This window comes from Anolis carolinensis, chromosome 5 (assembly GCF_035594765.1).
Source record: "Anolis carolinensis isolate JA03-04 chromosome 5, rAnoCar3.1.pri, whole genome shotgun sequence".
Classification (NCBI taxonomy): Eukaryota; Metazoa; Chordata; class Lepidosauria; order Squamata; family Dactyloidae; genus Anolis; species Anolis carolinensis.
In genome coordinates this window covers 70,712,423-70,984,119 of record NC_085845.1, presented here as the reverse complement: position 1 = coordinate 70,984,119, position 271,697 = coordinate 70,712,423, and the positions used below count along the sequence as shown (strand labels likewise).

At 40.7% G+C, this 271,697-nt stretch overlaps 3 protein-coding genes and 2 long non-coding RNA genes across 12 annotated transcripts; 3 read left to right on the top strand and 2 right to left on the bottom strand.

Annotated features, from left to right (window-relative positions):
• The first annotated feature begins 2,093 nt into the window (after positions 1 to 2,093).
• Positions 2,094 to 61,079, top strand: pdgfrl (platelet derived growth factor receptor like). Of its 3 annotated transcripts, none has more exons than XM_062981512.1 (6): positions 2,094 to 2,335; positions 7,514 to 7,808; positions 14,798 to 14,949; positions 17,619 to 17,912; positions 19,708 to 19,847; positions 60,158 to 61,079. In XM_062981512.1, the coding sequence occupies exons 1-6, from the start codon at positions 2,281 to 2,283 to the stop codon at positions 60,257 to 60,259; spliced, it is 1,038 nt and encodes a 345-aa protein (XP_062837582.1). In that variant the 5' UTR covers positions 2,094 to 2,280; the 3' UTR covers positions 60,260 to 61,079. The 3 variants fall into 3 exon arrangements, with proteins under 3 accessions (XP_062837582.1, XP_016849529.2, XP_003221664.3); XM_016994040.2 differs by lacking the exon at positions 60,158 to 61,079 and adding an exon at positions 38,449 to 41,937; XM_003221616.4 differs by lacking the exon at positions 60,158 to 61,079 and adding an exon at positions 21,640 to 23,100.
• On the bottom strand, positions 33,680 to 43,453 carry LOC107982915 (microtubule-associated tumor suppressor 1 homolog). The gene is made up of 3 exons (XM_062981513.1): positions 43,213 to 43,453; positions 41,484 to 41,581; positions 33,680 to 34,215 (listed from the first exon to the last, which is right to left on the bottom strand). Exons 1-3 carry the CDS (start codon positions 43,336 to 43,338, stop codon positions 34,185 to 34,187), a joined length of 255 nt encoding a protein of 84 aa, XP_062837583.1. The 5' UTR covers positions 43,339 to 43,453; the 3' UTR covers positions 33,680 to 34,184.
• A 16,083-nt stretch (positions 61,080 to 77,162) lies between the features above and the next one.
• LOC134299258 (uncharacterized) lies at positions 77,163 to 86,303 on the top strand. The gene is made up of 4 exons (XR_010006442.1): positions 77,163 to 82,521; positions 82,874 to 83,060; positions 84,992 to 85,084; positions 85,926 to 86,303. It is a non-coding gene; the product is annotated as an uncharacterized LOC134299258 (long non-coding RNA).
• A 6,685-nt stretch (positions 86,304 to 92,988) lies between these two features.
• LOC134299257 (uncharacterized) lies at positions 92,989 to 99,715 on the top strand. The gene is made up of 2 exons (XR_010006441.1): positions 92,989 to 93,646; positions 99,525 to 99,715. It is a non-coding gene; the product is annotated as an uncharacterized LOC134299257 (long non-coding RNA).
• Positions 99,716 to 102,550: 2,835 nt separating this feature from the next.
• Positions 102,551 to 251,153, bottom strand: mtus1 (microtubule associated scaffold protein 1). Of its 6 annotated transcripts, XM_062981509.1 has the most exons (16): positions 250,848 to 251,153; positions 208,594 to 210,712; positions 205,984 to 206,158; positions 187,914 to 188,093; positions 179,900 to 180,034; positions 178,855 to 178,953; positions 171,495 to 171,545; positions 129,640 to 129,857; positions 119,795 to 119,861; positions 115,285 to 115,499; positions 113,821 to 113,926; positions 113,046 to 113,119; positions 112,336 to 112,431; positions 108,722 to 108,838; positions 106,442 to 106,539; positions 102,551 to 104,440 (listed from the first exon to the last, which is right to left on the bottom strand). In XM_062981509.1, exons 2-16 carry the CDS (start codon positions 210,565 to 210,567, stop codon positions 104,233 to 104,235), a joined length of 3,813 nt encoding a protein of 1,270 aa, XP_062837579.1. In that variant the 5' UTR covers positions 210,568 to 210,712; positions 250,848 to 251,153; the 3' UTR covers positions 102,551 to 104,232. The 6 variants fall into 6 exon arrangements, with proteins under 6 accessions (XP_062837579.1, XP_062837580.1, XP_016849530.2 ...); XM_062981510.1 differs by lacking the exon at positions 187,914 to 188,093; XM_016994041.2 differs by lacking the exons at positions 187,914 to 188,093; positions 205,984 to 206,158; positions 208,594 to 210,712; positions 250,848 to 251,153 and adding an exon at positions 186,683 to 187,316.
• Between the last annotated feature and the right edge of the window lie 20,544 nt (positions 251,154 to 271,697).

The following is a 271,697-nucleotide window of genomic DNA, read 5'->3' as shown; positions in this document are numbered from 1 at the left end:
CAATAATACATGTAAAATAGTATAGAAAATTTAAAAGCAAATAAAGTGCATAAGTTCCATTCATCCAAAAACTTTGCTCATAATCATTAGTTCAGACGAGGTGTCCTCAAACCTTTTAAGTGGAGAATCAGTTCACGGTCCCTCAGACTGTTGGGGGGCTGGACTATGATGAAACAGTCCAAAATTAGGATTGTTGTTGTGTGCCTTCAAGTCATTTCAGACTTAGGTCAACCCTAAGTCTAAAGTTTAGGACAGGTAAAAATGACTGGCCAGCTCCCACCTGCCTTTCGTTTCAAGGCCGTGTTTGATGAATGAAACAAATACCACGCACATCTCGGGCTGTGGCGCAGGCGGGAGAGCAAGCCAGCTGCAATTAACTGCAATGAATCACTCTGACCAGGAGGTCATGAGTTCGAGGCCCGCTCGGAGCCTATGTTTGTTTGTCTTTGTTCTATGTTAAAAGGCATTGAATGTTTGCCTATATGTGTAATGTGATCCACCCTGAGTCCCCTTCGGGGTGAGAAGGGTGGAATATAAATGCTGTAAATAAATACATAAATAAATCTCTACTATGGCTCAATTCTATGTTGCAGTTTGGTGAGGCACTGGCGTTTTCTGGCAGAGAGGGCTTGTAAAAACTACAATTCCCATGACTCCATGGCAGTTAAAGTGGTACCAAACTGCGTTAATTCTAGAGTAGCTGCACCTCAAGGCTTCATGTGGCCCACGATAACATCCTTCAGTACAGTACAGCTTCTTCACAATGATACCAAGGGGCTTTCCACACATTGACTGGGTTGTTCTTCACAGTAACAAAGAGGGAGATATCTTTCTTGGAGCCCGTGATGGCGCAGTGTGTTAAAGTGCTGAGCTGTTGAACTTGTGGACTGAAAGGTCACAGGTTCGAATCCGGGGAGCAAAGGGAGCACCCGCTGTTAGTCCCAGCTTCTGCCAACCTAGCAGTTTGAAAACATGCAAATGTGAATAGATCAATAGGTACAACTCCAGCAAGAAACAGCGCTCCATGTGAGGGAGACGTGGGTTTAAAAAGAATTTTCAAAGATACTTGTAATGACTATAAGTCCCATATGTTTTGACTGATGTAAGTTGCAAAAAGCCTATGTTTGAGGAAGGCCTGCACTTGAGAGAAAATGCTGATGTTTGGGGAAAGAGTTGTTCCAGAGAAAAGAAGTTACTTTCAAATAATAACAATACATCAAGTCGGAACCGGTTCCCATACGATTTCGAGCATATACTTGCAACAAGTCAGGGTCAATAACATGAAAGCACCATTGTCTAAAGAATTACATGTTGTTACAGCATAGAAAACCAATGGGATTGCATGATGGTTAAGATGCTTGTGACGTAGACAACATTAGACAAATGGGGTAAATGATCTTTGTAAGCCAATAAGGATATGCTTGCTAATTTCTGTGAGGTGATAAAACCCTTGCAACCATTTTGGAAATTCGGACAAATCTTTTGATTGCATGTATGCATGTATTTGTCACATTGCTATGGCCACGCAATAAATAGTTCTTTTGCAGTTTGAAGATCCAACTTTTTGTGGTGTTTTTCCTCGCGCTCTTCACAGAAAAGGGGCCTCCTGCTTTTGACTTTGGATTAAGAGGAGTATTTTTACATCTTTTACATCCTTGCCCCATCACATGCATTCATGCTGGCCACATGACTAGGTGTCTACGAACAACGCCGGCTCTTTGGCTTAGAAATTGAGATGAGCACCAACCCCCAGATTCAGACACGACTGGACTTAATGTCAGGGAAAAACCTTTACCTTTACTATCTTTCTCTGATGAGAGAGACATGTCCCATAGCTCTCCCTTCAGAGAAATATATTTCCCCCCTTTTGAGATAGCTCCCCCACTCAGAGATATATCCTCCTTTTTAAGATAGCTCTTCCCTCAGAGAAAGATATGTCTCCCCCTTTTTAAATCGCTGTCGCCTTCGGGGAAAGATATATTTTAAGATATCGCTCCTTGTCCTCATAGGCTGTAGGGAGCAAGAAACACCCCCTCAATGCTAAAAACAACAATTGGAATTAAGTGTGAGGTGAAGGGAGAGAGGGGAGCTGACAGACATCCCTCAGGCTGAGGGCGGGAAAAAGGAAGAGGCTGTCCCCCTTTTCTCTCCAATTTCTCCTCTCTGCATCCTTTACCGGCTTTTTTCCCCCTTTGAGGGAGGAACTTGGAAACCCTTTCCTCAGCCCCCCTTTTTCCTGCCAAAATCGGCGCCTGACTCTTCTGTTTCTTCTTTCCCGCCATGAAGCCCTGGCTCCTGCTCTGCCTCCTTCTGCTGCAGCAAACGCTGCAAAATGGTGAGTCTGTCCAGTCAGGGAGGTCTGGATGTGGCATTTCTCTTCTCTCTCCCTTTGCCTCCTTTCCTCCATCCCTGGACCTTTCCACACAGCCCTATATCCCAGGATATCAGGGCAGAAAATCCCACAGTGCCTGCATTGAACTGGGTTTTCTGAGTCCACACTGCCATATATTCCAGTTCAATGCAGATGATGTGGGGTTTTATTCAGCAGTGTGGAAGGGGCCCCTGAGGGATAAATAAATCCATCCTCTGGAAATGATTCCTTCTTCCCTGTTGTCCTTTTCTTCTTCTCTGTTCCTCGGGATATGGCAGTGAAATATGAGGTGATTTGTGGCACTTCTCTCACATAAAATATTCTGGGACTTTCCCCCCATTTTACCTGACAGAAGGCCCTTCCACACAGCCCTATATCCCAGAATATCAAGGCAGAAAATCCCACAATATTTGCTTTGAGCTGGAATATATGTCAGTGTAGACTCGGATAACCGAGTTCAAAGCAGATATTGTGGGATTTTCTGTCTTGATATCCTGGGTTATATTTCTGTGGAAGGGGCCAGAGAGACCTCTCACACAGCCATATAACCCAGAATATCAAGGCAGATAGTTCACAATATCTGCTTTGAACTGAGTTATCTGAGTCCACACTGCCATATAATCCAGGTCAATGTGGATTTTAGACAGCTGTGTGGAAGGGGCCCCAGAATATCAAGACAGATAATCCACAACATCTGCTTTGAACTGGGTTATCTGAGTCCACACTGCCACCTAATCCAGTTCAATGTGGATTTTATACAGCTGTGTGAAAGGGGCCTCAGGAACATGGAATTTGCTTTCTCTGCCTCTTCCTCCACCCCGTTCAAGAATTTGGAGAATTTGGACACTTATGTTTGTTTTTCTCCACTTTTCCATTTAGTTATTACAGGGCTGCACAGCTCAGAGGCACGTCTTGCCTGACACTTTAATATATATATATATATATATATATATATATATATATATATATATTCCAGATTTTTGAAATATATATATTTTGTTCCATTCATATGTTGTGTGCCTTCAAGTCCTCTAGCCCAGTGGTTCTCAATCTGGGGTTCCCAGGTGTTTTTGGCCTTCAAATCCCAGAAATCCTAACAACTGGTAAACTGACTGGGATTTCTGGGAGTTGTAGGCCAAAAAAAAATCTGGGGACCCCAGGTTGAGAACTACTGTGTCTAGCCTTCCAAGATGCATTATCTCAGAATTTGTTATTCCTTGGTAAGACTTGTTCAAAGAGGGGTTGTTTCCCCACCCCCACCCCTTTCTTGGAGACTGAGAGAGTGTGCCCTGCCAGGGTCACCAAGTGGCTGAGCAGTGATTCAAAGCCAGGACTCTAAGGCCCCTTCTACACAGCTGTATAAAATCCCACAATCTGCTTTGAACTAGGTTATATGGCAGTGTGGACTCAGATAACCCAGTTCAAAGCAGATATTGCAGATTTTTTATTGTGTCAGAAGCTACTCCAGAACAAACTGCAAGTCGCTTCTGGTGTGAGAGAATTGGCCGTCTACAGAGACATTGCCCAGGTGCCACCTGGATGCATTACCATCCTGCTGGGAGGCTTCTCTCATATCCCCTCAAGCTAGAGCTGACAGACGGGAGCTCACCCTGTCTCACAGATTCAAACTGGCAACCTTCAGGTCAGCAACCCAACCTTCAGGTCAACAGTCCAGCCAGGACAAGGAATTGTAGATTATCAGCCTTCATATTCTGGGTTATATAGCTGTGTGGAAGGGCCCTTAAGCCATAGTCTGAGACTCAAACCAGTGCATCATACTGGCTGTTACAGTTATTAATAATTATTGTAGTAATAGTAGTAATACACTGTGTAACAAAATTTGAAAAAATTCTGTTCTTGGTTTAAAAGTGTTATTCCTGTTTAATTGTGTGTTACTTACTTTGAAAGGTTTTTTAATACTCCAGAAACTTTGTTTTTGTGCCTGCCACAAACTATGTTGAATTGGTTGGGACTCGATGAGATATTCATAAAAAACTATCGCAAAATGGCCTCTAAAAACAAAGTTTTTGCAGTTTAAAAAGCATTTTTCATGTTTTTATGATAGAACCAATTGGGAAATGATATTTGTGGGGATGAGAGACAGGGCCTTCTCAGTGATTGCCCCTCGGCTATGGAACTCCCTCCCTGGCGGTTTTAATGTGAAGATAACTGGTTTTAGTGTTTATGTATATTTATGGTTTATTTTATGTTTTGGCATTGAATGTTTGCTGTTTATATGTTGTGCTCCGCCCTGAGTCCCCTTCGGGGTGAGAAGGGAGGTATATAAATGTTTAAAATAATAATAAATAATAATTTACAACCCAGGAAAAAAAATTGTGTTACTTAGGGCCCTTCCAGACAGGTTCTATATTACATGATCTGATTCCAGTTTTCTGCTTTAACCTGGATTATATGAGTCCCCACTGCTAGATAATTTGGGATTAACAGAGAACCTGGAATCAGATCCTGGGATATAGGGCCTGTCTCGAAGGGTTCATAGTGTAATGAGTGGGTTGGGGTATACATTACCAAGTGACCACTGGTTAATTTTACACAGTTGTAACCATTGACCACATTTCAAAAACAGGTCCCATTAGCATTTTAAGTTACATGAAATACACATTGAAAGAGAAGTCATCTTTTTATATTTTGCCTTTCCTCCAGGGAGCTGAATTTCTTTTCTCCTGTTTCATCCTCATAGCCAGCAGAGCATTCGCTCTCCCCCCTCCCCCCCTCTCTCTGTGTATTATAGTGTGTGTGTGTGTGTGTATAGTGATACATCTCCATCTTCATAGGTCATGTGTAAGCACTCCTAGCTCCCTTTTCTGAATCATAATAATTACCTGAATACTTAATTGCTTTCTTCATTATTTGTAACAGCTATTTCACAGATTATACTGTTATAAAAACAGATAGAGTTATTAAGGAACAAGCCCAATTGATCTTGGAAGCTCACAGTAGGATTTTAGTACGTACTGGGATTTGGTTTCAGGACCATCTGTGAATACCACAATTGTACCCTTGCTGCATATTCATGAAAAATTAAGTATGCAATTTGGTCCTCTCCATTCATATATGTATGTAAATATGGATTCACAGGAAGACTGCTTTAAAGAGAGGATTCATCTTTGCATTTGTTGTAATTCCCTACTTTGCCTAATGATAGGACTGGAACCTTACTGCCATGAATATAATACTGGCCCCTTCTACACAGCATTATAATCCAGATTATCAAAGGATATAATCCACATTATTTGCTTTGAACTGGATTATATGAGTTGACATTGTCATATAATCCAGTTCAAAGCAGATAATCTAGATAATGATGTAGAAGGCGCCACTAATAGGAAGGTAGAAGTGCTCTTGTTTTCTGTAAAGCGAGAGTAAACCACGTCATTTTGCTGCCCAAGAAGCAGCAAATTTCTCACATACACTCATCCAAGCTAAGGAGGATTGTCAGCCAAGCCAAGTCAAATTATTTTGGCATATGAGGCAGAAAATTGCATTAACAGTCCCCTAGTTATTGGCAGTATAAGAATACAATAAAACTAGGTTAATAACTCAAAATATGCAATTCTTTCATGAAATCCCAAATCTGGTGCTTGATGTGACCTCTTTACTGAATGCAATGGCCAGCCCTACTTCAAAAGAATTAAAGATAACTAACAGTTTTAATCAGAAAGTCTGTTTCAATAGGATGTAAATTTACTGCTAAAAGGTCCAAGTTTAGTTTCCTTCATAGTTTACTGTATAATCTCGGCCAGTTTTCTACTGCCTTTTATAAAACTTTATTTAGTCAGCACATATATAAGAGTATTCATATAAGACTGCTGATTAAAAGCAGCTTCTTGCAAAGATAAATAATATCACAGAGAAGTGTAATCTTTCCTTTGAGGGAACATATCAATTGATTGTTGAAGCCTTTCATGGCCGAAATCACAGGGTTGTTGTGTGTTTTCCGGGCTGTATGGCCATGTTCCAGAAGCATTCTTTCCTGACATTTCTCCCACATCTATGGCAAGCATCCTCAGAGGTTGCGAGGTATATTGAAACTCCCTCCTGGGGGAGATCAGGCAGTCACCTACCCTTGCTTTTTAAAAGAAGCAGCTTAAACGGTTTGGGACCCGCCTACCTTTGTGACTGTGTTTTCCCATGAACCTGCACGATCTCTTCGTTCATCTGGGGAGGCCCATCTCTCTCTCCCGCCTTTATCGCAGGCTCGGTTGGTGGGGACGAGGGAGCAGGCCTTTTCAGTAGTGGCCCCCCGGATCTGGAACTCCCTCCCGGGGGAGATCAGGCAGGCACCCACCCTTGCTTCTTTTAGAAAGCAGCTTAAAACTTGGCTATTTCACTGTGCATTTGAGTAACTTAGTCCCCATGACCAAAAAGTCATAGTCAGATTAATACACTTTCTTTCGCACAGGTCCCTCTTTCCATAATAAATTGGACGTCCGTCTCCCACCCCTTCGGTCTAGAAATCTTTGCACTTTGTTCTTGGTCCCCAAAGCACTTTAGAACTATACTATTGCACCTTAGTTTAAGTGGCCCCTCCACGCTATCCCCTCCACCAATCTGGATGGTCCTTTTTATCTTATTTTATTTTTAACTGATTATATATGTCAGCTGAGTTTTTATGGTTTAATGTATTGTTTTGTTTAAGGTAATTGTTTTGTATAACTGTCGATCTTACCATGTTCTTATTGTAATATGTTTTAACTGTTTTACTTGTCCTGTATTTTCGGGCTTTTGTCCCGTGTTAGCCGCCCCGAGTCCCTGCCGGGAGATGGTGGCGGGATAGAAAAATAAAGTTACTTACTTACTTACTTACTTACTTACAACCTCTGCCATAGATGTGGGCAAAATGTCAGGAGGGAATGCTTCTAGAACATGACCATACAGCCCGGAAAACACAACAATCCCATATAATTGATCATTTGCATGTCTAATTTGACTCTATGAAAAGTTAAAATTTCCTGTCAGTGAACATCTTTGCTGAACTTAACAGAAATGAGCAGGCTATGGATATTCCTGATTCCCTTCAGTGGGTGGTATGCGTAGATTGGTAGGTTGGGAATCTTTTTAAAATGTAGTAGAAATTGACAGTGATCCTGTATTGTATGCATTTCTTCTTTCTTATTATAGCTCTTGGTCAGCCTGCAAAGAACAAGCGCCCTAAGGAACCAGGAGATAACAGAATTAAACCTGCTAACAAAAAAGGGAAACCCAAAATTCCCAAGTTAAAGGAGAGAGATTCCACAGACATTTCCCCAAAGATTCATTCTATAATGACACAAGTGATGGACAAAGGCCGCTTTCAGAAGCCTGCTGCTACTATGAGCCTCTCTGCAGGTCAGAGTGTGGAACTGCGGTGTAAAGGAAATAAAATTGGATGGAGCTATCCGTCTTATCATGACTCGTTTAAAGACTCCAGACTCAGGTAAAATTTTGTTAGGGGGGTGATGAATAGAATTCCATTCAAGATTTCATAAATTAAAAAGACATGAAGTAAATTTGAATTATCTTGTTCAGGCAAAATATACCACAGTTATGAAGAAAAGAAACTTAAGATCAACTTGATGTATTAGGGAGCATTGCAAATGGCATCTTGCAAAATTCAGACAAAATGGCTATGTGGGGGGGGGGGGGCAGGGAGGATCATGAATTCTAAGATAAAATATCTGGAGGCTTTGAAGAAGAGAAAAGCACAAAGCCTAGAATACTGTTGGGTACAGTGTTGGGGTGTATCTACACTGTAGAATTGATGCAGCTTGACATCACTTTAACTGCCATGGGCAATTACTATGGAATACTGAGATTTATAGGGTTTTTTTTGAGACTCCAGTACTCTTTGGCAGAGAAGCTTAAAGGCCTTGTAAAAACTACAACTCCCATGAATCCATAGGATTGATACCTGGCAGTTAACGTGGTGTCAAATTACATTATTCTGTGTGTTTTAATACATGCATTTTAATATTATATTTTATCTGGGTGTTTTAACCATGTTGTAGTTTGCCTTGAGTTGTGGGGTATTATTATTATTATTATTATTATTATTATTCTACTGTATATACTCATATACATTAGTATATGAAACTGTACTAATTGCTGTGTTGTCGAAGGCTTTCATGGCTGGGATCACAGGGTTGCTGTATGTGTTCCGGGCTGTATGGCCATGTTCCAGAAGTATTCTCTCCTGAAATTTCGCCTACATCTATGGCAGGCATCCTCAGAGGTTGTGAGGCATGGAGAAACTAGGCAAGGAAGGTTAATATATATCTGTGGGAAGTCCAGGGTGTGAGAAGAGTTCTTTGTCAGTTGGAAGCCAGCGTGAATGTTACAGTTAATCATCCTAATTAGCATTGGAAAGATTCGTCTCTTGCCTGAGGATGCCTGCCATAGATGTAGGCGAAACGTCAGGAGAGAATACTTCTGGAACATGGCCATACAGCCCGGAATACATACAACAACCCTGTACTAATTGCTTTTCCACTATAAAAACCCACAAGTGATCTTGCAGAAATTGTATTCTCTCTGTCTCAAGACAAAAACAAAGGCAAGCTTGCTTGGAACAAATTTTTCCAAGAGAATTCCATGATAAGTTCATGTTAGTCTCCCCAAAAATCGGAAATGATTTGAAGACATACAACAAATTTATGAAAAATAAATTTTATTTTTATTTTTTGTAGTTAGGTGAAGCTGTAGTGAATCAGACCACTAGATGGCAGATGGCAGCTGTAAAACAATTTGCCACCCAACCTTGCATATAATAGAATACTTGTATAAAGACACAGCTGGCTTCACTTTTCATAAATGTTTGTGCAGTTTTAAACACATAGTCTGCTGAAGTGCCAGAATGTCTGACTGTAAGAGTATATTTTGACAAATGAGAATCATTAGCTGAGAACATAAAAGAAATTTTAAAAGGAAATGGCAAATTTTGAAATAATGAGTTTCCATATTTAAGTTATATGTAGACTCTATATTTTAAATCCAGATGGTGAATTTCTAAATATCTTTTAAAATACAAGATCTGCCAGATTTGCAATAAATTATAAATCTGACCTCCTGTTTATATTTCTAGCTGAAGAAATAGCGAGTTTCTTTAAGAGAGGCTCACTCATAAGGCAGTCTTCTCTTTTCTCTACAAAGTGGTCTCCTTAAATTTCAAAAGCTTATGCTGAAAAGGAGAGCCACAAAGGATGTAATTGTCCTATGCTGAATACACATCTAAACATTTTCTTGGCTTGTTCTGGCATATATGGCTGTTTTCTCAGAACTAAAAACAACCATGTTCTTTTTATGCATAGGCTTTCAGCTTCATCCTAGGCACTTAATACTTCCACTGAAACCAATATCCCATACAGCAGTGGTTCTCAACTTGGGGTCCCCAGATGTTTTTGGCCTACAACTTCCAGAAATCCCAGCCAGTTTACCAACTGTTAGAATTTCTGAGAGTTGAAGCCAAAACCATCTGAGGACCCCAGGTTGAGAACCCCTGCTATACAAGTTCTTTACTGTTAATAGGCAAAATCTTTATGCTTCAATTAAAAACAATTTAAGGCCATTTTAAAATAAACATTTTGCTCTGTTTCTGTTTCCCAATGGGTCACCAAGGTGGCTTCAGGATTACCCTTTTTAAAAGAAAAAGAAAAATGTAGTTATTATAAATGTTGTATCACTCTAACTCCTACTAGCAGAATTTTAATGTATCTATAACAGCCCAGTGGATTTAAAAGATCTATTTCTGTAAAACTAATCAATGGCCAATTCAATCTCTTAGATTGGGAATTTCATAAACTGGGTAATTCCAAAGATGTTGGAATGTAAGGCAAACTCTTGAATACTGAATACAACACATAAACAGTTTCATGCAGGAGAAAATGTTCTTCAAATAGGGCAAGGTTACAACTTAGATTAAGTAACATCCAAGCTGCCAATTAGCTGGAAGTGTTTGTTTCACAGGAATAGACTGATGGTAACTAATATGACAGTATAAATATTATAAATCTTTTCAGTGCTAAGCACCTCTATAGCCCTTACTAATGCTGAAGCAAAATTGCTAATTACATTGGTGGTGATTAGAGCTTATTTCAATTTGAGCATCCCAAAGTAGATTTTTCATGCTCCTTGGCTTTAATGCCTGCTATGCAATATCAATTTCATAATTACAAACTGAAAATCTAATTTTCTACCTCTGTGGATCTCTGTCAAGTATACTGTGAACAAGCAGAAATTTGCTGTTGTCAAAAATGTGTTGTCACTAGTGTGCATTCACTGCACACTAGTGACACTAGGGTCCTGATACAGAATCTCGAAGCAGCCAAGGAGTCCACACGGCCCAGTTGCTTGAGTATCACTAGTAGATCAGCAATCAGTATGCCACAAAACTTAAATAAGGGAGGGCCTCCAGAACGGTGATTGTAGCAGAAGTAGCTTGAATGACTTAAGGAAACGATCCATAGGACATTTGCAGGGGAAGAAAGGTATTAGCCTCAAATTTGAAGCATGTCTATTGAAAAGTTAGCAAGGAATGTCTACAAGATTCCCTTGTAGATTTCCTTTGGAATTTTAGACATCCTAAGTTTACACACAGATAATTGAATTCAGCATCTTCCTCCTGTGCCTAAAATGATTTGTTTATTGAATTTGAGTAGAAACCCACCTACATTACATTTACCCTATTTAGCAATCTATTTTACTCTCTTCATCATTTTCTGGGGTTGGAGGGGGCCAGGATGAGGGAAAGGAGAAATCCGTTCCCAACATTCCAATTGTACACATTTCAACCTGTATCTAACACAATATGATCTCAGGAGGCAATCCCCACCACCTCCATCTCTGCAAAGGTTCAGATATTCTGGTTAGATCCAGATCTTTGCATGTATTTTTAAAACCTGGAACAAACCTAGATAACCAGGTTTATTCCAGGTCAAAACAGACTAGCCTGGAGCATCACTTTGATGCCCCGGTTAATCTGTCTCCTATGCCACATTATGTTTAGAGGACGCCTAAGATTCTTTTAGCATCATTAGAAAACACAGGTAGAATTCTAACATGTAATATGTAGACGCCATCGTGCTGAATTATTATTGATTGCATTTTGCTTTATTGCAGTCTGAATTTGTTTTCGGTTTTAAATTGAATGAAGTTAATCAAAAGCGACTACTGAAACCAACAGTTCAGATCTCTGATTTGCCCAAGTGACTATCTAAGGGGAGGCAAAGGAGCACGAGCTGAACTTTACACAGTGGTGTCTGGGAAGCAGACACTCTTCCTAAGTTAAGCACAAAGCTTCTGGGCTACCTCCTACTAGGGGCCCTTCCAGACAAGCCCAATATCCCAGGATCTGATCCCAGTTTTTCTGCTTTAAACTGGATTACATAAATCTGCACTGCCAGATAATCTGGAATAAACAGAAAACCAAGGATCAGATCCTGGGATATGGGGCCTGTCTGGAAGTGCCTTTAGTCAGCAGTGAATCTAGAAAAAAGCACTTGGCAGAAAGGATTGTAGCATATACTCCTTTATATGACCTCCCCTTCTCTATGGGGACCCAACAGAGTTTTTCTCCAAGTGTACTAAGGACGTACAGGATTTTTATACCCATTATGTACAATGACTTCTTGCTTTTCTGGAAACTTGCTGCAGGCAGGCAGCGAACACTGGTCAACAGACTACCGCTTTGAGTAGCATTGATCTTGACCTTATCGAAATGATTAATGAGTAAATAGAAATGTGTTCATACATAAAACAGGAATGCAGATGTTGATAATACGGAACAGAGGTCTTCACAACATTTGCAACATTTATTTATTTATTTATTTATTTATTTTATTTATATACCGCTCTTCTCCCCCAGGGAGAAAAATTGTACTAGAAAATTTTAGACTACTTTTGAAAACAGGAAAGGTGAATCTGTGGTCTTTCAGAAGTTGTTGGATTATATATTTCTCCCATCATCTCTGATGATTGGTGTACTTGGTGACACTAATGGCAACCAAAATTGTACGATACCACAGAGTCAGAGGTTCCCATTCCTACTTTAATATGTTAAAATAATAGTGCAAGGTCTTTGAAAAACATAAAACTGAGGAATCTAAATGTAGATGGATGCCACTCATAACTTTACCTCACAACCTCTGAGGATACCTGCCATAGATGTGGGTGAAACATCAGGAGAGAATACTTCTGGAACATGGCCATACAGCCCGAAAAACACACAACAACTCATAACTTTCTCTTTTACAGAAGAAATATAGCTATGGTATGTTATTCACTTCACATATATGCCAGGCATGGGTTATTGCGTTATAAGGGCTTGTGGTAAAATAGATTAGTTCATTTTCAAGATTTATGCTGCAACAGATTAACACAGGTCTTCCTCTGAAAAGTAATAAATAAACTGCTTCTATTGTTTAAAGTACAGCTTTTAATAGGTTTTTACAGGAATAATCCAAATGGCTGTGTAGATTTTGAAAAACTGGATTCTTCACGGAGAAACTGATATTGATTACTAGCTGGCTTCAATGTTCAGAGTTAGTGAATTAATTAATGACTGACCTTAATTTGTTTCATGTAGTGAGCACTCTAACCCTAGTTACCAGACTGTTTACTTGTTTAATCAAAATGCCCTAGGTATAGCTGCTTCTCAGTGTTATATATACAGTATTTAGTATTGAACATCTTATAGTTTATTTTGCAGAAATATAAACCATAAATTAGAGTCAAATTATTTAGTTTTGAGCTAGTTCTACAACTAGGTGCTTAGATTTTTTTTTCGTGTCAAGAGCGACTTGAGAAACTGCAAGTCGCTTCTGGTGTGAGAGAATTGACCGTCTGCAAGGACGTTGCCCAGAGGGCGCCCAGATGTTTTGATGTTTTTACCATCCTTGTGGGAGGCTTCTCTCATGTCCCCATATGGAGCTGGAGCTGATAGAGGGAGCTCATCTGTGCTCTCCTCAGGTTGGATTCGAACCTGGCAGCCTTCAGGTCAGCAACCCAACCTTTAAGTCACAAGGCTTTAACCCACTACGCCACCAGATGCTTAGATAAAAATAGATGATGTGAAAGATAAGCTTCGTAGCTATCATTAGGAAAGCCCCCTGAGACTTGGGATCGAAAATAAAATGTACTAGATGGATTCTTCTTCAGTATAGGTTTGTCATGCCAAAAGACATTTGAAAGAAACAAACCTTTTTAAAAATTAATTGTACCTAATCTTTGTTGTTTCCACTTGCATGTGCTAGTAACACACTGTGAGACTTTCAATAAAACTGAAGACATGTAAAATTGACACCTACCCTTGATATTTATTTATTTATTTATTTATTTATTTGCGACATTTATATACCGCCCTTCTCACCCCGAAGGGGACTCAGGGCGGTTTACAAGTATATATACATACAATATATTATATTATACAACTATATCGCAATATTATTAGTAATATTGCATGTAATATAAATATACAATTATAATAGTGAATTATAATTATTATTACATTGTATTACATCATAATATTATTAATATTACATGTATATACAATGTATTATAATATTAGTATAGTATAATATTATTATATATCATTATATCATTAAATTGATACAGGAGACATGGTGGAAAGATGTCTTCCCAGCCCCGCCTTCTTCATTCTGCTCCAGATATAAAACTAGCATAGCATGTTATTGCGGATAGGGGCCTCTAGCTGATGTAAAGAGACAAGATGGAACTGTCCTCATGGCTCCCTCTTAGCTCTGGCACCCAAGCGTCAATAGTTGATAGTACTTTAGATTTCTTATATAGGTGAACAAATCCCATATAGAATTATGGTGTTTGTCCTTTTGATTCCAAAGATACTTGTATGGGAGTAAGTGTAGGATTTCTTGTTCTTATTATTCATCGATCAGTACCATCAACAATATATAACCAGTGATGTTAAGAGTATTTGGGATGCACTTAAGAAGGATGAATATTTTTAGTTGTGTACATCTTTTGGGAAGCTCTCTTCCAATGTCATTTATACCTCAGATTAAATTAATTTTTAGTAAAAAGTAAACCCAAACTGATAAAAGTCTGATTAAAATAATTGCATGAAGTGTTTCCCAATATAAGATCTTTTGAAAGATACAGGAAATGTGTTGACACTGATATGGAAATGACCATACAGATATTTTATGAAGGAGTAAAGAGATTTAAGAAGAGTTTTCTCATCCTTCTGTTCCTAGAAGTCATACTGGAAAGAAACAGTCCTAAAGGCTGTTACTGACCCTAAAAAAGCAACATTGCTCATAACATTTAAAATGTTTTTGTTTCATTTGATTGGTAAGCAAAATAGAGGTGAAAAATCAAATAATGGAAAAACACAATATGAAAGTTTAAAAGTAGCAGAAGCTAAGGTTGTTTGTGCTTTTTCTTTGTTCTTACTAGCATCAGGCAACATGACAGATATGGTCAGCTGACCCTAGGAAATTCTACCGCAGCCGACACTGGTGAATACAGTTGCTGGCTCCTGGTCTGCAATGGGTACAGTTGCAAGAAGGATGAATCAAAAACAGGTTCAACTTACATATTTTTTTCAGGTAATGAAATTATTACAAATATAATATTAAACACAGATGGGTGGCTTTTTTGTTTTTTGTTTTTGTTTTTGGCTATCTCAGACCCCTTCTACACAGCAGAATAAAATCCTACATTATTTTTCAGATAACCCAGTTCAAAGCAGATATTGTTGGATTTTCTGCCTTGATATGCTGGGTTATATGGCTATGGAAGGGCCCTCTGTATTATATGTTATCCCAGATCCTCACCTTTGATTTTCCTCTATACCAGAGCTTTCCAAATTGTGTGCCGACTGCAGTATGTTTGTGTATTGCACGAACATAATGAGAACTCTCTGAGTCAGCATGAAACAAGCAATAAATTATATCTTTAAAAATATAAATGAAAGGTTTTTTTTGTGTGAGATATGTTGTGTCCTCAAACATTTCATTATTACAATGTATGTACAGTAGAGTCTCACTTATCCAACGGGCCGGCAGAACGTTGGATAAACTAATATGTTGGATAATAAGGAGGAATTAAGGAAAAGGCTATTACACATCAAATTAGGTTATGATTTTACAAATTAAGCACCAAAACATCATGTTTAACAACAAATTTGACAGAAAAAGTAGTTCAATACGCAGTAATGCTATGTAGTAATTACTGTATTTACGAATTTAGCACCAAAATATCACAATGTATTGAAAACATTGACTACAAAAATGCGTTGGATAATCCAGAACGTTGGATAAGTGAGGCTTGGATAAGTGAGACTCTACTGTATGTGTCTATATGTCTCAGAAAGGACTGGTTTAACCTCCAGTTTTCTATAAAACTGAACAGTGTGACTCTGAAGAACTGTAAATTTCAATCTGGCACTTTTTCTTGCCTCATTTTAAATTTTTTAAATTATATTCAGCAAGTTGATTCCATTTGGTAAACAAACAGAAATGGGCTCACAAGGTATGATGAAACTAAATACATTAGGAAGGAAGACTTAGGAATCCCATCCAGACTTTTGCTTTACCATAGATTAGCCAGGTCAGTTCTATGAAGCAGATTTGCTCTACTTCAGTCTGTTAACCCTTTCTTTATCACAAGCTCAAGATTGAAAGGACTTCATGGGATTTAAATTTCATAATATAATTTAATAGAAACATAGAGGATACATTCCAGTAGGATGTGCACCAAATGTTACATATTATATTGTATATATTAGGCTTTCTTTTGAATACAGTAGAGTCTCGCTTATCCAACCTTCACTCATCCAACGTTCTGTATTATCCAATGCAGTCTGCCTCCTGCCCCGGAACCACATCTGTTTCTCTAGGCAGGCAAGGATTTTTTTAAAATCTTCACAGGACTGAACTTTTTATGGATTTAATTTCCAACAATGTTGTTACTGTAACAACATTGTAGTCAATGTTTTTAATACATTGCAATGTTTTGGTGCTAAATTCGTAAATACAGCAATTACTACATAACGTTACTGTGCACTGAACTGCTTTTTCTGTCGATTTGTTGTAAAGCATGATATTTGGTGCTTAATTTGTAAAATCATAATGCAATTTGATGCTTAATAGGCTTTTCCTCAATCCCTCCTTAATACCCAACATTTTTGCTTATCCAACGTTCTCCCGGCCTGCTTATGTTGGATAAGCGAGACTCTACTGTACTTGGTTTCCACTTAATGAACTATTTGAAAAAAATCTTGCATATCAACATTGGAAAGCAGTTTATTCTTATTTTATGACTGCAGTGTTTGGGCACAGAAAAGGTTGAAATCCCATTACAATTAGGTAAAAATATGATTTATAGATGTAGATCATGTTTAAGAATATTTTGAGGATTTATTTCACTGTAGCCTTGTACCTGTTGTCAAGATCCTGTGAGTTTTTGGGTCAATAAGGTTAGAATAGAACTTTCAGACATGCAAATTTTAAGCAAGTGCCTCAAGTCCCTCTCTAGAAGAAAATGAGGGTACTTGTTTAGTTAAATTATCTTTCATAGTAGTCTTTCATAGGGAAAGAGTTTTTTTTGTGTGTGTCCTGTTTTCTTCAGAAATAGCAGTCCCAGAAGTCCTTAACCATAAAGCAGGCGTGTTGGGTTAGGACTAAGTTAAAATCACCTCAATTATGGAAAACCTACTGGGTGACCTTGCACAAGCTATACTCTCTCAGTCTTAAAGAAGGACAAAGGCAAATCCTCTCTGAACACATCTTAGCAAGAAAATCCCATGGTAGGTTTCCTTTAGGGTTACCATGGTGGAAATGACTTGTAGGCACACAACAGCAACAACAACATCACATAATCATGCTTTCATGATTATATACATGTAATTATTTTTTTTTACCGAAGTGTGTTACAGTGAAGTACTCGGTTCATCAATATTTTCATGTTAAAACAAAACAACCAAAACCCCCCCCAAAAAAACAAATGTTGAGGAAGAGATAGTCGAAATGCTTGAAATTATCTTGAAATACACAAACCTTAATGGTATTATGTAAAGCTTCCTGTGCTTTATTTGTCATGTCACAAAGAAAAATAGAAATCTTAATATTTTTGAAATTCATCATAACTAGTTCCCAGAAATTGGCATTGTAGTTAGAAATCTTTTTATTTCATAGTTGATATGATTTCTAAGATACCAGAATCAAAACTTTAACAGATTGATGTATAATATGCATGATTTTGCTTCTTTACACAGATATAGGGGAGCTTTTTGTTCCATCTCCCAGTTATTTCGAAGTTGTCTACCTCAACCCAGATAGACCTGCAGTGATTCCTTGCCGTGTGACCAGCCCAACAGCAAAAGTTACTTTGCATCAAGAGTTTCCAGCTGAAGAAATTAAAGTGGATGGAACCAATATAATCTATGACATGAAGAAGGGCTTCGTCTATCAGCACCCAACCTCTGATCAGAAAGGAGTTGTTTACTGCAGAGCTGAATCACGGGGAGCTCCTCAGATTTCCATTAAGTACCAGTTGCTTTATGTTGAAGGTAAATTAAGTGGAAATGACTTACCTTACACATTCATGTATAAGTCCAGAAATTTCTCTGCTGGAGTGCTGCTTCTGGTCTTTTTGAAAGTTTGAGAAGGTGCTTTACCTAATCCATGGACTGAAACTCAACTTTTCCGTGAACCATATCAAAATTCAGAATTTTGGTTCCAAGATCTGCCTTGGAAACAAGGATTGGCGATAAAGCTTTGGTGAAAACACCTTTTCCCCATGGTAATACCCCTTTCAGAAGTGAATTTACCTTCCAAGGGTTATATATCTCTCACTTCCTGTTGTGTCATACGTGTTCTTAACTATGAGTTGTTTATGAGTCGGATGTTTGAAACTTAAGGACTGCCTGTACTTCAGTTCAGTTCTTCTCATAGTGGGAATAGTGGTAAGTTGATTGGTGTGCCACAAGGAAAGGGAATTACATACATTATGTTAACAAACCTTAAAAAAAGCTCAATTAACTTAAGAAATTCAAATGCCTGAGAGAGTGCATTTATTTTACCTGGAGCCACTTCAAAGACCTATGGTAATTTTGCAAATGATAAAAAATGTCATTACTGAAAGAGTAAATTTTCTTCATGTTTTGCTGTACAGAGCAACAAACTGCTAGTCCCAAGGACAGAATCAGAGCACTTGGCAGAATTTTAAAAGTGCTCTTGTTATTTTTAATTAACAGTCCAGCTTGTTTTGGACAATTATGTATTTAGCAAGCCTTGGAACATAGTTGGGAATTCTAATTCCATTCCAGAGTAATAGGTTTCAGGAGTAGTTTTGGTTGTGCGCAGGCTGAGTGCAAAATAGGAGATTCACATAGTTTGTTACAGTTCTTGTTGCAGCTGTATGGTTGCACCAAGCAGACATTGTCAAAGGGCCTGCTGGGTTGGCCTAGGGAAGGTACATTCAGTATCAGCGGGAACTCCCCCCCCCTTTTAATAAAATTCTTCAATTCTTAATAAATCTTTGACTGAAGTTATTGTCTGGAGGGAGTCACGCTGCTTCAGCCTCAGTGAAAGGCTGAGATACATTAATCAGATACATTAACTGTGGCATCATATCATCTGTCGTTGTTGCCGACGCCGTCCCCCCCCCCCCCCCCCCCGGTTCTACAATAATTGAGGTATACATTTTAAGGCATGCCTCACGTTAGGAAAAGCCCTATTTTGTTGCAGGTCTCCATTTCAGCTTCAAGCCAGGCATGGGCGGGCTTCAGCCCTCTATGTGGTTTGGACTTCGGCCCCTGGTAATCCCATCCAGCTTCCTCCATTTTGTTACTGGCCACATATTAGGCTTGAAGGTTTTGCCAGTGGGTTGGGAGACCTCTATTTTGTTTCAGGACTTATGTTAGACAATATATTTGTATACCTCATTTGGTTTCAGCCATTGAACAGCATGCAGGCCTCATTTTTGGCATAGTGCCTTTTCCAGTGGATTTGTTGGATATCACTTTGTTTCAGGCCTCTTATGTTTAGCTTTAAGCTCAGTATGTTTGGAGGACTCAATTTAGTTTCAGGCCATGTGTTCAGGCTTTGAGCCTTTGCTAGTATATTGAAAAACTGCAATTTATTCAGGCCTCAGATTAGGCCCTTCCAGTATATTTGTTGGGCTTGAAATAAGAGCAACCTGAGCTAAGAGCTCAGTCACGAAAGAAATTAAACCCTTAACTCGAGGTATCACTGTAATTCTGAGTAAAAGTCACAAAACATGGACTTCTTTTTCTTAATTGGCAATGGCATCAGAATTTATGTTCAACTTTTTATTTTATCTCACCTGTTCCTTTTCACCAGTTCCCAGTGGCCCGCCTTCAGCTACAATTAAGGCATCATCCAATAATGCAGAAGGTGGAGATGATGTTAGCGTTTTGTGCACCGTGTTGGGAGACCCAGAGGTAGAAGTGGAGTTTAACTGGATATATCCAGGGCAAGAGGTAAACTGTTGTTTCTTTATTTCTCTAATACCCAGATACTGAATGATATACACAATACTAGCTTGAGAATTGACCTTTGACATTTCAAATGGATGAAGGCAAAGTTTGTTAGCTGCAGACAGAACAGCCTTGAGGGTATACCTATATTGTGTGGGGATAATATTGCATGTTAACAATCTAATTTCTTCTACCACTCAGTCTGGGAAAAATATAGAAAGTATGGCCTAAAGCAGGCATGGGCTAACTTTGGCCCTCCAGGTGTTTTGTACTTCAACTCCCACAATTCTTAACAGCCAGTTAAGGGAAAACCCTAGTCCAGAATTTTGCTCTACTATAAGTATGGCCTAAAACAGGCATTAACAAACTTTGGCCCTCCGGGTGTTCGTACAACTCCCACAATTCCTAACAGCTGGTAGGCTGTTAGGAATTGTGGGAGTTGAAGTCCAAAACACCTGGAGGGCCAAAGTTTGTCCATGCCTGACCTAAAGACTGCAAAGTGCCCATTCCTATTTTTGATGACAAAGAAGGGACAGATTATTTGAAAAAGACTAAACGGGTTGCCTTTAGCATCCAAGAACAGGTTACTCAAATCAATATCAAGAAGGTTTTATAATCCTGCGACTAAACAGATACTTTGGATCATCTGTTCTCCCAATAGATAAACATCCAGATTGTTTTTCTGAAGGACAATCTATCTATTCTAGTTTTTGTATGTGTGGGGGAGTGGCATGCTGAATATTTTAAGCACATATTGTTAACAAATTAAGTTTTTGTGAGTGCAGAGAGTTTAACAAATGTCTTTATCGGATCTCAAAAATGCTAAAACATGTATACTTGCATGACATAGGCTTGAATCCTGTTGTTAATCGAGCAGACATTTAGAGTCTGGGATTTATCTATGTGTTGTTACGTCAGGAGAGAATATAGTAGAGCCCCGGTTAACTGAGCTCCGGTTAACCGAGGCTCTGGGTTATCCGAGGCGCTGCTGGGGGCACCCCTCCCTCTCTCTCTCCTTCTCTCGAGTTTGAGAGAAGGAGAGGGAGGGGGAGGAGGAAGCCCCCGACGATTGCTGCTACCTAGCAGTGATGGCGAGGTACTTCCCAAGGAGTGAAGTCTCGCGGAGGGACGTCCCTCTGCGAGACTTTGGCCCAGGCAAGCCCCTTGTGATCGCTCCTGCCTAGACAGGAGTGAAGGTGAGAGGCTTCCCAAGGGGCGAAGTCTCGCCATTGCTCCTGCCTAGACAGGAGCGATGGCAAGAGGCTTCCCAAGGGGCAAGGTCTCACGGAGGGACGTCCATCGGCAAGACCTCGCCCTATTCGAGCCCTTCAGTTATCCGAGATGGGGCCCGCCTCTTTATCTCGAATAACAGGGGTTCGTTCTACTGTACTTCTGGAACATAGCCATACAGCCCGGAAAACACACAACAACCCTATGCATTGGAACATTTTTCAACAATTCATACAGTAGATATACGATTTTCTGTTTAGGATTAACCAAGATGATGCTGGTTATGGTTTCTCTTTCAAAACACACTTGTGACCCTTCATACTTGTGAGATCTTCTCACCTTTGAAAGGTTAAAGTCTGTCGATATTAGTCATACCACATGTATGAAACGCTAGTGAATGTGATTGTGTTTTATAAGAGGTTACTTTCCTTAATAGATCTACAATTCAAATTAAACTCCAGCACAGATTATATATTCACAAGTAGAATACTGTGTATAAAATCAAATATTATAAGTAAAATTGAACACTGTTCCTGTTTTATTTTATTTTTTTCTACCAAAATAGTACGAAAGGCCTGTGATTATGCAAGACACTTGGAGGCTGATCGACAGAGGAATTGGTCACACCACAAGGATCTCTGAAAGTGTTATTACCATTGAAGATTTTGAGACTATTGATGCTGGGAACTACATTTGTATAGCTCAAAACCTTCGAGGACAGACCACATTAGCTACATACATTGAACTGATCTAACATACTGAGTTCTCAGGTTAGAAAAATTGAACGTGAAAAGGATTGAACTTCTTCTGGCTAGCTTTAAATGCCGACCTGGAAATGACTGGGAACAGAATATTAATATATTAGATTTGTATCACAGAGCAAATATGTGGCTTTTAAAGAGGGTTGACTGATGGTGAAAGTCCTAGTCCAGAATTTTGCTCTACCATGAACTCACTGAAGTGCCTTTAAGGAAATCAAACACTTTTCTAGTTTTATTATCTTCTCGTTCCATGTGTGTTCATTTTAGAAGAAAACACACCTATTTGACGTGGTCTGCTGTAAAAATTGCTGAGGGCCAAGATTCTCCATCATGGTCTGTATTTTGTAACCTTACAAATGCGTTGCAGAAATGAAGTAAAACCATTAGCGGATTCTGAAGATGTGCATCCAGACATCAACAAGAGCATCCTGTAGCATGTTCCTGATGTGCATTGAGCATTTCTGATACACATCGGACATTTCTAATGCATGTCGGACACTTCCAATTGGCTCTTGTGGTATACATTAGGCATTTCTCATGCTTCTTGGGCACTTTTAATGCACATTGGGCACTTATGTTGTACATTGGACATTTCCCGTGGGCAACTGGGTTCACCTTTTGTGCTGTAGTACTTTCTAGCCAATATCCAGAATGTCCAGATTTCATCACACATCTTTTCTGTTCACATCACTCACTCAACTAGCTATCATTTTGCAATAGATCCACATCTTTCATTTCATCATGGCAGCTCCTGGGTGAGAATGGATATTAAGAAACTGCTCATTTATATTTCTGAATTCCAAGTCCACTTAAGAATTCAGCCATTGTCTTTATCCTACTTTGAATACTTGAGCAATATACAGTGCTAATAAGAATCCATATACATTTAAAGCATTGAGCTCTGACAATAAATCTTTCTGTTATCAGGTCTAAATCAAATTCATTGAAAGTTAGACCATTTTTGGTCTTGCTTATTCTGCATACAGGAACAAAAACAGGATCACATACAATGTTAACTCACAAAAGGGTACGTATCTTAGGAGTAAGAAATATAACTTTTATCTTAATTCTGATAAATTCTACTTCCTTTCCTCCCTCAGCAGAATTAAATATTAGCATTGAAATGTTTATATTTACTGTCAAAACCATTGTGTATTAATGCATAATCCTTAATATACTACTAAACCGTTATAATCAGCATCACAGCTGATGGCAATCTTGACTTTTAATATACAAACACATAATAAAATATTTTGCAAATTTTATGTATCATAGATTTGTTTATAGATTTCCTTGTATTTTAGCATCTTCTCTTGCTGATTCTTCTTTTAATGAGATAAGTACTCCTTTTTTGCAGGACCATTAGAAAGTCATTTCCTAAATAAATTGAGCCACAGAAGGCTATTTTAAGAAAAACAGAATTCAGAATTCCAGTTCAGCACTAGCCTATCGGTATTTTATTTTTATTCTCAGTCATACGAGTATTTATCAGTAAAAAAAGTATTTTATTTTTCAACACTCAAATACATGTGAACAAATATGAACTGGTAAAAGAAATAGATTGCTCCAAGACAGACTTTAAAGCCAGGTTTCAACCTACAGCAGATGTTATAGACATATGAATCAATCTCTGGACAACAGTTGAATCAGAAGTGCTGAGATCTCTAGCTACAGTGGCATGTACACTGCCATAAATAGGTACAGGCAAATGAAATGTTCCACAAGGAGGCACACTTTATACAATAGAAAATTAAAATACATTATCTTTGATTTTTTGTATTATTGAATATAATATGCTTCCCTAACAACATCTGTGAAGAAGGGGCCTCATATAATCCAGTTCTAAGCAGATAATATAAAATTATCAATATACAGTAGAATCTCACTTATCCAATATAAACAGGCCGGCAGGATAAGTGAATATGTTGGATAATAAGAAGGGATTCAGGAAAAGCCGATTAAACATCAAATTAGGTAATTGTTATACAAATTAAGCACCAAAACATCATATTATACAACAAATTTGACAGAAAAAGTAGTTCCATGCGCAGTAATGCTATGTAGTAATTACAGTAGAGTCTCACTTATCCAACACTCGCTTATCCAACATTCTGGATTATCCAACACATTTTTGTAGTCAATGTTTTCAATATATTGTGATATTTTGGTGCTAAATTCATAAATACAGTAATTACTACATAGCATTACTGCGTATTGAATTACTTTTTCTGTCAAATTTGTTGTCTAACATGATGTTTTGGTGCTTCATTTGTAAAATCATAACCTAATTTGATGTTTAATAGCCTTTTCCTTAATGCCTCCTTATTATCCAACATATTAGTTTATCCAACATTCTGCTGGCCCGTTTATGTTGGATAAGTGAGACTCTACTGTACTGTATTTACAAATTTACCACTAAAATATCACAATGAATTTAAAACACTGACTACAAAAACATTGATTACGAAAAGGCAGACTGCGTTGGATAATCCAGAACATTGTATAAGTGAATGTTGGATAAGTGAGATTCTACTTTAATATGAAATAATTACTGGGATAGAATAATGCAGAACAATATAATCTCTAAAACCAGGACAATAAAGAAAGAGCAACACTCTGAAAGCAGGGAAATTGGAAATTCCACAAAGGAAACAATCAGGGCCAGATAACACCTCCCAAGAAAGAATTCTTCCAGAAAGAAAGCTGAGAAGGGAGTGAAGCACTGTGTATTACCAAAGTCATTATTATTACTATCATTATTATTATTATTATTATTATTGTGTTGCGGTCAACCGTGAAAATGAATACAATCTGGCTCCAAGTATTCAAAAACACCAAAATCAGAATATATAAAAATTAATGTGGTATAATAAAACAGAACAATACAATCTCTAAAATCAGAACACTAAAGAACAACACTCTAAAAATGGGAATTCCACACAGGAAACAATCAGGGCCAGCTAACACCTCCCAACAAAGTATTCCCATCATCAAAGTCTGGCAAATCCTCTGTTTTTCAGGGCCACAGACAGTAGAAGCACATAAAGTATCGCAAAGAACACCACTCTGAAAACAAGGGAATTCCACACAGGAAACAATCAGGGCCAGCTAACACCTCCCAACAAAAAATTCACTCAGGGAGGAAACAGCCAGGCTTTAAAGCTGCAAGACCATTACATCCTAATCATTTCCCCTAATTGCAGCCTTCATACTTGCCTCCAACAGACAAAAAAACCCCAATCAGAAATATTGTATATTCACAACCTTTAGGAAATAATATCCCCTGATGGCGCAGCGTGTTAAAGCGCTGAGCTGCTGAACTTCTGGATCGAAAAGCCGCAGGTTTGAATTGGGGGAGCGGAGAGAGCCCCCACTGTTAGCCCCAGCTTCTGCCAATGCTAAAGTTCAAAAACATGCAAATGAGAGTAGATGAATAGGTACTGCTCCGGCGGGAAGGTAACGCCGGTCCATGCAGTCATGCCACATGACCTTGGAGGAGTGTACGGACAACGCCAGCTCTTCGGCTTAGAAATGGAGATGAGCCCTGTAAAGAACTCAGGCAGAGGGGAATCTTTTTTCCTTTTCTTCTTCTTATTCACTTTAGATGGTAGCGTAACTTAGTTTAGAATATGTGTGACAGAGGCTTGGATGTTGAAAGAACAATATCAAGTTTATTTCAGGCACAGAGCTTAGTGGTTACAATGTTGCTTCTTAGAGTTACACTTTCTTCAACAGTTGCAAAACTATATTGAGGTGTTCCAAACTTCTTAAAACGTCAGTTCTTTCTCCACTAACAGACTACCTTAAAATAAGTCACCAAACCTATTTTATCCCTGATCCCCTAACTTAGGATCAGCGTTCCCTGAGCTTCACCAGAGCCCAGACTAAAATCAACCTTTCCTGTAGTTCTCTGACCACAGACTGACTGACTTTCTTTTCAAACTCTCTTCTGCCAAATGACAGTTGGCTCCGCCTACGTTTCTATGGCAACCTGCCTCAGAATGCTAAGATGCAATAACTCTGATACTTACCCTTTTAAAACATAAACACACAATTAAACATAACATCTGTAAACCAAATTCATACTTCATTACACGCCCCAACCCCCAGAGTCAGACACGACTATGTCAGGGAAAAACCTTTACCCTTGACCTTAACTACCACCAATTCCTCAATACTTTATTTCCCATACCGCCATACTTCGCCACAGCAACGCGTGGCCGGGCACAGCTAGTGATTCTATAAGAAGGAATATACTAAAGGTTGTGATCTTTTATTTATAAGCCCCTGAGTATTTTTTCTCACCCTAGAGTTAGTTGAAAAAGGCAAAATGAAAAATACAAGGCTGCTTTTAAGTGCTTTGTGCAACAACCTATTATTTCAGTCTGTTTTTTTTAAAAAAAACACACAGTAGTTTTGAATCCTGCTCCTGAACTTTATTTATAGTATTTATAGTATTTACAGTATTTTTATCAACAGTAGATTCCAGTTTCATTTTGCTAGTATGAATGAATTGTTTATTGTACTAGCCATAGGCCATGACATCAATAATATACAACCTTTAAAAGTGAAATAACCTCTTTCCAATATAAGCATTAAGACATATTACATATTAAAACCAGCTCTTTAAAATTATGGTAGCAGAGACATAACAATAACAGTGTCTTATGTGTATCACCCAGGACCATCCTCATTTCCATTTCTAGCCTCAAGTAAAGCCTTTGCTACTTTAGCTCGAATCTTTTGGGCTGCAATTGCAACCTTTAGTGTTATATTTTTGGAATAATATGCTAAGAAATCACAGATCACTGCAGATTGTTGCCATGCTGCCCTTTCTTCCAAAAGTGCTCCCAGGAGATTTTTTCTAGGGTCATTATACAAAGGGCAATGGAACAGATAGTGTGTTAGATCTTCTCTTTCCCCGAGCCACAAATGCAAACTCGTTGGACATGCGGGATCCCTCTGTATCTTCCCTCTAGCCAGTTTGATGGCCTTGTTTGGAAGCGCAGGGCTGTAAATGCTTTCCTAAGGATGCAGATATTAGGTCTTGAAGATATTGTTGACAATATTGGTCATGCTTTAGTCGGGGATACCAAGTAGTGAAACCTTGCTTTTTATTAATCTGCAAGTTGTCAGCTGTGTCCATTTCAAAGATTTTATCTCTAATCACCTTCTTGTCCAGATGCATTAGGGTTGTTGTTGACCCATCAAAATACTGATGGAGCATGGCCAACCAGTATTGAGCCCATCCTCCCTGCTTATGTTTCTCCATCAAGCATTGCTTTATTATACTCTCATCCTCCATTCCTATCAGTCTCTTCCCATATGAGATGTTAAGCTTATGCATTCTTGCCTTAAGTGAGGGGAGATCCAATTCAAGCTTTAACAAGGCAGCTGGAGTCCCAGGGGGAAGGGCTAAAAGAGCTCTTGCAAACTTATTCTGAATACATTCAACCTGTTTTGTGTTACCCTGTCCCCAAATTTCTGCTCCGTATAACAGTTGAGGTAGAATTTTAGCAGCAAAAATCTTTACTGTGGGGCATACCAAGGAACCTTCCTTTGTTTTTTCGAAGGCTAAGATTGATTTCACTGACCTCCAGGCAGATTATTTGGCTGCCTCTATATGACTCTTCCAGTTACCATTATATGTGTATGCCCAGATATTTAAAGCCGTGACACTGTTCTATTGAGTGGCCATCCAGTTTCCATTTATGTATTGGCTTCCTTTTGGAGAATACCATCACTTTGGTTTTAGAGTGATTAATCCTCAACTTTTCTTGCTCACAGATTCTACTTAGTGTCCTCAAAAGTCTCCTAAGTCCTATTTGTGTAGTTGACAGGAGGACCATATCATCCGCACATAATAAGATTTGGATTCTCCTATTACCTCCTGATGGTGGGAAGTGATCAGGGGAGCTCAACTCGGCAACTAAATTGTTCACGTATAAATTAAACAGAAAAGCTGCTAACAAACAGCCTTGCCTGAGTCCTCTTCTTGTTTCAATGTTGTTCGATAGCTTACCTGACAAACCTAACCTCACTCTTAGATCTGTCCCCAAATATAGCTGATGCAATAATAACAACAGTCGTCTATCCACATTAGTCTTTGCCAACTTTGCCCACAAGTGCTGTGTGTCAATTAAGTCAAAAGCTGAGGTAAAATCCACAAATGCAGTATATAAGTATCCCTTAGGTTTCTTCAGACTGTTTTGGATTAAGTGCGAAAGCACAAAACATTGGTCTATTGTTTGCCTTGTTGGAATCCGACCTGTTCTTCTGCAATAATATTATTCTCCTTTGGCCAACTATGTAATTTATTTAACAGAAACCTACCATAGATTTTTGACACTATATCCAACAGACTAATAGGTCTATAATTGCGCAGGTCAGTCCTGTTGCCCTTTTTATATAGAGGGACAATTATACTAGTTTTCCATCCATTTGGGATGATTCCTGTCTGGTTGATATATGTAAACAGTTTGGCCAGGATAGGAGCCCACCAGGTGATGTTGCATCTAAACAATTCGGGTGGTAGCATATCCTCTCCTAGGGCTTTTCCTGTTTTTAATTTTTGAAGCAGGCCTTCAATTTCCTCAGGAGAGACTGGTGGCCAATTGGAGGAGTCAATGATTCTAGGCACTTCCTCAGCAGTCTCTGGGTCATTGAATATTTCTCCAAAATAAGTTTCCCATGTAAGTGCTGCAATTTCAGATTCCAAATGAGGTTGCAAGGGCCTTAGCCCTGAATGCACCATATTCCAAAATTTGACCTCATCCTTTTGCCTAACTGCCAAATCCAGCTTTATCCAATTTTGCCTGTTGAATTCAGGTTTCTTCCTTTTTAATAGGGTTTTAGATTGTGAACGTATTTCACTCAGGCTTTTATAGGTTTGTTCAGTCCCATTTTTGTTAGCTGCTCTGATGGCCTGAGATAGGATATTTTTTTTGGCTCCTGCATTCTGCATCGAACCAGCTTTCCTTACCAGGCTTGTTGGCTTTAGTCAGTTCTGCAAGAATCAAATAAAGTTTAAGGGAGGTAATAATTTGCTGATAACCCTCTAATAGGTCAATAGAACATTTGAGTATCTTATCGCTGCAAGTTTCCAGTATATTAAGTAGGTCTATAACCTTATCGCTCAAGGGCTCCGACCACTTGAGCTGTCTAGGTCCCAGGTCCAGCGGATAATTATTTGACATTCTGTGCTGCTCTACATCTGTTTTTATGACTAGTTTAATGGGGTGATTGTCACTTTCTGGGCGTATGTCCACTATAAAAGTTTGGACTGCTGGCAACAACCCAGGTGAGATTATAAAATAATCTAGGACATTTCCCCCCCCCCCCCCCCTTACTGAGTGATAAGTGTATAGTCTGGATGACTCCTCTAAATAGCTGCCATTCATGATAAGTAAAAAATGTTTATAGGCTAGTAGAAATAATTCCAGCCCATCTATCTATATCTATATATATAATAAAAGTGAAATCGGAGTATGTATCAGCGTTTTGATTGGCCTGGCGGAATATGTGCTCGCGTTTTGATTGGCCGCCACTATCCCAGGCCACTGAGACCAACAGGAATGACGGATCTGCACCAAACTTGGCACACTTCATCCCCACGATGCACTTCATGACCTGCTGCCATTTGGGGGAGGATGGACCACAGATGATGGGATTTGCAGTACTTTCAAACACTTTAACTCCCACAGACTACTGCAATGCCCACCAATGATAGAAATGGACCAAACTTGGCACACAGAACTCCTGTCGACCCCTTTACATCCTGATGTATATTTGGGCAGGATGGACCAAGGATGATGGAATTTGCAGTACCTTCCCTCACTTCTTGGGACCACAGCAACTGCCACAAATCACACAACTGAACCAAACCAGGCACACATATCCCAAATGACACACTTCACATGCTGCAGCAGTTTGACAGAGGGTGGACCAAGGATTATGGGATTTGCAGTACATTCATCCAATTCACCTCCCACAAACCACTGTGATGCCCATGAATGACAAAACTGTATCAAACTTGACACGCAGGTGCAGGGTAGCCCACTTTACATCCTGGTGCAGTTTGGGGGAGGAGGGACCGTGGATGATGGGACTTGCACTATCTTCACTCACTTCCTGGGACTACTCTGACCCCCACCAATGACTGATCAAGACCAAACTTGCCACATAGAGCCACCATGGCCCACTCTACATCTTGGTGAGATTTGAAAGAGCTTGGACCTTGGATGATGGGACTTGCAGTATATTCATTCACTTCCTGAGACCACTGTCACCCCCATCAATGTCTCATCAAGACCAAACTTCAAACAGAGAACACCCATGACTCACTCTACACCCAGGTGCAGTTTGGAGGATGATGGACCATGGACGATGGGACTTCCAATACCTTCACTCACTTCCTGAGAGCACCGCGACCCACACAAATGACTGATCAAGACCAAACATGGTACATGGAGCCCTCATGACCTATTCTACATACTGGCTCTGTTTGGAGGGGGATGGACACTGGACGATGGGACTTGCATATGGGAGTTGGAGCTCACCCGCACCCACTGAACCCAGCTGACATTGGATATAGGCTACACTTGGAACACAGGCAAATAATGCCTTTCTCAAATGACCCGGGCATCGCCGGGTCTCCAAGCTAGTTCTTATTAAATTTCAGATCTCTTGAGTTTCTATTAAGTGAGAATTGGTTCTCTAAATAAAACCCAAAATGCTGAGCTAGTGCCTCATTTGATTTCCCCATCCTCGCGTTAAAATTGCCTCCTAAAACAATGTTCGTATTTTCCAGACCAGTGGCCCTATTTCCCAAGGCTGTATATAAAAACTCGATAGGGCGCAGATATCTATATCAAAATGCTATAAGAATGGTATATATATATAAAAAACAACAATTTAAATGTATATACTCTCATGCAGGTTTTAACGTGTGTATTATAGTATGCTAGTATTGTTGAGTATTTTCTTTACAGTCCCAACTGGGTACTATCTTATTATGTAACATATAAAGCAAAACACACATCAATATCCAACCGAAAATAGTCCACAAATATGGTGTATATACAAGTACAATTATACAACCTTATTATGTAACATATAAAGTAAAACATCAATCTCAATGGAAAACAGTCCACAACGATTGTGTGTATACAAACAAAACTAAGCAACAACAAGTAATCCCGGGTACAATGCCTCGTTTCAGGAAGTCCTTCTTCAGGTTGTGGAAATTTATGTAAGATCTTAAACAGTCTTTTGATGTATGGTAATTTTCTTCTTACTGTGAGTCTCAGAATCTTCTACGGTATGTTGTGGATATATTGCTATCTCTTTTAATCTTAATTACTTGCTTGGTCCTGCTTCAGTTCAAGGCCTATCCATGTTGTCAATTTCTAAACATAAACATAGGCACATACTAATAGTAACTATGATAGTTATACCAAAATAGATATGTATAAACACCCCATATGTTTTCAATTCTTAATCTAATACATAAAAGAGTTTACAAAAATATAATTGACTTACACGTCGTTACTCTTGCAGGGCTCTGTGTTTTTTCAAAGTTGCAAGTGCCCTATGGCTTGCATGGTGAACTGAAATACTCTACTCACTACAGATAACAGGTGAAATCCATGATATCATTCAGCCCTTTGGGGAATTCAGAGTTTAATTTAAAGGTCCAGAATGACTCCCTTTGTAGAAGTACCCAGTTGGGACTGTAAAGAAAATACTCAACAATACTAGCATACTATAATACACACGTTAAAACCTGCATGGGAGTATATACATTTAAGTTGATTTTTTTATATATATATATACCATTCTTATAGCATTTTGTATATAAAAACTGCCATACCTCTTTGGCAGATTACACTGAATTTACTGGAGGCACATAGACATTAAAACAAAGTAAAACCTGATTATTCTTGAATTTTATCTCTACAACTAACATATTATTGTTAGTCTGATTAGTCACAATTTGACACTCAGCTTCTATCTCAACTGAAACGAAAACTGCTAAGCCCCCACAGCAGCGCCCCCATTTATGCCACCTCGCAGCAGCCACCACAAAACTTCTAAAACCCTGAAAATTAAGATTTGAGGCTTCCTCCACCCAAGTTTCTTGTAACATTATAATAGAGAACTCCTGTAAATATTCTACAAACTAATTTTCCAGCTCATCCAGATATATTCCAGGACACAATCTTTAGCTCCTTTGCTGTTTTCATTTTTGTATAGTTGTTCAAGCCAGAATCAATTAGATGTGATTCAACATGTCTAAGTTCTACTAGTTTATTGTGCTGTCTCTTGGTCAGATTTAATAACCCTCCTGTCCTCTGATAACTAACTTTCTGGATAACCCTATTTTTGAGTGGATGAGTAGGGTTCTCCTCTCCAGGGACCTTTGCCATGTCCTCTTTATTTCCAGGCACTATAGATGGAAAGAATTTTGTGATTGGGGTCTGTTTCAAACCACAATTTCTATTTGCTGATGTAATTCTCATCTGTGGCCCTACCTTTTCAGCCCTCGTATATGTCCTTCATGCCTTTATAGGAATTGACCCCTTGCCCTCTACTTCAGTACCCATAGGAGCATCCCAGGGGCATATAGTAAGATCATTGTCATAGACCACACAGGGATTAATAATTTGGGGTTTCATAACTTTCACTTCTGGGGTCAGTGGGAAGTGATTAATGGATGGTTCTGCTCTTTCTTCAGGGTCCAAAAATCTCATCTTCAGCCAGTCTGTACTATCCTGGGCTACTCTTTGCCATTCCCTTGGTCTGGTATGTCCTTCTTCATTTAAATATAACCTTTCAGAATATATTTCCCTTAGATGGCCACTTCGCACCTGCAATCTATCTAGGATAGCCCATTGCTCCTTTCTTGGCAAGTTCGCATATGCCTCTATTAGTGACTGTTCCTCAAAGCAAAATTGGTTTTCCTGGCCGGAGGCATCTTTTCCCTCAATTGTGGACCCGTCAGCTTGGACCTCAAGGGGGCTCAGCAACTGTCCACTTCTCTTCACCGCTGCTTGCTGTTCCTCTGATTTAATTGTGCCATCTAAAACTCCTTGAGTACGGACCTTCTGGAAAAATCTTGTTATCGTGATGGTTTTTTTTTTTTTTTTGAGAATAAGTCTCTAGCTCTTATAATGAACTTAGCTATATTTAGGTCGATAAAGGAGACTATGGCATCAATATACAATGCGACATTATACAAATAATCAATCTGGTCTATATCAGTTGTATACAACCCCCCCATAAGACTTATCACATGGGATTTACATTCTTCCAGACTTGAGAGCTTTCCTGGTTTAGGAATTTTAATAAACACCACCTTGTTTGGGATAAGGATCAGGTTCCCTCGTGATCCCTGGGCCCTCATCAACATCAATGTCTACCAACAGCCCCTGGTGGGTCTTTTCCAGTGGAAAGAATTGCTTCATCTTTGTTTGTCTATATTTCCTCTCCACCATAAGGGTATGTAAAGGCAAGGCTTTCTCCTTATAATTATTTCTTGTGTAAACCACACTAAGAAAGTTCAATTTATCAGACAATCCCAACACTCCTCCACAGCGTGTTCTTTTCCTGCTCTAGTTGTTGACACAAAATAAGTTAATGTGTTTTAGAATATTCTGTAAACATGATAAAAGTTTTATTGTGGCAAGCAACAACATTAAATCGTAAATGCATTCTTCATAGCAGTAGACAAAGTCTTCCGCAACAATGAGTAGGAAGCGGCATAAGCAACACAAGTAATGTGAGCAAATGGCTAGAGTTTCTAAAATAATGTTGCTCACTACTCAAGCTGGAGATAACGGAAACGGGCTGGAGCAGAATGGAAGCAAAATAATATTAAAATATAAATAAAAGATAAAAGATAAAAGTAAGGAAAACAATGACGATACCGGAGCTCAGCTAAATGCCTCTTAACTTGCCGACATCCTCACCTAAGGCTACTGTGGATGTCTCATTAACTTCACAGATTGCAGAATAATTAAGAAATGTGCCTAAACCAGCAGTGGTGTTTTTGCTGAACATCTCCCAAAATTTCACAGTGCTATAAATCTAATGTCATTCTTCTTGCAGGTTGAAAATCCAAGTGTTTTCGCTAGTATAAATCTTCAGAGTATTTCTATCTTGGAGAAATGGGTGGGCTGGAGAAAGAGTTGGAATTTCTGGGTGACTGATGGAGTGTTGGGGGTGTTGGTGGAGTGCTAGGGAAAAGTTTTTTTGGGCTGCACAAGTCTCCATTATGCAGCTTCCACAGAAGCTCTTTGTTCTCCATAGAATGCCGCTTATTGACCTTGGCTTCTTTTTCAAGGGATTCTTATAATGCAGCTTGTTCAGTAGTCAGTTGCCTATTAAGAGATAAAAACACATACAACATGATGCACAAAAATAAAATATAAATTAAAATACATGAATGAAATGCAAATTAAATTTCACAAGTTAAAACTGACTGGGTAGGCCTGCTGAAGGGAAGGGTCTTCAATTGTATCCTGAATTCCAACAGCTCATTTAGCTGTCTGAGTTCTTCTGGCAGGTCATTCCATAGTCTTGGGGCAGGTGATGAAATCCATCCTCTGGGTGATGGTTGCCAGTTGGGTTCTGGTAGCTACTCTCGATGTCTAAGTGGAATTGTATCAGAGAAGGCAATTCTACATGTAAACTGGACCCAAACTATGTAAGGTTTAAAGGTCAAGCCCTTTAGTTATTTGTTGTTTAATCAGAGATTTGGCTTGGTCGTAGCTCATACTCATTAGCAGTCCTGGAGAGAAGCCCAAGGATGAAATTTTGGCTGCTATTGCTTTTTCCTATCTGGGATGAAAGTCATCCGACATAGTAAGAGGTACAAGGCCAGGGGAAGAGAGGGATAGTCTAAGCCAATTGTTCAGTATTATCACCCAACATAAAGGTTGTTACGTGCTTTGCTCTGCTTAATGTAACAGGGTGAAGCTTCAGTGACACTTTCACATAAACCTTTTGAAATAATAGCATAAGCAAGCATCTGTAACTTATAAATGGTTGCAGATTTTGTCCCAGCAGAAAAGAGAGCATGTGTTTAAATTAAATTTGTGAAAATACTTCCTCTAAAAGCTGCGTAGTTACATTTTCTTAATCACAAGAATGCATTTATAGTTGTTACCTCTTGCCTAAAAACAAAAATGTAGTGTTGGAAAAAAGTTATTTCCTTCTTTGTGGCCCCTGTGAAATGCACACATAGGGGTTTTCGTGCACTTGCGCAGTCAGTGTCAGAATTCTTTAGAAGCTTTTCAAAGAAACATTTTGGCAGAGGCCCAGCCCAATCTCCCCTTGTAGTACAAATATCCGGTAGGAGGAGCCAATGTCCCAGTTCCTTTCTTTCCGCCGCAAGTGTCAGTTAGGAATCTCTTACTGCTAGACTAGCTATTACCTGGACTGCTTAGCTCGGTTTTTTTTCCTGACTAACAGACTTCTTTGACAACTCTTTTGCCTCCGTCTCCAACCTCATCATTCCGGATTTGACCAACCATCTATCAGGCCAGTGCCCATCTCTGTTGGCCTTGTTCTCCATGGCTGCGATGTTTAAGAAATGCTCTGAGTGCGGGGGTAACTCCCTGAAACGGATGGTCACGCAAAGTGCCTTCTATGCTTGGGGGAGGGCTACGTGGCTAGATCGTGTGCCATATGCCAATCCTTCACACCCCAAGCACGCAAGAACCGTGAAACCCGCTTGAAGGCCTAACTTTATGAGCAGGTACTTCTGCTACCACCTCAAGCCCCCAAAAGGGCAGCCTCCAAGCCTCCATGCCCTCCATCTGCTGCGGGCTCCCCTAATGGCCCTGCTAATGAAGGCCAAACCCACTTACCTTCAGGAACTGTATCCGATGCGGCCGCTCCTCTCCCGAAGAAGCCCAAAACCAAAAAAGCCAAGGCTTCTATGGCGGGAGCTAGGGCTTCCTAAAGGCCGGAGAAAAAGAAATTGGGACCGACGCAGTTTTTCCCCGTGCAGTCAAGTCCCGCGATGCCGGGATCCGGCACAAGCAGCGAGGCAGGCCTTTATGCTGACACTCCATTGGTGATGCCAACCAACTTCAACCTGGATGAGTGGGAGTATCAAATTCCCTGCTGGAGCTCCAACTTGTGCCATTGGCTCCCCCTCCGTCATCGGAGGCGCTATCCTTTGGGGCAAATGAGCTGGCCACGCCTCCCGCGCCATCTTTGATTGAGGAGGTGGAACCTCTGCAACAGGCCCCACCATCCGTTGCCGCCCCGGGACTGTCCTCGATCCCGACGATGGAAGCACAGGAGGGGGACAGAGCTCTGTCCCAAGACCACTCGCTTTCGAGGAGGCCACACCACTCGGGGAGGAGGCGCTGTTGCTCTCCATCTTCAGATTCGTGGAGATTCCGGGTCCGGGACCTTCGTACAGGCTCAGGTCGCCCTCTCCTTACTACTTTCACGGTGACCCCATATATACAAGAGACTATTTTCATGCCATGGCGCCCTTTTACTACGGCCATTGCCACCGCGGCCCCAGGGAGCAGTCCCGCCACCCTGTGAGACCATGGGGACAGTTGCCACCCAGCCCCCGACTGTTGTGTCCTCGCGTCACGCAATGGGCCCGTCCTCAAACCCAGGGCCTGTGCCAGCCCAAACAGTTATGACGGATGTACCAACCCAAGCGCCTTAGCCCCCTCCCTAACCTATAGCCCCCACTCCAAGGGCCAACGCCTCTCCAGTCCTAGACACAGGAAGCGAATCAGAGTCTGGTTCTTCGGAAAGCCCAGGGGAGGCTCTACCTGCCACTCCATTCGCTGATGCAGAGGGTGACTCCCCTGAGGAGATGCATAGTTTCTCTGCTTTAATTTCTCGCTTGGCTAAAGCATTGAATCTACCCACTCCCCACGTACCTATGGTGGTCGAGGACCCAGTCTTCTCTCAGGAACAACAGCAGACCCCGCCATCAACCCCTCTCTCTCCGCTTCCCTACCTCCTCCAGTTACTCAAGCCCTCTACGTTAGCACCTGCCATGGTACCGGCTATCTCAAAAAAGGCAGACAATCCCTATCGACTTGACTTGTCATCAGCAGAATGGTTAGATAAGCATCCAAAACCCAACTCTATAGTTGTTGATATGTCTCAAGCCCATCTGTCACATAGATCTCACTCAGTCCCAGTTGACAGAGAGGGGAAGAAACTGGATGCTATGGGGTACAAGATCTACACCTCGGCCAGCCTTTTCGCCCGCTTAGCCCACTACGGGGCTTACATAGGGGCCTACCAAAACTATCTTTGGAACAAGGTTGCGCCATACCTTGAGCACTTACCTCCTGGCAGGATTACGATACCACTGATAACTCAGACCTTAACCAAGTTAGGAAAACACAGCTGACTCTGCAAGCAAGTTATTTGCCTCAGCGATTGCCCTGTGGCATCACGTGTGGTTGCGATCATCAACCCTCTCTTCCAATGCCCGGTCGGCAATAGAAGATCTTCCGGTTGATGAGACGGGTCTCTTTAAGCCGAACACCAACTCCAGCCTTGAACGCACACACCAGATGCACCAGACAGCCCATAGGTTTGGCCTCCCGTCGCAACCTCTGGCCCAAAACCGTCAAAGATGGCCTTCATATCTACCTGCCCAGAGAAGGCGCTATAGCCCAGCTCCCTACGGATCACGGCCGCACCTGCTGCCTCAACCGGCCGCTTCCAGGAGAACCTCTACTTCTTCAACTAGGCGCTGTCAGCAGGGTAGGACCAGGCAAACCTATGCCTCCAGTTGTCAGGTTTAGCCTGACCGGACATAATTTCATGAAATTTAGCCCTGCTGGGTGCAACTGTTTGAGGACAACCTTGTTTAATGTTCCTGGTTTTGTTGCACCTTTTTCTGCCTCTTGTTTTGTTGAGGCTTCTCCTGTTTCAGATTGGCCGTTGCCAACTGCGTCTGTGGGAGCGGGATCACTGTCCCCCCAACCAATCGATTTCTGGGATCGCCTGGCTCTCTTCCTAAACGCCTGGTCCCAAATCACCTCGGACAAATGGGTGCTAAATATTGTCAGTAAGGATATGCTATTGAATTTCACTCCTTGCCCCCGACAGGGCATATTAAGTCAACGCCACCCTCCCCCCCCCCCCCCCGCTTGACAAAATACAATCTCTTGTGGCTTAACGCCTCTGATCTCCATAATTGTTATTTTTCTAGATACTTCTTAGTACCCAAGAAGGACAGAGGCCTCCATCCCATTTTGGACCTTTGGGAGATAAACCTTTATATTACACCCCACAAATTTCACATGATTACACTCTCCATGATCTTACCGTTGATACGCAAGGACATGTGGTTTGCTATAGTTGACTTGAAGGATGCCTATTTTCACATAGGGATCCGGCCGTTCTACCACAGGTTTCTTAGTTTTAGAATTGGACATGACTCTTATTGTTTTAATGTTCTCCCTTTTGGTTTGTCGACCAAGTGTATGGCCGTTGTTGCTGCCTTCCTTCGCCAACAAGGAGTGGTAGTTTACCAGTACATTGATAATTGGCTTCTCGTGGCAAACTCTAGATCCCAGTTACTGTCGGATATTGATTTCATGTTATCTCTCCTTCAGGATTTCGGATTGGTCGTCAACCGAGAAAAGTAATCTCTCCAACCATCTCAATCTGTCCATTTCATTGGAGCTATTATCGACTCCACAAAGCAGAAAGCCTTCTTACCAGACGACCGCTTCGAAGTGCTGCGAAGAACAGTCGCCAAGGTCCTTGCTTCATGGGACATCTGCACCAACCTCATACAATCACTACTAGGACACATGGCATCGACAACATCAGTCACACCTTTCGCCAGACTAAGGATGCGCCCCCTGCAGTCGTGGTTTATCAGAGTATTCGATGCCCTTCACGACTGCCCAAACACCAGACTGTCCAGGCCAGACCCAGTCCGCGAGACGTTACACTGGTGGATGTCTCGACACAATGTCCAGAAGGGGATGCCATTCCGTTACCCACGTCCATCAACGACTCTCACCACAGACTCCTCTCGCCTTGGATGGGGCGCTCATGTATAAAACCTCACCAGAACAGCGACACCACATAAACTACCTGGAGATGCTTGCCGTCCAAAAAGCCCTCAGAGCTTTCGAACAACGCCTGTCGGGTCAGGTAGTCCACATCTTAACATACAACACCGTGACCAAGTTCTATCTCAACAAGCAAGGAGGGACTCGGTCCCGAAGCCTCCTTCACCTCACACTCCAAATCTGATATTGGTGCATCAAGCGGGGGATCTACTTGACTGCACTATATCTCCCAGGGAAAGAAAACTTGCTGGCAGGAGCCCCAACTCTTGTCACAAATGGAGAGTGCATCCTCAGGCGTTAGTTACGCCTTTTGCGACATGGGGAACTCCGGTGATAGACCTATTTGCCACACCGGAGAATACCCAACGCACCCTGTTTTGTGCCCGGCTCCCCCCAGACCCAACAATGGGGTGCCTGGGGGACACCTTTCTGTACACCTGGTCCCCGGGACTTCTGTATGCGTTCCTCCCGATACCACTGATAACTCAGACCTTAACCAAACTTCTAGAGAACAACTCAGACTGTATACTAATAACCCCCTGGTGGCCGCGTTATTCCTGGTTCGGCCCTCTCCTCAAGGTGTCTTGGAGAGAATTTCGCCAGTTACACTTCCAACCAGATATCCTCACAACGCAGAACGGAGAAGTTCGACACCCGGACGCAAGGTCCCTCCGACTCACGGCATGGAGGATACGATCGCAACTAGTCTGTTGGACCCAGTAAGGGCTGTCATTGAGGCAGCACATAAAGCCTCGACTAAGGCATCCTACAACTCTAAATGGTGGTGCTTCTGCTCCTTTGCAAAACTCGCTCGTGTCGACCCTGCTTCGGCCCCCACCAGGGTAATTTTTGATTTCCTTCTGTCTTTCTCTCGGAGAAGCCTTTCCATATCATCTATTAAATGTTACTTGGCAGCCCTTTCGTGGTTCCGTCGCAAGGCCAGGCAACCATCTTGTTTTGCTGACCCTTTTTCTAAAAGGTTATAATAACTTGTACCCGCCAGTTAAACCACCACCGCCTGTCTGGAGTTTAGAACTCGTTTTATCCCAACTATCCAAATCTCCCTTTGAGCCCATGGCAACAACCTCCTTACAACATCTGTCCTGGAAAACAGCCTTTCTACTGGCGATTACAACTGCGAGACGAGCCAGCGAACTTTGTGCCTTGCGAGCTGATGAGCTTTACCTTCGGTTTCACAGAGATAAGGCTGTCCTTCGGACAGATATTGCTTTCTTGCCAAAGGTCGTTTCCCAATTTCATCTGTCACAGGGCTTAATACTTCCAGCTTTTTTCCAGAACCCTTCTACCCCACTAGAACGCTCTCTCCATGCTCTAGATGCCAGGAGAGCCCTCGCTAGAACTCGTCCATTCAGGAAATTGCCCCGACTCTTCCTTAAATACAGGGAGGACTCCCTGGGTCTCCTGGTGACACCACAGCGGGTATCTAAATTGATTGTTGCCACGATACACCTTGCATACCAGCTTGCTGGTCGAGATCTACCGATGGATGTCAAAACTCATTCCACGAGAGCAGTTGCCACGTTGCGGGCATTCATGAAAGGAGTATCCCAGGATGAGATCTGCCGTGCAGCGACCTGGGCCACACCATTGACCTTTACATCTCACTATAAAGTGGATGTCCTGTCAAGGAAAGATGTCGCCTTCGGCAGAGCGGTGCTGTCTTCCTGCCTGCCATGACGCCCACCTTTCCAGGTTAGTAGCTTGCTAGTCACCCATATGTGTGCATTTCACAGTGACCACAAAGAAGGAAGAATGGGTTGCTTACCTGTAACCATGTTTCTTCGAGTGGTCACCTGTGAAATCCACACATCCCCGCCCTTCCTCCCCACAGCACGTCATGCCTCAGTTTTCTCAACTGCCCTCTTGCAGCTGAGGAACTGGGATGTTGGCTCCTCCTACCGGCTATTTGTACTACAAAGGGAGATTGGGCGGGGCCTCTGCCAAAATGTTTCTTTGAAAAGCTTCTAGAGAATTCTGACACTGACTGCGCAAACGCAGGAAAACCCATACGTGTGGATTTCACAGGTGCCCACTCGAAAAAACATGGTTACAGGTAAGCAACCCATTCTTCTGCATGGTTATCCCATCCTGCCAGCAGGAAGCACAGAGTCCCACTGCTTCAGCACTGGAGTTTTGGGAGATGGCAGCTTGGCATTGCCTTCCTCTTTTGTTGTCTTTAAGGAAAGATATCATGCTAGGGATAAGCAACTGCTGGAGGCTAGGGAGCTACATTACCCCCTTCCTGGAATTTTGCAAGGTTTCATCCTACCTCATATGAAAGCCAACAGTTTGACTCCCAGATTTTTAACTCAATTTAGTCCTTCACCTTCTACATCCATGGTTCTCAACCTGGGGTCCCCAGATGTTTTTGGCCTTCAACTCCCAGAAATCCTAACAGTTGGTCAATTGACTGGGATTTCTGGGAGTTGTAGGACAAAAACATCTGGGGACCCCAGGTTGAGAACCACTGTTCTACATCCTCCCCTGCATCAGATATATTGCGGCTGTAAAGAGACAGCACAACTAAAACTAATTTTCTAGAGTACCTGGACAGCTCCATTTGTCTATCCATGCGCACTTTGAGCTCTTCATTTTCTTGTTGGAGTTTTTGCGTTTTTTCTAACAACGCCTTGTTGATCTCCACCTTGGATAAAATGCACAAATTGAATATATTTTTACTAGATACAGAGGTAAGGATGGCTAACTAACTACACTTCAATGACACACAAATCTAATGGAAGCTTTTTCAATTAGTTTGTTATTCAACAAATAGTCTTTTGTCATTCATTCACTAAGAAAAAATATACCGGATTGTATTTCTGCTCCAGTGACATATCTATTTTCCAGATAAATTTAGAAAAAAATTGAACAGCCTCTTGCTTTTTCCTTCCAGATTTGTATATTTAGCCATACCAGTAAGACATAGAAGTTAACTGAACTACTGTAGAACCAACAATGAAAACAGTAAGTCTTTTAAATAAACAAAACTATAATGGATAACTGGGAGATGCCCTTCTGATTCTGGTCCTTGTTCCTGGGATCTACCAGTATATCTTCTATGTACTCTGAAGAGAGAAAGCCAAACTCACTTTTTTATACATTTTCTGACCTTTATATCATGTCAGGAGTACTGGCTCAACCTATATTGGTTTTTCACTTACTAATATATATATATATACCCCTTCTTCCTGCAGTTCCTGGATATCATTCCCTGCTTTGGGCATAGCAAAAGGTCCTAAGCAACGTCCACATGCTTCTGGGCTCACCTCCCTGCTGGTCAATGCAGTGCACAGTGGGCCAGGTGCCTTGGAAACAGGCCACGGTAACTACCTCTTTGTCTGCTACATGTAACCAGCCCAGGGAATGAGGTACATCCATGAGATGAGCATGTATTTCCCTCCTTTCCTAGCTTTCCTAGTAAAAGGTCAGAAAGCGTGCAGGCAGTTGGGGAAACCCCTGGCATGTCTTTTTTAAAGTAGAGTCCTCCCATACTTTCCTTCCTCTCTTCCCTTGTTAAATTTCTGAAAGTAGTGGAGCAAGAGCTCCTTGAGGAAAAGCTTGGCAAGTGTTGGACTTATAACCCATCCCCTTTCCCTCAATCACTATGTATATGAAAATACAGACATCCCCCCCCCCCCCCAAAAAAAAATCCACAATCCAGAAAAGTTCTTGTTCCAAGCATTTTTTTGTAAGGGAGGCTCAACTTGTACAGAGAAATTAATTTTGCATAAACTTTGTCAAACATAGATTCCAAACATTCCTTATGTTAATATGGTTGTAACCTGAGACCTAGACTCCAGTATTTACATTCTGTTTCTTATGTTTGGGCTCTGCCCAGTCTCAGTAACACAAGCGCATATGTGAGAGAGGGAGAGTCTAACTGCCACACCTAGAAAGGTGAGACAATACAAAACAGCTTGAAAATGTTACAATCTTCCATTTCCCACACAGAACTGAATATGCATTCTCAAAGGGAGGGAATAGGGGGCTCCTGTTCAGTGACAACTGCCCGCAGCCCCCCAACTCTGGCATGGAAAAGAGTATTTGGATTATAAAAGATGGCATATAAAAAGGCCAAAGGAGAAGAAGCCATCCTTTAAAATTTGGTTTCCTCTTGCTGACCCATGCTTTAATAAAGTAGAGGAGCAACATATAAGATTAAAGAAATGGCGAGCCGCCTTTTAAATTTAAACCAGAATCTCATGAGAGGAGTGCATGAGATTGTGATCAAAGAACACTACAGAAGAATCTCTGTCAAACTCCAGCCCCACTTACATGCTCCTGGAGCAGTTCAGATAAATCTCTTTGATGCTTTTGATAGAGATTTTTCACAAATTCTTCATAAAATACATGTTGATAATGTATATCTCTCTCCAGTTTCTGGTAGGCTGCAGAAACCATTGCTAGAGGAGATAAATAATGTTAGTGCATTTCGAAAAAAATGCAGAACTTTAGGAATACTTCTACCTGTTGGACAAGAAGCGCCATAGATATTTCAATGCTGTTTGGAAAGCACCATAAGTATTTTCAACATTATCTTAAAAATAGAACAACCTGAGTGGCACATGAGAAGTTCCTTGTGGTTTTCACAAGGACATGAGGATTCAGGTAGTCAGTGGTATTCTTCTGGGTTGCCTGGTTGTGTCGGGATTAGAAGGCATGGCCTATGATGGCTCCAGCCTTTTCTTGAAACCTTTTTTGTGCCCTGAGACATACGTATAGGATGCTGAAAGGCTCAGTTTTGTTCCCTGGGCCATGTAACAACTTATCTCGAACATGCTGTTTGTCTACATGTGCTCTTCAGTAAATTATGTACCCTTCCAGAATCCGTTTTATTGAATCTGAGATCATGTGGCAGTGCAATGGCACCCGATTAGGACTTCATTCCATTACTTTTATGACTTCTGGAGGCAGTGGGCTGCACAAGAGATTATTTAGGTGTCTCCACAGAAATGTACATCAAAAATGTTTGGATAGAGTGTAGTCAGGGAATTAGATTGAACTGATTCGATACTATGACGTATGTCTCTTAAGTCAGTTTTGATGTTGCATTTATTTTATTTTATTTTGAAATGAAGAGAAACACAAGTTAGGATGCTCTTACCGAATTCGCAGCAAGCATTGACAAGTTCTAGGCACAAATTTTTATTTTCCTTTAACACTTCAGCTCTCTGTGGAAAAAACAACAAAGCGACACATCATGTTAATGAACATCCCAAGCAGAAAACATGACAATTATCAATAATTAACTTACAAGGTATCTGCAGAAAGACAAGAGAAAGGAAAGAGAAGCCAAGATATGAATCACTGAGGACAATGTTAGAAAAACACAGATGGCCCTGAATTCAGGAAATAGCAAAGAAGCTGATATGTTTAAATAACACCCTTGAAACTGGATGCATAAGGTCCTTGAAACATTTTTTTAACTAAACGTCCCTATGATCTTAACTTGAAAGATGAATAAAGGACACTCTAAGGAATAATATACAGTGTTTAACTAGTATTCGACAAACTTTCTAGCCTCCAAGGCACACACTTCTGTAACTTTGAGGAAATAACACAAAGATAAACATTAAGTGTAACGTACTTTGTAACAAAGATAAACATGAACTTTAACAGTGAATGCTTAGTTTTCTATGAGATGATAAACCCCAATGCAAAATATAAGAGCCAGAGGGTGCAGGTTTCTGAATGGGTCAAAATTTTAGAGAAAATACCAAGTTTACATCCCCCTCCCAGTGTATGTGACACAACATTTGTTGTTAGCACAAAAACCAGCCTGTAATTAAAATATCACAAAAAGGAGAGAAATACAGTATATTCTCAGTTAATTTAAACTATCAAGCAACGGGCAAAGAATCAAAGAAATAATACTTTGAATAAACATTAACATATATGTATAATACAGTAAAACTGTGTTAACAAAGTTAAATTTGTCTTTATTTAATTTTAATTACTCCATTTCAATATTAATATCAATATAGAGTTTATGTTATGCTATCATATGGGATTTAGCATTAGTTAGATCTATTTTGATAGTAATTTTCAAGCACCCAGAAATGATATTTATCCGGCATCTATCAAAGGGGGAGAGGGCAGGGAAAACATCCTGACCACCTCTACAGATCATAGAATCATAAAATAATAGAGTTGGAAGAGACCTCATGGGCCATCCAGTCCAACCCCCTGCCAAGAAGCAGGAAATCGCATTCAAAGCACCCCCGACAGATGGCCATCCAGCCTCTGCTTAAAAGCCTCCAAAGAAGGAGCCTCCACCACACTCCGGGGCAGAGAGTTCCACTGCCGAACATTCTCACAGTGAGGAAGTTCTTCCTAATGTTAAGGTGGAATCTCCTTTCCTGTCGTTTAAAGCCATTGTTCTGCGTCCTAGTCTCCAGGGCAGCAGAAAGCAAGCTTGCTCCCTTCTCCCTATGACTTCCCCTCACATGTTTATACATGGCTATCATGTCTCTTCTCAGCCTTCTCTTCTGCAGGCTAAACATGCCCTGTTCTTTAAGCCGCTCCTCATAGGGCTTGTTCTCCAGACCCTTGATCATTTTAGTTGCCCTCCTCTGGACACATTCCAGTTTGTCAACATCTCCCTTCAACTGCGGTGCCTAGAATTGGACACAGTATTCCAGGTATGGTCTGACTAAGGCAGAATAGAGTGGTAATAATAGATAATGGATCTTATTTTTAGCTTTTCTGAATTAATAACCCGATTAGTGGCTAGCCACTCCTACAAACCTGGATAACAGCAACAGCTAAGGTATTGTTCTTAGAAATCTGGGAGCAGTATGGTAGGGATCCACCCATGAGATAAGTAAGAGTCACTACTCTTAATAAATGAATGGCTCACTGTTCAGATGATACATTTTAAGGCACCGTTCTTGCAGTGAGCTTTCATCTTTCATTTCTGAGTTACAAACAAAACTGGCTAAAATAAATCTGGAGGTGGGGGCAATCAAAATTAAGAAACATTAAGCATGTGCTGGAAACATTTGTTAGATGAAAACAGGGCTATATGTAAAGATAGCACATTGAGAATGGTACAAGCTTATTTTCTGTGGCTCCAGAAAGTAAGACATGGAACAATGGAGTCAAACTAGGAATTACTTTCTGATGGTAAGAGCTGTTTGGCAGTGGAATATTCTGTTTTAGAGGGTGGTGGAGTCTACTTCTCTGGGGGTTTTAAAGCATAGGATGGCTGGCCATCTGTTGGGAGGGCTTTATTTGTGTGTTCCTGCATGGCAGGGGGTTGTTCCGGATGGCCCTTGGAGGTCTCTTCTTACCCTATGATAAATAGGTGCTTTTTATCGGCTGCACTAATATATCTGAATAGCATAATCTAACAAAGCTTGCATTTAATAAAAAAAGAACAACTTTGGAGATGAACACAGTAGGACCCCTATATCAGAAGTAGAAATATTCCCAGCTGGTCTGCTGTTTTCTGAAACTCTGGATACAAGCAAATGCCATTAAAGTCCCTGACCTCTAGCCCCATCATATCACAGAGTGGCACTGGAGGACCTAGAGATTTCAAGAGAGGCATCATCTCTAGGAATTTTCTGGATCGTCCAACACAACTCTCTGAGGGAAGCATACCATGGAAACAACTGGACGACCTAACGAATTCCTAGAGATAAGGTAGGTGAAATTGTGGATATCGGTTCTATAGTTAGAGGTTCTTAATGTATGAATAAGAATTCAATAAGCAACCAATTCCTGCACTAACACTCTTCCACAGCAGAAGTTAATATCAGATGTGCACCAGGAAATGGCTGGCTAATTAAGAAAATTAACAGAATTTCATGTTTGATGTTATTCTGTAAGACCACAGAAAATGGCTTTATACAGAATAGGATGTTTGCTTCATCCAGGCCAAAACTATCAATGCTGACTGGTGATTGTTTGCCGCTATTGTTACAGAGTTTTTCTGACTTATCTAAAGATGTTAGCAACTGAACCTGGAAATGTATTACCCAAAGCATTCTATCACTAAGTCAGAGATTATACCCACCCTATGTGGTTTTTGACATATAACTAGTACACAGTCCTAGCTCCTGTTCCCATCTTGTACTCACACATTATTTTCTTTTCCCACTTTTAAAGGCTACCAACTCACTCTTGATAAAAGGAATATGTCAAAGTATGATAAAGCAGGAGAGTGCTCATCCCAGAATGCAAGAATTAATTTCCAAGATGCAAGATCAGTAAGTTCCAGAAAACCAGAACATTTACTAACATATCAGATCAACAGATACTTCAATCCCCATTCTGTCAATCTGTATATATAAAAATGTAATGTGTGTTTTTCCCATGGAGTAAACACCAAAACCACTGAACCAAATCACCAAATTTGTCCACAAAAGATATAGTCATCCAATCTATGTCTTTCAATTGAAAAATCCTAGAAAAATAGTCCAAATTACAGAGGATGAGGAAGAGTCTTTCTCCCCTAACTGCCAGTCAGAAAGGTAAGCCCTGCTGCCTTTAGGCCCCGCGCTGCCTTTAGGCTCTGCCCTCTTCGTGTCCTAGCAACTCCCTCAGCCAAAATGGCACCCAGAGGACAGGCAGAGTGCACTTAGGCCTCATCCACACTGCCTATAAAATACAGATTATCTGATTTGAACTGGATTATATGGCAGTGTAGACTCAAGGCCCTTCCACACAGCTATATAACCCAGAATGCCAAGGCACATAATCCACAGTATCTGCTTTGAACTGGATTATCTTGAGACCACACTGCCATATAATTCAGTTCAGTGTGGATTTTATACAGCTGTGTAGAAGGACCTCATATAATCCAGTTCTAAGCAGATAATATAAGATTGTAAATATAATATATAATAATTACTGTGTTATAATAATACAGAACAATATAAACTCTAAAATCAGGACAGTAAATAAAGAGCAACACTTTGAACACAGGGAAATTCCAGACAGGAAACAACCAGGGCCAGCTAACACCTCCCAACAAAGAATTCCCCCAGACAGGAAGCAGCTAGGCTTTGAAGCTGCAAGGCCATTAAATGCTAATCAAGGTGGCTAACTGCAGCATTCATACCTGCCACACCAAGACTATAAATTGCTATTCAACCTGGCCAACCGAGGATTCCGCAAGGTAGAAAGCAGCCAGGCTTGGAAGCAGCAAAGCTATTCAGTGCTATTCAACCTGGCAAACCATGATTTCCCCTAGGTGGAAAAGCCCCGGCTTTGAAACCATGAGGCTACTCCGTACCATTCGACCTGGCCTAGCAAGGATGCCCTATGTAGAAAGCAGCCAGGCTTTTAAGCTGCAAGACTATTCAGTGCAATTCAAGCTGGCCAAACAATGATTCCCCTATAAAGGAAGTAGCCAGGCTTCAAAGCATCTCTTTGATTGAGGGTGCTACTTCAGCTCGCCAAACAAGGATTCCACTAGGTATAACACAGCCAGGCATTGAAGCTGAAAGGCTATTCAGTACAATTCAACCAGACCAACAAAGAATTAACCTTGGTAGAAGGCGGCCAGGCTTTGAAGCAGTGATACTAATCTGTAGTATTGAAGCTGACCAACCAAAGATTCCTCTAGGTAGCAAGCAGCCAGGCTTTGAAGCAGTGAGGCCATTCATTGCAGTTCTAGCAGCCCAAAAAACCATTCCCCTAGAACACAAGTACCCAGGCTTCCTAGTATCAACCCTATTCTATTGCATTCCAGCTCAACAAACAAGGATTCCCATAAGAAGAAACAGCCTGGCTTTGAGGCTGCAAGGCTATTCACTGCTATTCCACCTGGCCAACAAATGATTCCCATAAGCTACAGCAACGCGTGGCCGGGCACAGCTAGTGCATTATAGCAAAACATTACTATTTCCAGTTACATGGATGAGAAGGAACAGCATCACTTTACTGTCCTGATCCTCTGAATTTTGTGGGGGTCTTTTTTCAAGCTTTGAAAACTGCCATTCTGGATGGTTCAATTATTATTGTAGAAAAGTTTACTCTCTGGTCCTTTATGAGTTTTTATTAACATCTTACAAGTGTTCTTTAGATCTGCTGCTACTGGTTAAAAGAAAATACTTGGTTTCCGTTTTTAAGACAGGGATGTGAATTGTGTTGAGGGAAAATGAAGTTGGCACACTCTTGTGTTATAAACAACAGTGCATTAACATGAAAAATGTGTATCCGGTGAGAGGAAGCCATCGAAATTGCGTTCTCAGCCTACAGACACCTGTTCCCTCGCAAATAGTTTTGCATTAATTTGGGTGGGGGTGAAAAATGCTCAAAAAATGTACCATCACCATTGTGACCACAGGAGAAAACTAGGATTACTTTCAGATAGGTGGCGCCTTTTCTCTATGATAACTCTTTTAGGTGTGAATTTCCCTTCCAAAGGTTAGATTTCTCTCACTTCCTGTTGTTTCACCCCAGTTCTTAACTAAGAATCATTTGTAAGCCGGATGTCTGTAAGTTGAAAAAAAGACTTTTAAAAAGTGTAACTCTAACCCCTTATATACAGAGATAGGATAGCATAGAGATAGTGTTGCTTCTCTGCAGAAGCAAGCATGAAATGGTTTAGAATACTTGCCCAACCCATAGTCACAAAAGTGCTGATAAAAGAGAGATCATAGAATCATAGAATAGTAGAGTTGGAAGAGACCTCATGGGCCATCCAGTCCAACCCCCTGCCAAGAAGCAGGAAATCGCATTCAAAGCACCCCCGACAGATGGCCATCCAGCCTCTGCTTAAAAGCCTCCAAAAAAGGAGACTTAACCACACTCCGGGGCAGAGAGTTCCACTGCCAAACAGCCCTCACAGTGAGGAAGTTCTTCCTGATGTTCAGGTGAAATCTCCTTTCCTTTAGTTTGAAGCCATTGTTCCGCGTCCTAGTCTCCAGGGCAGCAGAAAACAATCTTGCTCCCTCCTCCCTATGAGTTCCCTTCACATATTTATACATAGCTATCATGTCTCCTCTCAGCCTTCTCTTCTGCAGGCTAAACATGCCCTGTTCTTTAAGCCGCTCCTCATAGGGCTTGTTCTCTAGACCCTTGATCATTTTAGTTGCCCTCCTCTGGACACATTCCAGCTTGTCAACTTCTCCCTTCAATAGCAGTGCCCAGAATTTGACACAGTATTCTAGGTGTGGTCTGACCAAGGCAGAATAAAGGGAGAGCATGACTTCCCTGGATCTAGACACTATACTCCTATTGATGCAGGCCAAAATCCCATTGGCTTTTTTAGCAGCCACATCACATTGTTGGCTCATGTTTAACTTGTTGTGCACGAGGACTCCAAGATCTTTTTCACATATACTGTTGTCGAGCCAGGCGTTCCCCATTCTGTATCTTTGCATTCCATTTTTTGAGATGTTTTAACGGCCCAATAAAATTATGGGAATTTAGGTCTGTATTTTAGTGGCCTGGTATTTTTACTTTGAAGTCCATATTCTATTCAGTTTCAGTTGGGTGGAATCAATGAGTGCACCTCGATCTTTCCCAAGTATAATATACCCCAGAGGACCTTTTCATCAGCTGTCCCACGACTGTGGAATGACCTACCGGAAGAGATCCAACAGCTAAATCAGTGGCCGGAATTTAAGAGACACGTCTCCCTCACTACTTGTGTTCAAATTTGGGCATATTGAGTATTCGTGCCAAGTTTGGTTGAGATCCAACATTGTTTGAATCCACAGTGCTCAGTCTCTGGATGTAGGTGAACTACAAGTCCAAAACTCAAGGTCAGTGCACACCAAACCCTTCCAGTATTTTCTGTTGGTCATGGGAGTTCTGTGTGCCAAGTTTGGTCAATTTCCAGTGTTGATTGAGTTCGGGATGCTCTTTGATTGTAAGTTAACTATAAATGCCAGCAACTACAACTCCCAAATGACAAAATCAATTCCCCTCCCTCCCCAACCCCACCAGTATCCAAATTTGGGCATATCTGGTATTTGTGCCAAATTTGGTCCAATGAATGAAAATACGTCCTGTATATCAAATATTTACATTACGATTCATAACAGTAGCAAAATTACAGTTATGAAGTAGCAACGAAAATAATTTTATGGTTGGGGGATGCCACAACATGAGGAAATGTATTAAGGGGTGGCGACACTAGGAAGGTTGAGAACCACTGCTCTAGACGTTGGAAATTTATTTATCCACATTTATCCTTTATTGTTTCCCAATCTTTAATTATCCCTTCTGGGTTTAAGAGGACACTAATCAACCTCATTCTGCTTTGCTTTAATTAATTATCACTTTGCCATCCATTACTGGAGCACAGAAATTTTGCCAATTGGGCACATTTTGATGTTTTGAATAATTAAGAGGGTAGTCAAAAGCTCAACTCCAATTAATAAATAACCAAATTGAGAGTCTTTCTCTCTTTCATTCTGTCCCCTTATATATGTATACTAGCTATGCCTGGCCACGCGTTGCTGTGGCAAAGTATGGTGGTATGGGAAATAAAGTATTGAGGAATTGGTAGTAGTTAAGGTAAAGGGTAAAGGTTTTCCCCTGACATTAAGTTCAGTGGTGTCTGACTTTGGGAGTTGGTGGTCATCTCCATTTCTAAGCCAAAGAGCTGGCGTTGTCCGTAGATTCCTCCAAGGTCATGTGGCATGACTGCATGGAGCACCGTTACCTTCCCGCCGGAGCAGTACCTATTCATCTACTCTCATTTGCATGTTTTTGAACTTTAGCATTGGCAGAAGCTGGGGCTAACAGTGAGGGCTCTCTCTGCTCCTCCAATTCAAACCTGCGACCTTTCGGTCCAGAAGTTCAGCAGCTCAGCGCTTCAACACGCTGCGCCATCAGGGGATATTATTTCCTAAAGGTTGTGAATATACAATATTTCTGATTGGGTTTTTTTTTGTCTGTTGGAAGCAAGTATGAATGCTGCAATTAGGGAAGATGATTAGCGTGTAATGGCCTTGCAGCTTTACAGCCTGGCTGTTTCCTCCCTGAGTCAATTTTTTGTTGGGAGGTGTTAGCTGGCCGTGATTGTTTCCTGTCTGGAATTCCCTTGTTTTCAGAGTGGTGTTCTTTGTGAGATTTTATGTTCTTCTACTGTCTGTGGCCCTCAGAAAACAGACGATTTGCCAGACTTTGGTGATGGGAATACTTTGTTGGGAGGTGTTAGCTGGCCCTGATTATTTCCTGTGTGGAATTCCCCTCTTTTCAGAATGTTGGTCTTTATTTAGTGTTCTGATTTTAGAGATTGTATTGTTCTGTTTTATTATACCACAGTAATTTTTATATATTCTGATTTTAGTGTTTTTGAATACTTGGAGCCAGATTGTATTCATTTTCACGGTTCACAGCAACACAATAATAATAATAATAATAATAATAATAATAATAATAATGACTTTGGTAATACACACTGCTTCACTCCCTTCTCAGCTTCCTTTCTGGAAGAATCCTTTTTTGGGAGGTGTTAGCTGGCCCTGATTGTTTCCTTTGTGGAATTCCCAATTTCCCTGCTTTCAGAGTGTTGCTCTTTATTTACTGTCCTGGTTTTAGAGATTATATTGTTCTGTATTATTCTACCCCAGTAATTATTTCATATTACAGTAGAATCTCACTTATCCAATATTCGCTTATCCAATGTTCTGGATTATCCAACGCAGTCTGCCTTTTAGTAGTCAATGTTTTTGTAGTCAGTGTTTTAAATTCATTGTGATATTTTGGTGGTAAATTTGTAAATATAGTAATTACTACATAGCATTACTGCACATGGAACTACTTTTTCTGTCAAATTTGTTGTATAACATGATGTTTTGGTGCTTAATTTGTATAATGATTACCTAAGTAGATGTTTAATCGGCTTTTCCTGAATCCCGGCTTATTATCCAACATATTTACTTATCCAATTTTCTGCCGGCCTGTTTATGTTGGATGAGTGAGACTGTACTGTATATTTATAATCTTATATTATCTGCTTAGAACTGGATTATATGAGGCCCCTTCTACACAGCTGGATAAAATGCACACTGAAGTGGATTATATGGCAGTGTGGAGTCAAGATAATCTAGTTCAAAGCAGATAATATAAAATTATAAATGGGTTATATAGCTGTGTGGAACACTTGAGTCTACACTGCCATATAATCCAGTTCAAATCTGATAATCTGTATTTTATAGGCAGTGTGGAAGAGGCCTAAGTGAGGCCAAACTCTGCCTGTCCCCTGGGCTAAGTGGGTTGCTAGGAGACCAAGTGGGCGGAGCTTAGCCTTCTAACTGACAGCAATTGGACAAAAACAATTATTCCTCTACCTCTAATTAGGACTTTATTTTTCTTTTCTTTTTGTTGTATCAACCTAGAGGCGTGGATGAGGGGTTGTGCTCCCAATTTTCGAGGTTGTGGGGTGTTTAGTTTTGTTGTTTTGTCCACTGCCATGATTCCATCACTCTTTTATATAATAAATTATATATATATATATATATATATATAGAGAGAGAGAGAGAGAGAGAGAGAGAGAGAGAGAGAAGAAATAGATAGATACTGTATATTCAAATATATTCCAAAAAAAATTCTAAAGTTGTAATAAAAGTATAATGTATAATGCTATTGTAAATAATAGATCTCAGTCAACATCCAATCATTGGCATCTTAAATGGTGGTGACTGCGGTAATTATTACATTGATTTTATATTACGCTATTATCAATATTATTATTAACTTAATTACACCCTGCCTTTCCCTTGTGGGGACTCAAGGCGGCTAACAATACCACATTAGAAAGTACAAAAATTAAAAAGGAAATTAAATACAGTAGAGTCTCACTAATCCAAGCCTCACTTATCCAAGCCTCTGGATAATCCAAGCCATTTTTGTAGTCAATGTTTTCAATATATCGTGATATTTTGGTGCTAAATTCGTAAATACAGTAATTACAACATAACATTCCTGCGTATTGAACTCCTTTTTCTGTCAAATTTGTTGTATAACATGAAGTTTTGGTGCTTAATTTGTAAAATCATAACCTAATTTGATGTTTAATAGACTTTTCCTTAATCCCTCCTTATCATCCAAGTTATTCGCTTATCCAAGCTTCTGCCGGCCCATTTAGCTTGGATAAGTGAGACTCTACTGTAGTAACAGTGTGGTAAAAACAGAATTAAAATACATTAAATACACTTAAAATGGCATTAAAGAAGCATAAAACTGTTATGTCCATATATCTATAGATCCTATTTTGATAATTGTAAATGGGCAAGTTGCCCAGACTAAAAGACATACCTCTGCTCTCCAAAAGAAGCGTGAACGAAAGGGTTTGGAGCAGTGGCACCCCATCTCAAAAATTTGGCTTTGCCTTAAGACACAACCAACCTGCCTCAATCTTCCTCAAGATCAAGGTAATGAGACAGCTGGGTCTCAATTGTTAGTTATTATGACATCAAAGGTATCACAAGTAAACACTGATGACATCACTGCTTTAGAACTAGAACTTTTTGAACTAGGTCCTGGAACTGCTCCTAGACTCACAGAGTTGGAAGAGAACACAAGGGTCAGCAATTCTGGCAAGCCTACCCAATCAGTTTTAACTATGAATTTTAAATTCTTCCATGTATTTTAACATGTTTTTATGATGAATGCGCTTAAATTATGTTGTGCCCCACCTCGAGCCATGATAAGGGGTGGATTAAAAATAAAAAATACTATGGTTAGTATTATTATCGTCATTATTTTCAGTCCAACATTCAACATCCAAGTCCAACTCCTGTTAATCCCTTTTCCATTCACACAATAATGTTAAAAGTGCCTTTTGAAACATTCCATGATGTGCTCAATGCCATGAAAACATCTTCAGTAATAGTGATAAAGCAGGCATGGGCAAACTTGTGGCTCGTTTTTGGGGATTTCCATTCCCACAATTCCCACAATTTCCAGCAACCGAAGAGTTCTTAGGACTCTTCTGCTTACCCCTGTCAACTGCACAAAAAGGGACAAAAATAACACTGTTTGTTACAAAATATGATACCAATAAACTGCAATCTAGTCACTCATTATCAAATTATGTGTTTTGACATCTGCCACAAGTATAGCAGTTATCACATACTTCAAAACTATGATATTTCATTATACTTTTTACAGATAATCCAGTTTAAAGCAGATAATATGGATTATTTGGATTATATATAAGCAGTGTAGAAGGTGCCTGGAATACAGTAGCTCTGCTAAACAAAGCAATCACAAATTTGATTTCCTGCTTCTCCGCAGGGGGATGGACTAGATAGTCCATGAGGTCTCTTCCAACTGTATGATTCTATGATTCTACCACAAAGTATAATCATTTTGGTTAAGAAGTACTACAATGCGTACCTATTATCTAACATGACATTTGCACAATAGATATATGTAAATGCTCTGAAAGGCCTTTCCAATGATAATATAACACACCTGCCATCAAACAAAAGTGCTTCCAGACAAGTATTGCCTTTGATTCCTGATGCTATGAGTTTCATTGACAATTGTAAAAAAAATAGTCATCAACATCAAAGATACGGATCTTAGTGTCATTAAAACCATTGCTGATGGAGATTTCTGAAACATTATCTGGCTTTCTCTTGCCAAGAAAGGACCCCCCAAAACAACCTCAGCAAATGCAGCAACAGAGGTTGTATTCTATTTTTGACAGGTGTCTTACAACAAATGTGGTGTTTACACAAAAGTTGAGAAAACACTGCCTGACATCACACATAGAGCTAAAAGATTACTTTATATCTGCAGAAGTGTTTCTTCATTTTTATATTCTCATTTTGTTGTAACCTCATTCCACAAAGACACTATGGCAATCCTCAAATCAATGAAATTATTTAAAATATAAAATTACTGTCAGCTTAAAATATGTTAAGTGACTAGTCTGCATATGAATATATAGTTTGAGACATTTTAAGTTAGAAGGGTGCCAAGAGGACACATAAGGGATGCAAAGAAGACCCTTGCAATCACATGTATTTTCTTCATTAAGGAAAAGAACATATGGAGACCTCGCCGGATTTAAGATTAACACAAGCAAAACCAATGCCCTGACAAAGAATATTATAAAGAAAAAACAAGAACAAATTGCTAAACAATTAGGGATTCAGATAACATCAAAAATTAAATATCTAGGAATAACAATAACCTCCAATAACTCTCAACTCCTAAAGAACAATTATGAAAAGATTTGGAAAGAGATAAAAAAGAACTAAACAATTGGAAAATCCTAAAGATCTCACTGTGGGGAAGAATCTCAGCAGTAAAAATGAACATCCTACCAAAGATGCTTTTCTTATTCCAATGTCTCCCAATCTTAAGAAATCGAAAAAGCTTTACAATTTAGAATAAAGATTTGTGTAATTTTATCTGGCAGGAAAAAAACCACGTATAAAAATGAAGAACCTAATAGATGACAAGAAAAGAGGAGGTTTTGCAATGCCCGATCTGAAAATATATTATGAAGCCTGCAATTTAATATGGATTAAAGACTGGATGCAATTAGAAAATAAGAAAATACTAAATGTAGAGGGTTTCGACCTACACGTTGGTTGGCATTCATACTTATGGTATGAAAAAATAAAAGTGGAAAAAATTGCAACCATTTTATTAGATTGGCACTTATAAAAACGTGGAATAAATATAAATCAAGAATATACAACAAAACTCCCGGATGGATTTCCCCAGTAGAAGCTGCACAAATAAGACTTTTGGGATGGTCCCGATGCCCTAAATATGAAGATTTAATAAAGCAACAGGAGTCGGACTATGTACTAAAAACATATCAAGAAATTAAAGAAAGTTACACAAATTTCTCTTGGTTATAATACGGGCAACTTAAAGAATATTACAACAAGGATAAGGCAAATGGATTCATGAACAGAAATAACCTATACATTCTTTTACAGAAGGAAAACTTATTTCAAAGATCTATAAAACACTATTGGAATGGAGCACAGAGACCGAATTAGTAAAAAACTGTATGGTCAAATGGGCCAAGGATATAGGTAAAGGTAAAGGTTTTCCCCTGACGTTAAGTCCAGTCGTGACCGACTCTGGGGGTTGGTGCTCATCTCCATTTCTAAGCCGAAGAGCCAGCGTTGTCCGTAGACACCTCCAAGGTCATGTGGCCGGCATGACTGCATGGAGCGCCATTACCTTCCCGCCGGAGCGGTACCTATTGATCTACTCACATTTGCATGTTTTCGAACTGTTAGGTTGGCAGGAGCTGGGGCTAACAGTGGGTGCTCATTCCGCTCCCGGGATTTGAACCTGGGACCTTTCAGTCTGCAAGTTCAGCAGCTCAGCGCTTTAACACACTCCGCCGCCACCAGGGGCCCCAAGGATATAGGGAGACCAAACCTAATGGAGGGATGGGAAGCTTGTTGGAGGAGAAAATTAAAGTTCACATACACCTATGCACTAAAAGAAAATTGGATAAAAATGCTTTATAGGTGGCATATAACTCTAAAAAAAATTAGGTCATATAAACAAAAGCATGAATATTAAATGTTGGAATTGTGGAGACAAAGAGGGTACCTACCATCACATGTGGTGGAGGTGCAAAAAAGCAAAAGAATATTGGTCTATGATTCATGAATGCTCTCAAAGGATATTAGATATCAAACTAGCAAAATCCGCAGAAACATATTTATTAGGCATCTCTAAAATCCCCCCGAGAACCAACAAAGAGAAAGTATTGACATATCTCACGACGGCAGCAAGAATTACCTATGCCAGACATTAGAAACAAAAAGATACCCCCTCAAGGGAGGAATGGTTAACTAAAGTCACAGAAATAAGAAATATGGACAGACTAACCTATCTACTTGCTAAACAGCAGGGTAGGCCAAGAAAAGAGACTAATTGGCAACAGTTTGAGAAATATGTATCTTTAAGGGACACAAAGAAGTAAGGAGAAGCAGAAATTTTATAAGATCAAAACAAAATAAGACTCCCACCAGAAACAAGGAAGAACTAACTCGTTATAAGACAACAAAGAAACGACTGAAGTTAAAAGATAAAAGATGAAGAAAACAGATTAAGTAATCCCCTCTCGAAGTGATTTGGAAGTCTTTGTTTTAACCTACTCCTTACCTATCCCTTTCCTCCCTAACTTCCCCACCATTCCCAGGGCCAATTCCCATTATACCCCTCCCTCCTATGCACTTACCCTTCCCATGCACATCCTCATACCCAACCCTTTCCCTCTTTTATATATGTATGAAAGCCTAATAAAGATTATTTTACAAAAAAAAAGGAAAAAAAATTAGGAAATTTGTTGAATGTTGGCCAGGTTGAGTTTGAAGACTTCACTTTTGATTTGAATGAAACAAATGTCAGACTAACAGCATCTACAATCCTTAAAATTATTTCATACTATGTTCCAAGCGAGATTGAGCAAAATAATTATTTTGCCAACCATCTAATTATCAAAGTTGATCAGCTGGATCTAAACTTGAATAGAAATGTTGAAGTTTGGGCCAGACTGATAAACATATGATAATCTAAGTCTATCTACTTAGCTACCAAGTCTGACATAAAACAGTAAAAACATTGTGCTTTTTATAGCAGAAATTACATAAACTAAATATGTTTATTGAAGAAAATCCCTAAATATTTGATGGATCAATTCCAGAATTTCATTTAATGTAATGAATTAAATGAAATTTTGATCTCAGTAGAAAAACTTTAATTAAGCATGTAGATTTCTATAACACCAAATGGCAAATACACACTTTAAACTTATACTATAGAGCAGGAGTGGGTGGCAGTAGGTAATTTGAGGGGGGGAGGAGGTTCACTGCCTATCTATTAGATCTTAACGAGGTGGTACTCCTCCATTGTCACATCTGTACTTCTAACCCTACAAAAACTGGATTTGTGATTATTTTTTTTGCCCGAAGATCACAACGTCCCAAAGCCTCTGCACAGTGCAACTGACTATCATGTCTAGGGGATCACTCTCCTGATCTGAAAGATAAAAAAGAAATGCCCTCCAACTTTTCAGATTTAGCGGAAAAAGTCCTGTTGAATTTTTAGTTGTCTGCTTTTTTCAACTGCTTTTAAAATGCCCCAGTTTCTTCCTCATTCTCCTCCTTCCCCACTTTGTTCACAACTTCTATTGCCACAAGTTGAGTTCAAAAGTAGTTTGCATTCAATAAATTCAGCAGGAGAGGAGAGCAGAAGGCAGAATCCTGCTCTTTGCTATAGGCTTAGGCCAGGGGTATCAAATCATTTTCATTGAGGCCCACATCAAACGTATGGTAGCCTTCAAAGCGCCGTTGAATCCATGGATAGAGAATCCATAGCTAGAGAGGACCAACTATATATATATATAGTAGCTGTGCCCAGCCACATGTTGCTGTGGAGTTGTCTGGTGGTGTTGGTGAGAACTTGTTGAGGTAATGATGGTAGATCTGGAAGAGTGGGAACATCTTTGGAAAAAGGGGTTTAAATTCTCTCTGGCCGGCTCAATTAGAGAAAATATGTTTAAAATGTTTTATAGAACATACATAACTCCAGAGCTTCTGGCGAAAATAGAGAAAGCAGAAAGAGGGGCCTGTTGGAGATGTAAGAAAGCAAAAGAAACCTTTTTCCACGTATGGTGGACCTGTAATACAGTTCAAGAATTCTGGATAAAAGTGGTCAAAGAAACAAACAATATGATTACCAAAAAGGTCAAGAAAAACCCGGAAATTATTAGGTTTATTTAGAAGGCGTATTAGCACAGGAGACTAAGAAATTTGCCAATATTGTTTTGTTGCAGCAAGACTAATAATAGCTAAAACATGGAAGGGGGAAGAAGAGCTAGGTATTAAAGACTGGAGAAATAAACTGGGGGAATATATCCAAATGGCCAAGCTGACAAATAGTAACAGAGGAGGAAATAATGAGGATTTTGTAAACAAATAGAGGCTGGCACTTGGGTATCTGGAAAAGAAGACAAAGGTAGATTTAATGACTGCCATAAAGGGGATTTAGCGAAAGAAGATACATGGGTAGTTGATGGTTAGTTACATGATACTTACTGAGGGGTATCGGAGGTCTAGGGGGTTGGGTTCACAGGTGAGAGGTTAGGGGGACAAGGATAAGTTAAGGTATAACAACAGTACAGCCACTCTGTGAATATCCATTAGTTTAACAAGCGCTGGTTGTACACTACAGTGCAAATCTTTATATCTTTCTGTATTTTTTTCTTTTTTATATGTGTGTATTTTATTTTACTTCTTGTTTTTCACTTTCATGAATGTAGCAGCCAATAATGAAAGAACCAAGGCATGTACATCTCCGGCCCATCCTCTGTTCGAATATCAGCCAGCATGCCAACACCTTAAATCAAGAAACAGCTTCCTAAAATCTATAGAGATACCCGCAGGAACACCTCAGGAAGCGAGAGTCCAAAAGTGGCAGGTTAAAACCCAGAACCTCAATCAGATGAGAAACTCCCCCTGGGCACACAGAAGACCGGACGAGTTGGAAAGCACTGAACAGACTGTGCTCTGGCACCATGAGATGCAATCTTAAGAAATGGGGCTACAAAGTGGAGTCCACAACGTGCGAGTGCGGAGAAAAGCAAACCACCAACCACCTACTACAATGCAATATGAGACCTGCCACACGCACAATGGAGGACCTTCTTACAGCAACACTAGAGGCACTCCAAGTGGCCAGCATCTGGTCAAAGGAAATTTAGTTTGAGGTTTCTTAAATACGTTATAACTGTATTCTCAATTTGCTTCTGACACGATAAACAAATGAAATATTGTATGTTTTTTATTCCTAGGAAGAGCAAAATATGAAAAACATTATTTTTCAAACTATGACCTACAGAAGGCTGGAGATCCATTCAAACAGGTTTAGAGAAGGACTGTGGAACAAATGAAAATATCTATACTTCATTCACTATTTTTTTTCTTCTTTGAAGAGTGCATGCTATTCTTAACTAGGAAACCTGAGGACTAAAATTTAAATGAATCGATGCTAGAACGCTATTATTTTCTTAAATGTCTACCAGTTTGAGGGTTTTTTTTTTAGCAAAATGGCCTAGGGACCATGATTTTCTTAATATGAGCCTATGCAATAATTGCCACCTGACACAATGGAGATGCATGCCTCGCCTAAATGAAATGGTCGCCCCTCGATGTTGATAGAATAAATTCTGTGAACTTCCTTACTTCCATGCAAGCTCTCTGTAAACCATAAGCACAGGCCGCAATAAAATGGACCAAGCTTGAGGTACCAGAAAATGGCCGGCCTACTACCAAGCAGGCTCCCTGCTGGCCATGAGCTTGGGCCCAAAATGAAAATGGTCACCCATTGCAATGCTAGTGCGGCAGAAAAGAGAGGACTGAATGGGGCAAAAAGACAAATCAAACCAACATAAAATGGCCGTCCCATTACCACCAGAATTGGAAAGAAGAGGGAGTAAGAAGGGCAAGCTCTAGACTAAAATATTGGCTAGCCTCCTGCCCCTTTCCACACATTGCAACACAAAGCAAGTTATTGGCCAGCTGAGAAATATTCTAATTTCCCTGCCAAACACAAACAGAAATCTCCTATTTCTGCCTGGAGCCCAATCTCCTGCTCACAGTTTCATGCAGAAATAAAGCAGACTGATTTGGGGATGGGGGTGGGGGTGGGGGATCAACCTCAGATAGGATGGTTCCTTCATGGGGTCCTTCAAAAGCCCACTTGCCCCTTAAGTTTTGCTCAGCTGCGGGTAGGGCTTGAAATGCTCTTAGTCTGTTCCAAGGCCCCGACCCCCCCATTTTTGTTAGGTGTTTTTAAATAAGAAATTGTACTTTATAAATAACAAATAATAATGTATAACAATATTGATGTACAATGCTCATGTAACATTATGTATAAATACTCATGTAGCAGAGGCCCACTGCACTCTGCATTCATTGCCTGTAGCATAGCTGAATGGGCACTCCCATTTCAGCTCATGTGGTGGAGGCCCACCATACTTTCTATTCATGTCTACATCGCTGGGTGGGCAGTCTCACTTCAGCTCATGTGGCAGATGCTCACTGCACTCCCCATTCCCCAAACATGAGGCCTGAGATAAAATGGAGTCCAACAAATATACTGGAAGGGCCTAATCTGAGGCCTGAATAAATTGCAGTTTTTCAATATACTAGACAAGGCTTAAAGCTTAAACATGTGGCCTGGAATTAAATTGAGTCCTCCAAACATACTGGGCTTAAAGCTCAACATAAGAGGCCTGAAACAAAGTGACTTCTGACAAATCCATTGGAAAAGGCACAAGGCCAAAAATGAAGCCTGAATGCTGACCAAGGGCTGAAACCAAATGTAGCATCCAAATATATTGTCCAGAATTAAGGCCTAACATGAGGCCTGAAACAAAATAAAGGTCTCCCAACCCACTGGCAGAACTTTAAAGCCTAACATGTGGCCAGCAACAATATGGAGGAAGCTGGATGTGATTACCGGGAGCCAAGGTCCAAACCACACAAGGCCGAAGCCCGCCCATGCCTGGCTTGAAGCCAAAAAGGAGACCTGCAAGAAAATGGGGCTTTACCTAACGTGAGACATGCTATAAAATGTAGGCCTCAAGTATTGTAGAAGCGGGGAGGGGGACACATGCAGATGACATGATGCCACAATTAACGTATAAGATTAAATAAATAGGATTAATTGATGTCTAGGATTGACTGTGCCTTCCACTGAGGCTGAGGCAGTGTGACTCCCTCCAGATAATAACTTGAGTCTGAGATTTCTTAAGAGTTGAAGAGTTTTACTAAAAATTAGGGTGGGGGAGAGCTGCTGCTGACACTGAATGTGCCTTCCCTGGACCAATCCAACAGGCCCTGAGAAAATGTTCATTACTGTGTTGTCGAAGGCTTTCATGACCAGGATCACAGGGTTGTTGTATATTTTCCTGGCTGTATGGCCATGTTCCAGAAGTATTCTCTCTGAGGAGAGAATACTTCTGGAACATGGCTATACAGCCTGGAAAACATACAACAACCCAATGTCCACTATTGTTGCAGCGATGTGGCTGCAGCAAGAACTGTAGCAAAGTATGCATATCTCCTATATTGCACTCAGCCTGTACACAACTAAAACTACTCCTGAAACCACCAACATTGGATGGCAGAGTACGCTACAACTGCCTGTTCATACAATGGAAATGCACGCCTGGTCTAATTGAAGTGGTCGCCCCTCAATGTTTTAGAACAAATTATCTAAACAACATGGTTCTCTTATTTCCATACAAGCTCTCTGTAAATCAAGCATGGGCAAACTTTCTAACTTGGGGGCCACATGGTGGGTCAGAATAGGGTGGGTGGACTGGGAGGGAGGAAGGGGGTTCTCCCTAAGTCCTCTCTCCGTCCTTTCTCCCCCTTCCTCTTTTCTTTTGGAGGCAGAAAGTGAAGGAAATACAGGAATATTTTGGATTCCAAAAGGGTTGTTCTTGGTCAGGATGAGATGGTGGATGGGAGAGATAAAGTGTATCCATTAGAACCTGTTTTGCCTACTCCTTATATAGATTCCTAGAGTTGGAAGAGACTCCCAAAGGCCATCCAGTCTAACCCCCTGCCATGCAGGAAGGCACAGTTAAAGTACTCCCAATAGATAGCCTCTGTGGAAAAGCCTCCTGAAAGGAGACTCCACCGCACTCCAAGGCAGCCTGTGCCACTCTCTAGCAGGAAGTTATTCCTAATCATTTCAGTCAAATATCTTTATCTGACATTTGAAACCATTGCTTCCTTGTGCCCAGGTCTCTAGAGCAGCAGAAAATCAGTCCCGTCCCCCCTCAATGGGACACCCTTTTAAATATTGAAGCATGGTTCTCATGTTCCCTCTGTAGTGTAACAACAACAACAACATGCCCTGGCAGATTATGTGAAAGGCAGTCAAGAACCAACATTGAGGGAAGTCAATAGTAGTAAACTGCTTCAAGTGCAAAAGACAAAGGGCGAATACCGTAAAAACACAATCCAGAGCAGAAGAGAAAACTGGCGAAAGAAGGCTCTTCATGGACAGTTCCTAGAACAAATTGAGAGGCAAATTGACAAAGAAAAAACATGTCTGTGGCTCACAAATGGGACTTTGAAAAAGGAGATGGAGAGCCTGATTCTGGCAGCCCACGAACAAGCCATTAGAACCAATGCCATCAAAGCCAAAATTGAAAAGTCGATGACAGATCCCAAATGTAGACTCTGCAAGGAAGCAGATGAAACAATAGATCACATCCACAGCTGCTGCAAGAAGATTGCACAGACAGACTACAAGCAGAGACATAACACCGTTGCTCAGATGATTCATTGGAACTTGTGCCACAAATACAATCTGCCTGTGACAAAGAACTGGTGGGATCACAAGCCGGAAAAAGTTACAGGGAATGAACATGCCAAGCTACTCTGGGACTTCCGAATTCAGACAGACAGAGTTTTGGAGCACAATACTCCTGACCTCACAATCGTGTTAAAAAACAGTATGAATTGTCGATGTTGCAATCCCAGGTGACAGGATTGAAGAGAAAAAACTGAAAAAGCTGACACGATATGAGAATTTAAAGATCAAATTACAAAGACTCTGGCACAAGCCGGCACTGACAAAATTACCATCTGCCACCTGTAGAAGGCCACCTTACTGGGATCTGCATGCATTATTCGCCGATACATCACGCAGTCCTAGACACTTGGGAAGTGTCCGACGTGTGATCCAATGCAACAGCCAACAGAGTGTCTGCTGTGGACTCATCTTGTTGTGTTTCTAATAATAATAATAATAATAATAATAATAATAATAATAATAATAATAATAATTCAGTGACCAAAATTCAGACTATGCAAGGAAGCTGATGAAACTATTGATCATATCCTCAGCTGCTGTAAGAAAATCACACAGACAGACTACAAACAGAGGCACAATTATGTGGCCCAAATGATTCACTGGAATTTATGTTACAAGTGCCACCTCCCAGAAGTAAAGAACTGGTGGAATCACAAACCTGCAAAGGTATTGGAAAATGAGCTTGCAAAAATACTGTGGGACTTTCGAAGTAGAGGTTGCTTACCTGTAACCATGTTTCTCTGCATGGTCACCTGTGAAATTAGCACATATGGTATTTCCTCCGTCTGCGCAGATAGCTTCGGAATCTTCTAGAAATCTTTTTAACACCTCAAGACAGTAGCCCCGCCCAATCTCCCCATAGCGTATATATAGCCAGTGGGAGGGGCTATTACCCAGTTCCTCTGCCGCAAATAGCAGCTAGAAGGACTGAGGCATGACAAACAGCTGGGAGGAGGGTGAGGATGTGTGAATTTCACAGGTGACCACTCGGAGAAACATGGTTACAGGTAAGCAACCTCTACTTCTCCATCGTGGTGAACTATGAAATCGCACATATGGTAGACTAGCGAGCTACTAACCTTGGCTGGCGGGTGTCATGCCACCCCAGAGAAGAGGACTGCCCTTCCAAACACAGTGTCTCTCTTGGATGAAACGTCCAGCTTATAATGAGAGACGAAAGTAAGTGGTGTGGTCCAAGCCACAGCACGGCAGACAGCATACAATGACATGCCTCTCAGGAATGCCGTAGAGGTCACTACCAACTTGGTAGAGTGACCTTTCACTTGCTCCGGCAGGTCTTGGCCAGCCAAACGATACGCCAGACGAATCGCGGAAACAATCCATGACGAAAGGCATTGAGGGGACACCGGAAGGCCACTGGCATCCTTCCAATATTTCAAAAATAACCTAGGGGACTTCCTGATTTCCGAAGTCCTCTTAACATAAAAGGCTAAGGCTCTATGCACATCCAACAAATGTAGACTCCGCTCCAAAGTAGAGGAAGGGTTCTGAAAAAAGCAGGTAAAACTATTTCCTGTGATATGTGGAAGCGAGTGGTCACTTTAGGAAGGAAGGCGATATCGGTGCGAAGCACCACTTTTTCCTTATGAAACCTCAGGTAAGGCTCATCTGATCTAAGGGCACAGAGTTCACTAGCGTTCTGGGCCGAAGTGATAGCCACCAAGAAGGCTGTTAGTGAAGAGAGAACAAGCTCTAAGTTCCAAGCAGGAACTATTGGAGCTACAGATGGTCTAATGTTTCTTAAACCTTTGAGAAACAGAGTTATTAATGGGTCTGAAAAACAGGCGGGAAGGCCAGCCTTCCTCCTATACCAGGATATGGTGGCTAGATAGCATTTCAGAGAAGAGTGACAGACCAGCCTCTGAGAGAAAAACCAGAAAGTCCAAAACTAAAAAGGTAGGGGCCACATTGGGGTCCAAACCCTTCTGAACCGCAAAAGTAGAAAAACGGGATCATTTATAAACATAAGAACACTTAGTAGATGCTCGATGGGCCGAGTCTATTATTGCCCTAACTGGGTGTGAGAGAGAAGAAAGGGGGGTTATTGGCTGGGCAGGATGCGCTATGCCATCAGCTTCAGAGTGTGAACGTCTGGGTATAGGACTTGCCCTTCCTGTGAGGTGAGAAGGTCCGTCCTGTTCGGGAGGCGCTTGTACTCGCCCCTGCACATTTCCAAGAGGGGGAGAACCACGGCTGACGCAGCCACCATGGGGCGATCAGAATGCATCATCCCTTGTCCACCTGAAGTTTGGACACAACTCTCAGAAGGAGGGGAAAGAGTAGGAACGCATAGAGGGAGTACTGGTTCCACTGGAGAAGAATTGCATCTCCCAGGCACCTCCAAGCCAGATTCTGCCACTGGCGGGCACAATACAGAGGGCATTTGATGTTCTGTTGGCTGGCAAACAGGTCCAGTTCTGGGAAGCCCCACATCTGGAAGATGAGCTGCAGCTCTTCTAGGTTTAAGGACCACTCGTGATGGGCAAACGGAGTCCTGCTGAGGGAGCCCCCCAAAACGTTTTACTTCCCAGGAAGATGAATAGCCACGAGGTGAATGTGCTGGTCGATGCACCACTCCCAGATAGGTAGAGTCAGGGCCAAAAGAGAAGGGGAATATGTACCTCCCTGTTTGTTTATATAGTACATTGTGGTAGTATTGTCTGTAACTAACTGCACCACACAGTTTGCTAGGGTGGGTTCGAATGCTTTTAAAGCTTTTTCTACCGCCAGCAGTTCTAATAGATTTATATGGAAAGTGGACTCTAGGCTCGACCAAGTTCCATGTGCAGTGAGGCCCTCCAAATGAGTTCCCCATCCTAAGAGGGAGGAATCTGTTGTTACCACTACGGTAGACCTACACAAACATTCCTCTCCTTTGTCCACCAGAGAAGGGACTGGCAGACCTCCATTTGAAGCAGGATGTGGGGGTCATCCAAGAGAGGGTTGAAAACAGACAGGAGCCAGGCCTGTAGGGGCCTGAGGTGCAGCCTCGCATAAGGCGTGACTGCAGTGGTAGATGCCATGTGGCCCAAAATAGCCTGAACTTGTTTGGCAGTGATCTTGCCTCCCTGAGTGGCTTGAAGAGTCTGGGTCTGCAAGGCCAGGAACCGGTCGTTGGGAAGAAACGCTCTCTGGAGCTCTGAGTCCAGGACAGCTCTAATAAACTGAATTCGGTGTGCAGGTTGCAGGTGAGACTTCTCCCAGTTCACCATGAGACCTAGGGACTGGAGGAGAGACAGCATGGAACTAATATGAGCCTCTAATTCTACGCAAGAATTCACCCCAAAAAGCCAGTCATCTATGTAGGGATAGACTGTAATGCCCTCAGTATGAAGATATGCCGCCACAGCAGCCATGCACTTTGTAAATACTTGCAGAGCAGTCGTAAGTCCAAAGGGCAAGACATTGAAGCAAAAGGCTCGCTCACTAATCATAAAGGAGAGGAACCTCCGGTGGTTCTGAGATATAGAAATATGAAAATATGCATCTCGTAAATCAATGGTGGCAAACCAAACATTTTTATTCAGTAAAGGAAGTGTAGAGGCAAGAGACACCATATGGAACTTCCATGAAATGATGTATTCATTTATGTCTCTTAAGTCCAAGATAGGACGTTGTCCCCCATCCCGCTTTGGCATCAAAATATAACGAGAAAAGAAACATTCAGCAAGAAGTGAAGGGTGCAATTCAGAAATAGCACCTTTCTGAAGCAGAGTTTGAACTTCCTCCAACAGTGGAGGGGACGGGGAGGTAACTTTGAAGTGCCCCAAAGGGGGATTCTTCATAAACTCAATAGAATATCCTGACTTAACAATTTGCAGGACCCAGGTGTCAAAAGTGATTTGGGCCCAGACATCAGCAAATGCTGCCAACCAGGATCCAAACAAAGGAGGGCCTGGAACAAGACGAGCAGCATCAAAACTTTGTCTAACAGGAGAAAAAACTGCATTGGTGGCCAGGGAGTCCACCGAGGCAGAAAACATGGCCTGAGTGTCCATGGAAAAAAGAAAGTTGGAACCCAGGCCCTGGGGTGAAAGTGCAACATCAAAGACGCCACTTGGCTCCCCCTAGTTGCTTAGGCTTGCCCTGATAATCCTGATGTCTGTTCTTAACCCCATAAGGCTGCTTCCGCCCGGCCTGAAATCTAGCATTTGTAACACTGCGTGGCCTAGCTGCCGTATTATAATTATTACCAAAGTTCCTACTGTAGTATGGAAAAGTTGGCTGCCAGCGCATCCTCTGTTGGCCATGAGGCTGAACTGTGTAACCATACTTATGCGCAGCCTGATGTATCTCCTGTCCATGTTTCAGTTTATCATCAGTCTCTGGGTTAAAAAGGCCATCATCATGCATGGACAGATCTTCAGCTAAGGCCCGACCTTCCTCAGATAGGGCTGACGATCAAAGCCAGGCATGGTGACGAATGGAGGTAGCTGTAGCAAACAGTTTCCCAGCAGACTCTGCCAGGTACTTAGCAAAATCTTTTTGAAGCTTGGCCAGAGATATAGCCTCTGCCTGGAAAGCCTTGGGCAAGTCCTGGTCCTCCTGGGAAAGGCAATCTAGATATGGTGTTATTTTTCCCCACAAAAAAGATTGATACGCACCCATGTAGGCTGCGTAATGTGCCATGCGTGTAAACAGTCCAGCTGCGATGTGGGTTTTTTTGCCCATTAAATCAATCTTCTTGCCCTCTTTATCAGGAGGACTCAAGGAGGATTTTTTAGAGCGACGTGGCTGAACCACTTCTGCCACCACTGTGTTAGGTTTCGAAGGCCGGGCCACCCAACTGGCAGATGAAAGATCGATGCGATACATGGCATCCACTTTTCTTGGAATTGCAGGAGCAGCAGTTGGGGAGACATCAGGCACTCTGGCCAGTTTGAGAAGATAGGGCAACGCAGGGAGGGCTGTAGTAGATGGAGGCTGTTGTTGCTCTGAGGGGAAAAGGGGGTCCTCTACTGGGGTGGGTGGTTTAGGAGCAGGGAGATCAAGGGCTCTGATCATATGTCCCATCAGTGCCACAAACTTATTAACGTCCCCAGATGGTGGAAGTGGTGGTTCAGTGTCCTGCATCACTCCTGGGGCGTCAGGCGCTTCATCAGATTGCTGAGACACAACATTGTCCATACACACCATTGGAAAAGCTGGAGGCTGCACCGCCCGTATAGAATGTGAAGGGGGCTGAACTTCTGTTATTTGACCAGCAGGTGGCGCCCTCGATACCAAGGCCGATGCTGCAGCTGGAAAAGAGACAGGGCCCACATGGGGTGGAGAGGAAAAAAACCCAAAAGGTTCCATCTCCTGAGATGGCATATGAGGAGGGACATGGGGCCCATAGTAAAAATATTGTCCTTGAGGATTCATGTGCCAGAACCCTCCCTACATGGGAGGCATAGATGGGCCACTCAAAAAACCTCTCCAAGGAGATGAAGATACAGAACGGCGGCAACTATCCCTATCCCGGTGGCGCATGCGTCTGCCTCTTGAAGGAAGGGAGGAAGAGGAGGAGGATGAGCCCGAGGAGTATGCTCTACTCCTCGCTACCGAAGGAGATCTACGCCTGTTCTGGGCAGAGCGGTCTCGGGATGGAAAGCGATGGCGACTAGGAGAGCCCTGCACTCCTATGGGAGGAAGGAGGAACGGGCCCGAAGGAGGAGGCGGGACTGACAGCGGAGCCTCCTTACTCGGCTCTGAGGCCTCCAGTGTGAAGAGGGCTGGCATCAGAGGCGTGCCCTGCAGATCCTGAGCAGCCTGTAGGGAGAGTGCAGACGCTGTTGCCAAGGCAGGGATCGGAGCACTCTCTTCAATTCCCTTTATCTTTCTCACCCGAGTTTTAATTTTTGTATTCATGCGGCCGGCCCTGTTTTTGTGATTTGCGTTGTAGTGTATATTGTATATTATTATTTACTGTATCGTTTATTGCTCTATATTATGTTGTATTTATACTTGTTATATTGTCTTGCTCTGGGCATGGCCCCATGTAAGCTGCCCCAAGTCCCCGCCGGGGAGATGGTGGCGGGGTATAAATAAAGTTTTATTATTATTATTATTATTATTATTATTATTATTATTCAATTTGCCTCAGCTGCGTCTCATCAACAGGAAGGAGGGGCGCCTGATCCCTGAGACAAGACCAGTAGGGGCAGTGCAGCACTTGCCAAATACTGTTTGCCTGTCAGTACAGCAACAGAAGTGCTTGCTGCCGCCATTTTAGACGGTTTAAGCTTCTCCAACTGCTTTTTGCACCCAAAAGCAGGCTCTTGTGGCCTATTCTTTTTAGACTTCTTCTTAGTGGCCACCTGAGGTGGATTCATAGAGGAGACAGCCAGAGGTAAGGAGCTTTCTACTGAGGGCCCCATTTCCAATGTCCCTGTGGGAGGAAAGGCCTCGCTGGGGCGAGTGAGGGCAGGCGAGCCTTCTCATACAGGGCAGCCTTAAGCCTTGACTTCCGGTTCTTCTTCGTTTGAGGAATGAATCCCATACAGATGGAACAAGACTGAGTCAAGTGCCCTTCTCCCAAGCATAACAGACAAGTGGCATGCCCATTGTTATCTGGGATCTAACTGGAGCAAGAGGTACACCTCTTAAAAGAAGTTGTAGCCAACATTTTACAAGGGCAGGAGAGTAAAGTACTTATCCACAGATGGTCCAAAGTCAGGAACGGCTAGGCAGGGTAATCGAAGAAACAGTCCAAGTCAAAACACACAAGAAGGCAGATTAGTGAGTCAGTCCGACTCAGTAGCAGTAAAGGCAGTACAAGAAAGCAGAGCTAGTCAGAGCGAAGATTCCTTAGCTGCGGACACAGCGGCGAATGAAAGGAACTGGTAGTAGCCCCTCCCACTGGCTATATATACTCTATGGGAAGATTGGGTGTTAAAAAGATTTCTAGAAGATTCCGAAGCTGTCTGCGCAGATGCAGAAAATACCATATGTGCGACTTCACGGTTGACCACGATGGAGAATCCAGACTGACAAAGTTTTGGAACACAACATACCAGACCTCATGGTTGTGGAAAAGAAAAAAGTTTGGATTATTGATGTCGCCATACCAGGTGACAGTCGAATTGACAAAAAACAACAGGAAAAACTCAGCCGTTATCATGACCTCAAGATCGAACTGCAAAGGCTCTGGCATAAACCAGTACAGGTGGTTCCGGTGGTAATCGGCACACTGGATGCCCTGCCAAAAGATCTCAGCTGGCATTTGGAAACAATACACATTGACAAAATCACGATCTGTCAACTGCAAAAGGCCACCTTACTGGGATCTGCACGCATCATCCGAAAATACATCACACAGTCCTAAACACTTAGGAAGTGTTCGACTTGTGATTTTGTGATATGAAATCCAGCATATACATATTGTTTGCTGTGTCATAGTATGTCTTTGTGTCAATAATAATAATAATAATAATAATAATAATAGGCTGAAAAATCAATGAAATGCTGCAAACTGGAAACATCAGAGAATGGATAACTGGGAAGACATATTTGATACAGAAAAATCCAGCAAAAGGGATAATACCAGGAAACTACAGGCCAATAACATGTCTGCCTACAATGTTCCAACTGCTTTCAGAACAATAGTTGATCAAATCCATGATCACTTGGAAGCAAATAACAACTTGCCGATAGTCACTGCCACATAGTTAGATCATCAAATGTCTGAATGTCATTGGGGTTTGTGAAAATATTAGCAAGTTCACTGAAAATACAACGAAACAATGGAAAACTGAGTTGTTTGTGGGCAATGAAAGCTATGGAACTGTTAACATCAAGAGAGGAATTTCCAAGGTGACTCACTGTCACCACTGTTGTTCATCATTGCAATGATCACAGTCAGTAATTCTACAGAAAACAAACCTGGGCTACCAAATGGCAAAAAAAAAAATATCACCAAATAATGTCCCACTTTCTGTACATGGATGATTTACAGCAGTGGTTCTCAACCTGTGGGTCCCCAGAAACTCCCAGAAATCCCAGCCAGTTTACCAGCTGTTAGGATATCTCAGAGTTGAAGGCCAAAACATCTGGTGGTACTTAAATTAGAGTGTATCTTACCATCAATGGCATCTTACAATTAATGAAATACAGTAATTGCTTTCATAAGCTTAACTTCCGTAAACAATTATTTCTTGCTTTTACTGTATACACTTTTGGCCTCTGGAAATGCTGTTTCTATCTGAGAACTTGGATTCAAACAGGGTGTCTGTCTTGGGAACATTAAATATAGAAAGGTAGATATAAGTTGTACCCCATAGGTACCTTCAGGTTCATTTAGAAAACTCCAAAGTTGGTGTCACTGGGATGGTGATAAAGAAAAAGCTTTAATCTTTGTAATTACATTGGTGGCACTGGAGGGATTGCCTCACAGCAGTTGGATAAAATGTGCTACTCTCATATAAAGTGTTGAAATCCCACATGCATCTTCTGATTACTTGGTAACATTGTCCTATTTGTGATTTTACACACTTGGCTTTGTAGTTGGGGACAGGTGGAGATCACTTCTGCATCTCATTTATGTTTATTTACCACTTACGGTTTTCTGTTAAAAAAATAATAATAATTTTCACAACCAGCACCACATTAAGAAAATCATGGGCCCTGGGCCATTTTGCTAAAAATATCCTCAAACTGGTAGACATTTAAGAAAATACAGTAGAGTCTCACTTATCCAACACTCGCTTATCCAACGTTCTGGATTATCCAACGCATTTTTGTAGTCAATGTTTTCAATATATCGTGATATTTTGGTGCTAAATTCATAAATACAGTAATTACGACATAGCATTACTGCGTATTGAACTACTTTTCTGTCAAATTTGTTGTCTAACATGATGTTTTGCTGTTTCATTTGTAAAATCATAACCTAATTTGATATTTAATAGGCTTTTCCTTAATGCCTCCTTATTATCCAACATATTCGCTTATCCAACATTCTGCTGGCCCGTTTATGTTGGATAAGTGAGACTCTACTGTAATAGCATTCTAGCATCAATTCATTTAAATTTTAGTTCTCAGGTTTCCTAGTTAAGAATAGCATGCTGTAATGAAGTGTGAATTTTTTAGTTTACAGATGTTATGTTTAATTGTTTAATTGTGTTTTAAAAGGGTCAATATTTCAGTTATTGCATCTCTGCACTCAAGAGTTGGTTGCCATGGAGAAGTGGGCGGAGCCAACTGCTGTTTTGGTGGAGAAGTGCAGGTTTGAAAAAGAAGCAGTTAGTCTGTGCCCTGATGAGGTACAGAGAAGACTGATCCTCAGTTGAAGGGATCAGGGAGACTCAATTGCTTATATTTGAGTCAGTTTAAAATAAGTTTGGTGACTTATTATAAGGTAATCTGTCTCCTGATAGGGAACAGATAATCTGTGATTGTAATGCACAGGGTGACTGCAGTTTAAAGCAGTAGAGAAAGAAGTGACATTTTAAGAAATTTGAAACACCTCATTCTAGCTTTGCAACTGTTAATCTAAGTGCCTCTAAAGAGAAAGTTATTGTGACCATTAAGCTTTGTGCCTGAATAAACGTGTTATTGTTCTTTCAACCATGTAAGCCTCTCTCACATATATTACCATCAAAAGTAAACAAGAAGAAGAAAAACAAAATTGAAAAGGTCTCCTCCCTGAGTAGCTAGTGGCTGCATCTTCCCATAGTGGTGGCAAGAGTTGATAATTCCCTTTACATCTGGTGGCCGCATTATAAACATCTTTACATTTAGTGGCAGCGTTTAAATAAAAACATCTTTACACTGGTGGCAACGGTTATATATAATATATTTAATTAAATGAAAACAACAACACCTCCACACATGCACTCTTCAAAGAAGAAAAAAATAGTGAATGAAGTATAGATGTTGTGGCTGATAGGAGAGATAACACCAAGAGCGATCCTTTGTTTGAGGCCGAAAAGGACGGTTTTATTTTCAGCAGAGACTCAGTGGAATTTCCTCCAAAAGCAAACCAGAGTGAGGATAAAGGCGTTGACGTTCCCTTTTATACATCTTCAAATACAGGCAAACAAAGAAACATGCTCTTACATACATGTCGTCATCAGTACATCACTTCATATGTCTACATACATGGGCATATTTATGCATGTCTCAGCATTTTCCTATCTAAGCCCTCTACAAGCAGCTTGCAGCAAGTTACAGACAACTAGGGTTCAGCTATAGACATTAATCAGGGGCCTACCTTTGACTTGACAGGGGAGAAAAGTCCACTTCTCCCTCCATTAATTGTACCAGGGACCATCTCGCACTGGAATGTACAGATAACAGGCCCCCCCTTCTCTTCCCTGTCCTGCCAGTTTGTGCATCCCTAAGAATCTAACACACAAAGCGGCTGATTTTTCTACATTTCAGTGCTTCTAATGTGTATACATTATATATCTGAAAATCTATATTTTCCAGTTCCCCGTCATAGATATTTTCATTTGTTCCACAAACCTTCTCTAAATCTGTTTGAATTGATCTCCAGCCTTCTGTAGGTCATAGTTTGAAAAATACTGTTTTTCATCTTTTGCTCCTCCTCCTAGGAGTAAAAAAGACTAACCAATATTTTATTTATTTATCATGTCAGAAGCAAATGGAGAATACAGTTATAATGTATTTAAGAAACCACAAAATAAATCTCCTTTGACCAAATACTGGCCACTTGGAGTGCCTCTAGTGTTGCTGTAAGAAAGCCCACCATTGTGCATGTGGCAGGGCTCATACTGCATTGTAGTAGGTGGTCTGTGGTTTGCTCTTCTCCACACTCACATGTTGTGGATTCCACTTTGTAGCCCAATTTCTTAAGATTGGCTCTGCATCTCGTGTTGTCAGAGCACAGTTTGTTCAGTGCCTTCCAATTCGTCCGGTCTTCTGTGTGCCCAGGGGGAGTTTCTCATCTGATTGAGGTTCTGGGTTTTAACCTGCCAGTTTTGGATTCTCGCTTGCTGAGGTGTTCCTGCGAGTAGATCTTAGAAAGATGTTTCTTGATTTAAGGTTTTGGCATTCTGGTTGATATTCGAACAGAGGATGGGCCTGAGATGTACATGCCTTGGTCCTTTCATTATTGGCTGCTACTTCCCAATGGATGACAGGTGTTGCAATACTGGCTACAAAGTATAATTTCTCCAGCAGTGATGGGTGTAGACATCCTGTGATAATGTGGCATATCTTATTATGAGCCACATCCACTGGCATAGATGAATCTCTGTCCCTTTTGGCAGTAAATGTTAAACATTGATGGAGCAAGCACGCTCCCCTGAGACAAGCGGTCCTTCTGTTTTTACTTCCAGACAGGGGACTACTACTCACCAATAGAAAAATACATATTCTGAACAAAACACATCCCATTGCCTTGGGAGCATTCTGTACCAGAACATGGCTTTATTTGTTTTGGGGAGCCAGAAATCAACTAACAATCTACATAGACAAATACTTTTAATCACAATTCATTTCATATTTATTGTATGAAATGTTTGCTATTGGTCTCTGTGTTAGTAATAGGGGTTTGGTGATGACCTCCCATGTAGCATGTGAACGTGACTAGTTTTAACATGGCCAGAACTGGTAACATAGCAGGCTGAACCTATTAGAAATCTAATCTAATATTTTATTAGAAAAGTAAGAATAGAAATGTTTGGTAGATCTGCACCACCCTTAACTACAATCTCCTTAAAATGTTGAGTCATTTATGCCTCTAAGCCTTGGCAGGGCACAGAATCAAGTGTTATCATCTATGCTGAAGAGCAATATAAAGTAGAAAGTATTAACAACATGATGATAAAACCACAAGAAATCTAATAATGCAAGCTATAACTCGCATTGCTGCCTCTGTTATTGAGTTATTTATCTTCATATCCTCTAGTGTGTCATGTTGTCATGTGTCATCTCTGCCTTTTGATAGTTCACAATGGGGCCATCCTGATGTAGCAGAAGGAGCGGATACAGTTTGCACCTGATGTGACAAGGCACTTATCTCACATTAAGACATGCCTTTCAAATACAGCCACTGACTGTTATCATTATAGTAGCTTTGAAGATACCAAAAGCCTACAAAATTAAAATAACTAAAGTGTGCAAGGTTTCTGTAAGATTTAGAAATAACATCTTGTACTGCACGACATCTTATCTTTGATCATTTAATATATTGATTCGTACCTAATGGTTTTGCAGATAGGTTCTGTTATTTTACTGTTATTAGCCTTGTTTCATTAATATTAACCATCAGATGGAGAGGAGGATTAACAGGGGTTGGACTTGGATGTTGAATGTTGGACTGAAAATAATGATGATGATAATAATAATAATAATAATAATAATAATAATAATAATAATAATAATTTTTATTTCTAATTCACCCCTTCTCATGGCTCGAGGCGGGGCACAAGATAATTTAAGCGCATTCATCATAAAAACATGTTAAAATACATGGAAGATTTTAAAATTCATAGTTAAAACTGACTGTGTAGGCCTGCTGGAATTGCTGACGCTTGTGTTCTCTTCCAACTCTGTGAGTCTAGGAGCAGTTCCTGGACCTAGTTCAAAAAGTTCTAGTTCTAAAGCAGTGATGTCATCAGTGTTTACTTGTGATACCTTTGTTGTCATAGTAACTAACAGTTGATACCCAACTGTCTCATTACCTTGATCTTGAGGAAGATTGAGGCAGGTTGGTTGTGTCTTAAGGCAAAGCCAAACTTTTGAGATGGGGTGCCACTGCTCCAAACCTTTTCGTTCACACTTCTTTTGGAGAGCAGAGGTATGTCATTTAGTCTGGGCAACTTGCTCATTTACAAAAATCAAAACAGGATATACAGGTATAAATATGGACATGACAGTTTTATGCCTCTTTAATGCCATTTTAAGTGTATTTATTGTATTTTAATTTTGTTTTTGCCACACTGTTTTTATTTACAAGCCTTTGTAACTTTTTAAACGTTTCTAATGTGGGATTGTTAGCCACCTTGAGTCCCCACAAGGGAAAGGCAGGGTATAATTAATTTAATAAATATATTAATAATAGCATAATATAAAAACAATTTTAATAATTACAGCAGTCACCACCATTTAAGATGCCAATTATTTGATGTTGACTGAAGAGATCTATGATTTACAATAGCATTATAAATTATACTTTTATAATACAACTTGAGAATTTTTTTGGAATATATTTGAATATATGTACATATATAAGGAGAGAGAATGAGAGAGGGTGGGAGGGAGAGAGAGACTCTCAATTGGGATATTTATTAATTGGAATTGGGCTTTTGACTACCCTCTTAATTATTCAAAACATCAGAGAGAAAAATGTGTCCAATTGGCAAAATTTCTGTGCTCCAGTAATGGATAGCAAAGTGATAATAAATTAAAGCAAAGCAGAATGAAGTTGATTAGTGTCTTCTTAAACCCAGAAGGGACAATTAAAGATTGGGAAACAATAAAGGATTAATGTGGATAAATAAATTTCCAACGTCTAGAGCAGTGGTTCTCAATCTTCCTAGTGCCGCTACCCTTTAATACATTTCCTCATGTTGTGGCATCCCCCAACCATAAAATTATTTTTGTTGCTATTTCATAACTGTAATTTTGCTACTGTTATGAATCTTAATGTAAATATCTGATATAAAGGATGTGTTTTCATTCACTGGACCAAATTTGGCACAAATACCAGATACACCCAAATTTGGATACTGGTGGGGTTGGGGAGGGAGGGGAATTGATTTTGTCATTTGGGAGTTGTAGTTGCTGGCATTTATAGTTAACTTACAATCAAAGAGCATTCCGAACTCAATCAACACTGGAAATTGACCAGACTTGGCACACAGAACTCCCATGACCAACAGAAAATACTGGAAGGGTTTGGTGTGCACTGATTTTGAGATTTGGACTTGTAGTTCACCTACATCCAGAGACTGAGCACTGTGGATTCAAACAATGTTGGATCCGTCTGGTTAAAAAAGGAAGAGAAGGACAGGTGGAGAGATCCTCAGCTTTTTCTGCCAAAGGGGTTCCTAAGACCATCAGAAATATGTGCTTTCTAATGGTCTTTGGCGATGTTTTTATGGCATTGAGCACATGGAACATTTCAAAAGGCATTCTAATATTCTCCTCAGTGATTCATATCTTGGCTTCTCTTTCCTTTCTCTTGTCTTTCTGCAGATACCTTGCAAGTTAATTATTGGTAATTGTCATGTTTTCTGCTTGGGATGTTCATTGACATTATGTGTCACTTTTTTTTCTGCAGAGAGCTGAAGTGTTAAAGGAAAATAAAAAATTGTTCCTAGAACTTGTCAATGTTTGCTGCGAATTCAGTAAGAATATCCTAACTTGTGTTTCTCTTGATTTCAAAAGAAAAGAAAAGAAAAGAAAAGAAATGCAGCATCAAAACTGACTTAAGAGACATAGGTCAGAGTATCGAATCAGTTCAATCTAATTCCCTGACTACATTCTATCCAAACATTTTTTATGTACATTTCTGTGGAGTCTTGACTCTGTGGGCCTGGACTTATTTCTATCCCTGGCACCAACTTGACTAAGCTTTCCAGATCCACCTCTGAAAAAATGTGTCTGATGCTCACGCTAAGGTTCTGGTCTTAACTTCCTTTTCCTCTGTAACGTGGAGATAAGATTAACCTAATTTATGGATCTGTAGTCTGAATCAGTGAGATCGGATAAGGCATTTGTTATCACTGGGGCAATGTACTATCTAAACTGCCTAATTTTGAACCTGTGAAATGTCATTAAAATATACACTTCACTTTCATTTCAGCATACGAAAGCTTTTGTCCCCTCATTAGTAGAAAACTGTTTTCAAAGCAGGACAGTTTTCTGTTTAATAGCTTGACTGGAGTTTTGTGTGTGTGGTATGTTATACTTCAAAACATATAGTTACAGCTTCAATAATAACATGTTGCCAGCATGAAGTAATGGTTTGAGTGTTAGATTAGGTTGCAGAGAAACGAAGATTCAAATCCCTTTTCAATCATGAAAACCCACTGCGTGACCTTAGGCAAATCACACTCTGTCAGCCTCAGAGGGCAACCCCCTCTGAACAAATTCTGTCAAGAAAACCGCATGATAGATTTGCCATAAGAGTCACACCATATCAAAACTTACTTGAAGGCACACAGCAACAACCAAAAGTGTTATCTATTTAAAGCTTGTAGTAGAATCATACAACAACAACAAAACTATTTATATACCGCTCTATCTCCGATAAGGACTCGAGAGCTGTTTACACATCATAAAAACATTCAATACATAATATAATACAAAATACAAAAACCAATATAATAGCAATTAACAAACATGTTTAAAATTCCAACATTTTAAAACAATGTAATACCTAGTAAGAGCATAGAATCATAGAATTGGAAGAGACCTCAAGAGTCATCCAGTCCAACCCCTTACATGCAAAAATATGTAATCAGTGAGTTAGATCAAAGGATTTCTCTTTTGATCCATAAATGTCTTTGTTTTCAAAAATAAACTATATAAATCAGCATAATTTCTTTAAACCATCCTTGTGGCTTAACACATTTCAACTTCTGGATAGTGAGAAAGTAACATATTTTTCCGGTGTATAAGACGAGTGGGCGTATAAGACGACCCCCAACTTTTCCAGTTCAAATATAGAGTTTGGAATATATTCACCATATAAGACTAGCCCTCTTCCAAGTTTGCTCATGCCTGGTGTAGCTGCAGCCCTTGTTTTGGCCTTTCGGAATAGTCTGAAATAGGAAAACACCAACACAGTTCATTCCAGCAGCTTTCCCAGAAGAGAGTGTTGTCCTTTGTGGGATACTTTCTCACGTGGTGCTCACTGTCCAATGGGAAGGGGGTGCGTGAAAGCCATGGGTGGGTCTCGGCTGCGGCAGGAAGGAAGGAGCCTCTCTGGCTAAGCATGGAGGGGGTTTTGGCCAGGTACAGCTCCCAGAAAGTCAGCAAGGCCAGCTGGCGGCCCCTGCCCCCCTCCGCCATCCAACCCCCAGAGGTCTTTGCCATGCAATCCTGGGACAACGAGGTGAAGCCTTGGAGGAGATGGACCTTGGCAAGGCCATTGGAGAGGTCTGGCCCTCACCAAACTGCAACTCCCATGAATCCATAGCATCGAGCCATGGCAGTTAAAGTGGGGCCAATGCATTAATTCTATAATATAGAACAGGCATGGACAAACTTCAGCCCTCCAGGTGTTTTTGCTGAAGTGGAAAGGAACAAAAGTGATTAAGGTGTGCTCCTCCTGGGCTCTGCCTCCCGTTTCCCTTGCCTCTCCTTCCTGACTCTGAGTCTGGTTCGGAAGTTTTAACACCTAGCATATAAGATGACCCCTGACTTTGAGAAGATTTTCCTGGGTTAAAAAGTCGTTTAATACACCAGAAAATAGGGTACATTCTATTCTCCATTGGGTCATGAAAACCCACTGGATATCTGTATGATATTAAGGCTTTCATAGCATCAGAGCAAGTACAAGTGCAAATTTGAGTTAGGCTGTTTTTGAGTTTAGCTATTCTGACAGCTAGCATGGTAGAGTGGTTGGAGCTTGAACTATGACTCTAGAGACCAGAATTCAATTTGTTCCATGATTGAGCTCTTAACTCAAAACGCCCTTATCTCAAAATGAAATTTCCCATTAAAATGCATTGAAATGCTATTAATCCATTCTGTCCCCCATTTTTGTTACATATTTTTGAATAAGAAAAGGTGCTTTATAAATAACAAATAATTTATGCACATTCACATGGAACAACAAAGAAGAAAGATCAACTTTAAAGTGGTAGAAGCACAAAGTTGTGGTAAGGAAGCACAAAGAGGAGAGGCAGCAGCATCGTTTTCTTCATACTGTATTCATTCCAGCATCTCCCCTCTCTTGCTCTTTCTCTTTCTTCATGAAGTCAAACATACCAAATATAAAAAAAACACACAAAATCAACTATCCCAAAGTTCCTCAAAGCAGGCAGCAATCTCTCAAAGCAGATAGAGGCACAAGGCTGCTCCCTGAAGCCCTGTACTCTGGTGCTAGCACTCCCTCTGCCTCTAGCTCTTAACTCAAAGTGCTGGTTGTATGTCAAAGCAAAACCAGGATCAAATGACATTCTTAACTCAAAACACTTAAGTTAGGATTCTCTTAAGCCGAGATTTCACTGTACTGTGAAATAAACAAAGACAAATGGGCACTTTTTGGTTGCATTCACACAGTTTTCTGTGACACACCTAAATAATCTGTTGTGCAGCCCACTGCCTCCAGAAGTCATAAAAGGAATGGAATGAAGTCCTAATTGGGTGCCATTGCACTGCCGCATGATCTCAGATTCAATAAAATTGATTCTGGAAAGGCACATAATTTACTAAAGAGCATATGTAGACAAAAAGCATGTTCGAGATAAGCTGTTACATGGCCCAGGGAACAAAACAGAGCCTTTCAGCATCCCATACATATGTCTCAGGACACAAAAAAGGTTCCAATAAAAGGCTGGAGCCATCATAGGCCATCATAGGACATGCCTTTAATATGACACAGCCAGGCAACCCAGAAGAATACCACTGACTATGATATCCAAAATATCTGAAAGGTCTTAGTTAATCCATAGGTTAAACATTCAATCTACTGGGTTGAGGTTCCAAGTTCATTTCCCAGTAAATAACACTGTTTTGTTTTTTTAAGCAAGATTTTAGGGATTGAACCTGAATCCGCATGTCCTTTATCACCTCAGATGTTTAAAGCAATCCCTTTCTTTAAAATGTTTCACTTCCTAGTGGTTTTATTTATTTATTTATTATTCAGACTTATATGCCGCCACTTCCCTAGGGCTCGGGACGGCTTACAAGAACAGGCTAAAATCTAACAATTTAAAAACATCTTTAAAACATCTTTTAAAAAATCTTAAAAACACTCCCCCAGGGCTCGGAGTGGCTTACAAAAACAAGCTAAAATCTAAGCAATTTAAAAACAGTAATAACAGCAATAATGACTTGTAAAAACCACAAGGAACTTCTCATGTGCCACTCAGGTTGCACTATTTTTTAAAATAATGTTGAAAAAACTTATGGTGATTTCCAAATAGCATTGAAAATACCTATGGCGCTTCTTGTCCAACAGGAAGAAGTATTCATAAAGTTCTTCAATTTTTTCAAAAGACACTAATGTTATTTCTCTCCTCCAGCAATGGTTCCTGCAGCCAGTCAGAAATTGGAGAGATACGTGATCAACATGTATTTTATGAAGAATTTGTGAAGAATCTCTACCAAAAGCATCAAAGAGATTTATCTGAACTGCTCCAGGAGCATGTAAGTGGGGCTGGAGTTTGACAGAGATTCTTCTGTAGTGTTCTTTGATCACAATCTCATGCACTCCTCTCATGAGATTCTGGTTTAAATTTAAAAGGCGGCTCGCCATTTCTTCAATCTTATATGTTGCTCCTCCACTTTATTAGAGCATGGGTCAGCAAGAGGAAACCAAATTTTAAAGGATGGCTTCTTCTTCATCTTTTATAATCCAAATACTCTTTTCCATGCCAGAGTTGGGGGCTGTGGGCGGTTCTCACTGAACACCAGCCCCCTATTTCCTCCCTTTGAGAATGCATATTCAGTTCTGTGTGGGAAATGGAAGGTTGTAACTAATGTTATTTCTCTCCTCCAGCAATGGTTTCTGCAGCCAGTCAGAAATTGGAGAGAGATATACATGATCAACATGCATCTTATGAAAAAAATGTGCAGAAACTATACCAGAAGCATCAGAGTGATTTATCTGAACTGAAAGAGAGGGTAAAACTTCTATACCATAGAATGTGAAAAGCTACAGAGAAAGTATGAATCATCCCTTTCAGGTAAGTTGTAGTTTGTTTGATTTACTTGTCCTACATGTGTTTTTGAAAGTGTTGACATAGAAAATGTTTCTTTTCATAATATTAAATAAATATTATAATCCTGAGAGTCTGATGATTGCTCAGTACATAATATTTTCATTCTCAAATGAAATTATCGTTACTACACATACAGTAATACAGGATGATGGGCAAGTAAAGATGTATACAGTTATTTTAAACTTTTTTTAATTCTGCCCTTCATTTAGAAAAACAGTTCTAGCAAGAAACTTACATGCAGACACATCTGAGATTTTAAAATGGATTCAGAGTGGTTTGATGATCTAAAATCTATAAATTTATTACACATGCATGTGTATATAGTAAATGTATAAATCATAGAGAAACAAGTCAACAAGGTTGCCCCCAAATGAATCAATTTTAAATGCTCAAGTGAGAAAATAGGAGTTAGGTAATAAGTCTAACAGGTATGTCTGTTGGGTAAGCTGTTAGGTGAGGCCTCACATTCCAGAGTTAGGACATTAGCCCCGAAAATACCTTCTGTCATATTTTTTTTTGCTGAGGCTAGAAGGTGCACTTCCAAAGCAAAGACTATGTATGAGGGAGCGGCAATCCTGGATCCCAGATCATTTAGGCCAGTGGTTCTCAATCTGGGGTCCCCAGATGTTTTTAGCCTACAACTTCCAGAAATTCCAGCCAGTTTACCAGCTGTTAAGATTTCTGGGAGTTGAAGGCCAAAAACATCTGGGGACCCCAGGTTGAGAACCACTGATTTAAAAATGAACATTAGCATATTGGCTTTGGCCCAAAAGCAGGAAACAATCAGCTCAAGATCTCAAAATTGTGGTTTTATTATTCCAGGCAGTTTGGAACATATTTAACTTAACATTTTGTTTCCAACACACCTTCATGGGAGGCCCTATAGAAAGTATCTTGCAATAATCTAAATACGAGATTACCGAAACATGAATAATTTTTGTGGCTAAAAGCTAACTGGGTCCAGAAACTGCCCCAATTGGTACACCACCCACAGATGAGTAAAGGGACTGTATCCCACCTAAACCCTGTGACCAAGATGGATTAGCAAGTATCCCCAGACTCTGCATCTGCTCTTTGGAGGAAGTGCAGATGCATTCAGAAGAGTCTCCCTTCCTCATTGCAGAGCATTGCCCTACCAGAGTCTGCTTGTCTTTTTTTCTTTCTTTCCTATCCTTTGTGTCCAAGGGGACACCCGGATGTATTGTTACTATCCTGCTGGGAGTTTTCTCTTATGTCCCCATAAGCTAAAGCTGACAGATGGGTGCTCACTCTGTCTTGCAGATTCGAACTGGCAACCTTCAGGCCTCCAGGTCAGCAGTTCAGCCGGCATAAGGGTTTAACTGTAAAACAACTTGCAAGAATCTATGCTGCTACAACGTTAGCATCTTTATGTGCCTTTTGTATTTGCTATAGCTATTGGGGCCACGCCTAACTTTCAGAATTGTGTAAGAAACCATACAGCTTTCTAGTTGGTCTTTGACAGTCATAGATTAAGCAATGTCATTGAAGTTAGGGTTTTGCTTGAACCACTTCACTACTTTCAGCAATTAATTATGTAATCCAAGGGTGACTGATGAACAAGTATTTCTTTTCAGATATTTATATTTCATTGCTCCTGAACAGAAATCAGTGGTGAGGAATGATTGGAGCTGCAGTCACAAAAAACATCTGAAGAGTCACATGTTCTGCTGACCTAACTCTTAACAGACTTGAGTAGCAAGTTTCAAAATCCATATTGTGGAATTTTTTTAATGTACAAAAGCTATTTCTGCTAAGGAATCTTGTTGCCCCATTTATAAATAGATGTTCTTTCGTTTATCATCTTAATGTGATAACATTTCTTGACTTTACATTAGAGAACTATGTCTTATCTTTGGCTGTACTTTATCTTGCAGAAAAAAATTGCTGACTTAAAAAGTGAAAGGGATTCCCGGCAACCCTAGAGAGTGAAGATATATTAGCACTGGAGGGAATGGATTTACGACGAGGTTGGCATGCATATATTGGCTATGATAAAAGGAAATTTGAAAAAAAAAATTGGTAACCATTTCATTAGATCGGCTTTAATAAAGATTTGGGAAAAATATAAAATACGATTCTTTAATAATAAGATCCCAATGTGGATTTCACCCCTGGAAGCGGAACAAAGAAATATCTTAGGGTGGACTATTTGGCCAAAATATAAGGATATTTTGACAAAAAAGCAAGAGTTGAAATCACAAGAAGAAATAAAAGAGAATTTTCCGGGTACCTCATGGTTTCAATTTGTCCAATTAAAAGAACAGTTTAACAAGGATAAGAGAATTGGATTTGGTGAGGTTGATAACTGATGGGAAAAAATTATGATGAGTAAGAAGAAAACAATATCTAAAATTTATGTCATATTATTGGAATGGACAACAGAAACAGAGGAGATTAAAAACTGTATGATAAAGTGGGCCAAAAATATTGGCCGCCCAATCAAATTAATGGAATGGGAAGAGGTATAGAATAAAAAACTAAAATATACATACGCCTCGGATTTGAAAGAAAATTGGCTAAAAATATTTCATCGGTGGTACATGACCCCAAAAAACTAGGTTTAATGTATAAAAATTATGATATGAAGTGTTGGAAATGTAAATCCCAGGAAGGATCGTTTTACCACCTATGGTGGTTATGTAAAAAATCAAAAAGATTTTGGAAAATGATTCACCAAGAAACACAATTAATATTACAAACGAAGTTCCCACTAAAACCAGAATATTATTTATTAGGAATCTTAGATGATGAGACTAAATTTGACAAAGATGATGATATTTTATTTACATATTGTGCCACTGCTGCTAGGATGACTTTTGCGAAAGCGTGGAAACTGGAGGAGACCCCGGAAAAAGACCTGTGGATTCATAAATTAGAAGAAATACAAAATATGGACAAGCTTACATTCCTTTTGAAAGAAACGAGAGGAAAATCTGTGAGGACAAATTGGAGTAAACTGGAAGAATATGTTAAGAAATAATTTGAATTATGTTTAATAACTTTGTTTAATTGGAAAATGATAGTTTTGAATACAGTGTTATAAAATAGATATCTGAAGAATGGAAGTTATACTTCCCCCTTAGATTGATGTTCCCTGAACTTTGTTAATCCCTATGGTGTTTAATCCCTATTCTTTGTTTTCACCCCCCCTTTTTTTTTCTTTTTTCTTTTCTTTTTTTCCCTTTTCTGTTTTTTTTGCACCTATCCCCGTTTTTAAATGTGCACTGTATTTGAAAATAATAAAAATAATTTAAAAAAGTGAAAGGGATTCCTTGAATGAAAAGTTCAAATTAGAAGAGCAAAAACAAATAGCCAAAGAAAAAGCAAATCTTGTATGTATGTATATATCTGAATAATTATAGAACTCCTTTGCTACAGTCATGTCTTCTGAAAGAAACATTCAGATGTCTATCTAACATAAATATTTTATGTTGAAAATCTTTTCAGGGAGCCAAAGTAAAAAACCAAATGTTAAATCAGAGATGAGCGTAGTGTATTTATTTATTTATTTAAAACATTTCTATTCTGCCCTTCTCATCCCGAAAGGGACTCAGGGCGAAACACCACATATCTACGGCAAACACTCCACGCTGGGACATAAAATAATTATAAATATACACAAACATTAAAATCAGTTATATCTACGTTAAAATCAGCTATTGAAACCAACTCAGGACACCATGCTGGCTCCGGTCAAAGGGGTAGGTTGACCCACAGCCAAGTCTTTGCCATCTTTCTGAAGGACAGGAGGGAGGGGGCTGATATAATCTCGCCAGGGAGGGAGTTCCATAGCTGGGGGGCAATCATTGAAAAGGCCTCCTCTCTCGTCCCTGCCAAACCCGCCTGTGACTGGTGGGAGTGAGAGCAAGGCCTCCCCAGAAGATCTTAGTCTTTGTGGTGGGTTGTAAAAGGAGATGTGTAGCCTTCATAGCTGTTTCTGAGGTCTCCAAAGGTCCACCTGTACCCCAATTTTTGAAGAGATCAGTTCTTTAAAGCAAAAGTTGATCTCTGGTTTACTTTCTGGTTAGTGAAAGACCTTTTTGTGGCCCAGAAGAGGCCAACATGCTGAAATGTTTGTCTGCTTCTTGAGCCAAGAGAAGGAGGAGCTGCTTCCTCCCTTCTCCCCACCAATGAAACAGTTCAGCTGCTGTTTCCAATGGGAAAAGGAGCTGCGGCTTCCTTTCTTTTCTCCGCTAAGGAAGGAATTCATCTGCTTATTCAATTGATTGAAGAAACAGTGGGTTGTTCTCGGCTAAGGATCTTCCTTGTGAGGAGAAGGGGGAAAGTGAGCTTTTTACCAAATCTGGCACTTGGAGCTGCTTTCAGGAGCTCAGTGCAGGTAGCCTGTACCCCAACATTTAACTCTTCCCTTCAGCTACTACTTTCACAGGTTACTCTATTTTCTGAGCCCAAAAATACAGCATTTAGTATTATCCATAGTTTCACTTATCCACATGCAACCCTGATACTGGAATCATATTGTTTTTTCTCTTAAAACATTTCTCAGTTTTGTTTTCAGAGCCTGACCCAGCTGACAATGGATGGTTTTCTTTGTGCACTCCATGAATGCACACCAGTGGAGGATATCTGTCCCTGAGCCAGATCTAACAGAAAGGCATAAAAGGCAGCCCTGGACTCCTTTTTGGGACACTTTTGCGATGTCATCGCCTTATTTGTTTCCTACATTATGTTTGGCTTCATTTTTTCTTATCATCCACCCTCATGCACGGGTAGTGACAATCAGACACTCTTGCCTCTACAGGGATTTTTTTCTGGTTATGCACTTGTACTTTCACAAGCACTACCTCCTCAATTCCTGGACTGGGTTGCCACAGTCCTTTTGAGCCTTTGTTGTGTTTACATGTATACCTTGTACTTCCGCCTGGTTATGCACTGTTTTGTTTTGTTTTCACTATGTGCCTTAATAAACAAATAATGTTTGGTACAACTGAATCAATGTCGGTTTGCTATGTCCCACCAACCTGGACTTTAGCTTGCTAGTCTCCACTAGTGTGCATTCACAGGGTACACGAAGAAAAAGGACAGGTTGCTTAGCTGTAACCATGTTTCGCAAGTGGTACTTTGTAAATTCACACAGTCCCACCCATCTGCCTGCAGAAAAGAAGACTGAGAGGAGACATGATAGCCATGTATAAACATGTGAGGGGAAGTCATAGGAAGGAGGGAGCAAGCTTGTTTTCTGCTGCCCTTGAGAATAGGATGCGGAACAATGGCTTCAAACTGCAGGAAAGAAGATTCCACCTGAACATTAGGAAGAACTTCCTCACCGTGAGAGATGTTCGGCACTGGAACTCTCTACCCCGGAGTGTGGTGGAGGCTCCTTCTTTGGAGGCTATAACGGAAAAGCTAATTTTTGTCTAGGTTTAGAAATGCTGATATTGTGGCAAAGGCAGGCAGGAGTTAGCTACTTCTGATTAGTCGATAAATCACCATGGTTACACAGCTTTTGCAGTAGGAATGTATCCGTTTTAGAATGGCTAGCAGGAAAGAGGGGCGGAGCGAGCTGAGAGGAAAAAGAGGGAACAGTTTTGAAATTGGTGAGAGGATCTTTGTTTAAGATCTAGGCTTCAGTTGTAATACTGAAGGAAAAAGAGACTAATTTGAGTAAGTCTTCAGCTAGGTGAAGCTGAGAGACAGTGTGTCTTATGGGACTAAGTTTTCAGTCAGAATATCAAAGGAAAAGAATGACTATGAGATTTAATTTATCCAGCCGGAATGCTGAGGAGAAATATACATTAGAAAGAGAAGAAAGTTGCATAACCAAGTTGAAATACGTTAAACTGTTTTGGAAGTTATATAATAACAGTTTTATGTATTCAAAAGATTGAAAGACAATAGTAATAATACAGTAGAGTCTCGCTTATCCAACGTAAATGGGCTGGCAGAACGTTGGATAAGCTAATATGTTGGATAATAAGGAGAGATTAAGGAAAAGCCTATTAAACATTAAATTAGGTTATGATTTTACAAATTAAGCACCAAAACATCATGTTATACAACAAATTTGACAGAAAAAGTAGTTCAATACACAGTAATGCTATGTAGTAATTACTGTATTTATGAATTTAGCACCAAAATATCATGATGTATTGAAAACATTGACTACAAAAATGCATTGGATAATCCAGAACGTTGGATAAGCGAGTGTTGGATAAGTGAGACTCTACTGTACTAAGTGGAACTGAAGTGAAGTACTTTGTAACAAATACGCTTTATGTGCAAAAGAGTTCATAAATAAACATTTCTTTATTTCAACTTATATACAGTAGAGTCCCGCTTATCCGACTTCCGCTTATCCGACGTACCGTATTATCCGACGCAAGTCAGCTCAGTGGTTGCTCTAGCACAGCAGGCCTCTCCCATCGGAGCATCCAGCCTGCATTGCCACGTCTCGCCCTTCCTGGCAAAATGCAGCGGGCTTCTCCACTCGTTGGGAAGGGCGGGAGGACCTCTGCATGTTGCTGATACTCAATCAGCTGTTCTGCTCGCTGGGAGGAGCGGGGGCCCCTCTGCATGTTGCTCTAAGCAGTTTCTCTAAGAAGTTTCTCTAAGCAGCAACACTTTCGGCTTCTCCGGTCGCCAGGAGGAGTGGAAGTCCGTCTGCATGTTGTTGCCTAGCAACACGCAGTCAGCTGCTCCACTCCCTGGGAGGTGCGGGGGGGGGGGGATCTGCATGTTACTGCATAGAGAAACTTCTCTAAGCAGCAACACTTTCGGCTTTTCTAGTCGCTGGGAGCGGCGGGCTCCCTGCATGTTACTGCATAGAGAAACTTCTCTAAGCAGCAACACTTGGCTTCCCCGGTCGCTGGGAGGAGTGGAAGGCCATCTGCATGTTGTTGCCGAGCAACACGCAGCCAGCTACTCCACTCGCCAGGAGGGGGGGGGGGGCTCTGCATGTTACTGCATAGAGAAACTTCTCTAAGCAGCAACACTTAGTCGGCTGCTCCATTTGCCAGGCGCTGAACAGGAAATGGTGAGAGCCCTGAATGAGCTACAAAACATTCTTGCATTCATCTTATAGGAAGGGATGGCTGTTTTCACTCTAGTGTTCACATAATATTGCTTCTTTCCCTTTTAGAGAAATAATACCTGTCCTTTATTTTGGTTCCGCTTTATGGTCAGGCATTCATATCCTAAGCACTCAAGTACCCCAGGGCAGTGGGAAAGCAGATGAGATTAAAACTACAGTATGCTCACAAAGTAGGACTGAACCTGAAGAAAAACTGTTGAGTTAATGCTGCTTTATTTCTCCATATCTGACTCCTTACACTTCCAGAGGCCCTATTTATTGAACTGCTTTTTCTGTGGATTTGTTATAAAACATGATGTTTTGGTGCTAAATTAATAAATACAGTAATTACTACATAACATTACCATGTATTGAACTGCTTTTTCTGAGGATTTGTTGTCTAACATGATGTTTTGGTGCTTAATTTGTAAAATCATAATGTAATTTGATGTTTAATAGGCTTTTATTTAACCCCTCCTTATTATCCAACATATTCGCTTATCCAACGTTCTGCCGGCCCATTTACGTTGGATAAGTGAGACTCTACTGTATTAAAGTCTTGTGTCAAGTTACAGAACAGAAGTTACATATCTGGAAGTCGGCCAGAGGTTACATGGATGTACCCTGTGAGAAGTTGGAAGCTACACGGTGACTCCAGGATTAAGTTACACACCAAAGAGATATATACAAACATATAAAATTAAATGTGACACAGAGACAGTGAAGTGCGAACTGTAAGCAAACTCTGTGTTTGCGAGAATTTGCTCTACCCTTATCGGTTGCTTCCCAGAGGCTTTTAAGCACAGGCTGGATGGCCATCTGTCGGAGGTGCTTTGAATGTGGTTGGGGGATGGACTGGATGGCCGGTGAGGTCTCTTCAAACTCTATGATTGTATCCTCTCCTCTGGCAAACCTCCCCCTTTCTCATTGCCTTTGCAGCGTAGGAACTGGGGAGTACACGCCCAGGGCTGCCTTTTATGTCCTGCAGGGAACGGGGCGGGGTTACCGCCAAAATTTAAAAGATTCAGCTAGATTTTCCGTTGGAGCCTGCACAGGCGCAGATATTCTCCACTAGTGTGAATTTACAGAGTACCACTCGAAGAAACATAGTTACAGGTAAGCAACCTGTCCATATTAGTTTGGGACTGTTGTTTCACTCTTTCGTTTTAAGGCTTTGTTTTGTTAAAACAGGTAATAAGGAAAATCCTGGCATGGTGGTTGCACTGGTGCTGTAACATGCATAGGTATTGTAAAGAAGTGTGTTTTTATTTTGATTTATAGATGTCATGTTTAATTTCGTTTTAAAAGTCATGTTTAACTATGTTTAAAAGGGTAAGTATTAGTTACCAGTGCGTGGGGGATGGTAACCAGCTCAGCATTCTGAGGCAGGTTACCATAGTAACGAGGGCGGAGCCAACCGCCGCTTGGAGGAAAAGGAGGGAATGTTTTAAAAACAGCTTAGTCTGTGATTTTAGTCACAGGGAAGACACTGGTTCCAGGTTAGGGAAACCAGGGAAATTCAGATCTCTAGTGGTGTTAAATTAAGCAAGTTAGGTGACTTGTTTAGGTTTATTTGTAGAGTCTGAGTAGTAAGGGGAAGTAATCCCAGTTAGATCCAAAGTAATCCCAGTTAGATCCAAAGTTCATAGCTTTGAAACCATTATCTAAGTGCCTTTAAAGAAGTTACTGTAACCACTAAGCTCTGTGCCTGAAATAAACTTATTTTAGTGTTCTTCCATATCCAAGTCTCTGTCACATATATTCAAAACTAAGTTACGATACCATCTAAAGTAAATAAGAATAAAGAAGATAAATTCCCCTCTGCCTGACATCTCCACAATTGGTGGCAGCGGTTAAATAAAACATATTTATATTGGTGGCAGCGGATATAGTTAAAAATATAATAATATAATTAATAAAAAGATTCCTCCTCTACCCCACATCTCCACAAATTGGTGGCAGCGGTGGGATTCAAAAGGATTCCTCCCTGCCACATCTCCACAGGTATCAATCCTGTTGTAGATTTATTGCTGTAAATGTAATGGCTATCCAATATAAGACAGATAATTTTAAAGTGGTGTTATGTTTATTTGGCCATACAAATCTTTTGAATGTGAACTTCTAAATGGATTGTATTGCCAGACAGTATTGTATACCATATATACTCAAGTATAAGCTGACCTGAATATAAGCTGAGGCACCTAATTTTACTACAAAAAAACCTGGGAAAAGCCAAGGGTGAGAAATGCAACAGCTACTGGTAAATTTAAAAAATATAAATAGATACCAATAAAATTACATTAATTGAGGCATCAGTAGGTTAAATGTTTTTGAATATTTACCATATTTCAAAGAAAAACAGTAAACTAGCTCTGTACGTGGAAAAGGAGGGTCAACAAAAACAATATAGTATCAACAATAACTTAATAATAATAGTAAAGGTAAAGGTTTTCTCCTGACATTAAGTCCAGTCGTGTCCGACTCTGGGGGTTGGTGCTCATCTCCATTTCTAAGCCGAAGAGCCGGCGTTGTCTGTAGACACCTCCAAGGTCATGTAGCTGGCATGATGGCATGGAGCGCTGTTACCTTCCTGCCAGAGCAGTACCTATTGATTTACTCACATTTGCATGTTTTCGAACTCCTAGGTTGGCAGAAACTGGGGCTAACAGCAGGCGCTCACTCTGCTCCCCAGATTCGAACCTGCAACCTTTCGGTCTGCAAGTTCAGCAGCTCTGTGCTTTAACACACTGCGCCACCAGGGGCTCAATAATAATAATAATAATAATAGTAATAATAATAATAATAATAATAATAATAATAATAATACAATTTATGTGTACCCCACCCTATCCCCCCATGGAAACTCAGGGCGGCTTTCAATGCCTATCTAAACAAAAATACCCATAAAAATGAAAACAAAAGACAATACTAAACATTGTACAGTAAGTTAAAACAAACAGTTGCATTTAATAGTTATCATCAAAAGTAAAACCCTCCAAAACCACTTTCTTTACCTCCCCCTCTACTATTATATTTTCATTCCTTACTTCTACTTCTGATATATTTATCCCTGCGGGTATTCTGCCTGCCGGTTTTTTTAAATAATTATTTTTAAAGGAAAGTAATTGTTGGGCTTCACTAGAATAACTTGGCCTGATGGCCACCAGAGCTGCTCACCTCCACCTTTGAAGATCACTATCTTTCTATCAACAATCTCTCCCTGTGTGTACCTGGCCTGCCTTGTTCTGCCCTAGTCTATATCACTGCAGTTCCAGAAATAGTTAAATAACAACAATAATTTGAAGAGGAACAGCCATTGGGTTGACAAAGGTGTCTAGTCTGTCTATCTGTACCATAAAGGCTGTTGCTAGGTGTCAGTTCAGTGGCCCTTTGTCATGTCACTGAAGTGGCCTCTTATGTCACTGGGAAATAAAGGTGACACATGTATGAAGGGAGGGAGGGATGAATGAAGCAAGGAAAAGCATGGAGACACCGTAAGGTAGGCCCTCTCAGAACCGGAGAAGAACAAAAGGAGAGCAGAAGGGAGGACAGAAAAGAAGGAAGAAAGAAGGGAAGAAGGGAGGGGAGGGAGGGAGGGAGGGAGGGAGGACGGAAGGAAGGAAGGAAGGAAGGAAGGAAGGAAGGAAGGAAGGAAGGAAGGAAGGAAGGAAGGAAGGAGGAAAGGCGAAGAAAACAAGGAGGGAACAGAAGGAAGAGAAAGGAAAGCGGAAAAGATATGAGCGGAAAGAGAAAGAAGAATGAAATGGGGGGCGGGGGGGGAAGCAGCTCCCCTGATACCTGGGTTTTGGGCATATAGTGGGAGATATTTATTTTTATTTACTTATTTATGACATTTCTACCCCACCTTTCTCAACCCAGAGGTGACTCAAGGCGGCTTTACACATAGGCAATTATTCAATACCATAGAACAATGTACACTTAAACATTTTGAAATATAATAAAAGTAAATTAATACATTTAAAACATTTAAAATAATACCTTCACTATTAACATGCTATCCACGATTGTAATTCGGGCCATTCCAATAGTCATTATATATAATTCCATATCTATCTATTGCACAAGTTCTCCATATGTCTCCATAAGCACCATAGTTACAGGGCTACACAGTGAATCCAGCCCATTCTCCCTAATCTCCATTTACTAGGAAGCATCTGATATAAGCAACTGGAATCTACTTCTATGTTAACCAGGAAGTAGATGCCTTGTCTCTATCCCTTTCTTTGAGCCATTTCTATTGGCACAACATCTGGAGGCCCAATGAAATTTTGTTAATGAGGTAGGCGGATTAATTATTGATTAATGAGGCAGAATGACCAGCATAAAAGTCTTGTCTGGAAGTCCCCTTCATTTCATCATCTCAGGATTAGTCATGGTTTTTTGCTTCCTGCTATTAGTATAGTCAAGCTGTATAAAGATATTACAGATAATTACTGAATTTAAATCAAGATTAGCTTAAATCCAGTGAATGTCTTAGAAGAGAGAAATAGCGAAAAAGGGTCAGAAATGCAAATAAGTTTTTTAAAAACCCACATGGGCATGGCAAGCAAAAAGAGATCAGGTAGGAACAGCCAATGAGATTATGGTATATTTGGAAATCTGAAGATTGTCATTTTTCTTTCTGACACATGCTGCATACAAATCCTACTGGCCAGATGTTATTCGCTTCCAAGTGATCCTGGATTTGATCAGCTATTATGCTGAAAGCAGTTTGAACATTGTAGGCAGACATGTTATTGGCTTGTAGTTTCCCGGTATTATCCCTTTTGCTGGATCTTTCTGCATCAAATATGTCTTCTCAGTTGTTATACTTTTGCTGATGTTTCCAGTTTGCAGCATTTCATTCATTTTTTTCAGCCATTATTGTTATTATTATTATTATTATTATTATTATTATTATTATTATTATTATTATTATTGACACAAAGACAGCAAACAAGATATATATGCTGGATTTCGTATCACAAAATACGAAAGTGTTTAGGACTATTTTCAGATGATGCACGCATATCCCAGTAAGGTGGCCTTTTGCAGTTGGCAGATCGTAATTTTGTTAATTTGATGAAAAAAGTCCCAATTTTTTTCCCCACATTTCCAACACATATTAGATTTCTTTTTATTAAATTTTGATAATTTTTTCTGGGGTGTAATACCATCTGTATTGCATCTTGTACCAGTTTTCTTTAATATCCGTTGCAGCTGTATATTTTAGTTTCTCTTTCCCTACAGTTCTTGCTGCAGCCGCATGGTTGCAACAGTAGTGGCCATTGTCAAAGGGCCTGCTGGGTTGGCCCAGGGAAGGCACATTCAGTGTCAGAGGGACCCTCCAGCCCCCATTTTTAGTAAAACTCTTCAACTCTTAATAAATCTCAGACTCAAGTTATTATCTGGACGGAGTCACACTGCCTCATCCTCAGTGGAAGGCACAGTCAATCCCAGACATCAATTAATCCTATTTATTTAATCCTATATATTGTGACATCATGTCGTCTGTGTGTCCCCCTCCCCGCTTCTACAATACTTGAGGCTTACATTTTTTGGCATACCTCACATTAGGTAAAGCCCCATTTTCTTGCAGGCCTCTTTTTTGGCATCAAGCCAGGCATAAGCAGGCTTCGGTCTTGTGTGGTTTGGACTTCCTGGTAATCCCAGCCAGCTTCCTCCATTTTGTTGCTGGCCACATGTTAGGCTTTAAGGTTTTGCCAGTGCGTTTGTTTCAGGCCTCATGCTATGCTTTAATTCTGGACAATATATTTGGATACTTCATTTGGTTGCAGCCCTTGGTCAGCATTCAGGCCTCATTTTTGGCATTGTGCCTTTTCCAATGGATTTGTTGGATGTCACTTTGGTGACAGGCCTCTTATGTTGAGCTTTGAGCTAAGTATGTTTGGAGGACTCAATTTAGTTACAGGCCACATGTTCAGGCTTTGAGCCTTTGCTAGTGTATTGAGAAACTCCAATTTATTTGGGCCTCAGATTAGGCTTTAAGCCTTTTCAGTATATTTAATGGCCCTCATTTTATTTCAGCCTTTGTGTTCGTTTTTACACTTGGGCCAGTCTGTTTGGAGGCCTCCGTTTGGTCAGGCCTCTTGTTGGGCAATAAGCCTCTGGCCGTATATTTTCTGGGCGCCATTTTTTCTCAGGCCTCAAGTTAGGCTTTACATTTTGCCAGTATTTGAAAGACTATTTGGTTTCAGGTCTTGGGGCAGATTTTGAGTCTTTGTTAGTATACTTCAAGGCCTTCATTTTGTTTCAGACTTCAAGATTGGCTTTATGCCTTGCCACTATATTTCCGGGATTAGGTTGGGTTGTATGTCTCTGCCTTTCATTCGGCCTACAGTACAGATATGACATACTAGACTATAAGTCATAGAATCATAGAGTTGGAAGAATCTTCATGGACCATCCAGTCCAACCCCCTGCCAAAAAGCAGGAAAATCACATTCAAAGCAGCCCTGACTGATGGCCATCCAGCCTCTGCTTAAAAGCCTCCAAAAAAGGAGCCTTTACCACACTCCGGGGCAGAGAGTTCCACTGCTGAACAGCTTTTACAGTGAGGAAGTTCTTCCTAATGTTCAGGTGGAATCTCCTTTCCTGTAGTTTGAAGCCATTGCTCTGCATCCTAATCTCCATGGCAACAGAAAACAAGCCTGTTCCCTTCTCCCTATGACTTCCCCTCACATATTTATACATGGTTATCATGTCTCCTCTCTGCCTTCTCTTCTGCAGGCCCAGCTCTTTAAGCCGCTCCTCATAGGGCTTGTTCTCCAGACTCTTGATCATTTTATTCGCCCTCCTCTGGACACTTTCCAGCTTGTCAACATCTCCCATCAATTGCGGGGTCCAGAACTGGACACAGTATTCCAGGTGTGGTTTGACCAAGGCAGAATAGAGGGTGTACAGAACTGAGGGTGACAGGGAATGGAATCCTTTTGATTCCCTCCGCTTGCCACCAAATATGTACAGAGGTGAGGTGTCTGACAGGAATGTGTGACAGAGATGGAATCCCTCTGATCCTACACACACACACAGATACCACCAATTAATAAAGATGTTTTATGAGAGATGATGTTAATTAATTATTTGTTTGACTATCTTCTTCGCTGCCACCAATGGAGGAGACGTCAGGCAGATGGCACTGGTTCTTTTAAGCTGTTTCTATTTGTTTTACTCCAGATGTTGTTGTTGCTTAACTTAATATAAGAGTATGACAGAGGCTTAGTTAGAATAAAATCAAAACAAGTTTATTGCAGGTACAGAGCTTGATGGTTTCATATAACTTGTTAAAGGCACTTCGCTTAATGGTTACAAACGGATATGAGGTGGTCAAACTTTCAAAGTATTTCTTTCTCTGGATTACACTAAACCCTGATCCTCCTGGATCCCCTGGGATTAACTCTCCCTAATCCACAGGCTCTATAAATGACCCTAGACAAGTCACCTAACTTGCCTAGTCTGGTCCAACTTAGATCTGACTCAAATCCTTCTATTTGAGCCAACCTGATTCTCCTCACCAGAATCAGATCCTCCACTGTGACTAGAAAATCACAGACTGCCTAAAATAAATCCTTTTATTTTAGACCTGACTCAAATTCTTTTGAGTCACCCTGATCCTCTACACAAGAATCAGTTCCTTCACTGTGAATGGAAATCACAGACTGCCTGGGTCTCCAAAACATTCCCCCTTTTCCTTTCCAAACGGCGGTTGGCTCCGCCCCTGTTGCTATGGTAACCTGCCTTAAGATGGCTACCTTCCCCCATACATCATCAACTCAAATACTCACCATTTTAAACTTAGCCAAACCTGACTGTTCAAACAAAATCAAATACACATGTCATCTATAAACAAAATATAATTATACACTTCTTCACAGAGGGGTAGCATGACTTCCCTGGATCTAGACACTATATACTTATGAGTGACATTGACCTCTGCTACACATGCTAGGCCAGGAAATACTGATGGCTTCAGCCACATGAACTGAATGAGAAATGCCCATTCAGCTATGCTACAGGCCATGAATGATGAGTGCGGTGGACATCCGCTGCATGAGCTGAAGTGGGACTGCTCATCCAGCGATGCAGACAATGAATGGAAAGTTCGGTGGGCCTCCCCCACATGAGCTGATTTGCTTTGTGTTGCAATGTGTGGAATGGGGCAGGAGGTTAGCCATTATTTTAGACTAGAGCTTGCTCTCCTTGCTCCCTCTTATTTCCAATTCTGGTAGTAGTGGGACGGCCATTTTACGTTGGTTTGCCCTGTCTTTTTCACCCCATTCAGTCCTCTCAGTCTTTTCTGCCTCATTAGCATTGCAATGGGTGGCCATTTTCATTTTGGGCCCAAGCTCATGGCCAGCAGGGAGCCTGTTTGGTAGTAGGCCAGCCATTTTCTGGTACCTCAAACTTGGTCCATTTTATTGCGGCCTAGGCTCATGGTTTTCTGAGAGGAATAAAAGTAGAGGAGCCATGTTGTTCAGAAAATTTCTTCTATCAACATTTAGGCCAGGCATGCATGTCCATTGTTTCAGATGTCAATTATTGATTGCATAGACTGCCACCCAGTGTAAGTGGTTTCAGGAGTAGTTTTGGTTATGGATACCTCATTTTATTTCAGCCCTCGGTCAGCATTCAGACCTCATTTTTGCCATTGTGCCTTTTCCAATGTATTTGTCAGATGTCACTTAGTTTCAGGCCTCTTATCTTGAGCTTTAAGCCCAGTATGTTTGGAGGACTCAATTTAGTTTCAGGCCACATGTTCAGGCCTTCAGCCTTTGCTAATATATTGAAATACTGCCGTTTATTCAAGCCTCAGATTAGGCCCTTCCAATATATTTGGGTTCCATTTTGTCTCAGGCCTCATGCTAGGAGAATGGAGAGTGCAGTGTGCATCCGCCACATGAGCTGAAGTGAGACTGCCCATCCAGCAATGCAGACAATGAATAGAAAGTAAGGTTATCCTCCACCACATGAGCCGAAGTGGAAGTGCCCATTCAGCTATGCTACAGGCAATGAATAGAGATTGCAGTGGGCCTCTGATGCATGAGCATTTATATATTATTATACATGAGCATTATTATACATGATTATTTGTTACTTATAAAGGACATTTTCTTATTTAAAAACATGTAACAAAAATGGGGAGCTTAAGAGCATTTCAATGGGAAAATACACTTTGAAATAAGAGCAACTTGAGCTAAGAGCTTGGTCATGGAATGAATAAAAATCTTAACTGAAAGTATATCATTGTATCTCTGAGTAAAAGTCACAAAATATGTGGAATTCTTTTTCTTAACTGGCAATGGAACCAGAATATGTGGTGAACTTTTCATTTTATCTCACCTGCTCCTTTTCACCAGTTCCCAGTGGCCTGTCTTCAGCTACAATTAAAGCATCATCCAATAATGCAGAAGGTGGGGAAGATGTCAGCATTTGGTGCACCATATTGGGAGACCCAGAGGTAGAAGTGGAGTTTAACTGGGTATATCCAGGACAAGAGGCAAGCTGTTGTTTATTTCTCTAAAGCCCAAATACTGAATGTTATACACAATACTAGCTTGGGAATTGATCTTTGACATTTGAAATGGATGAGGGCAAAGTTTGTTAGCTGAAGACAGAACAGCCTTGAGGGTATACATATATCGTGTGAGGATAATATTGCATGTTAACAACCTAATTTTTACTACCACTCCGCCTGTAAGAAATATAGAAAGTATGGCCTAAAGCAGGCATGGGCAAACTTTGGCTCTTCGGGTGTTTTGTACTTCAACTCCAGTTGGCTGTTAGGAAATGTGGGAGTTGAAGTCCAAATCACCAGGAGGGCTGAAGTTTTCCCATGCCTGGCCTAAAGACTGCAAACTGCCCATCCCAATTTTAGATGACAAAGAAGGGATAGATTATTTGAAAAAGACTAAAATAGTTGCCTTTAGCATCCAAGAGCAGGTTATTCAAATAACTATAATGTTTTTTTAAGCCCTGCTACAAAACAGAGATTTTGGGGCATCTGTTCTTCCAGTAGATAAACATCCAGATAGCTTTTCTATAAGACTATCTATTCTAGTTTTTGTATGTGTGAGGGAGCGATATGCTGAACAGTTTAGGCACATATGCATATATTGTTAACAAATTGTTTGTGAGTGCAGAGTTTTCCAATAGATTTCCTTATCAAATCTCAAAAATGCTGCAACGTGTATACTGAACATAAGTCCACTTATGAATTCAGCCATTGTTTTTATCCTACTTTGAATACTCAAGCAATATACAGTGTTAATAAGAATCCATATACATTTAAAACATTGAGCTCTGACAATAAATCTTTCTGTCATCAGGTCTAAATTTAATTGAAAGTTAGACCATTACATACGTACTGGTTAGACTATTACGTACATACTGGGATTACGTACAAAAGGGTACGTATTTTAGCAGTAAGAAATATAACTTTCATCTTAACTCTGTTGAATTCTACTCTTTCCTTCCTCAGCAGAATTAGATATTAGCATGGAAGTGTTTATATTTACTGCCAAAACCATAGTGTATTAATGCATCATCCTAAATATACTATTAAACTGTTACAATCAGCATCACAGCTGATGGCAGTCTTAATTTTTAATATACATACACATAATATATATTTTTGCAAATTTTATGTATTTGGTGTTTATAGATTTCCTTGTATTTTAGCATGTTTTCTTGCTGACTCTTCTTTTAGAGAAGTCCTCCTTTTTTGCAGGACCATTGGAAAGTCATTTGCTGAATAAATTGAGCAACAGAAGGGCTTTAAAAAAGAAAAAGAAAAACAGAATTCAGACAGTATTTAAATTGACCGATAAAGAACTCACGTAAATTTATTTTCAGTTAGTATTAAGAGCATGAAGTAACTGTTGTCTTGGAAGTTTTTAGATGAGACATGATAGCTAACTGCTCTTTGTAAAATGTCACCTGACGAAGCTTGAGTGATTTATCACTCCTCAAAATCCAGAAAGATACAAATCAAAAGCTGTAGTGTTTGAATCATATCGCTTTATGAAACGACGTTAGGGAATTAATAATGCTTCCTATGTTTAGAAACAGGTTTGTGATGAAGCTGTGCTACCTTATTAAGAAATGATATCATTGTTATATAACATGGTTTTTGACAGGCCCCCACCTACTTTTTACAAGCAAAGCTTGCTTTAAAAACAAAATACAATGTAATACAAGCATTTCTTGAAGGATTATAAAAGTCAATCAGTAGAGAGAAAACAGAACTATCCAATATGGTTTACAGCAACCCTTGCCTGAGACCAGAAGTGCACTCTGGTTAAAGAAATTGGCCAAACTCCCATCTCTATCTGTCTATATAAAAATCAAAGTATGCATGTATGTGAGTCAGTCTGTCTGTCTCATAAAGGCTGTTGCTAGGTGACAGTTCAGTGGCCCTTTGTCATGTCACTGAAGTGGCCTCTAATGTCTCTGGGAAATAAAGGTGACACGTGTATGAAGGGAGGGATGAAGCAAGGAAAAAGCCACAAAAAGAGTCATGCTGCCATGTAGACACTGTAAGGTGTAGGCCCTTTCAGAACAAGAGAAGATCAAAAGGAGAGGGGAAGGGAGCAAAAAGAAAGAAGAGAAGTAAGGAAGGAGAAAGGGGACACTTGACTGTGGGCCCTACAAGCATCGAGCGCTCGATGGCTTGTAGGCCCAGCTCCGTCAAAATACACTCCAAAGTCTATTGGCTTCAAAGAATGGGATGCAACCTAGAGGCATTAATTCCTGCCTTCAAAAGAGGACTCAGTTGAATTCAGTTAAAAACTGCAACCACACATTTGAATACCCTTTAATAGCCCTGGTGATGCTTATGTAGTGGTATTATTTTTGGTAGGAGACCTGTGTGTCTTTCCAAATAATAAAAACCAAGTATTGACAAAATCATGTTTAGGAATTGCTATTCTGGTGGCGAGGAGCCCCGGTGGCGAAGTGCGTTAAAGCGCTGAGCTGCTGAACTTGCAGACCAACCTAGCAGTTCGAAAACATGCAAATGTGAGTAGATCAATAGGTACCGCTCCGTCAGGAAGGTAACAGCGCTCCATGCAGTCATGCTGGCCACATGACCTTGGAGGTGTCTACGGACAAAGCTGGCTCTTCGGCTTAGAAATGGAGATGAGCACCAACCCCCAGAGTCAGACATGACTGGACTTAACGTCAGGGGAAACCTTTACCTTTACTATTCTGGTGTCAATTCCAAATAAAAGCTCATTCTGAACAGAAGCCATATCTGTCTTAAGAAATGACTCACGTTGGAAGTAATGCTTCTCTTACTATCTATGACATAGATAAAAGCACAGCTTTTAGGATTTAAAATCACTAGTCCATCAGTATTTTATTTTTATTCTCAATCATACGAGTCTTAATCAGTAAAAAAGTATTTTATTTATCAACACTCAAATACATATGAACAAGTATGAATTGGTAAAAGAAATAATTTGCTCCAAGACAGACTTTAAAGCCAGGTTTCAACCTACAGCAGATGTTATGGACATATGAATCAATCTCTGGACAACAGTTGAATCAGATCTCTAGCTACAGTGGCATGTACACTGCCATAAATAGGTACAGGCAAATAAAATGTTCCATGGGGAGGCACACTTTATACAATAGAAAATAAAAACACTTTATCTTTGAATTTTTGTATTACTGAATATAATATGCTTCCCTAACAATAGAATAGATTTTTAACAATCCTTTACAGCTAACATTTTTGCATCTGAGACACACTTGCTTTGACATTTTGTTTTCCAACTTAAGGAAGATTTTGCTAAGACAACCTTCAATTTCATAGATGGCGCAATAGACACTACTAATCTTTCTCAATATTTTAGTTGCCTTTAACTAACAAGGTGATTTCTCAACAGCAAAGGGATTAAATCAAAATCTAAAAAATTGAACAGGGCATTGACAAGCAGACATGCACCATGTAGTCTTTAAATTTGTAATATATATGACATGACAATCATCAACATTTCACTTCAGCTAATACTCCAATTTAATTTTGCTGACTCAAGGCAGAAGGAAACCTCCTGACAAATCAAACTGAGGATACAGAAACCTGCACCCAATTGAAAAGAGTGGGTAAATTTATTACATATAAACTGCATATGACTCTCTCATAGCATTTACAGGTTAAAGTGCATAAAGTTCAAGATGTTTATTCTACAAAATGCAAGAGAGAAAAATTGGAAATTTCCACATGCTCTAGCTCATTTTAAAGTAATAGTATCTGTATGTCTTATTTTAAAATCCTGCAGCCATGGGTGAAGTCAGTCCCCTTTTTCTGTATTTCTGACATTGAAATCGGGTGCATGTCTGAATTTTCTACAACTATATTGTTTCATTTTATAGGTGGTAAGGGAGAATTTTATGTAGGAGGGGCATCTAATTTGGATAAACTTACCATTTAAATGGGCAGGCTAAACCATTTTAGCAATATATTATGGTTTAAAGAGATTATCTCTTATTATAAATTCTATAAAATAGGCAAACAATGACAAAATCAAACAGAAGTAACATCTTTTTACTAAACGGAAATAGATAAGAACTTGTAGCACAAGTGGCAGTTGTTCCTTAGTCCCAGTAATGGGAAACCACTGATAGAACATGCATTATGACAGTATTTTATTCATGAAGTACATGTCGCTATATTCTTCAGCTTTTGTCCTTTACAATATACATATTGAAGGCAGCAGCAACAGACATACGCTCTTGTGTGATACATCCAATTCATTCACGCCACACTCAAGAGTCTCAAGAATGATTCTATAAGAAGGAACGTATTAAACGTTGTGATCTTTTTATTTATAAGCCCCTGAGTATTTTTTCTCACCCTAAAGTTAGTTGAAAAAAGGCAAAATGAACAAGACAAGTCTTGCTTTTAAGTGCTTTGTGCAACAACATATTACTTCAGTCTGTTTTTTATAAAAACACGCAGAAGCACTGTTTTGAATCCTGCTCCTGAACTTTATTTATAGTATTTATTTATAGTATTTACAGTAATTTTATCAACAGTAGAGTCAGTAGATCTTCAAGGTATTTTTATCTGGGGGAAATGGGTGGGCTGGAGAACGAGCTGGAGGACTGGAACGGTGGTGGTGGAGTGCTCGGGGATAGTTTTTTGGGGCTGCAAAGGTCGCCATTGTGCAGCTTCCATAAGAGTTCCTCCTTTTCCATGGAAAGCCTCTTATTCGCTTTGGATTCTTTTTCCAGCGACTCTTGTAAAACTGCTTGTTCAGAAGACAGTTGCCTATTAAGAGATATTATGGATTTAGTATGTTCTAAGTAGGATCTACACAAAATATTACAATAGTGAAAATGTTGTTTAGGGACTGGTGGAGTTGTTCAATAATAATAATAATAATAATAATAATAATAATAATAATAATAATAATAATAATAATAATACCTGCCTCGCCCATTGGCTTGAGGTGGGGTATATAATTAAAACAAGAGATAAAATACTATGAAAACACATACAACATGATACACAAAAATAAAATATACTGGTAAGTTAAAATCCATGAATGAAATGCAGATTAAATTTAACAAAAACTGACTAGTTAGGCCTACTGAAGTGAAGGGTCTTCAGTTGTATCCTGAATTCCAACAGCTCATTTAGCTGTCTGAGCTCTTCTGGCTGGTCAGTCCACAGTCTTGGGGCAGGTGATGAAACCATCCCAGCTGACGGACTGTGGACGTGCATGCACCCTGATGCCATCAAGCTGCAGTTCACTAGGCAAGTGCACAAGGAAGTACAGTAGAGTCTCACTTATCCAAGCCTCGCTTATCCAAGCTTCTGGATTATCCAAGCCATTTTTGTAGTCAATGTTTTCAATATAGTGGGATATTTTGGTGCTAAATTCATAAATACAGTAATTACAACATAACATTACTGCGTATTGAACTACTTTTTCTGTCAAATTTGTTGTATAACATGATGTTTTGGTGCTTAATTTGTAAAATCATAACCTAATTTGATGTTTAATAGGCTTTTCCTTAATCTCTCCTTATTATCCAAGATATTCGCTTATCCAAGCTTCTGCCGGCCCGTTTAGCTTGGATAAGTGAGACTCTACTGTATTTGATATCTCCTTCCACAATGCCAAAATATTATGCCAGCATAAGCCAGTAAAGGAATGTTGACCAATGTGTTTTTAGTCCAACAAAAGTACTCCTGTTCAATACCTGTTCAGATCTTTGTTCAGTTTACAATAAGCTGTAAGTAGCCCAATAATGTTTTGTTTATACTTTTCTTTTCTCAGCCCTCTATGCCTTTCTCAGCACTCTAAGCCTTCACTAGGTTGTTTTGGGGTTCCACATTCGGGATCTCCTCCCCAATACTTTATATTTCTTCATAACTTAGTTGTCAAGACAAGTTCAGTTTATTATGGTCAATGACCAGCTCAGAAGAAGAGGGACACAGCCCCTCACAAACACATCAGGTCTAAGGGTCGGGAAATTAAAAACTTTAAAATAAGTGCATTGCCAGGACATCAAGACAATTAAGCCAAGAATCTAAGACAAAGCCATATACTGGATTATATCAAAACCCAACACAATTAGTGGACTTAAAAGAAAGGGAGTCTGAAGGGAGGGAATTGGGGTGCTCATGTGGCACAGGGAAGGGGAATCCAGTCAAAGAGAGGAGTGAGCAACATCCATACTATAATTAAAAGACTATAATCACAATTTCCTGCTAGTATGAAATCTTGACGTACTAGAATGCACTTATAGTTGTTACCTCTTGCCTAAAAACAAAAATGTGGTGTTAGAAAAAAGTTATTTCTGCATGGTTATCCCATCCTGCCAGCAGGAAACACAGAGTCCCGCTGCTTTAGCACTGGACTTTGGGAGATGGCAGCTTGGCATTGCCTTCCTACTTTCTTGTCTTTAAGGAAAGATATGTTAGGGATAAGCAACTGTTGGAGGCTAGGGGGCTACATTATCCTCTTCCTGGAACTTTGCAAGGTTGCATCCCAACTCATAAAAAAGAAAACTTCCAGATTTTTCTTTCAACTTAGTCCTTCACCTTCTACATCAGTGGTTCTCAACCTGGGGTCCCCAGATGTTTTTGGCATTCAACTCCCAGAAATCCTAACAGCTGTACATTGGGTGGGATTTCTGGGAGTTGTAGGCCAAAAATATCTGGGGACCCCAGGTTGAGAACCACTGTTCTACATCCTCCCCTGCATAGGATATACTGCAGCTGTTAAGAGGCAGCCCAATGAAAACAAATCTTCTAGAGTACCTGGACAGCTCTACGTGTCTATCCATGCGGGCTTTCAATTCTTCGTTCTCCTGTTGGACCTTTCTTGTTTTTTCCGACAAGGTATTGTTGGTCTCCACCTTGGATAAAATGCACAAATTGAATATATTTTTACTAGAGACAGAAGTAAGGATGGCTAACTAACTACATATGTTCAAGTCAAGCTGACTGTACAATGTCAATTCTGTTAAATGCTTGATTGACACCCCAATCTAATATAAGCTTTTTTAATTAGTTTGTTATTCAATAGTCTTTTGCCATTCACTCACTAAGAAAAAATATACTGGATTGCATTTCTGCTCCAGCGACATATCTATTTACCAGATAACTTAGAAAAAATTGAACAGCCTCTTGCTTTTGGCTGCCAGATTTCTATATTTAGCCATACCAGTAAGACATAGAAGTTAACTGAACTACTGTAGAACCAACAATGAAAAACAGTAAGTCTTTTAAATAAACAAAACTATAATGGATGGATGGGAGATGCCCTTCTGATACTGGTCCATGTTCCTGGGATCTACCAGCGTATCCTCTCTGGAGAGAGAAAGCCAAATTCATTTTAAATATGTTTTCGGACCTGTTTATTATGTCAGGAGTACTGGCTTCCTGCAGCTCCTGGATATCATTCCCTGCTTTGAGCATAGCAAAAGGTCCTAAGCAACTTCCACATGCTTCTGGGTCCACCCCCCTGTTGGCCAATGGTAGTGTACAGTGGGCCAGGTGCCTTGGGAATAGGCCACAGTAACTACCCCTTTGTCTGCTACATGATCCAGCCCAGAGAATGAGGTACACTCATGGGGTGTGCATGAAATTCTCTCCTTTCCTAGCTACTTTAGTAAAAGGTCAGAAAGTGTCTGACAGTTGGGAAAACCCCTGGCATGTCCACAACCCAAAAAACTTCTTGTTCCAAGCATTTCTGGTAAGGGTGGCTCAACTTGTACAAATTAATCTTGCATAAACTTTGTCAAACATAGATTCCAAACATTCCTTATGTTAATGTGGTTGCAATCTGAGACCTAGACTCCAGTATTTACATTCTGCTTCTTATGTTTGGGCTCTGCCCAGTCTCAGTAACACAAGCACATATGTGAGAGAGGGAGAGTCTGACTGCCACACCTAGAAAGGTGAGACAATACAAAACAGCTTGAAAATGTTACAATCTTCCATTTCCCACACAGAACTGAATATGCATTCTCAAAGGGAGGAAATAGGGGGCTGGTGTTCAGTGAGAACCGCCCGCAGCCCCCCAACTCTGGCATGGAAAAGAGTATTTGGATGATAAAAGATGGCATATAAAAAGGCCAAAGGAGAAGAAGCCATCCTTTAAAATTTGGCTTCTTCTTGCTGATCCATAATAAAGTACTGCTATGTAATCTAATTTTTTTGCTGTTGGGATAACAAGCAGTACTTTCTATCCTCTTCCTAGTTCTGGTGTGTGCGTGTTAAACAGAGATACTTCCACCCATTCCTGCAGCACATATAATTCAATCACTGAAATTTTTCAAAGCACATTCCCCACTCTGACACCCTCCCAACCCTATCACCATTTAGCTAAATACCTTGGTACAGTTTTTTTGTCATTTGGATTTGAGATCTGTCTTTCCTTTAAAGGAAACAATCTGAGTTGACTGGGTGAATGATCAACCATTTAATGTAAGAGCAGAGAGACAGATTGATAGGTTTTGTGCTAGGTTAACTTGACAAGACAGCAAAATGCAGCTTTTAAACTATATGTAGTTCTCTAGATCACTGCATACTCACTAATTTTAAACACAGGCTTGACTAAGAACATTAAGTATCCTGACCAACTGAGTAGGAAAAAAGTCTACTAGGAAAATTTTATATTCTCCTTTGGAAATGGGGTGGTGGTGAGAATAGAAATGTAATTTTTATAAAAGTAAAAAAATCTAGGAAATGCTGACAATATTTCTGCTTCTTGATGAAAATTGGTACAATTTTTATCAGAGTTCAGCTGATTAACACCCTCAAAAATCAAGGACATGTAACGTTCATAAGTAATTCTGACTCGGTTTTAGCTGCTGTGTTGTAAGAGCTCTATTCAACTTTATGCTGAAAAGTCTAGTATCCTTTAAGGCTATCTTTGCTCTTTGAATTGGTTAAAGTCTACTAGAGGATGAAGGATTTTAGTGCATTGTTCAAAGATTACTTCTCAGTAACTTAAGTTACAGCCACTGAACCTATTTTTGTATGATCAGCACAAATCAAGATTTTGGAAAATGATTGCTCCAGTAGAAACCTCACCAGTTTTTCCATTTTCAATAGTTTGATATCTTGCTGATGTAGTTTTTCATTTTTGATTTCCAACACTGCTTTCAGACTTTCCAGTTCTTGTTCCAGATACATGGTCTGAGGGTTTTTCTGAAAAATTATGAACAGAGAACTTTAGGGAGGGTTTCAAACATGCCAATGGTAGTAAATGTTTTGAATGAGATTTACTGTATATACTCAACTATAAGCCCAATTTTTCAGGCAGAAAAAACTCCCCTCAGCTTATACTCGGGTGAGGGTCCTGATGAGAAGGTGAGGGGCTGAAAAAAGCCCTTTCTCCACGCCTTCCTGCTAGGACCCTCACCTCTCTTCCTCCCTTGCCCTCTGCGCGCCTTTCCCTCCTCCAAGCCTGAAGGTTTTTTTTTGTGTGTGTGTGTCAGGAGCAACTTGAGTCACTTCTTGAGTGAGAGAATTGGCTGGCTGTAAGGACGTTGCCCAGGGGATGCCCGGATGTTTTGATGTTTTTACCATCCTTGTGGGAGGCTTCTCTCATGTCCCTGCATAGAGCTGGAGCTGATAGAGGGAGCTCATCTGCACTCTCCCCGGGTGGGATTTGAACCTGGCAGCTTTCAGGTCAGCAACCCAACCTTCAAGTCACTTAGTCCACTATGCCATCTGGGGGCTCCTGAAGGTGAGCAAGGCTGCGGACAAACCCCGCCGTCATGGAGGAACGCACGTGCAGAACGAGGGACGAAGAGAGCAAGGCCGCAGACAAACATTGAAGCTGGGTGGCCATCTGTCAGAGGTGCTTTGATTGTGCTTTTGGTGCACCATGGCACGGGGGGTTGGACCAAATGGCCCAAGGGGTCTCTTCCAACCCCCCCCCCTCCTCCTCCTCCTCCTCCTCCTTATTATCATTAACATTAGCATTGAGGCTGGGTGGCCATTTGTCAGAAGTGCTTTAACTGTGCTTTTGGTGCACAAAAGCAGAAGGGGATTGGACTAGATGGCCCAAGGGGTCTTTTCCAACCCTCTATTATTTTTATGATATGATGATGATTGTTATTATTAACGTTGAGGCTGGGAGGCTATCTGTCAGGGATGCTTTGATTGTGCTTTAGCTGCACCAAGGCAGAAGGTCCTTGGACGAGACTGTCTTTAGAGGTCCCTTGCAACTCTATTATTATTATGAATATTAATATTATTAAGGCTGGATGGCCATCTGTTGGGGATGCTTTGATTGTGCTCTCCCTTCATGAAGACAGAATGAAAGGGGCTGGACTAGATGGCCCATGCAGTCTCTTCCAACTCTATTATTAATATTAATATTGTAAAGGCTGGGTGGCAATCTGACAGGGTTGTTTTGATTGTGCTTTCCCGGCATGAAGGCAGAATGAAGGGGGTTGGACTAGATGGCCTTTAGAGGTCCCTTGCGACTCTAGGATTCTATGAAAAGAGTCTTAGTTGACTACGAGCTGAACATGAGCCAACAGTGTGATGCTGCTGCTGAAAAGACCAATGCCGTTTTAGGCTGCATCAAGAGAAGCCTGAGAGAAGGTGAAAGGGAATTGATATGACACTTTACCTCAGCTGGTTTTTAATTGCTTTTAATGATAATTATTTAATGTAACTGTTTATTTTGACTTACTTTACAATGTTTAGTATTGTCTTTTGTTTTAAATTTGTATGTTTTTTGTTTGTTTAGATAGGCATTGAACATTTGCCTGTTACTATGTTGGAAGCCGCCCTGAGTCCCCATGGGAAGATACACATAAACTGTATTATTATTATTATTATTATTATTATTATTATTATTATTATTATTAATAAGTTATTGTTGATACCATATTGTTTTTGTTGACCCTTCTTTTCCACACGCAGAGCTAGTTTACTGTTTTTCTTTGAAATATGGTAAATATTCAAAAACATTTAACCTACTGATGCCTCAATTAATGTAATTTTATTGGTATCTATTTTTATTTTTGAAATTTACCAGTAGCTGCTGCATTTCCCACCCATGTCTTATACTCAAATCAGTAAGTTTTCCCTGTTTTTTGTGTTAAAATTAGGTGCCTCAGCTTATATTCGGGTTGGCTAATACACGAGTATATATGGTGTACAATACTGGCTGGCTACACATTTAGAAGTTGACATTCAAAATATTTGCATGACCAAATAAATATAACACCTCTTTAAAATAAAACTATCTGTCTTATATTGGATAGCCATTACAGTTACAGCAATAAATTTACCACAGGATTGATACGCATGCGTGTTACAGCACCAGTGCAACCACCATGTCAGGATTTTCCTTATGACATGTTTTAATAAAACAAAACCTTAAAAGGAAAGGAGCGAAACAACAGTAACAAACTAATATCTATGCATTCTCAGCTGGGTCAGGCTCTGAAAACAAAATCCAAGATACGTTTTAAGAGAAAAACAATATGATTCCAGTATCAGGGTTGCATGTGGATATATGTGAAATCATGGATAATACTGAATGATGTATTTTGGGGCTCAGAAAATAGAGCTAGCTTTGAAAAGAGTAGCTGAAGGGAAGAGTGAAATGCTGGGGTGCAGCATTTCACTGAGCTCCTAAAAGCAGCTCCAAGTGCCAAATTGGATAAGAAGTTCACTTTTCCCCTTCTCCCCACAAGGAAGATCCTCAGCAGAGAAGAACCCGCTGTTTCTTCACTCAATTTAATAAGCAGATGAATTTCTTCCTCAACTGAGAAAAGGAAGGAAGCTGCAGCTCCTTTTCCCATTGGAAGCAGCAGCTGAACTGTTTCATTGGTGGGGAGAAGGGAGGAAGCTGCTCCTCCTTCTCTTGGCTCAAGAAGCAGACAAACATTTCAGCATGTTGGCCTCTTCTGGGCCACAAAAAGGTCTTTCACTAACCAGAAAGTAAACCAGAGATCAACTTTTGCTTTAAAGAACTGATCTCTTCAAAAATTGGGGTACAGGTGGACCTTTAGAGATCTCAGAAACAGCTATGAAGGCTACACATCTTTTACAAACCAACACGAAGACTAAGATCTTCTGGGGAGGCCCTGCTCTCGGTCCCCCCACTGTCACAGGCGCGTTTGGCGGGGACGAGAGAGAAGGCCTTTTCAGTGATTGCCCCCCAGCTATGGAACTCCCTCCCTGGTGAGATTAGATCAGCCCCCTCCCTCCCGTCTTTCAGAAAGATGGCAAAGACCTGGCTGTGGGACCAAGCCTTTGGGGCAGTGCAATGAGGCAATAATAGGAAACCTACCCCATTGACCAGAGTCAGCATGGTATCCTGAGTTGGTTTAAATAGCTGATTTTAACGTAGATATAACTGATTTTAATGTTTGTTTATATTTACAATTATTTTATGTCCCGGAATGGAGTGTAGATATGTTGTGCTCAGCCTTAAGTTCCTTTTGGGGTGAGCAGGGCAGAATATAAATGTTTTAAACAAACAAATAAACACACTACGCTAATCTCTGATTTAACATTTGGTTTTATATTTTGGTTCCCAGAAAACATTTTCAACATAAAATATTTATTTTAGATAGACATCTGAATGTTTCTTTCAGAAGACATATGATTGCAGCAAAAGAGTTCTATAATTATTCAGGTGAAAATTTAAAGGTAGATATATATATATATATACGTACAAGATTTGCTTTTTCTTTGGCTATTTGTTTTTGCTCTTCTAATTTGAACTTTTCATTCAAGGAATCATTTTCACTCTGTAAGTCAGCAACTTTTTTCTGCAAGAGAAAATACAGCCAAAGATAAGACATAGTTCTCTAACGTACAGTCAAGAAATGTTATCACATTAAGATGATAAAGGAAAGAAAATCTATTTACAAATGGGGCAGCAAGATTCCTAAATCCATTTTGTAGTAATCCTTTTAAAGGCTGGCAGAAATATCTTTTGTACATTAAAAAAATTCCACAATATGGATTTTGAAATTTGCTACTCAGTCTGTCAAAAGTTAGGTCAGCAGAACACGTCACTCTCCAGATGTTCTTGCAACTGCAGCTCCAATCATCCCTCACCACTGATTTCTGTTTAGCAGCAATGAAATATAAATATCTGAAAATAAATACTTGTTCATCAATCACCCTTGGATTGCATAATTAATTGCTGAAAGTAGTGAAGTAGTTCAAGCAAAACCCTAACTTCAATGACATTGCTTAATCTATTACTGTCAAAGGCCAACTAGAAGGCTGTATGGTTTCTTACACAATTCTGAAAGTAAGGAGTGACCCCAATAGCTATTACAAATATAAAAGGCACATAAAGATGCTAAAGTTGTAGCAGCATAGATTCTTGCAAGTTGTTTTACAGTTGTCTCTGTAAGCAAATGAAATGTCATACCTCTAGCTCCACTTGTTTCTCGCTGAAAGATTCTTCAAGCTTTTTTATTTGTGATTCATGGGTGTTCTTAAGTTCTGAAAAAAATTACAGTTTTAGTATCTACTCCTTTGAAAAACAATTTGAACTTGGACATTTGTGTTAACTACTCAGTGGGAAATATCTTTTTGACTCCCTTTAATCTCCTTTCAATCAGGTCTGAAATGTCAACCTTGTTGACTTGTTTCTCTAAGATTTACACATTTACTATATACACATGCATTTGTAATAAATGTATAGATTTTAGATCATCAAACCACTCTGAATCCATTTTAAAATTTCAGATGTGTCTGCATGTAAGTTTCTTGCTAGAACTATTTTTTTAAATAACGGGCAGAGTAAAAAAAGTTTAAAATAACTTTATACATATCTGCTTGCCCATCATCCTGTATTTATATTACATTTATATTACATGCAATACTACTAATAATATTGCAATATAGTCATATAATATAATATATTGTATGTATATATACTTGTAAACCACCCCGAGCCCCCTTCAGGGTGAGAAGGGTGGGATATAAATGTCGCTAATAAATAAATAATAATAAATAAAATACTGTATGTGTAGTAACGATAATTTCATTTGAGAATGAAATTATTTTGTACTGAGCAATCACCAGATGCTCAGGATTATAATAATGCTAGATTTATTTAATATTATGAAAAGAAACATTTTCTATGTCAAAATTTTCAAAAACACATGTAGGACAAGTAAACCAAACAAACTACAGTTTACCTGAAAGGGATGATTCATAATTCCTCTTCATTTCTTCTATTATTTCTGCATGATGAGTTTCACGCTCTAGCTTACTGTTTTCATGTGCAATATTCAACTTGTCAACCTGATGGAAGAACAAATTTTGGCAAAATCTGAATAGAATTTCTTACTGTTTTCTTTTCCATTTTTCATAAAACCATTATTTAAAAATATCTTTCTCACTAAAGGATAAGTAAAAATGTCCCTAGATACAAAATTCCAGTGGTTCTGTGTCACAGAAAATATGCCGTTAATGTTTCCACACTGTGGATACTGGTGCAAAGTAAGCATGATGCATATAGCTCCCAGTGGAATAGTTTGCTCAAAAATATACAGCAGAATCAAATTCTTGAGTCTACAGACCCTCTGATCCTCTTGCCAGTCATGAGTTAACCATTACAGTGCTGGCAAAATAAGCTTTAGGAACATTTGAAGAAGGGCTGCTAAGAAATTTCATTTGCACAATGGTGCTCCAACACAGATAAGGAATATCTACTGGGGCATGGCTTCTTAAGCTGTGAGTCGCGACCCTAAATGGGGTATCCTTAGCTCAATGTTGTGGTCTTTTTTAAAAAATCTGGTCATATCTGGTCATATAAAAATTTCTTGGGGTCCTGAGTGAAAAGGTTAACGAAACCCTGTGCTAGAGCACTTCAGTCAAGCAAAGCAATTTTACAATTCTGCATTGCCTATATTATAGGACTTAGAAAATGAAGTATTGAGATACAAGTGATCTTCACACCGAGACTTTTTCAGTGGACCCTAACTCTATCCAACTACTCTTTTTCTGACAAAGAAGCAAATCATATCCCCTAGAAGCCTCCAGAAGTGGGCCCCATACCTTTTAAATGAGTTTAAGAGTCTTCTTAAACTTCTGAAAACTTAAACACCCCTTTTTTTTATTTGGGCAATACTCAACTTTCTTTTGGAAGGGTACATTTTGGAAATTCACATAACCTTTGAAGGGTTCAAATCTGCTCATCCCTTAGTATATATCAGCACACAAAATACACTGGGCATTCAGATACAATGCTTTGCTGTGGATCCCACCCAAGATATTTTGATTGATTCACACTGCCTCCAGGACTAATAGCTATCTGAACAACCTGAATCTTCATGAATAGAAATATTTAAAAAACCCTCAATATCCTAATACATGAGATTGATATGATCTCCATGAGATAGGCTTGAACTCAAATTCATTAAAAGTCAAGTCAGTAGCATGATGGAATCACACATCCATTAAATGGAATTGAGGTATAGAAAAACATTTTCCATGGTGGAAAAGTTCAAATTGAAGTAGCACTCTTGGATATGAAAATGCTTCAAATGCAAGGGCGAGCCACCTTTTAAATTTAAACCAGAATCTCATAAGAGGAGTGCATGAGATTGTGATCAAAGAACACTACAGAAGAATCTCTGTAAAACTCTAGCCTCACTTACATGCTCCTGGAGCTGTGCTTTATATTTTTCAGCTTCATCGAGACAAATACTCTGTAGCTTTTCACATTCTGCGGTATAGAACTGTTTTAGCCTCTCTTCCAATTCAGATAAATCACTTTGATGCTTTTGGTAAAGTTTCTGCACAAATTCTTCATAAAATGCATGTTGATCATTTATATCTTTCTCCAATTTCTGACTGGCTGCAGAAACCATTGCTGGAGGAGAGAAATAACATTAGTGCCTTTTGAAAAAATTGAAGAACTTTATGAATACTTCTTCCTGTTGGACAAGAAGCGCCATAGGTATTTTCAATGCTATTTGGAAAGCACCATAAATATTTTCAACATTATTTAAAAAATAGAACAACCTGAGTGGCACATGATAAGTTTCTTGTAGTTTTCACAAGTCATTACTTGTGAAAACCATTAGGAAGTGGAACATTTTAAAGAAAGAGATTGCTTTAAACATCTGAGGTGGTAAAGGACATGAGGATTCAGGTTCAATCCCTAAAATCTTGCTAAAAAACAAAACAGTGGCATTTTTACTGGGAAATGAACTTGGAACCTCAACCCAGTAGACTGAAAGTTTAACCTATGGATTAACTAAGATTTTTTTTAGCTATTTTGGATATCATAGTCAGTGGTATTCTTCTGGGTTGCCTGGCTGTGACGATTTGGAAGGCAAGGCCTATGATGGCACCAGCCTTTTCTTGGAACCTTTTTTGTGTCCTGAGACATACGTATGGGATGCTGAAAGGCTCTTTTTTTGTTCCCTGGGCCATGTAACAACTTATCTCCAACATGCTGTTTGTCTACATATGCTCTTCGGTAAGTTATGTGCCCTTCCAGAATCGGTTTTATTGAATCTGAAATCATGTGACAGTGCAATGGCACCCAATTAGGACTTTATTCCATTACTTTTATTACTTCTGGAGGCAGTGGGCTACACAACAGATTATTTAGGTGTAAAAACTGTGAATGCAACCAAATAGTGCCCATTTGTCTTTATTTCACAGTACAGTGAAATCTCGACTTAAGAGAATCCTGACTTAAGTGTTTTGAGTTAAGAATGTTATTTGGTCCTGGTTTTGCTTTGACATACGACCAGCACTCTGAGTTAAGAGCTAGAGGCAGAGGGAGCGCTAGCACCAGAGTACAGGACTTCAGGGAGCAACCTTGTGCCTCTATCTGCTTTGAGAGATTGCTGCCTGCTTTGAGGAACTTTGGGTTAGTTGATTTTGTGTGTGTGTTCTTTTTATTTCTGGTAAGCTTGGCTTCATGAAGAGAGAGAGAGAGGGGGGGATGATTGAATGAATACAGTATGAAGAAAATGATGCTTCTGACTCTTCTCTTTATGCTTCCTTGCCACAACTTTGTGCTTCTACCATTTTAAAGTTGATCTTTCTTTTTTATTGTTCTATGTGAATGCGTACGTATTATATCTTATTTTTTTAAATAAATCTTTATTGAAAATTTTCCACACATTTTTGATAAAAAAGAGAGAAGAGGTTAAGGGGAAGGAGAGGGATCATAGGACGAGATTTGGGTGGGGGAAGATTTGAAATAGGGTATTAGGGTTATGTGATTGGGTTTAGAAGTGAGGAAAGACAGAGTTAGGTGGGGAAGGTTAGAAGGGATGGAAATGGGGATTTAAAAAGAAACATTAAAAAGAAAACAGAGACAAAGAACAAAAACAAACAAACAAACAAAACAAAAAACAAAAATTTCATTTTGAGTTAAGGACGTTTTGAGTTAGGAGCTTGGTCATGGACCAAATTAAATTCTTAAGTCAAGGTAAATACATCATGTACTGTCAGAGTTATGTGTAGGCTGTAACACAATAAAACATGGACAAATCATATCCTGATTCAAGGCTTCTCTGATCCATGAAACACATTAGGAGGATTTGAGCATGCATCTCTATCTTAGTCAAACATATCAGAGTGGTTTCTTGGCAGAATTGGATCAGAGGGGATTTGCCTTTGCCTTCCTCTGAGGCTGAGAGAGTGTCACTTGCTCAAGGCTATCCAGTGCTTTTCCATGGCCAAGTTCTGATCTCTAGAGTCATAGTTCAAGCTCAAACCACTCTACCATGCTGGCTGTCAGAAAGGCTAAACTCAAAAACAGCCTAACTCAAATTTGCACTTGTACTTGCTCGGATGCTATGAAAGCCTTAATATCATACAGATAACCAGTGAGTTTTCATAACCAAATGGAGAATAGAAACCTGGTTTTCAAAGTAGTCTGAGGCGCAAACCATTATATTACAATGTAGTCGTTCTGAGAGCATGAGCCTTTCAAATTATTTTAAGAATGTACCCTATTTTCTGGCGGATTAGATGACTTTTTAACCCAGGAAAATCTTTTCAAAAGTTAGGGGTTGGTTTATATGCTGGGTACTGAAACTTCAGGGGCAGACTGAGAGTCAGGAAGGAGAGGCAAGGGACATGGGAGGCAGAGCCCGGGAGGAGCACACCTTAATCACTTTTGTTCCTTTCCGCTTCAGCAAAAACACCTGGAGGGCTGAAGTTTGTCCATGCCTGTTCTATATTATAGAATTAATGCATTGGCCCCATTTTAACTGCCATGGCTCGATGCTAAGGATTTATGGAAGTTGCAGTTTGGTGAGGGCCAGACCTCTCCAATGGCCTTGCCAAGATCCACATCCTCCAAGGCCTCACCTCGTTGTCCCAGGATCGCATGGCAAAAACCTCTGGGGGTTGAAGGGCGGTGGGGGGCAGGGGCCGCCAGCGGGCCTTGCTGACTTTCTGGGAGGTGTACCTGGCCAAAACCATGGTGAGTCGGAGAGCCTCTTTCCTTCCTGCCTCAGCCGAGGCCCGCCCCCAGCTTTCACGCGCCCCCTTTCCATTGGAGGATGAGCACCACGTGAGACAGCATCCCACAAAGGACAACACTCTCTTCTGGGAAAGCTGCTGGAACGGACTGTGTTGGTGTCTCCCACAATTAAAAGACTATCCAGAAAGGCCAAAACAACAAGGGCTGCAGCTACACCAGGCATGGGCAAACTTGGAAGAGGGCTAGTCTTATATGGCGAGTATATCCCAAACTCTATGTCTGAACTGGAAAAGTTGGGGTTTGTCTTATACACCCAGTCATCTTATACGCTGGAAAAATATGGTACTTTCCCTCTATTTCACAGTTACACAACTCAGATCATTTCTCCAGAAGTAGGTGTGTTAAGCCACAAGGATGGTTTAAAGAAATTATGCTAATTTATATAGTTTATTTTTGAAAATAGAGACATTTATGGATCAAAAGAGAAAACCTTTTATCTAACTCACTGATTACATATTTTTGCATGTAAGGAACTGGATGACTCTTGAGGTCCCTTACAATTCTATGATTCTACTACAAGCATTTAATAGATAACACTTTTGGTTGTTGCTGTGTGCCTTCAAGTAAGTTTTGATATGGTGTGACTCTAAGGCAAATCCATCATGTGGTTTTCTTGACAGAATTTGTTCAGAGGGGGTTGCCCTTGCCGTCCTCTGAGGCTAACAGAGTGTGATTTGCCTAAGGTCACACAGTGGGTTTTCCTGATTGAAAAGGGATTTGAATCTTGGTTACTCTGCAACCTAATCTAACACTCAAACCATTACTTCATGCTGGCAACATGTTATTATTGAATCTGTAACTATATGTTTTGAAGTATAACATACCAAACACCAAAAACTTCAGTCAAGCTATTAAACAGAAAACTGTCCTGTTTTTAAAACATATTTTCTATTAATGAGGAGACAAAATATTTCGTATGCCTGAAATGAAAGTGAAATGTGTATTTTAATGACATTTCACAGGTTCAAAATTAGTCAGTTTAGATAGTACATTGCCCCGGTGATAAGAAATACATTATCTGATCTCACTAATTCAGACTATAGATCCATAAATTAGGCCAATCTCATCTCCACTTTACAGAGGAAGAGGAAGTTAAGGCCAGAACCTTATAGTCACACAATAAGTTGTGGCAAGATGTGAGCTGGTAAATACTTGATTCTCTTAACCATGTTATAATAATCAGCTTTTATTTAAAAGGTTAGCATTCTATTATCCTCTCAAAAGGCAAACCTTCATTTTTCAAATTCCAGCCTTTTCTCATTTTAGACCATTTTAAACACCACGGTCATCTATTATGTTGACTTGAAGCATTTAATCTGTTTACTGTGACTTTTTTTTCCCTAGCAAGCATTTCAAGTCTGTCCTCTCATAAATCTCAGGGTGCTATATTGTTATGAATAAAACACAATATGTTTTTGAGCATGCATGAGCATCAGACACATTTTAGTCAAGCTTAGTCAAGTTGGTGCCAGGGATAGAAATAAGTCCAGGCTCACACAATCAAGACACCACAGAATGTACATCAAAATGTTTGGATAGAATATAGTCAGGGAATGAGATTGAACTGATTTGATACTATGTCTCTTAAGTCAGTTTTGATGCTGCATTTCTTTCTATTTTGAAGTGAAGAGAAACACAAGTTAGGATGCTCTTACCGAATTCGCAGCGAGCATTGACAAGTTCTAGGCACAAATCTTTACTTTGCTTTAACACTTCATCTCTCTGTGGAAAAAACAACAAAACAACACATCATGTTAATGAACATCCCAAGCAGAACACATGACACTTACCAATAATTAACTTGCAAGGTATCTGCAGAAAGACAAGAGGAAGGAAAGAGAACCAAGATATGAATCACTGAGGACAATGTTAGAAAAACACAGATGTCCCTGAATTCAGGAAATAGCAAAGAAGCTGATATGTTTAAATAACACCCCTGAAACTGGTTGCATAAGATCCTTGAAACATTTCTTTAACTGAATGTCCCTATGATCTTAACTTGAAAGATGAATAAAGGACAATCTAAGGAATAATATACAGTGTTTAACTAGTATTCGACAAACTTTCTAGGCTCCAAGGCACACACTTCTATAACTTTGAGGAAATAACACAAAGATAAACATTAAGTGTAACGTACTTTGTAACAAAGATAAACATGAGCTTTAACAGTGAATGCTATGTTTTCTACGGGATGATAAACCCCAATGCAAAAAGGTTTCTGAATGGGTCAAAATTTAGAGTAAATACCAAGTTTACATCCCCCTCCCAGTGTCTGTGACACAACATTTGTTGTTAGCACAAAAATCAGCCTGTAATTATAATATCACAAAAAGGAAAGAAATACAGTATACTCTCACTTAACTGAAACTATCAAGCAACTGGCAAAGAATCAAAGAAATAATACTTTGAATAAACATTAACATATATGTATAATACAGTAAAACCGTGTTAACAAAGTTAAATTTGTCTTTATTTAATTTTAATTACTCCATTTCAATATTAATATCAATACAGAGTTTATGTTATGCTATCATATGGGATTTAGCATTAGTTAGATCTATTTTAATAGTAATTTTCAAGCACCCAGAAATGATATTATCTGGCATCTATCAATTTACCTGAGTGCCAGTTAAGTAAAAGTCTACTGTGTAAGGTTTTCTTTTCAGTCTACCAAATGTACTCTAGCCTGTCTACTAAAGAGTTTTAGTTCATTAGACTCAAGTAGCACCCACATAAATCTAGCATTTGCCAGTATTTCAACCTAGCCTTTATTTCCAAGATGCGGTCACTGCTGTGGACAAAACCACACTGCAGAGATCCCAAGATCCAGCCTTCCCCAAGTCTCCTATCTGCTGGAAGCATTTTCACCTTGCTTGCAGCAAAGCACAGCTCAAAACTCCTTGACACTCTTCCAGCGGAGCACTCCCAAACAAATACTAATTACCTTTTTTGCAGCACACTGAGAATACAGGCACATTTTGCTGCTTGAGCAGCCCATTGCAGAGCTTCTGCTCCAGCTTTCCTTCTTCTGCCCCCTGCGCACACCACGCGGCAGGAGTGTACAGGTGGCAGGCAGGGCCACAAACCAAACTGGTCAGGCCACATTTAACTCCCTTCTAGGTAGTGCTCCTCGGGACCCTGCCTTCCTCGGCCAGACTTCATCCTACTGTAAACAGTTACCGTACTTCTGCGACTGGTCTCTCCTCCAACACAGAGGCAGACACTGCAGCTCCGGCACTTGGCACAAGCAGCCAGTGATTACTTAAAGCCACAGCCCTTTCGTTTTTGAAAAATGAGAACCAGACATTACGAAGATCGATTGCCACTTACTCAAATATCAGCTCATACAGTGGGGCAGGGAGGGGAGGGGGGCAGGGCAGGGAAAACATCTTGACCACCTCTACAGATAATGGATCTTATTTTTAGCTTTTCTGAATTAATGACTCTAGGCTTTCACTCTTAATTTATAAGAGGAGGAAAACGTGATATGACTTGAAAGGAGGAGAAAGTAGAAAGAGATCTTGACGATATTACTATATTATTTCTTATGTAGCTTCATCCAAATATGGACAGTGGGCCGTTGGAATTTTCCAAAATTTGGGTTCAGGATCCTCTGTGGATGCCAAACACCATGGATAGGTAATTCCCACTATGTACAGTGGTAAACTGTTATCCGTTATATAATATGGCAAAATCAAGGACTGTTTTCTGGATTTAAAAAATTATTTTCAAGCCATGAATGGTTGAATCTGTGGATACAGAATCAATGAATATAGGGGGCTGACTTTATGCACTGCTTTACATCAGACTTTACAACATGTCTGACACATTAGTGTGCTGCGTGAACGTAACATAAATTCTCTGAGTTTATATGAAATAAGCAATAAATCACATATTCTTAAAAATATAAATGAAAAGTTTTCATGAGAGATGTTGCATCCCATACATTTTATCATCACAATTTAGGTGTGTGTCTCTTATCAAGGGTTAATTTAACCTCTGGAAAACTGAATTACTGTGTCATGAAATGAAGCATATATAAAAAGTGTGTCACCAACCTGAAATGTTTGGAAAGGTCTGCTTTACATTATAGGAAACAGTATGTCCAATGGGCTTAAATCACTGTATGTTGGAGGGGATATGGCCACACTTGGATCAAAATATATGAGCAAATGAAAGGATGTCTACATAAATAGTGTAGCATCAATTATGTAGTTGCCAGTGCTTTTGGTTTTATTAATATTTTGTATCACAAAAACCAAATTTCACATGGGAAAACTGGTGCCATTTTTTAGAATTAGCAGATCAAATATACCCAGAAACAGGGCTAGCAGTTGTAGAACCAAAATGTGCGTTGACAAGTACTATCTATATAAATGGAAGAGTTTGAAGCCAAATCCTTGCTTGGCTCTAAATTGACAGGTGGCTCTGGAAAAGTCAGTCTTTTGCCTCAGTTTCTCCACTGTGTAGTGAAAATTATATACGTGAAGATGTTTAGGATGCATATGGAAAGAATAGTATAGCAGTTTGTATGTATGCATACATGTCTGTGTGTATTGAATGCAACAACTTTATGAATAAGTAATATTAATAATTTTAATTTATAAGTAGCATATATACAAGGAATGATGGTAAGTATATTCCAAGAGTAAGGACTGCCATGCAGACAGACAAGATAGAAAGCCCCACCTTGGTTGGTTACTTTCAGAATATTCATTCCAACTGCAACTTAGTTTAAAACACATAATAATAAAAATCCACTTATCCAATAACCCTATTAGTGGCTAACCACTCCTACAAACCCTGGGTAACAGCAACAGCTAAGGTATTGTTCTTAGAAATCTGGGGGCAGTATGGTAGGGATCCACCCATGAGATAAGTAAGAGTCACTACTCTTAATAAATGAATGGCCCACTGTTCAGATGATACATTTTAAGGCACCTTTCTTGAAATGAGCTTTCATCTTTCAAGTCTGAGTTACAAACAAAATTTGCTAAAATAAAGCTGGAGGTGGGGGCAATCAAAATTAAGAAACATTAAGCATGTGCTGGAAACATTTGTTAGATGAAAACAGGGCTATATGAAAAGCTTATTTTCTGCTGCTCCAGAAAGTAGGGTATGGAACAATGGAATCAAACTAGGAATTACTTCCTGATGGTAAGAGCTGTTTGGCAGTGGAATATTCTGTCTTAGAGGGTGGTGGAGTCTCCTTCTCTGGGGGTTTTAAAGCATAGGATGGGTGGCCATCTGTTGGGAGGGCTTTGTGTGTTCCTGCATGGCAAGGGGTTGTTCCGGATGGCCCTTGGAGGTCTCTTCTTACCCTATGATAAATAGGTGCTTTTTATCAGCTGCACTAGTATATCTGAATAGTACAATCTAACAAATCTTGCATTTAATAAAAAATAACTTTGGAGATGAACATAGTAAGACCCCTATATGAGAAGGAGAAATATTCCCAGCTGGTCTGCTGCTTTCTGAAGCTCTGAATACAACCAAATGCCATTAAAGTCCCTGACCTCTAGCCCCATCATATCACAGAGTAGCACTGGAGGACCTAGAGATTCCAAGAGAGGCATCATCTCTAGGAATTTGCTGGATCCTCCAACACAACCATCTGAGGGAAGCATACCATGGAATCAACTGGACGACCTAACAAATTCCTAGAGATAAGGTAGGTGAAATTGTGGATGTCAGTTCTATGGTTAGAGGTTCTTAATGTATGAACAAGAATTCAATAAGCAACCATTTTCTGCAGTAACTCTCTTCCATAGTAGAAGTTAATATCAGATGTGCATCAGGAAAGGGCTTGCTAATTAAAAAAACTAACAGAATTTCATGTTTGACGTTATTTTGTAAGACCACAGAAAACGGCTTTATACAGAATTGGATTTTTGGTTCATCCAGTCAATTGCTATCAATGCTGACTGGTGATTGTTCACCGCTATTGTTACGGAGTTTTTCTGACTTATCTGAAGATGTTATCAACTGAACCTGGAAATGAATTTATCAAAAGCATTCTATCACTGAGTCAGAGATTATACCCACCCTATGTGGTTTTTGACGTATGACTAGTACACAGTCCTGGCTCCTTTCCCACCCCACTATGCCCCTCCGTCTTGTACTCACACATTATTTTCTTTCCCCACTTTAAAAGGCTACCAACTCAAGCTTGATAAAAAGAATATGCCAATGTATGATAAAGCAGGAGACTGCTCATCCTGGAATGCAATAATTAATTTCCAAGAATGCAAGACAGTAAGTTCCAGAAAACCAGAACATTTACTAGTATATCAGATCACCAGATACTTCAATTCCCATTCTGTCACAATGCATTATAATAAAACACTACTATTTCCAGTTACATGGGTGAGAAGGAACATCACATTACTGTCCTGATTTTGTGAGAGTCTTTTTTCAAGCTTTGAAAACTGCCATTCTGCATGGCTCAATTATTTTTATAGAAAGGTTTACTCTCCAGTACCTTATGAGTTTTTATTAACATTTTGCCAGTGTTCTTCAGATCTGCTACTACTGGTTAAAAGAAAATATTTGGTTTCCATTTTGAAGACAGGGATGGGAATTGTGTAGAGGGAAAATGAAGTTGGCACTCTCTTGTTTTACAAAGAACAGTGCATTAATGTGAAAAATGTGTACCCGATGACAGGAAGCCATCAAGTTTGCTTCCTCAGCCTACAGACACCTGTTCCCTCGCAAATAGTTTTGCATTAATTTGGATGGGGGTGAAAAATGCTCAAAGAATGTACCATCACCACTGTGACCACAGGAGAAAACTAGGACTACTTTCAGATAGGTAGCTCCTAAGTACTAGTAGCACACTGCTGCTTTGTTATAAACCTAAGTGGTTCAGCAGAAACATAGAAGATCTGGTATACAGACAGTCCCCAAGTTATGAACAATATTGTAGGTTTGTTCTTAAGTTGAATTTCTATTTAAGTCAGAACAGGACATATATTAAGTGTAACTCCAGCCAACACCTTTGTGGTATTTGTTTCACTGCTTGTGCCCCTGTTCAGAAGATTTCACTTCAGGGTTGTTGTATGTTTTTCGGACTGTATGGCCATGTTCCAGAAGTATTCTCTCCTGATGCCTGCCATAGATGTGGGCGAAACGTCAGGAGAGAATACTTCTGGAACATGGCCAGACAGCCCGAAAAACATATAACAACCCTGTGATCCCGGCCACGAAAGCCTTCGACAACACATCGATTTCACTTCACTTTCTTTCCCTCTTTAAATTGGGTTTTGGAAAAAAATGGCTTGTTGTGAAAACAAGGAATGGTGATAAAGCTACAGTGGAGAGCCCTTTTCTGCACGATAACTCTTTTAGGAGTGAATTTCCCTTCCAAAGGTTAGATTTCTCTCACTTCCTGTTGTCTCACCCCAGTTCTTAACTAAGAATCATTTGTAAGTTGGATGTCTGTAAGTTGGAAAAAAGACTTTTTAAAAGTGTAACTCTAACCCCTTATATATAGGATAGCAGATACAGCAGATAGCAGGATACAGATATAGGACAAGCAAGCATGAAATGGTTTAGAACACTTGCCCAAGCCATGGTCATAAAAGTGCTGACAAAAGAGAGAAGTTTTAACGGCCCAATAAAATTATGGGAATTTACTTTGTATTTTAGTGGTCTGGTATTTTTACTTTGAAGCCCAGATTCTATTCAGTTTCAGTTAAGTGGAATCAATGGGTACACCTCGATCTTTCCCAAGTATACTCTACCCCCAACAGCTAAATAAGCAGCTGGAATTTAAGAGACAACTAAAGACCTGTCTCTTTCAGCAGGCTTACTCAGTCAGTTATAATTATGAATTTTAAATTGTTCCGTGTATTTTAACATGTTTTTATGATGATTGGTTCAAACTATGTTTTGCCCTGCCTTGAACCATGAAAACAGGTAGATAAGAAATAAATTTTATTATTGTTATTGTTATTACTCTCAGTCCAACATTCAACATCTAATTCTAACCCCTATTAATTCCTTTTCCTTTCATGGCTCTGCCTTGAGCCATGAGAACAGGTGGGTAAAACTTAAAACATATTGTTGTTGTTGCCTTCGAGCCATGAGAAGAAGTGGATAAGAAATAAAAATTATTATTATTATTATTTTCAGTCCAACATTCAACATCCAAGTCCAACCCGTTAATTCCTTTTCCCTTCACACAATGCTAAATGTGCCTTTTGAAATATTCCATGTGCTCAATGCCATAAAAACCATCACCAAAGACCATTAGAAAGCACATATTTCTGATGGTCTTAGGAATTCCTTTGGCAGAGAAGGCTGAAGATCTCTCCACCTGTCCTTCTCTTATTTTTTGGAACCAGACGGCGACTTTTTCCACCAAAAGCCCTCTTCCGCATGGCAGCATGGTGAGCGGGTGAAGGGGAGTGCATGAGGCTGGAGGGAAGCTCGCACCAACGAGTCCCTTCAAGGCAGGGATAAAAGCGCCTGCACATCATGGAACTGAGAGTGGCCCAGCAATATTAGGAGGAGGAGCAGTAGCAGAAGCAGCTGTCCACAGTTGGTTCAGATCCATTACTGGTGGGGCCACAGGGTTCTCTGGATGCAGGGAGAACTACAATTGCCATCATGTTGGGTCAGTGCCTCCCAAACCCCATTAGTATTCAAAGTTAATCATACTGGGTATTTGTGCCAAGTTTAGTGCAGATCCATCAGTTGGGTACACATTGCTCTATCAATGTGGGTGAACTATAACTCCCAATCCCTGAGGGCAGTTCCCTCAAAACACCACCAGTATTAAAATTTTGGCATGTTGGGCATGTGTGGCAAGTTTAGCAGTTCCATCACCGGTTTGGTACAGAGTGCTCTCTGAGTGTTGGCATAGTACAACTACATACTATAACGCCCAGAATTAAACAGCCCCCCCCCCCACCAGTATTCAATGTAGGCCATGTAGGTAGTGTGCCAAGTTTGGTGCAGATCCATTGTGAGTCCACAGTAAACTCTGGATGTAGGTGAACTACAACTCCAAAACTCAAGGCCAATGTCCATTTAACCCTTCCAGTATTTTCTGTTGGTCATGGGAGTTCTGTGTGCCAAGTTTGGTACATTTCCAGCGTTGATGGAGTTCGGAATGCTCTTTAATTGGAGGTTAACTATAAATGCCAGCAACTACAATTCCCAAAAGACAAAATCAATCCACCTCCCTAAACCCACCAGTATCCAAATTTGGGCATATCGGGTATTTGTGCTAAATTTGGTCCAATGAATGAAAATACAACCTACAGATCAGATATTTACATTACGATTCATAACAGTAGCAAAATTACAGTTATGAACTAACAACGAAAATAATTTTATGGTTGGGAGACACCACAACCTGAGGAACTGTATTAAGGGGTCGCGGCACTAGGAAGTTTGAGAACCACTACTCTAGACGTTGGAAATTTATTTATCCACGTTTATCCTTTGTTTCCCAATTTTTAATTGTCCCTTCTGAGTTTAAGAGGACACTAATCAACCTCATTTTGTATTCCTTTAATTTATTATCACTTTGCTATCCATTACTGGAGCACAGAAACTTTGCCAATTGGACACATTTTCTCTGATGTTTTGATTAATTAAGAGGGTAGTCAAAAGCCCAATTCCAATTAATAAATATCCCAATTGAGAGTCTTTTCCCCCCTCCCCCTCTCATTCTGTCTCCTTATATATGTATATATTCAAATATATTCCAAAAAAATTCTCAAGTTGTATTATAAAAGTATAATGCATATGTATAATGCTATTTTAAATAATAGATCTCTTCAGTCAACATCCAATAATTGTCATCTTAAATGTTGGTGACTGCTGTAATTATTAAATTTGTTTTATATTACGCTATTATTAATATTATTAGTAACTTAATTACACCCTGCCTTTTCCTTGTGGGGATTCAAGGCGGCTAACAATCCCACATTAGAAAGGTTTAAAAAGTACAAAAGTTAAAAAGACAATTAAATAATAACAGTGTGGTAAAAACAGAATTAAAATACAATAAATATACTTAAAATTGCATTAAAGAGGCATAAAATTGTTATGTCCATATTTATATCTCTAGACCCTTTTTTGATTTTTGTAAATGAGCAAGTTGCCCAGACTAAATGACATACCTCTGCTCTCCAAAAGAAGCGTGAACGAAAGGGTTTGGAGCAGTGGCACCCCATCTCAAAAGTTTGGCTTTGCCTTAAGACACCCAACCTGCTCAATCTTCCTCAAGATCAAGGTAATGAGACAGTTGGGTATCAACTATAAGTTACTATGACAACAAAGGTATCACAAGTAAACACTGATGACACTGCTTTAGAACTAGAACTTTTTGAACTGGGTCCAGGAACTGCTCATAAACTCAAAGAGTTGGAGTCAGCTCTTCTGGCAGGCCTACCCAATCAGTTTTAACTATGAATTTAAATTCTTCCATGCATTTTAACATGTTTTTATGATGAATGCGCTTAAATTATGTTGTGCCCCACCTCGAGCCATGAGAAGGGGTGGATAAGAAATAAAAATGCCATTATCATCATCATCATCATCATCATCATCATCATCATCATCATCATCATCATCATCATTTTCAGTTCAACAGTCAACATCCAAGTCCAACTCTTGTTAATCCCCTTTCCTTTCACACAATAATGTTAAAAGTGCCTTTTGAAACCTTCCATTATGTGCTCAATGCCATGAAAGCGTCTTCAGTAATAGAGATAAAGCAGGAATGAGCAAACTTTGGCTCTCCAGTTTTTTGGGATTTCAATTCCCACAATTTCCAACAGCTGCTGGGCTGTTAAGAATTGTAGAGGTTGCAGTCCAAAACACCTGGAGCGCCGAAGTTTGCTCATGCCTGAGATAAAGGCTGGATCTACACTGCCCTATATCCCAGGAACTGATCTCAGATTTTCTGCTTATCCCAGATTATCTGCAGTGTAGACACATATAATCCAGGACAAAGCAGATAATCTGGAAACAGCTTGGAATATAGGGCAGTGTAGATCCAGCCAAAGATTTATCTGCCCCAGGGCTGTATAGGAATAGTCACCACTACCCAAACCAAAAACACTTATTCAAAGGAGATAGGAGTGACACTCTCCCATCTCTTTGCCTACAACCAGATGGGACATAGGATCAAATGCACTGTCATTATTAGGCATACTGTCGTTACTGCAGCACAGAAATTTCACCAATTGGACAAATTTCTTCTCTGATGTTTTAGATAGTTAGGAGGGAAGTCAAAAGCCCAATTCCAATTAATAAATATCCCAATTGAGACTACCTTGAGGACATCCCTACACATGGCAAGGGGAGCGGGATGTCAACATCTAATTCAAAAAGCACATATTTCTGCTATAGCATTTAAAACCTAGGCTTCTACTATTCCTCCTAACTGCTTTAAAAACAGACTAAGCAGGTCACTAGATCAGGTGACTAAGAAGCAAACAAATATCATCAATTAAAAACACATTTAGAATTCCAGAAAGTTTACCTCGGACTGGATGTGTTGGATCACAACAGCTAACGCTTCAGACTTCCGATTACTGCTTGCCAAGCATTTCTTCAGTTGTTGGATAATTCCACTTTGGTTTTCACATTTTCTCTTGTATTGTGTCAACTCATGTGTTTTTGTTTCTGTGGGATGCACTGCAGTAGCAATCCGGGTCTGTAGGCATGAGTTCTTAGGACTCTTCTGCTTACCCTTGTCAACTGCAGAAAAGGGGACAAAAAAACACTGATTGTTACAAAATACAATACAAATAAACTGCGATGTAGTCACTCATTATCAAGTTATATGTTTTGACACCTTCCACAAGCATAGCAGTTATCACATAATTCAAAACTAAAATGTTTCATTATACTTTTTGCTGATTTTCAGCAAAATCTTCCATTGCAAATAATACTGCAGCTCATAAATTTATTGGATAATGGCATCCAGTTTTCACACATTGGTTAAAGTTCTATTGTCAGTCCTGATTAAAGTAGACCAAAAAAAAATCAGTGGGATTTGCCTATATTTCCACTCAGCCATCATTAAACTTTTCAGTGGGTCTACTTTATTTGGAACTAACCAAAATACTTCCAACCTTTGCTTCTGCTTCAGTAGTTTTACCTTAAGGTCAAGGGCTAGAAACATGCCATTCTCCAGGTGTTTTTGGACTTCAACAACTCATAGCTAATGGGGAACTGTTGTCCAATATTTAAAGGACCACAATGCTGCTACCCATACCTTAAGCATTGGTATGTCCATCTGGGGTCATTTAAAATCCAGACTATCTGCTTTGAAGTGGATTATATGGCAGTGTAGACACATATAATCCAGTTCAAAGCAGATAATGTGGATTATTTGGATTATATGGCAGTGTAGAAGGGGCCTGGAATACAGTAGCTCTGCTAAACACAGCAATCACAAATACTACAGAGTATAATCATTTAATTAGTTAAAAATACTAACATGACATTTGCACAATAGATATATGTAAACACTCTGAAAGGCCTTTCCAATTATAACATAACACACCTGCCGTCGAACAAAAGTGCTTCCAGACAAGTATTGCCTTTGATTCCTGATGCTTTGAGTTTCATAGACATACATTGTAAAAACTGTCAAAACTTTCATGGAATGTCGATAACAGTTAATTGACAATTGTAAAAAAAAAAAAAATAGTCATCAACATCAAAGATACAGATCTTTTAGAGTCATTAACACCAATGCTGATTGAGATTTCTGAAACCTTTTGCCAAGAAAGACCCCCAAAAACAACCTCCGCAAATACAGCAACCTATTTTTACAGGTGTCTTACAACAAATGTGGTGTTTACATAAAGGTTGAGAAAACATCGCCTGACATCACACATAGAGCTAAAAGATCACTTTATATTTGCAGAAGTATTTCTTCATTTTTACATTCTTGTTGCCTTGTTATAACCTCATTTCACAAAGGCACTATGGCAATCCTCAAATCAATGACATTTTTGAAAATCTAGAATTACTGTAGATTTAAAATATGTTAAGCAACTAGTCTGCATATGAATATATAGTTTGAGACATTTTAAGTTAGAAGCGTGCCAAAAGGAAGCATAAGGGATGCAAAAAGACCCTTGCAATCACATGTATTTTCTTCATTAAGAAAAAGAACAAATTAGGAAATTTGTTTGATGTTGGCCAGGTTGAGGTTGAAGACTTCACTTTTAATTTACATGAAACAAATGTCAGACTGACAGCATCTACAATCCTTAAAATTATTTCATACTGTATTCCAAGCAAGATGCCAACCATCCAGATGTTACTATATCACAATTCCCATCAGCTCTAGTTATGATGTCTAATTATATCTAATGATGAGCAATACAGGAGTATGTAGTCTAGCATCTGTAGAATCACATAAAATGACATGTGGCTTAGTCAAAAGACAAATACTACAGCCTTTTGTAGCTAGAGTGTTAATAATTATGGCCATCTTGAGTGCAGATCTTATTGTCATATGTGAAAGGCTGGAGCTTATGCAAAAACAGCCAGAGCCTGCATGTAGCCAACTGCACTGATCCCTGGTACAGAATCATACAAACAGCCTTAAGGCTTTGAACACTTTTGATCCATTTAAATATATAAAGAAAGCAAAAATTGTATAATTTGGAGGCCATATCCAATCCATGCAAACTCCTGGTTCTGAAGTCTGTCTCTCCCCAGACAGCAGTTCCTAGGCCAAACTACAAAGGAGAAAAAAATTAAAATTTCAAGTTGAGAAAACTATGAACAGCCTTGATGAGTCAACAAACCAATACATTGCAGACTCCTGTTAGATTAAAGGAGTCAAATCTCTCCTTCTGTATTGCACCAGATTAGCCAGTGTTAACCTGGCTGATACCCAATAAGCCCATCACTACAATGAATATCTGTGTTTTATAAGTAGCTAATCTTAGGCACCTTTGAACTACTTTAAGATCTGAGCTTCTCATTCTTAAAAGACTGACATTATCTTAGGCTTTTTAATCATGGTGGTGGACTTCATAAATTACATTTAGTTTAATCTTGGACTATTTCACTACTAAATGGGTATATCCACATGGATATATATAAAAAAAACCTACTGCTCATTCCAGGTTCATAGATTTTGATCTTATTATATATAATAAATGGATACTATAGTAATAAATATTGAGTGGCTAATGAATACTAAAACTTGTTCACCATTTTGCATTGACTAGGATTGAAAAGATTGGCATATCTATGTTAAAAAGTGTCTGCCTGCCCAGTACTTGTGGAAGTTTACAAATTAACATAATTTAATCCAGAAATAAGACTCTAGAGAACAGCCTAATTTGATGAATACATAGATGGAGTGAATCACTAACACGAATCACTGAAGTATATGAGAAAGGTGGGGTAGAAGTATTGTAAATAAATAAGAAGAAAACTACAATGCAGCCTTTTCCTCCATCTCCAGATGCTGGTTAATGTTAATGAAACAAGGCTAATAACAGTAAAATAACAGAACCTGTCTGCAAAACGATTAAGTATGAATCAATATATTAAATGATCAAAGATAAGAAGTCATGCAGTACAAGATGTTATTTCTAAATCTTACAGAAACCTTGCACACTTTAGTTAATTTAATTTTGTAAGCTTTTGGTATCTTCAAAGCTACTATAATGATAACAGTCAGTGGCTGTATTTTAAAGGCATATCTTAATGTGAGATAAGTGCCTTGTCACATCAGGTGCAAACTGTATCCGCTCCTTCTGCTACATCAGGATGGCCCCATTGTGAACTATCAAAAGGCAGAGATGGCACATGACAACATGACACACTAGAGCAGGGGTCCTCAAACTTTTTAAGCCGAGGGCCTGTCCACAATCCTTCTGAATGTTGAGGGGCCGGATTATCGTTTGGAAAAATACAAACAAATTCCGATGCACACTGCACATGTCTTATTTGTAGTGCAAAAACAACAAGAACAATGAAAGAACAATACAATATTTAAAAATAAAAACAATTTTAACCAACATACATTTATCAGGATTTCAGTGGGAAGTGTGGTCCTGCTTCTGGCCAATTTGTACAGAATAGCAGAATCTTCCAACAGGTTTTATTGTACAGAATACCAGAATCTTCCAACAGGTTTTATTGTACAGAATACCAGAACCTTCTCTTTGGCCCATTTATATAGGGGCTCTCACATACCAGAGGGTCATTGAGGTTTTATGGCTGGCATCTGTTCTTTGTCAGCCGACCGGAGATGTCAAAGATTGGAGATCATGACAAAAATCCTTAAATGTACAGTAGAGTCTCACTTATCCAACACTCGCTTATCCAACGTTCTGGATTATCCAACACATTTTTGTAGTCAATGTTTTCAATACATCGTGATATTTTGGTGCTAAATTCGTAAATACAGGAATTACTACATAGCATTACTGCTTATTGAACTACTTTTTCTGTCAAATTTGTTGTATAACATGATGTTTTGGTGCTTAATTTGTAAAATCACAACCTATAGGCTTTTCCTTAATCCCTCCGTATTATCCAACATATTCGCTTATCCAACGTTCTGCCGGCCCATTTATGTTGGATAAGAGAGACTCTACTGTATCAGGATTTCAATGGGAAGTGTGGTCCTGCTTCTGGCCAATGAGATAGTCAAGTTAATTAGGGTTGTTGTTGTTGTTGTTGTTGTTGTTGTTGTTGTTGTGTGCCTTCAAGTCATTTCAGACTTTGGGTGAGCCTAAGTCTAAAATTTATTTATTATTTATTTACAGCATTTATTTACTACATTTGTATCACACCCTTCTCACCCCAAAGGGGACTCAGAGTGGCTTACAAATTATATGTACATACAATATATTATACTATTAGCATAGCACAATATTAGCATTATATATTACTCTATTGAACTATACCACTTTACTGTAATATTATTAGTAATATTATATGTAATATAGAATATATAATCAATATTATTATATGGTATTATTATTAGTGTTATATTGTATTACATTATAATATTATCAATATTATATGTATATACAATATATTATATTATAAAACTGAGGGCGGGGGCCAGGTAAATGACCTTGGAGGGCCGCATCCGGCCCCCGGGCCTTAGTTTGGGGACCCCTGCACTAGAGGATATGAAGATGAATAACTCAGTAACAGTGGCAGCAATGCGAGTTATAGCTTGCATTATTCGATTCCTTGTGGTTTTATCATCATGTTGTTAACACTTTCTACTTTATATTGCTCTTCAGTATAGATGATAACACTTGATTCCAGGCCCTGCCAAGGCTTAGAGGCATAAATGAGTCAACATTTTAAGGAGATTGTGAGTTAGGGATGGTGCAGATCTACCAATCATTTTGATTCTTGCTTTTCTGATAAAATATTAGATTTTGAATAGGCTGAACCTGCTAAAAACTGTTATGTGCATTACCAGTTCTGGCCATGTTAAAACTAGTAAAGTTCACATGCTACATGGGAGGTCATCACCAAAACCCTACTACTAACACAGAAACCTGCAAACATTTCATGCAATAAATATGAAATGAATTGTGATTAAAACACTTTGCCTATGTAAATCGTTAATTTATTTCTGGCTCCCCAAGACAAATAAAGCCATGTTCTGGTACAAAATGCTCCCAAGGCAATGGGATACGTTCCGTTCGGAATATATATTTTTCTATTGGTTAGTCTTTTTTTACTTCTAGGAGGAGAAAAACAATATTTTTCAACTATGACCTACAGAAGGAAGAAGTTCCATTCAAACAGATTGAGAGAATTGTGGAACAAATGAAAAAATCTATACTATTAACTATTTTTTTCTTCTTTGAAGAATGCAATGCTATTCTTGACTAGTAAAACCTGGCGACTAAAATTTCAATGAATCTATTTATTTACAGTATTTATATTCCGCCCTTCTCACCCTGAAGGGGACTCAGGGCGGATCACATTATAGACATATAGGGCAAACATTCAATGCCCATATACACACAGAACCGAGACATAGACAGAGACAATTTAACCTTCTCCTGAGGGAATGTTCGATTCTGGCCACAGAGGGAGCAGCTGCTTCATCATTCACTGTGACGGCACTTCCTCATTCCAACGTCGTAAATTAGTTAAATTAGCCTCCCCACTTTATAAGTGGTACCTTATGTCCTACTTGATAGATGCAACTATCTTTCGGGTTGCTAGGTCAGCAGCGAGCAGGGGCTATTTTTTATTTTTTAACTGACGGGTTCTCACCCCGCCATGGGCTGGCCTCGAACTCATGACCTCATGGTCAGAGTGATTTATTGCAGCAGGGTGCTCACCAGCTGTGATGACTCATGGGCATTGTAGTCCCATTCCTAGTGCTGTTGTGACTGACGAAGAGGAGAACTTGGGTTTTCCTCCATTTCAGCCAGAAAGGGAACCATTTCAGCCAGAAATTGAGCCTTTGCACCTGCAGGAGGTTTGTCTTCCAGAAATCTCCCAAACAAGCCCGGAGTCGAGTTCTCCCCCTTTTTCGCGCCGTAATTACATTCTCCAGCAGAAAGGAGTGCAACAGGCTAATCGCAGGAGTTTGAGAATAGCAGCAAAGCATTCAGATGATTAAGCCTGTTCCCATGAGAAATTTTAGGGAGTCATACATCTGGACACAGAGATTGACTTTCGGTTCTGGTTCCCCAGAGAAGTGTTCTCTGGTGGGGAAAACAAGGCCTATTTAGGTTCCTTGCTCCCGGAGGGTTCTTGCGGAGTCAATTCGTCAGCAACTGGAGTAGTGTGTGTGGACAGCTCCTCCGCTTCCAAGCCTTTGTTCCTGATTCAAGCCTTCGTTTTCCAGCCTTGTTCTTCCACGGATTTTGCCTTGCTTTCCAAGACCCAGCCTTGCCTTGTTTCCCGGATTTTGCCAAGTAAACACCACGGATCTTGTTCTTGTTTCTCGTTCCTTGCTGTCTTGTATTCAAGCCTTGTTTTTCCGAGAGTCAAGTTATTTCCTAGCCTCGTTCAAGTTCTTGGACTAAAGGACCTTGTCATCTCCCCTCACTTTGCCTGGCAAAGTGAGTGTTTCGGTTATTGGATTATAACTTTGGACCTTTATATTTCATATTGGACATTGTTTCTTTGGACTAATTTTGACCTTTCCTGAAAGGTCTAATTCTGGACTATTTTCTACACTTGTTTTTATTAACTTTATATACTCCTTCAATAAAGATATTAGATAGATTCTGGCCTCTGTGTATGGTTATTGGTGCCCTGCAGCCGGGTCGTGACACCAGCCTGCGTCACAGCCCAGCCACAATGCTAGAAAACTATAGTTTTCTTAAATATTTATCAGTTTGGGAGTATTTCTTAGCAAAATGGCCTAGGGCCCATGATTTTCTTAACATGGTGCTGGCTTGCAATAGGTAACAGAAAAGCATAAGTGGTAAATGTACATAAATGAGATGCAGAATTTTTAAGTGATCTCCACCTGTCCCCAACTACAAATCAAAATGTTTAAAATAACAAATAGGACCATGGTACCATGTAATCAGAAGATACATGTAGGGTTTTAGTACTTCATATGAGAGTGGCACAGTTTATCCAATTGCTGTGAGGCAACTACTCCAGTGTCACCAATGTAATTACAAAGAGTGAAGCCTTTTCTTTATTCCCATCTCAGTGACACAAACTTTAGGGTTTTCTAAATGCACCTGAAGGTACCTATGGGGTACAACTTCTATCTATCTCTCTATATTTAATGTTCCCAAGACAGACATCCAGAGGCCAAAAGTGTATACAATAAAAGCAAGAAGAAATATTTGTTTATAGAAGTTAGCTTATGAAAGCAATTACCATATTTCATCAATGGTAAGATGTCATCAATGATAAGATGCATCCTAATTTCAGTACCACCACCACCATCAAAAAAACACAATATACTTGCAATTTCAAGACACATCTCATTTTAGAGATATTTATACACTATAGGTAAAAAGGGTGTTTTAGAATTGAACAAATTTATTTATTACATTTAAAATACTACACATTCCCTCTTACACTTGACTCAAACTAACCAAGACCAATCATACTAAACCACAACCAAAACTTCTTCCATTAACTCCACACTAGTCTAACCCAACCCCTAGACTAACTAGCTCCCCACTCAAATCAAACTCCCAAATGTCATTCATCAGCTTTATGCAAATCATCTCAAACGTTCCACGCATCAGCATTCATGACAACATTCCACTCTCTCTCCCTCCCAACACCTTACACTCTGTTATACAACCAACGTACAAACAAATTTCCAAATACAAGTCCATGGCATCACAATGCCATCTTGAGAATATACCTGATTTTTTCATGCTTCCAATAAAATAATGTAAGAGCCTTAAACTTCATGACTCAAGCCATCACCACATGGATGGTTATATCCACAACAAAATGATCTCTATATTAGGCAAGTTCTCACCAAACATATTTCAAAATTTAACAGCTATTGATTTTTCTTGAATGTAAAATCTACTTCATTTCAGTTTTGAAAAGAGCATATTAGTCATATTTATTCTTAAGAGTTCTGGTTCTGAACAGAGAAAATCGATTTAGGAATCACTGTCTACCCCAACAGTGTTTAAATCATAGCACAGTTTATTCATTATTAAATGTTGCTTCCAGGCAAGGCTTTTTATTGTCCAATTGTACAGGAGATCCCTCTATACACTGTCTTCAGTTTACAGCCCTTCACCATTTCCTCATTGATTTCTCTTATTTTCTTTCTTACCAGAGAAAATATGTCAAGGGAAAAAAGGGCGTATTTTTACTTTATTTAATTACAAGCAGTAGCAATCCCCTGTCTGGAAGCAAAACAAAAATGCTTGGGCACTGTCTAAGGACAATGGCTTTGCAAACTGCAAGAGATCTTTTCCAGATTGAAGGATAATACTTGTTCAGACAACCATGAGCGCCATCATAAAACCAACTTCAAAACAACCTATCATGATGTCAGATCTATGGCTTTATGTTTTCTTTTAATAAGACCAGATTCTATAACTTGCAATTTATCAGATCTGACAATTTTTCAAGGAGAAAATCATTCTGTTCAGTAGAATGCATTTCAAACTTAATTCCACATCAATTAGGCAGCACAAGGAAGCATGCTTAATCTGTCCCTCGTGTTCTCAAAAGTGTTCGGCAAGCAACCTGAGCAGGAAAACACACCTGCAACTACCTTTATCCTAATATAATATAATAAATATAATATAATAAAAGATACAGAATGGTTGACTCAAAATTGCATCCCCAATGATTTTTACTATAATGCACATCATCCCCAACCAGTGGCACTACTGGACTAGTCCAAATACCTGGATGGATCAAAGTAGTAAAAGGTTGCTCTATACCATTTCAGTATGTTCTCGGCTTTTTAAAATTGATAGCTGGTTGATACATATGGTGACACCAATCCAATAAGACTATTGCATTATCTTACCTAAAGTCAGACTCTCTTCATTCCCCTCACTCCATCCGTTAGCTCCACACTTGTCAAAATATTCAAACTGCTTATCCCAGAAATCGAGTGGTTGTTCCCAATCACCTTCAGTAGCAGAGTTCAAATTGGCAAGTATTTTCTGACTCTTCACCATTGCATGAAAAACTTTAAAATTATTCAGATGGTGGCTCACTTCCTTCATCAGTGACACCAAATCACTGTGGGTATTTAATCTAATTTCCATTTCCATCCATGATTTCTTGATCTCCTCAAGCACACATTTGATTTCCAATTGATTCAATTTGACCTCTGCTGCAAAATCATCTTTCATTGCTTGCTGGATTCTCCATAAATCTGAAATTGTCCCATTCACTTTTCCATATTCTACCATGCTGTTCAGCTCTTGTTGTTCAAGTTTTACCATCTCCTGGTTGTCCTTCGTTCCTCCTAAGACCTCCATCAGCATAAACTGGAAAGTCTTTAGCCCAACTTTCCAAGTTTCACAAGTAGGAGTTTACTCCTTAGGGGTAGAGTATTAAATTGCTTAGTCTGAGATCCTTTCATTAGTTGAAACAAAGAATCTGACCTTTTTCATTAGTTGAATTAATGCATGTAATAATAGTAGAGCACATATTTCCAGTCCGTGATGTTCAGCTTAATTGCAAGTCTTGGCAAGAAAGCATACTGGATGTCTGACTTCATCACATCTAACCAATCAAGTCCTTTGCTACATTTATGTAGGATGTCTTTCAAGATACTCTCAGTCATTATAACCACATGCCAATCAAAAGAATGTAGATAGGTGTGGTGTTTTATTTGCATGACTTGTTTGTCTTCTTTAAGCAACAAGAGACACTGAAGAGGGAACTTGCCTTACCAAGGCAAAAAGAATCTATGCACATGCTGGGAATGATTCGCCAATATTTTATGCCTCAAAAATTGACCCCATTTCCCAATTTGCCCCATTCTCTGAAGACACCCGATTTGATAAAGGGCATTTTGTATACATGATGAAATCTTGTATCTTGTTGTTATACTTGCAACATTGTCACCAGACTCCATCACATCACATCTCTAGCATTACATCTGCAGAATGGTAAGGAAGCAACCCAACTGATCAAATAATGCTACACTTTCAGGTATATTAGCAGCAAGTTGCTTCTGGATGCAGAACACACTACCTTCAGGGCATTACTTCTGATAAAGCTGCCCTGTTGGAAGACTATTACAGGCTCCAAAGGAAGACTCATTTAGTGAACAAATTCTTCAGCCAGCGCAGAGCATTTTGTCCTCCATCTCTGAAGCCAAGAAGGAACAGTGGATAAAGCTGATAACAGAAGTCGATATGGCCAGGAGCAGTCAGAAGGTATGGAGGCTGTTAAGATGGCTGAGCAATGATCCCTCACAAACTACCAGTAATACCCATGCCAACATAAAGACAGATCAGATAGTGCACCAACTCCTGAAGAATGGGAAACCCAACCAATAGCCAGACAACCAGAAAAAAGAGAACAACAACCTTCATGAACCTTTTACATCTACTGAATTGGACATGGCTCTCAATAAATGTAAAAATGGCAAAGTGGCTGGCCTGGATGATCTACCAATGAAAGAAATTAAGAGTTCTGGCTCAAAAGCAAGGTGCTAGCTGCTGAAACTGCTGAACAACTGCACTGCATCCGGTCAGATCCCCAAAATCTGGAGGGAAGCAAGAGTCATAGCCATCTTGAAGACCATAATGATCCAAAAAGCTATAGACCAATCTCCTTGTTGTGCCATCTTCTGGAGAGACTTATTCTGTATAGAATTATAGAAAGGATAGACCCATGTATGATTCCACAGCAAGCTGGCTGCAGGAAAGGCAAAAGCTCCACATCACAAGTGTTGAACCTGACTCAACACATAGAATATGATTTTGAAAGGCAGCAGATTACAGGAGCTGTCTTCACAGACCTGTCAGCAGCTTATGACACTTTTAATCGTCTTTTCCTGAGAAAAAAACTTATAACATCACAAAGGACTACCACCATAGGAAATCTGCTACAAAACAGGAGGGACAATTCCAGAGCCAGAGAAGCAGATGGCAAAAACAGAACGGCCTGCCTAAGGGGAGCGTGCTTGCGCCATCAGGTATAAATGCAAGATACTTCACTTCGGCAGAAAAAATGGAATGCAAAGATACAGAATGGGGGACGCCTGGCTAGACAGCAGTACATGTGAAAAAGATCTTGGAGTCCTTGTGGACAACAAGTTAAACATGAGCCAGCAATGTGATGCAGCTGCTAAGAAAGCCAACAGAATTTTGGCCTGCATCAATAGGGGTATAGCGTCTAGATCCAGGGAAGTCATGCTCCCCCTCTATTCTGCCTTGGTCAGACCACACCTGGAATACTGCGTCCAATTCTGGGCATCGCAGTTGAAGGGAGATATTGACAAGCTGGAATGTGTCCAGAGGAGGGCAACTAAAATGATCAAAGGCCTGGAGAACAAGCCCTATGAGGAGCGGCTTAAAGAACTGGGCATGTTTAGCCTGCAGAAGAGAAGGCTAAGAGGAGACATGATAGCCATGTACAAATATGTGAGGGAAAGTCATAGGGAGGAGGGAGCAAGCTTGTTTTCTGCTGCCCTGCAGACTAGGACGCGGAACAATGGCTTCAAACTACAGGAAAGGAGATTCCACCTGAACATCAGGAAGAACTTCCTCACTGTGAGAGCTGTTCGGCAGTGGAACTCTCTCCCCCGGACTGTGGTGGAGGCTCCTTCTTTGGAGGCTTTTAAACAGAGGCTGGATGGCCATCTGTCGGGGGTGCTTTGAATGCAATTTCCTGCTTCTTGGCAGGGGGTTGGACTGGATGGCCCATGAGGTCTCTTCCAACTCTACTATTCTATGATTCTATGATCAATGTTTAACATTTACAGTGTTCCCTTTATACTCCCTCACTGTTTCGTGGATTTTCAATTAATATTAATGTACACATTTATTGCGGTATTTTCGCTGTTTCGCTGGTTTTTGCAGTGTGCAAAGGGTTTTGGAAGGGAGAAATAAAGGGAGGGGGAGGGTAGGGTAGGGTTGGAAATAAAAAAGGGTTATTTAGCTTCCATTCTTCTTCTCTGTCGGTGTCCTGTATATTGTAATTGCTAAAATAAAGTACAGACTGCATTGCAGTAAGTGGTCTGTGGTTTGCTCTCCTCCACACATAGAATAAATATAGTGTCCCTACTTCACAGATTTTCACTTATTGTGGGTGGTCCTGGAACGTAATCCCCACGATAAGTGAGGGAACACTGTACACAAATGATCAGCCACTGCCAGAAGGGACAGAGAGTTTCATATATGCTGACGATCGTGCAATTACCACCAAAGCAGGGAGCGTTGGAATGGTTGAACAGAAGTTCTCCGAAGCTTTAGGTACCTTTACTGTCTATTACAGGGAAAACCAGCTGATTCCTGATCCATCTAAAACACAGACGTGTGCTTTTCACCTTAAGAACAGACAAGCATATCCAGTTCTGAGGATTACCTGGGAAGGAATCCCACTGGAGCACTGGAGCACACCAAAATACTTGGGAGTTATCCTGGACTGTGCTTTGACTTATAAGAAGCACTGCTTAACTATTAAGCAAAAAGTGAGCGCTAGAAATAATATCATACTAAAGCTGACTGACACAACCTGGGGATCATTACCAGCCATAATAAAGATATCTGCCCTTGCACTTTGCTACTCTGCTGGTGAATACACATGCTCAGTGTGGAACACATCTCACCACGTTAAAACAGTGGATGTGGCGCTTAATGAGACATACCACATTATCACAGGATGTCTACGCCCCACACCACTTGAGAAAATATACTATTTAGCCGGTATTGCACCACCTGACATCCGCCGGGAAGTAGCAGCCAACAATGAAAGGACCAAGGCAATGACATCTACGGCCCACCCCCTGTTCGGATATCAGCCAGCACGCCAACACCTTAAATCAAGAAATAGTTTTCTAAGATCTACAGAGATACTCGCAGGAACACCTCAACCAGTGAGAATCTAAAAGTGGCAGGCTAAAACCCGGAACCTCAAGCCATGGCTGATCCCAAATGAGAGACTCCCTCCTGGGTACACAGAAGACTGGGCGACTTGGGCAGCCCTGAACAGACTGCGCTCTGGCACCACGAAATGTAGAGCCAACCTTAAGAAATGAGGCCACAAAGTGGAGTCCCCAACATGCGAGTGTGGAGAAGAGCAAACTACAGACAACCTATTACAATGCAGTCTGAGCCCTGCCACATGCGCAATGAAGGACCTTCTTATAGCAACACCAGAGGCACTCCAAGTGGCCAGCTACTGGTCAAAGGACATTTAATATAATGCCAAGTTTTTAATGCTGTGTTTTGAAATACATTACAACTGTACCCTCGGTTCGCTTCTGACACAATAAATAAAAATAGGTATATCAGCACGATTCAGCTAGAATCCTTGGATTTAAGATTTGAGGATTGCTATATTCCTTCTGTTTTAAACTCTGCAGATATAATTTATCATCACCTGGTAACTCCCATATGCAGGCTTATGTCTCATATTGCCTTAAAAAGAAACATATAACATGATGCATGGCACATATACTGCATAACAAGGCTGTTTTGGAAGTGTGTTCCATATGAGTATGGTGTAATATTTACATGTGCATATCACACATTTTGGACAAATGCTGCTCCCTTGCACACATTTACAACCTGTCTTGTGAGTTTTGAAATCTTTTATTTCAAATGTGACACATACCACAAACATGATGTAAACATGGTTGCCACATCAAGAGGGAAAATAATAGTCTTATGTTTTTGAAAGGCTTGACAAGACTTCATCCTGACACAGACAAAAATAAGCAAGTTGGGTATAGCAGGGACTGGAAAAAATATGGCCTAAAGGCAGGGCCTGGTCCCAAGGACATTTTGTAGCTGCCTGAGCATCGTATTATCCTCACAAAGTTTTGAAGAGGGTTTAAACCAATTTTGGATAAACTTTTTGGCTTAAAATATCTCAGAGTAATCCCAGGAGTTTGAGAGACAACGGTAACCCTTCAAGCTATTTTAGACTCAGGAGAAGCCTTCTGGTCATTTTCTGTTAAAAGACCCTCAAAAACCTCAGCTCAATTTAAAGTGGTCCAGGTTCCCCCAAAATGTGATGAAACAGCCCCAAACACCTAAGGTAATTTCTATACAAAAACAGGGAGGGGTTTTGGGTTTCATGGATGATGATGGAGGGGTATCCTCCATACAGCCTCTGTGATGTCAATGTGTCTCCTTAACCTGCAATCGTTGCCCAGTTCCTGGATTGCAAGACAGTACACTATTTTGCAAAGTTTACTGCATCTTGATATACTGAACAGCTCATGCTTTTTACACTTTACTTCCATTTCCATCTATTGTGTCTATCTAAAGCCTCATAGAGTGCTTCAAGAGCTCAGTTTGGTGACTCAATGCTTAAGGTGGAAAATATTTAGGAACAGGGAAATATTTAAAGGCATACCCACACAAACAATGGCTACATAATAGCTTGTCAGAAGAGTAAAGAAGCAAAAAAAAGAGTACACTGAAAGATCAAACTTTAATAGCTATGTAATAATTAAAGTCTCGTAAAACTGGCTAATTCTATGGGGGACTATTATGTTTTGGATCCCATGTTACTTGTGGAATCTGGTTTCTACTTATGACATATAACATCCAACTCTCAGCAGATTCAGGAAGGCTGAGCTCACATCAAACAGGAAGTGGCTAAGGTATGTAATCAGGAATTGCTGCCAAGCTTTAAAGATGAGTGGGAGTGCTGTATAAAAGCAATTGCTATACATAGGACTGCGGTTTTAAAAAAAAATACTGCTCGATATACTGTGTGTTAAAAAGAGGAATAGTTTACATTTAGATAAGTGAATTTCTGAACTGAAGGGACTAGGTGGTCACCATAAGGAGGGATCTAAATATAATCCTAAGAATGAATGTTACATTGATACTTAATTTGAATTTTAGAACATCAGGAAAGACCCCAAATTGAAGTTTCTGGAGGCTGAACAGTGTCATATGTAATGAAATTTACACGAACATCAGTTTTTCTCCTGCACTAAATTTTAAAGACTTCTATTCAATTAGAATATATGCATTTGCCATTTTGCTCTTAAATTCCAAACAGCTCTCACAGTCACAAAGCTTGTTGGGATATAGTATAAAAGATTGGCATAGCACTGAATTAACAAATTTATTGCAATCATTACCTTTTGAAACGTAAGGCAGATCAAGTGAGACAATGAGTAGTAAAAAAAGGAAAAGCAGACAGTGGGAAGGAATCAATGCAGTTTATATTTGATTAACCAAGTGGTTGCACACTTTAGATGTGGGATAGCTTGCGCAAGCGCCACAAACCACAATATTATGCCAAGATTATTCTGGCAGACAGTCTGGCAGACATTAGCAGCACCTGAAATAATTACAGTTGTCAAGAAATGCAAAAAAAAAGGAGTTCCCAAAGAAGAAAATACATGCTGATTCTACATTTCACAGTATAATATTCTTCGATAGAACAATGGTCCAATTATGAATGCTATATTTGTTTTAAAGATTAGTAAAATAAACTGAAGTACAGGTTTTGAAGTACTTCTGATTGCAACACCTAATTGCCATCCCATCTCTATTTTCAATGTGTAACTACCTACTATGTAATGCTGAACCACTTTCTGACTTTCCATTACAATGTGAACATATCATTTCAATCTCATTTCTTCTGTCTGGCATACTGATTTTTTCCCTTACCTTCCTTCACCCTTATTTCAGATCACAGGGTTGTACCTTTCCATTTGTGTTATAGATGGATATTGTTTAGAACATAAATCCAATGACACATTATTAGGGAGGCAAGACAATTGATTTTTTTTTCCGTGTCAGGAGCGACTTGAGAAACTGCAATTGAATAAGACTCCCCAAAGTAATCTGAAAACTATTTAAATACCCAAATTAAAACTCATGATCAGTTCATGATAGGGTTTTCAAAACCAATTTCACAGCAGCACATGTCACGATGGCACCATGTTACCAATACACAAAAAGTTACACACGATTTAATAAGTTATCACGATATCAACTTTTACCAACCCCCTTTGAGCCAAAAACAAATGTAAAACAATAACTTTGCAAATGGATAATATTTCATTAAGCCTTATGTTGTGAGGTTAACCATTTTGCAAATGACTGAGGCTGCAGGCTGTTTGTATACTGGGAGAGGCACCTAGTAGTAATCGTTTGAAAGTCTATGACCCATCCTTTCAAGTGGCAAAGGTTTCATTCATGGGAAGTTTGTGGCTGCAGAGAAATAGCAATCCCAAACCTGGTCATCTTTGAAACACCCTGGACAGTTTTTAGAGCATCATGATTCCATCTGCATCAGACAATTAAGCAATGCCACAGCCCCGTCATAGAGCTAGCCTGGTAATTTGAACCTCAGACAACAACTCTGGAGAATCAGGGTTCAAATCCCTGTTTGGTTATGGAAGGCCACTGGGTGACTTTAGGCAAGTCATACACTCTCAGCTTCAGAAGAAGGCAAGAGAAAATCTACTCTGAACAAAACTTGCCAAAAAAACACTTAGCCTTAGGATCACCATAAGTTGGAACTGACTTGGAAATGAAAACAACAGCCCTATATTTTTGTTCAAAATCATAGTAAGCCGCAAGTTATATTCTCCTTTTCCCCAGAATCTACACAAACAAAATAGACAAAGATACCACTATTATAACACCTAATTTCTGAACAAATTCATGCTTTTTGGGGAAGCGAACGGATAAACTTCACCCAGTAAAGTAACTGTATGTTTACAGTGTGTTAATTATATGTGCTTCTATAACCTATATTTTCCTGCAACAATGAACGTACATACAAGTGAGTATAAAACTATATATAGTGGAGGAAAATACAAACTTTCATTCCGTTTTTTTTAATTGCTTTTATAAAGGATATTTTACAGCCATTTCTTTGCTAAAATGTTACATTTGAATCAAAAATACCTTTGCAGAAGCAATTATAATTAGAAATTTAGCAACTTTTTCAATAAACATCCTTCCAAACCCTGTTTCCCCAATTTATTTGTATACAACAGTAACAAATTATGTCTACCTATTTTCATCAACTGAACTCAGGGGAGACGACCAATTTCAAAGACATACAGTAATAAGCACTAGACAGAATGAACTCAAAATGTTTTGATCAACCAAAAAGGTACTCCCAATTAACTGAACAGGAGATGCTATTTTTTAAAAAAGAAGAAATACTAATGGCTGGCGGCAAGTATTATAACACATTTCCATTTTTTTAGATGTAGCTTACTATGGTATATAAACTGTCCTTCAAATTGTTTTGTCTTCATACATTAAAATAAACTGGCTAAAATGCAATCATTACATGATTTATCAATTAAACATAGTTCAATGGAGTGACAGCCCTTGTTTTTATCAATATATAATTTGAACATTTCTCTCTGCAGCCCTCTGCAGGCAATTTTTGTACTTCAATATAAGCCGAAGGAGACTGGTATGCTACCATATTTTATGAACAATAAACTACCCAACAGATGTGATCCATGTATCTTATTTTTGTTCAACAAGTGGAACAAGCAAATGAGATATAATATACAGATAGTCCGGTTCCCCAAGTTACAAACATCCAACAATAGGTGAGAGAAATCTGCCCCTTAGAAGGGAAATTCTCTCCTGAAAGAGTATATTATCATGGGGAAAAGGTGTCTCCACTGAAGTGATTTCTGAAAAGGAGCTCTAGGACACATGACTTTTGTTTTTTTGCCTCTCTCTGTCTTTGATGTATGTGCTCAAGCCTTTTGGCTTCCTGTCTACATAGATCTTTCCACAATTTAGTCAGTTCTTTGTGGCTCTTTCTCTGGAAAGGAAGCATCCATGAGGCTGCAACTTCAGGATGGCTTACGTTCACATGCAATCACCACTATTTAGGGGCTCTTCTATCAAAGGTATAGCTAGTCATTTTTGTCAATTTTTTTCCTATTCCCAGATGGATTTCATGAAACAAAAAAGAAAAAGAAAAAAAAGAAGAGAAAAAAGAGGAAGCTCTATTTTTTAACCTTACAAAGCATCCCACATATTTCTCTCTTATTTTCTACCAGACATTCATCATACTACATTGTCTATGCTGCACTTTGTCTGATATAAATAACAAGTATTCCTACAAAATACCTTCAAATCTCTTTTCAAAGTCAGCCATGAGAATATCAAACAGTGCATAAAGCAAATGTTTCCGTTTTTACACCACAATTTCCCTAAGTCATGAAGATTTAATTAACATGCACGATTAGATTCACCAGTTACTGTTACTGTAAGTTCATTTTATGCAATCCTATCTCTATTTGTAGTCAATTTTAGTAGTCAATACATTTCAATACATTACGATGTTTTGGTGCTAAATTTCCTTAATCCCTCCTTATTATCCAACATTTTTCGCTTATCCAACATTCTGCCGGCCCGTTTATGTTGGATAAGTGAGACTCTACTGTGTTTAGAATTTTTACACTCAATTTCAAAACAAGATTGAGTAATCTACTGTTTGAATATGGCATATAAGCAACTCAGGAGATAGTTGCAGAGACTTAAAAATTGTTCTACATTTCATTATAGGCTTATTAACATTCTCTTATCTATTTTTGCTCCCTAGCTTAATATGACAAAGCATCATAAAGGGTCAGAGCAACCCAGTGCACTAGATATGTATCCTTTAGCAGTAAGGCTTTACATTCTTAATTTGTTCTTAGTTAATGCTCATATTGCTCTTCTAAGGATCAAGTTAAGAATGCTCAAATCAAATAAATACATTAAACTGGATTTCAATGTACTCTGCCTTGTCCTCTGGAAACTTTAGAGATAAAACTCAGCAGAAACTACATCAAAACTATCTAAGCCACTAAGCTTCACTAAAATGCTCTCTTTGCCAAATTAAAGGCTTGGTAGGATTACAATTCTAACTGCCTCTGGGGATTGCTTTTCGGCCTTTCAGCTGAGATCAAATGTGTGTGTCACAGACCTTGGGGAGTTGTAGGCTGCTAATTTAACAGAATAGTTGCTGACAGAAGCCTGCAGTGTTTGACCAGATCACCCGTCACTGCAAAATCCAGTTTTTCTTTTTCTTGTACGAAGCTCTAGGCATTATTTTCAGGTATTATGAGATCTTTACTTCCACTACACAATGCAGTGTGTAGCCAGTCATCCATTCAATAATTACAGTAACAAATTCATCTCTTCTATCAAAAAATAAATTCTGCCCTTCTGCATACAGAAAAAACACAATATAAATATTTCACATAGAGACACTGAACTGTTTGTGTCCTTATCTGACTCTTACTGGCTCGCCACATGACTTATGGCACCACCACATCCCCAATTGATAGGAAAAATGGATAGTTAAATATTTTGGTGATAATTTGTTTGTTCAGCCACAAAGGTAATATTTGTGTTTTAGTAAATTTCATGGAAATTTACTGTTTTTCACTATTTTCATGTTTATGCCAGACTCTTTCTTTGGAAATCCAACTTTTCTGGAGACTTCAGAAATGCAGTACCTGAAAACAAGGATTTAGAATGTGTTGTCGAAGGCTTTCATGGCTGGGATAACAGGGCCATACAGCCCAAAAAACATGCAACAACCAAGGATTTAGAATATTTTTCAGGAAGTTAGATCTGAAGAAAATATTATCTCCATAGATTTTTTTTTTTATCCTGGTGATTGAGGTATTCTGAGGCCCCGAAAAATCCACTCATGTCCTAAAGAGATGGAAATAATTAGAGATCTTTTTGAGGCTGATGTTTAGTTCTCTGTGTGTCTTATACTTTTAAATCATTTGGACTTATGGCGACCCTAAGGTCAATCTATCACAGGACTTTCTGGGCAAGATTGCTTCAGAGAGGGGTTATACTTTGTCTTTCTCTGACAGAACGAGACTTGTCCCAAAGTTAACCCAGTGCACTTCCATGACTGAGTTGGGATTCAAAACCTGGTTTCCAAATACTCAAACTACTACACCATGAAGGCTTTCTGGTGCATTAACCTTTCCCCACTCCTCTTAACAGCAAAGTAAGAGTTGTGCTTCTATAAGCAAAATTAATTCTCTTCTTAGACATGTTTTTGGTTGGGTTTTGAGCTATAAAAAAGATTTACAAGTAGAAATTTATTGTGGATATTTCTAGACATTTCTTATAATATACACTTATGCTCACTTGATGGGGCCATATTGGTTGTTTACTTATGCAGTGATAGAATAGGGTACCTTGGTTACTCCAGTTTCTCAAACACTTACTGGGTTGATGCAGCTAATCTCAAGGTTAATTAATACAAAATAGCTCCTGCCTTAGGATATGTAAAGAGATTATCTCCTCATGGCTACACAACTGACTCAATTTTAAGGTTGGCTGCCTCACACTGTCTACAATTTAACAGCACAAGGCAAATCTAGAAATACTGGCAATGATAGAGAGCCATGACCAATGTGTTAAATGAGTTATCATACTGCCAAGTAATGCAGAAAATGCTAGGAATAGGATCAGGGCCATAGCCAGAAAATTTTTTTGGGAGGTTTGAAAATTTCAGGGGGGGGGGGGGTTGAACCCCTTACCCCCACCCCCCGGCTACATGCCTGTCACGACCCAGGCTGCAGAGCACCAATAACCATACACAGAGGCCAGAATCTATCTAATATCTTTATTAAGGGAATATATAAAGTTAATAAAAGCAAGTGTAGGAAATAGTTCAGAAGTAGACCTTTCAGGGAAGGTCAAATTTAGTCCAAAGAACCAATGTCCAATATGAAATATTAAGGTCCAAAGTTGTAATCCAATAACCGAAACACTCACTTTGCCAAGCAAAGTGAGGGGAGATGACAAGGTCCTTTAGTCCATGAAACTTGAGCAAGGCTAGGAAGTAACTTGATTCTTGGAACACAAGGCTTGAAACAAGGCAACAAGAAACGAGGAGCAAGAACAAGATCCGTGGTAATTACTTGGCAAGGTCCGGGAAGCAAGGCAAGATCCGGGGAGTAAACAAGGCTGGGAGCGGAGGCTTGGAAACAGGAACGAGGCTTTGAAGCGGGAGTAGCGCTGTCCACACACACTACTCCAGTAGCTGACGAATTGACTCCGCAAGATTCCTAAAGGGCAAGGAACCTAAATAGGGTCTCGTTTTCCCACCAAAGAACACTTCTCTGGGGAATCAGAAACGAAAGTCAATCTCTGTGCCCAGATGTATGACTCCCTAAAATTTCTCATGGAAGCAGGCTTAATCATCTGAATGCTTTGCTGCGATTCTCAGGCTTCTGCGATTAGCCTGCTGAACTCCTTTTTGTTGTTGATAATAATTACGGCGAGAAAATGGGGGAGATTTTGACTCAGGGCTTGTTTGGCAGATTTCTGGAAGACAAACCTCCTGCAGGTGCAAGGGCTCCAATTCTGGCTGGGAAAGTTCCCTTTCTGGCTGAAATGGTGGAAAACCCAAGTTTTCCTCTTCATCCGTCACAACAGCACTAGGAACGGGACTACATGGCCCATGAGTCATCACAATGCCTGTCAATATCTGCTTGAGATAGTGCCTGGAGGGACTTTTAATTTTTTGTGTCTCATAGACTTAGCATGGGGATTTGAGTCTCATAGACTTAGCATGGGGATTCATGAGTAAACCAGGTTTTTTTTAACCTGAAAATTGGGGGGGGGGGGGGTTCGAACCCCCCCCCCCCCCCCAAAATAAAACCCTGGCTACAGGCTTGAATAGGATGTCCACAGTGCAATTTTAGAGACCAAAACTGTGTAAATCAGATTCCAACAACAGCAAAGAAGTGGAGCACATTGACACATTTCACTTAATCACAAGGATCTGGAAGCAGCTTTCCGCAGTCCAAGTTCTTTTCATGATTCTATTAGTTATCATATCTAATACCTTTATGCAGTTTATTTCAATATAAAACATAATAGAGTTGACCCAGTGTTTTTGTCTGACAGCTTTAGGCACAGAACTACACTTTCCTTATGGTTAATAAAATGCCGCTCACATATTAAAGGGAAATACAACGACTATTTGTTAATAGGGAAGGTACATGACACACACTGCAACTATACATTTTATTAGGCACAGCTACATCAAGTGCTTGATGGAAGCAGAAAGTCTAGGAGGAAGTCTTGAAGTGAGAAAGACTAAATATATCATTGGTAATTTGGGGGGCGGGGCAACAAAGAGCCTTAAGTCTCCAGAAAACCTGGATTTCCATACAAAGAGCCTGGAACAGACATGGAAATAGTGGGAAACATGGATTCAGTTTTATTCCGAACTAACTATGACTGATAAAGAGAAGAAAATAAAGGTTGTGGGTACTAGGGAAATAAGGACAGGTTGCTCACCTGTAACCATGTTTCTTCGAGTGTACTCTGTGAATTCACACTAATGGAGAAGCTGCGCCTGCGCAGGTTCCGACGGAAACTCTTCCAAGCTGAAGTTCAAATTTTGGCGGTAACCACGCCCCCCCTTCCCAAGGGGCATATAAGGCAGCCCCAGGCGCCCGCTCTCCAGTTCCTATGCCGCCAAGGCAACGAGAAAGGGAGAGGTTTGCCAGAGGGGAAGGAAGGGCGGGTTTGTGTGAATTCACAGAGTACACTCGAAGAAACATGGTTACAGGTGAGCAACCTGTCCTTTTTCTTCGTGTACTCTGTGAATGCACACTAATGGAGACTGACACGCTAAGGTCCCGGATGGTGGGACAAGGCAAACTCGACAATCAGTGAATGTCCAAACATATATTTATTAGGACATATTGAGATAACAGTCCCAAGAGACCAGTGCAATAAATTGTCCGAAAGGACCAGTGCAATGCAAACATGAGCATAGTAGAAGAGGAAACATAACATAGAAGATTATTCAATAAACATGATAGAAAAACACGCAATTGCGTATAGTGCATATAAACACTCTCCCAGGGGGGAGAGGGGAAAGAACATCATGGCCTTTGACATATGCGCCAGGATCAATAAGGCGGTACAAAGCAACAGAGCAACTGCTCAACACAATCAGGGGAAAACATATCCCTAGAGGTAGGTATGGGGAAAAAGACCGGCCCAAACTTGAAGGAGAGGTATAGAGAGTCACCTGCGGGTGAATATAAGGAGAAAGGACGTTTGAGAGTCAGGAGAGGCAAGATGAGAGTACTGATCTTGCGAAGGCCGAGTCCTTTAAGGCTTTATTGTCCAGCCTGTAGTGAGAGACAAACGTAAGAGGGTTTGACCAGATAGCCGCTTTGCATATGGAGTCAAGCGGAATACCCCTGAGGAAGGCGGTTGAAGCCGAGAGGCCCCTAGTCGACCTCGGGCGGATGGATGGAGGAGGAGGTCGCTTGGCTAGTTCGTAGGCCAACTCAATGGCCTGAGCGATCCAGTGGGACAGTCTTTGGGAAGAGATGGGATTACCCAACTTGTCCTGGGCATAGGCGACAAAGAGTCTTTGTGTCTTATGGATGTCCTTGGTACGGTCCCTGTAGAAGAGAAGTGCCCTTCGAACGTCAAGAAGGTGCAGTTTTTGCTCGAGAGGAGAGGAGGGGTTAGAGAAGAAAGCTGGTAGGACAATGTCCTGGTTGAGGTGGAAAGCTGACACCACCTTAGGGAGAAAGGTAATGTCCGGGCGAAGAACAGCGCGGTCATGGTGAAAACGTAGATAAGGCTCGTCGACCCTGAGAGCAGCAAGCTCGGATGGCCGTTGTGCCGACGTGATCGCCACTAGAAAGGCCAACTTCCAGGAAAGCAGACGGAGATCGGTCGAGGCAAGCGGTTCGAAGGGAGCAGAAGTGAGTTGAGAAAGTACAAGTTCGAGGTTCCAGCCCGGCGTAGGTGGTAGCGACGGCGGGCAGATGTTATTGTAGCCTCGGAGAAAAGTTTTGATCAAGTGGTGAGAAAAGAGAGATGGCTGACCGTGGCGTTGAAAAGACCAGGAAAGAGCTGCGAGATAAGCCTTAATAGAAGCGAGAGAGAGTTTCTTCTCGACGAGGGTCATGAGGAAGTCGAGGACCACCGATACCGAGGTCGGAAAGGTGTCGACGTTACGGGATCGAAGGAAGGCGTGAAAGCGAGAGAGTTTATAGGAATAAGCCTTGGTAGTAGACGGCTTATGGGCTGCCCGAAGGACGTCTTGCAGGTTCTGCGGAAGGGAGGCTAGGTAAGAATCCTCCATGCAGTGAGATGAAGGGAAGGGAGGTCCGGGTGAAGAATTTTGCCGTCCTCCCTTGAGAGAAGGTGCGGCGAGGGAGGCAGAGGGCGAAACGTTCCTCTGGAGAGACGAAGAAGGGCTGGATACCACGGTTGGCGGGGCCAGGCCGGAGCTATGAGAATCGCTGTGACCGAGATCGAGAGAAGTCTTTCGAGAACTTTCGGTATGAGGGGAATCGGTGGAAAAAGATAAAGCATCTCCGCTGACCAGTCCAGCAGAAAGGCGTCCCCTAGACAGCCGGGGAAGGAGTTCGGGGGAAGTCTCGCTCCATAGCGGGGTAGCTGAGCGTTGTGGGGGGACGCGAAGAGATCCAGAGTAGGGCGTCCCCAGTGGAGGAACAGACCGTCGAGGATCTCGGGATCGAGCTTCCACTCGTGAGAGGAAGATGTCATCCTGCTGAGGGCATCTGCTAAGTCGTTTTGGGCACCCGGCAGGTGGATTGCAGAGACCTGTACGTCGTGGGCTATGCACCAAACCCAGAGACGGGAGGAGAGGAGCATCAATTTCCTCGAACCCGTACCGCCCTGTTTGTTGATGTAGAATACTGCTACGAGGTTGTCCGATTGAATGAGGATGGACTTGTGACGGATGAGGCGGGAGAATGCTTTCAGGGCTTTGAGAATGGCGAGAAGCTCGAGGAAGTTTATGTGGTTGGCCCTCTCGGATGGGGACCAAAGATCTTGAACCGTTAGACCGCTCATGTGGGCTCCCCAAGCGTAGGTGGAGGAGTCCGTGGTTATGGTTAGCGACGGCGGGGCTGGATGAAATGGGAGGCCCCTGCACACGTTTTGGTGAGACGTCCACCATGAGAGGGACTGGCGGACGAACGACGGTACCGACAAGTACTTGGAGTTGTGGTGGTAGAACGGCTTGAAAGTGTCTATAAACCACCTTTGTAGGACCCGAAGGCGCAGCCTGGCAAACGGGGTCGTGAGAACCGTGGAGGCCATGTGGCCCAGAAGGACTTGAATGGCACGGGCTCTGACCCTCCGGGCGGATCGACAAAGGGCGATGTGGTGGCGGAGAGCTAGGAATCTGTCGAACGGTAGTGAAACAGTCTCTGTGACGGAGTCGAAGAGGGCCCCGATGAACCGGATTCGGGTTGACGGGGAGAGATTTGACTTCTCGGAGTTGAGTTGGAGGCCGAGAGATTTTAGAAGACGCAGCGTGAAGGAGACGTGGTTTTCGAGAAGAACCGGATCGGGCCCGACGAGAAGCCAGTCGTCCAGATAAGGAAAGACCGTGATGCCATGTAGCCTGAGGTGGGCCGCTACGGCGGCGACGACCTTGGTAAAGACCCTTGGGGCCGTAACGAGACCGAAGGGTAAAACGGTAAATTGGTAGGTTTGGTCGAGAACTTTGAAACAGAGGAACCGTCTGTGCGCTTCCCGTATCGCCACGTGGAAGTAGGCGTCTCGTAAGTCTATGGAGGCAAAGTAGTCTCCCCGCTGCAGCATCGGGAGGATAGAGGCAATAGAGACCATCCTGAATTTGGAAGGGCGAATGAATATATTGAGGGCCCTTAGGTCCAGAATGGGGCGTAGCCCGCCCCCCCTCTTCGGGACTGTAAAGTATCTGGAGAAGAAACTTAAAGGGTCCAGTTCGGGCGGGGAGGGACGGATGGCGCCTTTGGCCAGTAATGCATCGACTTCGGCCAGTATCTCTGGGGAAGGAGTTGAGTAGAGAGTGCGACCTGTAGGTGGGAGGTCCGTGAACTCTAAGGCGTAGCCATCTTGGACAATGCGAAGAACCCATGCATCTGAAGTAATGGACTCCCATTGATTGTAGAAGGGGGCTAGGCGGTCGGCAAAGGCACCGGAGGGTCGAGGCAGCGTGGGCTCTACATCGGTAGCGGGCGAGGAGCTTTGGCAGGGGTTGGCGTCAGGTACGCCGGTTAGCCTGCGGAGGAGCGGGGGTGGTTCGACCGCGTTGCTTTTGCGGATGAGGTCCCCGACGAGGTTGGTGATGGGTTTGATTATTCGAGCCCGAAGGCCGCCTGAAAGAGTGGTGTCTGAAAGATTGCGGCGGGAAGCGGCGGGAGCGGTGCGGGAACCAGCGGGTGCGCTGAGGTTGCGGTTGGTCGCCACATTTAGACGCAAGAATTTTAAAGTCATGATTAGACTTGAGTTTGTCATCGGTACCGGAGTTAAATAGTCCGAGCGCGTCAAAGGGAAGGTCCTCAATGACCTGTCTGGAAGATGAGGAGAGACCCGAAGACCTCAGCCAGGCGTGGCGGCGGATGGATATCGCGTGGGCAATCATCTTGCCCGCAGTATCACCTGTATGTTTCGCCATTTGTATTTGGTGGTGAGCAAGCGAGTCTGCTTCCTGTTGGAGGGTAGTGAGGACGGAGCGGTCTTCGTCCGACATCTTAGCGAAGAAGGGCTGTGCCTTCTCCCAGATAATCTGCTGGTAGGCACCCATGCAGGCTCCATAGTTCGCCATGCGGCAAAGCAAAAGGGCTCCAGAGTAAAGTTTTCGACCCACGGCGTCGAAGCGCTTCCCTTCTCTGTCGGCCGGAGTGTTCGACTGACGACCTGAGGATTGAGAGGCCTTAACAACCAGGGAGTTGGGGTCGGGGTGGTGTTTGAGCCACTCCAAGGTATCATCGTCGGTACGGTACCAAGTCTCGATCCTCTTCGAGGTCGGAGGAATGGAGGAAGGGGTTTTCCAGGAGGCCTGGATAACGTCCAAGAGATAAGGCAGAAAAGGGAGTAGCGTGGCCGGCGGAGCTTGGGCCTGCACCCTTTTGAAAACTGGATCAGACACTGCTTTGGAAGTCTGCTTGATCTCCAAACCCAGGGCGTCGGCCATTCTGACCATTTGATCAGAGAAAGCACGAATATTGTCAGTAGGAGAAGGCGGGTCTGCCTCATACGCATCGTGGGGAGGAGAGAGGTCGAGACCGAGAGAGACCACCGAGGCCGAGAGGACAGAGTCTGGGCGGTCAATATCAACATCTTCCTCCTCAGCTCCTTGGGGGGACTGAGGGGGAGAAGAAAGCACAGTCTCGGGAGGAGGCATGGCCTCGCGGGAAGAGAGGGCCGGGAGCCGAGGATCCTTAGACGCTGAGGCCTGGGCTGCTCGAGCCAGGCGAGCCGTTTGTCTGCCACGCTCCGGTGTCGAGGTGGGAGGGAAGAGCTGTTGGCGCGACGAGTGAGGCGGCACAAGGGGCTCCGGCACCGGCACCCTGACCACCGTTTGGGTAGAGTGGTGGGGTGAGTCCTGCAGCTCCCCGTCAGACAGGGGGTGCAATGGAGATTGAGAAACATCTCTAGGCCTCTGGGCTGGCACAATTGGAGAAGACCTTCTCGAGGAGGTTGCCGAGGAAGATGGCGGGTCTCTCCTTGAGGAGGCCGAGGAAGAGGAGCGCTGAGTCAGCCGTTTCTTTGTCGGCGGTTGCTTGGATGCAACCCTCAAGGACTTGCCAGGTGTGGGAGGAACCACAGCTGAGTCAGATTGCGCTCGACGAGACTCCTCGTGAGCCCTTTTAAAGGCTATTTTGATAGCAGAGGAGGACGGAGGGGAGCCGATACGAGAGCGGATCGAGGTCACCGAAGCCAGAGAGCTCGACGTCGAGGAAGGCCCCACCTTTCCGGAGCGGGTCGACACGGTAGCCGTCGTCACAGTACACGGTGGCTTGACCGGTTTAGCGGTCCTGGAGGTCCTGGACGCTCTGGACGAGACCGAGGAGGCTTTAGCTGTCGGAGGCTTAGCTGGTGGCGCCGACATAGCTCTCAGAGCTGAAGACGACGACGTACCCGACGTCGACGGAGTCGGTTCTGGCGCGAGAGATTTTTCATAAAGTGCCGCTCTAAGCCTAGCGGCTCTGTTCTTTCTGGCCTGAGCTGTGAGAGCTAGGCAGAAACGGCAGGTACTGACCACATGAGCCTCGCCAAGACAGAAGAGGCACTTGGCGTGGCCGTCCGAGTCAGGAATTTTAGCAGCACACTGCGTGCAACGCTTGAAACGAGTAGTAGACATGCGAAGAGTCCGAAGTGAACCTTGCGGCGGAAAAAAAGGAACTGGAGAGCGGGCGCCTGGGGCTGCCTTATATGCCCCTTGGGAAGGGGGGGCGTGGTTACCGCCAAAATTTGAACTTCAGCTTGGAAGAGTTTCCGTCGGAACCTGCGCAGGCGCAGCTTCTCCATTAGTGTGCATTCACAGAGTACACGAAGAAAAAAGTAAGTTTAAATAATAATAATAATAATAATAATAATAATAATAAAAGCAATGTGCCTTAAAGTAGTTTCCAACATATGGTTTTGTTTTTTTTCGTGTCAGGAGCGACCTGAGAAATTGCAAGTCGCTTCTGGTGTGAGAGAATTGCCCGTCTGCAAGGATACCCGGTTGTTTTTACCATATTGTGGGAGGGTTCTCTCATGTCCCCGCAGGAGAAGCTGGGGCTGACAGACAGGAGCTCACCCCACTCCCCGGATTCAAACTGCCAACCTTTTGTTCAGCAATCGTGCGGGCACAAGGGTTAAACTTGACTCTAATGTTTCATTGGTAAAATTTGTTCAGAAGAGTTTTGCCTTAGTCTTCTTTTGAGACTGAGAGCATATGGTTTGCTCAATGCCATCAATGGGTTTTCATGGTTGAGTGAAAGTCAAACCCTGGTCTCTCTCTTCAACAAGCTTATGTGTTAATAACGTCCACCACCAATAACCAAATAAACATTTTCTGTTGCTATTAGGCATACCACTGAAAGGAAATATGTTATACGGTAATATGTAAAGACCTCAGAAACAAAATCTGTAACCGCAGAGAAATATCAGGAAGTGAGGAGGAAAAGCATCCTAAGGGTGGGGATTAGCCAAAGAAGCCAATAACAGCTCTGAAGGACTTACCCTAAATAAAGTACACTGCTTAATATTGAAATAAGAGCTGTGCTACAATGGCACAAATAGTGTCACAAGAAAAAGTAAAAGCACTTAAATGAAATCATGTATTATAAAAGCATTTAAACAACAAAACAGTATAAACAATAGCTAGAGTTTCAGTATTGTTTTAAGTCGTTAAAAGAACAATAATATTGCCTGCTGGTTCACAAATGATGTGCGTTCATCCGTACATTTTAAATTTTAACCAACAAGCCTGTGTTCGACTCAGTAGTCAGAATATTAAAAATCCATAACCTAAAGAGTACTGCAGCGCCCCCAGTGGTTTTTAAAAAAAATATAGAGACACCCTGGCAGTGCTGGAAAACAAATACCAAAGAAAGGGATCAAATGTTTAAATGACGATGATTCATTTCACAGACTTGCTCCTTTACTCTCACTCAGGTTGGTCAGTTATTTAGGACTGAAATATATTTACAAGTATCTTTTCATGGCTGTTCAAACTTTCTAAATTGGGAACAGCTTTCAAATCATAACACCAAAATATCTCAGGTGGCATGTCAGAAGCAAAGCTTCAGGCCTCAAAAGGAAACTAGACTGAAGTTAGGTTGAAATCTTATATCCACTTACCCAAGTATAACTCTATTGAACTCAAGGGAGCTTACTTCTGAGGAAATGTCTTTAAGATTCCACTGAGCTAAGTACTATGGTGGCTAGTTGTAGAATAACGTACTTGCAAAGGAGAAGCCAGAACATTAAATAGCTCTTTACAAGATGACTATAACCTACACATTTTCAACACCTCTCAGATGTGCTAAAATCCAGGAGGTTCTGGGATACCCATATTGCACAATTACAGCAGCTTAATATCATGTAGTCATTGCTCCATCCCATGGAATTCTGAGATTTTTAGTTTAGTAAACACATAGTAATCCTTCAATTACAGCACTGGGGCTGTCTGTTCTCACTTGACAATAGTTTCGTTGGGCCTTTAGAGATGGGCAGGAATACTTTCCTGAACTGGCCTTAAACCTTTACGTCCATGTTATTTTTATACATGCACACACAGTTTGAATACAGATGGTGAGCAAATATAGCACAAACCTATTCCTGGCTATTTAAAACAAGTTATTTCTATCAGTGCAGGAGGCTCACTTTCACCTTGGGATTAACTGTGGTCAGAATGGTAGTATACTAAAGAGTCAACTATAATAAAATAAGGGTTTCTTTGATCCAGCAAAGATACCAATCTTATCATTTTCCATTCAAAAAGTTTTAACCAAGTACTGTATAGAATATTGGTACGTTTTTTCATACCATGGCACTTTCACTATGGATTCATTTATTTAATGAACTACTAGTGAATGAATACATCAGAGTTAAGTTTTTTTCCAGGTAAGCTGTGAAGTATGAAGCTGAAGACATAATGAAGAAAACAGGTCAAGGATGAGTAGCTTATGGCCCTCTAGAGGTTGTGACTGTCAGCTATCACTAACCCCAAACAATATTCCCAATGATGAGAGGTTACTTTAGTTGTTATCCAACCCACATTTCCCCATCTTTGCACTGGATGGTAGCAATGCCTTTCTTCCTGTGAAGTGGCCACACCAGTAATAATTCTACAGTTAGCCATCAAACATGCAAAAAAGAGTCATTAAAGTATTACAAGAAATGCCAAAGCTAAATGATCCTCAACTATGCAGCCAATCAAAATGGAATTGGTTTACATCTAAATAAAAACTGTATTAGACTGTATGGCAGACAAAAGGGGTCTCCCATACCATACTTGAAAACTGTGTTGTTCCAACATATAACACATGTAGGTCCCCTATGAACCTATGCGATCTCTAAGATCTTCCGGGGAGGCCCTCCTCTCGGTTCCTCACAGTTACGACTGGTGGGAATGAGAGGGCCTGCTCGGCTGTGGCCTACTGACGCTTGAACTCCCTCCCCAGGGAGATTAGGTTAGCACCCTTGCTACCTTCCTTCAGGAAACAGTTAAAGACTTGGATGTTTCGGTTGGCTTTAGACAGTCATTAGATAATCAGATGGCATTATTTTATCCTGTATTTTATTACTTAACTTATCATTCTATTCTTATATTGCTGCTCCAGTTTCTCCACCTAAGTAGATGATAGAACTGCGCCTGGTGGTTGACTGATACTATCAACTGTTTTATTCTTGTCTTACATTGTATTACTGTTTTTATCTTTTATACTGTGAACTGTATTTATATTGTTGTTCATTTCGTCAATGTTGTTCGGGCCTTTGCCCCATGTAAGTCGCCCCGAGTCCCCATGGGGAGATGGTGGCGGGGTATAAATAAAGTTGTTTATTATTATTATTATTATTATTATTATTATTATTATTATTATTATTATTATTATTATTAACACCCCAAATGCATCAGATCCTGCCAGTCTTGGAAGCCTGAGAGATCACCAATAAATACCAGGTGCTATTTGGCTATATAACAGAGGAAGGCCTAAGAAAATCATACAAAATTCATGGGGTTTGCCTAAGTTTACAGGAAGGCACATATACACACAATATCCTTTTATAACATTTACTCGGATGTCAGTCCTGTTCAAATATCCCCTGAGTCTTTAATTAGAAGCTTTGTTCTCTCTGTTTCCACCTTTCTATTCATTTCCTGCATTGTTTATGAACTCCTTTGTCCACTTCTGCTCTACACATAAAATATGTTTTTGTTATGGTCTTCTTTTCTCATTTGTGTTCTTCAGTTACTAGTATTGAGAGGCATAACTCCCTCCAATATTGAAGATAATATGTAATTGGTCACCATTTAGAGTACGAGTCCTCTTGACAATTTTATTCGTGTGATGTCAACTCCTAACAATTTGTCAGAGATGTTCTATTAATTGAAGTAGGAATTTCCTAAGGAGAATACCATATGGCATTTCATGCTGTTTGTCAGGCCATCTCAGCTTAACATCTACAGTAAATATTTGACTATGTTTGCTAGAAAACTGTTGGTGCACAGCAGATGTACCATAACTAGTTATATTCTGTGTTCAGACAAGTCAGAGCTTTATATTGATTGTGTAATTTCAAGGTTAAACAAACATTTATATCTATTTTGTGCATGTAAGCCTCAGTGCCTTCATCTTCTCTGATGAAGTCTCTTACTCTCTGGTGTAAATATCCAGGTACATTCCTTCAGCTGCAATAGGCACACTTGTGTCGTTTCTAAAATACATAGAAGGAAAGACCCAGACCCTTCCTAGTCACCACTACTATTTGATTTAAAAATGGAAGGATGCACTTGTGCCTGCATGGATCATCCAGAATGAAATATAATCAAAGTGAAATAAGAGAAATCTTGTTTATTGAAAGCCCTCTGATTCAGAAGCTAAGGCATGTAAAAATCAATGGTTCAAATTAATTGAGCAAAATAACCATCTGAATCTCTTTCCCTGCACTTCATGACTGTTATCTAAAGATGCTTATCTATTCTGTCACATCAACGATGCATGAAGAAGTGGAGCTCAAACAGTTCTCTTCGGTCCTTTGCACACAAATGTTTACTGGCACTACATAAAATGTTTCTGACATTTCAACAAAACAATCTGAGACAGAATTTGCAGCTTGCTAATATTTCAACATATCCTTCACTGTTTGATAACCAAGAATATTTTGAAAACCTTTTTAAAATCCTTGAAAAATTCTATGTCACCTTAAAAGGCTTTTATTTTTTTAAAAATATTTCATTTGGGAGAATATTTACTGTTCTCCTAAAAATAGGACACAAGCCTTACAGCCTTCTTCTTCTATAACATGTTTCTTTACATAAAAACTACAGAACACTGCTTGTCAATGAGTATCCTTTATGACAAATCTTGATAAGACAGCTTTAGGACTAGAAAGAAGAACAGTAGCAATACAAATGTTCTGATTAAATTTTTAGATAATGATCCCAAATAATTTTTAAAGTGCCCCATCAGTGTTGCATCCTTCATAATGCACATGGTGTCTTGAGGTGGGTTTCTGATACTTCTGTTGTTTCTCCTTCTCCCCCCTTCCCCTGAGTAGAGCTGTTCCATGTGGTGCCTGGAAGCCTTGCTGTCTTCATTTTTAGGTCTGTTCCTGGGGTTATTTGGGGTGCTGATTCAGAAAATTTCATTAGATAGACCATGTCAGCTCTAGATTTAAATATGGTTTTCTGTGGATGAGCAGATGGCAACTACTGGGTGGCATATGTTCTGTATCAGAAACTACAGCTAATGTAGTCTATCCAATGCAATTTTCTGAATCAGCACCCCAGATAACCAAACCGAAATCTAAAGCTGACCGAAAACTGATTTGTAACCCTTTTGGTACTAATGTTGGAAAGTTGTCCCAGGTCAAAGTGGTCCCTGGTCAAAATAGTCTTTGGCCAAGTGGTCCCTGGTCAAAAAAAGGTTGAGAACACCTGATCTAAACCGATTACCTAGTCAATAACTATCCAACAACCAATGTGGCATAGTAGTTTGAGTATTAAATCACAGCTCTGGAGAGAAGGTTGAAATTCCCACTAAGTCATGGAAACCCACTGGTCATTGCAGAAAACTTTGTAACAGGGTTGTCGTAACAACAATAAAAGGTAAAAAAAAAAAAAGTAAAGGTTTTCCCCTGACATTAAGTCCAGTCGTGACCAACTCTGGGGGTTGGTGCTCATCTCCATTTCTAAGCCGAAGAGCCGGTGTTGTCCGTAGACACCTCCTTTATTTTATCCCATCTATCTCCTGCTACAGGAACTCAAGTAGGTTAGTAGGTGCTGCCAAATAAATGGACAGCACTTTTTTGAAAACTATTTTTAATACAGGGTTGTTGTATGTTTTCTGGGCTGTATGGCCATGTTCCAGAAGTATTTTCTTCTGACGTTTCACCCACATCTATGGCCAACATACCTCACAACCTCTGAGAATGCCGGCCATAGATGTGGGCGAAACGTCAGGAGAGAATACTTCTGGAACATGGCCATACAGCCCGGAAAACATACAACAACCCTGTGATCCCGGCCATGAAAGCCTTCGACAACATATTTTTAATACAATTTTTTAGAATGATACAGGCAACCTTAGCAAAGGCAATGCTCCTGTTTAACTCCTGCAGAAGAGAATGACTTCTATAATAAAGCCCACATTTTTAAATAGGTTGAAACACTGCCCTGCCACACCTGTTTTTCAAAACCAGATATGCATTCCTGACTGCTTCTGGTCTGTCCTCCCCCCATTTTTGGTCCATGTGGAAATCAGTGTGGATCCTGGAAGCAAAATATTGAGCAAGATCCACAAGAAGTCGTTTACCCATGATGTAAAGCACTGTCATGGACATTCATGTCATGGTGATGAAATCAGTATAACATCGAAGACTTGACATTTTACTTAGAAATATTTACAAAACTAATTGTAGAGCTCAAATTGTATAGCAAGAGAAGTAATCCATTTTTCCCCACAAATTCATCACCACACAGTTACATAAAGGTGCTTTCAGTTCGCATCTGTTGGCAATTAGAGGGCCACATTGCCCCTCTAGGGAGACCAAACCTAGATTGGCCAGTCCTTGCCACAATTCCCATTTTTGCCACATTCCAGCCTTTACTTCAGATCATTTTCAGTCCAGAAAAGAATTTTCTTGAACAGAAAGTCAATCAAAAGTAAATCTGGGTCACTTCCTATTATAGTAGAGTCTCACTTATCCAACACTCGCTTATCCAACATTCTGGATTATCCAACGCATTTTTGTAGTCGATGTTTTCAATATATCGTGATATTTTGGTGCTAAATTCATAAATACAGTAATTACTACATAGCCTTACTGAGTATTGAACTACATTTTCTGTCAAATTTGTTGTATAACATGCTGTTTTGGTGCTTAATTTGTAGAATCATAACCTAATTTGATGTTTAATAGGCTTTTCCTTAATCCCTCCTTATTATCTAACATATCCGCTTATCCAACCTTCTGCCGGCCTGTTTATGTTGGATAAGTGAGACTCTACTGTATTTTTAAAAAGGTCCTAAAATAGTCAAAACATGGTAAAATATTCTCTACACCCCAATTTGAGGGGAGGGGGACTTTTGGCACACAGAAAAATCATTTTCCCAATGGGGAGACTTAGAGAATACACTAAAACACTGTTCAAGCTGCATGCTGCCATAGGCTTTATCCTTTCCCATCTATTCACTTGTACACGCATCCTCTCTAGTCAAGTGCTCTAGTGAGAGTCATGGTAAAAGAGGCTGATAAATGAAGCTGAAAACAGATCTGTTTTGCTCACCTTCTACATGCTGAAGCAGAAAAATAACCTAGTGTGTTATTACTACATTTAGCCACTGTAAGCCAGTATTTAAGGAAAGAAGTATCATGAATATTAGAAATCATGCAGTGTATTGAGCCAAGATGGATGTCTATGTTCCCTGTGTGTAAACAGACTGTACAGTACACTGTACTGCTACAACACTATTATACAAGAGGAGCAGCAAATGAAGGCATTGATAGAAGCCTTCATGAATAAAGTGACTCAGTTCTACCTATTAGATTAGCTGTGTTCTAAGTCTTTGCAGATATACCGTTATTTTATTTTTGTATTCCAATTACACAGCAGGGAGCCTGTGGTATACAACATGCATCAACTGATGAGGAGCAATGTTAACTAGGATATCTGCTGAAATATTCAGACAGCAAGGACTACATCTCATATAAGCTGTGCTGCCTATATTGATGTCTGGATAATTTATTTGCCTGTGAAACATTCATATCTGCCACTGTTGACCTCAGTTTTCATTATGAGCTCAGCTCAACTACTGTAGGGGGACTGCATGTACACACATATACGCACACGCTCTCTAACATGCACATACACACATATATACAGAAGATGAAGCAGCCGAGTCTATTTGCCTGTAAAAATCACCCAAGGGACCAAGATGTTAGGAAAGATATTAGTTGCTGAAAAGGAAATGTCCAATAGAACTGGAGAGGGGAGAGAGAAACACACAGCTGGCATGAAATTACTTACGCAAAGAGGTATAATAAAATAAGGAGGTAAAATTATGAAATGATATGACTGTTATAAACACTGTTTTAAAAATGCATTTCGGCTGTGTTTATGGGAAGTTTCCACAGCAGTATTTTTATTTTGGGCCCCCAATTAATTTAAAAAAATGTAATGAGGTCACATTCAGAGCTTTCTAACCATTCTTATCTTTTCAGCATGTCTGCAGCCTCTCTATGTGGATTAAATAAATCTAAGAGCATTATTTTAATAAAATTTAGAGGAGTGGGAAGCATAACACCAAATACTGCTATTCTTCAAAATACATTTTCACAACCGTATGGAACATAGCTGTACTCAAAATACTTTTATTTACATGCTTTTAATTTGTGAACATTTGAAAGTATGTCATGCATTTTTTCAAAAAATAGGGCATCACATTCTTCACTTTATAAACGGATTAGCTATCTACTGGACTAACATCTGTCTAATATATACACAGACGGGCAGAGAGAAAATGTCAAACTGGTACAGTAGAGTCTCACTTATCCAACATAAATGGGCCGGCAGAACGTTGGATAAGCGAATATGTTGGATAATAAAGAGAGATTAAGAAAAAACCTATTAAACATCAAAATAGATTATGATTTTACAAATTAAGCACCAAAACATCATGTTATACAACAAATTTGACAGAAAAAGTAGTTCATTAGACATTAATGCTATGTAGTAATTACTGTATTTACGAATTTAGCACCAAAATATCACAATGCATTGAAAACATTGACTACAAAAATGCGTTGGATAATCCAGAACGTTGGATAAGTGAGTGTTGGATAAGTGAGACTCTACTGTATTAACAAATACATAGTTTGCTAAGGTTTAATGGTGCAAGAGACAAACAGCATCCTGAGCAAAGTATAACTGGTATTAATAGCAGCAGAAGTAAACAAGATGTCCCCCATGCATACAGGAAAAAAATGACCAACCTGCATGAAATATTACTGCGCTTTTTCTAAACCCAGAAGGAAGACGAAGGTTTCGGAGTAATCCTTTTGCTGTGAGTTGAATATGCATGTTGGATAAGGAGAATTTCGGAGACCATAACATGTCTTCAGAGCAATTGGAATAAAATCAAGCAGGAAACAGCCTGCATGTGCTGTCACATACTATATTTGTAACCCAGCACTGAGGCTACGCAGTACTTGGCAAAAACACCAACAACAATCTCGCAACACATCAAAATGCCCCTTGTTCTTCACGAAGGCTGTCCACAAACAGGAGAATCCAAGAAGGCAGATGCTGTATTCACAATGTAAATGCTGCTGGCAGCGTCTTTCCCCACCAGATGCTGCAAAACAAAGCTCCCCCTCAGAATAAAACTGCTCTGTGATTCAGAAGACAAGCAGCCTCTGAATTACATCACACGGTTCGTGTTTAATCTACTCTAGGACCCAGTAGGGATGAGGAGGAGGAAGTAGGTGTTCTCCCTAGCCGAATATATCCACCAATAATGTCACAGATGATATCATGCTCCTCCTTCAAAGCCACTAGAGGAGAAGATTTAATGCTCCACAAGGTGCATTAAGATTATTCCTCACATTATCAGACACATTATCTGAAATATTCTGAAATATTTTCAATACAGCTGTATTTTGGCACCTTGTAATCAGATGCTGGCAGTTATATTAGCCATTGCAGTTCTGTGTCAGCAATGGAACCTAGTTTTCTGCCTCAATGGCAGCAAAATGTTTAGAAATTCACAGGAAGGATTGGCCTAGTTTTGCAGCTCGCTGCCATTTAAAATGCTTTAATATGGAAACCGTCACCTGTGACTACAATGGCATGAGATTTACATACTATCTACTAGAAAACCTGCACATTTAAGGAGAGAGTCCAGGTGGGCAACTTGTACTGCAACTCCCATCAGTCCAAGCCAACACCGTCAACAGTGAAGCGTAAGTAGGAGTTGCAACTGCAAGAATACTACAACTTGTGTTGTCGAAGGCTTTCATGGTCGGAATCACTGGGTTGCTGTGAGTTTTCCGGCCTGTATGGCCATGTTCCAGAAGCATTCTCTCCTGACGTTTCGCCAACATCTATGGCAGGCATCCTCTGAGGTTGTGAGGTCTGTTGGAATCTAGACAAGTGTGATTTATAGATCTGTAGAATTTCCAGGGTGGGAAAAAGAACACTTGTCTGTTTGAGGCAAGTGTGAATGGTGCAATTGGCCACCTTGATTAGCACTGAATGGCCTTGCAGCTTCAAAGCCTGGGTGCTTTCTGCCTGAGGGAATCCTCTGTTCGGAGGTGTTAGCTGGCCCTGATATTTCCAGTCTGGAATCCCCCAATCTTCTGAGTGTTGTTCTTTATTTACTGTCCTGATTTTAGATTTTTTTTAAAAAAGATTCCCCCAGCCAGGAAGCAGTGAGGCTTTGAAGCTGCAAGGCCATTTAATGCTAATCAAATGGACAATTGCAACATTCACACTTGCCTCAAACAGACAGGCGTTCTTTTTCTCACCCTGAACATTCCACAGATATATAAACCACACTTGTCTAGTTTCCAGCAGACCTCACAACCTCTGAAGATGCCTGCCATAGATGTGGACAAAATGTCAGGAGAGAATGCTTCTGGAACATGGCCATACAGCCTGGAAAACTGACAGCAACCCATACTACAACTTGGCCACTCAGCCTACGTGAATCTACAAGTAAAAACTTATTAATATAACATCAATTAATATTTAAATTTGACTACAGAATAGCAGCTACTTTGGAGTGGAGTGGGATAGTTACTTGATCTCTGAACTTTAAAATGTGTGTGTGTGCGCGTGTGCGTGCACACACACACACACACACACACACACACACACACACACAAATAAACCTGTTAGATATATAGAAGGCTATAGTTTGGCTTTCCCCTGTTCCCTTACATATAAAGGTAACATTAGATGCTAGGAAAACAATAAAAATGTGAGACTTGGGTTTGTCTAACTACACTGCAAACAAACGTCAGGGTCAGTGTTATCTTCCCCTCTTTTTAAATAATAATAATTATATATCATTTCGCACAAGGCCAACTAAGCCAACAAATAATCAAAATAAAACCATGACAACTAAACAAAACACTGTTTGCCTCCTTTTTTCTTCCTAATTGTCCTTCAGTCTCTCACATACATACAGCTTCTTCCTCTTAATGCATTTTAGATTTCCTAGGATTGTTTAATACACACACACATTCATTTTAATGACTTTAGCATAACATTCCTATTTTCTCCAGCAGGGGAAGTCATGTACAGTTTTTGGACTTCAATTTTTATTAAATCTCGCAAGGATGTCCAGGAACGCTGGGAGCTGTAGTCAGAATCTTTATCTGGCCAGCAGGTTGGGGATGGATGCATTGTACCATTTTTTTAAACTTTGAGGACTCCTGCTCTAAAGCATATGGCTTCTTCACAAGTGCACTAAGTTATTTGGAAGTTACTCCTCCAGGCTGGCAGCCAATAACAGAAAACTGCATTATTTTCTTCTGGGATTTCCAAAAGTATTGAGAAGCAAGAAGCATGCCTGCATCTATTTCTTGCATAATTCAACCAAAAAGTGTTTTTAAAAATGGTATCATCTGATGCAACAGTAAGTCTACACGCTTTTCTATCAGAAGCAAAATGTATGGTCCTTGTTATTCATCTCATTCATGCAGGAGGGTACTGATCAGATGGAGATGGCTAATGCAGGAAGCGCCAACTAACTACATGGATGTGTCACAGGCAGATATCACAATTACATGATGTAACTTTGCAGAGAACCAGCTCCCATAGGTTTGAGTATGATTTAAATAGCCATAATGTCCTAGAGGGGGAACTATGTCCACTCCAATGTTCTTGACCAGGTCCCCTGTTTCACATTTAGAAGGATTGCAATGCCTGTTACTACACGTTAGTAGAGAAATTTGAAACTAAACAGGCATGCCATCATTTACGAAAATCTACCCTATCTATTATCGCTTGTCTTTGCAATAATGAAATCCCTACAAGTTTCCATAAAATACAAGTATTCTTCAGAACCGAGCCGAAAACAACTGCGTTCTACCATCATACACTTCAATTAGAAACCAAGCTAATCTATTTTCAGCAATACAAATATCGCTTAACAGGCTAAGATTGTAATTTGTATTAAATAATAATAATAAAAACATTCAAAATGCACATTCACATAATTATATTATCCCAAGGCTACTATCTGCAGGGCTTTGGGCGAAAAATACAACTACTTGGGTTTTGTAAGAACATGTTTTGTTTTACTTGTTGCACAAGATGGATTTGAACCCAAGGACAAAAAGAACAGAATTAAATCTTTCTAACACGTATGCATGCATGCTTTTGGTCAAATTTAAAGAACATGGCCTAAGTTCCTTTATTGTAATCAAAAACCTAGCATCAGCATACTATCAGAGTTATCAGGCTGAATTTCGAACAAAGGCCCAGCCCTTTCATAAGTGTGAAGTTCTTCCTACCATAAAGGTAAAATTTCAATCAAGCATTCTTCTAATATTTCTGGTTAGTTACTACTCTTGCTGTAAGTGCAAACAGGAAAAAATGTTATGTATGTCTGAATGTCACGATGTACAACATAATTAGAAACTATTTATTACTCAACACCTGATGCAATGCCTCTTGATCCCAAATGCTGTCATGGGGTATTGGTTCACGAGAATAGGGGGTGAGATTGGGGAAATAATAATTGTATTTTGTTTGTTGAATTTCATAGATTGCATGCTATATTCTCATAACGTAACAAAATTTATACCAAATACTGTCATACCAACAACACCTAGAAAACTCATGTTACAACTTTCTACATCTACTCAGAAGTAAACCACATCTAAATCAACGGGAGTTACTTCCAGGAATCTGAGTTTACACTTGTAAGCTCAATTACCACTCTCAATAAATATACAAAAGCCATGATATCACAGATATAAAACATGCATTGGGTTTAACTCCCAACTTTGTAGTTAGAAACGGTTTCCTGTCTGTGAGTTTAAGTATTTCTCCCTGGCCTTGAAAAGAAGAAATTCTTGGGAAATATTGAGTTGGCAATTTTATTCTGTCTGAGGACACGTTTTGCCCTTCTTATTTTCTTTTCTCATGAAGTTTCTCCAGACAACATCCAACATAACAATCACTACAAGGCCCTTTGCCAACTCTAGATCACTGTTCATGAATAGATGTAATACAAACAGAGATATGAACCAAGACAACTACCTTCATTTTTGACTTTCTTTAACAATATCAACATTGACACAAGTGATTGGACAACAAAATTCATCAATGCACTAATACTCCCTATAACCTCCCTACTGAGGTTCCTTCCAAACAATTTTATCTGAGAACAAAATCAATCCCCACTGAACGAAAGTGCTCAACCAAATCAGTGGTTGAAGAAATTGAAACTTGCTTATATTAAATGGTCACAAAACAGGAGAAGATTTGTGTGTAAGGCATTTTAAATGGGGGAATTACATATTTAGGTACCATATACTAAAGAGACTAGATGTGTAGCATCTATTTACTATTTACAAAAATAGTAAACAAACAAAACTTTTTAAAGCACAAATTCTCGCAACAAAGCTTTAAAAAACACGCAAGTTGTCACAACATAAAGAACAGCAATAATATGTAGGTCAGAACAAAAAATCCTTTATGTTCACATAAAACTCTTAAGAACAAGAACAAGAAGGATGGGGGAGATAAAATGCTCACCAGAACTGAATGCAGACAATCCATTCTGGGTTCCATTTTGTCCCAAAGATCCTAGGAAAGCAAAAATATGAGTTGAGATGTCACATTACTTTTATTGAAATGAATAGACAGCCAAGATCTCTGGGGTCTTTAAAAGATGGTGGCTGGCAACAGCCAAGAAAGAAGGTATGTAGCATTTTCTGTTCAACTGTGTTCCATTCCAAATCTATTTGTCTTGGCAGCTGTCTATAGGAGAAATCATGCACTTTGTGAGATCCAAAGAAAAATTAATGTATAACTACTTCATTTAACTGATCTCAGATAATTCTTTCTCATTCAAAATGTCAATCCTTCCTTAAAAAAGAAATTCTTAGCCAATTAATATGTGTGTTTCTGTGTAAAATCTGTTAAACATCTACTAGATTAAGGCCTCTAGTGGGCATTATTTTCACTTTGATGTTTTCATTCACATATGCACAGATATAGACACTTTGATATATCCCTCAAAGTAAAAGGAATGGACAGGTTGCTTACCTGTAACCATGTTTCTTCGAGTGTACTCTGTGAATTCACACTAATGGAGAGGCTGCGCCTGCGCAGGTCCCAACGGAAAACTCTTCCCAAGCTGAAGTTTAAATTTTGGCGGTAGCCACGCCCCTCCGTCCCCGGAGGGCATATAAGGCAGCCCTCGGCGTCTCCTCCCCAGTTCCTACGCCGCTAAGGCAACGAGAAAGGAAGAGGGTTTGCCAGAGGGGAAGGAAGGGCGGGCTTGTGTGAATTCACAGAGTACACTCGAAGAAACATGGTTACAGGTAAGCAACCTGTCCTTTTTCTTCGTGTACTCTGTGAATGCACACTAATGGAGACTAGCAAGCTTAGGTCTCGGAGGCGGGCTAAGCAAACCCTGACAACGAGAAAATGTCCAAACATATGTTTATTAAACATCAAAACATGGTCCGAGGACCCATTAAAGTATTGCATTAACACACGCCAAACACCGAGAGCAACCCGGTAAGGCATGATATAACCATTTAAGAGCACATGTGTAAGTAGGAACATCATTCCCCCAAAGGGGGAAGGCAGTTGCAAATAAGGCACAAATTGTCAAAGAGAACAGTGCAAACATGTACCGAACAGGAAAATCGACAAAAAAGTCGCATGAGGAAAACATCCACAGAGAAGTCATAAATGCATAAGGTTTAGGACAAGCATGAAGATAAAACTGCCCTAGCAAAGGCTGAATCCTTTAAAGTTTTTTGGTCTACCCTATAGTGAGACACGAATGTAAGGGGGTTGGACCAGATCGCTGCCCTGCAAATGGAGTCCAGGGGGATGCCCCTTAGGAAGGCAGTCGACGTGGAGAGACCTCTCGTCGAGCGCGGGCGGACCGACGGAGGGGGAGGTCGTTTGGCTAGTTCATAGGCCAGTTCAATGGCCTGAGCGATCCAATGGGACAGTCTTTGTGAAGAAATAGGATTGCCCAGTTTATCTGGAGCATGGGCCACAAAAAGTTTTGGGGACTTTCGAATGTCTTTAGTACGGTCCCGGTAGAAAAGAAGTGCTCTACGCACATCGAGGGGGTGCAGTCTCCGCTCAAGGGGAGACGAGGGGTCTGGGAAGAAGGCGGGAAGGACAATGTCCTGGTTAAGGTGAAAGGCCGAGACCACCTTGGGAAGGAAGGTGATGTCCGGACGGAGAACGGCACGGTCATGATGAAAGCGGAGGTAAGGTTCATCAACCCGAAGGGCCGCCAGCTCCGAGGGTCTGCGCGCCGAGGTTATGGCCACCAGGAAGGCAACTTTCCAAGAAAGGAGACGTAGGTCGGTCGAAGCCAATGGTTCAAAAGGGGAGGCAGTGAGCTGGGAAAGCACGAGCTCGAGGTTCCACCCCGGAGTAGGAGGTTGAGACGGTGGGCAGATGTTATTGTATCCTTTCAAGAAGGTTTTGACAAGGTGATCGGAGAACAACGACGGTCTACCATGTTGCTGAAAACACCAGGATAGAGCGGCCAAGTAAGATTTCATAGAAGCAAGAGAAAGTTTTTGGTCTGCCAAAGACATAAGGAAGTCCAGGACAATCGGTACCGAGGTTGGGAAGGCAGTAATTCCCCGGGAGCGAAGAAAAGAACGAAAGCGAGAAACTATAAGTGTAGGCCCTGGTTGTAGCCGGCTTGTGAGCTGCGCGGAGGACCTCCTGTAGGTTGTGCGGGAGGGAGGTCAGGCGAGAATCCTCCAAGCAGTGAGATGTAGAGAGGGGAGATCCGGGTGCAGGATCTGGCCGTTCTCCCTGGACAAGAGGTGAGGTAGAAGGGGCAGAGTGAAGAAGGTCGCTCTGGAGAGATGAAGAAGAGCCGGGAACCAAGGTTGACGGGGCCAGGCTGGAGCTATCAGGATTGCCGACGTCGGTACCGACCGGAGTTTCTGTAGGACCTTTGGTATGAGAGGAAAAGGCGGAAAGAGGTAGATCGGTTCCGCAGACCAGTCCAGAAGGAAGGCGTCTCCCAGGCAGCCTGGAGAGGAGGACGGGGGAAGTCTTGCCCCGTATCGAGGCAGCTGAGCATTCTGGGGAGAAGCGAAAAGGTCTAGAGTGGGGAAGCCCCATTTGTGAAAAAGAGAAAGAAGAGTCTCGGGGTCGAGCATCCACTCGTGGGAGGAAGTCGTCATCCTGCTGAGGGCGTCTGCCAAGTTGTTCTGGATCCCGGGAAGGTGAATCGCCGAGATTTGGATGTTGCGGGCTATGCACCAATACCACAGCTGGGAGGAGAGGAGCATCAGCTTCCTTGAACCCGTGCCGCCCTGTTTGTTGATGTAGAAGACTGCTACCGTGTTGTCTGATTGGACGAGGACAGACCTTTGGGAGATCAGGCGGGAGAAGGCTTTCAGAGCCTTGAAGATAGCAAGGAGTTCCAGAAAGTTTATGTGATTGGCCTTCTCGGAGGGAGACCAGAGGCCTCGAACAGTGAGACCCTTCATGTGGGCTCCCCAGCCGAAATTGGATGAGTCCGTGGTTATGGTGGTGGAGGGGGGAATCGGGTGGAACGGAAGACCCCTGCAGACGTTGGAGAGGGATTTCCACCAGAGAAGCGACCGACAAACATGGGGCGGGACCGAGAGAAACCTCGAGTTGGGGTGGCGAAATGGCTTGAAAACGTCTATGAACCACCTCTGCAGGGTCCGGAGATGGAGCCTGGCAAACGGGGTCGTGAGAACTGTGGAGGCCATGTGGCCGAGCAGTACTTGGATGGATCGAGCCCGAACCCTCCGGTGGGTCTCGCAGAAGATGATTTGTTGGCGAAGGGCTAGAAACCTGTCGAGCGGGAGGGAGACAGTCCGAGCGATTGAGTCGAACAGGGCACCGATGAAGCGAATTTTGTTCGACGGGGTGAGGTGAGATTTGTCGTGGTTTAGCTGGAGACCGAGAGATTCTAGAAGAGAGAGGGTGTAGTCGACGTGACGTCGGAGGAGGGCAGGGTCGGATCCGACCAGAAGCCAGTCGTCCAGATAAGGAAAGACTGTGATCCCCTGGAGTCGGAGGTGGGCAGCCACAACGGCGACGACCTTGGTAAAGACCCTTGGGGCCGTAACGAGGCCAAAGGGTAAAACGGTGAACTGGTAGGTTTGGTCGAGAACTTTGAAGCAGAGGAAACGCCTGTGGGCTTCTCGAATCGCTACGTGGAAATAAGCGTCTCGTAGGTCTATAGACACGAAGTAGTCTCCGCGTTGAAGCATCGGTAGGATGGAGGCGATGGACACCATCCTGAACTTGGTCGGGCGTATGAAGGTATTGAGCATACGTAAGTCCAGAATGGGGCGGAGGCCCCCGCCTCTCTTCGGGACCGTGAAGTATCTGGAGAAGAAGCTTTGAGGGTCCCGTACCGATAGAGAGGGCCGAATAGCCCCTTTCGCGAGGAGGGCGTCGACCTCTGCAAGAATTTCTCGGGAAGGGTTGGAGAGGAGGACCTGTCCCGTGGGCGGGAGCCCCTCGAACTCTAAGGCATAGCCTTCTTGGACAATTTTGAGAACCCAGGCATCTGAAGTAATAGATTTCCAACGGTGAAAGAAGGGAGCCAGGCGGTCCAGAAAGAGACCATGAGGTTGATTTGGCGGAAGAGAGAGGTGCAGAGGAGTGAGAACCGCATCGGTACCGAAGAAAGAGTCTCTGGAGGGAGAGATGGCGTCAGGAGCGCCGGTGAGGTTGACCAGCGGTGGGGGTGGTACGGCCACGTTGTCTCTGCGGCTGAGTCGCCCGACGAGGCTGTTGGCGGTTCTGGTTGTTGGATACCGAGGGACGCCTGAAGGATTGCTGGCGGTAAGAGGGAGGCGGGAAGCGCCGAAAACGTTGAGGAAACCACTTGGTGCGGTGTGTTTGAGGTTGGTCACCACATTTAGTGGCCAGAACTTTAAAGTCATGATTGGTTTTGAGCTTGTCGTCTGTACCGGAATTAAAGAGGCCCATGGCGTCGAAGGGGAGGTCTTCGATGACTTGCCTGGAGGAGGAAGACAAGCCGGACGACCTCAGCCAGGCGTGGCGACGAATGGCAATGGCGTGGGCGATCATTTTGCCGGCCGTGTCGCCCGTATGCTTAGCCATCTGGATTTGATGATGTGCTAGCGAGTCGGCCTCTTGTTGGAGGGTGGACATGACGGACCGGTCTTCATCCGACAATTTAGAGAAGAAGGGCTGAGCTTTCTCCCAAAGGATCTGCTGGTATGCCCCCATACAGGCCCCATAGTTCGCCATTCTACAGAGTAGAAGGGCTCCGGAATAGAGCTTCCGACCGACCGCGTCAAACCTCTTGCCCTCTCTGTCTGCAGGGGTAGTGGATTCACGGCCGGAAGACTGAGAAGCTTTAACGACCATGGAGTTCGGGTCGGGATGGTGTTTAAGCCATTCTAAAGTGTCGTCATCTGTACGATACCAAGACTCGATTCTCTTCGAGGTAGGAGGGATCGAGGAAGGAGTCTTCCACGAAGATTGGATGACATCTAGGAGATAAGGCAAAAATGGCAACAGCGTGGCTGGAGGGGCCTGGGCTTGGACCCGTTTGAAGACCGGGTCAGTCACTGCTTTGGAAGTCTGCTTGATTTCCAGACCCAGGGCATCGGCCATTCTAATCATCTGTTCGGAGAAGGCCCGAATGTTGTCGGTAGGCGAAGGAGGGTCCACCTCATAGGCGTCATGAGGAGGAGAGAGATCAAGGCCTAAGGATACCACCGAGGCCGAGAGAGCGGAGTCAGGGCGATCTATATCGATCTCATCGTCCCCAGCCCCTTGAGGGGACTGGGGGGGAGATGACAACACAGTCTCTGGTGGCGGCAAAACCTCAAGAGCAGGAGCCATCTGTGGCCGAGTTTCTTTGGAGGCCGAGGCCTGGGCCGCTCGAGCCAGGCGAGTGGTCTGTCTACCCCGTTCCGGTGTCGAGGTCGGGGGAAAAAGCTGTTGACGAGACGAACAATGCGAGACAACAGGTCGAGGAGATGGCACCCTGACCACTGTCTGAGTGGAGTGGTGGGGTGAGTCCTGCAACTCGCCATCAGAAAGTTGCTGAGGAGAAGGTTGGCGAGGTCGCTGAGCGGGAGCGATCGGAGAGGATCTTCTAGAGGAAGTCGCCGAAGAAAGGACGTCCATCTTGGAGGAAGCAGAAGAGGAAGAGCGTTGGGTTGCCCTCTTCTTAGCGAGCGGTTGCTTCGATGGAACCCTCAAGGATTTACCCGGTGTGGGAGGGACCATTGCTGAGTCGGATTGGGTCCGACGAGCTTCCTCGTGAGCCCTTTTCAGGGCGATCTTCATCGCCGAGGTCGACGGAGGAGCTCCGAGATGGGATCGAGCCGAGGATACGGAAGCCACCGAGCTCGATGTCGAGGAAGGGCCGACCCGGCCAGAACGTGTCGACACCGTAGCCGTGGTGAGTGTGCATGGTGGTTTAGCGGCTTTAGACGATCTGGAGGCTCTGGACGCCTTAGACGAGACCGAGGGAGCTTTAGGTGTTGGAGCCGACATCGATCCCGGATTAAGCGGCGGCTTCGTGCCCGAAGTCGACGGAGCGGGTTCAGGGGCAAGCGATTTTTCGTAGAGCACCGCTCTAAGCCTCGCGGCTCTATTCTTCCTTGCCTGAGCCGTTAGGGCCAGGCAGAAACGGCAGGTACCGACGACATGTGCCTCCCCGAGGCAGTAGAGGCACTTGGCGTGGCCGTCGGAATCAGGAATCTTAGCGGCACACTGAGTGCAACGCTTGAAGCGAGTCGTAGACATGAGAATCCGAAGTGAACCTTGCGGCGGAAAAAAAGGAACTGGGGAGGAGACGCCGAGGGCTGCCTTATATGCCCTCCGGGGACGGAGGGGCGTGGCTACCGCCAAAATTTAAACTTCAGCTTGGGAAGAGTTTTCCGTTGGGACCTGCGCAGGCGCAGCCTCTCCATTAGTGTGCATTCACAGAGTACACGAAGAAAAAGCTTAAAATACATACTTCTAGCAATGGGGAGAGAAATCAGTTAAATTTTGCACATATCCTCAAATTCCCTCAGTTTGTCCTGAAGTTCCTCAGCTCATTTGTTAAATTAGCTTAAATTCCCAATTCTCTCCCTCTTTTGGTACATTAATAAGTATTCATATGTTGCAAAACACTTATCCACAGTTGTGAATTTGCCGTTTCATTTTATAAACAAAAAATTACAGTGTTCCCTCACTACTTCGCAGTTCACTTTTCTCGGATTCGCTGTTTTGCGGTTTTTCAATAAACTCTAAAAGACTATTATAAATCATAAAAAATTACAATTTACAGCCTAAGGAAGGAAGGAAGGAGAAGCCAAAGGGAGAGAAAAGGAGCCCAAGCAGCAATGGGAGGAGAAGGAGGCAATTTATCAACACACGATTGGTTGATAAAGACTTAAAATAGTGTATAACTACTAAAATAATGTATAAATATTAAAATAAATATAGTGACCCTACTTCGCAGATTTTCACTTATTGTGGGTGGTCCTGGAACCTAACTCCAGCAATAAGTGAGGGAACACTGTACCCAGATTCATGGCATCCATAACAAGTGGCATAATTGAAATTTTGAGTACAAGATATTGCAAATGATGTCTGACTAATAAGCAGTTTTCCACTGAAATTAGTTTAGGAAAGTTCTACTGAAGTCAAAAGGGAAGCATGTGCACAGGCAGACATGCTTACATTTCAAATATTTTACTGTCTCTGGTTTCAACACAATATGTAAACCCTAACTCCAGTGATGTTTCTATGCACAGGTTTGAATCACTGGCCATACAAGTTGAATGATCCACCAGCTATGTGAACATAAAGGATGGCGGAGATGATACAAAGATAACCACATGGCTTTAAATATCAACATGCTGTAATAATGGGATTAATACTTTACCCAATCGTCCTCTTGGATCACCGGTTTTCCTTCCTGGAAAAACTGATCCTGCAGATTTTGGCACACATGGGCCTGCTGATCCTAATTTGCTTTTTGCTCCTTTTAAAAAAAATCACATTGAAATAAGACTAAATTTTAATCTTAATTTAAAAACTCCAGTATCTTCAGACAAACTTAATGCTTCATTTTTTTCCAGAAGTTAATCAATTACATGCTGCAAAGACTAAGGATTTAGCTTGGAGGTGGGTAATTTCAATGCTTCCAAGAGGCATTTCTCCCACCACATGAGTCCTCTTGGACCACAGGATGCACTATCCCTAGCAAAGCTGGAAGTGGCCACTTACAGTTTCATTAAAATTATATTTCTCACTAAAACAGGGGGAGGGCGTTTCAGAGATGAGCATACAGTGGCCTCAGGAGAAAGGATTTAGTGTCTGATCGCTTCTTTGCTTGCACTCAGTATGCTGAGAAAAGGAAAGGACACTACAATCCACTTTGCAGCTTAAAGAAAATCATTGTGACAACATTAGGCTGTCTTGCTGAGCCATTTAAGGATAGAAAATGCACCTGCAATTGTGTTTTCCCACGCAACAACTTCCAGCAAAAGAACAAATATCAATTGTTCAATCAGTTCTTGATATTTTTCTCCCTGCTCATCTCAGCTTATATGATTCATCCAAAATGTAGCCCTTACTTGAAAACCAGGGCTTGGAAATGTTAACCCAGACTACAATTCCCAAAATGTCATCGGCTATGTTGGATGAGTATTTTGGGAGTTGTAGTCCAAAATTTAATTATCTCAGGCTTTGACTGATATTAAAATAAGCAGTTTTATCTCTATTTTGTATGTCTGTGTTGCATCAATGCCAATTTAGCAGCTCTACTTCTCTTAAATAGCCTTTGTTGGGATAAAATATATGCATGCATTTGGTAAAATGACCCCTTTATTTAATATCCCTGATCACTCAAGATCACTGCTCATATAAAGATTTCCCCTTTGGGTAGGGGCATAACTCCTGTTTGAAGAACCAATGTAAGAAGTTACCTTTGGGGGTGTTTCTCAGGGAAACCACTCTTGGCCTGGGCACTGGCTTGAGCGGGAAGGATCCAGCTGTACCGTTTTGACAAGCCGATCTGGAAGGCCATTCTCCATTTTTGATTATAATTGTGGCACTTGTAGCTGTCAAAATGTAATAAAAGGCACACAGTTCTTGTGAAATTCAGTTTAAATAATGTGTGACATTAAAAATACTTAAAACAGTATCTCTCACTGAAACAGAAACCATGTTGGTCCATATCAGCAACACAACAACAACAACAACAACAAAAAACAGTTCCTCAAGACATCTTGCTCCCCATGGCAAACAATAACACAGTGCACCCCCATTATGTATATAAAAGATGACTTGACTTCCACTTGATTCTGGCATCAATATTGGTGACAGGATAATATTGTTCATATTTCAGGGAAGTGGAGGATAACACACCACTGTCATTTAAGGAGAGAGTTGGTGCTTCCTCCATCATCTACACCTTGATGTCCTAAGATTGCCTCACTTTGTCTAGAGGTAAGCCTAATCATGGATTGATGGTGGCATATACATTTATGAATCCACATCATCACTGGCAAAGGATGAGAACAGACTGATTCAGACCCAGAATGTATTGTACTGATAAGGACCACAACACTGAAGTGTTCTATCAACACTCCTGATATCTTCCCCTCTGCATAAATATTTCCTGGGGAAGAAGGAACTTGTACATTGCCTTTTTCTTGCCTATAACAACAACGTGAAGGCACAACATGTAATGTTCAAATTAACCATGTCTGTACATGGATGTCAATGACTGGACAGCTTCCATTCATATACTGTATAGTTATTTCTCCTTATAATCTTCTAATTTTTCTAAAAATGGTTCTGCTTCAATGGCTGACCATTTATTAAATTCTATAATTCGGTCCTCTTCTTCCATCCTGCTTCCTTACACACTTAAAGTCTCCAATGCTTTCCAGTATTGACAGGGTATCCCTTCTGCAACCTTATTCATACCACACTCTGACACAACTTCCCCTTGAGACAAGACTAAGTTATTACAGTGTCTTCCTATCACAATAATCCCATCTCCAAGCCAAGTGGATCAGTGTCATCTCTGCTGTAAAGAAGGCAGACACAGAAGCCACGTCTGAAAAGAACTTTCAGTTTTCATTTAATGAAAATTGAATTAGATGTTAGACTAGTACTACTGTTTTAGAAGCTGGTGCTACTTTACATATACTACTATAATATTATATTGAAAAAGCTGAAAAGGCTACCTGCACTGAAAATTTGCAAGCAAGTAGAAAAACTAAATGTTAGCTGGAAATTTAAAAATGAAATCTTAACGGTATCCTGCTTTGAGCTCCTACAAGCTGCATAATAGAGTAGGGCCCGGTATTTGTTTCGTATGTCTCATTTGTGCTTTTGTACCGTAACGTTCCTTCATACTGCGCAGTATGGCAGACTCCTGCCCACACGGATGAAGCAGTGAAACAAAATTGAAGGCAGCACAAAACTGTTTGCTTTGCTGCTGTTCATTCCTCTGCCTGCTGCACTTGTTGCCTCTTGTCTGCCTCAGTGCCTGCTTTGCAACCTGCTTATTCTTTAACTTCAGATCTCCTCCGCAGATCGAGAGGGAGACCCCTCATAATCAGTGGTATCTTAAGCCCTTAGGTTAGAGGACAGGACCAGCGGGGAAAGAGGAAATGTTTTTAAGGAGATTTTATTTATAGAAAGAAAAAAATCCCTAAAATTCAGGGAATGACCCAAACCTTGTAAGAGTCAGAGGGCTAAAAGTGGTAGATATGCCCTCCATGTTGTGGTGATTTTCACCCCTCTAGCTCTAAAACTGAGCGGAAGGGGAGCCTGGGGAGCCTGGGCAGCCTGGGCAGCCTGCCCATTGCCACCAATGGGATGAATGCATTTGTATATTCGGATGGTGAAACGAAAGAGCTCATTTGGATGGGCGCCGGTTTCAGAAGCGGCGGACCGACACAGAAACAGGACCATACGAATGGAACAAACAGAAATGGGTAGTGATTTTATACAAATGCACAAGACTACTGCACAATGAATATTAATATTAATCAGTGAGAAGAAACTCTACGATGAATCTGTGTCCTATGCTTATTTTGGTTTTGCCACAATAAAGTAAGAGCATATAGGCAGGACTCCTAACATCCTAATAACAGAGGCTTTGATAGATTTGAGATCTTCATGGGATATCCTTCCTTTGGTCCATCACCTTCTAAGACATATTGAGTCAGGAAATGAGAAAAAGCATTTCCAGTGGCTGCTCCAAGGCTCCAAAACTTCATATCATTTGGGGGGTGGGTGGGAGAGAAGGAAGGCTTTGTTTCCTTTCTTTTTCTCCATCAGCAAATACATTTTTGTTCAGAAGATCCTTTGGCAAGATGTGCATGCAATGCATCTTCCTTATTGGTAAGTTTTTCTATTGCATTTTATTTCTTATCCTTTTAGTTATTTTGCATTTTAGTTGCATTCATTTCTTACAATTCATGACTTGACTCAAATTTGGGGGAGAGCTCAGTGCCTTCCTTCTCTTAAATAAAATTTCACCCATGATGCCTGTAACCATGATTGGAAAACAAATTTTAGTCTCAACATCCTGTTTACTGTTGATTACGCTTAAAATCAATGCCAACATAGGGATTAACCATGGTAAAGGACAGCAGGGGGTGGAGAGTGAGCAAGGAGGAACCTGTGCAGCAAAGAGAAGAAGTGAGTCTTTCTACCTCCTACTCACGGTCTTCGTCGTGCTTGAAAGGATAACTTTGTTTGATAACAAGACATGTTCAAATACCAACTACTACTGCTTCAAACTATTTAATAAAGATCCTTACTGTAAAGTATATTGGAGAGCCTACTTACTGTGTCCTTATACAGCAGGCATCGGCAAACTTTTTTGCCTTGGGGCCGCATTGTGGGCCCAGCTAGAAATGTCCAACAGGGAGAGAGGGGAGCCATTCACATGCTGGGTAGAACAGGCCCATCAGGGGCAGGGGTTGGGAGAGGGTGGAGCCAGGAGGGTTCAGGGCAGGACCTGGGTCATCCTCATATTGTCCTCCCAGCATAAGGACAGGGCTGATTGCCCCACCCTTATGTCAGGAAGAAGGCAGGGCACGTAGTGACTGCCCCAATCCTCCCCCCAATCTTCCTCCCCCAATTCTCAGGCTGTCCTCTTGGCATTATGCCAGGAGGAGGGCGAGACAGAAGGTAGCTGAGAGTGCTCCAGAGGACTCTCAGCAGCCACGTGCCTTCCTTGAGCTGTCCTTCTGGCATAAACATGGGGCCGCTCGCACCGTCCTTATGCTGGGAGGAGGGCAAGACATGCAGTGGGGTGAGAGCGTTTCAGAGGGCTCTTAGCTGCTGCATGCCTTCCTCTCCCTACTTTCTGACATAAGGATGTGGTGGGCCACCATGCACTTATGTCAAGAGGATGAGAAAAATGAGTAGGGCCTGAGATAAGCGCCCAGGGGGCTGCATCCAGCCCTTGAGCCTCAGTTTGCCCATGTCTGTTATATAGCATCTGTTTTATTTTCTGTTGGGAGACTTTAACTCCTTTGGGCAATGTATTCTTTTTTGGGCAATCAATATTCTTTTTTTAAAGTTACAAGTCATTCAAACTATGGGTTGACATGCAACTTAAAATTATGCATTTCTGCAATCTGATATTATACCTGTGAAAATAACACTATATTTGTTACATTGTTATAGGCCATTTTACATATCACTGTACACAACTAGCTGTTGTATTTCTGCAACTGATTGAACCTGTTTCCCCTATAATATTTGAATGATATTTACATCACAAATACTTAGCAAGCACACTATCAGCGTAAACCTCAGGTATGTGTTCTTTGTGTTTTCATATGTGCAACTATCCTTCAAATGTTACAGGAATCACATGGTCAGTTCTTCCCTCACCCTGGACTTCCCACAGATATATATAAACCTTCCTTGCTTAGTTTCTCCATACCTCACAACCTCTGAGGATGCTTGCCATAGATGTGGGTGAAACGTCAGGAGAGAATACTTCTAGAACATGGCCATACAGCCCGAAAAACATACAACAATCCATACTAAATCTACTTTCAGCCCACCAAAAAAGACAACTTTCTGGGTGCTGTACAACTGTAGTAAGTTATTCAACTGGGGTTTTGGGTGTTGCTGTTGTTGTTTTGGTGTTTCTATAAGGCATACTGCTTGGTTCCAACCCCCCTCCCCCAATGTTGTTGAATTCCAATACAGTAGAGTCTCACGTATCCAACATTCTGGATTATCCAACGCATTTTTGTAGTCAATGTTTTCAATACATCGTGATATTTTGGTGCTAAATTCGTAAATACAGTAATTACTACATAGCATCACTGCATATTGAACTACTTTTTCTGTCAAATTTGTTGTATAACATGATGTTTTGGTGCTTAATTTGTAAAATCATAACCTAATTTGATGTTTAATAGGCTTTTCCTTAATCCCTCCTTATTATCCAACATATTCGCTTATCCAACATTCTGCCGGCCCGTTTATGTTGGATAAGTGAGACTCTACTGTACTTTTAACAAATAAAGTACAATCCCCATTATCTGTGAGGGATATTTTTCAGGACTTCACATATACAAGAAATCGTGGGTAATAGTAAACTCTACTGAACAAGCAACTTCTGGCAGAAGCATACCCTCGAATTGTATTAGAGAACCTAGGAAATGCCTACATTATTTTCATCGGACATTACTAAATGAAATTGTGGAGAACCAGTACTCTAGATACCATGCTGTAAAGATGAATCATTCTCTATTACAAACATATTACAAGATTCCAGGATCAGGAAGCACCAGTCATCCCGTGGAATGAGGTATATTTTCTCACTAATTATTGTTGTTAGCTCAACTATCAATATATTTGTAGAAGATCTGTACAAATACTTCTGCATATATGAGCAAAACCGATTCTTCAAGTCTCCGCAATGTGTCCTACGAAAGAGGTTATCATAATGACAGCATAGTCTACTGACCTACTTCTGTGACAGCACTGTTCAACCATGGCCAGATGTGACAAAGAAGATTGTGAGAGTAATAACATTCAAGTACAGTATTCAGACAGAATGACCAGTATAAGACAAGTTAAAAGAGTCATAAATATCTGAATGGAGTGACATGCAGTTAATTTTATATGTTCTCCATTACTGTACTGTCTTGATCAATGGTAAAACTAATGGTAAAACGAATCCTCCTCAATTTATAGCATCCAGACTAGAGCAAGTAGCATGCTATATATGGTAAAAATACTTATTTGACATTTGCTTTCTCTACCTTTTCCCTTAATTGAGTGAAAATACCAGCCTGTTTGGCCAATGGGTTCCAAACACCATCATATTACTACAAATAGCTAATATGCCTATATTGTATATCACATTTTCAAAACAATAGCTAGAACCATTTCCATATTTCAGTAGCTGACTACTCTAAGATTATCAGATATTTCAGATGCTTACCTAAATATTAACATTAGTCTTTTTAGTAATGAAATCTCAATTTTCATATCAAATGATTTTATAAGCCATATATTACAATACTTACTAGGCACACACTCATTTCTGTTAGTTGCTACGAATTAAAGCCTGACTAAAAAAATAAGCATGGAGTGTGTTTCTTTCTTCTCTCATCCTCTTAACTCAACATTTACAGAAATATAATATTCGATGTTTATTTTGAGGAACTATACCAGATTGCAGCACATGAACATCTCTCATACAGATTGAATATCCCTTATCTGAAATGCTTGGGACCAAAAGTGGTCCATATTTTGATTTTTAAAATTTATTTTGGAGACATCTTAGAGATGGGACCCAATTGCAAACATGCATTCTATTTATGTTTTATAGACACCTTAGACACATACTCTGAAGGCAATTTTATACAGAATATTTTTAATAATCTTGTACATGAAACAAAGTTTGTATACACTGACTCATCAGAAAGCAATGACGTCACTATCTCAGTCACCAACATTTTGTAGTATTTTGTATTTCAGATAGGGGATACTCAACTTGTACAAATGCAATCAGAATTCTATTACTGCATTTATCTCCTTATGAGGGAATTTTCTCAAAATGAGTTTAGAGGAGGATACCACAGGAAAGTCCACTGTCAACACACAAATATTTTACAAGAGCCACACCATTTCTAAGGATGTCACACAAAGACCTGAGTACCCTCAATAACAGAACCACTACTATGTGGATAGTTCCTTTAAGTAACAGCCCTTTAAAGACTATCTATAGATATACACTAAGTTCCCAATTATAACTGCCTTACTGAACAAGCATCTTCCTTAAACCTTACAATGCCTCAGAAAATATGACAGTGGCACTGTCTACCACAAGCTGTTAATGAGTCTGACTCCAAAGTGCACTGAATGAAAATATACAGAGACAGCCTTGGGGGAAGGGAAAGTGGGAATAAAAATACAGAATTCAAAAGAAGACATACTTACAAATGTCAGATTCAAAATACACAAGAGAAGAGTTAGAAAATACATTCAGTGCATATATTCTCTAGATTTGATTATGGCTTCAGATGAAATGTCAGACTTACAAATCCCAGGCAGAAGCTGAATAAAACCAATCCTTCTTCCCAATCCCAACACAATAAAAAATCCAACAATGCAGATTTTTAAATTTCATTCAATTTCACACATTTGCTTAAAGAAGTCATTGCATTCTGCCCATTTTTAAAATGTATATATATATATGTATGAACACCTACTTCTTCTCCCCGTACATGTGGTTAACAAAGGAATTATACAAAAGCCGTAAGATCCCACTACCAGCAAGGTCAATAAGGTAAAATCGCAGTGGCTTCTTGAATCTGTCGGTGGTGTTAGAGTAGCGTTGGTGAAAATATAAGGAGAAAAGTCAGTTTCTGTGCAACTGCGAAGTCCTCCTGGTATAGTCATTTAAAATGATCAAAGCAAGCTCAAAGCCCGAAAGACTGCAGCCATGTTCACCCGCTCTCTCTCGTTTCCCCCCACGCTTGCTCTTAGTGAATTAGGGTGGAAAAAAGATTGTAAGCTTTAAGGCAGGAGACAAAACAGATTAAGCCAACTAGCAAATCGGGCTAAGAAAGAGTCGTCAATTGGATACTGAATCGGAAAAGGAGACCTCCACATTTCTTTGTTATGCAGCCGAGACCTTTTCCCCTTTGTTAAGAGCAAGGAATAGAAACGAAGAGAGCATTTACAACCTCCTTAGGTGATCCAGGCACGGTAGTAAAACCAAACAGCAAAAAAACCCATCCGAACAAAAAAAGAAAACACCCCCAACATGGCTGTCAGTGCAGAGTCAATCTGTTTGTAAGAGAAATGCATGCTACAAAATTTAAATATGCAGATCGGGTTTTTTTAAAGAGCACATGGGAGAAGATGCATTTTTCAATGAAAGGGGAAACATAGAAAAGTGATTCTTAAGCCAGTGCTGCTGATGCTTGCCTCCCTAACTCAGAATGGTTTAACATAATATCCCTCCTCCTTAAAAAGGATTTGGGCTTAATGTGTGGCACCATTGATACTCCTACATCCTTACAGTGTTCCTTTTAAAAAAGAAATATAAGCAGTAACAACATTGGCAACAATTACCAGGGTATACTTAAGCATTCGGGTTTTTGATCTTGAATAGTATCACTTACACTTACCAAACAAGTATATTTCTTCTATTTTGTATAGAAAGACATAATACAGTACATATAATTAAAATTAATATAACTGAGCTGCTAATGTGTCACCTATTCCAGAGATAAAAAGGTACTTATATGCAACTCATATTAATTAGGTCCCTGGAAAGTACAACTATTTTCTAGTTACTATCATCTACCCATAAGTTATGAGACAATCTCCAGGAGAATGACAGCCGCAATTTCATTAGTCAAATAAACACCAATTCATTAAGGTTTTACTCATCTAGTCACAAAAACAAATATTGGATGACCCGAAGTGACTTACAATTATTGCTGCAAGTACTTTGGTCGCTTTGAGTGCTGCTTATGGAAGATATGCTAGAGCTTCTTCGAACTTCTGATCCTTTGAAGGGCACTTTTGATTTGGGAATCAGTTTACCAGAACTGGTGAATGATCCTGGGGTGGATTTCAGAGAGGCATGCTTTCCCTTAGAAGTTTCTATTCCTGCCAGCATAAAATGGGAGTGAAGTCAAGAACAATACTGCCATATAAAGAATAGCATTGTCTAAATAATTACATTAAATGTAGTCTTCCTTTTTTGCCCCATCGGATAATAGGAATCTGAGAAAAGTTATCAGTACACTTGCAAAAAACAAACAAAAAACCCCTGGATTTACATCAGAATGGTCAGTTGGCCATACCCATGACGAGCAGTGACTTCTGGTCCCACTTTGAGCAAGGTTAGGTTTCCCCTTGACATTAAGACTAGTCAAGTCCGACTCTGGGTGTTGGTGCTCATCTCCATTTCTAAGCCGAAGAGCCGGCATTGTCAATAGATGCCTCCTAGTTCATGTGGCCAGCATGGCTGCATGGAGCGCTATTATCTTCCCACTAGAATGGTACCTATTGACTTACTCACATTTGCATGTTTTTGAACTGCTAGGTTGGCAGTAGCTAGGGCTAACAGTGGGAGCTCACCCCGTTTTCCGAATTCGAACTGCCGAACTTTCGGTCAGCAAGTTCAGAAGCTCAGCTGTTTAACCCGCTGCGCCACTGAGGGCTCCCACTTTGAGCAAAGTCAACAATATTTCAGAGTTTGCAGGAAACTAAATTATTCCACAGATTTGGGAAAGTCTGAACGGTGGGATCAGGTCTGATTTGCCTTGATCTGCTGTCCAGACCTAACAATGCCTTCAGTCTCTCCCAATGCTCATCATCATAGGGAAAGGGTTAGGGTTAGGATTGTGTCCATGTTGTCGCTGCCACAACTCCTAAGCAACCATGGAGTTCTCTCTGAACTTCTAGCCATTGTGGGTGCCTCTGCTGACACTAGAACAGGGCATCTCCGTGACAGTAAGGAGAGGAGATCACTCCCCTCTTCTTCATAGCCATAGTGGCACCGCATTCTGATTTAAGCAGGGGTGCCTACAACAGCCAGGAGCTTGGAGACGCTCTGTGGCTAGCTAGGAATAATGGCCACCGAGGAGGCCATCTGCACTATGGTCCCAGATCCAAGCTACGTTGCCTAGTTAAGAAGAGTCCCAAGAAGCAATGTATAGCATCTCAGATGCTGAAACAGGTAATCCACGCAGTTCTTTAATACTCCTTGTTCTAAAAGGATGCCATCATATTCTAAAAGGATTCCAGCTTTTCGACAGGAAGCCCAGACTGACAGACATTGATGCATGCTTATATCCATAGATATCCTGTGAGATAGGCTAGGAGCAAATTAATTCTATGCAATACAGAATTCTGAATTTATCACACAAGGCAAGTAAATAGTAATTACACTAGGATAATACCATCTTTGGCTGGGGCTGATCACATGACCATTTTTGGTGTTCTCCTGTGGGAGACTATTTCCAAAAAAAAAAAAAACCCAATTAATGGCCTTCTTTCTCACTGCTATTCTGCTAGGATTTTCTTTGCATAGACATTCACTGCCTCCTCCCCCCCCCCCTCTCTCTCACACACACATATCCTGTGAGAGAAAGAGAGATTCTACAACAAGGGGTGGGGAAAATATCTTGGAGGTACTGGATATGAGTCCATATGCTATGTGTGACACCCTTCAATACAAATAAACACTGTAAAAGCCCAGGTTAGTTCCAAAGGAGCAAAGGGAAAGGGAGTAGGATTTTCAAAAACAAACTCTATTGTAGTGAGAGAAGAACTTAGTGCAATAAAGTCCTGAGATCTCTCTCAATGCAAGTACTCTATCTTCTATTCCATTGCAGGTGTTTCTTTGCTTGGACCATGCTAACACACATAGAAAGTCTTAAAAACCAGGAGTAAGTTGAAAGCATGTGTACATTTACAAATCAATGTGTGGATGCTCAGTTCTAAGATCTTGTGGACAAATATTAGAGGTTAATGAGTGGGGAAATGTGCTGCATAGCATTGATTCTGGAGGCAATGAAAGAAACAATGGCATTTCATAGTAAGGACATCACAAAAAATATGGAGTAGACTTGTTCTTCAGAGGGCAGGATTAAAACCTATGGGAAAAAGGTACAATATTTTATGTATGCTTCTTCTAAATTGAACAATTAATCTTGAAATAGGTTGGGCTCTTTTTGTCATGGTTAATTAAGCAGAGGAGGAATGGCTATTTGATGGGATGCTTTTCTTGCATCTTACACTATATACACCGCATCTACAGTGAGCAGGGGAATCGAAGTAGATGATCTCCAAAGGTAATTCCCATTTCTGCAATTATAGAAGACAGGAAAATAGGAATTATTGTCTTTGGTAACTTGAGAATTTTCAAGAAACAGCAGCTGCCACTTACTGTTTTTAAAACAGCTGGTAAAAAGCTTTGTTCTATGTCTGACAGAATTTTAACAAAGACAACATTTTGGCAAAAAACATTTTTAAAACTACTGAAAAACAATAGATATAATTTTCCTCCACGCTAGGTGGCACTGCAGGATAGCACAGCAACCTAAACAGCTTTGTAGTTAAAACCTGCCCTTATTAGCTAGCTTTGAGCGCTTCCAGATTGGCCTAAAGAAGCATTAGTTTTCATGATATAGCTCCCTGGGCTTTGCCAGATGTTGTCTCCTTCCTGCTCACTTATTCCTGTCTGTGTGTCTGCATGTGTTGTTGCTGGCAGGAATTGTCTGGATTTGAACTAGGGCTCTTTCAAAGGTTTTTTTAAACTAGGGATGTGATTTGCTGAAGTATTGCTATGGCAATTTTTTCCTTTATTCTTTTTTCCCTTAAACTTTTACTGTATAAAAGAGGCATTTCAAAGATGACTGATGCACCATAAAGAAGGAAGGAATTAAGGAAGAAGGGAGAGAGAAGGACAGGTTGCTTACCTGTAACCGTGTTTCTTCGAGTGTACTCTGTGAATTCACACTAATGGAGAAGGCTGCGCCTGCGCAGGCTCCAACGGATACTCTTCCAAGCTAAAGTTTGAAATTTGGCGGTAACCCCGCCCCTCTTCCCGGAGGGTATAAAGGGCGCCCTCCGCGCCCGCTCTCCAGTTCCTACGCCGCAAAGGCAGCGAGAAAGGGAGAGGTTTGCATGTGGGGAAGGAAGGGCGGGATTGTGTGAATTCACAGAGTACACTCGAAGAAACACGGTTACAGGTAAGCAACCTGTCCTTTTTCTTCGTGTACTCTGTGAATGCACACTAATGGAGACTAGCAAGCTAAGGTGTAGGTAGGTGGGATAGCAAACCCGATAACCAGTCTAGTGTCCAAACAACACATTTATTGAGCACAAGGTTCAAAAACAAGCAAGTGCAACGGTCGAAGAAGCGATGCAATAGCATATAGTGCAAAAAAACCGATCCTTGAAGATACATTTCAGTGCAGTGGGTAAGTATAGTACACAAGCACTACGTTAAAGAATCCCTGAGCACATCGATTACAAACGGGGTGGATGACAACGGTCAGCCTGTAAGAAAGATAAACCCGAAAACTGGTTTTGAGTAAGGCAACAACCTTAGGTAAGGCAGGAGGAAAGGACGGACCTGGCAAAGGCCGAGTCCTTGAGGTTCTTTGAGTCCATCCTGTAGTGTGAAACAAAGGTGGATGGAGTGGACCAGATAGCCGCTCGACAGATGGAGGAAGGCCGTAGAGGTGGAAAGGCCCCTCGTAGATCTAGGGCGGATCGAAGAGGGGGGTTGGCGTTTGGCTAGCTGATAAGCGAGCTCGATGGTCTGAGCAATCCAGTGTGAGAGTCTTTGGGAAGAAAGTGGTTCGCCCAGTTTATGGGTAGCGTAAGCCACAAACAGTCTAGGTGACTTACGTATGTCCTTAGTCCTGTCCTTGTAGAAAAGGAGGGCTCTCCTGACATCGAGGAGATGGAGTTTCCGTTCCAGAGAAGAAGAAGAATTAGGGAAGAAAGCAGGAAGTATTATGTCCTGGTTCAGGTGAAAAGCAGAGACCACCTTAGGTAGGAAGGTGATGTCCGGGCGAAGGACAGCCCTGTCGTGGTGGAAACGGAGATAAGGTTCGTCCACCCGGAGAGCAGCCAGTTCCGAAGGCCTGCGCGCAGAGGTGATAGCGATAAGGAAGGCAGTCTTCCAAGAGAGAAGGTGAAGGTCTGCAGAGGCCATAGGTTCGAAGGGAGCTGAAGCTAGTTGAGAAAGGACGAGTTCGAGGCTCCATCCGGGAGTCGGAGGTTGAACTGGAGGGTGCAAGTTGTTGTAACCTCGAAGGAAGGTCTTAATGAGGTTGTTAGAAAAGAGAGAGGGTTGTCCCTGACGTTGGAAATGCCAGGAGAGAGCAGCGAGATAGGATTTTATCGAGGCCAGAGAAAGTTGACGATCCGCAAGGGAAAGTAGGAAGTCCATGACCAGCGGGATCGAAGTAGAGGCGGGATCGACGCGTCGGTCCCGAAGGAAAGTTTGGAATTTTGCCAGCTTGTAAGCATAGGCCTTCGATGTGGCCGGTTTGTGAGCGGCGCGAAGGATCGCCTGCAGGTCTGGGTGGAGAGAATTTAAGGAAGTATCCTCCAGGCAGTCAGGTGTAGGGACGGGACGTCGGGGTGGAGGACCTGTCCCTTCTGCGAAGATAATAAATGAGGGAGAGTTGGGAGAGTGCGGGGAGGATGCGCACACATCCGGAGTAGCGTGGGATACCACGGCTGGCGTGGCCATGCAGGGGCGATCAGGATGGCCGATGTCGGTGTTAGATAGAGTCTCTCTATTACTCTCGAGATGAGAGGGAAGGGAGGAAAAAGATAGACGGGTTCGAGAGTCCAGTCGAGGAGAAACGCGTCTCCGAGACAGCCCGGAGTCGAGTTTGGAGGTAGTCTCGCTCCGAAGCGAGGAAGTTGAGCGTTCGAGGGGGAGGCAAAAAGGTCCAGAGCTGGCCAGCCCCAATCGTCGAAGACGGATTTCAGGATCTCGGGATCGAGACGCCACTCGTGGGGGGAGGTCGTTATTCTGCTTAGAGAGTCTGCTAGAGTGTTTTGAGCCCCCGGAAGGTGAACTGCCGACAGAGTTATGTGTTTCGCTATGCACCATAGCCAAATGTCCATCGAGAGAGCCATGAGTTTTCTCGAGCCCGTACCCCCTTGTTTGTTGATGTAGTACATGGCTACTACGTTGTCCGTTTGGATTAGAACAGACTTGTGGGGAAGAAAGCGAGCAAACGCCCGGAGGGCTTTGAAGATTGATAACAGTTCTAGAAAGTTTATGTGGTGAGACCTTTCTTGGGTGGACCACAGGTCCCTGACGGTGAGGTACGACATGTGGGCTCCCCACGCAAAATTGGAGGCGTCGGTCGTGATGGTGACTGACGGTAGGGAGGGATGGAAGGGAAGCCCCACACAAACGTTCGCTGGGTCCTGCCACCAACGAAGGGAGAGGCGAACGTGGTTCGGTACCGTGAGAAACATTGAGCTCGGATGCCGATGGGGTTTGAAAGAGTCTACAAACCATCTCTGGAGAGGTCTGAGACGTAATCTGGCGAAAGGGGTAACCATGACCGTGGAGGCCATGTGACCCAGAAGAACTTGGACCGCGTGGGCTCGGATCCTGCGGTTGCGGAGGAGGAGAGAAAGGTGCTGTTGAAGGGCTAGGAACCTGTCCTTCGGTAGGGAGGCGGTTTCCGTGATGGAGTTGAAGAGAGCTCCAATGAAGCGGATCTCTGTGGTTGGGAGGAGTTGAGACTTTGAGACATTCAACTGAAGGCCCAGCCGTTGCAGGAGAGAAAGAGTCTGTGAGACGTGGTTTTGAAGGGATGAGGGGTCGGACGCGACAATCATCCAATCGTCCAGATAAGGAAAGACCATAATGCCCTGTTTTCTGAGGTGCGCTGCCACCACGGCGACCACCTTTGTAAAGACCCTTGGGGCCGTGACGAGGCCGAAAGGGAGAACTGTGAACTGGTAAGAGTGTCCCAGGAGCTTGAAGGAAAGGAAGCGTCTGTGGGATCGACGCACCGAGACGTGGAAATACGCGTCGCGTAAGTCTATAGAGGCGAAGTAGTCTCCATGTCGGAGCATCGGGAGGATGGAGGCCACTGAAACCATTCGAAATTTTGAAGGCAGAATGAAGAGGTTTAGAGCCCGTAGGTCGAGGATAGGCCGAAGACCTCCGCCCCGCTTGGGAACCGTAAAGTATCTCGAGAAGAAACCTCGAGTGTCCTGCTCGGAAGGAGAAGGCTGGATTGCGCCCTTCGCCAGAAGGGAGTCGACCTCGGCGCATATTTCCGGTGAAGGGTCGGTGTGGAGGATGTGACCCGTGGGTGGCAAAGTTTCGAATTCCAAGGCATAGCCGTCTCTGACAATGCGAAGAACCCAGGCATCTGAGGTGATAGACTCCCATTCGCGGTAGAAAGGAGCTAGGCGGTCGAGAAAAGAACAGAGAGGAAGGATCTGGTCGGGGCCTAGGAACGGCATGGTAGTGGCAGTAGTAGTGGAGATAGAAAGATCCCCGAGAGAGTGGGCGTCAGGCCCGTCGTTGGGGTTGTGGCATGGCTGCAGGACCTTTGCCCCGACCTTTCGGGACCTGGTGCTGGCGGCGAGGTTGTTGCTGATGACTGTGGTGACTCGAGCTCGACGAGCGTCGAAACGGCTGGTGACGAAAAGGCTGAGGGTAGCGACGGTACCGTTGCGGGAACCATCGGGTCCGCTGAGCCTGAGGTTGATCGGTCCCGCACTTTGTTGCGAGAATCTTGAAGTCGTGATTGGACTTAAGTTTGTCATCAGTGCCAGAATTGAAAAGGCCTTGGGTGTCGAAAGGAAGGTCTTCGATCACTTGTCGAGAGGAAGAAGAGAGTCCTGAGGACCGAAGCCATGCATGCCGTCTGATCGCGACCGCGTGGGCAATCATTTTTCCGGCGGTATCACCGGTATGCTTAGCCATTTGAATTTGGTGGTGTGCGAGAGAGTCCGCCTCCTGTTGGAGGGTCGAGAGGACTGACCGGTCTTCGTCAGAAAGCTTGGCGAAGAAGGGTTGGGCTTTCTCCCAGAGGATCTGTTGATAAGCGCCCATGCAGGCCCCGTAGTTTGCCATACGGCAAAGGAGGAGAGCACCGGAGTACAGCTTGCGGCCTACCGCATCGAAGCGTTTGCCCTCTCTGTCGGCAGGGGAGTTGGAGTGTCGACCCGACGATTGGGAGGCCTTTACCACCATGGAGTTTGGGTCAGGGTGATGTTTGAGCCATTCCAAGGCTTTGTCATCGGTTCGGTACCAGGCCTCTATTTTCTTAGAGGTTGGAGGTATCGAAGATGGAGTCTTCCAAGATGCCTGGATGACGTCCAGGAGGTATGGAAGAAAAGGCAGCAAGGTGGCTGGCGGGGCTTGGGCTTGAACCCTCTTGAAAACGGGGTCGGTAACGGCCTTTGAAGTTTGTTTAATTTCCATCCCCAGAGCGTCTGCCATTCTGACCATCTGGTCGGAGAAAGCCCAAATATTATCCGTCGAGGAAGGTGGGTCGACCTCGTAGGCGTCGTGAGGCGGGGAGAGGTCGAGGCCGAGAGAGACAACGGAGGCGGAGAGTATCGACTCGGGGCGCTCGATATCGGGGTCATCCTCCTCAGGCCCTTGAGGGGACCGGGGAGGAGAAACAAGCACAGAGTCCTGATGAGGTATTACCTCAGGAGCAGGGAGAGCCGGCTGTGGAGGAACGCCCTTGGACGCGGAGGCCTGGGCGGCGCGGGCTAAGCGCGTCATCTGTCTACCCCTCTCAGGTGTTTGAGCCGGGGGAAAGAGTTCTTGTCGAGCCGGAAGACGAGATGGTGCCGGCTGGGGAGCCTTAATAACTGTCCTGACCGACCGGTCGGGGGAGGCTTGAGCGTCCGCATCCGAGGACTGACCATGAGGAGAGGAAGAGGAGCGGAGGCGTTGTGCTGGTTGGATAGGAGAGGATCTCCTAGAGGAAGGCCCAGAGGAGGGGACGTCCTTCTTCGAAGACGCTGAGGAGGACGACCTCTGGATCATTCGTTTCTTTGCTGGGGGTTGTTTCGACACGACCCTCAGCGATTTTCCCGGCGTCGGGGGAATCGGGCACACAGCTGCCGAGTCAGATTGAGCCCGTCTGGATTCCTCCTGAGCCCTCTTGAAGGCAATCTTCATGGCGGAAGAAGATGGCGGCGAAGCCAGGCGGGATCGAGTGGAAATGGCCGAAGCCACCGAACTCGAAGTTGATGAAGGGCCCATCTTGCCCGACTGGGTGGATACCGTAGCGGTGGTCACCGTGCAGGGCGGTTTGGTCGGTCGCGGTCTCAAGGTTTTCGAGGTTTTAGATGATACCGACAGAGCAGGCCTGGACGCCATCGAGGCCGAGGTGGAAGTGGAAGCCTCAGGAGCAACAGTTTTTTCGTAAAGAGCTGCACGGAGTCTCGCAGCTCTATTCCTTCTGGCCTGAGCTGTAAAGGCCAGGCAAAAACGGCAGGTACCGACGACGTGGCTTTCGCCAAGGCAGAAAAGGCACTTAGCGTGGCCGTCGGAATCTGGAATCTTAGCGGCACACTGAGTGCACCGTTTAAAACGCGTGGTTGACATAAGAACGAAGAGTCCGAAGTGAGCTTTGCGGCGGAAAAAAAGGAACTGGAGAGCGGGCGCGGAGGGCGCCCTTTATACCCTCCGGGAAGAGGGGCGGGGTTACCGCCAAATTTCAAACTTTAGCTTGGAAGAGTATCCGTTGGAGCCTGCGCAGGCGCAGCCTTCTCCATTAGTGTGCATTCACAGAGTACACGAAGAAAAAGGAGACTTTTTGTTCTGTTTCAGAATTCAAAAAAAAACCCCACTTGGTGATGGAAATGTTTCAAGTGTTGCTGAACACTGCCAGAAAATATTCTGGAACTTTTTATTTTTTAAATGGGAATTATGGCAAGAAACATTGCAGTCTCTTAACATATTTGTTATATCTGGAAGAGTCCCATCACTGTACAACCCAGCTTAGTTTCTGCGATTTAACTAGCATCAGATTTGTTAACAGTGAACTCAGGTATCTGAACACTCATATTTTTCTTGGAAGGAGGCTTTTCTGTCCAGGCAAGACTTGAACAACTAACTAACTGATACTGACAGAAGTTTTAATTCAGGGATGGAAATGTGTGAAATTGCAGCTACTTTTCTACACAAAGCCTCAGCATTCTTCACCAGTCCAATAACCTCTTAAGAGATGCACAATTCCTGTATTAAATGTATGACTGAACTTTTAAATAATTTATTTATCATTATGCAGACATTTTAAACTTTCAACTTATGTTGTCTTGTAATAATATGTTTACGTTTAATTTAATGTTAATATTTGAGTAATTGAAGCTTCATTTTAAGGTATAATTTCTTGTGCTTTCACTAGTAGCTGGAAACTGCTTTGCATTTTGACCTGGGAGAAAGGTTGTATATAAATCTAAGAAACAAGTACTAAATCCACTTGTAGTGTGACTGGCTAAAAAAGGATAGCACACTGATTGCGTAATCACATTTGTATATATCTATTTAAAATTTATAGACAGAGCAATTATATTCTGGAACTGGTGTCTGGCAGAGGAAAGAGATGTTTCAAACATTCCTCACACACTATTTTTCCTAAAATTCATCTTGCATGATGTTTCTGTTTTCCCAAGAATAAAACTCTGCACAGGAAAAGTGCTACTGGTGCATGTATTCAAGAAAACTGAAGGCTCTTCTACACTGCCATATAAAATTCAGGTTATCTGCTTTGAACTGGATATGAATAAAGTTTTATTATTTATTATATGGAGCGTAGACTCAACTAATCCAGTTCAAAGCAGGTAATGTGGATTATCTGCTTTAATAATCTGGATTATATGGCAGTGTATAAGGGGCCTGACTTCCAGATTAACAGGAAAGTAAAGGCAATTTTATAAAAACAAAATGCATCATGCAGCCTCATTTAAGCCAGTGTTTCCCAAAGTTTGGTCTTTCCAGATGTTTTGGACTTCACTCCTAGAATTTTTAACTGTTTGAAAACCTTTCTGGGGCTTCTAGGAGTTGAAACTCAAAGAAGTTAGAGGGAAAGTTTGGGAAGCACTGATCAGCAATTTTACTTTTTAAAACAACAACAATCCTATAACCACATCTTGTTTGCACAACTCCCTAGAAATTGACTTGCAATGCAGCCTTCCTGAACTAGGTGCTTTCCAGAAGTGCTTCTAGGTATCATTCCTAGCTGTATAGCCATTGCTTGTATTTGCGTGGAGAGTGAAAGCAAAATGCAGCACACCAGGAGGATGCCAGGTTGAGAAAAACTCAGTAAATCAATAAATATAACAGCTACGAACTGTGTATTATACATGATGTTATAGAAAAAGGGCCTTATTCAGCAATGCAGTGAAGGTTTTACCTTTTAATCCAGGAGTGCAAATCATGCAACCTTCTAGATATTGTTCAGTTGCAACTCCCCCTATTCCTCACCTTTAGCTATGTTGGCTAGGCCTGCTGGGAGCTGCAATCCACCAATATCTATATGTTTACATAAACTTATATCCCCACCTCCTGGATATAAACTCACAACAAAATCTGCAGACAAAGCCTGCTTCAGAGCAGTAACATGGTCCAATAAAAATGCTAAAAAATCAGACCTGATTTACTTTTGAACCTTGCACTGAAAAGTGATATATTAATAAGCATCCTGTTCCCAAGCAAGAATGTTTGGAGAGTGACTGATGTTACTGGTTTAGACATGGATATAGACTCAGTTATAACCTTGCCCTAGTTATGTTCGCTAAGTCAAGCTACCTTGCAGGATCCTGTGTGAATAAAGCAGTGAAAAACTCAGCTCCTTGAAAGAAAGACAGGATGTATCTGTTACTGCTTCAAACCAGGATTGATAGTACTATCAGTTTCATAACACTGCGCTCCTGGTTTGAAAGTGTTGTTTCTGTTTAATTCTGAGGTACTTACTTTGAAGGTACTGTAGTTGTTATACTCTAGAAACTTCATTTTTGTTGGTGCTACAAACTACAGTATGTTGAATTTGTTGAGACTCAATGAGATGCTCATTGAAAAGCTATAGCAAAAATTGCAGGAGGATGCCCCACACAAACAGTTTTTTGCAGTTTAATAAACTTTCCCCATGTTTTTATTATAGAACCAATTAAGAAATATCATTTATAACCCAGGAACAAAAATCCTATTATATCCTGGAACCAAAGTCCAGCGGATAGATACCAGGGCCCAATGTACAATATATATTTTTCTTATTTTAGGAGATCCTGGGTGTTTAAAGTCCTCTTTGTGCAAACAGGCAAATTAAAATTGAGCTCATTGAGGCAGAGGGTGAGACTGATGAGCCTGCTTAGCTTCTGAGCCTATTAAGTGCTTCCCACCAGTTGGAACTTCGATCAAAAGGATTTGCCATCAGATTTCACTGAAGGCATGTCCCGATATCCATCTTGTTGTAATGTTTTTACATCAAAACTGAAACTAAACAATTATGTAGTTGTGCTCCCAATGTTGCGTGATTCTTTATTGTGTGCTCATTTTATTATAGGGACACTATTATATGAACACTAGGCCAATTACTATTATTCAACCATTAATCTGAATTGATCTCAAACTAGACCATGAATGAAAGGTTGGTTTCAGGAGGGCCCATGCCAATTTCATATCCTTCAACATGTAGCATACGACAACCAGGATATATGTGACCAATGATATCAGAGGGTGGGCAAAATGGCAAAAGTTGTTACTGAGGAACATTGCACAAACTAGGAGTAGCTGAAGCAATTTGCTTTTACCTGTATCTACAGAGAAGGGCAAAACTCTGCCTGATCTTCTATCTCAACACTGTGTTAAATGAGTGCAAACTACTTTTGCACTTTGAACTCAGTTTGAAGCAATAGAGGTAAGCTGAGGATGAAGAGGGAGAATGAGAAGACAAAGAAACTGGGTCATTTTAAAAGCAACTGAAAAAAATGAAAGGACAGAAATTAATCAGGATTGTTTCTGGTAAATTGGGACCGTTGAAGGATTGTACCATTTTGAAGTAGAAAAGCCAAGTGATTCTTATTTATAGGACTTCAAAATATACTGAGTAAACTCCAACAGTTTTACAGGTATCTGTCCCCCTTTCAAAAACTTTTATTGGAGTAGATTTCTTATTTTGTATAGCTTCTTTCAGGAAACAGTTGGTTATGCTAGGTCAAAGAGAAAGTTGTGGGGAATTGTGTTCCTCTAGATCAGGGGTCCCCAAACTAAGGCCCGGGGGCCGGATGCGGCCCTCCAAGGTCCTTTACCTGGCCCCTGCCCTCAGTTTTATAATATAATATTTTAATATCAGTTTTAATAATATAATATTGTATATATATATATATATATATATATATATATATATATATATAATATTGATAGAAATATTATAATGTAATTCAATGTAATACTAATAATAATACCATATAATAATATTAATTATATATTATATATTACATGTAATATTACTAATAATATTACAATATAGTGGTATAATTCAATATAGTAATATATAATGCTAATATTGTTCTATGCTAATAATATAATATATTGTATATAGATATAAATTGTAAGCCGCTCTGAGTCCCCTTCGGGGTGAGAAGGACAGGATATAAATGTAGTAAATAAATAAATAATAAATAAATAAATTTTTGACTTAGGCTCGTCCAAAATCTGAAATGACTTGAAGGCACACAACAACAATAATCCTAATTAACTTGACTATCTTGTTGGCCAGAAGCAGGTCCACACTTCCCATTAAAATCCTGATCGGTTTGAGTTGGTTAAAATTGTTTTTATTTTTAAATATTGTATTTTTCTTTCGTCGTTGTTGTTTTTGCACTACAAATAAGACATATGCAGTGTGCATAGGAATTTGTTCATTTTTTTTCTTCAAACGATCATTCGGCCCCTCAACAGTCTGAAGGATTGTGGACCGGCCCTCTGCTTTAAAAGTTTGAGGACCCCTGCTCTAGATGTAATAATGGAGTAACTATCAGTCCAACAACATATGAAGAAAAACAAGTGTTTTGCCTAGCCATTACAGTTTGAGCATCCTTTATCCAAAATATTTGGGACCAGAAGTATTTTGGATCTTCCCTACTGGTAAGGGCAAGATTCTACCCCCTTCTCCCCGCTTTGAATTCAAGATTACAGACATTGAAGTTGAAGACAAGTAAGGAAAACAGAGGAAGAAAGATAATGAGTAGCTGAAAAAGGGGGAGACAACAAATGATTATTATGGATGCTTCTTGCACAGTTTGGATAGTTGGAGCATCTGTATTGTTTCAGGTCATGGCTGTTTGACTTTGGTTTGTACCAAGATTCACCAACTTCCTAAGGTGAGCAGGGCCAAAAACTCCCCATTGTCAGTAACCAGAGAAGAAACTGGAAGCACCATATTAAGCCAGTGAAACAGAAATGGAAATGTACAGAAATGTTACTACAAGGACTTCTATAGCTAGTGGTGGCACATCCACACATTTGGATAATGGCCAAATGTAAACCAGCTCCAGTTGCTAAGTGTATCAGTCCACACGTAAACAGAAATGTTACTACAAGGACATTTGAAGACCTTTCAAATAACTAGCTCTGACCAGGTTGGACTTCTATAGCTAGTGGTGGCACATCCACACATTTGGATAATGGCCAAATGCAAACCACCTCCAGTTGCTAAGTGTATCAGTCCACACGTAAACAAGACGAGTATAACTGCTCCAAGCATTAAATTCAAGGCCAACAGCCTTCTCTCTCAACTTACCAGTAAAAAGGAGATTTACGTGAAAATGGACGCATATTACAAATTATAAATTTACTCTTGTCCTGAAGGGTGAAAAACTAAGATGTTATTATGCTTACTTTCACTATTGTAATGTATTAAATGCATGAAATAATTAAGTCTCGTATTTTTAAGCAAACAAAAATTATGTTTAAATTTCATGGAAGCTTGTAATTAAAAAAAAGCACACACCCCAAATAGAAAAATAATTTTATGTCTGCATGTGTATAAAATAAACATGCACAAAATGGGCCGTTTCTCACCATGAAGAGGATGGGAACAACAGGCCAATTAAAACAGGTTTTTCTGGCTAAGAAGTCATTAGCATGCTTTTAAAATGATGGCATTCTTTTAAAGTTAACTTTTCAAGTCCAGACTAACATTGCAGTTAACAACAATTAAAAGCTGGGGAGAGGGGCAATATTTATTTTGAGCCTATACTGTATAGAGGATATCTAGATTTTTATTCAAGCATGGAAAGGGTCAATCACAGGCCAGTTTCCAACTGTTAAGTCCCATTTAAGCAAACAGTAGAGACAGCAGTTTTCCACATCTGAAAAACAAGAGTGCCTTCAAACTGGAACTCAGTTACAATGTTGGATCCCAGAGCCAGCTAGTTGTAGTGGTTAGAGCAGGGGTCCCCAAACTTTTTAAACAGGGGGCCAGTTCACGATCCTTCAGACTGTTGGAGGGCCGGACTATAGTTGGCCACCAAGCAATAAATAATAATAATAATAATAATAATAATAACAGCAACAATAATAATAATAAAAAAGAGGGTTGGAAGAGACCCTTTGGGCCATTGAGTCCAATCCCCTTCTGCCTTTGTGCACCGAAAGCACAAGCAAAGCACCCCTGACAGATGGCCACCCAGCCTCAATGTTAATAATAATAATAATAATAATAATAATAGTAGTAGTAGTAGTACAGGGTTTTGGAACACAATACTCCTGACCTCACAATCATGTTAAAAAACAAAGTATGGATTGTCGATGTTGCAATCCCAGGTGACAGCAGGATTGAGGAGAAACAACTGGAAAAGCTGACACGATATGAGGATTTAAAGATCGAATTATTACAAAGACTCTGGCACAAGCCAGTCAAGGTGGTCCCAGTGGTGATCGGCACACTGGGTGCAGTGCCTAAAGACCTTGGCCTGCATTTAAACACAATCGGTGCTGACAAAATTACCATCTGCCAGCTGCAGAAGGCCACCTTACTGGGACCTGCACGCATTATTCACTGATACATCACACAGTCCTAGACACTTGGGAAGTGTCCGCCATGTGATCCAGTACAACAACCAGCAGAGTGTCTGCTGTGGACTCATCTAGTTGTGTTTCAAATAATAAAAATAGTAATAATAAGGGTTGTAAGAGAAGAAGAGACCCCTTGGGTCATTTAGCCCAACCCCCTTCTGCCCTTATGCCATGGGGGCCGGATAAATTGCTTTGATGGGCCGCATCCGGCCCCCGGGCCTTAGTTTGGGGACCCCTGGGTTAGAGAGTTGGGCGACTACTTTGGAAACAAGGGTTCAAATTCCTGCTTAGCCATGGAAACCACATTCTCTCAAAGGAAGGCAAAAGTGAACCCCATTTGAACAAATCTTGCCAAAAATCAGAAACCACTTGAAGGCACATAGCAACAATAAGGATAGTCCAAAGCTATTTGTAGTCACAGAGGCACATCAACTTCTCTTCCTTATGTAGTGAATAAGTGAAGTGAATGAGGTGTGTTGCAAAGTCTTCCACAAATAAGTAACTAAGAACCAGAACCATCATCTGTATCATAAATAACTTCAACACTGTGACTCAGTTTTAAATGCTGTTCCATCCCATGGGTGGCCTAAGCAAGGAAAGTAAATAACTGTGCAGGAGATAGTGAGGTGTGGATTAGTGCTGCCCGTGGTCATGAGGAAAACCAGGTTCAAATGGTTGAAAATAGTCTCACTGGGTGGCCTTCATCTAGTAAACAATTTCTCAGATGGTTGAGAAATAGCACCTTTACCAAAAACTTTCAGAGTAAAGGTAGAGAAATAGGATTACCAGAATTATAATTATAGAATTATAAAATATACCAATTCAGATGCATTTTAAATTTCAGTGAATGTTGGTGTCAAGTCAGTACTAGTAAGTCAGTGTTGGCAATGACTACACATCCCTGGACTCACCACCATCGCCCCCAAAAAACCTGTTTCATCACCCTGTAAAAAATGTCAATACCCAAAATTTATAAGTCACTTAAAGCAGCAATATACATCTCCTAGTTTCTAGCCAAGCTGTACTCTCTGACTATAGGAGAAAAAAAGGAAGAGAAAGAAGTCCATGAATAATTCATTTTCTAAAGAGGAACTGGATAGGCATAGAGATTGATGATTTCTAGCCATCACATGGCAACTATCCTGATATATAGTATATTTCAGATTAACCACAGGTAATGTCCAGAAAGTATTTTGGACATTAAGCATAAACCAAAAGCAAAAAACAAAGAGCACTTATTTCAGAAGCTAAACCAGCTGGTGTTTATTTAAACTCTTTCTAATTCTTTACTTTCAAAAACAAAGTGCCATCTTGCTCCCAAACAAATTCCAGCATTGAAGAACAACTCCCCTCTGCCCCTACACATACTAAGTTCACGTCTTTTCTGAGAGCTATTATTCCTTCTGCAGATGGTGTTGGGCTATGACTCTGGAGATCAGGTTTTCAATCCCCACTCAAGTCATGAAAACCCATTGGGTGATCTTGGATTAGTCAAATAGTCAACTTCAGGGGAAGGCAAAGGCAAGTCTCTCTAAATAAATAATGACAAGAAAACACCATAACAGATTTGCCTTAGGGTCGCCAAAAGTCATAAATGACTGAAAATTCCAAAACAGCAAGCTTCCCTCATTGGGCATGAAGAGTAGTTGTGTGTGTGCTTGCAGTGAAAAGAGAGGGGAGGTGTCTTACTATAACTATGGCTCAGAGGGAAAGGGTTATATTCTTTTCCCAGTCCATAACCATAGTCATAATTGAGGATCTTCGCAGTTTTATTTTACGAGTAAAAGTGAGACAATAAATACATGCATGCATTTAACATACATAGGATGAGGCAAGAAGTTCATTTTTGTACCAACTATATAGGCTACCTAATCTATCTCTAGTCATCTCTTTGTTCAACCCAAAAGGTGGATTTTGACCAACCAAGCCATAAATGGTTTGGGGCTTGATTACCAGAAGGATTTTCTTATACCATAATGCCACTATTCTCACTGTATCCTCAGCTATTAAGATAACAATGCATTAATTACTTTTCTATGGAAGCCATCCTACAATTGTGCCCCATATACCTAGATCCATATAGTTCTTTTCTTTGCTCACATTTAGAAAGTAAATTAGACTTTCTCTTTTAACCTATTTTCTGAGGACTTCTGAATATTTTGATTACTCTGAACTTTATTATATTATTTCCATTCTTTTTGCGTATGCTTCTCTGACCTCTTTAGGAAAGAAAAACAAGATACCCAGTCATGCTTTTAGTGTGCAATCCTTTTATGAAATAATTTGCCAGGCTATTTCACTGGTTGAGTCTATGGCGGAGAGAGTATATCACTTACATCATCATACACTGAGCTATCCATAGATTGCATCAGTGTTTGCAAAGCCAGTCTAATTGAGTGTCTGATATCTTGACCTACTCACACTTTGTGGGGTCTTAGCACTTTTGAACAAGATCCCATAGTAAGACACAGAAGGCACAGCAAGCAACTGTGGAGCCAAATAGCAGAGAACCTTCTGTTTTTGTGAGTGCTGAAAAGGTTATTTTGTTGGAGTAAGCTTCCCAAATTCTTCAATCTGCTGGCTGGGAGATATTGAAAGCTATAGACCATTATTTTCAACATTTGTTTCCATGCTCTGTTTTTGTGTGTATGAAATAGGGTTGAATGACCATAAAACCGAATAATGACAAGTGATATTGAGTGGATGTTTGATCTGCAGTAGCAGTTACAAAGAGAGGGTGCCATAATTTTAGCCAAAACACTAGCTTAGACTAAACAGATCCCCACTGGATGTTTGCATTGACAATAGTCCATCATATTCCACTCCAGACTGAATGTGCATGTATGGTATGAGGTCAACCTGCAGTATGGATTTGGCATAGACACTCATTTCAAAATGCTATTTGTGACATTATATCGTAGCACATTCCACATTAACAAAGATGTTTCTCACCAGGATTTGATGATCGAACTGTTCTTTGAGGAGATGGAGTTTTAGCTACTTGAGTATTTTTACTCTCACTTCCCCTCCTGGACTGGAATGCGATCTTGGACGTCGCTCTGCTCCTTAGGGTGATATCCTTAGATATAGTCTGACCTTGTGCTATGTCTGCTTTAGGCACAGGAACCTATATTATTCATCATGTAGAAAAGCAAAAACAGGAGATATGAATCAGACCACAACAGAAGTCAATAAATTCCTAATATTACTATAATGTAGAGAGCTAAGACGGAACCTGCTAAATAACAATGGGATCATATGAGAACTGAACATGCAACCCATGTATAACATCAGGTGAACATTTGTTTTAATTATATACATCCACATGCTTTTATTTAAGAAAACAAGGCAGCTATGTTCATAAGGTTATGGGTAGCACCCTGTTCTTAAATTTAATTTTGATTTGGAGATTAAGAAATCTTCTCTGTGTATGAAATACCCATAATGATGAAATACACAATAACTACTAAACTTAAATGAATACAGAAAAAGAACAGAGTTAAATAGATATGACAATGTCTTTTTCAGGTCGCATATAGAATAACAGAATCACAGAGAACTGGGACTACAAGGATCATCTAGTCCAACCTCCTGCCATTTAGGAATATACAGCCAAACATTCCAAAGAGATGACTATCCAAATTATGTTTAAGAAACTCCAAAGAAGATCTTTATAATACTTAGGATTCAACAGTATTCTCAGGTAACAGGACTTGAACATGGGCCTGGGATTCAATGGTAGCAACATATCAAACTAGACTAAATAGCTGTCTGACTGCACAAAACAACTTCACCAGTACACAACATCTTTAGACTGGGATTTTCGGGTCCTTATATTTTTAGTATTTCAACTTTTCCCTATATGCAACCAATGGAGAATACCCTGAAGCCAAGAGAGATTCCCTGTCATAGTAATAGTCAATACATCCTAAAATTCTATATAATATTGTTATTTAACTAATTTTTTTCTAGTACATAATATAGTTTTAAGTAAACATTAGTAAAAAAAGCCAGTGTGGAATAGTGGCTCCAGAAGATCAAAGTTTGACCAGGGCTCAGCCATGGAAAACTTCTGGGCGATCTTAGGCAAGTCTCTTAGGACCCTTCTACACTGACATATAAAATCTAGATTGCCTGCTTTGAACTGGATTATATGGCAGTGTAGACTAATACAGATAATGTGTCTTGTTTGCTTTGATAATCTGGATTATATGACAGTGTAGAAGGGGCCTTAGTCTTAGAGGATTGTAATAGCAACCCCCTACTGAACAAATCTTGCCAAGAAAACATGATAGTTTCATCTTGGGATCACCATAAATTGGAAATACCTAGAAGGTACATGGCAATAACATTAGTGGTAAAATTGGCGAAGATGGTTTTCCCTGGCCAAAGGTGGGGACCAGAAGAAGCATACATTCCACCAGCTATACCACTAGGACAGAAGCTTTCACCATAGGGAAAGAACAATCACCACTGGCCACAGGTGCAAACATCTGTTTGTTTTTTACTTTTATCCAATTCCAGCATACATTTAGAAAACACACTGTATGTTAAGTTATAAAAATGCATTCACTGGAATATGCTTGCAAAACTTTAAAAGTTTTTTTTTAATTTTTCAAGTTTTATTTCTGACTTCAAGAAGTGGACTGTGGATTTGCTAAGAGTTTTCATTGAAATCGGCATTTGTGTAATATTTTAATTACTGTACTGAAAGAAAAGAATTTTTCAAACACTGCAATTAGTTCTATAGGTATCTTGATTTAACATTTCCACACGCTGTTTCCTCTTTCAGTGAAACAAGGTTTCCAGTTCTAGACAGTCAATATAGCTGATTATTTTAGCCTAGATAATGTTGAACAGAAGACTATTTTAGCAGCTATATGGGTACATATCCAAGCTGCACTGATAGCAGTATTCAAACAGACTATATCCAGCTATGCAGGGATTTACAGTTCAGATTACAGCATTAAATGTGAGCTGTAAACAACTTTTCTAGAATTTGACTTTCAACAAACAGACATATCAAAAGTTCACAGGCTGCACCCAAGTATTAATTTCCCATTGCATAGCTGCTGAAGAAAAGTGGTGAGAGAAAAGGACCTGCCTCAAAGAAGAGACACCAAGTAGCATGAGAGTTTCATGCTACAGACTTTGTTTTGGACAATACCATCCAAGATGATGAATGAACTTATCTGCTGTCTGGAGTACAAGCAGCCAAATAACTACATGTGGTTTGTAGTAATCAGGTTTAAAAATATGTTCAGTATTGGTGATAAACTGTATTTTAGTTTTTCTTTTACTTCCTAATGTCAAAGAAACAATCATTACGTGTTGACTGACTTAAAAAGCTCCATGTTTTGTAGCATATTATCGGTGCTTTAAACATATGGCCTGAAGACACATCCAAATCAAGATTTTCTTTTTATTTCAATCAAGTTTTTTAAAGTTACCAGACTGCTTGTGTTAAGTACATAAATGCGGTAAACACTCAATTTACTATTACCACCTGTACACAAGCTAACAAAATGTTTAATAAAAAATAAAGATTTTTAAAAAACTTACCAAAGGAAGATATGCAGGTCTAAAAACCTCATTTGTAGTGTCTGGAAGAGAACTTTGTGCTGGAATACCCAAGGAGTCTATCTGTTGCTCCTCCTCTTGAAATACTGGAGAACTAATTAAAGCAGTTTCCATTTTGTCGCACGCTATCCCACCTGAGTCCTGGGAGCATGTTACACCCACAGAGCTGCATGCTGAATTAAAACATCTTGCTCTCTCTACCTGTTCCATGTTCTGCTTTAATGCTGTTGTTTTTGGAACCTTGTGGGAAGTGTTTTCAGAATGAGTTGCAGCATGCAGAGCTTGGCTAGGAAGGTGTTTATTAAAATGTTGCTTATGGGTCTTATTCATTGGTATTTCTGCTTTTGTGCCTCTATCCAAGTCAGTTTTTTTCCTCAGTACTGCAACCGAAGACAGTGGTTGCCTCGGGGAAGAAGATGGGGAGGATGAGGAAGCAACAGACAGTTGAGGAGATCTTTGAGTGACTTTCAATGCAGTGCTCTCTTTTGATTGAGACACAGGCCTGGACATCACTTTGGGCTTGATGTTTTTAAAGTTTGGTTTTGGAAAGCTCACTATTTCTGCTTTCCTAGCTTTGGTTATGGTAGCTGCAAGGGGAGACCGGTTTGTTGACTTAATAGCAATTCGTTCACCATTATTTTTGAGTGAACTCCTTCTGATTTGCTCTTTTTCCAAGGGGACATTCCTTCCAAAACTAGAAGGTCCATCACCAATGTCTTCCGGCGTGGCAAACACAGCAAAGGTTTCATTCTTTGACCCTGCTGCAGGAGGGGAGATCAAGTTTTCTTCATTTGTAGGACTAAAAACCACAAAAGTTGTCTGACAATTATGTTCAGGAGGAACAACTGTTTCTAACTTTGGTATATCGTTTTGCATCATTCCAGGCATGTTATCATGTCCATCTGGCAAAACATGATCTTCTAAAATACTGTGTACTTTGGTCAATATTCCTTTGTCTTCAAAAAACTCTTGTCCCAAATGCTCATCGAAACTCTGAATTGCAAATGGGACCACGTCAGTGATGGCTCCAGGTTTAGATGGCCATTTGGTTTCATCATGCTCAGGTGTGCTATGCATATACTTCTCATGCTTGTTTTTGTGTGCATTAAATTGTTCCAGTTCAGATGACTCCATACAACAAGAGTTAGTCCATTCAGTATCTTGATTTCCTTGCTCTTTGTGTTGTTCGCTGTTCTGTGATACCAAGTCAATATAATTGGTGACCTCTTCTCCTGTCAGTGAAAGAGCAGTAGGAAGAACTCTCCTTTCTACATTGTAGATGCCTGTCATATTTGAACGGTTGAACACGTTTAGCTTAGGAGATCCAACATGGTGATCATGAGTAACAGTTGCACAAGTTTCCCCAGAAGCATATCCTACCTCATGACACTTAGTTCTCATTGTATCCTTTAGATCTATAACTGTAATGAAAGACCCATCTGGAGTGGAACATTCCTGTTCCATTTCGGTACAACCTAATCGATCTTGAAAGTCAGCATTTGCATTCAGTTCCACAGTTCCATCAGGCATTGAATGCACTAAGTCTGCCTGGCAGTAAGGCACAGATTCCTCAGTACTGCAAACCTGGGTGTCCTTTAATGCAGGACTGTCTTTGAGAAGGCTCTCTGGTTCTGAGAAAGTCTGATTCAAGGCATACATGTAAAATGGTTCTTTTGGAGAAATGATATGTGTAGTTTCTAGATCTGAAGTCCCCATGCAGATATAGTCACTGGCAATGTTCTGCTGGTCTTGTACTTCAATGCACTGAGAATACGGAGAAGTATTTTTTGTCTCACTTCCATCCTTAACTTTAATGTAGTCTTCGTCTTCTGCATAGTGGTGGCTAACAGTACTTCCATTCAGAGCCACTGTGTTGCACACACATTTATTGCCATTTTCATCCTTGAGTGTTAAAGGAGGTTGCAAGTCCTTTCCTTCTGTATCTTCAACATTCATTTTTGATTGTACCTCTAGCTTTTCATTTTCCCAATCAGCAGAATTCTCAGGAAATCTCCTTATAATTGTTCAAGTGACTCTTCAATCTTGATTCATTATTCTTGATTGTAGCATTTTCAGGTATATCCCCAACTCTGATCTAAACCTGGACATATTGGAAAATCAATTAAGATTCAAGTGACAAATCAAAAGAATATTGGAGATTGATACAAAATTTAATGCAAGAGATCTTTAAAATCAGAATACAACCAGATCCAACTTTATTTTGAATGGGAATTCCAGTAATCATTACATGATTATAGCAACAAGAATATTTTATGTGAAAAAATGGAAAGTTAAAAACTACCCTCAAAAGAAAACTGGATTATAAAAGTTATTTAATTGGTAGAAATGAACAAGTTCTCTTGTTTGATGAAGGAGAAGTCAGTTGACATTTTTTTCCAAAAAAGGGGGAACCATTTGTATCATTCATGAAGAAAAAATAAAATAAAATAAAATTTTATAATGATACTTCTATTGTTGATATAGTTCATAAAAAGTAAAGCTAAAAAAGGCCCTGATTTAGATTGAATTATGGGCGACTAACTTTACAGTAGTTTAATTGAGAGTTAAGGGTTTAACCATAAATAAGGCTTAAGCATGCATTTGTTGAAACATTTTCTTCTTTTAACCAAACCTTTAAAATAAAAACTGTAGGACCCCCCCCCCCCCCCAGCACAATGAAGAAGTGAAAGTTTCACAAAACACACAACCATTTGTTTGGCCCCAAATGTTCACTCCTTAGATTAAGGGCTCATAACCTCAGTATACAGGACTGTATAAGATGGCACCTCTCAAGTATTTATCTAAGGTGAGATAATAATATACTTCATCTCAAAATAAAACTATCAATTCATTGCATTAGTCTGGGCAATTACAACTATCAGATAACAAAGGCACGCAGACAGAACAAAAGCTGATAATATTGTTTTAAAAATAGCAGAGAGATAACAAAAGCTGTCAAGAGTATTCAACTCAGTCTTGATTCCCTTTGAATTTTCCCAACTATAGGTATGAATAAGTAATTGTTTATAAGAAAAAATATTATAAGGAAATGTGTTGTCGAAGGCTTTCATGGCCAGAATCACTGGGCTGCTGTGAGTTTTCCAGGCTGTATGGCCATGTTCCAGAAGCATTATCTCTTGACGTTTCGCCCACATCTATGGTAGGCATCCTTAGAGGTTGTGAGGTTTGTTGGAAACTAGGCAGGTGGGGTTTATATATCTGTGAAATGTCAAGGGTGGGAGAAAGAACTCTTGTCTGTTTGAGGCAAGTGTGAATGTTGCAATTGGCCACCTAGATTGTTTTTTCCCTACTTTAGCCAAGAACACCAGTCCACCATAATTTTCCTCAAAGTTTAGAACAAGGATTTTGGGGTATTTAGCCCTCTAGATGTTATTGGGCTATAACTCCCATCAGCCCCAACCATTGAATACGCTATCTAAGCTGAATGGGGATTTGGAAGGCCAAGCATGCTCCACCTCTGAGCTAATTCCTTATCTCATTTTTACATAGATTTTTTTAAAGTTCATTCTTCAGATTTCACATACCTTAACAACTCTGCCAATTACACCAAGAATCACTGTGTGAGGGAGTCACAAATTCCCATGAACAAATTCAAAATATGGGAAGCGATCATATGTCACCACCTATTTGTTTACAACCCTTACTAACATGATTTTGAAGTGAACATTATTCTACACATTTTTGCTTTAGATCCCTCTGGGATAACAGCCCTAGTATTTGTTGTCTGTGAGCCACCTCAGACACTCTGAAGGCAAACATTTACTGAATATCACAGTTTGGAAAGAATACCCTCATGTGGCAGCATGTTTACTTGCTTACTGTGTTTATTTGAACTTCTACTCCTTTCCCTGGAGGCTTATGGCAGGAAAAAACTAGTCAAAGTAGAGTTACTTGATGGTATGTTGATTCAACCTCAATCATATTACATCTGTTCTAAATCCTCTAGCCTAGGACCAAATTACTGTCTGATTATTTCCATTATTAAAGTAGTGATTATTATAGCTGGATATCAATCTGACAAAATGATAAGTAGAGGAGGGAGGAGTTGGGAGAAGCGGGAGAAACCCACATTTGTGTCATTAATGCCATGACACTACAAACAACACACCTATGATAAAGACAACATTTTGGAGATTATAGAATCACATAAAGAAAAAGAACTATTTCCATGTGTAATGTTGAAATTTATAATCTAGATAATGTCAGGAACACAATCTAGATTGACCAGAACAAGGTAAGAATCGTGTGATTTAAAAAAAATGAAACCAATGCATGGGCAATTCCAGCTATTGTCTCTCCTGTTTCTCCTTCTGTCTGTTGATCAGCAAAGCTCTAGATTAGAGATAGGCAAAGGGCAGCACACACACCCCAGGCTTCCTAAGGTTAATAATTTGTGGGGTTTTTTGAGATATCCCCCCCCCCCAAATCTTCTGATTCTAAAATGTCCCCAAAGTATCTCTAAATAGTGTGGAGGGCATTTGCACCATGTTTGGAAACTCCCTGGAACCTCATACTAAAAACAAATTTTTGGACACCCCCCCCCCAAAATAAAAAAAACGTTCTGTTGGTGCCCATGAAGATCCCAAAACTTCATGGGGCAAACTATTATTGTTGTTTTTTAAGAGTATGTAAAGTTGCCTCCTAGTCTAATGCAGTTGCCCATTCCTCCTCTAGGCGGTTTCTAACATCAAAAGATCAAAGGAAGGCATCTCTGATTTGTGTAACTCCGAATGGCAGATGACCTTACAGATCACAACATCCTTCCTTATACATAAAGATGGCAATCAAAGTACTCCTCCCCTATAATAAGGAATAAATATGTTTAGTTTTAGAGTTCTAAGTGACCAGGACTTGGGCCAAGGTATGCAGTAATTTTTGTCTGTCTAGCTTCATACAGCTATGTTCAAGCACATAACGAAATGCTTATCTTTCACATTAGATGAAGTTTCTCAGCCAATCGATCAAGTCTGTTTCAACTTCAGATCAATAAGAACCTGAGAACTGCATAATGGCTGCTTCCCACCCACCCACCTCCTCCGTTCTTACATATACGGGTAGAAATAATGATTATTTGCTTTTCCTTGGTATGAACACGTGATGCAGAGTTCACACATGGAATTAATCTAAATAGTTTACATTGCTAGTGTAATACGCTCAGTAAACGGAGATGCTTGCACACCACAGTAATGCCTGAAAAATCTGTATGGGAGCACTGTTGAGTCAAAAATCCTAGGAAAACACCCAGTTTTATAAGGACTGTAAATGATTTCCTGGAATGAAGTTATGCAACTGTTCTGTACACACTGCATCTAAGTGTTGATCAGGCACTAGGAGTACAATGTCCTATCAGTGCAAGAGGGTCTCAACTTACATTGGCAGAGGTAGCCCTTTTTCGGCACTCAGCGGTGTCAAATTGCAAGAAACATTCAATCATTTAGAAGCCGCAGTAAAGCCACAATCTCCTCCATGAGACAGCTAAGAAGTATTTTACATTTATCCAAGAACACTCATAGTCATCTGGGATATTAATTGTGCACTACAGTGTTGAAAGCAGTATATTAAGCACTGGGAAAGTCCTCTAAGAGCTCTGCTCAGAAACACTTATGTTTTGGGGGTGGTCATTCAGACAGGACAGAGGGCAGATTTGGTTGAGACTATAGACCTCATCACCCTAGAGCTTGGATCCACTTTAAATCCACTTTAGGGAGGAGGTTTTAAACAGCTCAGCCAGACAAGTCCTGGGCCTCACCAAACTACAAACCCCAGAATTCTGCAGGAGGCAGAAACCGGATTTAAAGTGGATTCATACTCTATTGTGATGAGGCAGCCAGATCATAGCACCATCCAACATCGTGCACTACATTTTCTGGAGTCTCAGACAATCTCATGCTCAACTCATGCTCTTCTCTTCTTTTTTCCAAAAGAATGGCACAATGCCTTCTAACTGCTAGTGTGTGGCGCTCCCTCCCACCCACAAAAAAAATCTCTTTCACCTTTACTTCTTACACACAACACAGACAACAAATCCAACCCTTTCCACATATTGCACAAACAGAAAGCGTTCATATGGTAGAGTGAGTAGGGCATGAAAGATTTCTCTTAATGTCAAGCTTGGGGGCTCCCATTACTGGAAAGGCTTTGAGGGGAAAAACTTTCAATCTCTGTGTGTAAACAGAGCATCAAAGATAAAATAATATGAGAGGGATACAAGAAAACTAACCTTCTTTTCCCTTCCATTAGGGATTGTGCAACCCATGACATTCCCAATTTTTCCAAGCTCCCAAAGACACCCCAACAGCCTTCAGACCCTTCCCAAAATTTCCAAAGGTCTTCTTAAGTCATCCCCAAGAGGTTCAAACCACAGCAGAATAGATTTAAAATGTTGTTGTTCAATTTTTTATCTACCCAATGTGGGTGAAAAACATATGAAGTGACCAATTTTGGGTCAAAAATTAAGCCAGAAGTGATACGAAATCACCTCTGGGGTGCCAGAAACATGTGACTTGTATCCAGCCAGCTGGTTCAGTGGCAAAATCCTCCTCTCCACCATCTTAGCAAGAGAATTTTAAAATGTGTAAAGCTAAAAGAATATAAAGACAATTACTTATTCAGAAAGTTAAATGCACTTTGAGAAAGGGATCACTGGTAATTATGTGTGTGTTAATCCAATATCTTGTGTCTAAGAAACAGGTTTTGCCTGTTACAAAAACCCGCAAAGCCTGCTTGATCAAAGGCAGCTATGTAACAAAAAGTAAATGTATGTACCCTGTGAGATCAATGATTTTCTTAATGCACTTTCTTAGTCTTAAATATTTTATTTCCTAGCTATAAAAGGAACTGCACAGAGAAATCAATCATTTGCTATCTGTTTAGTCCTATGATCTCTATAAGGAGTGCTGGTCACTATTTTTATATTTTGATAAAACTCAACATCACTTATAGAATTATAGAGTTGGAAGAGACCTCATGGGCCATCCAGTCCAACCCCCTGCCAAGAAGCAGGCAAATCAGATTCAAAGCATCCCTGACAGAAGAAGGAGCCTCCACCACACTATGAGGCAAAGAGTTCCACTGCTGAATAGCTCTCGCAGTGGGGTTCTTCCTAATGTTGCTTTTTCACCTGTCAACCGCAATATCCTATTTTGTATTTTAAGAAAGTCAAGTGTTCTTCATATGGACTTTTCTTGTATGTGCAAGTTTCTCTGATTTCAGAAATGCCTGGTACCCATCCATCAGACTGCAGTGCAAAAGATTTGTTCAGCAGTGCAGTGTTCCTTCTCCTATAAGTACTTCACCATGTTCCTATATGATGTGGTGTGTATGTATTTATTTCCAATATTTCTACCCCGCCCTTCTCCCCGAGGGGACTCAGGGCGGCTTACACAACTGGTAGGATCACTACCAGTACATCATAATACAATAAAATAAGAATAAAACAGTTAAAATAATTAAATAACATAATAAAATACAATATATAAAATTTAAAACAATGCAACACCAATATATATACCAATCATCCATCAGACCTTGTGCAAAAGCCTTAATCCGATCCATGTCAATGCTAACTGAGTTCATTCATTAAACGCTTGCGCGCATAGTCAGGTCTTCAGCTTCTTCCTGAACCCCAAAAGGGATGGAGCCTGCCGGATGTCACTGGGGAGGGAGTTCCACAGCCGAGGGGCCGCCACCGAGAAGGCCCTGTCTCTCGTCCCCACCAGCCGTGCTTGTGAGGCCGGTGGGATCGAGAGCAGGGCCTCCCCGGATGATCTTAAGGTTCTCGTGGGCTCATAGGAGGAGATGCGTTCGGACAGGTAAATTGGACCAGAACCGTTTAGGGCTTTGTAGGTCAAAACCAGCACTTTGAATTGGGCTCGGTAGCATATTGGCAGCCAGTGGAGCTGGCTTAGCAGGGGGGTAGTACGCTCCCTGTAAGCCGCCCCAGTTATTAATCTGGCTGCCGCCCGTTGTACTAGCTGGAGCTTCCGGGCCGTCTTCAAAGGCAGCCCCACGTAGAGCGCGTTGCAGTAATCCAAACGAGCTGTAACCAGAGCGTGGACCACCGTGGCCAAGTCAGACCTCCCAAGGAACGGGCGCAGCTGGCGCACAAGGCGGAGTTGTGCGAAGGCTCTCCCGGCCACCGCTGAAACCTGAGGCTCCAGGCTCAGCGATGAGTCCAAGAGAACCCCCAGACTGCGAACCTGTGTCTTCAGGGGGAGTGCGACCCCGTCCAACACAGGCTGTAACCCTATTCCCCGTTCAGCCCTGCGACTGACCAGAAGGACCTCTGTCTTGTCTGGATTCAGTTTCAATTTGTTAGCCCTCATCCAGTCCGACACAGCGGCCAGACACCGGTTCAGGACCTGGACAGCCTCCTTAGTGACAGGTGGGAAGGAGTGACAGAGCTGGACATCATCTGCGTACAGATGACACCGGACCCCGAAACTCCGAATGATCTCTCCCAACGGCTTCATGTAGATGTTAAACAACATGGGGGACAGTACTGACCCCTGCGGGACCCCACAAGTCAACGGTTGTGGGGCCGAGCAGGCATCCCCCAATGACACCATCTGGGACCGACCCTCCAGGAATGAGTGGAGCCACTGCAGAACAGTACCTCCAAGTCCCATTCCTGCGAGGCGTCCCAGAAGGATACCGTGATCGACGGTATCGAAGGCCGCTGAGAGGTCCAGCAGAACCAGCAGGGACACACTCCCCCTGTCCAGTTCCCGGCGTAGATCATCGACTAAGGCGACCAAGGCTGTCTCGGTGCCATGCCCCGGCCTGAAGCCAGACTGCGCCGGATCCAGAAAATCAGTGTCAACCAAGAATGCCTGGAGTTGCGCAGCCACCACACGTTCCAGGACCTTGCCCAAAAAGGGGAGATTGGAAATAGGCCGATAGCTGTCCAATTGAGTGGGATCTAGTGATGGCTTCTTCAACAGCGGTTTGATCACAGCCAATTTAAGGCTCGCTGGAACAATGCCTTCCCGAAGGGAGGCATTCACCACCACCTTCACCCACTCGGCCAATCCCCCTCTGGCTTCTCTCACCAGCCAGGATGGGCAGGGGTCTAGGATGCATGTGGTAGCCTTTGCCTTTCCAAGCACCTTGTCCACATCCTCGAGCTCAACCAATTGAAATGAATCCATCAAAATAGGACAAGCAGGAGCTCGTGTTACATCCTCGGAAGCTGCCATTAATATGGTGTCAAAGCAAGAGCGGATCAGAGCGACTTTGTCCGCAAAGAACTGAGCAAATGCTTCACAGCGGGCTGCCGAGTTGTCAGGGATCCCATCTTGAGAGATGGGATTCAACAAACCTCTAACAACTCGGAACAGCTCTGCCGGACGGTTCTTTGCGGACGCAATATTAGCTGCAAAGAAAACATTCTTAGCAGCATCTATTGCCGCGGCGTATGCCTTTAAATAAAGGCACAGCCGTGCTCGGTCTGGTTCGTTCTGCTTCAAACGCCACACGCGCTCTAGACCCCTCTTCTTTCGCTTCATCGCTGCCAACTCCTTGGTGAACCAAGGAGATGGTTTAGCTCGGGTACTCGAGAGGGGACGTTCCGGAGCAATCGTGTCTATTGCCCTAGTCGCCTCCTTGTTCCAGAGGGCAACCAGAGCATCGACAGGATCACCAACCGAGGCAGCGGGAAACTCCCCAAGAGCCGTCAGGAATCCATCCGGATCCATAAGCCTCCGGGGGCGGACCATTTTATTAGGTCCTCCACCCCTGCGGAGGTTGGGGGGCACAGCGAGTCTAAACCTGATCAGGTGATGGTCGGTCCATGGCAAAGGAGTGATGGTGAGCTCCTCCACACCACCACCTTCCTCCCATCCCTGGCAGAAAACCAAGTCAAGTGTGTGCCCTGCTCTGTGGGTGGGACCAGATACCAATTGGGACAGCCCCATGGTTGCCATGGTGGCCATGAAGTCCTGAGCTGCGCCAGTCAGGGTGGTCTCCGCATGGACATTGAAGTCCCCCAGCACAATAAGCCGCTGGGACTCCAACGCCAGGCCCGAGACCATCCCCGCTAGCTCAGGCAGGGAGACTGTAGTGCAGCGGGGTGGTCGGTACACTAGCAGAATCCCTAATCTGTCCCGGTCACCCACCCTCAGGTGGACACATTCAAACAAGGTTGACTGCGGGATGGGGCACCTGGTCAGGGGGATGGAATCCTTGTAGACCACTGCGACTCCGCCTCCCCTCCCTCCGGATCTTGGTTGGTGCTGCACGGAGTACCCAGGAGGACAGAGTTGGGTGAGATTAACCCCACCCGCCTCATCCAGCCAGGTCTCCGTTATGCACGCCAGGTCTGCCCGTTCATCCAGGATAAGATCCTGGATAATTGCGGTTTTTCCATTTGCAGACCTGGCGTTCAACAGCACCACCTTTAGTCCGAAGGGACCGCCAGCCCGGATATCCAAATTTACCATATCAGGAGACCGTTTTAAATCCACAAGAAATCTCTCCCTAGGCCGAATTAATTTTGGTCTCCTTTTCCCGCATCTCCTCCTCCCCTGAATAACTTCAATGGGGGCTCCTCGGCTAGCGGACATCCCCCCTCCCTCTACATGGCCCCTCTCCCTATTCTCTAACATCTGGCTAACACTGGCTATAGCTGGAGACAAGAACACTGGCTATAGATGTAGACAAGCCACTCCTTTCTCCCCCCCCCTTTAGGAGTTACTAGAATAAAGTGCACTAAAAAGCTTTGTAACTCCCCCCCTCCTTAGCTTGATATTAAAGTGCACAGTGCAAAGACAGGGGGGTCTAGTTCATAGGTTCCCATAAAACTCACAGGGAGAGGGGCTCATGGAGAGCTAAAAACAATAATGGGTTCTCAATTAAATGCCAGTAGCTAACGCAGCGTTATACAATTTTAAGAAATAAAGTGGCTCAGTGCTATGATATAAAAAATCAGGACGGGTTATGGCTATATACTGGGTCGGTAACAGGCCCCCTCTCCCCAAAAGTCTATGAAGTCTATGTACTTCAAGACTTCCTAGTCGTTAGGAACCCTGAGTGCAGACCATATCAGCAGCATTTATTTTACGACAGATTAAATATCCCACATCTGAAATGCTTGGGACCAGAAGTGTGTTGGAATATTTGCATATGCATAATGAGACACTTTGGAAATGGGGGCCCAGGTTTTAACACAAAAGTCATTTATTTTTCCTTAATACTTTATGCACAAAGCCAGAAGGTAATTTTATACACAATACTTTATAAAAATTTTCTGCATGAAAAACATTTTGTACTTTGAAACATCAGAGAACAAAGGTATCACTTTCTCAGCCACCCATGTATACCGATTTGAGAATATTTTGGATTTTGAAATTCCAGATAAAGAACACTTAAGCAGTACTTCTACTATAGGGAGCTGCCAATCAATGACCTCCTTAAAAAAAAAAAAAAAGCAGAATCTCACCAGTAATTGTTTGCTTACCACTAGAAAATGCATGTTGAGCATCTGCACTACTCTAATGGTAAACAGAAACTGAATACAGACAGTCCCTGTGTTACAAACAGCCGACTCATAGTTAAGAACAGGAGTGAGACAATAGGAAGTGAAAGAAATCTAGCCCTCAGAAGGGAAATCCACTCCTGAAAGAGTTATTATCACAGGGAAAAGGTTTCTCCACTGAAGCATTATCACCAATTCTTACTTTCATAACAAGCTATTTTTTTCAAATTTCAACTATTACAGGGACAGAAAGTGAGTTGAAATCTTCTGAACAGGGACACAGACAGCAAAACAAATGCCACAGGGGTGTCAACCCTTCCTTATGCTATCCAAAGCTAAAGATGGTACGTTTTTTGGGCTACAGTTGCACTTTTAAAAGTCCCTGTTCTGCCTTACAAACAAATTCAACTTAAGAGCACACCTACAGAACCTATCTTGTTCATAACTTGGAGTCTGCCTGTAGGTATCTCTTGGTAAACCATCCAAATATTATTCAGCATTATGGTTATTACATCCCTCTCACACTCAGTACTTGCAGACTGTGAGGATTTCTAGTTAAGAGACTACTTCTTTCCTATCAGATATCTACGTTAAAAATATGAATGTTATAGAACTATGTTGATAGAATGAGACACTTCAGTGCCTACCTTTCAGTTACAAATAGGAGTCCCCAGTGGTGCAATGGGTTAAACTCTTGTGCTGGCAGGACTGCTAACCTGAAGGTTAGGTTGCTGCCCTGAAGGTTGCTGGTTCAAATGCAGCGAAAGCGTGGATGACTTCCTCTGTCAGCTCCAGCTCCCCGCGTGGGACATGAGATAAGCTTCCCACAAGGATGGTAAAATAGTAAAACATCCTGATGTCCCCTGGGCAACGTCCTTGCAGACGGCCCATTCTCTCACACCAGAAGTGACTTGCAGTTTCTCAAGTCACTCCTGACATGAAAAAAATTACAAATAGATGACAATGGTGTTGTTTTGGAGACACAGCAAGGTTTTGAGTTGGGGTTTTGTTTTTAAAGAGTGACCAATATTCTAGTACAGAATACTATTTGAAAACCCATCCACAGCTTCTGCTAACATAGTCACAATGGCACTTTTGTACAACATGAATTTTTAAGAGATTCAAGGCAACTATTGGAGATGACCGCAAAATGTGGTATTTTCTGCCTCTTTAAATATTAGTGATTTTTAATTAAGATTTCACACAATGTTAAACACATACACACAACAGGGTATTATTTATGTAGAAAAGGAGATATATTCATTATACAGAAAGTTATATTATATTCTGGTGCAATTTAAATGTATGAAACAATATTCTGAGGATTTTGCCATTTCTTTTTAAAGACATCAAGTAGAATTTACCTTTTACACTATATTACTGCTGTCACACACAATGGAGTGTACAATTATCTAGAGTACAGATTAATCTCATTTAAAACACACACTAGATTGAACGTTTGTGAAAGAAACACTGACAAACAGACCCACTAAAATTGCTCATTGTGTTTTGCTTCACATGTCTGAAAAGTTCTTCTTCTCAATATGTTTATAGCATCTTAAAATTATTTTAAGTTGGCACTAAGAGCACAACATAGTATATCTTTACTCAGTCAGAATCCCCATTGACTGCAATGGGCCTTATTCCTAACTAACAGAATTGCCAAACCAATTATGTAATTCTGAATAGATATACCAAGAACTGTACTGTTAAAAACAATGAATGAGGAATGAAAAAGAAGTGGGGCTGGTTAGACATAAAAAGACCTTTTAAAAAGAAACTTTTTGTCAGAAGTTTTATTACAAGAGATATGCCTTTTATAAGGGCAAAATTCTGTATAAAACAGAAGATATGCTATGTCAGGGATGGGTAGACTCCAATCCTACTGGATTTCCCCTCTCCAGTTAACACAATTTTTGTTCCTGAGTTAAAAATGACATTTCCTAATTGGTTTTATAATAAAAACATGGAAAAATTTATTAAACTAAAAAACTTGGTTTTTGCGGGACATCATGCAGCACATTTGGCTATAGTTTTTCAATGAATAGTCTCAACCAATTCAACATAGTTTGTGGCAGCGACAAAAACGAAGTTTCTGGAGTTCTGAACAACTACTTTCAAAGTAACTACCGCACAATTGAATAGGAAATAACACTTTCAAATCAGGAACAGAAAAAAATTCTAATTTTGTTTCATAATGTAATTGGTGATCAACTTCAGCAACTGTACAAAAATAACCCGTTCTACTTTTGCCCTGAACATCCTATGCTGCATTACACAACAGAATTTCTATCACACAGTTAAAATAATTCTAAATTCAATAATTTACTAGCCTGATTTAAACATAGGATAAGCAGTTCATACTTCTAAAAAGCTTATACAAGAATATGTTTGCTTAAGGATTGCCAAAGATCGGAAACAATTGAAGGCACACAACAACATTAATAATTTGAATTTGATCATAAAATGATCATGCTTGTTTACTAAAAACAATATTAGCAATTGAATTTGATACAAATTTGTAATATTTAACTAGATGTTTGAGCTTCTGAAACATCATCAACCTCCATAAACAATAGCCATAATAATGCCTATCTATTTATTTATTTATTTCGTGTCAAAAGCATTGTACAACAAATACATTTCAAATAATGGAAAAAGAAAAAAAGAAGAAATCACAAGCAACTAAATAGTTTTGGACCAAAAGCGGGCAACAGCAACCACATTGTCTGTAGCTTTAAACAACTCCTCCTCCATGCATGAGGCAGGGCATTGTGGGCAAGCGTACATATGCTGAGTTGTTTGTTCTGCTCCACAGTCACACAAGGTGGAGGATTCCCCAAAAGCATTGGATGCCTATCTATATATGTACTGTATGGAATAACAACAACAACAATTTTATTCTTGTAACCTGCCTCCATCTCCATGAAGGGACTTGGGGCGGCTTACATGGGGACCAAACCCAAAATAAACACAGGAATCAAGGTACAAAATTAAAACACATAACAAAAACAATGTAATTAAAAACAATTAAAACCAAAGAAATAAAAATATCATAAAATACATCAATCAACATCACAAAACCAAACAGTGGGCCTACTGAGAATTGCAAGGGAAGGGCAGGGCTTGTGCAAAACACAGGACAATAGGACCAGGACTGGTAATTTCCATCCTCTTTTGCCTTTTCTTTTCACCTCTCTGGGTTTATGAATAAACCTAAGATGTCTTGAGTAGGCAAGGGAGGATAAAAATGCTAAAATGTTATTTTATAAATTCAGTCATCAAAGGTCTTGTACAAACATCAAGAATTTTAACAACCAATTTCATTTAACACAGTGCTGCAGATATACTGCACAAAATGTTCTAATATCTCAATGCAAAGGTGACCATCCTGCCTCAGAAAAGCATGAGTGTAGTTACAGCATAATCAGTTTTGCAGTCCTGTACAGTTCTCCAGTTAAACAACCAGAAACCAAGGCATTTCTGAGTTTCTTGATTTAGTTGCCAACATTACTGAACAGAATAGAAAGCACTTTGCATTTCAAGCATACAAGCACAGGTCTAGGCAGCAAGCCAGGCGTGTGGAGAAGCCAGTGTCATTGTAGGGAAATGTGGACAACACATACTTCAAACGTAGTATTTGGCAATCTTGTTAAAAGTGTGAATAACCAATTGGTTGCAACGTTTCATGTGACATTGTTTGTATAACTGTAATATAGACAGTGTGCTTTATTTAATGTAAGATCTTCAGGTGTGATTACTGGATCTACTGTCCTCTCTTTGTCTAACACCCACACACTGTAAATAACTCCTCCTCTGCTCTTTCCAAGTCTTCTTCATACTCTTATCTCCCTGCTACTGCTGATTTTGATTGCAATGGATGTATTTTGTCACACAGACAATGGGATGAAGGTACAATTTTTGGAACCAGTGGGTCCAAATATCCAGAAACAGGGCTGACATTTAAGGCACCAAAATGTGTTAGGTTAATGCTGTAGCATCGTGTTTCCAATTTGATTGTCATGGAGAGATCCTGTATAATCCTGAGATTTGTAGTTTGGTAAGGCTCAAGAACTCCGGACCAGAACTCTAAATAACTCTCCCTAAGCTGTAAATTAGAACAAAAATGGCAAATTCCAGAAATGCTGTGGATGAAATCACAGCCATTAAAGTGGAATCATAGCAGTACAATTGTGTACTGAGAAAGGATTGAAAGAATTCTGGTTCCAAGGGGTGAGTAAGTTACTGTAAGTTACGACTTAATCACCATGAAAGATTCAGTATTATATGTGGCTCACTAGTATATCTGGACCTACTAAGCATTCAAAATGCTCTCAAACAACAAATATCATTTTATTTAACGTTGTTTTGATCAATTTAACCACTAAAACAGCACAACTCTACAAAGTTTGCCCTGTAGTGACCTAGAGAATTAAGACATAAGAGCCTATCTAAAATATGTCCAACATTTCAGACTTTCTGAAACTATTACTATTGTCAACTACAATATGCATGAATTTAAGATTTCAATTTTTATGGGCAAGTTTTAGAACAGAATAAAAATGCCTCTAAAAGTAAGCAGCTAGAGGCAATAATCAAGTCAACTGGGGTGGGGTGCCCCACTAAAATCTACCTTGAACAAATCCATGTTGGCTTAAATTCCAATTTCACAGAAGGAAATATTTTCCTCCAAAACTGATTTTCCAGAAATGACTAAATGGAGGATTTGAACAATATAGATGAAATATGAGCTGCTTGGAAAAAGGAAGAATTGCTCCAAAATCAGTAGCATGAACAGTACAGAGTGAATGATGGGGTGCTGGGGATCAGAATAAATGCCCTAAAATAATATAAAGATATTTCCAGTTTGGAATATTCCTGTCTAGCAGTCCATAGTCCATTTCATGTAATTCAGAAGGCTTGCTTTGGGGCTTCAGAGGGACATCACACAAATGTCAATGGGAAATGGGAATGGAACAACCATCTTAACTTCTCTTAGGATCTTAGCACACATAAGGGTCAACACAACCAAACTTATGACTTTATCTGCTGCTCGCTGATTGTTTTTAAAACTGCACTTTCATTTTCCTTATATATTTAACTGATATTTTATTTATTTTATATATTACTGCTTTAATTCTGCATAAACACAGCTGTCAAATACCTTCCACATATTACAAGACTGCTGTTCAGTTTTTGTTTTCATTACTTGCTCCACTCTTTCTGTTCACAAATCTTGAGACAATAAAGGGAGAATCCTGAAGTTCTCGCAAAATAGTTTGGCACACTGAATGCTCTGTAGAAATCGTAAGTAGTTTCTGAATTGCTCTTCGGAGAATTTAACATTTCTCTTAACCAATATAAGAGAACATCTGAAGTATGTTTAGGAATCTGATTACACAAACCTAATTCTGAAACTAAACAAAGAATTTTGGTTACATAATGTTTACTGTAATTTGTTTGGGACAGAGGAATTTTTGAAACAAACAAGTTTCACTTACATAGAACATGTTAAACAGCATAATTTCACTTGCCATTACAAAGCTGAAAACAAATAAAGGGAGTTTTATCCCAACCTAGATACTTTTGAAAGAGATCTTTACTCACTTTACTGTCTGCCTTACAGTTTGACCCCAATCTAGGTGAAAACATTTGTTCCATTTCCTTCAGAGAGATGAACCATTTTCCAGGATATTTCACTTCAACAACTCATTAACTATTAAGTCATTTCATTCCCCTAGAGTCTTTTTCCTTTTCGAATAGGAGACCCTAATATTGCTCAACAAGAAAATTATTCTCTTAATGTCTGGCTTTCATAAATCACCTTAGCAAGATTCATAGTCTGATCATCTTGAAATATAACACTGTAGGTTGGATTAGCCCCAAGTGAATAGTTCTAATTTGAGCATTTTCTTTAGGCTTCCATATAAAATAAAACAAGATGAAATAAGATACTCACATCAATCCTTAATTGCTTAACTACACTCCTGTACACAGATCCTGTTCCTAGCATACATTTGCACAAAGAGTAAAGGAAGAAGGCAAACTTTTTTTTTCTTTCTTTTTCTGCAAAGTTTCTCTCATGCAATGGCTGCATACAGAGATCAGAGCAGTGGTGCAGCAGTAACAGGGCAGAGTTCAGTAACTTTTTTCCTCATGTGCTCAAAAATTTTCCTGTACTTGCTGCCAGCCCTACATCAAGAGCTTGTTGTCTGCCAGCAGCACACTGCCCAGGAGCCCTTGCCAAGCCTTTCATGGCCTTTAATGAGGGGCAGAGGCATGCAAACCTTCCAGTATCCTACAGTCACTTCTAGCCCCATAACTTTACTTAGAGTAAAAGGGAAAACACAGCTTAACAAAGTGAGCAATTTTTCAGCTATTTAGATATGGGAGGGATTTCAGAATATTAGCATTCCATGTTGCCCAGCAACTATAAGAGAACAAGATTTGCAAAAACCTTTCAATCTACGAAGTATTGAAACTTAGTGCCTATTTTAGTGCCACAGCACAGCCCTTTAAAGTAAATACAACATTTTGTCCAAGAAGAGGAGAATTACATTTAAAAGTACACTAATAGTGCATCTACACTATAGAATTAATGTAGCTTGACACTACATTAACGGCCAAGGCTCAATGCTATGGAGTATTGGGAGCTGTAGTTTTACAAGGTTTTCTAGCCTCTGCCAAATGGGGTTGGTGCCTCACCAAACTACAACTTTCACAATTCCATAGCATTGAGCCACAGCAGTTAAAGTATCAAACTGCATCGATTCCACAATGTAGATGCACCCTAAATGACAAGTTCAGGACCTACCTATCTTTGCGATCGCCTCCTCCCCTACCAACCCACGCGGGCCTTAAGATCTGCTGGGGAGGCCCTTCTCTCACTTCCGCCTTTGTCTCAAGTGCAACTGGTGGGGACGAGGAAGAGGGCCTTCTTGGTGGTGGCCCCTCAGCTCTGAAACTCTCTTCCCAGGATCAGACTGGCACCTAGCTTGTCCTTTCGCAAAGACCTAAAGACGTGGATGTTCCGGTGAGCTTTTGAGTAAGCAGTCCCACCAGATACTCAGTCCGCTTACAACTCATTATCAGTTATTGAACTTTATCACTGTTATTTATCCTTAATGGTTTTAGTGTTTACTGAGATTGTTTCTCCACCCCTATTTTGATCACCCTTATACCTGCTCGGAGCCCTACTCAGAGTTCTACAGAATTTTACCCTCTGAATGTTTAATTATTATTATTGTCCTGGTTTTAATTCTGTTGATGTGTTTTTATTGTTTTATGTAGTTATAATGTTTTTAATTGATTGTTCTGTGTTTTAACTTGTGTTGTTGGGCTTGTCCTCATGTGAGCCACCCTGAGTCCCTTCGGGGAAATGGAGGCAGGATACAAAAATAAAGTAGTAGTAGTAGTAGTAGTTGTTGTTGTTAGTATTATTATTATTTCTTTAATGGGAGAGGCTCCTCTTACTTCACAATGATTTCACGGTCCAATTTTTTTCCTAAATATTTTCTAATAAGCACACCAGATTGGCTTTTGGAACAGTCACTTGGAAACTCACCTGAACACAGAAGTCAAGACTGAACTTTTAAAGGTGTCATTCATACACATAATGGCAAAATTCAGTTTTTGATATGTTGTTCAACTCATACGCATAGTAAATTCTCCACACAAGAATTTTATATAAATAATATTCTTGTCTGCTGCCAATAAATCTTATTGTTAAGTTTTGATTCATTTCCAGATTATATTCCCTCTGCCATTACTATGAAAATAGGAATTTCTAAAAAATTCTCTACATCTATATTGTAAGCAACCTTAGATTCAAGCAACAGACATTTTGAGAGGTGCTTATACGACAATTGTGCATTCAGGCTGCATAATTTCTTTACAGACACACATTTACTCACACACCATACTGGTCTGAGAATCATTCTTTCCTGCCAGAAAAACCTAGGAGTTGTAACTGTGAGTGAAGCTAGTTAATTTAAACATTTTTAATGGTTGTACGGTTCCAAGGATTTTGGGGTGTGACACAGGAGGACTATGACTTCAGTTTGGAATATTAGGTTTCAAATTTGGTTTGAGAAATTATTTTATTTTTAGTGTTATGAGGAGTAGCACCTGTTATTACATTGTGTGACAAAAATATGCATATAATATGTGTGGGTATGAATGGAAGATGAATGAATGAGAGCTAACAATTTTGAAGACACCAGTCTGTAGATTAAGGCCTACAAGGACTAAACCATTAACTACCTGCCTTCTGAATTGTAATTAAAAGTTGCTAATGAGAGCTGAAATAGTTGTTCTGCCTGGTAAACTGTGATAAGAACTGTGACAGTGGTAAGATAAATGTTTACATCAAGTTAAGGAAATGTTTACAATTGTTAAGAAGGAAGTCAATACAAAGCCAACACCAATCAAGAAGAATCAACATCTGCTCCAGGAAACTGAGATGGAGCCAGGATGGAAGGTGTCTATCATTCATTTATAACTTTGGAACAACATAAGCAAAACAATGCTATCTAAATAACCTTTTGACAATCCAGAAAGTGTGATAGACAGTGATGCTGCTCACCCACCATGCTCAGTGGAGATGGTGTAGGGGAAAGTGGTAGATCTGCCATGGGAAAGCAGGATTCTGGTCACTTTTGGGGCCTCCTTTTCTCATGAGAAGAGAAAGGAGTGCGTTTTGAAGATGTTCTTTTGGAGTTTTGAAGTTTTGGAGTTCTGGAAATATTGATGTGTTGGCACGCTGCAGTGGAAGCTGGGTCTGGCCTAAGCTGGTGCTTCTCCAAGGAGGGAGAAAGGATATGGTAATATTTTGATGTGTGAATGAAGATGGATGCATGTTGTGTGTGAATGCTGAGTGAAAATGTAACCCCCTTGTTTGTTAGACAATGTAACTGTAGGTTGTTTGTGAACCCAATGTAGTTGCATAGAATCTGTATATCTGTATGTCTAATGTATGTCTAAATGTTGTTCTGTAAAAGTTCTGCTGATATACCTCTCACACTGAAATTGCAATAAAAAGAACCTATGCTTCAAAGTTATTGATATGTTACTCATAACATATTTGGTGTCAGAAGAGCGATATTCTGTTCAATCTGAGCAGGATATTTTAAAAGTATTCATGGCAATTGTAATTCTTTTAAATTAAACAGTGTAGTTTTGAAAGAAACCATACAACTTAGTTCTATATGGATTTTTTCTGTATGGAAGTTTTGTTTTCGCAGCATTGGCATTGGGAGAACAGTGAAGAAAGACAGGCTTTCAGTGTTGTGTTGCAGCAGCATTTCTGTAGTGAACAATGCAATGAATTGTGACCTGTATTGTCCCCTCCTAAAGTATTCGTTTTATAGTTTTTTAAATTGTCATTCCCAACATATAAAGGACTAAGGTAAAGGTTTTCCCTTGACATTAAGTCTAATTGAGTCCGACTCTGTGGGTTGGTGCCCATCTCCACTTCTAAACCGAAGAATCGGCGTTGTGTCTAGACGCCTCCTGTCATGTGGCTGACATGACTACATGTCGCCGAAGAGGTACCTGTTGATCTACTCACATTTGCATGTTTTCAAACTGCTAGTTTGGCAGAAGCTGGGGCTAACAATGGGAGCTCACCACATCCTGCTGATTTGAACCGTCGATCTTTTGGCAAAGGACTAGAAAACCAAAAATATGATTGATGGGTGCTGCCACAGATGATTTGTGGTGAAACATATCTAAAACTGAAGTTAATTTTTTTCATTGATCTGCATCTTTCGTCTGTCTGGCTATAGCTATCAACTTTATGTATATGGTTTCTTCATATTTCAAACACTGGATTGGAAAAAGTGAATAAGGAATGTGTGCTTATTCCAGCTGGAGGACAGAGTTTCACTGCAATACTGAACTACAGCAACGTAAGAGCTTCAAAAAAATCAGTAGATGAATCAAAGGTGGAAAATTCTTATCAGCATTATTAATCAGCATACCTTGAGCACCTACAAGATATTTTTCTACATTACTGAACTTCTTCCTGTTTTCCCACTCAAAATAAATTTTAAAAGTGATCTGCATATAAGAGCCTGAGAGTACAAGCAGGTACCACAAGTCTTAAATTCAATCCCTGCTGTCTCCAGTTTCAAACAATACTAGTTCTCTGCTTCTTTTGAGAACAGCCTCTTTTATTAATTGGACTACAGGAAAACTGACCACTGTTAACTAGTAAATTTGCTTGTTAACTCTCACTGAAGGATAGGGAAAACAAGCTGTTGCATAAGTGGATCCATTTAATTAATTATTTGAAAGCTCTCATAATCATAGCATTACCCAATAACATTAAGTTGAGGAGGAGGACATATAAAATTAAATTAACTAGTTATTTCCAAAATGACTATGCCCATTAACAAACCCATAAGAGTCTCAGCTATTTGCTGGTCTTAAACGCTAGATGGTTTTCACTGAGCAGCAGGTTCAATACCAGTTGAAGTCGCTAAAATGCTTGTTACAAACAAAATTTGTTTAAAATGATTCTCTAATAGTTACCTAAAAACAGACTAATGTGATAACCCATTCCTTGCAATTGGCAGCTGGTATACATTGGGTGCATCTATACTGTCAAATTAACACAGTTTGACAGCATTTTAATTGTCATAGCTTAAGGCTATGAATTATGAGGGCTGTAGTTTCACAAGGTCTTTAGCCTTCTCTGCCAAACATCACTATTTCAAACTTTTTGAACATGCCCTTTAACTTTATATTTTAAACAAACACCATATCTACCGTAAGAATAACACATTACATGATTAGGAAATGTCATTTCCTAATTGATTCTATCATGAAACCATGGAAAAAGAGTATTAAACTGCAAAACCCTGGGTTTTGTGAGACGTTCTACAGTATATTTTGCTATAGTTTTTCAATGAATATCGTGTTTTGACCAATTCGGCATAGTTTGTGGTAGCCACAAAAACTAAGTTTCTGGAGTATAACTACTTTCAAAGTAAGAACTGCACAATTAAACAGGAAATAACACTTTCAAACCAGGAACAGATATTTTTCAAATTTTGTTACATAGTGTAATATTTGTAAATTTCGTAATAGATGTGCAGAAGGCCAGATATTTAATTTCATTTTCCCCCTCAACACAACTGAACCAAGTTTACACCTCATAAAAACAATCTGTCTGAATCAAATGTTCCTAAAGCAACCATAAAGGTTCATTTTGTTAGGTCAGTGATTCTCAACCTGTGGATCCCCAGGTATTTTGACCTACAACTCCCAGAAATCCCAGCCAGTTTAACATGTGTTAGGATTTCTGGGAGTTGAAGGCCAAAACATCTAGGGACCCACAGGTTGAGAATCACTGTGTTAGGTGGAAGAAGACCTATTAAAACGGGTAATTTTAATGAGGTTGCTTCACATCTATTCTTAGTCATCATGGTAGCAAATGGAAAATTCAGGTAGCTCTTAAACCAGTATCAGGGTGTGCTGGAAAATCAACAATGTTGTAAGCTGTCTGACTTCAGAAGCTGTTATTCCTGAACGTTGCACAGAAATAACTGAACAATATTAATAGTAGCTTTACTCTAACCAGAGTCTGTTATATACCAGTACTAAATATAACCTACACTGGTGTTATTGAGTGACCTCTACAGAATTTCTCTCTCATCGATATACTACACTAAGAAGTTAGCTTGATGTGACCACAGTGCAATTCCTTGCAGTTTTCACTTTACTTGGTTCCCCAACATTGAGAATCAACACTAGGATTGAAAGGTAATCCGACCAAGAAATCTAGAACATACAACAGACTGCATTGTAGTTTGTTCTTTCAGCGAGACACTTGTGTGAGCATTTTCTATTCAGTCTAATCCAACTTTATAGCACAGAACTATTTATTCTCTGGCTGATTTTATGAGCTTCCCCTAAATTATTTATATAACTATTACATTTCCCAGTGAAATAATATAATCCACAGAAACCTGAAAAAATTATTTTAATTTTCTAAAAAAAACAAACAAAAACAAGCAAGAATATTCTTAACAGCCTAAATCCAATTGCTAATATCCTTAAATCTTTCTTAACTTTTGACTTGCTAAATTCCCACTGATTTACCCAAGCTGGGCCTAACAAATGGATTTAGCCCAACTTTCTAAAAGTATGATTTCTACTATTGACAAATAGTATAGATACAAATAGTTACAATACTTTCTCAACATAAACTTACAACTGGCAGTAAAAATTTTAAACCTAAAGATTTCATGCTCCTTTAAAAGTGGGAATAATCAACATTGGACCTTGATTTTCAATGTATTTCTCTAGATTTTTTATTATTTCATCACATATTGTTTTCACTGGTTGATAACAAAAATATCTGGAGGAATACATTGAAAACCAAGTGCCTTATTAATAGTGACAGAGAACGTAAGCATGAAAGTGAATAGTCTAACCATCAAGAATTTGATTCCTTTTCTACAAGCAAAAATGATCTCTTTGAGCAGGCTAAAGGCAACAAGCATAAAAAACGATGTAAATTCAAGAACCAGGCTTTGCAGTTCTAGGCATAATGATATGTCAATGGGAATGGATGATTTCATGTGCAATGCCTGGTTATTAGTTGCCTTCTTAATTTTATTTAGCACCTTTACATAAAGTATTATACTATTGCTAGTAATTTTGCAACAATCATGACAAGAAAACAAGTGTATACGAGCTGGAGAGAGTCTACCTTCTTTATAATGTTTCTTCTCTATTTTTTTATATTTGCATTTGAACCTGGGATGCATGGTTAGAGGAAGGCTATAGGTTCCAGATGGGGGCACTTGGGGATAGCTGCTCCTCAAAAAAGGAGCTGCTGTGTGGTATCCCACAAGGTGCTGTCTTTCATCCTATTTCAGGTTTTTGCTCAAAATTATTTTATTAGTAGTAAATAATAAGAGCAAAAGACAGTAAATTAGCTACTGTTTATTTAAACAACTTTAAAGTAAGAAGGTATACATTTGAAAATGTCTTATTTTTGAAGTGCCTCAAATCTGTCTACTCTTTGCTTAATAGGAAAAGCAACCATTAGCCTTTTTTCTTCACATTTGCATATGCAAAGCATCCTAATGGTTGATTTTCTGGATCAGTGAGATGCAGATGGATGTGAACTACAACTCCAACTTAAAGAACTATATTGCCAACAGTGATTATACTAGTTTGAGGGTGCTTTTTCAAACTTGGAACCCTTTCTTACTGCATAATTAACGTGTCATGATTCCACTTTAACTGCTATGGTCCCATCCTATTTATTTTATTTGAAATTCTCACTCAGGGTGGGTTGAATGACTTCTGAAAGTAAAGAAACTGTCTATATACTGTAGTTCCATTGTTATGGATAGATCACCACTCAGTTTAGACTTGCTGGGACTTGGGACTTCAGCAGGGATATGGGGACTCATTAAAGTTGTTCATTTCAGGAGGTTTATGGATTCTTGATGGTTCTTGGGGAGTTCCTTACTGTTATCACAAGTGATCTCATTGATGTTTTAGCTAACTTATGAAATACTACAACAACTAGGATAGTGGACACAATAGCTCCCGAGTGTTCCCTTTCGTAGTGATTTCCAGTGAGATGATCAAACAAGGGTGAATGTGCCTGGACACTTTGGTAGAAAAGTCACAGTATATGATTGAACACTGGCTCAAACTTATCTGAGGGCCTACTTTGAAGGCAAATTTAGCTTCTTTTTTTCTATATTGTCTCCACTTTGAGTGGCCAGAGCTCTTTAAATACAGGATTAAGAGAGGAAAATCCAGACTACTGAAGCAACCTGCACAGCACTCTTCAGATAAAATTGCTCTGATACACTCTGACTTGAATGCTACAAGTCAGTATTTCCCAACCTTTGATCCTTCAAGGTGTTTTGGACTTCAACTCCTAGAAATCCTACCCAGTTTACCAGCTACTAGGAATTGTGGAAGTTGAAGTCCAAAACATCTGGAGAATCAAAGGTTGGGAACCACTGATATAAGTTATACAGATCTGGTGTATATATAAGTTTGTTCCCTACTTATTCAGTAATAGACACTTTCTCATCTGCACATCCTGAGAATGTTGACAGGATCTTTTTGTGTTATTGTACAAAACTTTGTGGCTTCTGTTCCCTTAGGCCAGAGGAAATGAAGGTTGCTCTTAATTAGTTTCTCAGAAAGCAGAAAACACACCCAAGCGCCAACTAGATGTTTTTTTCCATACTCTTCACTTGTATAAGCCTTTTTGTAATAAAAATCCACTCACACATGATATGAGAACTTTATTAAAGTTATATACCGAAGTTATTTTCTAGTCCTTTCTTCTCATCTTATATATATTATAAATCTAGAAAATAGAACATTCCCCATGAGTAAAACGTAAAATTTAAGATGCAAAACTGTGTTTCCTATCTATCTGAATGAGGTAAAATGATAATATAGTACAAGATATCTCAAAGTAATGCAAGGCAACTTGTTTGATGAATGTATAAAGACTGCATGAATTGTTGAAAGCAATCCTTTTAATGAGAAAAGGAATTGGAAGACATGGTTTGTGTTCTTCACCAAAGTGGTGCTTAGATTGCTGCTCTTGCTGTTGTTGCTGAGCATGGAAAATCCAGAATTGCTAATGTTCACTTTGTTGTTGCTTGCTTTAATTATCAGCTCTTATCTACGCAGCAATAAAACTGTTACAGTCATGGCACCACACATACATTTGCTGTAAAGAGCTGTCATGTCTCTCTGGTTTGCTACATATATAACATGAAGCATATGTATATATTCACACTTATCTAAATATATAAAATGTGAGTGGCACTGCCTGCAGCTACTTCATGTATGCATCTCAACTGACGTGATTTGGCTGTCAGCCAAAGAATTCAAATCAAAACGAAATAAGAATTAACTGAGACCATATGATGAACTGCTTCTGTCATCATTCTAAATAATCTAATAGCAATGACTATAGCATCATTGATCATGGTGCTCCTTCACCCTGGAAAGTTTGGAAAATCATGGGGGAAAATCAATTCACGATTGGTAAAATTTGGGAAGCTAGGGCCTCCACTGTAGATTTCTCTGAAATGTCGTGTTATATGGCAAGTTAAAATAAAAGAAACCAAGGAGTCTGAATGCATGAATGAAATGCAATGAAGTACTCAGGAACATTTTGGGGCTATGTGTATAAAAGGCATAGACTGTGCTTAAACCCAAATTGGACCAGACTGTTGACAGTTACAACATAAATGGTGGTAAAGCCATTTTAAAACTGAACCTCAAAGTTGACAGCTGATCGGAAGCATATACTGGAGATTAATCATTCCTCTGATATTAAATGAAAATGATCCCAATTGTTCAAAAGGGGATGGACTAAAAACTAGCTACAAGGATGCATAAAATTACATTAAGCAGCCACAGAGGCCAAAGAGCAATGGGGAATAATATGCCCAGTGGAGGATGTAATACCTATTGGTTGCCCATATGTATCTGGTTAGGCACTATGCAAAAAAAAAAATGCTGTACTACTTAGAATAGTTCTTGTTCTTACTTAAATACCACATTTTATGCTGGATTTGTAGAACTAGCAAAGGGAAAAATGAAACAGGGAGAGGGGATTATTTATCTCCTGGATCACACAATGGGCCTATTATGCTGTAATAACAAGTCAAAATTTTGTATAGCTACAGACCAGAAATGACTGTTGAAATATAAATCCAAACTAGATCTATGGTTTGTCGCTCTCTGCAAAAATCATAAGCCAAATACAAACCCAGTTTTTTATTCAAGCTTGTTAGGACAGAAACAAGTCATATGTTATATCACTGTAGTGCATTGGCCCTTCGCCACCAATTTATATTTATTTCGTGTCAAAAGCATTGTACAACAAATACATTTCAAATGATGGAAATTAAAAAAAAAGAAATCACAAGCAACTAAATAGTTTTGGACCAAAAGCGGGCAACAGCAACCGCATTGTCCGTAGCTTTAAACAACTCCTCCTCCGTACATGAGGCAGGGCATTGTGGGCAAGCGTACATATGCTGAGTTGTTTGTTCTGCTCCACAGTCACACAAGGTGGAGGATTCCTCCAGGTAGTGCCACCTTGCCAAGTTGTCTTTTGATCTGCCCACTCCACTTCTGAGTCTGTTCAGGGACTTCCAAGTTGCCCATTCTTGGTTTGCCCCTGGAGGAAGACCCTCTTGGGGGGCCATCCAGTTAGAATTGCCAGGTTTAGCTGCCCAGAGGGACACCCTTGCTGCTGCTGGAGGAACATCAAGAGGAGTGGTGGTTCTCATGAAGCCCTTCCTTGATTTGAGTCTGGTGGGAGGAGGGTGATAGCCATGCAGTGGGTGGCTTTCACAATGTTCGACCTTTTTTCTCTCACCGTTAGCAGCAACTTCCCGTCGCACGTCAGGAGGGGCAATGCCAGCTAACTTGTAGAGTTTATCAACAGGTGTAGGTTTAAGGCATCCCGTGATGATTCTGCATGTTTCATTCAGTGCTATGTCCACCTGCTTTGCATGGGCAGACTTGTGCCAGACAGGACAGGCGTACTCTGCAGTTGAGAAAGACAAGGCCAGGGCTGATGTTCTTATTACTTGTGGGTCTGCTCCCCATGCACTGCCAGTCAGTCAGGATGTTATTGCGTGCAGCTACTTTGTGCTTGGTGTTCGTGTTCGCCACCAATGAGATGGATTTTGTTAGCATCATAACCAAATGTCAACAGTTAATAGCAATGTAAATAATCAATCTGTATGAATGACATTGGTGCTTTTTGCATTAGCTTGGCAGTTGATGCTGAGAAGATAGGAAAGTAGGAATGACTGTCGTGTGTGTGTGTGTGTGTGTGTGTGTGTGTGTGTGTGTGAATTTTCCTCTTTTGGCAATTTTCCTTACAATTCTCATACTTACTGGAAGGAGATGAGCATGCTAAAACACTTTGGTTTTAGTTGTTTGATTCTGAAATTTATAATCTGCAAAGTCCATCTATAATTGCCCTGTGTGATGCACACTATCCCAGGGGCCCAACTTAGCCAGCAACAGACATTTTAATCACAAGCCAGGGATTGTGAAGGTAGAGTTAGTCGCTTAGGGGCAAGCAAGAATAGCCAAGAAGCATTCTTGCTCATTTGTCAATAGGTTGGAATTCTTAATATTGGGTGCAATCTGGATTGTTGTACAGAAAGGTCGAGGCCAGCCCATGTCGGAGTTAGCACCCGATCATTAAAATAAAAAATAGCCCTGCTCGTTGTTGACCTAAGCAACCTGAAAGATAGTTGCATCTATCAAGTAGGAAATTTAGGTACCACTTATGTGGGGAGGCTAATTTAACTAATTTACATCATAAAAATTGTCCAGCAGCGTTTAGAATGAGGAAGTATCCAAGGATTCAGCAACACAGTGGAGGATGAAGCAGCTGCTCCCCCTGTGGCCGGAATCAAGCATACCCTCAGTAAGATGGAAATTGGAGAAGGTTAAATTGTCTCTGTGTCTCTGTCTCTATGTTCATATGGCATTGAATGTTTGCCATGTATGTGTACGTTGTGATCTGCCCTGAGTCCCCTTTGGGATGAGAAGAGCGGAATATAAATACTGCAAATAAATAAATAAATAAATAAATAAATAAATTTGATCCTCCCAATACAGTACTTGGGATTCCAACTCACAGAATTCCTGTCCATTGACCATGCTTGTTGGGGCTTTTAGGGTTTGAAGTCCAGAACACCTGGATGACTAAAGATTGAGGAATATTGCACTACAACACCCTGTAGATCCCTATTAAGCAAATTTATATGCTGTGTTTCAGAACTTCCCTCCTCACTGGTTTGAGGAGTTTTAAAAAACTTTTAAAAGTACTATGTGCAGCTTAAAAGCAACTCCAGAAAATGCATTCACATTCTTTAAAGGGCATATTGCCAAAATGTTTTTCCATTAAACCTGAGAAAACAAGAAACACACACCCTGTGCTCAACTACAGTTACAATTTACTGCTTTAGTTGAGTACAACGTGCTTCACAACCGAGACAGGAAATTGCTTCCTTTATCTGCTCCCTTTATTTAAAAAAGTGTTTCTAAACCCTTGGAGTGAAACCATGTTTATCATCAACTAAATGTTACGCTCTCATAAGCTTAAAATCAACTTCCCAAACTGTGTAGTTCATACAAATACATCTGCTATTAACATCACATACTTTAAAAAAAAGCAGCACGATAGAAGAATCTTGCTTAGCCAGAAGAAAATCCCAGTCTTTTTTCAGTGTGACTCTCAACTATGACATTGAGAGTGAATGTTCAACACAATAACATAAGCACATGTCCCCCAAGTATCTAACAAATAAAATAAACCATGTATATAGATGCAATAAAACTTTATTAAACATTTGTTATAAAGTAACTTGATTTTTTTCAATAACTTGACCTGGAAAATGTTTGATACATTGGCGCTTTATATGCTTATTTACCATAGCAAGACACCGAGTTTATTCCAGACGGTTGAGTTTATCCTGCCCATTTCTTAGTGGGTCATTCACTGTTTGGGATATAACTAGTTTTTAAACTAATTTTTGAGCATTTAATATCTTGGCAAACCTCAAAAAAATTACACACATGCTATTTTCTCCTTGGCCAGAAAACAACAACAAATAATAATAAAAAAAACATTATTTCTATCTCGTCCCTCTCCCCAAGAGTACTAGGAGCAGCTTAAAGCAATGTAACAATATAAACAAGGTAAATGATAATATACATATAGACAATTTAAATTAAGTGAATGAACAGTAACAAAGTATACAAAAATTAAAATAATCATATTAAATATAATACAAGATACATCATCCATAAATAGTATAACATAAACAATACTTACGCACTAATACCATTATAATACTTATAATAATACTGTATTTTTATATCCCGCCTCCATCTCCCTGAAGGGACTCAGGGCTGCTTAAATTGGGCCAAGCCCTGATAAAAACAGCAAACAAAAATCTATATATATAAAAATGTAATGTGCTGTTTTACTATGGGGTAAACAGCAAAACCACTGAACCAAATCACACCAAATTTGGCCACAAAAGACAGTCATCCAGTCTATGTCTTTCAAACAAAAAAAACCCAAGAAAAATAAAGCCCAAATTAGAGGACGAGAAAGAGCCGTTTTCCCCCTTTAGAAATGGCTCAGAACGGTCGGCCCCGCCCCCTTTAGTCCCCGCCTACTTCGTATCCTAGCAATTCCCTCAGACAAAATGGCGACCAGGCCACAGGCAGAGTGCACTTAGGCCTCATCCACACTGCCTATAAAATACAGATTATCTAATTAGAACTGGATTATATGGCAGTGTAGACTCAAGGCCCTTCCACCCAGCTATATAACCCAGAAGGCCAAGGCACATAATCCACAGTATCTGCTTTGAACTGGATTATTTTGAATCCACACTGCCATATAACCCAGTTCGGTGTGGATTTTATACAGCTGTGTAGATGGGAACTCATAATCCAGTTCTAGGAAATAATATAAGATTATAAATATAATATATAATAATTACTGTGGCATAATAATATAACCTCTAAAATCAGGTCAGTAAATAAAGAACAACACTCTGAAAACAGGGAAATTCCAGACAGGAAACAATCAGGGCCAGCTAACACCTACCAACAAAGGATTCCCCCAGGCAGGAAGTATCCAGGCTTTGCTGCAAGGCCATTAAATGCTAATCAAGGTGACTAATTGCAGCATTCATACTTGCCACACCAAGACTATTAATTGCTATTCAACCTGGGCAACCAAGGATTCCACAAGGTAGAAAGTGGCCAGGCTTTTAAGCTGCAAGACTTTTCAGTGCAATTCAACATGGCCAAACAATGATTCCCCTACAAAGCAAGTAGCCAGGCTTCCAAGCGGCTCTTTGGTTGAGAGTGCTACTCCAGCTCGCCAAACAAGGATTCCCCTAGCTATAACACAGTCAGGCATTGAAGCTGCAAGGCTATTCAGTGCAATTCAACCAGTCCAACAAAAGGATTAACCTTGTTAGAAGACAGCCAAGCTTTGAAGCAGCGATACTACTCAGTACTATTGAAGCTGACCGACCAAAGATTCCGCTAGATAGCAAGCAGCCAGGCTTTGAAGCAGTGAGGCTATTCATTGCAATTCTAGCAGTCCAAAAAACCATTCCCTTAAAACGCAAGTACCCAACCTCCCAAGCAGCAAGCCTATTTCATTATATTCCAGCTCACCAAACAAGGATTCTCATAAGAAAAAAATGGCCAGGCTTTGAGGCTGCAAGGCTATTCCACCTGCCCAACAAATGATTCCCATAACCCGCAGCAACGCGTGGCCAGGCACAGCTAGTAACACTCTAAAATTTAACACTCTAGACATACCGTGTTTCCCCGAAAATAAGACAGTGTCTTATATTAATTTTTGCTCCCAAAGATGCACTAGGTCTTATTTTCAGGGGATGTCTTATTTTTCCATGAAGAAGAATTCACATTTATTGTTGAACAAAAAAATGAACATTTATTCTATACTGTACAGTAGTTGTCATCACAAACCAACATAACCAGACAAACTGTGAATCCTGTCAAGAATTTCTTGTTACTACCATTATTTCCATATACAACTAGTATGTACATATACTAATCCTGTATGCTATGGTGTTTTGTTTGGTGGCCGCCGGGCATGCTGCCAAACAAAAACTTTGCTAGGTCTTACTTTTGGGGGAGGCCTTATATTTAGCAATTCAGCAAAACCTCTACTAGGTCTTATTTTTTGGGGATGTCTTATTTTAGGGGAAACAGGGTAGTAAGAGTATAAAATAATAATCATAGTAAAACATGGATTTGTCACCCAAGTAGAGGGGGTAAAAACGAACTGGGCAAAGTGCAACGAGTGAATATTGTAACATGAGGTAGTTGATTAAGTGCTACCATCAATAGGAAAGCAACTTGGGGTGGGTGGGCCCTGTGACTATAATAAACTAAAAGAGCAAGATAAAGTATCAACAGATGAAGAAATGGTCGTAAGTACAAGGTCTATCACGGAAATGGGGAATTCCATTAAAACAGCCGCTGTCATAGTTATGTCCAGATAAAAATTTCCCATTTAAATCCTCCACCTATTGGATAGCAATACATTTCGCCATTTTCAAAGGCCTGTTTCCATAGCCAGGTTTTCAATTCTTTCCTAAAGATCGATAGTGTGGGAGCCTGCTTAATTTCCCTGGGGAGGACATTCCAGAGTCAGGGGGCCACTACCAAGAAGGCCCTCTCCCTTGTCCCCACCAACCACGCTTGTGATGGGAGTGACCGTGAGAAGAGCCTCCCCGGCCGATCTTAAGGTCCAAACAGGTTCATACAGGGAGATTCATTCTGAATTGGTTATGGGATGAGTGTGTGGATGACATCCCATTTCACAAGATGTATAATAGACCCCCTAATCTTAGATATCTGAAAATCTACGGTCAAACAGCAAATGTTTTAGTTCCAGCCAATCAGAGAAAGAAAGGTGAGCCTAAGTGGCGACGAATGCAATTTTTAGGCTATTACCAAGACAAATTGAAGTTTCATAGTGGTCTTGGGAGACTTATTTTCTCAAAGAAGGCGTACTTTGAGAAGGATGAAGGCTGGGACAGGTTGCATTTGAATCGGGAGATTTTGTACAATAATAATAAGTCCATTAAGGAAGCGGAGGTCCAGAAAGCTTCAAGTGGAGGGGATTGTGTTGCAGAAAAAGGTGTGCAACAAACCATTAAGGAGGAAATAGTTACTCCAGAGAAACCCAGGGAAGTACAGACTCCCCAGAAGGGTCGGAAGAGAGGGGGTAAAAGTAGAAAATCACCTAAACACGAGAGTGAGGAAAGAAAGCCAGAAAAGGGTGAAGACAGTGAAGACGTATCTTTTCTCAAGTCTGAGAATGAATCAGATGATTGGTGGTCTCCAACCTGTCAATTGGCACAAGTGTTGCCAAAACGGCAGAGGGGGTAAAAATAGTGTGACCCCAAACTGCAAACCTGCATCCTTAGAGAAAATGGTACCCCATCGAGCACAGGTTGCCACCCTATACCCCAATCGTCCTCCCGACTGACCAGGAGGATCTCTGTCTTGTCTGGATTAAGCTTTAGTTTGTTAGCCCTCAGCTGTCAGGCAGTGGTTCAGGACCTGGGCAGCTTCCTTTACTTTGGGTGGAAATGAGTAATAGAGTTGTGTGTCATCTGTGTACAGATGACACCGAACTCCAAAGCTCTGGATGACTTCACTCAGCAGTTTAATGTAAATGTTAAATGATATCAGATTCAAAGTAAGTAGCCTTCTTGTAGTTCCTCCTGTCCTTTGCCAGCCGCATTGTAAAGAAATGGGGGGAAATGGAAGGAAACATCCAAAGCATGTGGCCATTTTCCTAAAAGTGATTGACTACCACTATAATTAAATAGGGGGAAAAGCAAGTTCAGAATTTTAAACAGACCATGCATTTAAAATAATTACTTTAAAATTGAAACTCCCTATTTGATTAACTGAATTTCAGTTTAACTTGTTCTAAGTCTCTAAGCACATTAAATTTCACAGCAAGTTTTTGTTTTTTAAGTACTGATTTAAAAACAATCCTTCAAAAACAAAAAATGCAGAATTTAGCTTGACACTTTTGTAAATTTCTCAGTTTTTTGATTCACAGTTCAGTGTTACTATTAAAGGCTGAGCACATCTAGAAATCCTAACTCTGAAATACTCCAAAATCCAAAATTATCCACATGGGTGGTTGAGATTATGACATTTTTTCTGATTGTTCAACGTTCACAAACTTTGTTTCATGCACAAACTTATTTTTTAAATCGTGCATAAAATTACTTATAAATGGTGTTTATGAAACATAAATGAATTTTGTGTTTAGAATTAGGTCCCAAAATCTGAAAAAGAAAATCTGAAATCCAAAACATTTCTGGTGCCTGTCATTTCAGGTTAGTGTTATTCAACCTGTACCATAAAACAAATGGCTGCTGTCAAAAAGCTATTTTGGCACAATGGTGTGCATTTGAGACCTTGAATAGTCGTGTCTTGAATCACATATAAAACACATATTAATTACTGAAAAATTTAGCTGGACAATGACTCTAAGAATGGTCAATGTATCAGCAAGCCATACCACATTACATTCTCAGATTTTTTAAAGGCAGGATTAAACTGCAAGATTAATCCAGTTATACAGAGGCCCTCTCAGGTTAAGGCTAAATTCTTTGCCTGTAGACAAATGAAGACTGTGCAAGGAGAGCAGAGTAGGCTTCAAAGAGAAAACAAACTTGGCAGTTCAACAATTTTATATAATTTTAAGGAAGACACAAATGCCTTTATCTCTAAATATACGGCACTTTTAATTGTTTAAGGTTTGAGATACACACACACACACACACACACACTAATTTGAGACTTAAAGAACATTTGGTTTGGTCAAGATTTGCCAAAACAAAACACCAGTCTTTGATGTTTGGGATATTAAGATGACATCTAGAAGTACCTGAACTTGTAGCTAAGCTACTGAAAAGATGATGCGCAAACAAGAAATGCAATTACTGCTTCCTCATTATGACTACCCTTGCATCTTTTACAATATTAGTAAGGTCAAACGTATAGTATTTGAGCAGATATTTAATTCATGTGCATACCACATCACAAAGTAGTTCTTTTAGAAGCAACTCCCAGTTTACAACCACAAAACCCCTAAGCTGAAGTAAAATAATATTAATGCCTTTTCTTTCCCCCTTTATTACTGAACTATTTAACTACATTACATAGCTATTTGGTACAGTATTTATTAATTTGATGCTATCTCTCTCAATAATAGAGAGAAAGTTAATTAATGAAAGAAAGAAAGAAAGAAAGAAAGAGAAAAAAATCAAACAGGATGATGATCCCATTCTAAACAGGTTTATTTATTTAGTTTAAAGCCTACCTTCTTTCTAACATGGGGCACAAAATGATGAATCACAAGTTTAAAACAAAATACACTGGGATCTTGGGGTCTTCTGGGATTTGATTCAGGATCGCAAGCAGATGCCAAGATCACAGGATGTCCAAGTCCTATTATATACAATGGAGTAGTAAACTTGTGCCCCTGATATACAATGGTAAAATCAAGGTTTGCTTTTTGGAACTCTCTCTCTCTCTCTCTCTCTCTCTCTCTCTTTTTGTATTTTCAAGGCATTGATAGTTAAGTCCATGGATACAGAATCCATGGATTCTGAGGGCTAACTGTACAACTGAAAATAACATTTAAGAAACAAAAACTAAATTAGGTATCATGTTAAAACACGTATAATTTAACACAGTACAAAATTGTCTTTAAATATGGCTATGTAAATAAAATGCAGCATATAAACCTCTTTAGAGAAACTTCCAGAAATAGATCATTAGTCAGTGAAGCTGTTTCCCACGGGAATTTTGCGTTTCCTATAAGATTATATAATACATACTGCTTTGCACTAACCAAGCTTCCCTGTCTTCACAGAATCAGGCTGGGAACCCCATGACTTAGCTACACAAGTCATCAAAATATTACTATAGATTTCCATGAGGAGTGGAAAACTGGACAAGGAATGGAAGGAAAGAAAAATGCTGCCCTCGCTTTTGAAAAACATTTGTCTTTCAATTAAGATACCTTATTACCAGGTACTAGAGTCTCAAATTGGAAAGGTTGATTCCAACGCAGCCAATGTTGCAGACTATTGACTTATACTCTCTAGATCTTTTGAGTTGCAACTCCCATTGTCCCCAGTCAACCTGACTGCATGCTTGCTATGGATAATAAGAATTCCAGTCCACACATCTAAATGGTGCTGATTTGATGAAATTTACAGTAATCTAGGCAGTTTATTACAAACTGTATATTAACTGCATGTTAATTCCTTAATAAATGCACTCTAGAAATTAACATACTATTTCATGACATTACTATTTGTCATTTCAATATTTTATTTATTTATTTATTTATTTACAGCATTTATATTCTGCTCTTCTCACCCTGAAGGGGACTCAGTGCGGATCACATTGCACAAATAAAGGCAAACATTCAATGCCATAACATAGAACAGAGACAGAGACAAGATGCAGGCACGGGCTGGCCTCGAACTCATGACCTTTTGGTCAGAGTGATTTGTTGCAGCTGGCTTGCTATCCAACCTGCGCCACAGCCCGGCCATATCTGCACAGCATAATTTAATATTCTTAGCCTGCACCAGATAAGTACTAGCTAGCCACCATCTGGAACTGTGCTCAAAACTTTCACTACCACCACTAATGGTTATAGCACATGGCTTAGCAAAGCAAGGAGGATTTGGGCTATGAACACAACTGAGTTTGGAAGAGGAAAAAAGAACATCTCTGTTATATATGAAAGGGAGCTGGAGTGCTACTTGACACTGTTCAGCCTGCCTGGCAGACAGTAGCATTTGATTGCTTCTCTTCTCTTGTAACCAGAAGCAGGAATGCATATCCAGGCCAGTTGCCTCAGAGGCAGCTTTGTTCAGAAACTGAAACACCTTTCCTCATTTGGATAGCAGTCTGGGCTTCAAGCAATATGCTGGGGAACTTTTCCATCACACAAACTCCCTTGTCTTTTGGAATTACTTTCTCAGCTCTGCTATTCTTTGTATTTTAAAAAATGCCTTCTATTATTTTTTCAACAGGTCTTCTCGCAAAAGGAAGCGGGCCCCAATTTTTTTAAAAAAAAATCTTCAAGGTGTTTCAAAATGATGGACCCAGTTTCAAAGAGGTTTATTTCACAATGGCAACATGATACAATTACACAAAGGTTTAATGAGTTATCAAGTTATCAGGTTTTCTACTAATCATTTTGAGCCAGAAACCAATCTAAAAGAAATAATGCCGCAAATGGAAAATATCTCATTAGGCCTTATCGGGCAGGGTCGCCACCTTGCAAATGACTGAGGCTGGGGTCTGTTTGTGAATAAGAAAAGACATCTAGCAGCAATCATTTGAAACTCTATGCTACACCCTTTCAAGGGGTGCAGAGATATAGCAATTTCAAATCAGGTCCATCTTTTTGAAACATCCTGTACAGGCAAGGTTTGTTACTAGCTGCCCTCTAGACAGCGTATTATAGGGTTATTTTGCAAAATTATTTATTATTTGCCACATTTATACCTTGCCCTTCTCACCCCGAAGGGGACTCAGAACAGCTGTACAAAAACTGTTGTGTGCTTTGAAGTCATTTATGACTTGAAGCAACCCTGAGATGAACTTATTACAAGCGTTTCCTGGCAAGATGTTTTCAGAGGGATGTTTTCTCCTTTGAGTTCCTCTGAGGTTGAGAGAATGCTCAAGGTCACCCAGTGGGTCAAGCAGAGATTCAAACCCAGGTCTCTAGACCTAAAGTCCATACTGGCTGTAACCACCATCAATATGATGAGAAAACCTGACATTATGCATTAGCCCAGCTGAGAGGAAGAAGCAGAACAGCAAACTTATGCCAGGAATAGAGTAGGAAGGATGCAGCAAGAGAGAGAGGAAGACAGATATCTGAATTCAGCCTGCCCAAAGGGTCTAATGTTTGTTTTTGGCTCAGGAATTTACATAGCTAGAGGGCATTAAGCTGGAGGTCCGTATCAATAAAAAGGAAAAAGGCATAGAAAGTAAAGCAGGATTTGTGGCCTTAAAAACATTAAATCTTTGTTTATCCTTAAATATATCAATATTATACTGTTGTAAACTTTCTAAAACTATGTTGTTGGATAGTGCATGTCACAGTGATCAGCGGGAAGGTTTTTATTATTCTACATGACACTTTTAATAAGCACTCTATTCCACAGTTATTACATCATTCATTCTCATAACCATCCTACAAGACCATTGACCATCCTACAAGACAAGTCCATTTTACAGACAGGAAGCTGAGGCAGCCCATGATGAAACCTCTCAGGTAGAACTTGAAGGATATGAACACATATGAAACACTTTTGAGCCCTCCTCATTCACTCCCCCACAGTGTGGGAGTATTTAGTCTAGGACAGAAAGCAGAAGAGACATTCTTAAGGAACCAGATGTAGATTCTTTTTAAAAAAACAGATTTATGTAAATGTGTAAGAATCACAGGCTTCAGGGAACTCTAAACCAAACTGAAATGTGATCTGCTTACGGGCTAGCATACACATACTTTAATCACTGATATTTCCAGATTCTACTTCACATATCCATTGAGTATGCATCATCTGGAATTCCAAAATGTAAAATAAGGCTCCAACATCCCAAACTGTCCACATGGGTGGCTGAGATAGTGCCACTTTGGCTTTGTGACGGTTCCGTGTACACAAATTTTGTGTCTCGGACAACATTATTTTAAAAGTAACCAACATCACTTTTAGGCTATGTATATAATTCATTTTGTGCTTAAGACTTTGGTCTCTCGACAGGTGTTCCAAAATCTGGGGAAAAACATTTATATGGGTTACCAGAACATTTCAAGCATTTTAGATGAGGGACAACCAACCTGTACTGTCATACTCCCTTGTGTATTATGCATGCAGTTATCTTCAGGCTATATGTTTAAGACATGTATGAAAATATGAAATTTGTGTTTATATAAGGCATATATAAAAATATGAATTTTGTGTTTAGACTTGTGTCCCATTTCCAAGAAATATCATTGTGTATATTCAACTATAGTAAAACTCTTAGGCTGGATCTACCCTGCCAGATAATCCAGATTATCTGCTTTGAACTGGAATATATGATCCTACATTGCCATATAATTCAATTCAAAGTAGATAATCTGGATTTTATATGGCAGGATAGATGGAGCCTCAGTTAGGCCTAAAAGTAACTCTCAAGCAACCACAAACTCCATTTATCCAGCATCTGCCAATTCCCATGCAAAATTCTCCTGTATTACAAAATCTGGAATATAGAACACTTCTGATCCTAAGCATTTCAGTTATGGGACATTCAACCTGTATTACATCTACAAGAAAAAGTATTTATTAGTGGCGAGAGCATTAATTCATTAGTGCTCAAAATGAATTCAGGCTATGGCTTCGTTTATTTTGCAAAAATAATCTGCAAAGACCGCCTCCCTTCCACAGGCTTTTGAAGCACAGACACACAAAAAGAGATCAGAGAGCAAGAATCCTTTGGCCTCCTGGTGACATCCTTGCCAACTTTTTCCTGAAGTGCCTGGCACAGACAATCTGGAGGAGGAGGAGAGGGAGGAGCAGCTATGACCTGAGAATTAGGAGTGAGGAAGGAGGAGAGGAAGGAAGGAAGGAGAGAGTAAGTCAGTGTTCAACACTGTTGCTTCCTCCGCAGATGTGTTTCGAAAACATTGTTGGACTGAAGGGACTTAAGGCCAGGAGACAGACTGACAGATAGCTAGATGAACAAATGAGAGATACTTTAGGTGGATGATTGAGAGCTAGATTGATAGATAGATAATAGACATGACAGACAGACCATAGATAGGATATATATTAACAGATAGGATAGATAGACACCATAGATAAATACATGAATATATGATAGATACCGTAGATAAATAGATGAATATATGATAACTACCGTAGATCAGGCATGAGCAAACTTTGGTCTTCCACGTGTTTTGGACTACAACGGGAGTTGGCCCATGCCTGCTGTAGATAGACTGATGATAGACAGATACTGAAGATAGATTGATAGATGAATATATGATAGATACCGTAGATAGATGTTTACATGGTAGACAGATACCGTATATAGATTGATTGATAAATAGATAAATATATGATAGACAGATATTGTAGATAGATTAATAAATAGATGAATATATGATTGATAGATTGATAGAAAGATTCTACAGATCAGTGGTTTCCAGCCTTTGGGCCTCCAGGTGTTTTGGACTTCAGTTTCCACAGTTCCTAATAGCTGGTAAACTGGCTGGGATTTCTGGGAGTTGAAGTCCGAAACACCTGAAGGCCCAAAGGTTGGGAACCACTGCTGTAGATAGATGAATATATGAATGATATCATAGATAGATAGATAGATAGATAGATAGATAGATAGATGAATATAAAATAGATACGGTAGATAGACTGATAGATGAATATAAAATAGATATGATTGATAAATATATGATATGGTACACAGATTGATAGATCAATGAATATGATATTGTAGATAGACTGATAGAAAGATGAATATATGATAAATATTGTAAATAGACAGATAGATGAATATGATAGATGCCATAGTAGATAAATGATCAATACATAAATGAATAGATTGATTCATAAATAGATTATATATAGATGAGATAGGAGCCCATTGGGGCGCAGCGGGTTAAACCGCTGAGCTGCTGAACTTGTTGACCAAAAGGTCAGTGGTTCGAATCCAGTGAGTGGGGTGAGCTCCTGCAGTTAGCTCCAGCTTCTGCCAACCTTGCAGTTCGAAAACATGCAAATGTGAGTAGATCAATAGGTACCGCTCTGGCAGGAAGGTAACAGCGTTCCATGGAGTCATGCCGGTCACATGACCTTGGAGTTGTCTACGGACAACGCCAACTCTTTGGCTTAGAAATGGAGATGAGCACTTAATGTCAGGGGAAAATGTTTAACTTTATCTATAGTAGACAGACTAATAGATAGATGAATACATTATAGATACGGCAGATAGACAGATAGATGAATGTATGATAGATAAGATACCATAGATAGATGGTCAATAAATAGACAGATGAAGAGATTGATACATAGATAGACAGATAAGATGGATAGGAATCCTTCTGGGGTTGACAAGGAGAAGACTTATTATTACAGGCCCCCCATGTACATTGACCATTTAACACAGTTTCAAATCGGTATTGGACTAAGTGGCTGCATTGTGGAGATGATGAGGAAGGACCTCATCAAGCTAAAACTTGGATCCACTTTAAATCCACTTTAAACAGCTGAGCCAGACTGGTCCAGGGCGTCACCAAACTACAAACCCCAGAATTCTGCAGGTGGCAGAAACCGGATTTAAAGTGGATTAATGCTCTAGTGTGATGAGGCAGATACTGTGAGGCCCGTGAAAGTGACCACCGATGCATATTAAGATAGGCAGGCATGGGCAAACTTGGGCCCTGTTCCGGGTCTTTTGGACTTCAACTCCCACAATTCCTAACAGCCGGTAGGCTGTTAGGAATTGTAGGAGTTGAAGTCCAAAACACCCGGAGCAGGGCCCAAGTTTGCCCATGCACGCTTTAAGGACTTGCTTTGGTGGGAGTTTGTTGCCTGGCCACCGCAGTTTGACATCACTTTTTGAACTGTCCTGGCTCAATGCGAGCTATGGAATCCAGAGCCAGCCTTGCAACCCCGCGCCAAGAGCCGAGCCACCGAAGGACGCGCGGGTGGAACGCTGAGGCCGAAAGGAGCCCACCAATTGCAGCCCCCCTCCACCGCTTCCTCCTTTCCTATTGGTCCAAATGCAATTGGACACACACACACTCAAAGACAACCCCCCTCCTCTCAATCATAACTTGACAAAAAGAGTCGCCTCACAAAGTCCTAGCTCTAAAGTTGCCTTGACTCTAGAAAATAGAGGGGTTTAAAAAAGCGTAAAGGGCCACTGAGTCCCATTCCTTCCATTTTAACCCCTTTGGCTTCCCAATGCCAAAGTTCAGTCCCGTCGCAGTGCAGAAGAAACCAGCCCTCAGGAGAGGACAAAAGGGCAACAGGAACGTTTTAACTTTCCCTTTAGATAGATAGATAATATATGTAAAAATACATACCTGCAGGGATGTTTCTCTCTCTTTCCCGCTCTACAATATAGTACAAGAAACGGCTTCTTCTTCTTCCAGTCAGCGTTTCTTTTACCTTTCTTTCTAATGCGCTTCTTTCTCCAAGCAGCTGCTGCAGGACAAGTCTGTGGTGAGGGAGAGCGCGCGCCACCAGCCCTGCGCTCGCGCCCGCTCTTTCGCCCTGCTCCGTGCCCACTGCGCATGCTCAGGACCGGCCGGGACCAGCCAAGACTCAGAGGCACCTTCCTTGCTTCTTTTTTTTTCCTTCCCCGAAGCCTCGAGGGAACTGCAGCACCTGCCTTCTCTAGTGACGTCACAGCATTCTTTAATACCTGGTCCGGGCGGGGCAACTAGAAAAGGAGGAAGGAGGAGGAATCAAATTGGCGGGATTTTTCTTTCCTTCTTATTGCCGATGGCAGAGTTTCTCCTCTGCAGTGATTGCAGCAATATATTTTTTTCTCTGTGGGAGGAACCAACAAGCCTCCTGAATGACAGAAAGCCTTTGTTTGAAATCTTGGAAGCCACTGCCTCTTCTAAGTTTTCCCCATGAGGAAAATGTTCTCAATCGTATTTCCTCTCCTAGCTGGGCTTTTGATGTTTTTACCAGCTGTAGGAGCTTCCCCTCTATATTGTTTCATTTCTGTGCCTAGAAAAGACTTCTCCTGCTCAGGTTTCTGCTCAAATAAGGAGTGCATCTACACTGCAGAATGAATGCAGTTTGACAGTGCTTTAATTGACAGAGCTGAATGCTATGAATGTAGTTTGACACTGCTTTGAGTGACAGAGCTCAACCCTGTGGAATCCTGGGAGGTTCCTTCTAGACTGCCATACAAGAGCCCTTCCACACATCCATATAACCCAGAATATCAAAACAGAAAATCCCACAATATCTGCTTTGAACTGGGATATATGGCAGTATGGACTCAGATAACCCAGTTCAAAGCAGATATTGGACTTTCTGTCTTGATATTCTGGATTTCATGGCTGTGTGGAAGGGCCCTGAGTCCACACTGCCATATAATCCACTTCAATGTGGATTTTATACAGCTGTGTGGAAGGGGCCTAAAATCCACATTATCTGCTATGAACTGGATTATATAGTAGTGTAGAAGGTGCCGGAGTTGTACGTTCACAAGGTCTTTAGCCTTCTCTGCCAAACTGGTGTTGCCTCACTCACTGTAGTCTCCTGTGTTTATATACAACAAGCAAAGTAAATAGCTGCTCTAGACTCATTTACAGAGCAAGTGAGAAGAGCAAAACAGAAAGAAATGGAGAAGGCTATAGATGTATACATTTCTATAAGAAGGTTTATTATGAGTAGATCCTACGTGAATGATAAATAATTAAAATACATATTTACATGTATATTCATCATCTATTAGAGATCACTCGTGACTGAGTATGATTGCCTTCCAAGTATAAGATCTTGGTGGTGGGTCTGTAGGTGACTGTGGAGACCTTTTCTTGATCCACATGTTCTTTCGCACTGAGGACATTGATTTCCAGGTAGAAGGCAGTCCCAGTCAGGGTTGGCTTGATGCGCCTTCCTCTTGACACATTTCTCCTTTTTGCCCTCAATTCCTGCCTCTTCGAATTCCACAGCACTATTGGTCACAGCTGACCTCCAGTTAGAACGCTCAAGGGCCAGAGCTTCCCAGAGCTTCCCAGTTCTCAGTATCTATGCCACAGTTTTTAAGGTTGGCTTTAAGCCCATCTTTAAATCTCTTTTCTTGCCCACAAACATTCCATTTTCCATTCTTGAATTGGGCGTATTGTAACTGTTTTGGGAGACTGTGATCGGGCATTCGGACAACATGGACTGTCCAGTGGAGTTGATGACATGGGATCATTGCTCAATGCTGGTGTTCTTTGCCTGCCTGTCTTCCCAAGAGTTTTGCAGGATTTTTCAGAGGCAACGCTGATGGAATCATTCCAGAAGTTGAGTGTGACGTCTGTAGATGGTCCATGTTTCACAGGTATTGTGATGACTCATGGGCCTTGTAGTCCTGTTCCTAGTACTATTGTGGCAGACGAAGAGGAAAACATGGGGTTTTCGGCGGTTCAGCAAGAGCCGGAGTCTCTTCACCTGCAGGATGTTGATGTTTGCCCTCAAGAATTCAGCCAAACAGGCCTTGGGCAGAACTCCCCCCCGTTTCCCAGAAAAGAATCTTATTCCAGAGAAAGGGGAATCAGAGAAGCTCAACGGAGGAGTTTACGCATTGCTGCCAGAAATCAAGCTGATTAGGCTTGCTTCCCTTGGGAAATTCTAAGGAGTCACACATCTGGACAGAGTTGGGTTTTGCTTCTCGTTCTCTAGGGAAAGAGTTCTGTTGGCGGGAAAACGAGACCCAATATAGGTGGTTGGCGCGAGGAATTCTTTGCGGAGTCAATTGATCAGCTTCAGGAGAGAGATCGTGTGTGGACTTCGTACCCCAGTTCCTTGCTTCTCGGATCAAGTTTTCGAGTCTTGCCTAGCCTTGCAGTTTTACCACGGACCCTGCTCCACGCTCATGTTTTGCCTTTGTTTCCAGTTACGAATCTAGCCAAGAATCAAGTTTAATTCCAGCCTTGTTGTCAAGCTTCATTGAACTCTAGGACTCTGCTATTTCCCCACACTATTGCTTGGCATAGTGTGTGTTTCGGTCAAGTGGATTAAAACTTTGAACTCTAATATCATTTATTGGACAATACATTTTTGGACTATATTTGACCTCTTTTGAAAGGTCTGCTTCTGAACTATATTCTTCACTTGTTTTTATTGCTTTTATATATTTCTTTAATAAAGATATTAGATAGAGATTGGCCTCTGCGTATGGTTATTGGTGCTCTGCTGCCAGGGTTCTGACAGGTATGTATATAACAGGGTTGGGAGGACAATGGCATAAACAAGCATCTTGGTCTCCCTATGAATGTCCCAATCCTCAAACACTCTCTGCCTCATTCGGGGGGGAAAAACTGCACTTACAGAGCTGAAATGGTGTTGTATTTCACAGTGAATCACAGTGCTCTCTGGACCATTCTGCAAATTTGTGAACATCCTGCGGCTCCTCCATGATGACAACAGTCTTGGACAGCAGTGGATCCCAAAGTGACACATCTAAGGTGGAAACAGGTGTCAAACAAAGGTGTGTTATTGCCCCCACCTTATTCTCCATCTTCCATTACTATGATGATGCACCTTGTTGATAGGAAGTTTCCCACTGGCATAGAAATCATGTATCGGACAGATGGCAAGCTATTTAACCTCAGCAGACTGAAAGCCGAAACCAAGATCACAACAACATCTGTTATAGAACTTCAATACGCCGATGATTACGTAGTCTGTGTGCATTTTATGCACTTTGACAGCCATTCAGAATAACTGTGCCCTCTCTTGATTGGTGGAAAAGCCAGCCTGGCTTTGATCCTGGCTCCTATTGGCTGTTGGAATCCTCCAGATGTCATTGGCTGGAGATCCCCCCAACCCCAATGATGGGAAAAAGGAACAGCTGTGGTTGGTAGATTTAAAGTCCATGTCCATTTAAAGATCCACCCTCGTGAGGGGTGTGTGTCCAGGAATATGTTGATGTAAAATGCAAATAGTCCCATGATTGACTTAATGTCCAGTTCAAGTAAACATAAAAAGATAGTCAGGAAAACACAAAAAAGGTGAATGAGATTACTTGATGCAGCAAAGGCTGGTCTTGCCTACAGCAAGTCTGCTTTGATCCCATCAATGAAAGCCAAGAAGTTTCCCAACGCATATAAGCAGATTTATGAATGGAGAAGATGTTTGTCAGTGGGAGGGAGTTGTGGACATAATAGTTAACATAAACATAATAGTTATGCCATCAATGCCTGGGGGCTTCAGGTTAGCCAGCTTAGCCCGTTTCCTGCTCCAAGGCATGAGGTTAAAGAAGTCTTTTTTTTTTTTTTTTGCATTTGCAGTTCCAATTACACTTTAAGGATTTGATTTCATTTGATACACAATTTCATAAAAGTGGATTGCATACACAGAAAGCGATGTAGCTGACCACTCTGGAATTGCAAAATTGGACAAAAGGAATAAATAAATAAATAAATATTTAGTTTATTTCTGTTCACTTGTGTTTAATCGGGGGGGATCAATTTCTTGATAACAAAACCGCATTAATTCTACAGTGTAGATGAACTGTAAGTTTGGTGTCTTTGTAATCAAGCTTTTGCATTTGTACATCATAAAGAGACACTGTCACTTCCACAAAACAAGAGATACAGAAAAAGTTGTACAGTAGAGTCTCACTTACCCAAGCCTCGCTTATCCAAGCTTCTGGATTATCCAAGCCATTTTTGTAGTCAATGTTTTCAATACATCGTAATATTTTGGTGCTAAATTCGTAAATACAGTAATTACAACATAACATTACTGCGTATTGAACTACTTTTTCTGTCAAATTTGTTGTATAACATGATGTTTTGGTGCTTAATTTGTAAAATCATAACCTAATTTAATTTTTGATAGGTTTTGCCTTAATCCCTCCTTATTATCCGACATATTCGCTTATCCAACGTTCTGCCGGCGTGTTTATGTTGAATAAGTGAGACTCTACTGTATGTACGTAACTATCAAACACAACTTTAAAGGTTGTAGAACCTTTATTTTGAAGATCTTGTAGGGATAAGATTGTTTCATCAGCAACAACGTGCTATTATCAATTAACATGTTAACACTGCCCAGAATGTTCACCATACCAGACTTTTAATTCCCATCAATCTTGGCTAATACCAGTTTTCCCTTATTTGGATTTATGAGGATTAGCAGAATAACTAAAACATTTGAAACATCTGCTCTGACAATGGGAAGTACTCTCTCTAGTGTTAATTCAGAAGCCTGAATTCTTCTGCAGCAATAGTTGTTGTCCCAGTAGATGTCCTTGCCATAGAACAGCTATTTACATATAATAAGCATCTAGATTTTTCATGCTTCTAAATGCAAAGTGCTGTATCAAGTCTATTATCAAGCAAATTTTTCAGTATCTTTTTGTTTTTGTATGGAACCTGGCTTGTGTCTGGCATGTGTGCTTCTAAGGATTTTATCTCTGTCACGGCAAAGACAGCCTTAAATTACCTGATCACCAGGGCTTGAAAACTTGTAACATTTCATTTTCTTCTGTAAGTATCTTGCTTTATACAATCTTTCCTCGAGTCATCTAACCTGACAGTTGTGGTGCACAGTCATTCTTATTGTTTCCCTCTATCATTAGTACTAATATGATAATGGAATGAACTATTTTCTTTAAAAATAATTGCAAATCTACATAAAATGACTAGGGAACATACATTCATGTGTCCTGATAACCTCTCTTAAAAATGTATGATTGATCTTTCATTTCAGTATCATTTTTTCAGGACAGAAAGCAAGAAAAAAGAGGTCTGATTTCAAAAAATTCTTTATCCAAATGAAATACAATAGGTCTTTCACATTTGCAGGGGCTAAGAGTGCAGAATCCCTGCAAAAATAGAAAAACCACAAAAACCTATTTTTTTTATCCCAAGTGAACACTTCTCTAGGAATCTCTAGGTACTCCAAGGTGACTGTTTGGTCAACTTTTGATGGAAGTCACCAAACTACAAATCTCAAAACGACAAATTCCATAGCATTGAGCCACAACAATTAAATTGATGTAAAACTGGATTAATTCTAGACTATAGATACACCCTGAATTGAATTAGTTTGGAACTAGCACTGCATATGTTGTCAAAAAATTGATACCGCCTCTCAAAATATTAACTCGATATAAGGCTTATGAATGATCTATCTATCTATCTATATTCCATACTAGTCCCACAACAGCAAAACATCCCTGTTTCAACAGTATGAAGCAGATCATGTCTCCAGCAGCCAGCCAGAACTCAGGTATTCTGGAGAAGATTAATTAATAATTCACAGAACTCCAAACTCACGTAGGTGGGGTGGAAGGGAAATGTGTGCTTAAAGCCCAACATTAATACTCTAACAAAGGAGTTTCTGTAACTGCTTTGGAACTGTATATCTCTGGTTTCTTGTAAAATATCGTTTATAAAATACACATAGCTATATTCTATTTGTGACATATATATATACAATTTATATTAAAAACAACTAAAATGCTCTGAAGTTGAGATGCCAGATATGATCCAGCACATCTGGTAAAATCTTAAATGATATATTATGTATGTGGTTGTGGACATTTTCCGGAACCAGCTCATTGTCTTCAAGGCTCAACCTTTTGTGTAAACTGGACCCAGGCTATAATGCTATCTTGGACACGTTTACATATTGCTTTAAACCAATTCGCCAGTCCAGCCCTCTCCTCCTGGGTAGACTCTCCAAACAGCTCCAGTTTCAAATGGACAAATGACAAATATTCATTTTTCCCAGCACAAGAAAGACTCTGTCAATTTCTGATGTCAACGGGATTTCCCAGCCAATGAGAACCCAGATCCAAACCTGACTGTTTTCTAGCTAATCAGGGGAGGGCACAGTGACTGTCAGAAAGGCTGTCAGAAAGGATAAAATTTCTTGTCTTGTATTGCATGGTTATGTGTGATTCTTTTTGAGGGGCAAGACTGTATCAGACATCCTTTCAGGCTTGAAAGTTAATAAATTTCTGTTTGTTGCCTTTAAACCTGGTCTATATGTTTTCATCTGGCTGCCAAAGTAGCAAGGCATGCTGGGCATCGGATTCTTCTTGGCGAATAGCTGAATTTCAGTTTCACATGTTTGTTTCATTACCTATATAATGTCGAAGATGTATGTTTACTAAAAGAGGATTGTTTAAAAACATCATAAAATTTGGTCCACCCACATACATAGAAACTTTTAAAAGTGTTCAATATTACTGTAGTTGGGTTTAAACCATTGAAGGACAATCAAAGAAATTTCATTAACCTAACTTCTCTCACTGAAGCTTCTCCTATAGAGTTTCTCAACAAACTATTTTTCTTCTTTTAAATTCATTTCTGATTTCAGCAGCAATAAGTTAAGGGAAAGAACAAAATTGCAATGAAAGATCTGCCAGATGCTGAAAATGTTAATTCCTTTTTTGTCCCAGTCTTTACCTAGAAATACCCTCCTCCTTGCCTACTTTAGGATATAATATTTTCTCCACAATTTCCAGTTCTGCCATGATACAGAGGCCTTTTCCACACAGCTGAATAAAATCCCACACTATCTGCATTGAACTGGAATATAGGGCAGTGTGGACTCAGATAACCCAGTTCAAAGCAGATAATGTGGGATTTTCTGCCTTGATATTCTGGGTTGTATGACTGTGTGGGAGGGCCTTAAGTGAAAAGGATTAGAAAAGGTTAAGTAGATCATTGAGGTCCCTTCTACACAGCTGTGTAAAATCCAGATTATCTGCTTTGGACTGCATTATATGGCAGTGTAGTCTCATATAATCCATTTCAAAGCAGATAATGTGGGCTATCTGCCTTGATTTCCAGATTATATGGCTGTGTAGAAGGGTCCTAGATTCCAATCTACACACCCTTCTTGTATGGCTCAAATCAATGTTAACATGGAGACACTATTATAAGATTGTTTTTGGTATGATAACTACATGTTGCAAAAGCAAAAGAATCTACCCAGCAGTTTACATTGTAATTAGGTTAGATGATTAACAGTGAACAAGAGACAGAACGCAAAAAATGGAGGATTGATAAATGCTGTATGGAACAATTATGTTTTTACAAGTGACTTAAAAATAATGGGAAGTACAACAAATCAAATTTCAACATGCAGCACATTCCAAAGGTAGGTAACAACTGAAGGAAACACCTATGAGAGTGAAAAAGTAGTAGAATTGTGGTTTAGAAAGAATGGCAAGAATGGGGAGGTGAACAGCATCAAAGCGGGAAAGTATTATTATTAGTCTCAAAAATAAATAAGCTTCAAACAAGTTATGATAATTATTTATCAAGGCCATTCCAGATACCGTTTAATGAAAAGCTATGAGTCCTTGGTTAAAAATTAATAGACTAAGGATCTGAAAAAGACTATTCCTGGAAAGGGCTAGATTATTATATTTCTAACTAGATGTTGCATTCCGTATATTTAAATCAAAGAGAGAGGTGTTACAAAACTATTAAAATTAAAACTCAAAAATACACTAAAGCCAGGATGTACATGGCTTTTTTGAATTTTGGTTCACTTTATTCTAGAAAACTACATACACACTGATGTTTCCGTATACCTAGTGACAAAAGCTGCATTGAAATTAGTGAAATTTGGGCATGATTCATAGAATTCATTAAATTTTATATCCCTTTTTACTACCATGACTTATTGTTATGGAATCATGGAACTTGTAGTTTTACAAGGTCTTTAGTCTTTATTTGCCAAAGCATGCTGATTCATTACCAAACTACAACTCTCGGGATTCCATAGCATTGAGCTAGGGCACTTAAAGTGATGTCAAACTGCATTCATTCTACAATATAAATTCACTTTCAGATTCAATCTGACACAAGTGTACTTGAAAGAGAACAATTTAAAGCAACTGCAGATAGTAACAGATCTTGCCTACCTTACAAGGTTGGTAAGTGGCCCACCTTGCAGGACTGGGGTGCGGCCATTTTGCAGGCCTTACTTGCAGAAGCACATTAGAGCATGGGGGAGGAGCAGTCAAATAGCCATTAAAATAGGTGCAGTCTGATTGGCTGAATGCAAATGATAAGTTGCTTAGCAACTGGAGATGGACGGAGCCAAAGTGACAGTAGGAGCCAGGAAGTTCTTTTTTATTTGGTTTTGGAAATCAGTCTGTTAGGAGTTGGAGTGGGAATTCTGTCTGTTGAGAACTGTGTTTTAAAAAGGAAGTCTCTTTGAGGAAATATAGTTAAAGTCTGCAGGAAAGGAGGGACTGAGAATTATATTTGTGAACTCTATAGTCTACAGTATTGTTATTTAAATTCTCCTTGGTGAAGGAACATATTTACATAGAAACCAAGTTATATGAACATCCTTTGAAGAGCATAAGCCTTTAATGAAACCGCTAAGAATCTTTACTGTTCAATGTTAAAGAAACCATCACACATATTTACTGTTCAAACTACAAATAAATAAAGAAATGATACTTTATTTTTATACCCCGCCTCCATCTCCCCGAAGGGACTCGGGGTGGCTTACATGGGGCTAAGCCCGGATAAAACAGCAAACCTGTGATGACTCATGGGCCATGTAGTCCCGTTCCTAGCGCTGTTGTGACAGATGAAGAGGAAAACTTGGGTTTTCCACCATTTCAGTCAGAATTGGAACTTTCCCAGCCTGAATTGGAGCCCTTGCACCTGCAAGAGGTTTGCCTTCCAGAAATCTGCCAAACAAGCCCTGAGTCAGAATCTCCCCCATTTTCTCGCCGTAGTTATTATCAACAACAAAAAGGAGTTCAGCAGGCTAATCGCAGAAGCCTGAGAATCGCAGCCAGGCATTCAGCTGATTAAGACTGCTTCCATGAGAAATTCTAGGGAGTCATGCATCTGGACACAGAGATTGACTTTCGGTTCTGATTCCCCAGAGAAGTGTTCTTTGGTGGGAAAACGAGACCCTATTTAGGTTCCTTGCCCCGAAGGAATCTTGCGGAGTCAATTCGTCAGCAACTGGAGTAGGTTGTGTGTGGACAGCGCTACTCCCGCTTCCAAGCCTTCGTTCCTGTTTCCAAGCCTTCGTTCCCGTTCCCAGCCTTGTTTACCTCCACGGACCTTGCCTTGCTTCCTAGGACTCAGCCCTGTCTTCCAGGACCTTGCCAAGTATTTTACCACGGATTTTCTCCCTGTTCCTCGTTCCTTGCTGCCTTGTATCAAGCCTTGTGTTCCAAGAATCAAGTTTACTTCCTAGCCTTGCCTCAAGTTCCTTGGACTAAGAACCTTGTCATCTCCCCTCACTTTGCTTGGCAAAGTGAGTGTTTCGGTTATTGGATTACAACTTTGGACCTTAATATTTTATATTGGACATTGTTTTCCTGGACTATAATTGACCTTTCCTGAAAGGTCTTCTTCTGAACTACATTCTACACTTATTTTTATTGACTTTATATATTTCCTTAATAAAGATATTAGATAGATTCTGGCCTCTGTGTATGGTTATTGGTGCTCTGCAGCCTGGGTCGTGACAAAACCAAAATGAAATAATATCAGAAAATACAGACACGAAAATTAAAATTAACATTCTAAACATAGTAAAAATGTAAAATGATAATCGTAATAAAAACATGTATTTGGCACACAAGTAAAAGATAAAACGAACTGGGTAAAGTGCAACGAATAGATATTGTAAACAAAGTAGTTAATTAAATACTATCGTCAATAGGGGGGGCCCTGGTGGTATATATATAGAGAGCCCCAGTGGCGAAGTGTGTTAAAGCACTGAGCTGCTGAACTTGCAGACCGAAAGGTCCCAGGTTCAAATCCCTGGAGCAGAATGAGCGACCACTGTTGTTAGCCCCAGCTCCTGCCAACCTAGCAGTTCGAAAACATGCAAATGTGAGTAGATAAATAGGTACCGCTCCAGCGGTACATCCCCCCTCGATGGATTGTCACCTTGCCGTGGTGAGGGGGCTTGCGTGTTCCGATGAACCTGTGGGCACTGGAGTGATGCACTCCCAGGAGTGGCCGCAGGGGAGGTTCCAGACCAAGCACAATCCGAAGACCCAAAGACCTCAACGGCGGAGCAGGCGGAGGATAACATGGTACATGTTACAACGGCTGTGAAGGCGGAAGAAGGCTGCAACAGACTGAGAAGCCACTGTCGTTGTGTTAACCACACCACTGCTGGAACCTCACTCTGTGAAGACTGTGTGTTGACCGGCCGTGCACCGACCTCCACACATTAAAAAAAATCACGCACAGGCGTCTTCCAACAAAAATAAAACAAACCTACAAAAGTCCCATGGCGATCAGCGAGTGGCGACGGGGGCAGGACTGTGAAATCTGGAAGCCCCTAGTCACAGACTGGCACATGGGCGGTGGATATGGACTCAGTCGTTCTACCTCAAGGACCGAGGCAGTTGAGTAGTCCGGCAGCTGTATCCATGACTGAGCAGCCCTTTTTAGGATCCGCTCTGCTCACCCCACACGGGGAAGGGGCTAGAAAAGGTGCCCTAAACATAGTCTGCCTCTCCTACCCTGACTGGACTGCCGCGTCCAGAGGGGTCACCACTCTGCGGCCAAAAAAGAAAAATGAACTTTGGAACATGGAACGTACGGACATTGTTAGATAACACTGACAGCGAACGCCCCGAACGCAGGACTGCTCTCATTGCAAGAGAGCTGGGACGCTTCAAGATCGACATCGCAGCCCTTCAGGAGACCCGGAGAGCAGGAGAGGGGCAGCTGAAGGAAGAAAAGGGAGGCTACACCTTCTTCTGGAAGGGACTACCTGAAGAAGAGCGAAGAAGAATACACGGAGTTGGCTTTGCTATCAGAAACGACCTGGTGAAGCACCTGACTGAAGCACCCACTGGCATCAACGAACGACTTTCAACCCTCCGACTTAACCTTGCCAAAAACCAACAGGCAACCATCATATGCGCCTATGCACCAACTCTAGATGCTGACGAAGACATCAAGGAAAAATTTTACTGTCAGCTGGATACCATCCTATCGGAGATACCTAAGGAGGACAAAATCATCCTCCTGGGGGACTTTAACGCAAGAGTCGGAAGGGACTCTGACCTGTGGCCAGGGATCATAGGAAAAGACGGGGTCGGAAACAGCAACTCGAATGGCATCTTGCTTCTCACCAAATGCGGAGAGCACAACCTTGTCATCACCAACACGCTCTTCCGCCAGAAAAACAAGCTCAAGACATCATGGAAGCACCCTCGGTCAAAGCATTGGCACCTCCTGGACTATGTTATCACACGTGCCAGAGACCGCCGCGATGTGCTTCTCACAAGAGCCATGACAGGTACTGATGACTGCTGGACAGACCACAGGCTAATCCGATCCACGATGGCTATCAAGATCGTCCCCAAACGCAGACTCCAAGGAAGAAAAACAAGGCGAAAAATGAACACCCAAGCCCTTCAGGAGCCCTCCAAACGAGCCCTTCTCCAAACAACACTCAAAGATCATCTACCCACAGAACACCCCGAAAATGTTGAGGAACATTGGAACAAACTGAAGACCTCCATCATCACAGCCTGCGAAGAAAGCATTGGATACCTAACTAAGAAACATCAAGACTGGTTTGATGATAACGACAAAGAGATCCAACAGCTGATTGATAACAAAAGGAAAGCCTTCCAAACATGGCAGAGAGACACCAACTGTGCTGCCAAGAAAAAGATCTATGCCAGTGCAAAAGCTGAGGTCCAAAGAAGGACCAGAGAACTCAAGAACATCTGGTGGACAAAGAAGGCTGAAGAAATCCAACACCTTGCAGATACCCATGACGCTCAGGGATTTTTCAAAGCCACAAAGATCATTTATGGACCAAGAAACCATGGCATACAGCCCCTACGCTCATCAGATGGAACCAAAATTCTGAAGGACAAAACATCAATTGCACTACGTTGGAAAGAGCACTACCAGAACCTGCTGAATCGCAGCTCCAATGTGGCCGAAGAGACCCTCTCACAAATCCCGCAACAACAAACCAGGGATGAGCTTGCAGCACTGCCTAGTTTGGAAGAAGTCAGCAATGCCATCAGCCAACAAAAAAACAACAAAGCTAGCGGACCTGATGGGATTCCCGCTGAAATCTTCAAAGAGGGTGGACCTGAGCTGATGCAACAACTCCACCAGCTCATTGAAAAGGTGTGGATGACCGAGAAAATCCCAGCAGACTTCAAGGATGCCACCATCATCACCCTTTTCAAGAAAGGGGACAGAACAGACTGCGGGAACTATCGTGGTATCTCCCTTCTAACCTCCGCCGGGAAAATCCTCGCAAGAATCCTTGCAAACCGCCTTCTCCCTGTCTCAGAAGACACCCTCCCAGAATCCCAGAATGGCTTCCGCCCCTCCAGAGGAACAGTGGACATGATCTTCACTGCTCGACAGCTCCAAGAAAAATGCAGGGAACAAAACCAACCTCTGTACATGGCATTCATTGACCTTGCAAAGGCATTCGACACAGTGAATCGCAGCGCTCTCTGGACCATCCTCCAAAAAATCGGGTGCCCTGACAAATTTGTGAACATCCTGCGGCTCCTCCATGATGACATGATGGCAACAGTCTTGGACAGCAACGGCTCCCAAAGTGACCCATTTAAGGTTGAATCAGGTGTCAAGCAGGGATGTGTTATTGCCCCCACCTTATTTTCCATCTTCATCGCTATGATACTTCACCTTGTTGATGGGAAGCTTCCCACCGGAGTGGAAATCATCTATCGGACAGATGGCAAGCTATTTAACCTCAGCAGACTGAGAGCCAAAACCAAGGTCACCACAACATCTGTTATAGAACTCCAATATGCTGATGACAACGTAGTCTGTGCGCATTCAGAAGAAGACCTACAAGCCACTCTAAACATCTTCGCAGAAGCATACGAGAAGCTCGGCCTCTCACTGAACATCGAGAAAACCAAAGTGCTCTTCCAACAGGCACCAGCTAATCCCTCTGCAAAGCCAGGAATACAGCTTAACGGTGCAACATTAGAAAATGTTGACCATTTCCGCTACCTTGGTAGCCACCTCTCCACAAAAGTCAACATCGACACTGAAATACAACACCGCCTGAGCTCTGCGAGTGCAGCATTTTTCCGTATGAAGCAGAGAGTGTTTGATGACCGGGACATCCGTAGAGAGACCAAGGTGCTTGTTTATAAAGCCATTGTCCTCCCAACCCTGCTCTATGCCTGCGAAACGTGGACTGTGTACAGACGTCACACCAAACTCCTGGAGCGTTTCCATCAGCGTTGTCTCAGGAAAATCCTGCAAATCTCTTGGGAAGACAGGCGGACAAATGTCAGCGTGCTTGAGGAAGCAAAGACCACCAGCATTGAAGCGATGCTCTTACGCCATCAACTCCGTTGGACTGGCCACGTTGTCCGAATGCCCGATCACCGTCTCCCAAAGCAGCTCCTCTACTCTGAACTCAAGAATGGGAAACGGAATGCTGGAGGGCAGGAAAAGAGATTTAAAGATGGGCTCAAAGCCAACCTTAAAAACTGTGGCATAGACACTGAGAACTGGGAAGCCCTGGCCCTTGAGCGCTCTAATTGGAGGTCAGCTGTGACCAGCAGTGCTGCGGAGTTTGAAGAGGCACGAACGGAGGGCTTAAGGGAGAAACGTGCCAAGAGGAAGGAGCGTCAAGCTAACCCCGACCGGGACCGCCTTCCACCTGGAAACCGATGTCCTCACTGCGGGAGAATATGCGGGTCAAGAATCGGTCTCTTCAGTCACCTAAGAACACACGCCCAAGATACCAAGGTTGGAAGACCATCGTCCTCGAACGACGAGGGATCGCCTAAGTAAGTACCGCTCCAGCAGGAAGGTAACGGCGCTCCATGCAGTCATGCCGGCCACATGACCTTGGAGGTGTCTACGGACAATGCCGGCTCTTCTTAGAAATGGAGATGAGCACCAACCCCCAGAGTCGGTCAGGACTGGACTTAACGTCAGGGGAAAACCTTTACCTTTACCTTTACCTTTACCGTCAGTAGGAGAGGAACTTGGGGTGGGGTGGCCCCTGTGACAATGATAAACTGATAGGGCAAGATAAAGTGCAATGAGTACGGAAATGATTGTAGATAAAAAGTCTGTCATGGGGATGAGGAATTCACTCTCCAAAAGCCTGATGGAAGAGTCAAATTTTTAGGCTCTTCCTAAATACTGCCAGGGTGGGGGCTTGCCTAATCTCCCTGGGGAGCGAGTTCCAAAGCCGGGGGGCCATTACAGAGAAGGCCCTCTCCCTCATCCCCACCAACCACGCTTGTGACGGAGGTGGGAGCAAGAGGAGGGCCTCCCCTGATGAACGAACAAACAACCATTTCTTGTTTCTCCTCACATAAAGTGTCATGTGTGTCTCTCTCAATATCCTAACCTAGAAGAGGCTCTTGAATAAAGCATTGATGGCAGCATTTGATAGAAGTAACGAGTTCGGGTCCTCTACATATTTGGTGGCAGCAGAAATAAAAGCCTTGGCAATTCTGGCAAATTTGAAAAATCCTCTCTGTTACATATTTTCAAAACCCCTCATCCTCCATAACATACAATATAATATAGTAAATGCAAACACACATAAAAGGGTCAGTGGATATCGAGGGAACCCTACGAATGGGTAGTTAGATAGATATATACGGGGGAGGGAAGATGTACACAAGACATCTGCAGATACCAGGGGAAACCCTGCGAATGGGTAGGTTTGGGCATCCATGGGGGAGGTTAGAGCTGACACGGGGTTATTGGGCAAAGGTTAGATGAATGCAAGGGGAAATGGGAAGAATGGTTCTACTTCTAGTGCCGTGGGCCATGTGGCCCAAGTGGCCACCGGGCCGGCTGTGGAACGCAGAAGTAGGTGAGAAAAGGACTCAGAGAGCAAAAGGAGAGACAGAGACACAGAAATTAAGGATAACTAGGTTTATTTAGGTGTTAAAGACAATATAACAAATAAAGAGGGGGAGAAAGTGGCAAAAAGTTATCCTGGGCAGTGGTAGCTGCCAGGGCTGTAGCCGGGGTGTGTGTGTGTGTGTGTGTGTGTTAGGGGTTCAACCCCCCCCCCCCCCATTTTTCAGGTTAAAAAAAACTGATATACTCATGAATTTTAACTGGTTAACCAACTCCCCATGCTAAATCTATGAGATGCAAAAAAATTAAGAGTCCCTCCAGAACTACAAGCACTATCTCAAGCAAATATTGACAGGCCTGTAGCGGGGGCGGGGGGGGGAGGAGAGGGGGAGGGGTTCAACCTCCCCTGAAATTTTCAAACCCCCCCCCCCCCAAATGTCTGGCTACAGCCCTGGTAGCTGCACTGGGCTCCTCCATGCATCCGTATGGCCAATCCATGGAACTTCGGCTCCCGCCACCTGCTGAACTCTCTGCTACGATGCCAAGTTTATTAATATAATATTTTTATCTGGGGAGGGGGGGGGGGGTGGTCCAGGCTCAACAACATGTTTAACCTTAAGTTTTCTCTTTGCATTTTGTGTGATATATTCTAGACCTTGCTAAGTATATATGCCACATAACAAAATAAAACATTATGAAATCCTACTTTTAAGTAGTACTGGTTTTATACTGAGACTGGAAGCCTTTAAGGAATCAGACTTTGTGGCAAAATATAGTTTTAGCCCACAAAACATGGTTGAGAGGTCAACTTGTTCCTAAGAAGAGAACAGAGACATCTTATCTCATCACATTACTGAGATAATGAAATGCCAATTAGCAATTGGCTCTTTTTGCACTGAAATAGCTGGCTCTGCCATGCTAGGTTCTTTCAGACAGTACTTGTGGGGATTTGTATGGAAGAGATATTTGTTTTCAGCCACTGATCTAGTGACATACTGTAGTTTAGCATTTCGTGGTCACATCTGTTTAAAAGATACACTGTCATAAGCTGAAAACCCTTTGCTTTAAATGATTAACGAGGGTGGTTTCTTTTTGCAGAAAGCACTAGATTGAATTGCCATGAAATGAGTTAGCAAAAAGGAGAGCACAGTAGCACCTTTATTGAAGCTGACTTCTCTTGGGGTGTCGTTTTACATTTCTAGAGACTGGTGTTCCAATACACTTAGGTGAAAGGAGATACTGTATGAGGAATGAAAGAGGCAACAGTCTGGCAACTGTAACCTACCTTTATGCTCTCAAATGATACCTGGAGATCATCTTTTTGGTTTGACTTGTTATTTTGAAGGTGAAGATACAAGCTTAACATAAATAATTGCCAAATGCTTTGTGAATGCCCGCCCCAGCCTTCCACAAATGCAGGCTCTCCAGATATGACACACTACAAATTCCATCATCCGCACACAACATACCCAATGATTTATAAACCTGGGGTGGCAGAGGAGGTTGTGCTTATCTTATTTAATGCTTGTTCTAATCCACTTTGAGAACACCAAAGTAAGCTTTGAAACAATGCCATTGTGAAGAGCCATGGAATGGAACACACAACTCTCTGCCTGCTGCCATATTTAACTTGCCAATAAAATAAATATAGTTTCTTGAGATATTTTACTAAACCAGTTTCTGCCTGTGGGTGCATATACAAACTCGTGAGTTTCAATGGGCTAATTTTCATACACCACAATGTTTTATGAGTACAATTTTACTAGGAGAAAGTGGAGTTATCATCTAATGTTATTATCAACCCATAAATCAGTCTAAACAGAAAGGGCCTGTGAACTAAAAGGAATTTGTCCATAAAAGGTGGGCAAAAAGCCTAGTAGAAAGTTGGCAAGACTCCAATAATGCAAGCCTGGGTTGACAAGTATTGTACCTTGTATTTAGGTTTTATTTAATTCTTGAGGTTGCCACGCTTTGACAGGTGACTGGGAGACATATACTTGCATAAATACTGAATAGGCAACTACTGTGAAAATCTCTGCCCCTATCAATCTACTATCTATATTTTAGTAGCTGGATTTCAAGTAAATAAAACGTATGTTTGGAGGACTACATTCTTTTGATAGCCTGGTTGATATGGATATGAATATCAGCTAAGTCTGTTTGCATAACTGGTTTGTCTAACTAGAATGGCCTTTGCAAAGCACTCTCTAGCACAAACTGTATCTGGTTGAAAGGCTTTGTCATCTTTTCGCATGCCACTTATATATGGGTGGCTACGTTCTGGTGTATTGAATGGCCAGCTGAATGGGAAACTTCCATGGGAATACTATTTTGTTACCATACAGGAAGCAAAGGTTAGCAAATGGCCTGGAACTTTGACCTCAGCACGGCAGGGGGAGGAAGCTTTTCATTATCAGCAAACAGCTGAAATATATTCCAGAGGCAACAAGATTCTTTGGTTGACAGTGCTATAGGAAAATTTGCTCCCAAACCAACTGTTTTATCCAACTATACAATTACATTCCACTAGTCTCTGAAAAACATAGGAAAAATCAGGAGGGATAGTTAATCAGTGGACATTTTTTCTTTCCTTTAGTACAGTCAAAAATCAAAATCTTTTCAACCACTAACTATAGGAAGGCAGTGAAAATGCTTTAAAATGTACAGACTATTATATGGAAGATTTGGGTAAGTATTAGGTTGAATACACTTTTTAGTCAAACTGAGGATTTGTTGTGGGCTTCCTTGAGAGAAAAGAGTTTCCTCCCAATTCTTAGATTAGTTTTTATTTTAAGAGCTCAAAATCTAAAATGGGAGGCTGAATCTATCTCAGGGAAATCATGCTGTTTGTGATTAAACACTATGCTCTTGGTATTAAGCAAGCATAAAGCACAGCCCCATATACTTCCGAAGAGTTTTTTTTAGGGCTGTTTGTACTATTTGGAAAATTGTGTGACTCTGCCAGGCAGCAAATTTGGGGTGTTATTAATTGTTAATTAATTGCTGCTGATATTGTTTCCTGCCTGTTTCTGTCTCATGTGTAAAAATAACTTGGTTGACTTTGGACACCATGCACTTTGACATGGGTTGCATCCAGGGCCATAGCCAGAAAAAAAAAAAAGGGGGGGGGGTGTTTGAAACTTTTTTTTAGTGAATCATGAATAGTAGTTCCATAACGCAAAATAATTTAGAAATCAGGCTCCATCAATAAACTTCAGTGGACACTCAAGACAGATAAAGTTCAGTGGGGATTTGGTTGATCAGTTAAAATTAATGAGTAAACCAGGGTTTTAACCCTGAAAATTTTCCGGGGGGGGGGCGTGATTGAACCCCTACCCCCGACTACAGCCCTGGTTGTATCCACACTGCACAATTGCCAATGGCCAATACCATTGTAATGGTTTTGGATCTGTTCTATGGACTCCTGGGGTTGGTAGTTTGAGGGGATACATCTGAATTTACTCATTTGAACTATAGCACTAGAGCATTCTGGTAGACAAGTCTAAGCCCTTCACCAGACAATAAATACCAGCAGTCTGTATGGTAGGGTCATGATACATAAAATGCTATAATTGTGTAATGTGGCTATACCCATGGGAAGACGGAGAGAGCCATTAACTGCTCCACTTCCTGTAGCAAAATGTATTAATCTGGACTGCTTTTAAAATCAAGGCAATGGACATTGATCAAGGCACCGATCAATGTCCATTCATTTCCCCAAGAATTATTCATAATTTTTGGAGTCAAAAGAATGAGACGGTTGGTCCAATAACATATTGTTCAGATATACTTTTTTCTGTGGCTACATCTTAGCAGATGTACAGCACACATTTTTCCTACCATGGTTTTAGAGGTGGTTGCTAAAGTGTCTGCCTTGAGTTTCTGTTAATACCTTGGCAGCAAGTCTACAGCAATTCCTATTTCTTTCCAGGCTGTGGGGAATGCATAATTGTTGACAATAACCAGTCTGGTTTACATGTAAGCAGTGATGTACTTATGAAAAACAACTTTCCACCCATTATTTTTGGTCTGACATATAGTGGCTTTAGTCAGAAGCTTTATACAAGTGTTTTATTTTTCATGAATTATCTCAGCATACCACAGCTTTAATTTGCTTTTCTCTTGACAGCAGTGTACCATTCTGCTGTGGATAAAGCAGGCCTATGTTGGTTTTGGTTTGTGTGAGTATGGCAAGGTGAGATGGATTCTAAACTTGTAATATTTCTACAGGAAAAAAATTCAGCAGCTGGAAAGGCCTTCTTTGTATAGGTATTATATGTAACAAAGCCCTGCCTAGTTTTGCATCTGGCCATTTTAATGTGTAGTCCATGATAGGATAAGGCAAAGGTAGAGATAGGGGCAATTTTATCATGGAGATGTAACATCAGGCAGCAGATAAGAGAATTGTGGCAAACCTTAGTGTCACATAGTTTCACCATGTCTAAACAAAGGTAGCCTGCTGTCCCCAGGTGTTTTGGAAAATGCTATATTGTCACTAGTACTGAAACAGTCAGCTTCTGTCCATAGAAAGGTGTATCCAGTTCTTGAAGGCAGATCAAGATATTCAGAAAACAGGATCTGCAATCTGGTTCTCTCTTCTCTGAAGGCCAACTCAAACATTACTAGCAAAGCAAACAGAAAGAGAGCTTTAACCAAGTCAGGCAGTTTGAGGTCTATGCGAGATTGATAAAGCAAAAAGTCCATCTGGGTAATCCAAGAGAATAAATGATAATGAAATCAAGGTAAGATCAAATGGGGAACACGAGCTAGAGATACAAAGCAGAGTTGTCTTCACACAAGTCAGTTGTCAGCAACAAAAGTTGGAGTTACTGCTACTGGAATTATAAATCCATCCTCATTCTGCAGCCATTTCTTAATTGCCAAACATTACTCCCTTACTTGCTTGCATTCCAGCAAAATAAGCACCTCTGTGGTTTCCTTTTGACTCTGGGAGCTGCTACTATGAGGCTCATCTGCTAGTATTTCCATCTCCAGGTTGTAGGGCAGCTTGGAGCTGTAACTCTCAGATTCAGAAGCTGACACTTCCACATGCTCTTCCCCTTCACTGTCTGAGCCCTGAGAGCAGAGATGAGACAGGCTGGGAATATCCTGTCTTCACCTCAAGCTGCAAAATGTCTGGAGGAAGCTCTGGATAGTTAGGAGACCTCAACTAGAGAACTAGTATCCCATACATTTTGGGATTTGATCTAGTACCTTAATTTACTTCAGCATTAACGAGAGGATGACAAATTAAATGTCTTCCAGTACATCTCAATAGCCAGGGTGCTGCTACTCCCTCTCCACCAATGATTATTGCTTGCAGTGACTGCATCCATCTGCCTAATGGCAAGGCCAATCTTTACAGAGAGTCTGCAGAAAACAGGAGAGTTCCCT

Excerpts from the sequence above, each read along its gene's own strand:
- pdgfrl (XM_003221616.4), top strand. The coding sequence starts at position 2,281 with ATGAAGCCCTGGCTCCTGCTCTGCCTCCTTCTGCTGCAGCAAACGCTG. Across the intron at positions 7,809-14,797 it reads TTTAAAGACTCCAGACTCAG|CATCAGGCAACATGACAGAT; the intron begins GTAAAATTTTGT and ends TGTTCTTACTAG. Across the intron at positions 14,950-17,618 it reads AACTTACATATTTTTTTCAG|ATATAGGGGAGCTTTTTGTT; the intron begins GTAATGAAATTA and ends TTCTTTACACAG.
- LOC107982915 (XM_062981513.1), bottom strand. The coding sequence starts at position 43,338 with ATGGTTTCTGCAGCCTACCAGAAACTGGAGAGAGATATACATTATCAA. Across the intron at positions 41,582-43,212 it reads CTGAACTGCTCCAGGAGCAT|GTGGAGATCAACAAGGCGTT; the intron begins GTAAGTGGGGCT and ends ATTTTATCCAAG. Across the intron at positions 34,216-41,483 it reads AGACAAATGGAGCTGTCCAG|GCAACTGACTACTGAACAAG; the intron begins GTACTCTAGAAA and ends ATCTCTTAATAG.
- mtus1 (XM_062981509.1), bottom strand. The coding sequence starts at position 210,567 with ATGAATGTTGAAGATACAGAAGGAAAGGACTTGCAACCTCCTTTAACA. Across the intron at positions 206,159-208,593 it reads GACCTGCATATCTTCCTTTG|GTTCCTGTGCCTAAAGCAGA; the intron begins GTAAGTTTTTTA and ends TGAATAATATAG. Across the intron at positions 129,858-171,494 it reads ATTGTCTGCATTCAGTTCTG|TTGACAAGGGTAAGCAGAAG; the intron begins GTGAGCATTTTA and ends CCTTTTCTGCAG.